The 288,358-nt window shown below is 42.2% G+C and overlaps 1 protein-coding gene, 1 long non-coding RNA gene and 1 pseudogene across 2 annotated transcripts; all 3 read right to left on the reverse strand.

Moving 5' to 3' along the window:
• Positions 1–86,902: 86,902 nt before the first annotated feature.
• LOC137217825 (uncharacterized) lies at positions 86,903–97,594 on the reverse strand. Its single transcript, XR_010940279.1, has 3 exons — positions 97,031–97,594; positions 94,076–94,156; positions 86,903–87,300 (listed from the first exon to the last, which is right to left on the reverse strand). It is a non-coding gene; the product is annotated as an uncharacterized lncRNA (long non-coding RNA).
• Positions 97,595–99,058: 1,464 nt separating this feature from the next.
• LOC137217898 (protein WWC3-like) lies at positions 99,059–101,778 on the reverse strand (annotated as a pseudogene).
• A 19,542-nt stretch (positions 101,779–121,320) lies between these two features.
• Positions 121,321–202,254, reverse strand: LOC137217899 (testis-specific Y-encoded protein 3-like). Its single transcript, XM_067724897.1, has 6 exons — positions 201,724–202,254; positions 201,039–201,116; positions 200,824–200,935; positions 200,581–200,726; positions 200,378–200,466; positions 121,321–121,846 (listed from the first exon to the last, which is right to left on the reverse strand). Exons 1-6 carry the CDS (start codon positions 202,252–202,254, stop codon positions 121,321–121,323), a joined length of 1,482 nt encoding a protein of 493 aa, XP_067580998.1.
• Between the last annotated feature and the right edge of the window lie 86,104 nt (positions 202,255–288,358).

Consider the following 288,358-nt stretch of genomic DNA (forward strand, 5'->3'; position numbering starts at 1 on the left):
CATATATATGGAAATGAAGAAAAAAAAATGTCATGAAGAACCTAGGGGTAAGACAGGAATAAAGACACAGACCTACTGGAGAATGTACTTGAGGATATGAGGAGGGGGAAGTGTAAGCTGTGACAAAGTGAGAGAGTGGCATGGACATATATACAGTACCAAACGTAAAATAGATAACTAGTGGGAAGCAGCTGCATAGCACAGGGAGACCATCTTGGTGCTTTGTGACCACCTAGAAGGGTGGGATAGTGTGGGTGAGAGGGAGGGAGATGCAAGAGGGAAGAGATATTGGAACATATGTATATGTATAACTGATTCACTTTGTTATAAAGCAGAAACTAACACACCATTGTAAAGCAATAATACTCCAATAAAATGTAAAAATAATAAGTAAATAAAAAATAATAATAATGTTGTACACTTTAAATTTATACAGTGCAGTTTGTCAGTTATGTCCCAGTAAAACTGGGAGAAAAAACTATGAAACATTTAAGAGAATTTTGTGACCACTGGTATAAGATTGATTTATCGCTACTAGATTTACAAGAGTTATGTAAGTACTTATAAAATTTCACTGCCAAGATGTTAGATATATTACATTTGTAACTGTAGTTTAAGATATCCAAGAAAATTTAATTAATGGAGTATGCAAGTGATGTTAAATATTCAAGAAGTATATAGTCTGTTATGCTTATGAATTAATTAAATCATAAAGAATAAGTGAAAGTGATTGTCCATATTTTTATGCAAAGATTTATAAATAGACTAACAAGATTTATAAATTGAGCTTTTTAGAGGCTTAAGAAATACAAGTTTCCCATTTTAATGTCTTTACCTATTAATAAATTAGTCATGTCAAAAAAAAAAAAAAAAGATTATGTGGAGGGGCTTCCCGGGTGGCGCAGTGGTTGAGAGTCAGCCTGCCGATGCAGGGGACACGGGTTTGTGCCCCGGTCTTGAAGACCCCACATGTGGCGCAGGGGCCGGGCCCGTGAACCATGGCCTTGAGCCTGTGCGTCCGGACCCTGTGCTCCACAACGGGAGAGGCCACAACAGTGAGAGGCCCATGTACCACAAAAAACAAAATTATGTGGAATAATATTTTGTCCAAAAACATAGGGGTATCATTATAAAACAGGATTTCTGTGAAACAATCTTAGTTTTGAGTAAAAAGTTTCTTCTTTTTTGAAAAATAAAAACACTCCATTATCAGTAAGAATTTCTCTTTGTTCATGGCTGAAAGAATTATTATAATAACATTGTGACTATTTGACTACTTTGGCTTTGGTAAGTGTTTAATATGTGCACAAAAAGTTAATAATGACTTTTATATTTATTATATTTTAGGTGGCAGTTTTTCAAACATAGAAAAAGTGTCATTATTAGGAGTATGTCTTTGTGTAATATAGTTTTTAAATCAGAATTTTGTTTATTTAGAGTAATAAAATTTCACATCATTAAACATTTTGTGAAGATAAAACAGATACTCCAATGAAATACAGGTTCATGAGTTTTGACAATTACTTCATTCAAAATTTTTTTGCAGAATTGTAAAGATTTTTAAATTCACTTTTCAGGGAATTTCCTTAATTTTCAGGCCATTTTCTTAATTTTCTACATACAGCTTTTGTGAGGGACTAGTGATTACTTAGGACTGCAAACAATGGCAGGTACATGTGTAGAAAACAGCGAGTTAATGGGAGGAACAGAAAGAAATTACTTAAATGTAAAAATGTCTCATCAAAATTGTGGCTGAGAATTTTGGGAAGCTAGAATGGGTGGATCATGTAGGAAAGAAGGCGGCTTTATGGACTTCAGGGGAAGATGGCCTAATTCAGTTGTCTCCTGGCTCCAAATTACAAACTTTACCTTGAGTCATAATGATAGGAGAAAATGAACAGTTTTATCTTGAAAACATGACTGTAATATGTTGTATCTACTTAACTATATAAAGAGTAAAATTTCTTCCTGTCTTTGCAATCTCTAGCAGACAGTGTGTGACGCATATCACATTCCGTCTAATCAAGTACTCATTCCATAATAAAACTGTTTTCTTTCCCTTCTCTCTTTATGAGAAGGTTTTCTAGATTGGATGGAGAAGTTGTTTTTATCATATTTCTCCAATATGTGTAAATTTTAACCTTCAGACAGAATATGGATGGGAAGGGGAAACCACAGGGGAGATGGTAAGTTAGCAAGCTGAAAATAGGAGACCAGAATGGTGGTGTTTAAGGGAGATGAGTGAAGTCCCCCATTTCAATAAAAGTCCTAGGAAGTTTCCGGTTGAGAGTAAAATCACATTTACCGTGTTCCAAAAACATGGAGCAGCAAATAAACAAGGTGTGTCTTCCTGTAAACATGCAAGAGCAGCTCCTTTACTTTTCTTGGGTCAGCTACTTCTACCTCTCCCATTCTCTCTCTGCCTAAACCCAGATATTTCACTGTACTTGAGTCTGGCATAAATCTGGTGACCTAAGGGATTGCTTTTTGGAAGCTTGAGACCTCAATTCTGATTTCAAGAGAAGTAAGAAGGCTAGTGAGCAGTGGAGTTGGAGAAAGGTGAAGTGTTAATTTATTACAAATTTCAGAGTTAAATATCAAGCTAAGTCTCAATCAAAGCAGCAAGTGAACCATATTCTGAATTATTCAGATGTACTAAGGCATGGGCTATATCAGTGTAAACAAGTACTATTACCATGTACATCTGAAGTCCATTGCTCTGTGACTTGACTTCTCTTTAGTATTCCACCGTAAATTTTTGACTAATGATAACCCACTTCTAACCTCTAAGGCTCTTCCGTATGTAGATGTTTTCATGAGTGTTTTCCAAAAATAAACTTTAGAGGCTAGCTTATGTGTTCTGAGGATAATGGAGTGGGTGGACTAGACAGAAAGATATAATCTACATTAACATTGCTTTGATTTATGGATGGCTTGGGAGAGAAAGTGTTTCATTTCTTTTTTTTCCCATAAATTTATTTATTTATGGCTGTGTTAGGTCTTTGTTGCTGCACGCGGGCTTTTTTCTTGTTTCTAGTTGTGACGAGCAGGGGCTACTCTTCGTTGTGGTGTGTGGTCTTCTCATTGTGCTGCCTTCTCGTTGCAGAGCATGGGCTCTAGGCACCTGGGCTTCAGTAGTTGTGGCACACAGGCTCAGTGGTTGTAGCACATGGGCTTAGTTGCTCTGTGGCATGTGGGATCTTCCTGGACCAGGTCCCCTGCATTGGCAGGCAGATTCTTAACCACTGCGCCACCAGGGAAGTCCCTTCATTTCTTATCATACTGATTTCTCTCTTCTCTGAAGCTCAGAAAGACTTTTGTATAATGATTTACTTGTGGCTTACATTGTGTTCTTCATCTACTTTAATAGTGTCTATCTCTCCCTCTCTCAATCCATTCTTCTCTGTTCTCTTCTCTCTTCCCGTACTGGTTTTTTTTTTTTTTTTTTTTTTTTTTTTCCTTTTCTGTTTTTTGTATTCACTTAGTCACTAGGTGTTTAATAGACATTTTAAAAAGTTATTTTAAATAAGATTCTTCTTTTGCTAACATGTATCCTTAGCTTGCATTACTTGGAAAGAATGTTTTTATGATATTTTTGGGTGAGTAACTACATCATCTGCAAATGACTACTGTTTCCATATTTATACTACTTTGTAGGTAGATGTGGATTTTTCATCTGTCTTTTCTCTTCTCTACTTGTAGCTACAGTGTACTTTCAGTCTCATCCCTTTAGGAGATACATTATTTTCTCTCTTTTGTGATAGTATAGTTGATTAGTTCAGATGTTACCTTTCTGATCTATTCGTTGCAGAGATACATTTCATTTGTATTTCTTGTAGATCAGGCTGGCTAGCAGGCAATTATCTCCATCCTTTTGTTTATCTGGGCATATCTATCTAATCAGTCCAAGAGGCAAATATTGTTGTTCACAATTATTGTTTCTCCTCAGAATTTCTCACCCACTAGTTTTAGCAGACTTTGATGATCCTGCTCTGGATCTATATTTCATCAAAATTGCTAAAAGCTAATATGTTATTTCTGATACTCATCTATTAGTTGGAATTTTTATGTTTTAGAAAAAGAACTTTCTTTCATTTACTTTTTGATCACCCTGTTTATTTTTATAAATTGTTGAGAGACTTCTTATTACTATTGTTTTTATCGATGGAGGGGACTAGGCAATGCTTAGCTTCCTTCTTTTTGCAGTCTGTATTTTCTAGTGTTTCAGAGTAAAAGTTTATAACTCTGTTGTAATGCAAACATCAATCATTAAATTTTAAAGAAACAAGGTGCACCCTTCTGTTTTTTCTTTGTCAGCAGACATCTCAAAACTAAGATGTTTCTCTTTTTTTTTTTTTTTTTTTAGATTCCATATATATGTGTTAGCATACGGTATTTGTCTTTCTCTTTCTGTCTTACTTCACTCTGTATGACAGACTCTGGGTCCATCCACCTTACTACAAATAATTCAATTTCGTTTCTTTTTATGGCTGAGTAATGTTCCATTGTATATATGTGCCACATCTTCTTCATCCATTCATATGCTGATGGACACTTAGGTTGCTCCCATGCCCTGGCTATTGTAAATAGAGATGCAATGAACATTTTGGTACATGACTCTTTTTGAATTATGCTTTTCTCAGGGTATATGCCCAGTAGTGGGAGGGAGGGAGATGCAAGAGGGAAGAGATATTGGAACATATGTATATGTATAACTGATTCACTTTGTTATAAAGCAGAAACTAACACACCATTGTAAAGCAATTATACTCCAATAAAGATGTTTAAAAAATTAAAATAAAATAAAATATTATCTCTTAAAAAAAAAAACACCTAAGACGTTTACACTTATGTTTTATTTTTCTCCCCACATGCTGCTTCGAAAAACATTCTTTCAAACTTCACCAATGAGATACCCAGTGTCAGTTAAGGCAATTCCTTCTCCCTCATCCCACTGCCAGATACTATTAATCAGTCAGTCCCATCCATTCTGTTTGACAAAGAGATGAAGAGATGGTGATGATGGTGATGGTTATGTCACTACGTCCCCAAAACTTCTACATGCTATTGGTGTATTGTTTATTTACACCACTTTCTCAGGTTTTTTCAGGTAGTTTCTCATATCCTAGTAATTTTATAGGTGTGGAGACCATAGCTTCGTGAGGTTAAGTAACCCAAAGAAGTGACAAAGCCATTCTAATCCAGAAGATTGCACTTCTTACCAGAGCTGATTTGGGAGCATCAGTTGATCTCTTTTATTAGTAATTGACATCCTTTATTCTCAGGGGTTTTTTTTGCTCTGAAATCTACTTAGATATTAATATAACCACCCAACTCTTTAATGACTAGGACTAGGAGAACATGCTTTGCCTTGTATGCCTTTAATATTAACCCGTGTTTCTTTTTTTACTTAATCCTTACTAATTATCCATGTTTTTATATGTATTGTATGCTTCTTGCAGGCAGTATATATTATGATTAAAAAAAAAAATCCAATCCAACAAGCTCTGCCTTTTTATCAGGGCATTTAGACCATTTACACTTAATGTGCTTATTCGTATAATTTTCTGTTTTCTCTTTTTGTTATTTTTCCCATTTTCCTCATAATCTCTCTTCTTTTAAAATGAAGCAAGTATGTTTCATTCCATTTATTCTCTTTTGCTCTTTTATTAGCTGTAACTCTGTGTTTAATTATGCTAGCTCTTGCTTTGAGGTTTGTAGTATACATCTTTAACGTATCACAATCTCCCTGCAGGAGATATTTTATATTTTCATATACTATATAAAAAGCTTAAAATTGTATATTTAGAAAAGAAAGGGACTGAGAAAATATTTGAAGAGATTATAGTTGAAAACTTCCCTAATGTGGGAAAGGAAATAGTTAATGAAGTCCAGGAAGCACACAGAGTCACAGGAAAAATCCAAGGAGAAATATGCCAAGACACATATTAATCAAACTGTCAAAAATTAAATACAAAGAAAGCATATTAAAAGCAGCAAGGGAAAAACAACAAATAACACACAAGGGAATCCCCACAAGGTTAACAGCTGATCTCTCAGCAGAAACTCTGCAAGCCAGAAGGGAGTGGCAGGACATACTGAAAGTGATGAAGGAGAAAAACCTGCAAACCAAGATTACCCAGCAAGGATCTCATTCAGATTTGATGGAGAAATTAAAACCTTTACAGACAAGCAAAAGCTGAGAGAGTTCAGCACCACCAAACCAGCTTTACAACAAATGCTAAAGGCACTTCTCTAGGCAAGAAACCCAAGAAAAGGAAAGAACTATAAAAACGAACCCAAAACAATTAAGAAAATGGGAACAGGAACATACATATCGATAAAACCTTAAATGTAAATGGACTAAATGCTCCCACCAAAAGACACAGATTGGCTGAATGGATACAAAAACAAGACCCATATATATGCTGTCTACAGGAGACCCACTTCAGACCTAGAGACACATACAGACTGAAAGTAAGGGGATGGAAAAAGATATTCCATGCAAATGGAAACCAAAAGAAAGCTGGAGTAGCAATTCTCATATCAGACAAAATAGACTTTAAAATAAAGACTATTAGAAGAGACAAAGAAGGACACTGCATAATGATCAAGGGATTGATCCAAGAAGAAGATATGACAATTGTAAATACTTATGCACCCAACATAGGAGCACCTCAATACATAAGGCAAATACTAAGAGCCATAAAAGGGGAAATCGCCAGTAACACATTCATAGTAGGAGACTTTAACACCCCACTTTCACCAATGGACAGATCATCCAAAATGAAAATAAATAAGGAAACACAAGGTTTAAATGGTACATTAAACAAGAGGGACTTAACTGATATTTATTGCACACTCCATCCAAAAAAAAAAACAGAATACACATTTTTCTCAAGTGCTCATGGAGCATTCTCTACGATAGATCATATCTTGGGTCACAAATCAAGCTTTGATAAATTTAAGATAATTGAAATTGTATCAAGTATCTTTTCTGAACACAAGTCAATGGGACTATATATCAATTACAGGAAAATATCTGTAAAAAATACAAACACATGGAGGCTAAGCTATACACTACTTAATAACGAAGTGCTCTCTAAAGAAATCAAAGAGGAAATCAAAAAATACCTAGAAACAAATGACAATGGAGACACAATGACCCAAAACCTATGGGATGCAGCAAAAGCAGTTCTAAGAGGGAAGTTTATAGCAATACAAGCCCATCTTAAGAAGCAGGAAACATCTCGAATAAACAACCTAACCTTGCACCTAAAGCAATTAGAGAAAGAAGAACAAAAAAACCCCAAAGTTAGCAGTAGGAAGGAAATCATAAAAATCAGATCAGAAATAAATGAAAAAGAACTGAAGGAAACAATAGCAAAGATCAATAAAACTAAAAGCTGGTTCTTTGAGAACATAAACAAAATAGATAAAACATTAGCCAGACTCATCAAGATAACAAAGGGAGAAGACTGAAATAAATAGAATTAGAAATGTAAAAGGAAAATGACAACTGACACTGCAGAAATAAAAAAGATCATGAGAGATTACTACAAGCAACTCTATGCCAGTAAAATGGACAACCTGGAAGAAATGGACAAATTCTTAGAAATGCACAAAGTGCCAAGACTGAATCAGGAAGAAATAGAAAATATGAACAGACGAATCTCAAGCACTGAAATTGAAACTGTGATTAAAAATCTTCCAATAAACAAAAGCCCAGGACCAGATGACTTCACAGGCGAATTCTATCAAAGATTTAGAGAAGAGATAACACCTATCCTTCTCAAACTCTTTCAAAATATAGCAGAGGGAGGAACACTCCCAAATTCATTCTATGAGGCCATCATCACCTTGATACGAAAACCAGACAATGATGTCACAAAGAAAGAAAACTACAGGCCAATATCCCTGATGAACATAGATGCAAAAATCCTCAATAAAATACTGGCAAACAGAATGCAACAGCACATTAAAAGGATCATACACCATGATCAAGTGGGGTTTATTCCAGGAATGCAAGGATTCCTCAATATACGCAAATCTATTAATGTGATAAACCATATTAAAAAATTTAAGGAGAAAAACCATATGATCATCTCAATAGATGCAGAGAAAGCTTTCGAAAAAATTCAACTCCGATTTCTGATAAAGACCCTGCAGAAAGTAGGCATAGAGGGAACTTTCCTCAATATAATAAAGGCCATATATGACAAGCCCACAGCCAACATCATCCTCAATGGTGAAAAACTGAAATCCTTTCCACTAAGATCATGAACAAGACAGGATTGCCCACTCTCACCACTCTTATTCAATATAGTTTTGGAAGTTTTAGCCACAGCAATCAGAGAAGAAAAGGAAATAAAAGGAATCCAAATCAGAAAATAAGAAGTAAAGCTGTCACTGTTTGCAGATGACATGCCACTATACATAGAGAATCCTAAAGATGCAACTAGAAAACTACTAGAGCTACGCAATGAATTTGGTAAAGTAGCAGGATACAAAATTAATGCACAGAAATCTCTAGCATTCCTATACACTAATGATGAAAAATCTGAAAGTGAAATAAAGAAAACACTCCCATTTACCATTGCAACAAAACGAATAAACTATCTAGGAATAAACCTACCTAAGGTGACAAAAGACCTGTATGCAGAAAATTATAAGACACTGATGAAAGAAATTAAAGATGATAGAAATAGATGGAGAGATATACCATGTTCTTGGATTGGAAGAACCAACATTGTGAAAATGACTCTACTACCCAAAGAAATCTATAGATTCAAGGCAATCCCTATCAAACTACCACTGGCATTTTTCACAGAAATAGAACAAAACATTTCACAATTTGTATGGAAACACCAAAGACCCCGAATACCCAAAGCAATCTTGAGAACGAATAACGGAGCTGGAGGAATCAGGCTCCCTGACTTCAGACTATACAACAAAGCTACAGTAATCAAGACAGTATGGTACTGGCACAAAAACAGAAAGATAGATCAATGGAATGGATAGAAAGCCCAGACATAAACCCACGCACATATGGTCACCTTATCTTTGATAAAGGAGGCAGGAATGTACAGTGGAGAAAGGACAGCCTCTTCAATAAGTGGTGCTGGGAAAACTGCACAGGTACATGTAAAAGTATGAAATTAGATCACTCCCTAACACCATACACAAAAATAAACTCAAAATAGATTAAAGACCTAATGTAAGGCCAGAAACTATCAAACTCTTAGAGGAAAACATAGGCAGAACACTCTATGACAAATCACAGCAAGATCCTTTTTGACCCCCTCCTAGAGAAATGGAAATAAAAACAAACATAAGCAAATGGGACTTAAGGAAACTTCAAGGCTTTTTCACAGCAAAGGAAACCATAAACAAGACCAAAAGAAACCCTCAGAATGGGAGAAAATATTTGCAAATGAAGCAACTGACAGAGGATTAATTTCCAAAATTTACAAGCAGCTCATGCAGCTCAATAACAAAAAAAAAACCCAATCCAAAAATGGGCAGAAGACCTAAATAGACATTTCTGCAGAGAAGATATACAGACTGCCAACAAACACATGCAAGAATGCTCAACATCATTAATCATTAGAGAAATGCAAATCAAAACTACAATGAGATATCATCTCACACCAGTCAGAATGGCCATCATCAAAACATCTAGAAACAATAAATGCTGGAGGGAGTGTGGAGAAAAGGGAACACTCTTGCATTGCTGGTGGGAATGTGAATTGGTACAGCCACTATGGAGAACAGTATGGAGGTTCCTTAAAAAACTACAAATAGAACTACCATATGACCCAGCAATCCCACTACTGGGCATATACCCTGAGAAAACCAAAATTCAAAAAGAGTCATGTACCTAAATGTTCATTTCAGCTCTATTTACAATAGCCTGGAGATGGAAACAACCTAAGAGCCCATCATCGGATGAATGCATAAAGAAGATGTGGCACATATATACAATGGAATATTACTCAGCCATAAAAAGAAACGAAATTGAGCTATTTGTAATGAGGTGGATAGACCTAGATTCTGTCATACAGAGTGAAGTAAGTCAGAAAGACAAAGACAAATACTGTATGCTAGCACGTATATATGGAATTTAGAAAAAAAAAGTCATGAAGAACCTAGGGGTAAGGCAGGAATAAAGACACAGACCTACTGGAGAACGGACTTGAGGATATGGGGAAGGGGAAGGGTGAGCTGTGACAAAGTGAGAGAGAGGCATAGACATATATACACTAACAAACGTAAGGTAGCTAGTGGGAATCAGCCGCATAGCACAGGGATATCAGCTCGGTGCTTTGTGACCACCTGGAGGAGGGAGATAGGGAGGGTGGGAGGGAGGGAGACGCGAGAGGGAAGGGTTATGGGAACATATGTATAACTGATTCACTTTGTTATAAAGCAGAAAGTAACACACCATTGTAAAGCAATTATACCCCAATAAAGATGTTAAAAAAAATTGTATATTTAGTTTTCCCCTCAGTTTGTATTATTGACATGCATTTTACTTTTTCTATTTTATGTATACACAATACATTGCTAGTATATTTTCTTCAATAGTCAATTCTGTGAGATTTATACAAAAGGAAAAATATCTCACAAATTTATCCTTGCAATTACCATTTTCAGGGTATTTTTTTGTGAAGATTCACCATATATTTGTACCATATGTAATATCCATTTTATAAACTAATTTGTAGGTAGACTCAAAATACCATATATTTGTTAAAATTTTTAATGTTTTAGCTTGTAAATTTCTTATGATGACCGTTATTCAGTAATTTTTTTAATGAAAATAAATAGCCAGAGTCACTGTTTTATAAAATTGAATTTTCATGTCCTTATTGAACTATATAATCACACATGACAGCTATAGCACACTTTGATTGAAGCTTACACAAAATAGATACCTTGGAGTCTAAAAATTTACAATTTTTATATACCTTTTTATAGGAAATTGTAACACTAGGTTTTCTACATAACTGCTACCTACTGAACTGAACTAGAATCTAATTATCTCGATGATTATTCTTGTTATAAGAACTTTTGAAATTCTAAATTCTGAGGGAGAATGTGTCAGTGAAATGTATAATACTGTTGTCTTGTGCATTAGCATCTATGAACAGAGAAAAATAGGGTAAAAATATCTGTTGTGTTTTTCCTTATTTACCAAATCTTGCTTAGTATTCAAAATCAACACTTGAAAAAGATTCTTGATCCATTGTACCAGATAACTGTCAATATACCTGGTAAGCAAATACATTTAGTTTATTTTCTGTTACTTACTGTAACTATTTAATGTTACTTACAAAATTAGTGAATATCAATAAAATTTTATCTATTACTGTAGTGTTTAGATAAAGTTGGAGTTGCTTTAAATATTCTTTTATTGATATTTTTCTCAAATTTAGTTGCATTTTCAAAAGGTAGCTTTCTAGAAAGGAAAGAAGTAAGGTTGTTTAACAGGGTTCCTCCCACCACTCCAGATTAAGCCAATGATACAGAAGATACATACATGCTAACCAATCTCTTACTCTTAAAACATATTCATAGCAGTTATTAGCCTTGAACTCTAAAACTTTATGTAATATTTTAATTTTATTAAATTCACTCCTTTCACATATTTTATTGGTTTGTTTTAGTTACAACTATTTTATGAATTATTTCTTTCCATTTTATTTTAGGGGGTATAACTATGATCCAAGTATGAAGTAACTATTCTATTTCTAGTATGCAGTTTATTTTCTAATCTGTACCTTTGAATGACATTTCCTCATCATTTAGTTATTTCCTGGATATTATCTAATTAAAGTTTGGGTTCTAAAATAGGCATAGTAAGCGATTTAATGAAATAATCTTCTCTCAATATTATGTGCTGAAAGGTGACATCAGCAAGGTGGAAGGGTAGGAATATATGGGTTCATGTTCCCCCACTGAGACAGTGAGTTAACAACAATGTATGAAAAAGAATAACTTTATGAATGCTCTAGAGACGACTTGAGAAGGTATGGTACCCAAACCAGTGTAAAATCAAGAAGAAATTCCAGCTAAAGAGGTAGAAAATTAGTCCTGTTTTGTGTGGACTAAACCACCTAGGTGGTGCATAGCATGGTGCAACTGGGAGAAAACTACTCATACTAAGGCTTTTCCATCAGAATGGAAACAACAAAGTAGACCTTGCATCCAACATTCTGACTGGGTGTTCACCAGGGATTGATTTCTGTCTCACCTGACTTGGAGCATTGGGAGGCCAATTGGCCACGTGGGAATCATAGTTGTGAAGACAAATGAAAATAGAGACAAACACCACCCCCTTTTAAAGCCACAGTTCCACAGGCAGACATCAGAAGAAGATCAAGAAATCAGAAAAGACATTGGTGAAAGTTTTCATTTGCACAAAGTCAGGAGAAAGGGTTGAGTTTTCAAATGCTCAAAGTCAGCAAAAGATTACACTGAACACAAAGAAACAGGGTAATATGGCCCATTCACTGTAACAAAATGAAACTCTGGAAACCAAACCTAAAGAAACTCAGACCCCAAAATACCTCACAAAAAAATTTAAAACAGCTGTCTCAAAATAGTCAGTGGGCTAGTAGAGTACACAAGTAGACAACAAAATGAAATCAGGAAAATGGTGCTCAAATGAAATGAGAATATCAACAAAGTGATTAAAAAAGAACCAAACAAATTCTGGAGCTAAAAAATATAAATGGACTAAAAAATTCGCTAGAGGGAGCAACAGCAGATTTGATCAGGTAAATGAATAACTGAACTTGAGACAGATCACTTAAAGTAATTAAATCAGAGCTGCAAAACAAAAGGAATGAAGAAAATTAAAAAGGGCAGATGGGACATTATCAAGTGGACAAATATATGCACTATTGGAATCCCAGAAGGAAAGAGAGAAAGGAAATTAGAACTTATTTGGAGAAATGATAGCTGAAAATATTCCAAATCTGAAGAAAGAAATGGAGACACAAATTTAGGAGGCTTAATGCGCCATAAGTAGGATATATCCAAAGAGATTCCCACAAAACACAGTGTAATCAAAGTGTTGGAAGTTAAAGAGATAATCTTAAAAGCAGCAAGAAAATAATTGATCTATCACAAAGGAGATTCCATAAAATTATCAGTGAATTTCTTAGCAGAAACTTTGCCATGCTGAGGGGGTAGGATGGTCTATTCAACATACTGAAAGAAAAATCTGTAAACAGAGAATATTATTTAGGGCAAAAATGCCGTTAAAAATTGAAGTGGAAATTAAGACTTTCACCACATAAACAAAATCTGATGGTGTCATTACATTAGAGCTCCTCTACAAAATATATCAAAGAGAATCCTTCAATATGAAATAAAAGGATAGTATATAGCAACTCAGTATAAATATCAATATAAGGTTCTTCAGTAAATGTGAACACATGGACAAATATTGTAATTTTGCTGCATAGAATGATAAAATGATAGAAATATTTTGAAAATGATAAATATGTTGATAGTTATATAAAGATGTAATATATGACATCAATAATAAAAAGAGGTTAGTGGTAGAAATGAAAAGGATTAGAGTTTTTGTCTGTGATTGAAATTGCTTTCAGTTTAAAATAAATGTTATCCATTTAAAATTGTTATCAGTGTAACTTTAAGATTTTTTTGTAATTGTGATTAACACAAAGAAAATATTTACAGAATACACACAAAAGTGAATAAACTAATCAAATCATCTCACTATAAAAAATCAATGGAACACAAAGGAAGGCAATAAGAGGAAAAGGGGGATAAAAAAGCTACAAAACAACTAGGAAACAACAAAATGGCAATTGTAGTCCTTCTTTCAGAAATTACTTGAAATGGAAATGGATTAAACTTCCCAATCAAAAGACACTCAGAAGTAAACAACAAAAAATCAAATTACCCAATTAAAGGATGGGCAAAAAACTTGTAAAGATATCCATTCAAAGATGATATACAATGTCCAGCAAGCTTAAGGAAAGATGCTCAACACCTGATAATCAGATAAGTGCAAGTGAAAACTGCAGTGAAATAATACCTAACAACCACTAGGATGGCTCTTATAAAACAAAACAAAACAGTAAATAAGTGTTGTTGAGGATGTGGAGAAATTGGAGCCATTGTGCACTGTTCTTGGCTTTATAAAATGATGCAATTTCTGTGGAAGAGAACAATGGAGTTTCCTCAACAATCTTTAAAATATGACTACTTTAGATCAACATTATATTCTTAATGAATTGGGTGTGCTTTTTTTGTTTCAAACTTCAAGATATGTTTATCTTGGTAATTAATGAAATCTCCAGTATTCAGGACATATTTTTAATACAAAGAACAGAATAAAAGAGTGATTCCTAAATGTCACTAAATATTGATTCCTAATTGTCACTAAATATTTAGTGATTCCTAAATATTCAGGTTATAATATTATTCTGGGAAGGGATAATTTCTAACCTATTGATCTTTCTAATCTAGTAGTTCATATTTGACAGGGTAATGTAATTAAAAGATTTTTAATGTAATTAGAGTAAAGTGTTTCACATGGCTGTCATACTGCCATGGCTAATTAGAACAAACTACACTGCAAAGAAATTACTAAAGAAAGAGAATTCCACTTGTAGTTAGAGTTAAAAAAAAGTTGTCAAAACTGAGTGAACTCAGAGAAGACGTTGAAAAGATGGCAGAAGAGTAAGACGTGGAGATCACCTTCCTCCCCACAGATACACCAGATATACATCTACATGTGGAACAGCTCCTACAGAACACATACTGAATGCTGGCAGAAGACCTCAGACCTCCCAAAAGGCAAGAAAGTCCCCACGTACCTGGGTAGGGCAAAAGAAAAAAGAAAAAACAGAGAGAGGAATAGGGACAGGACCTGCACCAGTGGGAGGGAGCCGTGAAGGAGGAAAGGTTTCCACACACTAGGAAGCCCCCTCGTGGGTGGAGACTGTGCGTGGCGGAGGAGGGAAGCTCCAGAGCCACGGAGGAGAGAGCAGCCACAGGAGTGCGGAGGGCAAAGCGGAGAGATTCCCGCACAGAGGATCGGTGCCAACCAGGACTCACCAGCCCGAGAGGCTTGTCTGCTCACCGCCAGGGCGGGCAGGGCTGGGAGCTGAGGCTCGGGCGTCAGTCGGAGCGCAGGGAGAGGAATGGCAGCGTGAACATAGCCTGAAGGGGTTAGTGCACCACAGCTAGCTGGGAGGGAGTCCAGGAAAAAGTCTGGACCTGCCAAAGAGGCAAGAGACTTTGTCTTCCCTCTTTGTTTCCTGGTGCGCGAGGAGAGGGGATTCAGGGCACTGCTTAAAGGAGCTCCAGAGATGGGTGTGAACCGCGCCTAAAAGCGCAGACCCCAGAGACGCTGCGGGCATCGGGGGAGACGCTAAAGCTGCTGCTGCTGCTGCTGCCACCAAGACCCCTGTGTGCAAGCCCAGGTCACTGTCCACAACTCCCCTCCCAGGAGCCTGTGCAGCCCACCACTGCCAGGGTCCCGTGATCCAAGGACAACTTCCCTGGGAGAATGCATGGCACACCTCAGGCTGATGCACCATCATGCTGGCCTCTGCCACTGAAGGCTCACTCTGCATCTGCACCCCTCCTTACCCCTGGCCTGAGTGAGCCAGAGACCCCGAATCAGCTGCTCCTTTAACCCCATCCTGTCTGAGCAAAGAACAGACACACTCAGGTGACCTACATGCAGGGACAGGGCCAAATCCAAAGCTGAACCTGGAGAGCTGTGCAAACAAATAATAGAAAGGTAAATTTCGCCCAGCAGCCTCAGGAGCAGCAGGTTAAATCTCCACAATCAACTTGATGTACACTGCATCAGTGGAATAACTGAATAGACAGCGAATCATCCCAAATTGAGGAGGTGGACTTTGAGAACAGATTTATTATTTGTTCCCCTTTTCCTCTTTTTGTGACAGTGTATGTGTATGCTTCTGTGTGAGATTTTGTTTGTATAGCTTTGCTTTCACCATTTGTCATAGGGTTCTGTCCATCCATTTATTTTCATTTTTTTAACTTAAATTCTTTTTTCTTAATAATTTTTATTTTAATAACTTTATTTTATTTTATATTACACAATTTTATTTTATCCTCTTTCTTCCTTCCTTCCTTCCTTCCTCCCTTCCTTCCTTCCTTTCTTTCTTTCTTTCTTTCTTTCTTTCTTTCTTTCTTTCTTTCTTTCTTTCTTTCTTTCTTTCTTTCTCTCTTTCTACTTTTTCTCCCTTTTATTCTGAGCTGTGTGGATGAAAGGCTCTTGGTGCTACAGCCAGGAGTCAGTGATGTGTCTCTGAGGTGGGAGAGCCAGCTTCAGAACACTGGTCCACAAGACACCTCTCAGCTCCACGTAATATAAAATGGCAAATATCTCCCAGAGATCTCCATCTCAACACCAAACCCAGCTTCACTCAGCGACCAGCAAGATAGAGTGCTGGACACCCTATGCCAAACAACTAGCAAGACAGGAACACAACCCCACCCTTTAGCTGAGAGGCTGCCTAAAATCATAATACGGCCACAGACACCCCAATCCACACCACAAGACATGGAACCGCCCACCAGAAAGACAAGATCCAGCCTCATCCACCAGAACACAGGCATTAGTCCCCTATACCAGGAAGCCTACACAACACACTGAACAAACTTTAGTCACTGGAGACAGACACAAAAAACAATGGGAACTATGAACCTGCAGCCTGCAAAAAGGAGACCCCAAACACAGTAAGGTAAACAAAATGAGAAGACAGAAAAACACACAGTAGATGAAGGAGCAAGATAAAAACCCACCAGACCTAACAAATGAAGAGGAAATAGGCAGTCTACCTGAAAAAGAATTCAGAATAATGATAATAAAGATGATCCAAAATCTTGTAAATAGAATAGAGAAAAAGCAAGAAACATTTAACAACGACCTAGAAGAACTAAAGAAAAAAGCAACGATGAACAACACAATAAATGAAATTAAAAATACTCTAGATGGGATCAATAGCAGAATTACTAAGGCAGAAGAACGGATAAGTGACCTGGAAGATAAAATAATGGAAATCACTATTGCAAAGCAAAATAAAGAAAAAACAATGAAAAGAACTGAGGACAGTCTCAGACACTTCCAGGAATACATTAAATGCACCAGCATTCGAATTACAGGGGTCCCAGAAGAAGAAGAGAAGAAGAAAGGGACTGAGAAAATATTTGAAGAGATTATAGTTGAAAACTTCCCTAATGTGGGAAATGAAATAGTTAATCAAGTCCAGGAAGCACAGAGAGTCCCATACAGGATAAATCGAAGGAGAAACATGCCAAGACACATATTAATCAAACTATCAATAACTAAATACAAAGAAAACATACTAAAAGCAACAAGGGAAAAAAAAAAAAAAACAAATAACACACAAGGAAATCCCCATAAGGTTAACAGCTGATTTTTCAGCAGACACTCTGCAAGCCAGAAGGGAGTGGCAGGACATATCTAAAGTGCTGAAGGAGAAAAACTTAAAACCAAGATTGCTCTACCCAGCAAGGATCTCATTCCGATTTGATGAAGAAATTAAAACCTTCACAGACAAGCGAAACCTGAGAGAGTTCAGCACCACCAAACCAGCTTTACAACAAATGCTAAAGGAACTTCTCTAGGCAAGAGACACAAGAGGAGGAAAAGACCTACAATAACAAACCCAAAACAATTAAGAAAATGGGAATAGGAGCATACATATTGATTGTAAGGAATGGCACCAAAAACGGAGGAGAGCTTAAACAAGCTTTATTTGGGAATCCTCCCAGGCGAGGTTCACTGGTCCGAGAGAAAGAGGCCAGAGGAGTCGCGCCCGGGTGCGGGCACGAACAAAATTTATAGGGGTGGACGCAGGGGAGGCGCTTGCTCTGTGAAGCAGCCCTATTTTGGTAATCTCTCGGGTGTTGTAGCAATGTCAAGTGTTGGTTGCATCAGCCTCAGAGCCATTGGTTCTGCACCTCGGGAAGTGGGAAGACCGGGGCCGAGTGGTGTGGCAATGTCAGGTGTCGGTTGCATCAGCCACTTTGGTGGGGGTTCCGTTGGCTCCCTGGGCCCTTCCCTGGACCTGCTGGCCTTACATCCCGACTTCTTTGGTGTAATGGGGCAACATTTTGTCTCTGGCTACTTCCTGCCATACAGGGGCGCCGTAAGGGAGTTGGGTGGCCAGCGGTCCGGAGGTTAGGGGAGGGCGGCCACGGGGGGTTCTGTGGGTAGTAAGGTATACGGGTGGAGGAGCATCTGATTTACCACGACCCGAGAGACTTCTTGTATGCGACTGTGGAGAAACCTGAGGAAACAGGGCGCAAGCACGAATAGGATGCAGATAAGGATTAAAGGGCCTAGGATTGGTGTCAGCCAGGTATAGACGGTGGGCTGCCACCAAACGGGGATGGGGGAGGTGGATTGTCACTGCCTGCGTTGGAGTTCTTCTTTTAAGCGTCGGAGAGCATCTACATTGTCTTTAACGCCCCTGTCTCGTTGATGTAGTAGCAGCACTCTTCCTGTAGGAAGAGGCAGGTACCTCCTTTGTCGGCTGTCAGAAGGTCCAGGGCGCGTCGATTTTGGAGGGCAACTCGGGCTACTGAGGTGATCTGGCACTGGAGGGAAGTGATGGAGGCGGCAGAGTTCTCAATGGCTAGCTGGAGTTTCTTTCCTAGGTCGCGGGATGTTGAGACACTGTGTGTTAGGGCTCCTCCCCCGATGCCCGCAGCGACGAGAGAGGAGGCGAGGGAAATGCCTGTGACCATAGGGAGAAAGATGGCCCTTTTTTGTCAGCCAAAAATTTGTGTGGTAAGTGAGAGAAATTCGGCTTGGCCATATAATGTGAGTTGTGGAACAAGGGTGACAGGGATACGTGGGAAGGGGGAGGAAGAGTTGACCTCTTTTGTAAGGGAGCCATTACACCAAAAGAACAAGCCTGGTGGGGCCCCCATTGGCGTAGTTACAGGAAGGGATGAATTGCAAGGGAGTGCATCATCAGTTAAGTTTGGGCGGCTGCCATAGCAAATTGTGAGGTTCTTTTTTCCTAAATCAAGGAATATGGGGACTCTTAATGGGGGAAAAGATAAGTTCTGGGAGAAACTAGGGAGGGTAGAGGTGAAGGGCTGATTGAGTAGGACAGCAGTGAATGGTGGTCGGGCAAGTGAGGCACATAGAAAGCAGTCAGGGATGTTGCCTATTCCGGTGTGATTAAGCATTTGCACCCCTTGGCGGATGAGGGCCAACCAAGGAAAAGGGTCCGTCTTGTGCTCAGGGTGGGGTAGTTGGCGTTCTAGGGCCTGTTCCGTCTCCTGGACCATGGTGGCCTGTTTGCTCAAGTGCTGGATACTTTCAGGGATCACTCTGACATATGAGCGGAAGACCCTGATAGAGCCCACGGGGGTAGGCATCAGTTGCCCACTGGTAGATTTTTCCTTGTACCCCTTTTACCCATCTGGTGTCCCAGGGATCTTTGATGTTGATGAATAATTGACCCTTGCCATTTGTGGTGAGCAGGTGGGATTTTCGGAGCGAGCTCCTGGTATCTAGTTTTGCCACATGGATGTTACATGAGTGATAGGGGCACCCCACGTAGGTCTCACCCCACCATTGACAGTAGTCTCTTGTCTGATCGTAAGTGAAGCAGACAGTGGGGGTGGGCCAACCCAGGGGAATACCTTCAATGTTAGAGATGGGGATCTGGACTGTCACCAGGGCCTGGCACCCATCTCGTTGGCAGTCTCCCATGCCCAGGACTCGGGCGTGGGTCCGACCTTTAGCTTGCCATGTCCCGTGGACCTGGAAGTGCCATAGGGACATCTGGTGAGTCCTGGGTGGCAGGAGGAGCAGCAGGAGGAGAGACAGGGTGACGGACAAGCCGTAGTCTCGTGGGACCCAGCAGTAGGGCCATCCAAGCCTCTGGAGTTGGGGCCATTTTAAGGCAGCAGACATGGTACCAGGAGGGGTGTCCCAAGAGTTTAGCTGTTGTGGGATTGGTCTCCGTATGGGGGCCTGTCTCCCATGGCTTGAGAGATTGGGGGTGTAATTCTTTGAGGAGGACGCTATCGCTGGGTTGTAGAGGGAGAGAGGTAGTTTCAGAGGCAGTGACCATCAGCAGGTTGTGGTCAGCATGTTCACGGAGAAGGTGGTGAAGCAGAGACAGGTAGGGGAGGTAGGAAGCTAGGGGTGGATTTTGGGTTGGTAGGTTATGGAGGAGAAAAGGGAGGCCATAGATCAGTTCGAATGGACTGAGACCAGTAGAGGTCCGAGGTGAGGCTCGGATTCGGGTGAGGGCAAGAGGGAGCAGATCGGGCCATGAGATACAGACCTCAAGGGACAGCTTGGTGGGGTGGTCTTTCAAGATTCTGTTGGCATGCTCAGCCTTACTGGATGACTTGGGGTGGTAGGGGATGTGGAGTCTCCAGGTGATCTGAAGAGCCTCGGATACCTGCTGAACCACCTGAGAGACAAAGGTGGGTCCGTTGTCCGACTGGATGGAGATCCACAGGCCAAATCAGGGGATGATATGTTGGAGAAGGATGGTGGTGACCATATCTGCCATTTCTCGGGCCATTGGGAAGGCCTCGATCCAACCTGAAAAGGTGTCAACGAGAGTGAGCAAATATCAGAAGCATTTACAGGGGGGCATGTGGGTGAAGTCAATCTGCCAGTCCTCGCCAGGTTGGCGTCCGCACATCTGGTGAGTAGGGATTCGGGGCCATAGACCTCCTTGTGGAGAGACGGATGCGTAAGTCTGGCAAGCCGCGTGAGTTTTTGAGATGGCATCTCTGAGTCCAGGCATGTAAAAGAGGGGATGTAGGAAATGGAACATCGCCTTTGGGCCAATGTGTAGGGACTTGTGAATATCTGATAGGAGGCTGGCCGCTTGGGCTGAAGGGAGGGCAACTTTGTTGTCCATAAAAATCCATCCTTTTTCGGCCTGGTGGTCCCCTTTGGATAGTAGGGCTGTCTCTTCGTGGGGGTCATATGCAGGTCAGATTGAGGTGGTGAGGAACAAGATCGGAGCTGGAGGGGCCTCTTTAGTGAGCTCACGGGCCACAGACTCGGCCTTTGAGTTACCTTGTGCTATTGGGTTAGAAGGAGACTGGTGGCCCCTGCAGTGGATGATTGCCACCTCCTCAGGCAGTTGGAGGGCCTCCAGAATTTTGCGATGAGGGAGGCGTTGACCACCGGGGAACCCTTGGTGGTCAAAAGTCCGTGCCCCCTCCAAAGAGCTGAATGGCTGTGTGCAATCAGGAAGGTGTATTTAGAATCTGTATAGATATTGACACTTTTGCCCTTGAAGAGGTCGAGGGCCCACGTGAGCACTATCAGTTCAGCCCTTTGAGAGGTTGTTCCTTCTGGGAGGCGGTTGGCCTCGATAATGGTTGAGATGGTTACGACCACATAGGCTGCCTGGTGGTGTCCGTCGGGACCGAGTATTGAGCTGCCATCTACGAAGATGGTGCAGTCCGGGTTTAACAGTGGAGTATCAAAGAGTCCCTCCCTCGGTGGGCTGAGGGCCTCTATGACTTGGGGGTAGGAGTGGAAAGGGGAGGTCCCGGAATCGAAGATAGGCAAGAGGGAGGCCAGGTTTAGGCGCGGGGAGAGGTCGAGGGAGATAGCAGGGTTTTCAATGAACAGCAGGTAGAATTCCTGGATGCGGGAGGGGCCCAAGAGAGAGACTTATGGCCGAAGAGGTCGGCCAGTCGGTGGGAGGAAAATACAGTCAGCGGGTGGGCCAGGGTCAGTTTGAGTGTTTGGACAGCTCGGCTGCTGCTGCCAAAGCTCAGAGGCATGGATGCCATCCCCGCATGGTTGGGTCAAGTTGTTTGGAGAGGTAGGCTACGGGGCGATAGGAAGGCCCTACAGGCTGGGCAAGAAGTCCAGTAGCTATTCCAATCCGTTCATCTACAAAGAGGTGGAAAGGACGGTCTGGGTTAGGCAAAGAAAGGGGAGGGGAGGATATCAGGGTGTCTCTGAGGGTGAGAAAGGCCAGTCAAACAGTGGAGGGAGAGGTAAGGGGTCCTTGGGGGGTTTCTTTAGCAGCTAAATATAGGGGCTTAGCAAGAATAGCAAAGTTAGGGATCCAGTGTCGGAAAAATCCTATTAGGCCCAGAAAGGAGAGAATCTGGTCAGCTGTCACTGGAGATTGGAAGTTGCGGATGGCCTGGGTGCGGTCAGCTGTCAGGTTCTTTGTTGTGGGGGTAAGGTGAATCCCCAGGTAGGTTACTGAGGGTGTAGACAGTTGGGCCTTGGCTGGAGAGACCTGATAGCCGCGAGAGCCGAGATAATTGAGGAGGTCAGCAGTGTGCTGTTTTGAGAGGCTGAGAGATGGGCTACAGAGGAGGAGATCATCCACGTATTGGAGGACTATAGTGGGCATGAGAGGGCAGGAAGCAAGATCCCGCGCCAGAGCCTGGTCAAAGAGGTGGGGGCTGTTGCGGAAGCCCTGGGGAAGAACCATCCAGGTAAGCTGGCGGGAAGCCTGGGTATCCGGATCTGTCCAGGTGAAAGCAAAAAGGAAGTAGGAATCAGGGTGCAGGGTGATAGAAAAGAAGGCGTCCTTAAGATCTAGGACCAACAATGGGTGGTGGGTGGGGGGATATGGGAGAGCAAAGTGTATGGGTTTGGCAAAACTGGGTGGAGGGGAATTATCGCCTCATTGATTAGTTGGAGGTCCTGGACCAGGCGGTAATCTCCTGAGGCCTTGCGGACAGGCAGGATGGGGGTGTTGCAGGGAGAGTCCGTGGGGATGAGGAGCCCCTGGTCTAAGAGTTTGGTGATAATAGGTCGTAAGCCCCTTAGCTGAGTTTCAGAAATGGGGAATTGGGGCCTGGATGGAAACTTGCAGGGGGTCTTTAAGACAGATTAGGACAGGGGTATGGTGTGTCGCTATTGTAGAGTTTGATGTATCCCAGACCTGGGGGTCTATCTGGCTGGGGGAGATGGGAGGAGGAAGAGAAGAGGGAGAGGGCTCCACTGCCAGACTGAGGAGGGGGAGCAGGAGTTGAGAGGAGGAGGCCTTAGGATCAAGTCTGGCAATTTGGAGAGAGGCCCCTAATTGGAAGACAACATCACGACCTAGCAGAGGAACCGGGCAGGACGGTATGACTAAGAAAGAATGAGGGAAAGGGAGCCTCTCGATCTAACATGAGAGGGGGCCGGTCTGGAGCGTGAAGGATGGCTTACCGTCGGTGCCCATAACCGAGATCTGGGAAGGAAAAACTGTCCTGGAATATGTAGGCAAGACCGAATAGGTAGCCCCCGTGTCTACCAGGAATGAGATGGACTCACCCGCTACCTGTATTTTTACCCTGGGCTCGGCGAAGATGATGGGGGTCTTCGAGTCCGGGTGTTGTCAATCATCAGCCAATCCCAGGAGTTCGAGTGGTGGAGCCGTCGGGTCAGTCCACCCTCCATGTGGAGGTGCTGAGGGAGGACCAGCCGTAGGGCAGTCACTTTTCCAATGGCCTGTTAGCCCGCAGCCATGGCAGGGCTTGGAAGGAGGCCGGGGATTGGGACATTGGCGAGCCCAGTGCCCCTCTTTTCCGCACTTGAAGCAGGCCCCTGGTGGGATTTCCTTTGGCAGGTCCCGTGGATGCTGTCCATGGGAGATGGCCGGCCGCAGGGTGTCTCTGAGGGCTTGGGTTTGGAGGGCCACCTTTTGGTGCATCCGAGCCTCTTGGCTGGATTCTGCCAAATCTTCACGGGCATTATAGACTTTAAAGGCCATTTTTACCAGGTCTCCGATGGGAGTCTGGGGGCCGTCCTCTGCCTGCTTAAGTTTTTTTCTGATATCAGGGGCTGATTGGGTGGTAAAGTGGGTGGCCAAGACCGTTGCGCCTGCGGGGGTGTCAGGGTCCAAGCGGGTGTAGAGAGTTAGGGCCTCTGTAAGTTGGTTGAGGAAAACGGCCGGATTTTCATTGGGCTCTTGGGTTATCTCTTTTAGCTTTTCAAAGTTGACAATCTTGTGGGAGGCAGCCTGCATACCAGCCAAGAGGCATTGGATCATTAGATCGCGTTTGCGGCGACCGTCTTGGCCGTCCTGATGACTCCAGCCCGGATCGGTGCCAGGAACGGCAGTGGCTCCGACGGGCATAGAATTATCAGTGAGGTGGCCCTGTTTTGCGTGGTTTTGGGCAGCAGTTTGAATTCTTTCCCTCTCGTCGGGCGTCAGAGTAGAAGATAGGATGACAAAGATGTTGTGCCAGGTTAGATCGTAAGCTTGAGAGAGGTAGCGAAATTCTTTGATGTAGCGGGAGCAGTCGGCAGTAAAGGAGCCGAATCGCTTTTCTATTTGAGAGGGATCTTGGAGGGAAAAGGGAACATGAACTCTAACCAATCCTTCCGCTCTGGCCACCTCTCTTAAGGGACAGAGAAGGTCTGGGTCCTGGGAGTAGTGGTGATGAGAGCAGGTGTGTGAGCTGACTGGCGAGGAGAGGGGTGATGAGAGATAGATGGAGGGAGAGGAATCAGGGGAAGGAGGAGAAGGGGGAGTTGCCGGGGGGAGTGGGGGAGCGGTGGGGGGTGATGGAGTAGGCTTGGGAGGGAGAGGGGCCGGCCCAGGGTAGGGTGGGGGTTGGAGAGGAGCTCTGGAGGGGGGAGAGATGAGAGATTCAGGTGGGTTGACTAGTGGAGAGGGGTCATAATCAAAGGAAATTAGGGGCTTAGATGTAGGAGTTATCTGTTTGGCAAGGAGGATCTGGGAGGTGGAACAATCGAGGCAGAGGGAAGGGTGGGAGCGTAAATACCAGAAGGCCTGGTAGGGGACCTCGGACCGTTTACCCGTCCTGCGGCAGTAGTTATCTAAATCACGGAAGATGTTGAAATTGAAAGTCCCTTCAGGAGGTCATTTAGATTGATCATCTAGAAGGTATCGTGGCCAGGCTTCGGTGGAATAAAATATGAGCCACCTGCGGCGGAATCTTGAGAAAAGCCGAGTTTTTTAAAGTTGGCCAGGAGACACCCCAGGGGTGCCTTCAGATCTGGTTTGGATTCTGAAGTCCCCATGACCTCCAGTTTGTCCCCGGGTGAACAGAGAAAGAGAGAGACTCTCTGGTCTCAATCTTTGGTCACAGCGGATTGGAGAGCAGTCAGGCGGTTGGGACGTCTCCACAACCACCCGAGGCTTGGAGGGAAGATGGAGGAGTCCCTGACATGGGCGCGGTTAAGGACAGGGAGTCCGGTGGGCAGGGACCCTGTGGTTCGATGGGAACGAAGGAGGAACTTACCCCATTTCTGCCGGATCGTGTGAGTGAGCAGAGGTCCCTGGTCGGGAGGGGTGGCCCCGCGGTAATTTGTGGGGCTGGGTACCCCTGCCGGGTTTCGGCACCAAATGTAAGGAATGGCACCAAACATGGAGGAGAGCTTAAACAAGCTGTATTTGGGAACACTCCCGGGACAGGTTCACTGGTCCGAGAGAAAGGGGCCAGAGAAATTATGCCCAGGTGTGGGCGCGAACAAAATTTATAGGGGTGGACCCAGGGGAGGTGCTTGCTGTGTAAGCAGCCCTTTTTTGGTAATCTCTCGGGTGTTGTGGCAATGTCAGGTGTAGGTTGCATCAGCCACTTTGGCGGGGGTTCCGTCTGGCTCCCTGGGCCCTTCCCCGGACCCGCTGGCCTTACATTGATAATTACCTTAAATGTAAATGGACTAAATGCTCCCCCCAAAAGACACAGATTGACTGAATGGATACAAAACAATACCCATATATATGCTGTCTACAAGAGACCCACTTCAGACCTAGGGACACATACAGACTGAAAGTGAGGGATGGAAAAATATATTCCATGCCAATAGAAATCAAAAGAAAGCTGGAGTAGCAATTCTCATATCAGACTAAATAGACCTTAAAATGAAGACTATTAGAAGAGACAAAGAATGACACTACATAATGATCAAGGGATCAATCCAAGAAGACTATATAACAATTGTAAACGTTTATGCACCCAACATAGGAGCACCTCAATACACAAGGTGAATACTAATGGCCATAAAAGGGAAAATTGAAGGTAACACAATTATAGTAGGAGACTTTAAACCCCACTTTCACCAATGGAGAGCTTTATAAAATACATTAAATAAGATGGACTTAATTGATATTTATGAGACATTCCATCCAAAAACAACAGAATAAATATTTTTCTCAAGTGCTCATGGAACATTCTCCAGGATAGATCATATCTTGGGTCACAAATCAAGCCTTGGTAAATTTAAGAAAATTGAAATTTTATCAAGTATCTTTTCTGACCACACTGTATGAGACTAGATGTCAATTACAGGAAAAGATTTGTAAAAAATATAAGCACAGGGAGAATAAACAATACATTACTTAATAATGGACTGATCACTGAAAAAATCAACGAGAAATCAAAAAATACCTAGAAAGAAATAACAATGGAGACAAGGAGACCCAAAACCTATGGGATGCAGCAAAAGCTGCTCTAAGAGGGAACTTTATAGCAATACAGTCCTACTTTAAGAAACAGGAAACATCCCAAATAAACAACCTAATCTTTCACCTAAAGCAATTGGAGAAAGAACAAAAAACGCCAAAATTAGCAGAAGGAAAGAAATCATAAAGATTAGATAACATATAAATGAAAAACAAATGAAGGGAATGATAGCAAAGATCAATAAAAACTGAAAGTTGGGTCTTTCAGAAGATAAAGAAAATTGATAAGCTGTTAGCCAGACTCATTAAGAAAAAAGGGAGAACTCTCAAATCAATAGAATTAGAAATGAAAAAGGAGAAGTAACAACCGACACTGCAGAAATACAAAGGAGTATGAATGATTAGTACAAGCAACTATATGCCAATAAAATGGACATGCTGCAAGAAATGGACAAATTCTTAGAAAATCACAATGTTCTTAGACTGAACCAGGAAGAAGTAGAAAATATAAACAGACCAATCACAAGCACTGAAATTGACATTGTGTTTCAAAATCTTGCAACAAAAAAACTCAGGAACAGATGGATTCACAAGTGAATTCTATCAGATATTTAGAGAAGAACTGACACCTATCCTTCTCAAAATCTTACAAAATATAGCAGAGGGACGAACACTCCCAAACTCATTCTACAAGGCCACCATCACCCTGATGCCAAAACCAGACTAAGGTGTGACAAAAAAAGGAATCTACAGATTTCACTGATGAACATAGATGCAAAAATCCTCAACAAAATACTAGCAAACAGAATCAACGCACATTGAAACGATCATACACCATGATCAAGTGGGGGTTTTCCCAGGAATGCAAAGATTCTTCAATATAGGTCAATCAATCAATATTATACAACATATTAATAAATTGAAGGATAAAAACCATTTGATCACCACAATAGATGCAGAGAAAGCTTTTGACAAAATTCAACACTCATTTATGATAATAACCTTCCAGAAAGTAGGCATAGAGGGCAATTTCCTCAACATAATAAAGGCCATATATGACAAACCCACAGCCAACATTGTCCTCAATGGTGAAAACCTGAAAGCATTTCCACTAAGATCAGGAACAAGACAACGTTGCCCACTCTCACGACTATTATTCAACATAGTTTTGGATGTTTTAGCCACAGCAATCAGAGAAGAAAAAGAAATAAAAGGAATCCAAATTGGAAAGGAGAAGTAAAGCTGTCACTGTTTGCAAATGACATGATACTGTAAATAGAGAATTGTAAAGATGCTACCGGAAGACTGCTAGAGCTACTCAATGACTTTGGTAAAGTAGCAGGATACAAAATTAATGCACAGAAATCTCTGGCATTCCTATACACTAATGATGAAAAATCTGAAAGTGAAATTAAGAAAACACTCCCATTTACCACTGCAACAAAAAGAATAAAATACCTAGGAATAAACCTACCTAAGGAGACAAAAGACCAGTATGCCAAAGATTATAAGATACTGATGAAAAAAATTAAAGATGATACAAAGAGGAGAGATATACTGTGTTCTTGGATTGGAGGAATGAACATTGTGAAAATAACTCTACTACCCAAAGCAATGTAGAGATCTAATTCAATCCCTATCAAACTACCACTGGCAGTTTTCACAGAACTAGAACAAAAATTTCACAATTTATATGGACACACAAAGTCCCCGAATAGCCTAAGCAATCTTGAGAAAGAAAAACGGAACTGGAGGAATCAGGTCCCTGAACTTCAGACTATACTACAAAGCTACAGCAATCAAGACTGTATGGTCCTGGCACAAAAACAGAAATATAGATCAATGGAACAGGATAGAAAGCCCAGACATAAACCCATGCACATATGGTCACCTTGTCTTTGATAAAGGAGGCAAGAATATCCAATGGAGAAAAGACAGCCTCTTCAATAGTGGTGCTGGGAAACCTGGACAGCTACATTTTGAAGAAGGAAATTAGAACACTCCCTAACACCATACAGAAAAATAAACTAAAAATGGGATAAGACCTAAATGTCAGGCCAGACACTATCAAACTCTTAGAGGAAAACATAGGCAAAACCCCCTATGACATAAATCACAGCAAGATCCTTTTCCACTCACCTCCTAGAGAAATGGAAATAAAACCAAAACTGAATAAATGGGACCTAATGAACTTAAAAGGATTTTCACAGCAAGGAAGCCATAAACAAGACCAAAAGACAACCTTCAGAATTGGAGAAAATATTTGTAAATGAAGCAAATGACAAAGATTAATCTCCAAAGTTTACAAGCAGATCATGCAGCTCAGTATCAAAAAAAAACCCCACAAAAAACAAAAAACTGAAACCCAAAGTGGGCAGAAAACCTAAACTGACATTTCTCCAGAGAAGATACACAGATGGCCAACAAACACATGAAAAAATGCTTAATGTCGTTAATCTTTAGAGAAATGCAAATCAAAACTATAATGCAATATCACCTCACACGGGTCAGAATGGAAATCATTAAAGGTCTACAAAAATAAATGCTGGACAGGGTGTGGAGAAGAGGGAGCCCTCATAAACTCTTGGTGGGAATGTAAATTTATACAGCCACTATGGAAGACAGTATGGACGTCTCTTAAAAAATTAAAAATAGAACTATCATACAAGCCAGCAATCCAACTACTGGGCATATACCCTGAGAAAACCATAATTGAAAAAGTATCATGTACCACAATGTTCATTGCAGCTCTATTTACAACACCCAGGACATGGAAGCAACCTAAATGTCTATCATCGGATAAATGGATAAAGAAGATGTGGCACATATATACAGTGGAATATTACTCACCCAATAAAAGAAACAAAAGTGAGTTATTTTTAGTGAGGTGAATGGACCTAGAGCCTGTCATACAGAGTGAAGTAAGTCAGAAAGAGAAAAACAAATACTGTTTTCTAACACATATATATGCAATTTGAAAAAAATATATTCAAATGAAGCAACTGACAAAGGATTAATCTCCAGAATTTACAAGCAGCTCATGGAGCTCAATAACAACAACAACAAAAAAAACCCAATCCAAAAATGGTCAGAAGACCTAAATAGATATTTCTCCAAAGAAGTTATACAGACTGCCAACAAACACACGAAAGAATGCTCAACATCATAAATCATTAGAGAAATGCAAATCAAAAGTACAATGAGATATCATCTCACACCAGTCAGAATGGCCATCATCAAAAAATCTAGAAACAATAAATGCTGGAGAGGGTGTGGAGAAAAGGGAACACTCTTGCACTGCTTGTGGGAATGTGAATTGGTTCAGCCACTATGGAGAACAGTATGGAGGTTCCTTAGAAAACTACAAATAGAACTACTTTATGACCCAGCAATCCCACTACTGGGCATATACCCTGAGAAAACCAAAATCCAAAAAGAGTCATGTACCAAAATATTCATTGCAGCTCTATTTACAATAGCCTGGAGATGGAAACAACCTACATGCCCATCATTGGATGAATGGATAAAGAAGATGTGGCACATATATACAATGGAATATTACTCAGCCATAAAAAGAAATGAAATTGAGCTATTTGTAATGAGGTGGATAGACCTAGCGTCTGTCATACAGAGTGAAGTAAGTCAGAAAGAAAAAGACAAATACCGTATGCTAACACATATATATGGAATTTAAGAAGAAAAAAAAATGTCATGAAGAACCCAGGGGTAAGACAGGAATAAAGACACAGACCTACTGGAGAACGGACTTGAGGATATGGGGAGGGGGAAGGGTGAGCTGTGACAGGGTGAGAGAGAGTCATGGACATACACACACTAACGAACCTAAGGTAGATAGGTAGTGGGAAGCAGCCGCATGGCACAGGGATATCGACTCCGTGCTTTGTGACCACCTGGAGGAGTGGGATAGGGAGGGTGCGAAGGAGGGAGACGAAGAGAGAAGAGATATGGGAACATATGTATATGTATAACTGATTCACTTTGTTATAAAGCAGAAACTAACACACCATTGTAAAGCAATTATACCCCAATAAAGATGTTAAAAAAAAAATTGGTCATGAAGAATGTAGGGGCAAGACGGGAATAAAGATGGACACCTACTAGAGAATGTACTTGAGGACACGGGGAGGAGGAAGCATAAGCTGGGACTAAGTGAGAGAGTTGTAGTGTATATGTGGACATATATACACTACCAAATGTATAATAGATAGCTAGTGGGAAGCAGTTCCATAGCACAGGGAGGTCAGCTCTGTGCTTTGTGACCAGCTAGGAAGGTGGGATAGGGAGGGAGGGAGATGCAAGATGTAAGAGATATGGGGATATATGTATATGTATAACTGATTCACTTTGTTATAAAGCAGAAACTAACACACCATTGAAAGCAATTATACTCCAATAAAAATCTTAAGAAAAAAAATTGTTAATTATTCGCACTCAACATCTAAGCACCTAAAAACAGTAGTAACCATAGGGATGTCAGCAATATGGCAATGGAAGACATTTGTCCTTTTTCTCCCCCTTTTTAATCCACATACTAGACATTCATTCATTATTTCTATGTCTTCATGTCTGTTATGTCTCCTTAAAACTTATTCGAAGTAATTCAAGGGGCATCTCTTTCACCAGTACACACAGTAAGAAAGAGACAAACCTTCATAAGGGAGGTAGAACAAGTATACCCATAAAAAGAAGCTTAGATTCCACTGCCCACTGTGGAGAAAAAATTGGGGGAGTGCTGACTTCAACAGGCACACACCCATGAGGAAGAACTTGTAGAAGTCCAGTGTTCCCAAAGGGAGATACCAGGACACCATTTCAGAAAAAAATGAAAATAATATATACAAGATTGTCTGCAGAAGAGAAGATGAAAAAACATTTTTTTCCAGCAACGCCCTTTCACCAAGAAACACTGAAGAAAGTCGATTTACTTGGCACAGGTAATCTCTCCCTAGGGGAAAATTAAAGTGGTGAGTAAACCACCTGTATCCCAGCCAGGCAAGGTACAGCTGGAGGAGTCACATTTTTCTCCACCATCCCTTGGTGGGAGTCTATGACTGGTGGGAGGGAGAACATTGGGAAAGAGGGCAATAAGAGTTTCAAAATGTATTGAAAGAGTTGTTTTCAGCAAAAAGTTCACCCACAAGTCCCTGAGAGTATTAGCCCTGGGAATCTCTACTGGATCTGCAGGCATTGCCAAAGAACCTAGTGCCAAATGCATACATCTCTTCACTCTGCAATTGTTTCCTTGTGCATACTCCTGAGTACATTTTCGATAGTGAGCCCTGGTAGACAGGGAGCATGCTCAGAAAAGAGGCCATACATGGTAGGTGAGCTAGAAAAAACAACAACTACAAACTTGACCTATAGCAACAAGTTTTTGAATGCAAGAAAAAGGGGGGGGGGAGTTTCCAATAGCCAGTCAAAACCAGAGAAAACATACAAGCTAAAACAATTAAGCTACAAGACAGAGCAAGAAGAAGAAAGCAGGTTCACATTGGAACACACAATAAAAACTCAGATGCTAGCAATATGGTACAACTAAACACTCCATCTAAACCAAACAGCTCATCTGATGAAAATAATACACAGGATTAAGGAGTTGGCAGCTACTTCAAATGGTAAAACACCAAGGCATAACTGAAGGAAATATTTAAAAATATGAAAAAGTAAGGACTTATTACATTACAAAAAGAAAACTAAATACCAGAATCTAGTTTAGATAAAGATTCAAAATACTGGTTATGAAGAAGCACATCAAGTAGCTAGAAAACTCAGAAAAGCAACTTGTGAAATCAGGAAGAGAGTATATGACAGAAGAGTTATTATCCAAAGATATCAAAATAATAAAGGAACCAAATAAAAATTCTGGAGCTCAAGAATTTTAAAAATGGGATAAATGTTGCAATAAAGAGCAGCTGTAGCTGGGCAGACGAGATGTAAGAAAGGATAAATAACTTGGAAATATACACTTTGAAATAACACTGGAAAAAAACAAAAAACAGATTTAAATGGAATGAAGATAGCTACATGGGTTATGAGAATCCATTAAAATATATGAAAACATTTGAGATTCCAGAAGGAAAAATGATGCACAATGGGGCAGAGGATTTATTTAAAGAAATTAAAGCTAAGAACAGTCTAAACGTAGGAAATAATTAAATATACAAAGAGCTAATTGATCACCTTATAATTTCAGTACCAAAAATATCAAATATAAAGAAAGATAATTAAAGGTAGTTAGGAAAAATATATATAACCTACAAAGGAATTCCCTTTAGTCTATCAAGCTGATGAAAGAAACAAAAGAAAAAAAATCTAGCCAAGAATACTTTACCTGGCAGAGTTATCCCTCAGATATGTAGGGGGGAAAAAAGCTGAGTGATTTCGCTACCACTAAACCTCACTTGCAAGAAATTCTGAAAGAAATTCTTCAATCTGAAAGGAAAATCAGAAATCTGTGACTTGAAGACATATGAAAATCCACAACTTTGTTGGGGGGTTCATAGTTGGTGTAATAATTATAAATATTCAGGTTTACTGAATGAAGTGGCACAATCCACCTACATGGGTTTAGCTGGTATTTCTCTCAGCATCCACACTGCCACTTTGGGAAAATGAAAATACCTGGGGTTTTTTTGACCAAAGGTCCAGCTTTATTAGTCCAAAGTCACAGTATTTACTGCCCACAGATGTCAGAAATGGGGGCAAAATAACTCAGGGAAGAATAGTTCTCCATGTCAGATCACAAGCCAGCAGGGTATAGAGCAGTGTAGCAATCATTGTTCAGAAGCTACGAAGTTGGGGGAGGGCAGTGGGTTGCTCAACCCTAAGTGGTTGTTTTAAAAGCTGTCCTGAGGAAAACAAAGTGGTAACTTGTGGTGGTAATACTAAAGTCATGTCCTTATCTAAATGTCCAGACTCCAGGTGTAAGCAGGATTGTCATACTATAAAATGCTTAGGCAGCAAGTCAAGAAAGCTGTTTTTGCATTAAAGTGGACCCTGTGATGCCTAGGCATTAGTCTTTGGGGGAAATGATGGGCACTGTCTGAATGCTGCCAAACCTGGTCTTGAGTCAACTCACCAGTACAGAGCAAAACCAATCTACTGACACTGAGTTGTGGTAAAGGAAAGTACAGCATTTGTTTCAGGGGCCCAAGCAAGGAGAACAGGCATCTAATGTGCAAAAGGCCGAAACACCTTGATGGCTTTCAGGGAAAAAATATTTAAAGGCAGTGTTAGGGAAGGGGCTACAGTGTGTGATCACGTTGTGCACAATTCTCAGATTGGTTGCAATGGAGGTGAAATTTCAAGCACAACCATCCTTCTGGTTTCAACTGGTCTGAGGTGTACATGATTGTGGTCAGCAGTTTTCATCTGGTGGGGTCTGTTTCCTATGAAGACAAATCAGGAATGTGTGTCAGACCATTATGTCATTCAGGGAACAGGGGATTTCATGACTCTGCCATGTGGTTGGTTTATAGTATAAATTGTTACCAGTTTCCCAGCCCAACAAGTACTCTTGGTTTCTACATCTTTACATTTTCTAATCATTAATGCTTGAGCCAGCATTTTGAGACTCACTGGACGCCTGGGACGGTAAAGCAAAAGCCTTTTACTTCAAAGAACAGGGACAGAGGGGCTTGTATTCAGTTTCATTCCCCCCACCGATTTCCTATGATACTCCTCAATCTTGAGGAGAATACGTACAGGAAAAAAAGGGAATAAAATTTTGGATAGAGGTTAATCATAAACTTGAGAGAGGAACATGGTTTTAGGGGAACTCAGTTTTGTAACTAGTGAAGATATTAAAAGAGACTGCATAAACCATTGGAGAGCAGTAAAAGTGCCAGTCAACAATATCAATCAGGGCTTCCCTGGTGGTCCAGTGGGTAAGTATCCTCCTGCCAATGTCAGGGACACGGGTTCAAGCCCTTGTCTGGGAAGATCCCACATGTCACGGAGAAACTAAGCCCATGAACCACATCTACTGAGCCTGCGCTCTAGAGCCCTCGAGCCACAACTGCTGAGGCTGCACACCATAACTACTGAAGTCCACGCACCTTAGAGCCCGTGCTCCACAAGAGAAGCCACAGCAATGAGAAGCCCATGCACCACAATGAAGAGTAACCGCCACTCGCTGCAACTAGAGAAAGCCCGCACACAGCAACGATGAAAAATCGCAGCCTATATATATATATACATATACATATGGTATATATATATATATATATACAGATAGATATAGATAGATATAGATAGATAGATAGATAGATATGTATATATAGATATCCAGTATCAACAAATGATAGTTTGAAATCCTGTCTGTCACCATTCTTCCAATTTGTTGGGTTCCAGACAAGAAAATAAATCGAAGCCCAAAATCATGGAAAAGACTAAGATTGGTATTTTATTTAAAAACATGAGTGAGGGTATGGAATACTTATATCTCATAAGCCATATTTAAAATTTTTTTCTGAATTGGTCCAGAATAATTAATATACATTCAGCACCTAGTGCTTTGTACAACACATACAAGTGTTTCCTTGTCCAATGAGTAATTTAAAGCTAAACAATTATCCAAAATCATGCATGCTAAAGAATCATGTTGTCACTGCTTTAAGTCTAGGTTTTGTGTAATAGCCCAATGTGTTCAGCCAGCATTGTTGACAAGTTGGTGTTTGCCTTAATAATTTCTTTTTGCATGACTAATGTGGTGGTGCCAAGCTAAGTCCCCATGAGGAAAAATAGCAGAATTACTCCAAATATAATGGGGATAAATACCACACACTTAAAATGAGGCGGCAGACAAAGAGGAATTGGTGGTCCTGTTCAGCAATTTGTAAGGAAGTCCCAGGCAGTCTAAAGTACATTGGTATGAACAGACAGATTTCCTTGGTAGCTGGCAAGGAGGCAAAAACCTTGAAGCTTGAGTGCACATGCAGAAATCCATGAGTGTGTGACAGCCCCAGGGCAATGGACACACAATGGACACCAGCTGTTTGATTGGTGAAGCTGAAGTAACTTGGGGTTCCTACTGAATGGCTGGACCATAAAGCTCAAGACAGTGTGGATTGTGCTCTTTACAATGAGATGCAGGTCATACACATCCATGTGTTGTGGGTGCCTGGGCAGATATGGAGGATTATAAAGGGCATGTGCCAGGTGCCACATACTGTGTTGCAAAGTGTCCTGCATGGGAGCAGTTGAGCTTTCATCTGGGAAAGCCTTGGGGATGTGTGGGTTGCCTTCTATTGGGTAAATTGAATCCGAGTCAATAAATCACCCATGTAAGCCAATAAATGAGGAAAAAGCCTTTGTTGAGCCCCATAACATGCTCAACAGTTGTGGCAACCATACAAATGAGCTCTGATTTCTGTCCATTGCATAAAAATATTGACAACTGCGTAAATGGGAGGACTGTGGAGCCCTGAGTGCTGTCTGTGGATAAAGGTCCCCTTGGGGTGGTGTAGAGACTTTACCCTGTGACTGTGGTCCTAGAGGGTATATGTGGCAGTGCTGTGGTGGTGGCAGCATCTGCAGCTGGGGATGGATCCTCTCAATAGAGATGAAATTAACTTAGTCTCAGTAGAACACATAATGTGGACAATTTAATGGATGTGGTGAAGGCAACTAGCTAAATGTTTAAGGACCCTCTTCTCCCAGTGTTGTGAGACTTGACACATAGCTTGACCTTACAAAGCTCAAAAACACAGTGGAAAGCAGCTTGGAAGTCATAGTGCTACCTCACCCTTGAGCAGCAAACATTGTAGTAGGCAGGTGTAAACTTATAGTTGACAACAGGTCATCAAGTCCACAGGGGAGCCATCAGGAGAAACCAAATTCTGGAAGGACCAGGTAGAGAGAAAAAGATAAATGTTTCATCTTTGTTTACAAAGATAAAATTTCTCAACTTGTAGCTCATAGTTAGTGTAAGAGGAAACGTATTCTGGAAAACAGAGATTAAAAGCTAGAATATTTCTCAGGGTATATGTCCAGTAGTGGGATTGCTGGGTCGTATGGTAGTTCTATTTGTAGTTTTCTAAAGAACCTCCACACTGTTCTCCATAGTGGCTGTATCAATTTACATTCCCACCCTGAGAAAACCATAATTCACAAAGTGTCATGTACCAAAATATTCATTGCAGCTCTATTTACAATAGCCAGGACATGGAAGCAACCTAAATGTCCATCAACAGATGAGTGGATAAAGAAGATGTGGCACATATATACACTGGAATATTAGCCATAAAAAGAAACGAAACTGAGTTATTTGTAGTGAGGTGGATGGACTTAGAGTCTGTCATACACAATGAAGTAAGTCAGAAAGAGAAAACAACATATCGTATGCTAACACATATATATGCAATCTAAGAAAAAAAAAAAAAAAGGACATGAAGTATCTAGGGGTAAGATGGGAATAAAGACACAGATCTACTAGAGCATGGACTTGAGGATGTGGGGAGGGGGAAGGGTAAGCTGTGACAGAGTGAGAGAGTGGCATGGACATATATGCACTATCAAACATAAAATAGATAGCTAGTGGGAAGCAGCCGCATAGCACAGGGAGATCAGCTAGGTTGTTTGTGACCACATAGAGGGGTGGGATAGGGAGGGTGGGAGGGAGGGAGATGCAAGAGGGAAGAGATATGAGAACGTATGTATATGTATAACTGATTCACTTTGTTATTAAGCGGAAACTAACACACCATTGTAAAGCAATTATACTCCAATAAAGATGTTAAGAAAAAAACACACCTTATAGTAAAAAATGTCAAAATTCAATGATAATGGACCTTAAAGGCAAACAGGGAAAATTGAATGAAGTAAACTATGAAGAGCATCCATTAGGCTATCAGCATATTTATCAGCAAAAACTCTATAAGACAGGATGTGGAAACATAATATATTCAGTGTTGAAAGATAAACCTTTCAGCCAGTAATGCTTTAACCAGAAAAGTTATCCTTCAGACATTAAGAAATAAAGGTTTTCCCAGACAAACAAAATATCATGGAATTAATTAGCAGTTGATCTGTTTTGGAAGAAATGCTAAAATGAGCTTTCAAGCTGAAATATAGAGATGCACATCACTGACATGTAAATATATGAAATCGCTCAACACACTGGTAAAGATGTAAGATAGAATTGCAAAACTCTAACTATATTAGGATGGTTTGCTAATTACTTATCATTGGTAAAAAGGTTAAAGGAAAAGCGTATTCAAATTAATATAAATTTAATAAATACATAGCATAAGGTAAATTGTGACATCTAGAATATAAAGGAAGATTAGCAAAAAGGATGGAGATTTTTAGGGAAAAAATATGATGTTATCATAATAAAACATACTGTTGTATTTCTGTATGTTATGTAAGCCACACGGTAATAACACAGGAAAATCTAGAGTAGATTCTCAAAAGAATAAATAGTACTAATAGATTTTACCACCATGAAAGGCCACCAAGAGAAAGAGGCAGGCAGGATCAGAGGGACAAATGCAAAATAAAAATACAAAACAACCAGAAAGAAATCAATAAGATAATAGTAAAGATATTCAATAATTGCCCTAAATATAAAAATATTAAATAGGCCAAAAAAGACAGCTGAATCAGAAAGTAGTAAGTAAAATCATCTTATTTGTGATTCACATGATCTTATATATGAAAATCACACACTCATCCAAGAGACTGTTGGAATTAGTCAACAAATCCGATAAAATTTTAGGGTATAAAACAAACACACAGAAATTAGTTGCATTTCTAAACACTAATAATGAATATCTGAAAATGAAATAAAGAAAACAATCTCATTCACAATAGCATCCAGGAAATATGAAATACATGGGAATAAATTTAACCAAGGAAGTAAAATATGTGTAAAATATAAACAACAAAACTTTCTTGAAAGAAATCAAAGACAACACAAACATAAAGACATATTATGTTGATGATTTGGAGAACTAATATTGTTATAATGTTGATATAACCCATAGCCATCTATAGATTCCAAATTTCAATACATTCCTCCATAAAATAAATCCTAAGTTTTATGAAACCATAAGGAATAACGAAAAGAATCCTGAGAAACGAAAACAAATCTGAACATGCCACACTTTCTGATTTCACATGACATTACAAACCTCTAGTGCTCAATATAACCTGGCACCATCATAAAATACAATAGACAAATAGAACTGAATAGATAGCCAAGAATTAAACCTAGGCATGAAGATGAAACCTAGGCATTTGATGAAATGGCCAATAATGAAGGATAGTTTATTAAAGAAATTCTGTTGAGAATTGAAAATAAACACAGGAAAAACAATAAAATTGGACTTTAACTTACACTACTCAGAAAAATTTATTCAAAATTAATCAAAGATTTAAACATAAGACCCATCATGATAATACTCCTAGAAGTAAACTTAGGGAAGAAGCCCCTTCACATTAATCTTTGTGATATGACACCAAAAGTACAAACAACAAAACCATAAATCAACACATGGGATTACATCAATCTTGAAAACTTCTACAATAAAAAAAGAAACAGTCAAGAAAATTAAAAGACAGCATACGTGGCGGCAGAAAAAATGTTCAAGGCATGTATTGAATAAGAGGTTAATGTCCAAATATAGAAAAAACACACAATAACAAAAAGTCTGATTTAATAATGGACAAAAGAACTAAATAAGCAGTCTTCCAAAGAAGATAGCCAAATAGTCAACAGGTACATTGAAAGAGGCTCATCATAACTAATTATCAGGGAATTATAAAATGAAATGACAAAAAATATTACTTTATACCTGTTAAAATGTCTATCATCAAGAAGAGAAGAGAGGAGACCTTCAAGATGGCAGAAGAGTAAGACGTGGAGATCAACTTCCTCCCTAAAATTACATTAGAAATACATGTACATGTGGAACAACTCCTAGAGAACACCTACTGAATGCTGACAGAAGACCTCAGACTTCCCAAACGGCAAGAAACTCCCCATGTACCTGGGTAAAGGGACAGGACGCACACCTCTGGGAGGGAGCTGTGAAGGAGGAAAAGTTTCCACACACTAGGAAGCCTCTTCACTGGTGGAGACGCAGGTGGCGGGGGAAAAGCTTCAGAGCCACAGAGGAGAGCACAGCAACAGGGGTGCAGAGGGCAAAGTGGAGAGATTCCCACACAGAGGATCAGTGCCAACCAGCACTCACCAGGCTGAGAGGCTTGTCTGCTCACCCACAGGGAGGGTTGCGGGACGGGAGCTGAGGCTCGGAGTTTGAGGATCAGATCCCCGGGAGAGGACTGGGGTTGGCTGCGTGAACACAGCCTGAAGGGGGCTTGTGTGCCACAGCTAGCCAGGTGGGAGTCCAGTAAAAAAATCCACACCTGCCTAAGAGGCAAGAGACCATTGTTTCCGGGTGCGCAGGGAGTGGGGATTCAGAGCACCGCCTAAATGAGCTTCAGAGACAGGTGTGAGACGCGGCTACAAGTGAGGACACCAAAGAAGGGCATGAAACACTAAGGCTGCTGCTTCAGCCACCAAGAAACCAGTGTGCAAGCACAGGTCACAATCCACAGCTGCTCTCCCGAGATCCTGCGCAACCAACACTGCCAGGGTCCCGTGATATAGGGACAACTTCCCCAGGAGAACACACTGTGCGCCTCAGGCTGTTGCAACGTCATACCGGTCTCTGCTACCACAGGCTTACCCCGCATTCCATACCACTCCCTCCCCCAGGCCTGAGTGAGCCAGAGCCCCCTAATCCAGTGCTCCTTTAACCCTGACCTGAGTGAAGAACAGACGTCCTCAGGCAACTTTCACACAGAGCCAGGGCCAATGCAAAGCTGAAACCCAGGAGCTGTGCAAACAAAGAAAAGAAAAGGAAATATCTCCCAGCAGAATCAGGAGTGGCCGATTATATCTCCACAATCAACCTGATGTACCCAGCGTATTTGGAATAACTGAATAGACAAGAAATCATCGCAAAATTGAGGCGGTGGATTTGGGGAGCAACTGTAGACTTGGAGTTTGCTTTCTGCATCTAATTTTTTTCTGGTCTTAAGTTTACCTTAGTTTAGTATTTACAGTTTATTATCATTGATATAATATACCAATGATAATAAATTGTTTCGGAAGTGTGTATGTATACGCTTTTTTGTGTGATTTTGTCTGTATAGCTTTGCTTTTACCATTTGTCCAGGGTTCTGTCTGTCCAATTTTAAAAATACTTTCCAATTTTTTAAATTTTTAAGAGATTTTTTTAATTTTAATAACTTCATTTTTAAATTTATACATTGTTAATATTTTTTCTCCTAACCTGTGTGGCTGACAGTGTCTTGGTGCTCTGACCAGGTGTCAGGCCACTGCCTCTGAGGTGGAAGAGGAAAGTTCAGGACATTGGTCCACCAGAGACCTCCCAGCTCCACATAATACAAAGCAGTGAAGTCTCTCCCAGAGAACTCCATTGCAACGCTAAGACCCAGCTCCACTCGAAGACCAGCAAGCTACAGTGCTGGAAACCCTATGCCAAACAACTGGCAAGACAAGAACACAACACCACCCATTAGCAGTGAGGCTGCTTAAAATCATAATAAGGTCAAAGATACCCCAAAACACACCACGGGACACGCCCCTGTGCACCACAAAGACATGATCCAGCCTCATTGACCAGAACAGAGACACTAATCCCCTCCACCAGGAAGCCTACACAGCTCACCAAAAGAACCGTACACACTGGGGGCAGATGCAGAAAACAATGGGAACTACAAACCTGCAGCCTGAGAAAAGGAGACCCCAAACATAGTAAGTTAAGCAAAATGAGAATGCAGAGAAACACCCAGCAGAAGAAGGAGCAAGGTAAAAATCCACCAGACCAAACAAATGAAGAGGAAATAGGCAGTCTAACTGAAAAAGCATTCAGAAGAATGATAGTAAAGATGATCCAAAATCTTGGAAATAGAATGGAGAAATATAAGAAATGTTTAATAAGGACATAGAGGAACTAAAGATCAAACAAACAATAATGAACAACACAATAAATGAAATTAAAAATTCTCTAGAAGGAATCAATAGCAGAATAACTGAGGTAGAAGAACGGATAAGTGACTTGGAAGATAAAATAGTGGAAATAACTACACAGAGCAGTATAAAGCAAAAAGAATGAAAAGAATTGAGGACAGTCTCAGAGACCTCTGGGACAACATTAGACACACCAACATTCGAATTGTAGCGGTCCCAGAAGAAGAAGAGAAAGAGAAAGGGACTGAGAAAATATTTAAAGAGATTATAGATGAAAACTTCCATAACACAGGAAAGGAGACAGTTAGTCAAGTCCAGGAAGTGCAGAGAGTCCCATATAGGATAAATCCAAGAAGAAACATGACAAGACACATATTAATCAAACTATCAAATATTAAATACAAAGAAAATATATTAAAAGCAGCAAGGGGAAAACAACAAATAACATACAAGGGAATCCACATAAGATTAACAGCTGATCATTCAGCACAAACTCTGCAACCAGAAGGGAGGGGAAGGACATATTTAAAGTGAAGAAAGGGAAAAACATTCAACCAAGATTACCCTAATGAGCAAGGATCTCATTCAGATTTGAAGGAGAAATTAAAACCTTTACACCCAAGAAAAAGTTTAGAGAATTCAGCACCACCAAACCAGCTTTACAACAAATGCTAAAGGAAATTCTCTAGGCAGGAAACACAGGAGAAGGAAAATACCTACAATAACCCACCCAAAACAGTTAACGAACTGGTAATAGAAACACACATATCGATAACAACCTTAAAGGTAAGTGGATTAAAGTCTCCACCAAAACACATAGACCTGTGGAATGGATTCAAAAACAAAAATGATATATGTGCTATCTACAAGAGACCCATTTCAGACCTAAGGACACATACAGACTGAAAGTGAGGGGACGGGAAAAGGTATTCCATACAAATGGAAATCAAAAGAAAGCTGGAGTAGCAATTCTCATATCAGAGAAAATACACTTTAAATAAACACTATTACAAGAGACAAAGAAGGAGAGTACATAATGGTCAAGGGATCAATCCAAGAAGATATAAAAATTGTAAATATTTATGCACCCAATATAGGAGCTCCTCAATACATAAGGCAAATGCTAACAGCCATAAAAGGGGATATCAACGTAAAATAATCATAGTATTGGACTTTAACACCCCACTTTCACCAAAGGAGAGATCACCCAAAATGAAAATAAATAAGGAAACACAAGCTTCATATGATACATTAAACAAGATGGACTTAATTGATATTTATAGGACATTCCACCCGAAAACCACAGAATAAACAGTCTTCTCAAGTTCTCATGGAACATTCTCCAGGATACATCATATGTTGGGTCAAAAATCAAATATTGGTAAATTTGAAAAAATTGAAATCATGTCAAGTATCTTTTCTGACCAATATGCTATGAGACTGTTATCAGTTACAGGAAAAAGTGTGTAAAAAATACAAACACATGGGGGCTAAACAATACACTACTTAGTAACCAAGAGAGCACTGAATAAATCAAAGAGGGAATAAAAATATACCTAGAATTAAACGACAGTGAAAAAAAATCAATGAACCAGTACCTATGGGATTCAGCAAGAGGAGTTCTAAGGGGGAAGTTTATAGTAATACAATCCTACTTGAAGAAACAAGAAACATCACAAATAAAGAACCTAACCTTACACTAAAGCATACTGAGAAAGAAGCAGAAGAAAATATAAACCTACAGTTAGCAGAAGGAAAGAAAGCATAAAGTTCAGATCAGAGATACATGAAAAAGAAATGAAGGAAACAAGAGTGGAGATCAATAAAATGAAAAACTGGTTCTTTGAGAAGATAAACAAAATTGATAAACCATTAGCCAGACTCCTCAAGAAAAAAAGGGAGAAGACTCAAATCAATAGAATTAGAAATGAAAAAGGAGAAGTAACAACGGACATTGCAGAAATACAGTGAATCATGAGAGGTTAATACAAGCAAGTATATGCCAAAACAAAAGGGCAACCTGGAAGAGATGTACACATTCCTAAAAAAGCACAACCTTCCGAGACTGAACCAGGAAGAAATAGAAAATATGAACAGACCAATCACAAGCACTGAAATTGAAACTGTGATTAAAACCTTCCAACAAACAAAACCCCAGGACCAGATGGCATCACAGGCAAATTCTATGAAACACTTAGAGAATAGCTAACACCTATCCTTCTCAAACTCTTCCAAAATATATCAGATGGAGGAACACACCCAGACTCATTCTACGAGGGCACCATCACCCTGATACCAAAATCAGACAATGATGTCACAAAGAAAGAAAGCTACAGGCCAATATCACTGATGAACATAAATGCAAAAATCCTCAACAAACTACTAGCAAACAGAATCCAACAGCACATAAAAACGATCATACAACATGATCAAATGGGATTTATCCCAGAAATGCAAGGATGCTTCAATATATGCAAATCAATCAATGTGATACACCATATTAACAAATTGAAGGAGAAAAAACATATAATCATGTCAATCGATGCAGAGAAAGCTTTTGACAAAAATCAACACCCGTTATGATAAAAACGCTCCAGAAAGTAGGCATGGAGGGAACTTACCTCAACATAATAAAGGCCATATATGAAAAACCCACAGCCAACCTCGTCTTCAATGGTGAAAAACTGAAACCATTTCCACGAAGATAAGGAAAAAGACAAGGTTGGCCACTCTCACCACTATTATTCAACATAGTTTTGAAAGTTTTAGCCACAGCAATCAGAGAAGAAAAAGAAATAAAAGGAATCCAAATCAGAAAAGAAGTAAAGCAGTCACTGTTTGCAGATGACATGATACTAAACATAGAGAATCCTAAAGAGGCTACCAAAAAACTGCTGGAGCTAATCAATGAATTCGTTAAAGTATCAGAATACAAAATTAATTCACAGAAATCTCTGGCATTCCTGTACACTAATGATGAAAAATCTGAAAGAGAAATTAAGGAAACACTGCTATTTACCATTGTAAGATAAAGAATAGAACACCTATGAATAAAACTACGTAAAGAGACAAAAGACCTGTATGCAGAAACCTATAAGACACTGATGAATGTAATTAAGGATGATACAAACAGATGGACAGATATACCACGTTCTTGGATTGGAAGAATCAATATTGTGAAAATCACTATACTACTCAAAGCAATCTACAGATTCAGTGCAATCCCTGTCAAACTACCACTGGCATTTTTCACAGAACTAGAAGAAACTATTTCAGAATTTTTATGCAAACAAAATAGGCTCTGAAAAGCCCAAGCAATCTTGAGAAAGAAAAACGGAGCTGGGGTAATCAGACTCCCGGACTTCAGTCTCTACTACAAAGTTACAGTAATCAAGACTGTATGGTACTGACACAAAAACAGAAATATAGGTAAATGGAACCGGATAGAAGGCCAAGAGATAAAACCACACACATATGGTCACCTTATCATGATAAAGGAGGCAAGAATATACAATGGAGAAAAGACAGCCTTTGATATGTAGTGCTGGGGAAAATGGACAGCTACACATAAAAGAATGAAATTAGAACACTTCCTAACACCATACACAAAAATAAACTCAAAATGGCTTAAAGACCTAAATGCAAGGCCAGGCACAATAACACTCTTAGAGGAAAACATAGGTAGAACACCCTATGACTTACATCACAGCAAGATTCTTTTGGACCCACCTTCTAGAGAAAGGGAAATAAAAACAAAAATAAACATATGAGACCTAATGAAATTTAAAAGCTTTTGCACAGCAAAGTAAACCATAAACAGCACAAAAAGGCAACTCTCAGAATGGGATAAAATATTAGCAAATGAAGCAACTGGCAAAGGATTAACCTCCAAAATAAACAAGCAGCTCATGCAGCTTAATATCAAAAAAAAAAAAAAAAAAAACACACAATCCAAAAATGGGCAAAATACCTAATTAGACATTTATCCAAAAAGATACACAGATTGCCAACAAACACATGAAAGGCTGTTCAACATCATTAATCATTAAAGTAGAGCAAATCAAAACTACAATGAGGTATCACGTCACAGCAGTCAGAACGGCCATCCTCACAAAATGTACAAAAAAAAAATGCTGGAGATGGTGTTGAGAAAAGGGAACCCTCTTGAACTGTTGGTGGGAATGTGAATTGGTACAGCCACTATGGAGAACAGTATGGAGGTTCCTTAAAAAACTACAGAGAGAACTACCATACGACCCAGGAATCCCACTACTGGGCATATACCCTGAGAAAACAATAATTCAGAAAGAGTCATCTACCACAATATTCTGGTTGCAGCTCTATTTAGTGTAGCCAGGAAATGGAGGCAACATAAGTGTCCATTGACAGAAGAGTGGATAAAGAAGACGTGGCACATATATACAATGGAATATTACTCAGCCAAAAAAGGGACGAAATTGAGTTATTTGCAGTGAGGTGGATGGACCTAGAGTCTGTCATACAGAGTGAGGTAAGTCAGAAAAAGAAAAAAAAAATTGTATGCTAACACATATATATGGAATCTAAAAAAAAAGGCTATGAAGAACCTAGGGGCAGGATAGGAATAAAGACGCTGATGTAGAGAATGAACTGAGGACACGAGGAGGGGGAAGGGTAAGCTGGGACAAAGTAAGAGAGTAGCATGGACTTATATATACTACCAAAGGTAAAATAGACAGCTATTTGGAAGCAGCCGCATAACACAGGGAGATCAGCTCCGTGCTTTTTGAGTGCCTAGAGCGGTGGGGGAGGGAGGGAGGGAGGGAGATGCAAGAGGGAGGGGATATGGGGATGTATGTATACATATAGCTGATTCAGTTTGTTATACTGCAGAAACTAACAAAACATTGTAATGCAATTATACTCCAATAAAGATGTTAAGAAAAAGAAAAGGAAGGGAAGAAATTAGAAATGTAAACAGAAAAGTGAGAAAAGGAGAATCCTTATCCACTGTTGATGGGAATGCAAATTTATTAAGCCAATATAAAACACAATGTAAATTTTTCTTAAAAAATTACAGATGGGGCTTCTCTGGTGGCGCAGTAGTTGAGAGTCCGCCTGCCGATGCAGGGGATACGGGTTAGTGCCCCTGTGTGGGAAGATCACACATGCCACGGAGCAGCTAGGCCCATGGGCCATGGTTGCTGAGCCTGCACATCTGGAGCCCGTGCTCCACAACGGGAGAGGCCACAACAGTGAGAGGCCCACGTACCGCAAAAAAAAAAAAAAAAAAAAAAAAAAAAAAAAAATTACAGATAGATCTACCATGTGTTCCCGCAATTCCACTTCTGGGGTTATTGGTCAGGAGAAATGAAAATGCAATATGAAAGATATAAGTATCCATCCCATGTTTATTGCCAGATTATTCACAATTGCCAATATATTAAAACATCCTACCTGCCTATCAAAGAATTAATGGATAAAGAAAAAGTACCATATTAATATATGTACTGGAATATTATTCAGCCATGAGAAAAAAATTCTGTCATATGTGAAAAAATTATGGTCACTAGGGGTGGGATGGGGAGTAGAGGTAAAAGTTGAAGGTGATCAAAGAGTATAAACCTCCAATTAAAATGTGAATGAGATCTGGGGATATAATGCACACCACAAGGATAGAATCATTAATTAAGAGATATTTCATTTTAAGTGGAGTTTGTAGACCAGAGGGGATGCTCTCATTCCCTACCACTCCATGTCAATTGCAGACCCAACAGGAAGAAACAAAACTTTGCATCTTCAACAGTAAGAGTTTTACTCCTATATTAGCCAATAAAAACCTACTACAATCCAAGATCACAGTTTTTTTCAATGGAATCTCTGTATATAAGAGCTTTTCCCAACTCCCCTTTTCCTCTGTAAAAGAATACTTCCCTCCTTTGTTTTCTGGACTTGCTTGTGCTTCACCATAGATTGCATGTCCTGAATTGCAGTTCTTTGCTGTTCCCAAATAAACACATTTGCTGGTAAAATAACGGGTTCTTACAAGCCAAAAACAACTGTAGTTATCCATGTCATATTCGATATTTGAAAGTTGCTAAGAGTGTAAAATTTTAAAGTTTTTACCACTATGGAGTGAACAAGATGGTGGAACAGGAAGACCCTGAGCTCACCTTCTCTTACAGGCACACCCAAATCACAACTATATAGAGAGCAACTATGGATGAGAAATACTTGAAGACTAACAGAAAAGATCTCTACAACTAAAGATAGAAAGAAGTATCCAAACCAAGAGAGGTAGGAGGGGACGAGTAGAGGTAAAAACCCATACCACCACGGAGGTAACACACAAATGGAAAGATAATTAACAATTGCAGGGAGTAAGAGTTACACATTGGGACCCCAAGCCTGGAGGTCCTCAGCCAGGAAGATAAGCCCACAGACTGTTTGGTTGTGAAGACAAGTGAGGCTTAACTTAGGAGAGATAGAGAGATGTAGGAAATAGAGACTCTGCTCTTAAAGAGTGCACAGAAAATCTCATGAGCACTGAGACCAATAATATAAGCAGTAATTGCAAAATATCGTGGATCAGACCCACTGGTGATAGTGCAGAGCCTCTCAGAAAGACAAGAGGCAACTGACACACACTCTGGGAACATAGACGTTATAGGCTGCTATCTTGGGGACCTCGTTCTACCAAGAGGATGTTAGGGTCCTCAAGTACCATTTTGGAATTTTCCCTCTAGCTTATTGTCATAGGGACCTGACCCCACCCACCAGCCTGTCAGCATAAGTAAGTCTTATCTCAGGCCAAACAACTACCTGGATGGGGACAGAACACAATTAATCAGCAGTCCAGCTTCCTTAAGACCCCCTGAGGCCCCAGATGCCCTGAAACTTGAACCCATGCACAGGGAACACAGGACATTGTCCTGCCCACCAATGAACTGGCACTAGCTTCAGGACCTTCAAGGTCCCAAACCCAGCTCTCAGGATACAGCTCTGCACACCATTGGGTTGACCTTAACTTCAGGACACCAAGGGTCCTGCAGAGAGAGACAGAAGGAATAGGCTTCACCAACAAGTGGTCTGGCATTATCACTGGGACTCCTGGGTATCAGCTGCATCCACAAGTAGGTCAAAATTGGCCCTGGCCACCCTCAAGGCACTGACATCACTCACCAACATAACAACACCAGGCCTGAGAACCCATGGACCTTCAGCCAGCAACCCTTGTGGAGGAGGAAGAAAAAAATCACACTTAAGGGAACAGAGCCAACTCAAGTCCATCATCAGAATTTCTGCCACAAAATCCTGGTATCAGATACAACCACTGACAGGGTAAAGATGACCACTAGAGAGGAAGTGTTGCAGTATACTTGTGCAAGCTCCAGCTTCTCCGCTTACAGCCCAACCCACGGCTGAAGTGATAGCAGTGAGCACACCCTGAGGAAACTGGTGACTGGGGTCCACCTCAAATCTAAGCCTCCCATCAAAGCACACACAGTATGTATAGAAACAGTGTCACATAAAAATACCATTTCAAGGCCACAATATATAACTGTATCACCTAAATTCATAGAGGCAGAGAAAGTTAAGTAAAATGAAAAGGCAGAGGAACTACTCTCAACTGAAGAAGCAAGAGAAAACAGTTGGAAAAAAGTAATAATGAAACAGAAAGAAAAAAATTACTGGATAAAGAATTCAAAACATGGACAGTAAAATCAGTTTAACAAGAAACAAGAAAATATAAAGAAGACCAAACAAAAATAGATAATTCGATAGCTGAAATTAAAAACACATAAAAGGAATAAAGAGCAGACTGAGTGATACAGAAGAAAGCATAAATGATATGGAATATAGAACAATGAAAATCACCCAATCAGAAGAGTAGCAGAAAGAAAACTGAACAAAACTTGAAAGTAATCTAGGATATATTCGTGATAACTTTAAACATGCCAAACATTTACATTATAGACATTCCAGAAGAAGAGAGAGAAGAGGGATCAAACATGTATTTGAGGAAATTATGGCTAAAATCTTTCCAAACCTGAAGAAAGAAACATATCCAGGTACAGAAAGTACATAGACACCCAAATAAGATGAACACAAAGAGGCCAACACCAAGATATATCACAATAAAAATGACAAAAGTTAAAGATAAACAGAGAATTCTAAAAGTAGTAGAAAAAAATAGTCATATACAAGGTAATCCCCATAAGGCTATCAGCTAATTTCTCTGCAGAGATATTACAGGCCAGTAGAAAGTAGCATGATATATATCTAAATCCTGAAAGAAAAAGACCTGCAATATAGGTACACTACCCAGCAAGATTGTCATTTAGTATTGAAGAAAAAATAAAGAGCTTCTCAGATAAGCAAAAACTAAAAGAATTCACCAATACTAAACACACCTAACAGAAATGTTGACAGAACATCAACAGAAGAAAGGAACAACATGATCATGTCAACATGATCATGCTTTCTGCAGAAAAAGCATTTGATAAAATTCAACATTCATTCATGATAAAAAATCTCACCAAAATGAGTATAGAGACAACATATCTCAACATAATAAGAGGCATTTATAACCAATCCACAGCCAATATAATACTCAACAGTGAAAAGTTAAAAGCCTCCCAATTAAATTCTGGGGAAAAAAACAAGGATGCCCATTCTCTCCACTTCTATTCAATATACTATTGGAAATTCTAGCCACAGCAATCAGACAAGAAAAACACCATATCCAAATGGTAAGGGAATAGGTGAAATTGTCATTGTATGCAGATGACATGACACTCCTTATAGAAAGCCCTTTAAAAAAAGCTCACAAAAACTATTATAACTAATAAATGAATTCAGCAAGCTAGGAGGATACAAGATCAATATATAGAGAAATCTGTTGCATTTCTTTACACTAACAATAAAATATCAGATAAAAAAGTAAAAATATCAGATAAAATATTAAAAAAATATTATCATTTAAAATTGACTCAAAAAATACAATAGCCTAGGAAGAGTCCTAAGTGAGGATGTAAAAGCCCTATAAACTGAGAAATATAAAACAATGATTAAAAAAACTTGAAGATGGTAAAAAGAGTCTGTCATACAGAGTAAAGTAAGTCAGAAAGAGAAAAACAAATGCCATATGGTAACACATACATATGGAACCTTAAAAAAAAAAGTTTATGAAGAACCTAAGGGAAGGACAGGAATAAAGACGCAGTTGTAGAGAATGGACTTGAGGACACGGGGAGGGGAAGGGTAAGCTGGGACAAAGTGAGAGAGTGGCACGGACATATATACACTACCAAAGGTGAAAGTGATAGCTAGTGCGAAGTGGCCGCATAGCACAGGGAGATCAGCTTGGTGTTTGTTACCACCTAGAGGGGTGGGATAGGGAAGGTGGGAGGGAGGGAGATGCAAGAGGGAAGAGATATGGGGATATATGTGTATGTATAGCTGATTCACTTTGTTATAAAGCAGAAACTAACACAGCATTATAAAGCAATTTTACTCCCATAAAGATGTTAAATGTTAAAAATAAAGCTGTGGAGAGCAGTAAGATGTAAAAAAAAAAATTGAAGATAAAAATTAATGGAAAGATATTCCCTGCTATTAGATTGGAAACATTGATACTGATAAAGTGGCCATACCACCCAAAACAATCAACAGATTTAATGCTATCCCTATCCAAATATTCAAGACATTTTTTACAGAGGTAGAACAAATAATACTAAAATTTATATGAAATAACACACTCACAAAGACAAAACTCACCAGATTGTCAATGCTATTCCAAGGAAAGAAGAACAAAGCTGGAGGCATAAACCTCCCACACTTTAGACAATACTACAAACCTACAGTAATCAAAACAGCATGGTATTGGCACAAAACCAGATATACACATCAATGGAACAAAATAGACAGCCCAGAAATAAACCTACTTACCTGCAGTGAGTTAATATTTGACAAAGGAGGCCAGAATACACAATGCAGAAAGGTAGTCTCTTAAGTAAATGGTGTTGGGAAAGCTGGACCACCTTATGTAAACCAATAAAATTAGAACACAGCCTCACACCATACATAACAATAAACTCCAAATGACTGAAACTCTTCAATATAAGACATGTCACCATAAAACTCCTTGAAGAGAACATAGGCAAAACATTCTCTGACATAAATTGTAGTAAAATTCTTAGTCTACCAAGGCAAAAGAGATGAAAGCAAACATAAATAAATGGTACCTAGTCAAACTTAAAAGCTTGCTCTACAAATGTAATGATGAACAAAACAAAAAGACAACCTATGGACTGGAGAAAATACTTTCAAATAATGCGACCAACAAGAGCTTAAATTCCAAAATATACAAAAGCTCATACAACTGAATATAAATAACCAAACAAGGTAATAGCAAATGGGTGAAGACCTAAATAGACATTTCTCCAAAGAAGACATACAGGTGGGCAAGACACATGAAAATAGTTACTTATTAGAGAAATGCAAAGCAAAACTCCAAAGAGTTATCAGCTTACAACAGTCAGAATGGCTATCATCAAAAAGTCTACAAATAGTGCTGGAGAGAGGGTGGAGAAAAGGGAATCCTTGTACACTGTTGGTGAGAATGTAAATTGTGGCAGCCACTATGAAAATAGTGTGAAATTTCCTTTAAAAACTAAAAATAGAGCAATGATATTATTCAATAATCCCACTCTTGGGAATATATCTAGAAAAGATGAAAACAATAATTTGAAAGATTCATACACCCCAATGTTCACAGCAGAACTATTCACAGTACCCAAGACATGGAACAATCCAAGTGTGCACCAACAGATGAGTGGTTAAAGATGATATGGTGTATATACACAATGGAATATTACTCAGCCATAAAAAGAATAAAATATTGTCCTTTGTAGCAACACTGATGAACCTGGAGATTATCATACTAAGTGAAGTAAGTTAAAGAAAGGCAAATATTACATATCATTTATATGTGGAATCTAAATCAAATAATACAAATGAAACTTATTTACAAAACAGAAACAGACTCATAGATATAGAAAACAGACTTATGGGTACCAAAGGGGAAAGGCAGTGGGGATAATTAAATGAAGAGTATGGGATTAACAGACCACACCTCTATATATAAAACAGATAAGAAGCAAGGATTCACTGTAAAACACAGAAAACCATATTCAGTATCTTATAATAAACTATAGTGGAAAATAATCTGAAGCTCTACACCAGATACTAACACAATATTGTAAATTAACTATAGTTAAATAAAAAAGAAATATTGAAGAGTCTCCTTTAAATAGAAAAGAAGTAAGAATCTACAGGAAAAGGAAAATCCAATAAGAAACACAAATATATAGTAACTATTGAAGTTCACAAAAATAAGTCAGTATGCAGATTAAGAGACAGAAATATAGTAAAATCAACTATAACTAAAATAAACAGTAAATGAATAAGCCTGAAGATGTAAAAGATGATATCATTACCATAAATTTTAGGGGAAAGGAGTAAAAACATTTTAGAATATGTTTGGACATTAATGACTATATATTTAAAGCTAAAAGATATAATTATGGGGCAACATAGTTACCATGGGGTCCATATATGTTTTTATAGGTTAAAAACTTATGATTTATACAGCAAAAAAAAAAGAAATGAACCCAAGCATATTACTAAAGAAAATCATCAAACCACAGCTGGAGACCCCAAAAGAAGAAATGAAAAGAAAAGAATACCAACACACTGGAAAACAAGTAATAAAATAGAAAAGAGTAAATACCTATCAATAATTACTTTAAGTGTCAATAGATGAAGTACTCCAATAAACAGACACAAGGTGGTTGACTGGATAAAAATAAAAGTCCCTTCAATATCCTGTCAACAAGAGGCTAACTATAGGGTAAAATCACACATAGGCTGAAAGTGAGGGGATGAGAAAAGATATTTCATGTAATTGACAAGAACACAGGGGTAACATTAAGCATATAAGACAAAATAGAGTCTAAAATATATCCTACAACTAATGACAAAGCAGGGACTCATATAATGATAAAGGGATTAATACAAAAATGATCTTACACTTGTCAACATATATGCACCTAGCACAGGAGCACCTAAACTTACAAAGAAAATACTAAGAGACATAAAAGGAGAAATTGACAACAAAAAGAAATAGTCTGTAACACCTCACCAACTTCAATAAAGAAATCATCCAAAGAGAAAATTAATAATCTTAAATGACACAATAGAAAGGTAACTTAATTGATGTTTACAGAACATTATTTCCCCAAACAACAGAATATATTTTCTTTGTAAATACACGTGAAATATTCTCTCCAGGGTAGATCACATACTAGGCGAGAAAACAAAAGCCTCAATAAATTAAGATAATATAAATTATATAATTGTTTTCAACCACAATGGAATGAAACTAGAAATCAACTGCAAAAAGAAAAACAGAAAAAAGCAAAGCATATGGAGACTAAAAACCATCCTACTAAAACCAGTGAGTCAATGATAAAATGAGACAATAAATTATAAAATACAAGACAAACAAAAATAAAAACACAAGTTCAAAATTTATGTTACACAGCAAAAGCAATTCTAAAAGAGAAGATTATACTGATACTGGTCATCTTCAAGAACAAGTAAAATATCAAATAAACAACATAATGCACCTCCTAAAAACATTAGAAAAAGAAAAAGAACAATAAAAGCCTAAAGTCAGCTTAGAAGGAAGGAAATACTAAAGGTCAGAGGGGAAATAAATAAAATAAAGATAAAAACAAAACTATTATAAAGACCAACATAAAAACAGTTGTTTTTTGTTTTGTTTTGTTTTGTTTTTTTCTGGTACGCAGGCCTCTCACTGTTGTGGCCTCTCCCATTGTGCAGCACAGGCTCTGGACACGCAGGTTCAGTGGCCATGGCTCATGGGCCCAGCTGCTCCGCAGCATGTGGGATCTTCTCAGACCGGGGCACGAACATGTGTCCCCTGCATCGGCAGGCGGACTCTCAACCACTGTGCCACCAGGGAAGACCAAGAGTTGGTTTTTTGATACAATAAACAAAACTGACAAACCCCTGCCACACTCATCAAAAAGAAAAGAGAGAAGTCTCAAATACACAAAATACAACTTGAAAGAGAAGAAATAACAATCCACACCATAGAAGTTTTTTAAAATCATAAGAGAATATTATGAAGAATTATATGAAAACAATTAGAATACCGTAGAAGTAGACGAATTTCTAGAAACCTATGGCCTGCTAAGCCTGCCAATACTGACTGAAGAATAAACATAGTATTGAACAGTCCAACATGAACAGTGAAACACAATCTGTAATTTTAAAAAAATGTCTAGAACCAGACAGCTTCATTGGGGAATTATACCAAACGTACGGTGTAAAAAATATGCCAATCCATCTCAAACTATTGCAAAAAACTGAAGATTTGGGAACACTCCCAAATTATTCTGTTAGGCCCCCATAACCCTGATATGAAGATCACATAGAAACACTACAAAAATAAAAATTACAGGCCAATATCTTTGATAAACCTACATACAAAAATCTTCAATAAAATATTAGCAAACAATCCAACAATATATGAAAGAAGATCATACACCATGATCAAGGTATAGTCATTCCATTGTCAAAAGGAAAAATTAGAGATATACAAATCATTCAGTGTGATACACCACATTAATAAAAGTTAAGACAAGATCACATGAACATCTCAATAGACACAGAAAAATCATCTGAGAAAATTCAACAACCATCCCGGATAAAAATTCTCACCAAAGTGGGTTTGAATAGAACATACTCAACATAATAAAGGCCAATTATGAAAATCCACAGCCAACATAATATTCACTAATGAAAAGGTAAAATCAGAAGCAATACTAAGGATACCCACAGTCACTAATTTTTTCAACATAGTACTGAGAGACTTAGCCTAAGCAGAGAGAGAGAAAAAATGAAAGAAAGAAAGAAAAAAGTATCCAAATGTAATGGAAGAGGTAAAAGTATCATTGAATGCAGATGACATGATACTCTATACAGAAAACCCTAGACTCCACACAGAAGCTATTAGAACTAATAGATTCAGCAATGTAACAGATAGAAGATTAATACCTATAAATCTGTTGTGTTTTATTACACTAACAATGAAATACCAGAAATTGAAAGGAAATAAAAAGCAAACACTTGATTGGATTAAAAAAAAAGAAAGAAAGAAAAACAGGAAAATAACTGAGGAGATGAAAACTGTAAACGGTGAAAACTGAAAAACACTGACAAAGAAAACTGAACATGATAAAAAAGGATGTAAGGTATTCCATGTTCTTGGATTGGAAGAATTAATATTGTGAAAATGGCCATACTATCCAAAGCAAATTACAGATTTAATGTGATTTCTATCAAATTATCCATGATGTTTTTGACAAAACTAGAACCAACAATTCTAAAATTTGTATGGAACAACAAAAGACCTAAAATTATCAAAGCAATTGGGAAAAAAAATTAGGAAAAAGCTGAGGTATAATTTCTAGACTTCAGGAGATTTAAAAAAAAGAAAAAAACTCTCATGAATTGACATACAAAGAGAGACAGAATCACAGACATACAAAAAAATACCACTTATGGTTACCAAAGGGGAAAGACATGTGGGAGAAACATCTTAAGAGTGTGAAATTAACAGATACAAACTACTATAAATAAAATAGATAAGCAAAACTGGTTTACTATACACTCCAGGGAATTATATCCAATATCTGGTAATAATTTGTAATGGAATATAACCTGAAATAAAAAACCCACAGAAAAACCTGAATCACTAAGCTGTACATCCGAGACTAACACAATCTTGTAAATCATCTAAACTTCAATGTAAAATAGTTTAAAAAAATAAAAAAGATCAATAAAAACATGATTTGATTTTTGGAAAAGGAAAAAAAGTTGTAAAACTTTAGCCAGGCTCAACAAGAAGAAAGAAGAGAGGACGCAGATTAATGAGACATGAAATGAAACAGGAGAAATAAAAATTGATACTACAGAAATATGAAAAAAGCATGCTATAAATAATTACATACAGACCAAATAACCTATAAGAAATTGACAAATTCTAGAATTATATCATGAATAAACAGACAGATCATTACAGGTGAAATTGCCTTTGTAATAAATATAACTTCCAATTTAAAAAAAAGTCAGAGATCTGATAGTGTCACAGGGAAGTAACAAAAATATAAGAAAAATAACACCTATACTTGTCAAACAATTACAAAAAATTGAACAGGTGCAAATACTCACAAATTCATTCTGTGAGACCAACATTAATCTGATTCCAAAACCAGATGAAGACATGACAAAAACAAACAAAAAAACAAAACAAAACAAAAAAAAAAGAAAAAGAAAAAAGAAAATTACAGATCAATATCTTTGGTAAATATAGTTGTAAAATTTCTCAATAAAATGTTAAAAATTTGAATGTGACAATATATTAAAAATATTTTACCCCATGATCAAGTTGCATTAATTCCACATTCACAAGGATGGCTCAACATATGCACATGAATCAGTGTGATACACCACGTTAAGAAAAGGAAATATAACAATCACATGAACATCTCAACAGATGCAAAAAAAAAAGAAGGGAGGATGACATAATTCAACATCAATTCATAATAAACATCCTCATCAAAATGTGTATAGAGGACACATATCACAATATAATAAAGAAAATTTATACCAAACCCACAGCCAACATCATATTCAAACATGAAAACCTGGAAACCTTCCCATTATATTTAGGAACAAGAGAAGAATTGTATTTAATATAGTATTAGAAGTCCTAGCCATAGATCATATGAGAAAAAAATAAAAACTGTAACCAAATTGGATTAGAAGAGGTAAAACTGTCAGGTTGCATGGTACAATATACAGAGAACCCTAAATTCCCCATCCGAAACTTATTAGAATTAAACAATAAATTCAACAAGGTTGCAAGATACATGATTAATACACAGAAATCTATTGTGTTTCTATAAAATAATAATGAAATATCAGAAAGAGAATGTGAAAAAAACAATTTTATTTTTTTTAACATTCTTAAAGAACCTCCATACTGTTCTCCATAGTAGCTGTATCAATTTACATTCCCACCAACAGTGCAAGAGTGTTCCCTTTTCTCCACAACCACTCCAGCCTTTATTTTTATAGTTTTTTTTTAAATTTTTTAAACATCTCTATTGGAGTACAATTGCTTTACAATGGTGTGTTAGCTTCTGCTTCATAACAAAGTGAATCAGTTATACATACACATATATTCCCATATCTCTTCCCTCCTGCGTCTCCCTCCTTCCCACCCACCCTAACCCACCTTTCTAGGTGGTCACAAAGCACGGAGCTGATCTCTCTGTGCTATGCGGCTGCTTCCCACTAGCTATCTATTTTACGTTTTATAGTGTATATATGTCCATGCCACTTTCTCACTTTGTGAGAGCTTACACTTCCCCCACCCCATATCCCCAAGTCCATTCTCTAGTAGGTCTGTGTCTTTATTCCTGTCTTACCCCTAGGTTCTTCATGACATTTTTTTTCTTAGATTCCATATACATATTTTAGCATACAGTATTTGTCTTTCTCTTTCTGACTTACTTCAGTCTGTATGACAGATTCTAGGTCCATCCACCTCACTACAGATAACTCAATTATGTTTCTTTTCATGGCCAATATTCCATTGTATATATGTGTCATATCTTCTTTGTGTGTGTGTGTGTGTGTGTGTGTGTGTTACGTGGGCCTCTCACTATTATGGCCTCTCCCATTGTGGAGCACAGGCTCCGGATAAGCAGGCTTAGCGGCCATTGCTCACGGGCCTAGCTGCTCCAGGGCACGTGGGATCTTCCCGGACTGGGCACGAATCTGTGTCCCCTGCATCGGCAGGCAAGCTCTCAACCACTGTACCACCAGGGAAAGCCTGCCACATCTTGTTTATCCATTCATCTGATGATGGACACTTAGGTTGCTTCCATCTCCTGGCTATTGTAAATAGAGCAGCAATGAATAATTTGGTACATGACTCTTTTTGAATTATGGTTTTCTCAGGGTATATGACCAGTAGTGGGAATGCTGGGTCATATGGTAGTTTTATTTGTAATCTTTTCACAAACCTCCATACTTTCCCCATAGCGGCTGTACCAATTCATATTCCCATCACCTTGATACCAAAACCAGACAAGGATGTCACAAAGAAAGAAAACTACAGGCTAATATCACTGATGAACATAGATGCAAAAATCCTCAACAAAATACTAGCAAACAGAATCCAACAGCACATTAAAAGGATCATACACTACGATCAAGTGGGGTTTATTCCAGGAATGCAAGGATTCTTCAATATACGCAAATTAATCAATGTGATAAACCATATTAACAAATTGAAGGAGAAAAACCATATGATCATCTCAATAGATGCAGAGAAAGCTTTTGACAAAATTCAACACCCATGTATGATAAAAACCCACCAGAAAGTAGGCATAGAGGGAACTTTCCTCAACATAATAAAGGCCATATATGACAAGCCCACAGCCAACATCATCCTCAATGGTGAAAAACTGAAAGCATTTCCACTAAGATCAGGAACAAGACAAGGCTATGTTTATTTGTAATACTTCTTTTTTTTTTATCCTTTGTGTTATAGTTAAGATTTGAATATACTATTCCTAAAAAGAGGTACAGTATTCTAATTCTGAATATATCATCTGAATCAGATTTGTTTGTGTATTTTTATCTTTTTATTTCATTTGAAGAGCTCCTTTCACATTCTTTGTTATGCAGATCCAGTGTTGGTAAAATCTCTCAGCTTTTCTCTGTCTTGAAAAGCCAAGTGTTTTTTTATCTATAAAACATAAATTTGCAGGACAAAATAGTCTTGGCTGTCAGTTTTTATCTTTTAATGTTTTGAGTATGCCATTCTAATATCCCCTGACCTATAGAATTTCTGCTGAAAAATCTGCTGATAGCCTAATGGGTATAATTATATAGGTTAACTGTGTTTTTCTCTCCTGGCTAATGTTTAAATTCTTTTCTTGTCACTGACCTTTCACAGTTTCGATATATCTTGGAGGTCTTTTAAACTTTTCATTGAGGTAATAAGGTGGTATGCTGGTTTTGTGAACTTTAATTTCCTGTTGTTTTCCCAGGTTTGGGAAGTTCCCAGGTATTATCTCTTTAACTAAGCTCTTTGTTCTCCTTTCCCTCTCTTCTTCTGGAATAATCATTATTCTTTTATTAGCCTTTCCCACGAAGTCATATAGTTCTAGCAAGAAAGGTTTTCTAGCAAGAAAGGTTTTCAGGCAAGAAAGGTTTCTTCCCTTTTAAAAAATCTTAGCTCTCACACATCTTCCTCTGAATTATGACGAATTTCTATTTGAGTTCACTAATACTCTCTTCCATGTAATCTGATCTATTTCTAGTGCATTCTAGGGCACTTTTTACCACATTTATGGAGTTCTTTTGCTCCAGAATTTGTTTTTTTCTTTTTTGGAATTGTAGTCTTTTTAAGTAAAGTACTCCTTCTTTAGTTAACTTTGTTCTGAGATTGCCTTTCTGAGTTTTCCTGTAGCTCATCAATTTTTCATAACACCTATTTTAAATCCATTAACATTTTGATGGCAATATTTTATATCTTTCGGTTCAGTTGCATAACATTGTTAGTTTTTTGTGATAATGTAGTACCATGATTTTATTCACAGTGTTTGATGAAAAGTGCCTCTGATCTGCATTTGAAGTAGCAAACACCTTTCTTATTTATGCAAGGCTTTGTTCACTTTGATTGTAAGAATATATAAGGTTGATAGTTTGGAGCCTTCCTTTTTTTTTTTTTTTCAGAGATGGTGCTGTAGTACAAGATTTTGATTTCTCTCACTAGTGTTATCTTCAAATAAAGTTAGGTGCAGAAAAAACCAAGGATAGTGGCAGAATAGGAAGAGGTGTATATTCAGCATTTTGGGCTTTGTGTGTGCCCATGGCTCAGTACAGGGATCCTCAAGTGAAGAGTTCCAGTGGACATTGGAATTCCTCTTACCTTCCAGGGGAGACTATATGATTTATTTTTGTTGTCTTTGCCTATTTTCCCCCTCCCTGCTACTGTAGTCTCTACTCAGTAAGGGCAACTTGTTCCGCCAACTGCAGCACACATGGCTGGGCAGACTATCTCCCCCCACCCTCCACTCACCTCTTTTATGCTTTCTCTCCTTTTCAGGAAATATACTGCCTCAGTGTCAGAGTGGAGTCTGCCTTTCCTGCCAGCAAAATAAACATGGTAATGGATGTTAAGATTTATTGTGGTGATTATTTTGCAATATACAAGCATATTAAATCATTATGTTGTACATCTGAAACTAATATAATGTTATATATCAATTATACAGCAGCAAAAATTTCAGAAACTGTCAGTGTGCACGCATGAAAAGAAGTGCAAAACTATAACTTTTCCAGAAGAAACCAACTTTAAAACTATATGCACTAATAGCAAAGGGATGAGAAAGATATACCATGCTAACGTTAATCAAAAGGATGCCAGAGGGCTTCCCTGGTGGCGCAGTGGTTGAGAGTCCGCCTGCTAATGCAGGGCACATGGGTTCGTGCCCCGGTCCAGGAAGATCCCACATGCCGCGGAGCGGCTGCTCCCGTGAGCCATGGTCGCTGAACCTGCGCATCTGGAGCCTATGCGCCGAAACGGGAGAAGCCACAGCAGTGAGAGGCCCGCGTACCAGGAAAAAAAAAAACGATGCCAGAATACCTATTTTAATTTCAAACAAAGCTGATTTCTGAGCAAGAAATTTATGAAGAGTAAATATGAGCATTACATAACCAAAAGTCAAACAACTCTTTGAAACAACTTAAAAATTCTTAGTGTATGCTTACTTAACAGTATCAAGATATGTATGCAAAACAGATAAAAGGGAAAAGACATACATTTCTTATTATAGTTGGAGACTTCAACAACTTTTTTCAATAATTGAGAGAGCGCATAGACAGAAAGTCAGCAAGGACAAAGTTGAAGTGAACAGCACCATAAATCAGCTTATTTTAATAGACGTATATATATTAATACTTACTCCCACAACGGCAGAATAAATATTTTCTAAAGCACATATGAAATATCCTCCAAGATAGACAAATTCTCATCTTAAGTGCACTTTAACACATTTTGTTGATTTAATAACACAAATGTCTGCTTTCAGATGATAGTGCAGTTCAACTGAAAAAAAATGAGAGAAACATGCTGGAAAAATCTCAAAACACTTGTAAATGAAAACACACTTCTAGAGAACATTTGGATCAAAGAAGTCAAGAAATTTTAAAGATTTTGTATTGAAAAATATTGGAGACACAACTTATCCAAGTTTCTGGGATGCAGCAAAATCAGTGCTTAGAGAAAAACTTATAGCTTTCAACGCCTCTGTTTAAAAAAATAATCTAGGGGCTTCCCTGGTGGCGCAGTGTTTGGGGGTCTGCCTGCAGATGCACGGCACACGGGTTTGTGCCCTTGTCCAGAAGGATCCTGCATGCCGTGGAGCAGCTGGGCCCATGAGCCATGGCCGCTGGGCCTGCACATCTGGAGCCTGTGCTCTGCGGTGGGAGAGGCCACAGCAGTGAGAGGCCTGCATACAGCAAAAAAAAAAAAAAAAAAAAAAAACAAATCTAAAACCAGTAAACCAAACTTGCACTTAAAATACTAAGAAAAAGGCAAACTAAACCAAATGAAGAGGGAAAAAGTAACTGTTAGGGCAGAAGTCAATAAAATTGAAACAGAAAAATAAGTAGAAAAATATCAACAAAGAAAAACTGTTTCGTTCAAAAGCTTAACATATGTTTAACTTCCAACAACCCTAATTTTCATGAAACAGAATGCACATATTACTAATATCAGAAATTTAAGAGGGGATATTACTACTGATCATAAACAGAGAAAGTTAATAAAGGAATGCTATGAACAACTCTCACAAATTTGATCACCTAGATGACATGGAAAAAATCTTTGAAAGATACATTCTGCCCAAACTCACACAAGTAGAAATAGGCATTTCAAGGGACTCTAGCATAAGGCCAACACAGAGATCTCAGCATCAGGCCTGCCCATCTGTGGACCAGGGTACTAGGCTTTTCCAACTAGAGATTCTAGCGTTTTTTTTTTTGCTGTTTGTTTTTTCCATAGATGGCAGTCCCAGGCATGGCTACAAAACCCAGCACAGAGTCCACCAATAGATTCATGTGTCAGTCCCAAAAATCCATGGGCCAGAGCAGGAGGAGAGCTTTGTGAACCATGACACTGGGCTTGCCCACAAACAGCAGCACCTTATGGGAATCCTGACCTGTTCAACTGTCCTTGCGCCCTGATAGGAGGCCTGATCACTCACACATCCACCAGCAGTCCTGCCAAACAATACTGTTTTGATAAGTATAGCTTTGAAATACAGTTTGAAATTAGGAACTATGATGCTTCCCACTTTGTTCTTTGTCACGATTGTTTCATCTTATCAGATTCTTTTTTTATTCCATATATATTTTAATATTGTTTGTTCTATTTCTTTGAAAACTGCCATTGGAATTTTGATAAGAATTGCATTAAATCTGTGATTGTCTGGGGGTAGTACAGACATTAATTTTTTCATTCATGAGCATGGAATATCTTTCAATTTTGTTGTCTCTGCTTCAATTCTTTCTACTAAACTATAGTTTTTATTTTACCGACTTTTACTTTCTTGGTTAAACTTATTCCTAGGTAATTTACTCATTTTGATGCAATTGTGAATGGAATTGATTTCTTAACTTCTTTAAAGTTTGGTATTACTTGTATAAATGTAAAAAATTTTTGTATATTGCAACCTTAATTCATTCATTATTTCTAAAGTTTTTTGGGTCTAAATTTTGAACTTTAGGATTCTCTACTTAATGTCATGTCTTCTGCAAATAGTTGTAGTCTTACTTCTTTCTTTCCAATTTAAATACTTTTATTTCTTTTTCACCTGAATGCTCAGTCTAGAACTTCTAATGCTATGTTGAATAAAAGTTAAAATGTGGCATTTTTTCCTGTTCCAGATTTTACAGAGAAACCGTTTAACTCTTCACTGTTGTGTATGGTAGCTGTGGGCTTTTCATATATGACTTTTAATATAATGAGATATGTTCCAGCCTTACTCATTTTTGAAGAGTTTTTATTATAAGTGGATGTTCTATTTTGTTATATAACTTCTCTGCATCTCTTGAGATGAGCATATGATTTTTATATTACACTATGTTAATTTCTGTATCACACTAATTGATTTGTTTATGTTAAACCATTATTGCACACCTGGAATTAATTGTACTTTGTCATGTTGTATGATTCTTTCTTTTTATTTCCCTCCACTCATCTAGTAATGTTATAACAAATTTAATTTTCTAATGTTAAAACATTGTTTTATTGAGATAAACTCAATTTTGTCATTGTATATTATCATTTTTATACGCTGTTAAATTTGATTAGCCTTTCTTTTTGCTTATGTTGGCACTTGAAGTATAAACTCTCTAAGTACTGCTTTAGCTTCACCTCATACATTTTGATTGCAAGTACTTTTTATTATCATTCAGTTTAAAATATTCTCTAATTTATATAAACATTTCTTCTTTGAACCGATTATTTAGCAGTGTTTTCCAATTCTAAAAATTTTTTAAAAATTACTGTTTAATCATTGATTCCTTCTTTTTTAAATTATTTTTATTATTTTTGAATTTTATTTTATTTATTTTTTATACAGCAGGTGCTTATTAGTTATCCAATTTATACATATTAGTACATATACGTCAATCCTAATCTCCCAATTCATCATACCACCAAGACCCTCACCACTTTCCCCCCTTGTTATCCATACATTTGCTCTCTACCTCTGTGTCTTAATTTCTGCCCTGCAAACTTGTTCATCTGTACCATTTTTCTAGATTCCACATATATGTGTTAATATATGATATTTGTTTTTCTCTTTCTGACTTACTTCACTTTGTATGACAGTCTCTAGATCCATCCATGTCTGTACCAATGACCCAATTTTGTTCCTTTTTATGACTGAGTAATATTCCATTGTATATATATACCACATCTTCTTTAGCCATTCATCTGTCAATGGGCACTTAGGTTGCTTCCATGTCCTGGCTATTGTAAATAGTGCTGCAATGGACATTGGGATGCATGTGTCTTTTTGAATTATGGTTTTCTCTGGGTATATGTCCAGTAGTGGGATTGCTCGGTCATATGGTAATTCCATGTTTAGTTGTTTAAGTAACCTCCATACTGTTCTCCATAGTGGCTGTATCAATTTACATTCCCACCAACAGTGCGAGAGGATTCCCTTTTCTCCACACCCTCTCCAGCATTTGTTGTTTGTAGATTTTCTGATAATGCCCATTCTAACTGGTGTGGGTGATACCTCATTGCAGTTTTGATTTCCATTTTTCTAATAATTAATGATGTTGAGCAGCTTTTCATGTGCTTCTTGGCCATCTGTATGTCTTCTTTGGAGAAATGTCTATTTAGGTCTTCTGACCACTTTTGGATTGGATTGTTTGTTTTTTTAATATTGAGCGACATGAGCTGTTTATATATTTTGGAGATTAATCCTTTGTGTGCTGATTGGTTTGCAATTATCTTCTCCCATCCTGAGGGTTGTCTTTTCATCTTGTTTGTGGTTTCCTTTGCTTGTAAAAGCTTTTAAGTTTCATTAGGTCCCATTTGTTTATTTTTATTTCCATTACTCTAAGAGGTGGATCAAAAAAGATCTTGCTGTGATTTATGTCAAAGAGTGTTCTTTCTCTGTTTTCCTCTAAGAGTTTTATGGTGTCTAGTCTTACACTTAGGTTTCTAATCCATTTTGAGTTTTTTTGTGTGTATGGTGTTAGGGAAGTGTCTAATTTCATTCTTTGATATGTAGCTCTCCAGTTTTCCCAGCACGACTTATTGAAGAGACCGTCTCTCCTGCAATGTATATTCTTGCATCCTTTGTCATACATTAGTTGACCATAGGTGCGTGGGTTTACCTCTGGGATTTCTATCCTTTTCCATTGATCTATATTTCTGTTTTTGTGTAAGTACCATATTGTCTTGATTACTGTAGCTTTGTAGTATAGTCTGAAGTCAGGGAGTCTGATTCCTCCAGCTTCATTTCTTTCCCTCAAGACTGCTTTGTCTACTTGGGGTCTTTTATATTTCCATAAATATTTTAAGATTTTTTTTGTTCTAGTTCCATAAATAATGCCATTGGTAATTTGATAGGGATTTCATTGAATCTATAGATTGCTTTGAGTAGTATAGTCATTTTCACAACATTGATTCTTCCAATCCAAGAACATGGTATATCTCTCCATTTGTTTGTACCATCATTAATTTCTTTCAACAGTGTCTTATAGTTTTCTGCATACAGTTATTTGACTCCCTAGGTAGGTATTCCTAGGTATTTTATTTTTCTTGCTGCAATGGTAAATGAGAGTGTTTCCTTAATTTTTCTTTCAGATTTTTCATCATTAGTGTATAGGAATGTAAGAGACTTCTGTGCATTAATTTTGTATCCTGCAACATTACCAAATTCATTGATTAGCTCTAGTAGTTTTCAGGTGGCATCTATAGGATTCTCTATGTATAGTATTGTGTCATCCACAAACAGTGACCATTTTACTTCTTTTCCAATTTGTATTCTTTTGATTTCTTTTTCTCATTTGATTGCAATGGCTAGGACTTCCAAACTATGTTGACTAATAGTGGTGAGAGTGGACAACTTTGTCTTTTTCCTGATCTTAGAGGAAATGCTTTCAGTATTTCACCATTGGGAATGAAGTTTGCTGTGGGTTTGTTATATATGGCCTTTATTATTTTGAGGTAGTTTCCCTCTATGCCCACTTTCTAGAGAATTTTTGTCATAAATCGGTGAATTTTGACAATTCTTTTCTGCATCTATTGAGATGATCATGTGGTTTTTCTTTTTCAATTTATTAATATCGTGTATCACATTGATTGATTTGCATATATTGAAGAATCCTTCCATCCCTGGGATAAATCCCAGTTGATAATGGTGTGTGATTCTTTTAATGTGTTGTTTGATTCTATTAGTATTTTGTTGAAGATGTTTGCATCTATCGTCATCAGCGATATTGGTCTGTAATTTTCTTTTTTTGTAGTATCTCTGTCTGGTTTTGGTATCAGGGTGATGGTGGCCTTGTAGATCAGTATGGGAGTGTTCTTTCCTCTTTTATATTTTGGAAGAGTTTGAGAAGGATAGGTGTTAGCTCTTCTCTAAATATTTGATAGAATTCACCTGTGAAGCCATCTGGTCCTGGACTTTTGTTTTTTGGAAGATTTTTAATCACAGTTTCAATTTCATTACTTGTGATTGGTCTGTTCATATTTTCTATTTCTTCCTGGTTCACTGTTGTAAGGTTATACCTCTCTAAGAATTTGTCCGTTTCTTCCAGATTGTCCATTTTATTGGCATAGAGTTGCTTGTAGTCTCTTAGGATGCTTTGCATTATTGTGGTTTCTCTTGTAACTTCTCCTTTTTTATTTCTAATTTTACTGATTTGAGTCCTCTCCCTCTTTTTCTTGATGAGTCTGGCTAATAGTTTATCAATTTTGTTTATCTTCTCAAAGGATCAGCTTTTAGTTTTATTAATCTTTGCAATTGTTTTCTTTCTTTCTATTTCATTTATTTCTGCTCTGATCTTTATGAATTCTTTCCTTCCACTAACTTTTTTTTTGTGTGTGTGTGGTACATGGGCCTCTCACAGTTGTGACCTCTCCCATTGTGGAGCACAGGCTCTGGACGTGCAGGCTCAGTGGCCATGGCTCACGGGCCTAGCTGCTCCACAGCACGTGGGATCTTCCAGGACTTGGGCACCAACCCGTGTCCCCTGCATCAGCAGAGAGACTCTCAACCACTGCACCACCAGGGAAGCTCTCCTTCCACTAACTTTGGTTTTCGTTTGCTCTTCTTCTCTAGTTCCTGTTGGTGTAAGGTTAGATTGTTTATTTGAGATGTTTATTGTTTCTTAAGGTAGGATTGTATTGCTATAAACTTCCCTCTTAGAACTGCTTTTGCTGAATCCCTTAGTTTTTGAATCATCGTGTTTTCATTGTCATTTATCTCTAGGTATTTTTTGATTTCCTCTTTGATATCTTCAGTGATCTCTTGGTTATTTAGTAACGTATTGTTTAACCTCCATGAGTGTTTGTTTTTTACATTTTTTCCCTGTAATTGATTTCTAATCTCATAGTGTTGTGGTCAGAAAAGATGCTTGACATGATTTCAATTTTCTTAAATGTACTGAGGCTTGATTTGTGACCCAAGATGTGATCTATCCTGGAGAATGTTCCATGCACACTTGAGAAGAAAGTGTAATCTGCTGTTTTTGGATGGCATGTCCTATAAATATCAATTAAATCTATCTGGTCTATTATGTCATTTAAAGCATGTGTTTCCTTATTAATTTTCTCTTTGGGTGATCTGTCCATTGGTGTAAGTGAGGTGTTAATGTTCCCCACTATGATTGTGTTACTGTTGATTTCCTCTTTTATAGCTGTTAGCAGTTGCTTTATGTATTGAGGTGCCCCTATATTGGGTGCATATTTATTTATAAATGTTATATCTTCTTCTTGAATTGATCCCTTGATCATTATGTAATGTCCTTTCTTGTCTCTTGTAACATTCTTTATTTTAAAGTCTATTTTGTCTGATATGAATATTGATACTCCAGTTGTCTTTTGATTTCCATTTACATGGACTATCATTTTCTATCCCCTTACTTTCAGTCTGTATGTGTCCTTAGGTCTGAACTGGGTCTCTTGTCGACAGCACATATATGGGTCTTGTGTTTGTATCCATTCAGCAAGCCTGTGTCTTTTGGTTGGAACATTTAATCCATTCAGTTTTAAGGTAATTATCTATATGTATGTTCCTATTACCATTTTCTTAATTGTTTTGGGTTTGTTTTTGTAGGTCCTTTTCTTTTTTGTTTCTCACTTAGAGAAGTTCCTTTAGCATTTGCTGTAGGGCTGGTTTGGTGGTGCTGAATTCTCTTAGCTTTTGCTTGTCTGTAAAGCTTTTGATTTCTCCATTGAATCTGAATGAGACCCTTGCTGGGTCGAATAACATTGGTTGTAGGTTCTTCCCTTTCATCACTTTAAATACATCATGCCACTCCCTCTGGTTTGTAGAGTTTCTGCTGAGAAATCAGCTGTTAACCTTATGGGACTACCCTTGTATGTTATTTGTTGTTTTTCCTTTGCTGCTTTCAATAATTATTCTTTGTCTTTAATTTTTAGCAATCTGATTACTATGTGTCTCGGCATGTTTCTCCGTGGGTTTATCCTGTATGGGACTCTGTGTGTTTCCTGCGTATGCATGACTATTTCTTTTCCCATGTTAGAGAAATTTTCGAATATAATCTCTTCAAGTATTTTCTTGGGTCCTTTCTGTCTCTCTCCTCCTTCTGGGTCCCCTATAATGTGAATGTTGTTGCATTTAATGTTGTTCCAGAGGTCTCATGCTGTCTTGTTTTCTTTCCATTCTTTTTTCTTTATTCTGTGGTGCAGCAGTGAATACCACCATTCTGTGTTCCAGATCACTTATGTGTACTTCTGCTTCAGCTATTGATTCTTTCTAGTGTAGTTTTCATTTCAGTTATTGTACTGTTCATCTTTTTTTGTTTTCAATTCTTCTAGGTCTTTGTGAAACATTTCTTGCATCTTCTTGATCTTCGACTCCATTCTTTTTCCGAGGTCCTGGATCATTTTCACTATCGTTATTCTGAAATCTTTTTCTGGATGGTTGTCTATATCCACTTCATTTAGTTGTTTTTCTGGGGTTTTATCTTGTTCCTTCATCTGGTACATAGCCTTCTGCATTTTCATCTTGTCTTTCTGTGAACGTGGTTTTTGTTCCAAAGGCTACAGCATTGTAGTTCTTCTTGCTTCTGCTGTCTTCCCTCTGGTGGATGAGGCTATCCAAGAAGCTTATGCAAGCTTCCTAATGGGAAGCATTGGTGGTGGGTAGAGCTGGGTATTGCTCTGGTGAGCAGAGCTCAGTAAAACTTTAATCCACTTGTGTGCTGATGGATGGGTCTGTGTTCCCTCCCTATTGGTTGTTTGGCCTGAGGCAACCCAGCACTGGAGTCTACACAGGCTCTTTTTTTTTTTTTTTTTTTTTTGTGGTACATAGGTCTCTCACTGTTGTGGCCTCTCCCGTTGCAGAGCACAGGCTCTGGATGTGCAAGCTTAGCGACCATGGCTCATGGGCCTAGCCACTCTGCAGCATGTGGTATCTTCCATGTCCCCTGCATCGGCAGGTATGAGACCGTGTCTCCTGCATCGGCAGGTGGACTCTCAACCACTGCACCACCAGGAAAGCCCTACCCATGCTCTTTTGTGGGGCTAAAGGCAGACGCTGGGAGGACTCACACCAAGGAGTACTCCCCAGAACTTCTGCTACCAGTGTCCTTGTCCTCATGGTGAGACAGAGCCACCTCCCACCTCTGCAGAAGACCCTCCAACACCAGCAGGTAGGTCTGGTTCAGTCTCCTATGTGGTCACTGCTCCTTCCCCTTGTCCCGATGCACACACTACTTTGTGTGTGTCCTCCAAGAGTGGAGTCTGTTTTCCCCCATCCTGTTGAAGTCCTGCAATCAAATCCTTCTAGCCTTCAAAGTCTGATTCTCTAAGAATTTCTCCTCCTGTTTTTGGACTCCCAGTTGGGGAAACATGATGTGGGGCTCAGAACCTTCACTCCAGTGAGTGGACTTCTGTGGTATAAGTGTTCTCCAGTTTGTGAGTCACCCACCCAGCAGTTATGGATTTGATTTTTTTGTGATTGCACCCCTCCTACCATCTCATTGTGGCTTCTCCTTCATTTTTGGATGTGGAGTATCTTTTTTGGTGAGTTCCAGTGTCTTCCTGTTGATGATTGTTCAGAAGTTAGTTGTGATTCTGGTGCTCTCACAAGAGGGAGTGAGAGCACGTCCTTCTACTCCACCATCTTGTACCAAATCCTCCTCCTGTATGATTCTTCTAATGCATTGCTAAATTTTGTTTGCTAGTTTTCTCTTGAGGATTTTTGCATCTATGCTTATCATAAATATTTGCCTGTAGTGTGTGTGTGTTCATCATCCTCCTCTGGTTTCAGTATAAGAGTAAAGCTGACCTCAAAAAATAAATTCGAATGATGGCCATCATCAAAAAATCTAGAAACAATAAATGCTGGAGAGGGTATGGAGAAAAGGGAACGCTCTTGCACTGTTGGTGGGAATGTAAATTGACACAGCCACTGTGGAGAACAGTATGGAATTTCCTTAAAAAACTACAAATAGAACTACCATATGACCCAGCAATCCCACTACTGGGAATATACCCTGAGAAAACCATAATTCAAAAAGAGTCATGTACCAAAATGTTCATTGCTGCTCTATTTACAATAGCCAGGAGATGGAAGCAAACTAAGTGTCCATCATTGGATGAATGGATAAAGAAGACATGGCAGGGCTTCCCATGTGATGCAGTGGTAGAGAGTCTCCCTGCCAAAGAAGGGGACACGGATTTGTGCCCCAGTCCAGGAAGATCCCACATGTCTCAGAGTGGCTGGGCCCGTGAGCCATGGCCGCTGAGCCTGCTCATCCGGAGCCTATGCTCCACAATGGGAGAGGCCACAACAGTGAGAGGCCTGCGTAACACACACACACACACACACACACAAACACACACACACACACAAAAGAAGACATGGCACATATATACAATGGAATATTACTCAGCCATAAAAAGAAACGAAATTGAGTTATTTGTAGTAAGGTGGTTGGACCTAGAATCTGTCATACAGAGTGAAGTCAGTCAGAAAGAGAAAGACAAATACTGTATGCTAAAACATATATATGGAATCTAAGAAAAAAAATGTCATGAAAGACCTAGGGGTAGGACGGGAATAAAGACACAGACCTACTAGAGAATGGACTTTGGGATATGGGGTGGGGAAAGGGTAAGCTCTCACAAAGTGATAGAGTGGCATGGACATATATACACCACAAAACGTAAAATAGATAGGTAGTGGGAAGCAGCCGCATAGCACAGGGAGATCAGCTCGGTGCTTTGTGACCACCTAGAGGGGTGGGTTAGGGTGGTGGGAGGGAGGGAGATGCAAGAGGGAAAGATATGGGAATACATGTATATGTATAACTGATTCACTTTGTTATGAAGCAGAAACTAACACACCATTGTAAATCAATTATACTCCAATAGAGATGTTATAAAATTAAAAATAAAAATCTACAAACAATAAAGGCTGGAGAGGGTGTGGAGAAAGGGAACACTCTTGCACTTTTGGTGGGAATGTAAATTGATACAGCCACTATGGAGAACAGTATGAAGGTTCTTTAAAAATCTAAAAATAGAACTACCATATGACCCAGCAATCCCACTACTGGGCATATATCCGGAGAAAACCATAATTCAGAAAGTGTCATGTACCAAAATGTTCATTGCTGTTCTATTTACAGTAGCAAGGACATGGAAGCAACCTAAGTGTCCATCATCAGATGAATGGATAAGGAAGATGTAGCACATATATACAATGGAACATTACTCAGCCATAAAAAGAAACGAAATTGAATTATTTGTAGTAAGGTGGATGGACCCAGAGTCTGTCATAAAGAGTGAAGTAAGACAGAAAGAGAAAGACAAATACCGTATGCTAACACATATATATGGAATCTAAAAAAAAAAAAAAGAAGAGAAACATCTTAGTTTTGAGATGTCTGCTGACAAAGAAAAAACAGAAGGGTGCACCTTGTTTCTTTAAAATTTAATGATTGATGTTTGCATTACAACAGAGTTATAAACTTTTACTCTGAAACACTTAGAAAATACAGATCACAAAAAGAAGGAAGCTAAGCATTGCCTAGTCCCCTCCATCGATAAAAACAATAGTAATAAGAAGTCTCTCAACAATTTATAAAAATAAACAGGGTGATCAAAAAGTAAATGAAAGAAAGTTCTTTTTCTAAAACATAAAAATTCCAACTAATAGATGAGTATCAGAAATAACATATTAGCTTTTAGCAATTTTGATGAAATATAGATCCAGAGCAGGATCATCAAAGTCTGCTAAAACTAGTGGGTGAGAAATTCTGAGGAGAAACAATAATTGTGAACAACAATATTTGCGTCTTGGACTGATTAGATAGATATGCCCAGATAAACAAAATGATGGAGATAATTGCTTGCTAGCCAGCCTGATCTACAAGAAATACAAATGGAATGTATCTTTGCAACGAATAGATCAGAAAGGTAACATCTGAACTAATCAACTATACTATCACAAAAGAGAGAAAATAATGTATCTCCTAAAGGGATGAGACTGAAAGTACACTGTAGCTACAAGTAGAGAAGAGAAAAGACAGATGAAAAATCCACATCTACCTACAAAGTAGTATAAATATGGAAACAGTAGTCATTTGCAGATGATGTAGTTACTCACCCAAAAATATCATAAAAACATTCTTTCCAAGTAATGCAAGCTAAGGATACATGTTAGCAAAAGAAGAATCTTATTTAAAATACTTTTTAAAATGTCTATCAAACACCTAGTGACTAAGTGAATACAAAAAACAGAAAAGGAAAAAAAAAAAAAAAAAAAACCAGTACGGGAAGAGAGAAGAGAACAGAGAAGAATGGATTGAGAGAGGGAGAGATAGACACTATTAAAGTAGATGAAGAACACAATGTAAGCCACAAGTAAATCATTATACAAAAGTCTTTCTGAGCTTCAGAGAAGAGAGAAATCAGTATGATAAGAAATGAAGGGACTTCCCTGGTGGCGCAGTGGTTAAGAATCTGCCTGCCAATGCAGGGGACCTGGTCCAGGAAGATCCCACATGCCACAGAGCAACTAAGCCCATGTGCTACAACCACTGAGCCTGTGTGCCACAACTACTGAAGCCCAGGTGCCTAGAGCCCATGCTCTGCAACGAGAAGGCAGCACAATGAGAAGACCACACACCACAACGAAGAGTAGCCCCTGCTCGTCACAACTAGAAACAAGAAAAAAGCCCGCGTGCAGCAACAAAGACCTAACACAGCCATAAATAAATAAATTTATGGGAAAAAAAAGAAATGAAACACTTTCTCTCCCAAGCCATCCATAAATCAAAGCAATGTTAATGTAGATTATATCTTTCTGTCTAGTCCACCCACTCCATTATCCTCAGAACACATAAGCTAGCCTCTAAAGTTTATTTTTGGAAAACACTCATGAAAACATCTACATACGGAAGAGCCTTAGAGGTTAGAAGTGGGTTATCATTAGTCAAAAATTTACGGTGGAATACTAAAGAGAAGTCAAGTCACAGAGCAATGGACTTCAGATGTACATGGTAATAGTACTTGTTTACACTGATATAGCCCATGCCTTAGTACATCTGAATAATTCAGAATATGGTTCACTTGCTGCTTTGATTGAGACTTAGCTTGATATTTAACTCTGAAATTTGTAATAAATTAACACTTCACCTTTCTCCAACTCCACTGCTCACTAGCCTTCTTACTTCTCTTGAAATCAGAATTGAGGTCTCAAGCTTCCAAAAAGCAATCCCTTAGGTCACCAGATTTATGCCAGACTCAAGTACAGTGAAATATCTGGGTTTAGGCAGAGAGAGAATGGGAGAGGTAGAAGTAGCTGACCCAAGAAAAGTAAAGGAGCTGCTCTTGCATGTTTACAGGAAGACACACCTTGTTTATTTGCTGCTCCATGTTTTTGGAACACGGTAAATGTGATTTTACTCTCAACCGGAAACTTCCTAGGACTTTTATTGAAATGGGGGACTTCACTCATCTCCCTTAAACACCACCATTCTGGTCTCCTATTTTCAGCTTGCTAACTTACCATCTCCCCTGTGGTTTCCCCTTCCCATCCATATTCTGTCTGAAGGTTAAAATTTACACATATTGGAGAAATATGATAAAAACAACTTCTCCATCCAATCTAGAAAACCTTCTCATAAAGAGAGAAGGGAAAGAAAACAGTTTTATTATGGAATGAGTACTTGATTAGACGGAATGTGATATGCGTCACACACTGTCTGCTAGAGATTGCAAAGACAGGAAGAAATTTTACTCTTTATATAGTTAAGTAGATACAACATATTACAGTCATGTTTTCAAGATAAAACTGTTCATTTTCTCCTATCATTATGACTCAAGGTAAAGTTTGTAATTTGGAGCCAGGAGACAACTGAATTAGGCCATCTTCCCCTGAAGTCCATAAAGCCGCCTTCTTTCCTACATGATCCACCCATTCTAGCTTCCCAAAATTCTCAGCCACAATTTTGATGAGACATTTTTACATTTAAGTAATTTCTTTCTGTTCCTCCCATTAACTCGCTGTTTTCTACACATGTACCTGCCATTGTTTGCAGTCCTAAGTAATCACTAGTCCCTCACAAAAGCTGTATGTAGAAAATTAAGAAAATGGCCTGAAAATTAAGGAAATTCCCTGAAAAGTGAATTTAAAAATCTTTACAATTCTGCAAAAAAATTTTGAATGAAGTAATTGTCAAAACTCATGAACCTGTATTTCATTGGAGTATCTGTTTTATCTTCACAAAATGTTTAATGATGTGAAATTTTATTACTCTAAATAAACAAAATTCTGATTTAAAAACTATATTACACAAAGACATACTCCTAATAATGACACTTTTTCTATGTTTGAAAAACTGCCACCTAAAATATAATAAATATAAAAGTCATTATTAACTTTTTGTGCACATATTAAACACTTACCAAAGCCAAAGTAGTCAAATAGTCACAATGTTATTATAATAATTCTTTCAGCCATGAACAAAGAGAAATTCTTACTGATAATGGAGTGTTTTTATTTTTCAAAAAAGAAGAAACTTTTTACTCAAAACTAAGATTGTTTCACAGAAATCCTGTTTTATAATGATACCCCTATGTTTTTGGACAAAATATTATTCCACATAATTTTGTTTTTTGTGGTACATGGGCCTCTCACTGTTGTGGCCTCTCCCGTTGTGGAGCACAGGGTCCGGACGCACAGGCTCAAGGCCATGGTTCACGGGCCCAGCCCCTGCGCCACATGTGGGGTCTTCAAGACCGGGGCACAAACCCGTGTCCCCTGCATCGGCAGGCTGACTCTCAACCACTGCGCCACCCGGGAAGCCCCTCCACATAATCTTTTTTTTTTTTTTTTGACATGACTAATTTATTAATAGGTAAAGACATTAAAATGGGAAACTTGTATTTCTTAAGCCTCTAAAAAGCTCAATTTATAAATCTTGTTAGTCTATTTATAAATCTTTGCATAAAAATATGGACAATCACTTTCACTTATTCTTTATGATTTAATTAATTCATAAGCATAACAGACTATATACTTCTTGAATATTTAACATCACTTGCATACTCCATTAATTAAATTTTCTTGGATATCTTAAACTACAGTTACAAATGTAATATATCTAACATCTTGGCAGTGAAATTTTATAAGTACTTACATAACTCTTGTAAATCTAGTAGCGATAAATCAATCTTATACCAGTGGTCACAAAATTCTCTTAAATGTTTCATAGTTTTTTCTCCCAGTTTTACTGGGACATAACTGACAAACTGCACTGTATAAATTTAAAGTGTACAACATTATTATTATTTTTTATTTACTTATTATTTTTACATTTTATTGGAGTATTATTGCTTTACAATGGTGTGTTAGTTTCTGCTTTATAACAAAGTGAATCAGTTATACATATACATATGTTCCAATATCTCTTCCCTCTTGCATCTCCCTCCCTCTCACCCACACTATCCCACCCTTCTAGGTGGTCACAAAGCACCAAGATGGTCTCCCTGTGCTATGCAGCTGCTTCCCACTAGTTATCTATTTTACGTTTGGTACTGTATATATGTCCATGCCACTCTCTCACTTTGTCACAGCTTACACTTCCCCCTCCTCATATCCTCAAGTACATTCTCCAGTAGGTCTGTGTCTTTATTCCTGTCTTACCCCTAGGTTCTTCATGACATTTTTTTTTCTTCATTTCCATATATATGTGTGTTAGCATACGGTATTTGTCTTTCTCTTTCTGACTTCACTCTGTAAGACAGACTCTAGGTCTTCTATCCACCTCATTACAAATAGCTCAATTTCGTTTCTTTTTATGGCTGAGTAATATTCCATTGTATGTATCTGCCACATCTTCTTTATCTATTCATCAGATGATGGACACTTTGGTTGTTTCCATTTGCAGACTATAGTAAATAGAGCTGCAATGAACATTTTGGTACATGACTCTTTTTGAATTATGGTTTTCTCAGGGTATATGCCCAGTAGTGGGATGGCTGGGTCATATGGTAGCTCTATTTGTAGTTTTTAAGGAACCTCCATAGTGTTCTCCATAGTGGCTGTACCAATTCACATTCCAACCAGCAGAGCAAGAGTGTTCCCTTTTCTCCACAACCTCTCAGCATTTATTGTTTCTAGGTTTTTTGATGATAGCCATTCTGACCGGTGTGAGATGATATCTCATTGTAGTTTTGATTTGCATTTCTCTAATTAATGATGTTGAGCATTTTTTCATGTGTTTGTTGGCAGTCTGTATAACTTCTTTGGAGTAATGTATATTTAGGTCTTCTGCCCATTTTTGGATTGGGTTGTTTGTTTTGTTCTTCTTGAGCTGCATGAACTGCTTGTAAATTTTGGAGATTAATCCTTTGTCAGTTGCTTCATTTGAAAATATTTCTCCCATTCTGAGTGTTGTCTTTTGGTCTTCTTTCTGGTTTCCTTTGCTGTGCAAAAGACTTTGAAGTTTCATTAGGTCCCATTTGTTTATTTTTATTTCCATTTCTCTAGGAGGTGGGTCAAAACGGAACTTGCTGTGATTTGTCATAGAGTGTTTCTGCCTATATTTTCCTCTAAGAGTTTGATAGTTTCTGGCCTTACATTTAGGTTTTTAATCCACTTTGAGCTTATTTTTGTGTATCGTATTAGGGAGTGATCTAATCTCATACTTTTACATGTACCTGTGCAGTTTTCCCAGCACCACTTATTGAAGAGGCTGTCCTTTCTCCACTGTACATTCCTGCCTCCTTTATCGAAGATAAGGTGACCATACGTGCATGGGTTTATGTCTGGGCTTTCTATCCATTCCATTGATCTATCTTTCTGTTTTTGTGCCAGTACCACACTGTCTTGATTACTGTAGCATTGTAGTATAGTCTGAAGTCAGGGAGCCTGATTCCTCCAGCTCCGTTATTCGTTCTCAAGATTGCTTTAGGTATTCGGGGTCTTTGGTGTTTCCATACAAATTGTGACATTTTTGCTCTAGTTCTGTGAAAAATGCCACTGGTAGTTTGATAGGGATTGCATTGAATCTGCAGATTCTTTGGGTAATAGTCATTTTCACAATGTTGGTTCTTCCAATCCAAGAACATGGTATATCTCTCCATCTATTTGTATCATTTTTAATTTATTTGTATCATTTTTAATTTCTTTCATCAGTGTCCTATAGTTTTCTGCATACAGGTCTATTGTCTCCTTAGGTAGGTTTATCCTATATATTTTATTCTTTTTTTTTGCAATGGTAAATGGGAGTGTTTTCTTGATTTCACTTTCAGATTTTTCATCATTAGTGTATAGGAATGCTAGAGATTTCTGTGCATTAATTTTGTATCCTGCTACTTTACTAAATTGATTGATTAGCTCTAGTAGTTATCTCATAGCATCTTTAGGATTCTCTATGTATTGTATCATGTCATCTGCAAACAGTGAGAGCTTAATTTCTTCTTTTCCAATTTGGATTCCTGTTATTTTTCTTCTCTGATTGCTGTGGTAAAAACTTCCAAAACTACATTGAATAAGAGTGGTGAGCGTGGGCAACCTTGTCTTGTTCATGATCTTAGTGGAAAGGATTTCAGTTTTTCACCATTTATGTTGGCTGTGAGTTTGTCATATATGGCCGGTATTATGTTGAGGAAAGTTCCCTCTATGCCTACTTTCTGGAGGATTTTTATCATAAATCGGTGTTGAATTTTGTCAAAAGCTTTCTCTGCATCTATTACGATGACGTTATGGTTTTTCTTCTTCAATTTGTTAATTTGGTATATCACATTCATGTATTTGCATATATTAAAGAATGCTTGCATTCCTGGAATAAATCCCACTTGATCATGGTGTATGATCCTTTTAATGTGCTGTTGCGTTCTGTTTGCTAGTACTTTTTTGAACATTTTTGCATCTATGTTTATCAGTGATATCTTTCTTGGTGACATCCTTGTCTGGTTTTCATATCAGGGTGATGGTGGCCTCATAGAATGAGAATGGGAGTGTTCCTCCCTCTGCTATATTTTGGGAAAGTTTGAGAAGGACAGGTCTTAGCTCTTCTCTAAATATTTGAAAGAATTAGTCTGTGAAGCCATCCGGTCCTGGGCTTTTGTTTGTTGGAAGATTTTTAATCACAGTTTCAATTTCAGTGCTTGTGATTCGTCTCTTCATATTTTCTATTTCTTCCTGATTCAGTCTTGGCAGGTTGTGCATTTCTAAGAATTTGTCCATTTCTTCCAGGTTGTCTATTGTATTGGCATAGAGTTGCTTGTAGTAATCTCTCATGATCTTTTGTATTTCTGCAGTGTCAGTTGTTACTTCCCCTTTTTCATTTCTAATTGTATTGATATGAGTCTTCTCCCTTTTCTTCTTGATGACTCTGGCTACCGGTTTATCAATTTTGTTTATCTTCTCAAAGAACCAGCTTTTAGTTTTATTGATCTTTGCTATTGTTTCCTTCATTTCTTCTTCATTTATTTTTGATCTGATTGTTATGATTTCTTTCCTTCTGCTAACTTTGGGGGTTTTCTTATTCTTCTTTCTATAATTGCTTTAGGTGCAAGGTTAGGTTGTTTATTTGAGATATTTCTTGCTTCTTCAGTTGGGCTTATATTGCTATAAATTTCCCTCTTAGAACTGCTTTTGCTGCATCCCATGGGTTATGGGTCATTGTGTCTCCATTGTCATTTGTTTCTAGGTATTTTTTGATTTCCTCTTTGATTTCTTCAGTGATCACTTCGTTATTGAGTAGTGTATTCTTTAGCCTCCATGGGTTTGTATTTTTTTACAGATATTTTCCTATAATTGATATCTAGTCTCATAGCGTTGTGGTCGGAAAAGATACTTGATACAATTTCAATTCTCTTAAATTGATCAAAGCTTGATTTGTGACCCAAGATATGATCTATCCTGGAGAATGTTCCATGAGCACTTGAGAAAAATGTGTATTCTGTTGTTTTTGGATGGAATGTCCTATAAATATCAATTAAATCCCTCTTGTTTAATGTATCATTTAAAGCTTGTGTTTCCTTATTCATTTTCATTTTGGATGATCTGTCCATTGGTGAAAGTGGGGTGTTAAAGTCCCCTACTATGAATGTGTTACTGGCAATTTCCCCTTTTATGGCTGTTAGTATTCACTTTATGTATTGAGGTGCTCTTATGTTGGGTGCATAAATATTTACAATTGTTATATTTTCTTCTTGGACCAATCCCTTGATCATTATGTAGTGTCCTTCTTTGTCTCTTCTAATAGTCTTTATTTTAAAGTCTATTTTGTCTGATATGAGAATTGCTACTCCAGCTTTCTTTTGGTTTCCATTTGCATGGAATATCTTTTTCCATCCCCTCACTTTCAGTCTGTATGTGTCTCGATGTCTGAAGTGTGTCTCCTGTAAACAGATTATATATGGGTCTTGTTTTTATATCCATTCAGCCAGTCTGTGTCTTTTGGTGGGAGCATTTAATCCATTTACATTTAAGGTTATTATCGATATGTATGTTCCTATTCCCATTCTCTTAATTGTTTTGGGTTTGTTATTGTAGGTCTTTTCCTTCTCTTGTGTTTCTTGACTTGAGAAGATCCTTTAACATTTGTTGTGAAGCTGGTTTGGTGGCGCTGAACTCTCTCAGCTTTTGCTTTCTGTAAAGTTTTTAATTTCTCCATCAAATATGAATGAGATCCTTGCCGGTAGAGTAATCTTGGTTGTAGTTTTTTCTCCTTCATCACTTTAAATATGTCTTGCCTGTCCCTTCTGGCTTGCAGAGATTCTGCTGAAAGATCACCTGTTAACTTTATGGGGATTCCCTTGTGTGTTATTTGTTGTTATTCCCTTGCTGCTTTTAATAAGTTTTCTATTTAATTTTTGAGAGTTTGATTCATATGTGTCTTGACATATTTCTCCTTGGATTTATCCTATATGGGACTCTCTGTGCTTCCTGGACTTGAATAATTATTTCCTTTTCCGTAGTAGGGAAGTTTTCAACTATAATCTCTTCAAATATTTCCTCAGACCCTTTCTGTTTCTCTTCCTCTTCTGGAACCCCTGTAATTAGAATGTTGGTGCATTTAGTGTTTTCCCAGAAGTTTCTGAGACCGTCCTCAGTTCTTTTTATTTTTTTTCTTTGTTCTGCTCCACAGTAGTGAATTCCACTATTTTATCTTCCAGGTCACTTATCCGTTCTTCTGCCTCAGTTATTCTGCTATTGATCCCTTGTAGAGTATTTTAAATTTCATTTATTGTGTTGTTCATCATTGCTTGTTTCATCTTTAGTTCTTCTAGGTTCTTGTGAAATGTTTCTTGCATTTTCTCTATTCTATTTCCAAGATTTTGGATCATCTTAATTATCATTATTCTGAATTCTTTTTCAGGTAGACTGCCTATTTCCTCTTCATTTGTTAGGTCTGGTGTGTTTTTATCTTGCTCCTTCATCTGCTGTGTGTTTTTCTGTCTTCTCATTTTGCTTATCTTACTGTGTTTGAAGTCTCCTTTTTGCAGGTTGCAGGTTCGTAGTTCCCATTGTTTTTGGTGTCTGTCTCCAACGACTAAAGTTCGTTCAGTGTGTTGTGTAGGCTTCCTGGTGTAGGGGACTAATGCCTGTGTTCTGGTGGATGAGGCAGGATCTTGTCTTTCTGGTGGGCAGTTCCATGTCTTGTGGTGTGGATTGGGGTGTCTATGGCCGTATTATGATTTTAAGCAGCCTCTCTGCTAAAGGATGGGGTTGTGTTCCTGTCTTGCTAGTTGTTTGGCATAGGGTGTCCAGCAGTGTAGCTTGCTGGTCGTTGAGTGAAGCTGGGTGCTGATGTTGAGATGGAGATCTCTGAGAGATCTTTGCCATTTGATATTATGTGGACCTGTGAGGTCTCTTTTGGACCAGTGTCCTAAAGTTGGTGCTCCCACCTCAGATGCACAGCACTCCTGGCTGCAGTACCAAGAGCCTTTCATCCACACAGCTCAGAATAAAAGGGAGAAGAAAGGAAAGAAAGAAGGAAAGAAATAAGGAAAGAAAGAAATAAGGAAAGAAAGAAAGAAAGAAAGAGAAAGAAAGGAAGGAAGGAAGAAAATAAATAAGAAAGAAAAAAGAGAAGGAAGGAAGGAAGAAAAAAGAGAGTAAGAAAGAGAAAGGAAGGAAGAAAGGATAAAATTGAAAAGATAAAATATAATAAAGTTATTAAAATAAAAAATTATTAAAAAAAATTTTTTTACGAAAAAAATGGACAGATAGAGCCCTAGGACAAATGGTGAAAGCAAAGCTAAACAGACAAAATCTCACACAGAAGCATACACATACACACTCACAAAAACAGGGAAAGGGGGAAAAATCATAAATCTTGCTCTCAAAGTCCACCTCTTTTGGGATGATTCATTGTCTAGTCAGGTATTGCTCAGATGCAGGGTATATCAAGTTGATTGTGGAGCTTTAATCCGCTGCTCCTGAGGCTGCTGGGAGAGATTTCCCTTTCTCTTCTTTGTTCGCACAGCTCCCAGGGGCTCAGCTTTGGATTTGGCCCCACCTCTGCATGTAGGTCGCTGGAGGGCGTCTGTTTTTTGCTCAGACAGGACGGGGTTAACGTACCAGCTGCTTTGGGGGCTCTGGCTCACTCAGGCCGGGGGGAGGGAGGGTCGCGGAGTGTGGGGCGAGCCTGCAGCGGTAGAGGCCGGTGGTATGGTGGAACGTTGCACCAGCCTGAGGTGCACCGTGCGTTCTCCCGGGGAAGTTGTCCCTGGATCCCAGCACGCTGTCAGTGGCGGGCTGCACAGGCTCCCGGGAGGGGAGGTGTGGCGAGTGACCTGTGCTCACACACAGGCTTCTTGGTGGCAGCAGCAGCAGTCTTAGCATCTCATGCCCATCTCTGTGGTCCGCGCTTTTAGCCGAGGCTCGCGCCCGTCTCTGGAGCTCCTTTAAGGGGCATTGTTAATCCCCTCTCCTCACACACCAGGAAACAAAGAGGGAAGAAGAAGTCTCTTGCCTCTTCCACAGGTCCAGACGTTTTCCCAGATTCCCTCCCGGCTAGTCGTGGAGCACTAGCCCCTTCAGGGTGTGTTCACCCGCCAACCCCAGTCCTCTCCCTGCGCTCCGACTGAAGCCTGAGCCTCAGCTCCCAGCCCTCGCCCACCCCTGCGGGTGAGCAGACAAGCCTCTCGGGCTGGTGAGTGCTGGTCGGCACTGATCCTCTGTGCGGGAATCTCTCCGCTTTGCCCTCTGCACCCCTGTTGCTGTACTCTCCTCCGCAGCTCCAAAGCTTCCCCGCTCCGCCACCCGCCATCTCCGCCCATGAGGGGGCTTCCTAGTGTGTGGAAACATTCCTCCTTCACAGCTCCCTCCCACTGGTGCAGGTCCCGTCCCTATTCTTTTGTCTCTGTTTTTTCTTTTTTGTTTTGCCCTACCCAGTTACGTGGGGAGTTTCTTGCCTTTTGGGAGGCCTGAGGTCTTCTGCCAGCGTTCAGTAGGTGTTCTGTAGGAGTTGTTCCACGTGTAGATGTATTTCTGATGTATCTGTGGGGAGGAAGGTGATCTCCGCGTCTTACTCTTCCACCATCTTCCCGATACCCCCACATAATCTTTTAATAAAAATCCTTTGGCTCTTGCAGCAAAAGTAATTTTCCTCTTAGACACATATACAAATTTACTCTACTCATAACACTGTCTTTTTACTTGTTATCTCCCACTGTTTAGGATCTCCTTAATGGTAAACCTACTACTTTCTCTTAAAATCTTATACTTCATGAGTATGTATCAGACATTTACAGACATGCTAAATAAAATCATGTTTATTACACTAATATGAAAATGTTTTTAATCTTGTTTAATGTATAGACTACTTATATAGAATATACAGATTAATAACTTTATATTGTGAAATCAGTGATAACAGATCCAACTCAACTTTAAAAACTGAATTAAAACACAATATAAAGATAACTATTTTGAAGTATACAATTCAATGACATATAGTATCTTCCGAATGTTGTGCACCCATCACCTCTCTAGTTCTCAAACATTTTCATCACCCTATAAATAGTACATGCCCTTTAAATAGCACTCCCAATCGCTCCTCTTCCAGGTCCTGGCAGCAATTAACCTGTTTTCTGTCTTCATGGCTATGCTTCTTTTGTATACAAGTTCTGCACATATTTCAGTTCCAAACTGACAGAGCTATTTATCATTTGTTTTGCTTTACTCATTTTTTGCATCGTCCATTTACCAGGCCATATGCTACTCTAACCAAGCGGAACCCTATGGGGTCTTCCTGGAACAGACAACCCTCCCCCCGCCCCTCAGTGTCCCCTGCCTGCCTCTTGCCTCTAGAAAACTTTCACCTCCTAGACCTTCCCCAAGTTCCAAAGAGCAAATTTAATCAGAGAAGTGAGAATAATATGGAAACAAAGGAAAACAGTAAAGCAAGACAGAAATAATAATAGCTTAGCCATTAAACAAAGTGAAGGACATTTAGTTCCTCCTCCAGGGCTATATATAATGTTCTGACCCATGTCCTGTGAGCTGTTTTGCAGGTACTGAAACCTCCACCAGGTGGGAGAAGTTAACTTCATGCTGCCCACAAGCACGTAGACCCCAGACCAGTTAGAACCAGAATGTTGATGATGCCGACTCCCAATTACCTCACCACCAGCCAATCAGAAGAATGTCCACGAGCTGATCACACACCCCACATACTAAAAAAAGCATAATTTAAAGGACTATCTCCAACCTAGCTGAAATAACCCCTATTGAGTATTCTTAAGTACCTCATGTACAAAGACACTGAAGGGAATTAACCCTTAAATTCATATTTCCCACTTAAGAAGGGCCTTTGCATTGGACTGGTCAATAGAAAGGACTGCTGACTCCCAACAACATTCATACCATGAGAAGAAGACAACAGCAATGGTAGGCAGCTGACACAAGAAACTGGGCCAGGCCTGTAAGACCCATCCTATGAATTCAACTGTACTGTTTACCAAATATTTGTCTCCCTATCAACTTTGAAAGTTATTGTTCTACTATAATTTTGTTACCCTCAGTGTTTAAAACAGGAAAGTAATTCTCTAATGGAGTTTTCACAGAGTATAACTGCTCATGATGTGTAACACTGCTTGCTTTAAATTTATTGCTGGAAGCACGGGTACAGTGCTTATGTGACAACTGGGTATGATTGATAAAATGTATACCCTATAAAATGTTTCCCCATTTAACACATTTCTGAACACGTTTGTGATATCTGATTAGTTTTCCCCCAATGTGGATAACTAGGCCAATATGAAGGAGGCCTAGCACCAAGGGACATGATCTGGACCTGGGGCAGGCAGCTCAAACAACCCAGCAACGACGGACAGATATTTTGATCATCAATGCTTTTTACTGAAAGATTTGCAATCAATGAGCCATTAATGAAAGATACACTTAAAAATCAGAATGGAGTAACTGTGGTTCAAGCCTCCAAAATGGAGCTGGGTGCCCACTGTTGACGTGAGTTCAGACATGTTCTTATACTACTGAGAACCTGAGTTTCCTAAACTTTATCAAATGTAAGGACACTACCAGCCTTTCTCAAAACAGTATCTGTTAGCAGCTGCCAGCTGCAACCTTCTGGTCTCAAGGTCTCTTCATAACTGTGAAACCCATCTCCTACTTTAGAAATAGTAGTGGCAAATGAGCCAACTCAAGATAGAGCCTCCCAGCAAAAGGCGCTAGATTATTCAGCCAGAATACTATGAGCTAATAAAATTGCTTTAAATTACATTGTGGCAAAAAAAGAAGAGAGAGAGAGAGTGACACAGAGAGAGATACTAGTGGCCAATAGCTCCTATTATGTATAAAAACCCTGGAAAAATGAAAAACCCAAATATAGAATAATTTAAAAGCTTACTTGGTTACTGAATATATTTAAAGAGGAAACACTCCAAAGCTTAGTTTTTCTGGTTGCATCTAAAATTAGAGGACTCTTTTTGATCATTATCCTCATTGTAATATGTTGGCTAATTTTCAAATGTGTGTCCAGGTGCTGTAACAAAACAATCAAAGAGAGAAGTAACGTTCTCATACTACAAAATATCGATGCTAAACTTGAAACTCAACATTATTACCAGCTCTGTGTCCATTCCCAAATTAGGCAGGTCTATGCTCCATTTCATTAGGTGGTAGCCAAAGTGGTTGTTGCCCCATTCCCTCAAAGAGTTCAGGAAAATTGAAACAGAAATGGAAACTAAAACTGAGTTCTTCTGCCATGTTTATAATTAACCTCTCTATCCAAAACTTTATTCCCTTTCTTTTTCTCTACCTGTCCCTCAAGACTGAGGGGTATCAAAAAAAAGGGGGGCATTGTAACTATGGAGGCTTCCTGGAACAGACACTCCCCACAATGTCCTCTGCCTGCCCTTGTCTGTAGAAAAACTTTACCCTCCTTGACCTTCCTCAAGTTCCAAAGAGCAAATTTAATCAGAGAAGTCAGAATACGCAGAAAGAGAGGAAAACAGTGAAGCAAAACAGAAATAATAATAGTTTAGCCATTAAACAAAGTGAAGGACCTTTAGTTCCTCCTCCAGGGCTATAAATCATATTCTGAGCCATGCCCTTTGAGCTGTTTTGCAGATACTGAAACCCCCACCAGGTGGGAGAAGTTAACTTCATGCTGCCCACAAGCACACAGACTGCAGACTGGTTGGAACCAGAAGGTTGATGACGCTGACTCACAATGACCTCACCACCAACCAATCAGAAGAATGTCCACGAGCTGATCATGCAACCCACAACCCACCCCCTTCACCCTGTCTTTAAAAACCTTTCCCTGAAAGCCTGCAGGGAGTTCAGGCCTTTTGAGCACTAGCTGCCTGGACTCCTTGCTTGGCACCTGCAATAAAGGCTACACTTACCTTCACCACAACCGGGTGTAAGTAGATTGGCTTTACTGCACACAGGAGAGCAGACCGAAGTGTGGCTTGGGAACACTACTGGCGCTAAGAGTATGTGTGTAGAAGGGAGAGAAATCACTTTTATTTCAGAAACGAAATGGATTTATTTACGTGATATGTTTATATAAGACTCTTTAGGAATGAGATTTTGCAGATCTCATTTTTTTAAGTTACTGTTTAAGTAAGCAGCCCATATCTTACTTTACCTGGATAAATTTCATAGAGAAGTAAACACTGGCTGAATGTTACACTTTAATTGCTAGGAGACCAGTCATCTTGTGGTGTCACAGCTACTCAGGTTGAGAACCACTGTGATGGTCTAGACGGTTTATCTGTGTAGGTCTGCCAAAGCAGCATGTGAACTCGCAGGGTTGAAAAACAAGGTGAGAAAAGTAGCTGAAGAAAATTTTATTTGAGATGGCACATATTTCTTCTGAAATTCAAGATGTGTCTCCTACAGATGTGCCAACTGCCCCAGAAACCTCCATTAGATCTCCCATTGTGGGGTCACACATTCACCGGGGACTCAGTCTTGAGATCTATGATTGAATAAAATGAATTTCAGGCTCTGTCCGAAGGATCCTTGATTAAAAGACCATGTTACATGTTTTGTGTCTCCAAACAAGATGAAGATAATGATTTTCTTTCTCTGACCTTTCCCAGAAAACTTTGGATGTATAGGAGTTTTGTAACAAAGAGCAGGTAGTTAGAATGTCAAAAGATTACAGTTAATTAAAGAAAACCAGACATCTCTCGTGAATGAATTTAGCACTTTTCTACGTATGGGAAGATACAACAGCCTAGGTTCACTGAAAGCATTCGTTTGATATGCACCTTAGCTATCTAGGGTCAGAATCATGTTCTTTCCCATCCTGAGTCCCCTCTGGGTGCACCACTGGGGGCGGCTGTAGTGGCTGAGGGCTTGATGGTGGGTTTCCTGTTTTTATCTTGAGTTCCTTCTGGGTTCACCTTCAGGGACAGCTGCAGTGGCCGATGGCTTGAGGGCCACAAAATCCTTTGTTTACTGATCTGGCTGGCAACACTCTTACTTCACAGTGTGCTCTTCTCTCTATTCCCTCGGAAAACAGACTGTATGTAGAGACCATTCTTAATCCTGATCACAATACCACCATGGGCGTCTACCTCAGCAAGACCTAAAGTGGTCCTGCTAGCAGTCTGCATGTATAAAGTTTGGCCTGCAAACTTCTTTAGTTTTGCTAAATAAACTAGAGCACCCAACACCCTTTGAACTGCTGTACATCCTCTGACCTCAAAGTCCTTCCTCATACACCAAACACAACGAGAATGAAAGGGACAGCACATCTACAGAGAATGAGTACACAGGGACTCATCAGTTAAAATATCCTCCAGCTTCCAATTTCTGGTTATGGTGGGCAAGGCTTTTTTGGATCAAACTTCCTGCTTTTGAAAAAAACTACAAGCAATGTATGAAAACATTTCTTATGAGGGAGGTCCCTGGTGGTCTAGTGCTTAGGAACCAACACTTTCACACTTTCTGGGCCTATAGGCACAGGTTTAATCCCTGGTGGAAAAACTAAGATCCCGCCAAGCAGTGTGGCCAAAAAGAAAAAAAAAGAAAAAAACTTACCAATCCTCCTAAAAGGACCTAAGGGGTGAGAAGACAGAAAGGAAATTCCAGACTCAAAACCAGGAGCAAAAACAACTCAGAGCAAGGTAATTAACTTCTCCTTCTTTCATAAAGGCTATCAGCTTTCTCTTTTTTCTTTTTTTTTTTGCGGCACGTGGGCCTCTCACTGCTGTGGCCCTTCCCGTTGCGGAGCACAGGCTCCGGATGCACAGGCCCAGCGTCCATGGCCCACAGGCCTAGCCGTTCCGTGGCATGCAGGGCCCTCCCGGACCGGGGCACGAACCCGCGTCCCCTGCATCGGCAGGCAGACTCTCAACCACTGCGCCACCAGGGAAGCCCTATCAGCTTTCTTTTTGATGACCTCTTAAGGAAACAGGAATAGAAATCAAAGCCCAAAGTTAAGTCTCAGGGTAAAGTTCAGTCTAATAGGAGACCCTGCCCACAACTAGCTGGGCCCCAAAGGGCCATAGCCTCACAAACAGCTGAGCTGAAAACAATCCCATCTTCCTTAGAACTTAAAAACAAATGAATTTCACACTGCCTGGTCAGCACAGGGAATCTCAAGCCTTGATCAAGGGGATTTCAGGCTGACAGACACCCCAGAGACCAGAGAGATCAGAATGCACATTATCTAAGAAGGAAGCCATTGTCCTAGGCCTCTAAATATTCTTACTAATTACATTTTGCATACACTGTCCAGCACAGATGGAACTAAGACAGCATGATTAAGAACCAGCACCCGCAGAAGTCAGGCTCAAACAGACTTCAGAATTTGGAACTTCACTGAAAGTATCTACAAGGATAAAAGACAATCTTGGCAAAGCGACCAAGCAGATTTGAAAAACAATCAAGAAGAACTTTTAGGAATGAAAAATGCAGTAGGTGAAATTAAAAACCAAATAGAATGGGTTTAAAGAATGTATTTACATTCAGTTGAAGAGCAAATTAGAAAAATGGTGGATGATGAGAAAAAGTTGCCCTAAACTCACCACGGAAAGACAAAAAGGTGAAAAACAGAAGTATGGATGAAACTGACTAATGTGGAAAGACCTAACACAGGCTAAATCCAAGTCCCAGAAAAGAGAGGAGAGAGGAAGGAAAACCTAATTTTCCAGAACATGGCCAGAAACCATTCAAGCTCCAAGAAGTTAAAGAGGAGAGGGGTGTGGTATTCTCAAGACCTATTTTCCCAGAAGAGGAGAAACAATTTTGAACTTTGGTGGTTTCAATATGCATGCTACAATTCCTACAGTTACCTTTTAAATAGCAGTATCAGAAATGGCTAATATTTAAAATCATTCAGGAAACATAACTACCGTATGACCCGGCAATCCCACTACTGGGCATACACCCTGAGAAAACCATAATTCAAAAAGAGTCATGTACCAAAATGTTCATTGCAGCTCTATTTAAAATAGCCAGGACATGGAAACAAGCTAAGTGTCCATCATCAGATGAATGCATAAAGAAGATGTGGCACATATATACAATGGAATATTACTCAGCCATAAAAAGAAACGAAATTGAGCTATCAGTAATGAGGTGGATAGACCTAGAGTCTGTCATACAGAGTGAAGTCAGTCAGAAAGAGAAAGACAAATACCGTATGCTAACACATATATATGGAATTTAAGAAAAGAAAGTGTCGTGAACAACCTAGGGGTACGACAGGAATAAAGACACAGACCCATTCAAGAATGGACTTGAGGATATGGGGAGGGGGAAAGGCAAGCTGTGACAAAGTGAGAGAGAGGCATGGACATATATACACTACGAAACGTAAGGTAGATAGCTAGTGGGAAGCAGCCGCATAGCATGGGGAGATCAGCTCGGTGCTTTGTGACCGCCTGGAGGGGTGGGATAGGGAGGGTGGGAGGGAGGGAGACGCAAGAGGAAAGAGATATGGGAACATATGTATATGTATAACTAATTCACTTTGTTATAAAGCAGAAACTACCACACCACTGTAAAGCAATTATACTCCAATAAAGATGTAAAAAAGAAAAAAGTTTTGGTTATAGACAGTGGTGATGGTTACACAACACTGTGACTGTATTTAATGCCACTGAACTGTATATTTATAAATGGTTAAAATAAATATGCTTTATGTGTATTTTACCACAATACCAAAAGAGGAATATAAAAAATTTTTTAAAAAGTTGGAACATTACAAAATAATCAATCCAGGAAAGCTATGAAAGGGAAAGGGAGTGGGGGAAATAGCTGTACACAGAAGAGGCAGGACAAGCAGAAAGCACCATAAAAAGTGATATATATATATGTGTGTGTGTGTGTGTGTGTGTGTGTGTATATATATATATATACACACATATAAATATATATCTCAAACCTTAAATGGTCCACACAAAAAGCCAGCATCAAAAAATAAAATACAGGTCAGGTTTATCAGTTTTACCTACAATCTACAGATATCAAATATCTGGAAAGAAACTGATATGCTGCATGAATGCTAAACAAAAGGATGCTATAAGAGGTGAACTACCAGGGAGATACTGTATTTTAAATTTGTGTGTTCTAACAAGCTTCAAGTAGATACTGCAAAAACTGACAAATATAAAAGGACATATAAAGAATATCACACCCAACATTCCTGGACACTATATCTAATTAAGCACCAAGACTGTCTCCACCATGCCAACCTTCTAGTGGGTCAAGCATGAGCTTTGAACTTGTTTCTACTATCATGAAAGAAATTACTGGAAATACAGTTTGGTAGAAAGAATGGCAGATCAGGATCAAGAACCCACTTCCTTAGATGAAACCTATTTTAAAATTTTATTTTATTATTAAAATTAAATAAATTTAATTTATTAAATTAATAATAAATTTAATTGGATCTTTGTTGCTGCGCACAGGCTTTCTCTAGTTGTGGCGAGCGGGGGCTACTCTTCGTTGTGGTGCACGGGCTTCTCGTTGCAGTGGCTTCTCTTGTTGGGGAGCATGGGCTCTAGGCCCGCAGGCTTCAGTAGTTGCAGCACACCAGCTCAGAAGTTATGACACATTGGCCCTAGAGCACACAGGCTTCAGTAGTTGTGGCGCATGGGCTTAGTTACTCCAGGGCATGTGGCATCTTCCCAGCCCAGGGATCAAACCCGTGTACCCTGCATCGGCAGGCAGATTTTTAACCACTGTGCCATCAGAGAAGTCCTGAAACTTTTTTGATTATACTTTTCCATACTGTTTTCTTCACTTCTGATCCAATCAAATTGGTCTTACATAGTCAAAGGATGTGGATGAACAGGGAAAAAAAAGAGGAACACAACCTCATACTGCAAACAGAAGCAAACAAGCCTATCCAACAACACGCTGTTAACTAAGCATAGAGAAAATGGTGAGTAGTAAAGAGACTTCTAGTCTTTGCCTTCCTCAGCCCCAAGAGGTGACCTCTTAGCTCTTAGAACATCCAGCCTGGTAACAGTGTTTCTGGTGACCTGGGGGCTTCCGGCTACACTTGACAGTCTAACAGTGTGATATATGGTAGGGACTTGGGGCCATTGGGTATTAGCTCTACCACTGAAGGGACCAGAGGCTAGGATCAGCCACAGGGGTGGTCAGCCACATGGCTGAGCCCCAATAAAAACTCTGGACACTAAGGCTTGGGTGGGTCTGTCTGGTTGACCAAACTTCATGTCTGCTGTCACACGTCACAGCCAGGAATACTTAGCAATATCCATGACTTCACTGGGAGAAGACAATTGGAAGGTTTGTGTGTGTAGCTTTCCTAGACCCTGCCCTACTGCACCTCTTCCCTTGGCTGACTTTAATCGGTATCCTTTCCCTATAATAAATTGTAACCGTGAGCGTAACAGCCTTCAGTGGGTATTGCAAGTTGTTCTAAAGTGTTATTAAATCCGGGTGTGGTTTGGGGAACCCTCCCACCCACAAACTTGCAAGTGGTATCAGATATCAGGGTGTGGTATTGAGGATGACAATCTAACACTGCCACTGCTCGTAATCTACCAATACCACGTTAGTAATACCAGGAATATAATTCCAGGGTCAAAAAGAACTACAAAAACACCTTTGTCTCCACTCAGTGGATTTCTTGTCCCTAGGAAAACTGGCTTTGCAATTTTCATGTTATTTTATGTGTACTGTTTATAAAACTAAGTAACTTAATTAATACCAGGAGTTTCATCACAAGAGAAAGAGATACAGATATATGTAAAACAAAGTTAAGTTGGGGGGAAAATCTGTAAAGTTAAATTTTAACTGGAAATTTAATTTAATAAATAACGTTTACTTTAATTGGAAATAGGACATACAATTCAACTTCAAAAATTATTTTCAAAGGATTGCAAAAGTTGAGAAAATAAGAATAACGAGTCCCCATGTACGCACCCCCAGCTTCAACATTTTCTAACCCACGGCCAGCCTTGATTCATCTTTACCTAAGCAGTCCTGCACTGGGTCATTCTGAAACAAATGCCCAGCCACAGATCATTTGAACCTGAAATATTCTGGTACTCCTCTCTAAAAGGCAAGCAACTGCATCGGACTGCTAGGTTTCTTAGTCTCTTCCGATTTATGCTCTCCTCTCTCTTTTCAACCACGTTTGAGTCTGTTCTCCTTTTTGACAAGAATTCCTCACGAGAGGTATCGTGTACTGCCACTGGGAGGCACATCATGTCTGGTTATCTGTTTTGTTGTCATGTTGAAATCAAGCAACAGGTTTAGGTGTCATAAGCGTGACCCCCAACACTAATATCCACTTGCAATGTTTTCACTTAAGGAAAAGAACTTTGACATCAATGAAGTATTCTGGTCTACAATTTCCAGGTGAGTAGTAAATAATCAGGAGTGCAGGTAGCACAGGTGCAAAGTCCTTATGGTGAAATAATACTTGAACAATCCCAGACTGTGGAGTACTGAATTAGACAGGAAGCCTGCACTCTTTAAAATTCAAAACAGGGAGGCAAACTCAGGTTAAAAGAGTCCCAAAGAGACACTACAGAAAACTGTGTGTGAGAACATTGGCTGGTCCTTGGATCCACGTGGGGAAGGGAACACAGGCACAGGAAAAGAAAGAAAGAATATAAAAGCAATAGAACAAGATGTTAACAATCATTTGCAGGTAGGCAGAAAATAAGCTGCCATCGGTTATTTGTCCTATTTTTTCAGTCTTTCTATATTTTGTGGTATTTTTGTTAAAACCAGTTGGGGAAAATATTGTACTTCATTAGCACATCAGATACCAGCTAACACTGGATGTGAACCTCTGTCAGAGGAATCTGAGGAGTGGAGAGGGGAAACAACTCTGCAGAGAAACATTTCATCAACACTAGGTTAAGGTTATTCGGACACCTTTAGCCCTTTACCTCAAGGAACTCACCTAAAGTCATCAGAGTCGAAACACAAAGTTTCCCTCTCGTGGCCAACTGTAGTTTATATAGCTAACCTGCAGAGACTGGGCTGATGGATGCAGCCCAAAGGGAAGTCTCACAACTGTTTAGCGTCAAGTTCAAGAGACCGTCTGGCAACTTCTCGTCCTAAATGTGTGGACTGGGATGAGAATGGGACTCAAGGAGAACATCTCTGCCAGAAGCAACCGTCACTTATCTCTCTGACTTCCACATTGCAGTTCTATCTAATCAAGGTAGGGTACAAGTAAAATAGAAGGAGCAACAGGAAAAAGGAAGAAAGAGAGAGAAGGTTGGGAGGGAAGAAAGGAAACAAATACTTACCTGTGTCCAATTTGATAAAGTTGGGTATCTTGCCAGTCCCTAAATCAATCAGTACTGTGTCGTTCACCTTGATGAGACAACCTGGGTATTGAACGGTACAAGCATATGAGTTACCAAGTGCAGGATTCCCTTTGTACCCACAGTTAACTTCCTCACTTCGTGTACTATCTCACACAGCAAAGAAAACCGATATAAAGTGTAAAAGCAAAGCCAACTGAAACCACCACCTAATTATTATCCCATCTGCATGATCAGATCCCCCAGATGGCTGTCCTCTTGCTCTCTGTACATCCCCTGCTGGACCAGTGCCTGCTTCGCCTACACCCTACTCACATGATTGACTTTGTCCTACATACCTGCCCCTGCCCCAGCTAGTGATTGCTGTAGCTTTAGATCAGAACACCTTTACCAGGATAGCTTAACAAAGGGGCAGTGAGGGTGTGCCCCTCTACTAGTTTCCCTGGTAACTAATGAGCCAACCTGGTGTCAATTCCACCTATAACTGGTAACCTTCCCCCTACCCCAGGAGTCCTGCCTGCTGTGAGCTGCACATAATGGGGTGTTGCTCCAGGACCTTGCTTAGATGTGTAAGCCCCGCCCCCAGCCATTAAACCACTGATGTCTACCTTGCTGACCCCAGGCTCTTTCTTTGGTCTTAAAGCTGGGCAAGTGCAGGGTTTGCAGGCCTAGGGCTTGCAGGCCTCTGGCCTGCAGCCCAAGAGTGAGACAAAGGAAATCTCACAGGGATGAAAGATTCAGGATATATAAAATTTAAAAAATAATAAAGTAAGATAAAATAAAGTAAGGTCAATAGAACGCTATGATAGTTTGATTTAAAATAAGAAATATGTTACTTTGGTCTTCATCCAAGGTTCTTCCTAACACAGAAATCAGTGAAAAGGTGAAATCAATGTCTTTTTTTATTCCTAACAAGCTTTTCAACCATGAGTTTATTTTAATGAGGAGACTTTTGGAAAACCCTGGATTACTATAGGATGGCAGCTGAAATATTTACAGACAAAATGATATTGTGTGTGGGATTTGCTTCCAAATATGAGGAGAAGTGAATGGAAGTGTAAGAGAAACAAATTTGGCCATGACTGATCCATGATGAAATTTGGTCAGAGGACCATAGGGATTTATTTTACTATTTTTATACATTTATAGTTCTCCAAAACTTAAAAGGAATTTTAAAATATATTTCCACTCTGTTTTAAGAACTCTAATTTTAAGAAATACTTTCAAACAATACAAATCGGAGGAAATGGTGACATAAGCAAAGAGAGGAATATTGATTATTACTTATTCCCACAACAGAAGAATATTTATTTAAGGAGTTTTCAACCAAAGTTTGACAACTCAGTGATCATAGGAAGAAAAAATTAGTTTACTTGTAGCTCTGTTTTAAAAGAAGCTGGTGGCAGCATTTTGACAGTTTCTTGAAAAGGGATATCAACATTTGCAATCTACCTCTGACTACCCTGAGTAAGACTGCCAATAAAATAGGGCAGTTTTCTTAATGACAAAGGAAACATATAAACATATTATGTCATACAGTTTATGATGCTCCCACGACGTCAGGAATTTATTCTAGGGCCTACAATAGTGCCAGGTAAGTAGCAGGTGTTCAGTAAATATGTTTTATTAATAAAGGAATGAATACATGAAAAAACATACGAATGACTGAGTTCTAAATTTTAATTGAGGAAGATATAGTATATCACTTCATCATGGGGACACAAAACTTAAGGATATACAAAGATAAACATAAGGCAACAGGACTTAACTTTTCGTTCATGTGGGATATGCTCCTGACAGTCTTAATTGATCAGAAGTTGCAAAATCAAGCCCACCATCTGCTCCACCACAGCCTCTAACACAGACCATTTGTCTTTTCCAGCATGAACAATGAACACTCAAAAAGGGGTCCTCCACAGGCAGCACAGAACTTTTCTTCATTGGTCTCGATTTTACTTCCTTACTATGATCTTATAAAAGCAATCACATGCAAGGCAGAGCATGGAGAAGTAAAACAGAGAAGTGGCAAATGTAAGAGGCCACTGCACGGCCATAGAAGCTGCATTTGGCTAAGATGGGATTTAAAACAACAAAAATCCCCCAGCTCTCTATCAGGGAAACACTTCCAAATGGAAATCTGTTTGAGCTGGGGATAGAGGGTGGAGAGGGGTATGTTATTCAGTGTTATTCAAAAGCACCTGTCTGGGGCATTTCTATGCTGGCACAGCTGCTAAGAAGAAGCACAGAGAAAATGCATTCTGCAAGCCTCCCCACATGAATGGAGACTGTACCTCAGATATAAATAACTTGCCATTTGCATCCTCTAGAGTCCCGTGGTAGACAGTTCTTTGTTTGATTTTAAAGTTTCAAATAGCTCAGGGAAGTTAGAGAGGGCCTAACTGTCCTCACTTGCGTACCCATGCTGTCTGCTTGGCTGCTAATTCTACTAAGGAATGTTTTGTGAGTCTCTACTTCCACTGCCAGTACATACACTAAGAAATTGACGAGGGAAAAAAAATCAAAACAAAGATTAGAAACACATAGCAACAGATGACAACTGTGAATAGCATAAAGTTTTCAGTCTTAGTACTACTTACAAACTCTATTGTCCATATTTTCAACGGAAAAGAGGGAGAAGAAAGCTACAGGAAGAGTTGTATGTTCTTTCTGTCTTTCTTTCTTTCACATTTTGTGACTGATCTTGTTTACTCATCCAAAGCTTCATGAAGAAGAGTGCCTTTTAAATATAGTAAGTATATATTAGGCAAAACATTTATATCACTTGGCAATTCAAAGAATAGTTGTACCCTTTTATTGAATAAAAATATTTTTCCTCATGAGCTAGTTCTAAGATTTCTTAAGAAATGTTGGCAAGACTCCAGCATGGGGCGGGGGGCCTTCTGAGCGAAAGCACATGCTCTCCTGTGAGTGACTCGCCTGGTAGCTGTAGTTCCCACGGAAGCTGGCTTCCTCAAGAAAGCGCCTTCAAAGGTTATCGTGTCCATGTCGTGACTGCTCTATCCATCAGCGGATCCAGTGACTCAGTGAAAACACACCTTCCTTCTTCTATTTTCACTTTCCTGCAGGGCAGAGCAGCAGAGCAGAAGCTCCACCACTGCCCTCCTTGTCGGTCAGGATCAGATGGGGCGGACTGGAAAGGCAGGCGGGGCTGCCGAGGCCGGGTGAGGGTGGGCTGTGTGCCTGCCGGGGGCTCCGTGACCAGCCTCAGACCCGGGGTGGGCACGGAAGGGTGCACGGAAACCAGGGGCTATGGGTGCCCAGCCCGCGCGGGAGACCAAGCTCCGCAAAGCGCACCCCGCACTGACTTAGGACTGAGCCCCTAAGGTGGCATCTTAACAGAACATAAAGGGTGCAAAAGTGTACACTATACATGATAAATGCACACAGGAGAAACGGGACGAGTGACGAGTTCAGCACATAGTGTTTGCATTTCCGATGTCAGAACACAAAACCGGCCCCAAAGATCCATTCTAGCACATGGCAAATACTGAAGAACCAAGTTTCAGTCTTAAAATACATCTTAAAGTCAGTATTCTCCTTCAAGGAGGAAGAAAAGAACCATGAATAAATGACAATAGAGTGAATTTGCCTGAGTTTCTGTCTTCCACCCTTCAAGTCAAAGAAAACAGCATGGAAACTGTCGAATCTTCACACAACAGCTACTCTTTTATAAAATAACCTGTTTGAGATGTTAATTTAACAACAAGGAAAAGCCAAGCCCTGCTCCTGTCACTATCAAAAAATACATATTTATAGACTTTCGAAAAAAAATTGTATATTAATAACTTTGCACACATATTTGAAAGACAATTTTAGCTAGACAATTTTAGAACTTCGCAGAAATAAAATAGGCAGATAAATACTCCAGCAAACAGCATCAACCGGCAGCAGGGGTAAGTTAGCCCGTGGTCTCGTGAAAAATGTTATCTTCTCCCTGGGTGGGCATGGAAAAAATTATGTTAGAAGGTGATATGCAGACACGGAAAGCTGGCAGGAAGCTCTCATATCAATGATGGCTTTCCTTGTTCAAAGAACAATCAGAATTTGAATTTCCATAATATATGTTCGTATACAAATTTTCAAAATTTTAATAGAAGTTATGATACTCCTAGGAGGGCAGGGACTTACCTCCAGTGGCTGGAAGAGTACCTGCTACATAGTGTTAACTCTTGTTCTATCAACAAATGAATACATTTTAAAAATATATCAATAGATGAATTCTAAATCAAAACTGAAGGAAGTGGTTATAATATCTTGTGTTATTTTATGATAAGGACATAAAAATTACAGGTATAGAAAAAAACAAAGCTAAAAGTCAGGCACAAAGTAGTATGGATAGAACTGTGTTAACTGCGGCTGTATAAAAGAACAAAACCATGCAAAACTAATTAATGTCATTAGAATTCAACACAGTGTTTAAGGAAATTTGCAGAGTAATCTGGAAATGCTGATAATGTTTTGATTTCTGTCATGTTCAGTTTATGAGAACTCACTAAACTATCTTGGTAAGAAAAGAACATTTTCCTGAATATAGAGTATGCTTCACTCTAAATTTTAAAAAGCAAAGACAACACATACTGTACATATGTAAATTGCTGTTATTTATGATCATAAACATAAAAAGATGTTACAAGAGCCGGTAAGTGATTTATGTTTATTAGATGAATCAGTCATGAAAAAAATAACAGGTTAGGTAGTAACATGTGGTATGTTAATTCTTAATAAGCTGAATGCAAAATTAAACAAAAATGATCATACCTGGCCTTAATTAAAGCTCCACAGAAAATAAATCAGGAGAAAAATCGCACAATGCTAACAGCAGTGGGGATTCCAGCTTTGTTCTCGACTTCCTTGTGGGTCTCTCTCAATACTTACTTTACTCTTCATAATGACAAAGGTATGACAGTAAAAATCAAGCGCGAGAGTGAGGCCTGGGCTTCTCCCCACCTGAACGCCTGCACCCAGCTGGATGGGCTCTTTGAGGTTCCGCCCGCGCAGCTGGCACACCCCTTTGGAGGCCTTCTTCAGCGTCTTCTCAGCTGCCTGTTCTTGAATGCAAGTCAAGTTTGGTCTGTCTCGTCTGGAACAGCAACGCAGGGTGAACCAGACGGGTTTGCTTCCAGTTTTAAGGAAGAGCGATGGAAGCCCCTGCCAGCTCCGGGCACCGGGAGGAGAGAAAGGCCCGGCCGCCTGCCCCCTCCCCGCGTTGGCGGGCCGGGGCCTCACCTGCCTCTCGGCCTCCCGCAGCAGGCTCCGGAAGCGCTCGTCGCGCAGCAGCCAGGCCGGGGGCTCGGCGTGGCCGCGGAGCTGGGCGTCCTCCAGGCGCTGGCGCAGCTCGCGCAGGTCGCACAGCTCCTCGGTCAGCTGCCGCTGCCGCGTCCGCGACGCCTGGAGGTCCAGCTCCAGGTCCAGGGACGTGCGCGCCGCCAGCGCCGCCACGGAGGACCTGCAGGGCTGCGAGACCGCGGCCGTGAGCGCCTCCACCCCGCCCGCGCCCTTCCCGCGGCTTCTTCCCCGAGTGACCGACCCCACTGGAGAGAGACAGCCGCAGCGTGGCCCGACGCCAACACAACACGGATGTGGGCCACACGGGTTCAAACCTCCACTCCGGTAACGAGCCAGTGACAGCAAGCTGTCCGCTGTAATGACGACCTAGGCTTTGGCTAAAGCGCAGAGAAACAGACCCTCTCACACGGGGCAGGAGGGCGTCATCTTTCTCAAGTGCTACTTGACACTATAAGCAAGAGCCACAAAATGTTGTGTTTTCTTTGGTTCTGAAATTTCATGTGACTTGCACCTGAAAGGCACAGCTGATGATGTGCAAAAGCTTTATGACAGAAAAATTCTAAATACCTGACAAGAGAAAAGTGATCAAATACATTATAAGGCCCGCAGAAAACGCAGCTACTGTAGAAAGATGAAAAATAGACCGACATGGCAAAATCTTAATGGCCTACTGTATAACGGGAAAAAAGCACGTTATAAACCACGTTGAGGGCTTTCTGGTTAAACACACACAAGCTGTCAAAAACGTTCCTCCCCAGGGAATTCCCTGGTAGTCCGATGGTTAGGACTCCCCGCTTCCAATGCTGGGCTGCAAATTCAATCCCTGGTCAGAGAACTACAACTGCAAGCCGCGCAGCGAGGCCGAACATCAACAACAACAACAACAAAAAACGCTCCTCCCCACACACGCCTGAAGTAAGCAAGTCTCCTGTTTTCAAGAAAGCTCTAAGACGACAGTAGAATTTTGTACACGGAGCTGAGAGCAGTACTTCCCACGCCACGGCTAACAACGCTGGGGAAGGCAGTTAGTGCAACAAAATCACAAATCCACGAGCGTTGTTGGGAGGACTGAATAACTGTGTGCGTTTTACACACCCATAACGCTATTTTGCACATATACAGAAGTTAAATGCAAATCTAAGTGACTTAATAAACACAAACTCATTTAAAAGCTCTCCTGAATTCATAGTAGAGCTCACTGGTTCCCAACCACGGGTGACTTGGGCCCTCCGGGGACATTTTTGGTCGTCACAACTGGGGGAGGGGGTGATACCGGCAACTAGTGGGTCAAGGCCAGGGATGCAGCTCAACAGCCCACAGTGCACAGGACAGCCCCCAACAAAGACAGACCTAGGCCAAAATGCCAACAGCATGGCTGCTGAGAAATACTTTCGTTGCTGAGTTATGTATTTTCTTATCACTCACAGTCAGCGGCTACTCTAAATACAACCACCACAAGGAGATCTGGGAATTTCTTTTTCTTTCAAAGAATTCTTGCCCGGGAAAGTCAGGGAACCACTACCTTACAAATTAAAAGGAGCAAAACTGTGTACACTGGCGTGACGTGGAGAAAAAATCCGGTGTATATAAAGGAAAACTGTAGAACAGTCCTATGTAGGAGAATGCGCCACGGTGAAAGACCCAAATTTTCTAAACTGTATATACTCCCTTGTCAAAAAAGAAAGAAGAATCTCTTATACAGAATGGCTGTTTATTAATTTATTATATTTTAAAATGTAAAGATCATGTATTATCTTAGATTACGACATTATCTTAGGAAATTAACAAATACTGGTAACATTGACATTATATACACTTTTAAAAATTATATCTAAGTAAACAAGGAAATAAACATATTACCTTTCAATTAATCTTACCTAAAATATTACCCCTTCAGGTTTGTGGAAATAACTCCCAGCGTACATACAGACGGCAGATTAGTCTACGTGGCACATACCTGCTTATAGCGAAGGGTTCGTCTTTCCAAAGTGTTTCGGACAAGGGGGGACTTGCGGGCCAGCATTGAACTGTCGCTGTCACTACGATAAAGCTACACCAAATGACGGCGGTTCAGAAACACTTCCTCAAGAGTTCAACATTCATTCTCTGTGTACTCTGAACTGGATTATTTTGGTTCTCGTGCAGGTACTCAAACAGTTATGACGTTTAGAGCTTTTACCAAGACTTTGGGTTTCGCGTACAAGAAAACCCCACACAAGAGTTTCAGGCCAAACAAAGACAAACCAAATAAGCAGACCAACCCCCGGCCCCACCCCTGCTTCAGGTCCATCAACCGAACCAGCTGAGGTTTTCCAGGCTAATCGAGCAACTTCGGTCCTATCAATGCCAACTGCCACTTGGTACGGTGTGACGCTCATGAAAACCCGCACTCTCCTCAGCGCTTTTCACTTTTTATCAGTCATTCTCATTTGCTGTGTTTCTAGCTTTGGCAAGAGCTGGGAAGAGTGGCGTTCCAGATAAGAGCCTCGTTCCTGGCAGGAGGACAAGACCACACCACTAACACCCACCCTGCCCGTCAAGGGAAAAGGCCTGTCTTTAAAAAGAAAAATAAATAATGCCGACTTCACGGGAGCCGAGACGTTACGTATTTCATTTGGCGGCAGGTTTTCATTTCAGGAACAACATGTATCTGTGTGAAAGCAAAGTCCTGGCCTTCACGGCCTTACTTTCCATGCCAGTGAGCCCCAGATAGCAGGAAATGTTGCAGCACTGCACTTACGTGCCTCCCAGTCATCACAAACATATATAAAAACAGAGGCCTCTAGAAGCATCGCCGGTCAGTGCGTGTGCCTTTGTGCTGGGCACAAAGCACAGTGCAGGGGCTGGAGGCCTGTCTCTGGGGAGGTGAAGGGCTTCCTCCTTCACCGCCCCGTCCTCCTCAGCAAGCAGGCGGGAGGCTGCTCCACAGGGGTTCGGCAGGAGTCTAGGATAAGGAAGGATGGCCTTCGATCAGGCACCTCCAGCTGCGTGATGAAGCATCAGGCCCCACAGGGCCGCAGCCTGATGGGGCGGGAGTGCCCCGCCTGACCCTGGGCTGCCCGGGGCAGCGCGACCGGGACACCTCACTGTGTGGGGAGAGGAGCTGCAGGCCTCGCAAACGTGGCCACCCGGGCCCCAGCCCCTGTTGCTCCCTCCTGTGAGTAAAGGATTCCCTGCCCAAGTATCCATTGACAGACGAATGGATAAAGCAGGCGTGGCACATATATACAGTGGAATATTCCTCAGCCATAAAAAGAAACGAAACTGAGTTACTTGTAGTGAGGTGGATGGACCTAGAGTCTGTCATACAAAGTAAAGTAAGTCAGAAAGAGAGAAAGAAATACCCGTATGCTAACACATATATATGGAATCTAAAAAAAAAGGCTCTGAAGAACCTAGGGGCAGGACAGGAATAAAGACGCAGACGTAGAGGATGGACTTGAGGACATGGGGAGGGAGGGGGAAGGGTGAGCTAGGACAAAGTGAGAGAGAGGCGTGGACTTATATATACACTACCAAATGCAAAACAGATAGCTAGTGGGAAGCAGTCGCATAGCACAGGGAGATCAGCTCCCTGCTTTGTGACCACCTAGAAGGGTGGAGTAGAAAGGGTGGGAGGGAGACGCAAGAGGGAGGGGATATGCGGATGTATGCACACATATAGCTGATTCACTTTGTTATACAGCAGAAGCTAACACAACAATGTAAAGCAATTATACTCCAATAAAGATCTATTAAAAAAATACCACAGACTAGGGAGATTAAACAACAGAAAAATATTTTTTCACAATTATGGAACTCAAGTCCTAGGTCAGGAGGGCTGTCAGCAGGGTTGATTTCTATTTTATTTATGTCTGGTTTAATCATTGTTTCCTTCCTTGTGTTAGTTGTCATTTATTTGCTCCTCTTTTCTAGTTCTTTAAGTTGTAAGGTTTTGGTTTGTTGATTTGAGATATTTCTTCCTTTGTAAGGTAAGAGTTTATAGCCATTAATTTCCGTCTTAGTAGAGAGGAGGAAAACTTGCCACAATTTGGCAATGATGTTCTAGATATGACACCAAAAGCACAGGCCACAAAAGTAAAAAGGGCACAATCAACAGACCTCAAAGACAACCCACTGAATGGGAGAAAATATACCCAAATCAGGTATCCAGTAAAGAATTAATATCCAAAGTATCTGAAGAACTCCTAAGAGTCAAAAACAAACAAATCTGATTTTAAAACTGGCAAAGAACTTAAAGAAGATATACAAATAGCCGTTAAGCTACATGAAAATATGATCACACTATGAATCCCTAGGGAAATAAAAAGCAAATCCACAACAAATACTACTTTACATCCATTAGGATAATTATTGTGACAGAAGCAGAAAACAACAAGTTTTGGCAAAGACTGGGAGAAAATGGAACTTCAAGTGCACTGCTCACAGGAATGCAAAATTGTGCAGCCACTGTAGAAGAAAATATGATGGATTCTTAAAACATTTACTGTTGAATTACCATATGATGACCCATTTTTATCTCTAGGTATATACCCCAAAGAAATGAAAGCAGGGACTGAAACAGATATTTGTATAACAATTTTCTAGCAACATTATTCATCATAGCCAAAAGATGGATGCAACTCAAGTGTACATCGACAGATGAATGTATAAACAAAATGTGTCACATATGTACAGAGGAATATTGTTCAGCCTTAAAAAGAAAGGAAATTCTGATGCAACCAACATGGATGAACGCTGAAGACATATGCTAAGTGAAATAATTCAGACACAAAATGATAAATATTGTATGACCGCATTTATAGCAGGTAGCCAAACTAGGCAATCTCATAGAAACAGAAAGTGGAACAGTGTTTACTAAGACCTGGTTTGGGAAGAACTGGGAGTTACTATTCAATGGGTAAAGAGTTTCAGTTTGAGATGACGGAAAAGTTCTGGAAATGTAATGGCAATGACTGTACAACATTATGAACGTACTTAATGCCACTAAATTATACACCTGAAAGGGTTAAATAGGTAAATTTTATGTTATATATTTGCCACAATAAAAAACTTAATAAAGCTTTAAAAGCTCAAAAAAATCAGTATTACACTTTACTGATTTATTTGGTCTCTTGCATGCATGCTCTTGAAAGCAGGGCTGTTTCTTTTCTGTGCTGTTGCATGTGCAATCGGTGGTACATAACAGGTGTTCAATAAATACTTGAGGAAAGAATAGATATGGAGAGTAGGTACTGGTATCTACAAAAATTAAAGAAAACTATATATTGTCCCTGCTATCAATAAATGTATCATCCATTGAGCAGATCAGTTACACACATTAAATACCTGAAGAATTCCAAAGAAACATGAAAACAATATGCAACAGTGTAGTATTGACTGTAATATGTAAATACTCACGGAATTCAGGATGAATTACTACGGGAAAATCATCAAGAAGAAAATCTGAGTAATGTGCGACATAAAAGGAAAAAGAACGCAGTCTGAAATGGCATAGAGTGGGCACAAAACAAATGTAAAAATTCAGGAGAAAACTTTAAAGTGGCACCAAGAAGACTAGGGGGTTGGGGGAAGCCATAAAAAGCCTATTAGATCTATTTAGCTAATAGCAGGTCTGCAAGTTAGGATAAAGTACCTAGGTTTGCACTGATGAGTCAGAAAAAAGATACAGCATCCTAAGCAAAGTGATGACCTAAGGGAAAGATGTTTAAGGGAATCAATCTGAGGCTGAAATGAAAAATAAACTAATGTGGGTGGAAAATAAAGGCAATTTATGCAAAAAGTTCCCATAATGATCCGTTAAAGATATACTGAAGCCTATGGATCCTCTCCCCAAGAAAAAAATCCATATACTTTGTTTGGCATATGATTATCAGGTTGAGGACCTCAGACCTAGGCTAAAGAACTGGCTGTGAAAAGAGAATGGCATGATTAAATCTAGGAGTTTACAATAAAGTAATGTAAAAAAAACTTAAAATCAGACACTTGTACTATGGATCCATTCACATAAATCAAATAGGACTAAAATTGACCGATATTTTGATTTTTAGATCTATAAACAGTTTCCTCTCTAGGGACATGGTTTCCTAGGACTGCTTCAGGATTTTTAGTGAAGACTGAAACTCACAACTTCATGTTTTCTTTTAAAAGCATAAAACTAGCATCAAAATAAATGACAGTGTTGGATTATGATACAGAGGACAGGAAAACAAAGCTGTGATTCCAAACTTATAACAAAAAATTTACTTTTAAAAATTAAGGGGGACGCTCTCCCCCCAAGACACTTATTAACTACAAGGGAAAAATATTAATTTTATTGTGGAGAAACGCTGACAGACGTCATTTTAACAACATAAATAAAGCTGACTTCTTTAGCGGTATAGCAAATTCACAACATGTGTCTCCTGATAGTATACATATGACTCAACGTCACTTCTAGATATTTCTGCCAAAAACACAAACCTGAATCTAATGAGGAAAAATCAGACAAAGCCACATGGAGGGACATCCCACAAAATAATGGGCCTGAATTTGTCAAACATGTTAAGGTCATAAAAGACAAAAATGTTCCAGAATAATGAAGATAAAGGGACTTGAGAGGTAAAAGCAAAGCATAAACCTTTATTGGAACCTTGACAAATTTTTTTTTCTTTTTCTTTAAACCACATTTGTGTTTCAATTGGTTAAATTTAAATATGTCTATAGATTTGAAAATAGTACTAATTAGTTAATTTTCTGATTTTGATTACTATGGTAATGAGGCAGAATCATTGTTTTTAGGAAAATACACTGAAGAATTTGACTGGAAAAGGGTATGATATCTATAACGTATTCTCAAAAAAATCAGAAAAGAAATTATATTATGTTAAGTAAATGGAACACTTGATTGTTAACTGGATCCCAAATAAACAACAAAAGAAACAAACCAAAATGTAACTAAATAATAAACAAATAGGACTTCAAAGGAAATACCTAACTTTTTAAAAATACTTATGAAGCTGTGGACTAAGGATGCCACCTGCCATATCAGTGAACAACAGCCATCAGCCACTACAGCTGCCCCCAGTGCTGAGCCCTGAGGGAACTCAAGATAAAAACAGGAAGCCCACCATCAAGCCCTCAGCCACTACAGCCGCCCCCGATGGTGCACCCAGAGGGGACTCAGGATGGGAAAGAACATGATTCTGACCCTAGATAGCTAAGGTGCATATCAAAGGAATGCTTTCAGTGAGCCCAGACTCTTGTATCTTCCCCTATGTAGAAAAGTGCTGCATTCATTCACTTGAGATGTCCGGTTTTCTATAATTAACTTGCAGCAGTGGTGGAGGCAAGTCCTTGTACTGTGCAACCATCCCTATGCGGAAACCCACTCATTTTAACGAAAGCTTGCTCTGCTGGGAGCACGGATAAGTTCTGAGCATTGTGGTGGTTTTACACTACCAGAGGGAAAACCCAAGACACGTAAAAGGAGCTAAAACGACTTTAGGGCAAAATCCCGGAGGAGTTAGACTCACAAGCAGCACACTGGCCCACCCCACAATTTCACTAGAAAATTTTATCCCCAACAAATTCAACTTTAAAATGGGAAACAGATACTCTCAAACAGAGAAACATGGAGTGTCAGAAAGCCAGCCTCCACGCTAACACTCTAGCCAGATTCACGTGCAATACGTATGGAGCTCACGCTTACAAGCACCAACCGAATTAGGGCAATTACACTAAGAGATCTCAACCTTAAATGGCCAAATTGGGTCTGTTTTGACATGTGAAAACTGGGGGATTTTTTTTTTGCATATGCAGCTAGAAAAAGATCAAACAGAAATGGAATGCTTATTTCAATTGGTATTTAGAAGCTTCTAAAAGGGGAAATGATAAAGTAACTTCTTCGCAAAAAATCAACAAAAGGTTGCTCAAAATGATACTAGAATTTTTAAAAGCCAATAGCGTTAACCTTGTCTCTCACTCCGTTCCTTCTTTATATCCTCCTTTATCCAAACTGCCTAACCCAGACGCGCTCTCTCTCTCTTCCACCAACCCATTCTCCTGCTGCTTCCCCCTCCCCGGGAAAGGAAGACATAAGATCAGAAGTACTCATAGCTCCCTTGAAGGAGAAACCTATTACAGGAAGAGGTGAACTGTACTCTGCGCTTACGTACACATCCTGGACCCGAGCAGAACTTAGTTTAGCTAAGGACTTTCTCGAATGTAGTCAAGATCCATTGGGATTTGCTAAGGAATTTGAGCTAATCGTCCAAACCTATGAGCTCAGGTTTTCCGATTTATATCAAGTAATACAGCTATTAGTTTCTAAAAGTCAAACAAAGGAATAAGTAGAGAAAGCAGGATGGAGAGACCCCTTAACAAATTTTGATTTATACAACCTACAGGCTCAAGGTGAATGCAAGGAGTTAGCTCATAAATTACTCAGAATTATCACAGAGCTTTTTCCAAAAACTGCCGACTGGTCAAAGATTCAGCAAGTAAACAAACACGAGATGAATCAATCCTGGATCACTATGAGAGGTTCAAGGAAACTTTTAAACAATATTACGGCATGACACCCGAATCATTCTTTAACCACCAAGATGATTCTTTGCTTAACTCCATCTTTTTAGAAGGTCTGGATGAGGAATCGGCTGCTCTAAACGACACGATTTAGGCATGTTAATCATTTAGACATGATTTGTCTGTATCACATACAAATGCCCTTGTCATGCTGGCTGACCAACTTTTCAAAAGTACTAAAAAGAAAAAGATGCCTCTATAAAAATTATGAACATTCAGTTGCAACAATTAAATAATCAATGTCAGTCTAAAGTTAACCCAACCCTATTCAATCCGCGACTGGTAAATTCTGAAATTTGCTTTTACTGAACAACACCGGGTCATTACTGGGGAAACTGCAAGACAAGAAAAGAGAGACCTAGAAGGGAAACCAGATACAGACTGTAATTTCAAGTTAAACAAGAGTAAGGCTGATCTGAGGGAACATGGGGAGTCTTTCCCCTTCTCCTCTCTAACACCCTGGAAGAAATAGAAATGATTATATGAGAAGAAAACAATTAAAGCAGTAATAGATACAGGAGCTACCTTTTACATTTTGAACCCTATCAAAATTAAAGGCTCTCTCTCTCTAACACCTCAGTACAGATGGTAGGGGTTTCTAATGCAAATATTAAGACGCTCAGATCATTACCTTTAGAATTATAACTAGGAGAACTTAAACAAAGGAACTCCTTTTTCCTAGTAGAATATACCCCTATGAACCTGAAAGGTATAGATTTATTAGGAACTTATGATACTCATATTTCTTTTACTGTTAAGGGAGAAATGGTTTTAGCCCTAAAAGATTACTCAGATTTCTTCATCATATAATGTTTGTGACTGAGAGTGATGCTGAACAAGAAACTGCCAGGCTTAGTACCTGAAGAATTGGGGTCACTTGATCCTACTGACATAGGGAAAATACATTCTGCAGCAGCCATTAAAATTACCACAGACCAAAATATACCCCTGTCCAATATCAGTCAATACCTATCGAGGCGGGAAGCCACAGAAGAAACAGAACTTTTGATATCAGCTTACATTAAGAAATGGCTTACTGTGCCTTACAGTAGCCCCTGTGACACTGCCATTCTGCCAGTTAAAAATCGAATGGCAAGAAAATTGAAATTGTCTGAAGCATCTTTTCCGACCACAACGCTATGAGGCTAGATATCAATTACAGGAAAAGATCTGTAAAAAATACAAACACATGGAGGCTAAACAATACACTACTTAATAATGAAGTCATAACTGAAGAAATCAAAGAGGAAATAAAAAATACCGAGAAACAAATGACAATGGAGACACGATGACTCAAAACCTATGGGATGCAGCAAGGGCAGTTCTAGGAAGGAAGTTTGTAGCAATACAATCTTACCTTAAGAAACAGGAAACGTCTCGAGTAACAACCTAACCATGCACCTAAAGCAATTAGAGAAAGAAGAACAAAAAAAACCCCCAAAGTTAGCAGAAGGAAAGAAATAATAAAGATTAGATCAAAAATAAATGAAAAAGAAATGAAGGAAACAATAGCAAAGATCATTAAAACTAAAAGCTGGTTCTTTGAGAAGATAAACAAAATTGATAAACCATTAGCCAGACTCATCAAGAAAAAAAGGGAGAAGACTCAAATAAATAGAATTAGAAATGAAAAAGGGGAAGTAACAACTGACACTGCAGAAATACAAAAGATCATGAGAGATTACTACAAGCAACTCTATGCCAATAAAATGGACAACTAGAAGAAGTGGACAAATTCTTAGAAAGGCACAACCTGCCAAGACTGAATCAGGAAGAAATAGATAATATGAAGAGCCCAATCACAAGCACTGAAATAGAAACTGTGATTAAAAATCTTCCAACAAACAAAAGCCCAGGACCAGATGGCTTCACAGGCGAATTCTTTCAAACATTTAGAGAAGAGATAACACCTATCCTTCTCAAACTCTTCCAAAATATAGCAGAGGGAGGAACACTCTCAATACCATTCTATGAGGCCACCATCACCCTGATACCAAAAGCAGACAAAGATGTCACAAAGAAAGAAAACTACAGGCCAATATCACTGATGAACATAGATGCAAAAATCCTCAACAAAATACTAGCAAAGAGAATGCAACAGCACATTAAAAGGATCATACACCATGATCAAGTGGGATTTATTCCAGGAATGCAAGGATTTTTCAATATAAGCAAATCAATCAACGTGATACACCATATTAACAAACAGAAGGAGAAAAACCATATGGTCATCTCAATAGATGCAGAGAAAACTTTCGACAAAATTCAACACCCATTTATGATAAAAACCCACCAGAAAGTAGGCATAGAGGGAACTTTCCTCAACATAATAAAGGCCATATATGACAAACCCACAGCCAACGACGTCCTCAACGGCAAAAAACCCAAAGCATTTCCACTAAGATCAGGAACAAGACAAGGCTGCCCAATCTCACCACTCTTATTCAACATAGTTTTGGAAGTTTTAGCCACAGCAATCAGAGAAGAAAAGGAAATAAAAGGAATCCAAATCAGAAAATAAGCAGTAAAGCTGTCACTGTTTGCAGATGACATGATACTATACATAGAGAATCCTAAAGATGCTACCAGAAAACTACTAGAGCTAATCAATGAATTTGGTAAAGTAGCAGAACACAAAATTTAATGCATAGAGATATCTGGCATTCCTATACACTAATGATGAAAAATCTGAAGGTGAAATCAAGAAAACACTCCCACTTACCACTGCAACAAAAAGAATAAAATACCTAGGAATAAACCTACCTACGGAGACAAAAGACCTGTATGCAGAAAATTATAACACTGATGAAAGAAATTAAAGATGATACAAATAGATGGAGAGATATACCATGTTCTTGGATTGGAAGAATCAACATTGTGAAAATGACTCTACTACCCAAAGAAATCTATAGATTCAATGCAATCCCTATCAAACTACCACTGGCATTTTTCACAGAACTAGAACAAAACATTTCACAATTTGTATGGAAACACAAAAGACCCCGAATAGCCAAAGCAGTCTTGAGAATGAAAAACGAAGCTGGAGGAATCAGGCTCCCTGACTTCAGACTATACTACAAAGCTACAGTAATCAAGACAGTATGGTACTGGCAGAAAAACAGAAAAATAGATAAATGGAACAGAATAGAAAGCCCAGAGATAAACCCACGCACATATGGTCACCTTATCTTTTATAAAGGAGGCAGGAATGACAGTGGAGAAAGGACAGCCTCTTCAATAAATGGTGCTGGGAAAACTGCACAGGTACATCTAAAAATATGAGATTAGGTCACTCCCTAACACCATATACAAAAATAAGCTCAAAATGGATTAAAGACCTAAATGTAAGGCCAGAAACTATCACACTCTTAGAGGAAAACATAGGCAGAACACTCTATGACATAAATCACAGCAAGATCCTTTTTGACCCACCTCATAGCGTAATGGAAATAAAAACAAAAATAAATAGGACCTAATGGAACTTCAAAGCTTTTGCACAGCAAAGAAAACCATAAACAAGACCAAAAGACAACCCTCAGAATGGGAGAAAATATTTGCAAATGAAGCAACTGACAAAGGATTAATGTCCAAAATTTATAAGCAGCTCATGCAGCTCAGTAACAAAAAAACAAACAACGCAATCCAAAAATGGGCAGAAGACCTACAAAGACATTTCTCCAAAGAATATATACAGACTGCCAACAAACACATAAAAGAATGTTCAACATCATTAATCATTAGAGAAATGCAAATCAAAACTACAATGAGATATCATCTCACACCAGTCAGAATGGCCATCATGAAAAAATCTAGAAACAATAAATGCTGGAGAGGGTGTGGAGAAAAGGGAACACTCTTGCACTGCTGGTGGGAATGTGAATTGGCACAGCCACTATGGAGAACACTGGGGAGGTTCCTTAAAAAACTACATATAGAACTACCATAGGACCGAGCAATCCCACTACTGGGCATATACCCTGAGAAAACCATAATTCAGAAAGAGTCATGTACCTGTAAAAGTATGAGATTAGATCACTCCCTAACACCATACACAAAAATAAGCTCAAAATGGATTAAAGACCTAAATGTAAGGTCAGAAACTATCAAACTCTTAGAGGAAAACATAGGCAGGACACTCTATGACGTAAATCACTGCAAGATCCTTTTTGACCCACCTCCTAGAGAAATGGAAATAAAAACAAAAATAAGCAAATGGGACTTAAAGAAACTTCAAAGCTTTTGCACAGCAAAGGAAACCATAAACAAGACCAAAAGACAACCCTCAGAATGGGAGAAAATATTTGCAAATGAAGCAACTGACAAAGGATTAATCTCCAAAATTTATAAGCAGCTCATGCAGCTCAATAACAAAACAACAAACAACCCAATCCAAAAATGGGCAGAAGACCTACCTAGACATTTCTCCAAAGAAGACATACAGACTGCCAAAAAACACATGAAAGAATGCTCAACATCATTAATCATTAGAGAAATGCAAATCAAAACTATGATGAGATATCATCTCACACCAGTCAGAATGGCCATCATCAAAAAATCTAGAAACAATAAATGCTGGAGAGGGTGCAGAGAAAAGGGAACACTCTTGCACTGCTGGTTGGAATGTGAATTGGTACAGCCACTATGGAGAACACTATGGAGGTTCCTTAAAAAACTACAAATAGAACTACCATATGACCCAGCAATCCCACTACTGGGCATATACCCTGAGAAAACCATAATTCAAAAAGAGTCATGTACCAATGTTCACTGCAGCTCTATTTACAATAGCCCGCAGATGGAAACACCCTAAGTGTCCAACATCAGATGAACAGATAAAGAGGATGTGGCACATATATGTTCACTGCAGCTCTATTTACAATAGCCCGGAGATGGAAACACCCTAAGTGTCCAACATCAGATGAACAGATAAAGAAGATGTGGCACATATATACAATGGAATATTACTCAGCCATAAAAAGAAACGAAATTGAATTATCTGTAATGAGGTGGATGGACCTTGAGTCTGTCATAGAGAATGAAGTCAGGAAGACAAAGACAAATACGTATGCTAACACATATATATAGAATTTAAGGAAAAAAAATGTCATGAAGAACCTAGGGGTAAGACAGGAATAAAGACACAGACCTACTAGAGAATGGACTTAAGGATATGGGGAAGGGGAAGCTGTGACAAAGCAAGAGAGAGGCATGGACGTATATACACTACCAAATGTAAGGCAGATAGCTAGTGGGAAGCAGCCGCACAGCACAGGGAGATCAGCTCAGTGCTTTGTGACTGACTGGAGGGGTGGGATAGGGAGGGTGGGAGGGAGTGAGACGCATCAGGGAAGAGATATGGGAACATATGTATATGTATAACTGATTCACTTTGTTATAGAGCAGAAACTAACACACCATTGTTAAGCAATTATACTCTAATAAAGATGTAAAAAAAAAAAAAAAGAGTCATGTACCAATATGTTCATTGCAGCTCTGTTTACAATAGGCAGGAGATGGAAACACACTAAGTGTCCATCATCGGATGAATGGATAAAGAAGATGTGGCACATATATACAATGGAATATTACTCAGCCATAAAAAGAAACGAAATTGAGCTATTTGTAATGAGGTGGATGGACCTAGAGTCTGTCATACAGAGTGAAGTCAGTCAGAAAGAGAAAGACAAATACCGTATACTAACACATATATACGGAATTTAAGGGAAAAAATGTCATGAAGAACCTAGGGGTAAGACAGGAATAAACACACAGACCTATCTTGACACTTTAAACCTATGAATGGTCAGTTTTCTCTGAGTAAAACGGTTGGGAGTTGACATCGTGGAATTAAAGACATAGCTATTTCCTAGATTCTGCAAGCACACCTGGACAGGGAGAGCGCTTCAGGACGGCTTCCAAAACGCGGTGCAGCCCCACCAGGGAACAGTATTTGGCAACGAAAGGGAATGGAGCCCTGATCCACTCTGCGACTCGGACAAATCTCGAAAACATGATGCTGAGTGAGATAAGCCAGACGCAGAAGGCCACAGACTGCACGACTCCAAGTACATGAAATGTCTAGAACAGACAAATCTATAGAGACAGAGAACAGATTCGTGGTTGCCAGGAGCTGAGGGAGATGGGAGTTACTGCTAAAGGGCACAGGGTTTCTTTTTGAGGCAATGAAAATGTTCTGGAATTAGATAGTGGTGATGGGTGCACAACCTTGTGAGTGCACGAAAAACCACTAAGCAGGGCACTTTAAAATGGCACATTTTATGGTATGTGAAGCATATCTCAATTTTTAAAAACCGCGGTAATTTTCAGGACAAACCCAGTTGACCCGTACACTAGAGGGCTGCCCCACACTGCAGACAGGCACCTTTGCACAGGACGGAGCTCACCTCCTGCAGTGGTTCTCTGGTGTCCTGCCTGAGCTCCAAGTGGCCTGGAAACGTCACACTCACCGGGGCAGTGCCCGATCTCCTGACAGCACTGAGGCTGGTACACAGGAGCCCTCTGCCTGGCTCGATGTCCCACCCACTGAACTGTGGGGCTTGTCCCCCAGGGGTTGGCCCAGCCAGCTCCCTTCTTTCCCTCTCCCTCCCTGAACCCCTTGAGCTTTAACGAAATAAAAAGAGGGCCCTCCAGACGGAAAATGTTGAGGATTCCACAGCTCCACAAGCAACCTTTCAGGATGCCCTTGCCCTGTCTTTCTACAGCTTCTGAGCAAAGGCAGAGGCCATCCTCTCACCGGTGGCTCCTCTGTCCACAGAGGATGGGGATGTCTCTTGGGGGCATCCCAGGCAACCTGATCCCTGTCTCTCTCTCCGTCTCCCTCTCTCTCTCTCTCTCTCTCCGTCTCCCTCTCTCTCTCTCACACACACACACACACACACACACACACACACACACACACACGCGCGCGCGCGGAGAAGGCCAGGCCAGCTCTCTCTGGGTTACTGCGGAACACTGAAGTATTAACATTCATTTTCTTTTTTCGGCTGTGTTGGGTCTTCGTTGCTGTGCGTGGGCTTTCTCTAGTTCCGGCAAGCGCGGGTTACTCTTTGCTGTGGTGCACGGGCTTCTCATTGTGGTGGCTTGTCTTGTTGCGGAGTATGGGCTCTAGGCATGCGGGCTTCAGTAGTTGCACCACTGGGAGTAGTTGCGGCTCGCAGGCTCTAGAGTACAGGCTCAGTAATTGTGGTGCACAGGCTTAGCTTCTCCGCAGCATGTGGGATCTTCCCGGACCAGAGCTCGAACCCGTGTCCCTGCACTGCCAGGCGGATTCTTAACCACTGCACCACCAAGGAAGTCCCAAGGTTCATTTTCTTCTGTTCCACTGCATATACACTTGTATACACTTGACATTCAGTATCTACCCATTGATTGAGAATATTCTACAAATTGAAGAATACATTCATACTACTTTTCCAAAGTTTCATGTACTCGTATCACCATTTGCATGGTTAGTAAATTCAGGGGTTTTCACATAAATACGTTTAACGTCCATTCTTCATGGAAAAAACAGACAGCAGGTCTCTGTGGTCTTACCCCCTGTTATGGAACATCTTAGTAACCACCAATCTGCTCGAAACAAATTCAGCTCCTAAATGTGAATCATTGCAACCAGGTAGATAGAAGGAGCTCAGCGAGTCTCCATCAGACCATCTGGCCCCCAGAGGAAACTTGGCAATGTCGGAAGACACTTTTGGTTGTCATGACTTGGAGGGGTGTGCTACTGGCAGGCACTAGGTAGAGACCAGGGACACTGCGAAATATGCTACACTACACAGGACAGCGTGACAATAAAGAATTACCCACCCCCAAATATTAATAGTACCAGGGCAGAGAAACCCTGCTCTAAAGTAACACCTGCCCAGTTTGGATACCTCTTAGGACACTGCCTGTCAGCAATACAGTAAGTTGAATGACTCCACATGTTTCTCTATGTAACCAACTCACTGAACATACACCATCAACAACAACGGTGGCAAAAACAGTGAAGGCTTATGAGTGGGGTTAACAGGAGGCCTCAGATGGCCCCTGGTGAGTCCCAGCTACTCCTAAGGTGTCGGAAAGATTCCTTTGACACCCTCCCCCCACCCCGCTCCTGATTTCACCTGCCTTAATTCAAGCATCAGCTAAGTCCTGTGCACTATTTGTACCCTTCACAGTTTCTCTGATATAATCCCTGACTTTTCTAGTCCTAGTGCCCCAGATATCTCTAACTTAGGCCCGTCAGTATCTGTTGAAACCTCCGACAATTTCCAAGTGGCCTCTTCTCTCAGAATTCCACCCTGTCCATCACTCATATTTGGCTAGCTCAACAAGTAAGAGGTGGTGCCTAACGTGAGTGAAACTCTAAGCTCAGTCCACAAGGTGCAGGCCTCCCAGGAGTGCGTAGGGAGGCAACAAGAGAACGGATATAAAACGCCCGGCGCAGTCCCCCTGAGCGCCCGACAAATACCAGCTAGCGTGGCTGTTATCAACGGACACCAAGCTGACCACATGCTTCCACTGTCTCTGGGAGAACAACACATGGGGCGAATCGGTTTCCTACTGCTGCTGTAACAAACTGCCACAAACCAGGTGGCCTAAAACAACACACATTTATTACCTCACAGTTCCGGAGGTCAGAAGTCAAAAATCAGTTTCATTCTGCCAAAATCAAGGTGTCAGCAGGGCCGTGTCCCATCTGCAAGCTCTGGAAAAATACACCTCCTTGGCTCTCGCAGCTTCCAGAAACTGCCTGCATTCCTCAGCTCGTGGCCACATGACTCCAACATCTGATTCTGCTGGCACATCTTCTTCTCTGACTCTGACCCTCCTGCTGCCCTCTTGTAAGGATTCTTCTGATGACACTGAGCCCACCCAGATAATCCAGGATGATCACCTCATTTCAAGACTCTTAACTTAATCCCACCTACAAATGCCATTTGTGTTGGAAGGTAACTTACTAACAGGTTTAGGAGACTAGGACATGGCCATCTTTGGAGGGCCATTATTCTATCGGGGTGGCGGGGGGCAGGTGTCTGTTAAATATCAAACAACAGTGAATATAAGATAAAAGTAACCAGTGGGTATAACACAGTACAAGGGGCACACAGTTACCTAGCCAAGGGAAGGAAGGTCAGGTTAGGTAGTGGATTTGGGCTCAACTCCGGAGTCAGACAGACGCCTCCTTGTTGGCTCTGGGAAGCGAGGTTACTAAGTCAACCCCCTTGGCCTCAGCTCCATCACCTGTCCACCTACAACTCATGCAGCCCCCGTGGGCTTTCAGGGAGAGCATCCACCAAGTGCCTAGAGTGCCTGGCACACGATAAGCACTCCACGTGGTCCTAAGACCCAAGGGATCCCAGCGGGGAGAACAGGAGGCAGGAACAGCACGGTGAGGCCTCAGGGAAGAGGACACCGGCACGTGTGAGCGCCATGGAGGCAGGGACCTGTCTGCTGGTGGTCACCACTGGAGTCCTGAACCCGGAAGCGTGCCTGAGATGGAGAGGCTGTGCAACAGTTACTGAATGAATGAATGGGTGATCGAATGAACAAATGAACAGAGGCGGTATGCTTAAACTGAGTAGGGACTGGGCAATGGGGTGGCGTACGGGACGGAGCACTGCATCAGGGTCAGAAGACTCAGCTCAAGTCCCTGTCCTTCCCACAGCCGGTGGCGCACATGCCTTGGTTACAGCCCTCAGATACAAGATGAGGGGTTTGAAGGAAGAGGCCCTGGCTCCTCCAAGAACAAAGCTGGAGGATTCAAGCCACGCGTGGTCTTGCCCGAGCCTGACCTGCCGTACACGAAGACTCGGGGTCAGTCAAACTGAACGGTTCGCTCTCTTATTCCAAACGCACCCAGCACTTCCTCTTCCGCAGCACTTTCCTCACATTCCCCCTTCTCAGCCCCAGCACTGAGAAAGCACGAGAAACGCTCGACCTAGGAGATGATGGACAAGGATGCAGAACCCCCAGGCTCGAGTGAGCCCTCCTCCTTTCTCTGAAGCCATCACCACATGAAAATGGTGCCTGGCGACCATCACTGTCTCCATTTTATGTGTCTCCCATCTCCCAGACAAACTTGGTCTCCATCCACCATCCCAGCACACAGGAGGCCAAGAATCTATAACTATCACTTCATTTTACTGGATTTGAATGGGAATAACTGAACTCAGGAAAACTTAGCTCTGCTTTTATGCCATCAGATTAATTTTACTGAATTTACTGGAAAGGCAGCCAATTAGCAAAAGGACCCAGGCTAGAAGCAGTTCACCGGGCTCACCCGGTGACCTTTAACATGTCACTTGACCCAACGGTTTATGCACTAGAACCTGCCAGAGGTGAAACACAGTTTCCACTTCCAAAATCAGAGCGAAAGGGAAGAAAAGAAAACTTAGAGATTTCCAAGCATCCGGGAGCTATTTTTGGAAATGAATGACTTTTCCATTCACTCCTCTTAAAAAAAAAAAAAGAGAGAGAGAAATGAAAGATATTAGATGGAGAACAAACCAAGAAGTGGTTGTTGATCATCTAAATGGAAGAAGATTCTTACAGAAGCCCACTCCTTATAGCCTGAAAAGCAAGACACTCCCCCATGTATACAGACTACCTATAATCTTAAAGAATGAAAAATGGAAAAATCATTATTTGCTTATCAGAAAGTTTATATAATCCCAAAATAGACTCTGCGGGGTAAATATAGTAAGCCTCCTATTAATTAACACCGAATAAAGGCTCCAAGAAGGTAGCAATGATGCCATCTGGCCCTGTTATGTGGGGCTCCAACCTGGCAAATTCCGGAACCATGCATTGTTTTCTCCTTAAAGCAACAGCCTGTTCAAAAGACTTTTAATATATCACAGAATTTCTCCATGTGGCACAGGTCAAGCCCCATCTCGTGAACAAATGGATCCCTAAAAGCTTTTGTCATGATACAATTTGGGCCTCCCACCATCATCCTGATCATTTAATACTCTGCTTTGATCTCAAATGTGACACGGTCCACCACTCAGACTGCTCGAGGTTGGCATTTCCAGTAACGTACAACCCCAACTGAGCTATCGGAAACAGAACACTAAGTTTCAACAGGTCAGTCCACCTATAGGTTAATATCAATACAACCCTGCAAGAAGCAGACATATACATGTCAAAGGCACTGAATTTTTCCAAAAGAGGCAAAAAAGTTCTTCCCATATTATCCACCTAAATGGTAAATTCCTTTTTATAAAGTGGCCATTGAACTCTGAGTTGATGTATGTGGAACACATACGTATCACTAATGTAAACCACATACAACTCACCCACAGAAACTACCAGTCACAAAAATGGTGAATTAACCTTATTTTTAATCTTATTTGTTTATTTATTTAGCCGCACCATGCAGCACGTGGGATTCTTAGTTCCCTGACCAGGGATCAAATCTGGCCCCCTACATTGGGAGCAAGGAGTCTTAATCACTGGACCACCAGGGAAGTCCCAACGTTATATTTTTTAACAAAGTTTTTGGGTATGATTCCCAGAAAACTAACCACGAAAATTATATGCACAGTACTGATCTGCAGACATAGTGAATTTAAACCTAAGTGGGTTCATACTCCAACTAAAGAAATTCCATTTTGAAAATAGAGTTTTTTTTAACACATCTGTAGCCACATCTGTAAAGATGTCTCCTCACGTTTGCAACTTCTTTGTTGTAGCTTGAAAAAGAAAGTACAGCTACAATAATTCACCAACACACCCTGAGCTGGTAAGACCCAATGTTGTTAAATACAACATTGAATGGAATTACTATAAAACCCTAGAAGAGTTTGTTTACAGTGGAAACTCTTACATTTATACTTTTCATCATGAATCCACACTCCAATGTAACCACAACTGTTTTATATTACCCTCATAAAATGAGTCTTTGCCTTTTCTAAGCAAAACAGTATTTTTTAATTGGTTCATTTTCCAGTTGTTTGGATTTTTAACAGACACACAGCATAAGGGCACCACATTCCAAGCAGTTCTACCAACTCCAGAACCATCCAAGGCTTGATCAGACAGCTGTGGCTCTAGCCTTTGGTTAAAATTATAATATGATCTCACCTGATTTTCAAAATAACTATGCATCTTTTTAAGCCAATAAACTGTGCTATAATCTCTCTAAGTTTCTGAGTCCAGAAGCTTGCCATGTTCAAAGAGAATGTTAGGGAACCATGATCCTTTTGCCTTTCTTTGTTTTTCCCTATCTGAACCCATGCAGCGCTGCCTTTCCAGTGCAGGTAGGAGGAAGCAGGAGCCTCTCACCACGCTGGGCCTTTTCAACTCTCAAAATCACTGGGAAGCTTGCAGTATTTCCTTTCTGGCACTCGGGCCCAGTGTGGAAAGAAGTTGCTCCAGACAGGACAAGATATCAGATCATCACTGTAATCCCTTGGTTTCAACAGAATTCCAGCTCCACAAAAAAATGCCTCTCCCCAAAAGCAGCTGAACCACTGAAACCAACAGACAATCGAACAAAAACTTAACGAAGAAGTCATTACATGAACTTAATTAATCGTAATCTGGTGGTGCTTTTAGAAGCATCCGTTTTTCACTCCGTAGGATTTATTTACTTGAATAATAAGACAATTTAACGCTCTACTCGGATCTTGCACAAAAAGGAAACCTAAAATTCAACTCTTGTGTTCCCGTTATTCCAAAAGCATATGGGTCTAATCATAGCCCATTCTGACCGCAGTACACAGGCTTTTTCAATCAGATTTTTAACTCAATTTTTAAGGCGCTAAAGAGTAACCGTCACAAGTTTGATGGTTACTCCAAAGAATCGGGAATCCCTGAAGTGTCCCATCTGGCACAGTCTTCCAATGGAAACTAGGTTCAGCCCGCCAGACAAGGAGCCCACACCACGAGGCTGGGGCGCACGTTTGTGCTCCAAGATGACAGCTCATCTGGCCACCGCGAGGTCGGGGGCGCCTGTAGGGCCACAGCCTGGGGACGGTGGGCCGCGGAGGCCCGACAGGGATGGGCGAGACCGCGGAGGAAAAAGGAAGAGAGGGCCATCCGTCAGCGCCTGGAGAGGAAATTCCAGATGCCCAGCTCCCAGGCTTCGGTCAGCGGGTGACGTGAGGGAACCAAGTCAGAGTGTCCGCTCCGCGGTGGAGACCAGAGATCCCGAACTCCTGGGGCTCGAGGCCGGGAGAGGGGGAGCCTCGACCCTCGGCCAGGGGTCCGGCGATGGGGGCGCCCGGATCCTCGCCGGGCGCGGAGGACTCACGATCTTCGCCCACACCCGTTGGCCTCCCGGGTCCTCGATCCTCTCCCTGGGCCCAAGGTATGGGGAGCCCTAATCCTGGTCGGGGCCCGCGCCCCCCTTACCGGTCGCGGGGGTCGATCCACGACGTCTGGCGCGTGTTCCGGTCGATGTAGAAGACGCGGCCGTCGTAGTCGCGCGCCTCCTCCCTGCCGGCGGGCAGCGGCAGCTCGGCGCTCTCCCGGGCCCATGAGGGTGGCGGCGCGGAGGGCGCGGGGGGCGCGGGGCCCGCGGCTGGGGGCGCGAGCTCCGGCGGCTCCCGGAGGGGCTGCGCGGGCTGAAGCGGCTCCCACGGGCCTCGCGAGGCTGTCCCCGCCGCCGCCGCCGCCGCCGCCGGCCGACGCTCAGCCACCGCAAGACGGCGCGGGCCCCGCCGCCGCCCGGCCGCCCCACGCGCGCCGCCTCCTCCGCCAGCACTAAGGCCCGGCGTCCGGGCCGCGGGGGCGGCCGCGGGGAGCCGCCCGCCGCGCCCGGTGCATCCTCCGCCCGGTGCCCGCGCACCGGCGCGCGCCTTCCGCCCGTCTGCCACCTGGCTCACTCGAGTCGCCGCCGCTCGTGGAGTCACAGCCCCAGAGCTGCCGCAGTCGCTACCGGTGGCCCCTCAGTTCTCGCAAGGCGCCCGGTCATTTTCGTTCCTCTGAGCGGGCCGGAAGGAGCGGGGCTACGCAGGCCCCGCCCCGCGTGTGGCCCCGCCCCGCGTGTGGCCCCGCCCTTCCCCAGCCCCTTCTCCCTCGTCGGCTCCTCCCCCGCCTGCTGCAAGCCTTTCAATCGCCCTTGGCTGCTCCGCCTCCAGTCTCTCCTGGGGGCTCCTCGGCTCTTGGCTCCTGTGCCCCCCAGCCCCCACCCCCGCCCGCTGCTCTACTCCTCCTCCCCAGCCGGCTGCTCATACGCTCCCAACCCCGCTCAGTGTTCTTCCGTCTTCCTCTCCTGCTCCGCGGGCTCCTCCCTCTTCTCTCCCGCTCCACCACCTCCTTTGGCCTCGCCGGGAAACCGCATGGGAGCCAGGAAGGGCGCCGCCGCGTCCGTCCGCCCCCGGGCCACAGCGGAGAGGAAGGAGGGCCGGGAGGACGGCGCCCCACCCGGGCTGCAGGCGCGGCCTGCCGGGGGCTGACTCTTAGGGCCCAAAGAATTCCTGGGGGAGCGGGCGGTCACCTCACTGCACCCATGCTCAGGCCTTGCATGTCTGGGGTCCTCCTCTCTGCCCACTTGGTGGGGGAGGGGAGCTGCGCCCTGGGGCTCCCTAATACCCAGGGTGGTCCCGCGAGGGTGGGTAAGTCCCCGGAAGGGAGGCCGAGGGGGCTCCGTAGCTGGAGGAGGAACCCGAGGCCGGTTCTCTTGGGTGGGACCTGGAGGACACACGTGGAAGTGGGGAGCTGGGCAGGTGGGCACTTCTCATGCCTGCCAGGAGAGCCCCAGCAGGGCTGATCCGAAGTCCCCACTCTGGGCCACGCCCCCTGCCCTGCCCTGAGCTCTTGCATCTTCCAGTCTGGAGGATCCAATAGTGTGAGTGGAGACCCAAATAGGCCACTGCTCGGGCGGAAGCCAGGTCAGCTCCTAAAACATGAAACCTCTACGGTAATTGGTAATTATGTTCCACTCACATCTCATAGCTGGAGAAACTGAAGTCCAAAGATGGGGCTCTCTCTTCCTCCAAATCTCCCAGCTACTACTTCGTGCTCCAGATCCCTGGCCACAAGACTTAATGCCGGGAAATGCAGGAAAGTATCAGGGAGGTTTTAAAACACTGTTACAGTGATACAAAAAGATCTGATAAAAACGCTAACAGCAATCCATATCTAGCTACATAGGGGAAGAGACTAGAGGAAAACCTCCCCAAATGCTCACAGCCGTTTGCATTCCTTCAGTGGGATGATTTTTTTTTTAATTATCGTGTTTACTGTCTAAATTGTTTGTAAAAGGGTTATATTACTTTTATAAGGGGAAAAGTTGTTTTAAAAAAGAATGTGAAGGCATGTAGACTGTAATTGGGACATATCCGAGGGAGGCCTTTCCTCCTCTTCTCCCACCACAATGCAGAAACTTCCTTGCTCCCCAAGAATCTAGCCCCACCCGAACATCATATGCCAGAAATTCCACCACGGGAGTCCTTTTAGTTACACGTGCACAGTTATTAAATGTCCAGGGAAAAGGGATGGAGCGTATCAAAAAAGCAAATACTTTGTGATCTTGCATGTTCCAGAGAATGCCCATGTGCTGAGTGTCCCTACCCTGACATCTTCCCTTCTGATCGGCATGCTTTACTACCAAGGAGGCTACCACTGCCTTGTCCCTCCCTCCCGGCCCACGCTGCAGTCACCTTACCACCCAACATGGCTGGGCTGAAGCTGCAATCCCGCCCTCCCTGCCAGGCATCGTGTCCTTTCAGAATTTTGCAAATCTGGGCGCTATCACTAAAAATTATCCTGAATGGGGCTGGAGTGCATTGGAGTGACGCCAACCTCAACAGAGAGAGAGAGAACAGCCACACACATCAAAGGACTCACAGAAGGAAAGGCAAGATGAAAAAGTATCAGATAAAGAATAAGGGGTGGGGGAAGCTACACCCCATGAGGAGCTAAGAGGCAAGTGCTGATGGGCCTTTCCCTGAGGATGAGATCTTCTGGACTCCTCAGACTGGCTGCAGACCCACCATATGCAGGCACTGTGCTGGGCGTTGGGATGCTGCAGAGAACAGGAAAGAGTCTGTGCACCCCCAGCCCGCAAGTCGGGGACTAAACTAAGAATAGGCATTTAGGACTGTGGCCTGTCTACAGACCAAGCCAGGGTGCCAGTTCAGACTGGGAACTCAGGGGAGGCCTTGTGAGACCGAAAGGAAGATGGCTTGGATGAGGAAGCTGAGGCTCCGGTCCTTAGATTCTCGAGTCCTGAGCCCTTGCCCCTTGGCACGTGTAGCCGCAGTCCTCAAATACTTGCTGATTTACTAGCAGATAGGGCGCCTCAGCCAGATCTCCCCGGCTGGGGCGCATACCCTTCTCAGAGGATTACCCTTGGCTGACAGATGTCTGAGAGGTGATACTCCCACCCCACCCCCGCCCCAGGACTGCTCCTGCAGTATGACAGACCAGGCCCCGTGCCTTGGAGGGACAAAGTGTAGTGCACCTCACCCTCCAGAGCCCCCACCTGGGCTACCATGGCTTTGCTAGCTCCTTTCCTCTCTAGCCTGCCTCCCCTACCCGCATCCATCACTTGCATGAGAACTACCCCTCCTTGAGCACTGCTTCTAGGGAGCCTGACCCCAGAGAGTCTGCTGTGCTTATTCTTCCAAGCACTTAGCAAATATAAACCGTTTGACCATCGTGACGACATCTACACATAGTCCTAACTTCATTTGCACATTAACAGAGGAGAATTGGGAAGAAATGTCACACGGCCAGTGGAGACATGTGGAAGCCCCTCACTGAAAAGGCTTTATCCACAGGCCCACCCATGGCCCCTGGACCTCTCTGAGTCAGAGAAGTGAAGCAGGCCAGCCGCATTTGTCTTCCTAAAATGAGCCAACAAAAGGAAGAGACCAGAACTTGGGATGACCGAGGCCTCCATCTTCCCTTGTAATGTTTGCCCCAGGCAGAAATGGATGGTCCCTAAAGACCTGTGCGGGGCATTGGGATGGTAGAGAAGTTGGTGGGGGGGGGGGGGGGGGCGGCGGGAGGTGAGGGGAATCTTGCCTCCCCAGCTTTGCCATATATTGGGAAGTCTTGTGTGTGTGTGTTAATTGTTAGGGAGAATAAAGCCTGTCTTCCTCACGGTCAAGTGGGGCTTTCCATGTTGGACTGAAAAACATGCATACACAAAGCACTGCAGGGAAAGGAGGCTTTCGTCTGAGCCGAAGGCACAATTATGCATTCTTTATTGCCTCCATGTTCATACCACAGCCTTGCCAACAAGGAAAAGTACAAACATTGTAGCGACCTCTCCTGGCACCAAGATTTCTGATGGAAAAAACAGCTCAGGAAAAATCCACTTAGGCCCTGGGTACTGGAGATGCAAATATTGATACTTGTTCTCCTTGCAGACCCTTTGGGGAATCCCCTTGCGCAAACTGTTAAAATGCCCTCACGTGGAGCTTGCAGAATATTCTCTTTAAAATGCTTCTTAAGGAGTAAATCCAACACACTCCTTGCATGCCAGGCAAGCATGCCCAGAGGTTGAAGATATTTACTCGGATTCTGCCTTCTCTTCCCAAAGGATAACCTTGAGTTATCAAGGAAGATACAAAATTGCCTCTATCCACATTCAATACTTGGGAAGCTTCTGGAAAAGGGAGCACCGGGAGGGCTGCAATCATCATGTCCAAAATGAGAGAAATAAATACTGCTGGAGAAGGCTCGCCTGCCTAACCTGAGACCTCTCCCCGGGCTCAGGAACTAAAAGCGGGCGGGTGGGGTTATTCCCTTAGGTTTTTTTTCCTGACTTTTAGTCTTCAACTTTAGACACTTATTTGACTTGTGATCGGAAACGCCCTTGTGTGGATTTTGAGTGTGGACAGGGAGCCTGGGAGCATTTTTCTCAAATGGGACTTCCTTGACTTGGGTAGATTTGTGCAGTTTTGAGATGAGGTTTTTCTCATGTCCTGATCTTCCATTCCAAAGGGATGCAGAGTATTCTGAAAGAGTCAGCTGTGTGAATAAACCAGGCCATCTGTTTGGCCATTTTAGTGCTTTATTCTGCTGTGTGTTGGCTTCTTCGCGTACAGCAATGCCCTTGGCATTGGTTCATGGCTGTCATGTTGTAGGCGGACTCGGCATTTGTACCTGGGTTATTAAACTTCAGTTTTAAGAAAAAAAAACGTAAGACCAATTTTTCTCCCAAACTTAGAATATTTGCTGTCACCCACTTGCTTCCTCTCTAGGTCTCCCCTCCCAAAGCTATATTTTTACTTCTCCTTCCCAACCCTTGGGTTGTGTTGCACAAAATGGTAATGAGCCAAATGGAAATGTATTCCAGGCAAACCATAATTTTCAGAAGACACAGCTGCCATGAGCCGGCATACTACACGATGCTTCCTCCTGGCTGGGTTCTCTCCTGTTTAGGATTATGACTCTGGTCCCCTGTGGATTTGGAAAAACAGATTCTTCAACTGCAGACCTCTGCTTTAAGAGCCAAGCAGACCAGCTTGGAAGCCTCAGGCTTACAGAAACAGGAAGGCGGATTTATCCGACACAGAAATGAGCAGTCTCTGGGTTATTAACATTTGATGACACCAGCATTATAAATTAGTCCCTTTTGTAGCATGAATGGAACAGTTTCGGAACACAGGCAACGTCGGTAGATCCTGAAACAACCACCCCGAGATGTTTGTTATATATCAGTGCTTTTCAACCAGGGGCGACTGTGGTCCCCAGGGAACATTTGGCAACACCTGGAGATGTTTGCTATGGGCATCCAGTGAGTAGAAGCCAGGGCTGCCGCTCAACATCCTACAGGGCCCAGGACAACCCCACAACAGAGAATTATCCAGCCCAAATGTCAGTGCTGATGTAGAGAAGCCCTGTAATACGCGTGTAATTGATGGTAACATTTGTTCTACCTAGGCTTTTAGTGGGGAAATCAAGGCCCAGACAATGTAAGTAACTAGGCCAATGTGATCTGGCCACTGCTAAAAAGCATCAGCCCTGAGATCAAAGCTCAGCTATCCCATCTGACCTCTGTATTAGGGTTCTCCAGAGAAACAGAACCAACAGGATACATATACCGAGATTCATTATAAGGAATTTGCTCGCGTGATTATGGAGGTTGAGTAAGGAAAAGTTGAGTTAGCAAACTGGAAACCCAGGAGAGCCAATGATATGGTTTCAGTCCAAGGCCAGCAGGCTGGAAACCCCAGAAGAGCTGATGTTTCACTTCAGGTCCAAAGGCAGGAAAAAGCGGATGACCCAGCGCAATCAGTCAGGCAGGAGGAGTTCCCCCTTACTTACTGACTCACAGGAGAGTCAATCTTTTTGTTTTACTCCGGCATTTGACGGATTGGATGAGACCCACCCACATCTGCTTTCCTCAGTCTCCTGATTCAAGTTTTCCTCTCCTCCAGAAGCACCCACACCAACACACCCAGAATGTTTGACCCAATATCTGGGCACCCTGTGGTCCAGTCAGGTGGACACGTAAACTCCCCATTACACCTCCTGACTTGATATCCAGTTGTCCAGAGTGATTCATGGATGGCAGCATCAGCAGCGCGGGGGATCTCATCCAAACGGCCAGCCCGGACCCATTGGTTTGTGAAGCGCTATGTTACACACATGGAAGGGGGTGGCGCGGGGGTGCGGGCATCGAAAATAACGGTTTTACTATATTGATTCAGAGAGCCATCTGGTTAGTGTTTCCGTTACTCAACTTCATAATCGTTAGGGCTTTATTTATCATTTAAGAGGTGCCAAGAGCTACTCAGCTTTCCATGAGAAGCATATTTAACAGTCTGGATTTGTGTGTCATTCAACCGTAGGCCAAGCCTCCGCGAACTTCAGCCTGGCTAACCTGGCACAGAAGTAGAAATGGGCAAAAGCCAGCCCCCAGCCAACGATGCTGTCAGCAATGTTTGATTTTTGCCTGTTTCCCTGCCTCTCCCCTGCCTGGTATCCCCACCCAGGACTGGCTACACAGTTTGCTGTCTACATTTTGCAGTGCCAAATGAAAAGGCGGGACCCTTTTCAGACTGCTCCCACAAAACACCCTAAACAGAGCGGCTTATAAACAACAGACATTCCTTTCTCACAGGTCTGGAGGCCGGGAAGTCCATGAACAGGGTGCCAGCGTGATCCGGTGCGTCTTCATATGGTGGACGGGTTTAGGGAGCTCTGTGAGGTCTCTCTGAAAAGAACACTGATCACATTCGTGAAGCTCCACCATCATGACCTAAGCACCTCCCAAAGGCCCCACCTCCAATACCATCACATGGGGACTAGGACTTCAATACATGAACTTGGGGGGCACACCAACATTCAGACCACAGCAGACCCCTTGTTTAAAAAAATACTAATAATTTCAAGAGGGTAGACAATTAAAACAAGCACAAGCCCTTCAGAGCACAGGGCCCTGTCCATACCTTTGACTTCTAGTCATTGTGCCCTTTGAACATTCCAAAGGGACAGCAATTTTCAGCGATAGCACAGAAGATCATTTTGGGGAAAGAGGCCCTGTGCCAGCAAATCAAACCACTTGTTCCCCAGGACTTCTCTGCCAGCCCAGCTACCTCCCCAAGGTCAGCATGATACTGCTGGCAGGAAGAATGTCCTCTGCTCCTACGCCCTGGGCTCCCTGGTGTTGAGGGTTGAATTATGTCCCCTCACAAATATGTTCAAATATGTACCTATCCCTAGTACCTGTGAATGTGACCTTATTTGGAAATAGGGCCATTGCAGATATAATTAGCTAAATTACAATGAAGTCATACTGACGTAGGGTGGACCCTTAACCCAATATGACTGGTGTTCTTAGAAGAAGAGAAAGGACAGACACACAGGAAGAAGGCCATGTTATGGAGGCAGACACTGGAGTGATATGTCTACAAGCCAACGAATGGCAGAGATTGGCAGCAACACCTGGTGTTTATGTGTGTGTATATATATATAATGTATATCATATATATATTATGTATATATATGATATACATAATATATATATAATGTTTCAATAAATTTATGTATTTTTGGCTGTGTTGAGTCTTCATTGCTGCGCGCGGACTTTCTCTAGTTGTAGCGAGTGGGGGCTACTCTTTGTTGCGGTGCGCGGGCTCTAGGCACACGTTCTTCAGTAGTTGTGGCGCATGGGCTCAGTAGTTGTGGCTCGCGGGCTCTAGAGTGCAGGCTCAGTAGTTGTGGCTCACGGGCTCTAGAGTGCAGGCTCAGTAGTTGTGGCGCACAGGCTTAGTTGCTCCACGGCATGTGGGATCTTCCGGACCAGGGCTCGAACCCGTGTCCCCTGCATTGGTAGGCGGATTCTTAACCACTGTACCACCAGGGAAGTCCCATTCTCTAAAGCCTTTAAAGGGAGCATGGCCCTGCTGACACCTTGATTTCAGAATTCTAGCCTCCAGAACCATGCGACAATAACTTTCTATTGTTTCAAGCCACCCAGTCTGTGGTACTTTGCGTACCACGGTCCTAGGAAACTAATACTCCTGGAAACTTGTCCCTAGGCTCTTGCTTTTGCTTCAGGCAAGACTGAAATCTATAGAAGTGTCCTGATCAGTGCCAAGAAATCCCAGAAAACAGAAGCCTTCCATGACCGCCTCCAGAAATCCCACCAAACCCAGGAGCCCCAGGTATGACATGCTTGACTCCGTAAACAGTAATAGCTGACATCCAACGTAGACCAGAAGTATCCAGTTTTACCATGTGCTGCACAAAGTTCCGATTTACCTTGGACCACTGGGTATCCAACCTGTAGATGAGGGTAATGTCTCTTTATGGAAACATTTCAGCTAATCCCAAAGAAGCAGTGATGGAATCAGAATTAGAGTGAAGACCCCTCCCCCAGGGATTGCCTGGATCCTGGTGCTGAGCTTCAACGGTTGCTAAGATCACAAAAAGATAGACGATCAGACTTGATGTGCTTCCTCACAAAAACACACCACCTGTGACGTAGCCTTGTCAAAAAGTCAAACCTGTATCGAGGGATCAAACCTGTAGATCTGGTTACCTGCTTCCAGGAAATACAGACGTCAGAGGAATAGTTAACATCTCGGGAATGCTATCAGCAAAATCCCAGCTGATATCCAACAATTTGACCTTGTTTCTTTCAGAAATAAACTCTAAGTGGGGGGGGGGGGTTGGGGGGGAAGGAGAGATGGAAAGGGAGCCTTTAGATGAAAAAAAAGACTAAGGAGACACAGGAACTAGCAGCACGGTGTGGGCCGTATTTGAATCCTGCTTCATACAACTGGAAAAAAACACCTGTGATATTTATGAGGCAACTGGAAATGTAAACACTCCCTGGTAGTAGATGATATTAAGGAATTATTTCTTAAAATTTAGGTTGGATAATGGTATTCCAGTTTTTATAAAAAATAGGACATATAGTTTAGAAACACATTTGGAAATAATTATGGAAAATGTGATCTATATATAAGATTTGTTTAAAAAATGTTTTATTTTGTTGAAGTATAGTTGGTTTACAATGTTGTGTTAATTTCTGTCGTACAGCAAAGTGATTAGAATATATATATAAACATTCTTTTTCAGGGAATACCTGGAGACATTTTTGATTGTCAAGACCGGAGGTAAGGTCAGGGAGGGTAGGTGGGGGAGGAGGCGGTGCTACTGGAATCTATCTAGTTTGTAGAGACCATGTATTGTAGGCTGCTAAACCTCATACAAAGCAGAGGACGAGGGATCTACCAAGCCCCACATGTTACTAGTACTGAGGCTGAGCAACCCTGGGCAAGGAGCAACAGAAGGAAAAGAGCATGTTATATTCTCCACAATGTATCTGCAAAGAGCAAGAAATTAAGAAGTATTTCTTGAATGAATAAACAATTAGCTTGCTAATAAATACATTACACCTTCTCATCAATAAGATGACCTCAAATTCGGTGACTACAGCTGAGTCACCGAATTATATCCAAAAGTGAATATAATCCGGAATATCAAAAAAAGTATGTGTTCCTGCTGAAATCACAACAAGACAGACACCAAAGACCTGATGTGCCTCTAGGGAAGAAAACACCACGAACCTATGAGACAGTTTTGCCCTAAAATCCAAACCTGATCTGATCAAAGCCTCTGGAAAGATTCCATGGATTCCAAAGATCTTATTTGCAGATAAAAGGGTATTGACATATCTTAGGATTCGTCTAGTGCAAAGGTCTTTAGAGCCAGAGAGAAAAGTACATATTTTGAGAACCATAGACCTGCAAAATCCAATCAAGGATAAAGCTGCCAGTCCTACAAATGTCCATGGGGTACATGGAAGACTCAGTAATGTGTACAGCTTAATTAAAATTAAGGGTCAGGGTCTTGAGAGCACCTCCCGTGAAGTATAGCATCCTGGACATAACAATCATTTATAGGATTCAAGTGTCCCATTAGGGTCACTGACAAGAATCTAGCTAGGGGCCAGCCCAAATCCTGGGAATGTATGGAGGCTCAGTCATGGGATGATAATTACTATCTGTTATGGAACGAATCTCTGAGCTCCAGGAGGGTTTGGGAAAAGTACAGAAACTTTTAAGAGAATCAAAATATAGGATTCATATTTGGGGTAAAGAAGGAATCTCTGCGTATTTGGTATTTTATGCATTTGTAAAGTTTCAGAGAATTTCTGAGTTTTGGAAACCACTGTAAAATATATAATTGGGTAATTCATCTAAACGTGATTTTAGTTGAAAACTAATTTTATATAGTATTGGAATATTTTAAAAGAGCTTAAATTTTACTATATTTATAAGTTTAATTTATTAGATTTTAAGGATATTTGCATACCTGGGAATGTATCTGTTAATTGAGACAATTGAAGTGATTAAAAAGAGAACTGGGTGTAATGTGTTAAGAGTTTTAAATGTACTTTAAAATTCATGAAAGTGTTTAATTACCTGAGTTTGCAAGTGGGATCAAATATTTTCCAAAGTCCTCTTAAAATTGGTTGCTATTATTTGCTAGACTTAAAAATGAATTTTAAAAGAGAATAATCAATTTTCTAGGCTGAACTTAAAAGGTTAAGGAAAAGCTACAATGAGATATCACCTCACACCTGTCAGAATGGTTATCGCCAAAAAGAACACAAATAACAAATGCTGAGGAGGGTGTGCAGAAAAGGGAATCCTCTCACACTGTTGGTAGGAATGTAAATCAGTGCAGCCACTGTGGAAAACAGTTTGGAGGTTTCTCAAAGAACTAAAAATAAAACTACCATATGACCCCGCAATTCTATTGTTGGGCATATATCCCCAAAAATCCATGAACACTAATTGTAAAAGATACCTGTCCCCCAGTGCTAGAGCAGCATTATTTACAATTGTCAAGATATGGAAGGGACTTCCCTGGTGGTCCAGTGGTAAAGAATTCACCTTCCAGGCTTCCCTGTGGCGCAGTGGTTAAGATTCCGCCTGCCAATGCAGGGGACACGGGTTCGAGCCCTGGTCCGGGAAGATCCCACATGCCACGGAGCAACTAAGCCCGGGTGCCACAAGTACAGAGCCTGCGCTCTAGAGCCCACAAGCCATAACTACGGAACCCGCGTGCCACAACTACTGAAGCCCGCGCGCCTAGAGCCCGTGCTCTGCAATAAGAGAAGCCACTGACTACGCACCTCAACGAAGAGTAGCCCCCGCTCGCTGCACCTAGAGAAAGCCCGCGCGCAACAATGAAGACCCAGCACAGCCCAAAATAAATAAATTAAAAAAATAAATTTAAAAAAAAGAAAAAAAAGGATTCACCTTCCGATGCAGGGGAAGTGTGTTCGATCCCTGGTCACGGAACTAGGATACCACATGCCACAGGGCAACTAAGCCCACGTGCCACAACTACAGCACCTCAACTAGAGAAGAGAAAACCCCCACGCCACAACTAGAGAGAAGCCCGCACGGTGCAACAGAAGATCCCACATGCCGCAACTAAGATCCAGCGCAGCCAAAAAAAAAAAACCAAAGATATGGAAGCAACCTAAGTGTCCATCAACAGATGAATGAATAAAGAAAATGAGGGGGCTTCCCTGGTGGCGCAGTGGTTGAGAGTCCGCCTGCCAATGCAGGGGACACGGGTTCATGCCCCAGTCTGGGAAGATCCCACATGCCGTAGAGCGGCTGGGCCCGTGAGCCATGGCCGCTGAGCCTGAGCGTCCGGAGCCTGTGCTCCACAATGGGAGAAGCTGCAGTAGTGAGAGGCCCGCATACTGCAAAAAAAAAAAAGAAAAAAGAAAGAAGATGAGGTATATATATACAATGGAATACTACTCAGTCATGAAAAGGAACAAAATAATGCCATTTGCAGCAGCATGGATGGACTGGGAAGTTATTATGCTAAGTGAAAAAAGTCAGAGAAAGACAAATACTGTATGATATCGCTTATATGTGGAATCTAAAAACTACAACAAACTAGTGACTATAACAAACAAAAAGCAGACTCACAGATACAGAGAACAAACTACTAGTTGCCAAGTGGGGTGGGAAGATGGGTAGGGCAATATAGGGGTAGGGGATTAAGAGCTACAAAATATTATGTATACAATAAGCTACAAGGGGGAGTTCCCTGGTGGCCTAGTGGTTAAGATGCAGGGCTTTCACTGCCGTGGCCCAAGTTCAATCCCTGGTCGGGGAACTGAGATCCCACAAGCTGTGGGACGCCGCCAAGAAAAATAAATAAGCTACAAGGATATATTGCACGGTGTGGGGAATATAGCCAAGATTTTATAATAACTATAAATGGAGTATAACCTTTAAAAACTGTGACTCACTGCATTGCACACCTGTAACTTATATAATATTGTACAGCAACTACACTTTCATAAAAAATGTTAGAAAAAAAGTTAAGGGAAAGGTAGGCATTTGAACTTATAACTTAAATAAGTTGACTATCAAATTTGAAACTGAGCAGATCTTTTTTTGTGCACACACAAACACACACACACACACCATTTTTGAGGGCATTAATCACTTCTGAAGGGCTGTGCAATGTCCACATTACTGTGCTTACATTAAAAAAAAATCACAAGTCCATCTTTGCAACCCTGTGGCAATAATATGATCAAATACCAATATTGTTTACCAATTAATTCCACCCAAACTCAGAAACCTTGCTCAGCCCTCCAGAGCCTGCATAGAGCTGAGAAGGTCTGATATGATTCAAAATGCATTTCTCCTAAGATGCTTGTTTCCGTTTTGGGTTTTTTTTTTACATATTCTGAATCTAATTTTCTGCCTTTGTCATGTTCTCATCCATTTACGGATTTGCATGAGTGTGTGTGACTGGTTGTCATCTGAATAAATTATTTCATTCCTAACCAACTAATTTATGTTCCTTATAAAGGGCCAGCTTAACTCTATGCCAGTTTAACTAGGGAGTGTTGATGGGGGTTCCAAATAAGCCTGTTTGCAGCCGGTACGTGCTTTGGAAGGTACTGAGCTCTGATTGGTTGAATTCTACCGTGGTCTAATCGTGGCCCACCACAGTGAGAGTCACACTCTGTGGTCCACAGAGTAGCACCATCTGGCCTCACTTGGACCTCCACATGTTCACATTTACAAAGCATTGGTCTACACAAGAATTCAGGTAACAGTAATCACTGTTGCAGTGATCTTGTGCTGTTTGAGTTTCCTGCTCAGCAGATGACATAGTTCCATTAATTTCTTTTAAATGAAAAGATGACAAGTTGCAATTCAGTTAACTCTGTAAATTGTCTCTACAAATTATTAAATTACATGTGTATATTGAGTTCTCACAAATGGCACTTGGATGACTGGAACATGAACATGTCAAATTAATAGCTGGACAGAAGTCTCCCATGATATGGAAAGGGGTGGGGGGTATCATAATCCGTTGAGGCCCTAGCACCCCGGAAGCTCCAGGAAGTGTGGTGAGCTCCAGCCAATTCAGCTACTATCACCCTAGGTAAAGTTCTGGGTAGATTAATGAAGGTCACAAATGCATTTCTGTTCCTCACGTCAAGAAGGGAGTCCATTTCCCCTCTTCCTTTTTAAAAAATTTTTAGCTTATTTATCTTGCTTTTTATTACGACATCGTCATATACATGCAATATTTCCCGTCTTCTAGAATGAGCACACCCATGGCTTTCTTTGACTGATATAATATGGTAGAAGTGAAGTTCTGGGACTTCCAAACCCAGGCTTAAGAGAACGGGTGCTTCAACTTTCTTGCTCTTAGGAGTCAGCCACCATGTAAGAAGTCTGATGACTTTGAGCCCGCCATGCTATCAGGCAGCCCAGGAGAACCATGTGGAAAGAGCATTGAGGGGCCAGACTCTGGGAGGTAAGGCTTCTTGCACCATCCATCCCAGACAGCTGCGCAGCCTCGTGCATGACTGTGGCCCATGCCACGTGCAGCCAAAGAATCCCCTCGCTGAGTCCTGCCTGACCCACAGAATCATGAGCAAACAATAAAATATTGTTGTTTAAGCCATTAACCTTGAAGGTGATTTGTCACATAGCAATAAATATTTGTGACAAATGCACGGACCTGTCTCACAGCCGCTTACCTCCTATTCATCACAGGATAGGTCTTCCAACCTAAGAGGAGTTCCTCCCCCTAAAGCAGGGGAAAAAAGGTGATGAGGAAAGCAACGAAAACTGAGTTATAGAAGAAGAGCTAAGAAACAGAAAATGAGAAAATGCCAAAGACATGTTGGCCTGCTCTGATGTAACTCTATGTTCCCAGATGTGGCCAAGCAGTGCCCATCCCCATCACTATGGTTTTCTTTCTAAAATTTGTGTTAAAGCATAACTTATTGACTTGTAAGTGCACAGATCGTTAAGTGTAAACCTGCAAGAATTTTTACAAACCAAACTCATGCATCTGACTGACAGCCAGATCAGCACATCAGATGCCCCCTCCTGGCCTCTTCCAGTTACTACACTGACCCTCTTCAGGTTACCACTCTCCTGACTGCTGTGGTAATTCTTGCAATATTTCTGTTAATATTTCTCGGAATATTTTCTATTGTTATAATATTTTCACGGTGATCTGTGATCAGTGATCTTTGATGTTACTACTATAACTTGCTGAAGACTCAGATGATAGCATTTTTTTTAGCAACAAAGTATTTTTTACCTCAGGTATGTAACACTGCTTTTCAGACATAATGCTGGTGCACACTTAATAGACTACAGTATCGTGCAAACATAACCTTAAAAGAAATTTTTTGTATTTTTGGCTGTGCCGCATGGCATGTGGGACCCTAGTTCCCCAACCAGGAAGCAAACCGGGTCCCCTGCAGTGGAAGCGCGGAGTCGTAACCACTGGACCTCCAGGGAAGTCCCCAAACATAACTTTCATATGCACTGGGAAACCAAAAAATTCATGTGACTGGCTTTATTGCAATATTCACTTTTTTGTGGAGTTTTGGAACCAAATCTGCAGTATCTCCAATGTATGCCCATATAAGGTCATATCATCTGCAAATAGAGATCATCTTTTTTCTAATTTGGAAGGATGTTTTCTTGCCTAATTTCTCTGGCTAGAACTTCCAGTACTTTGTTGAATAGAAGTGGTGAAAGTAGGCAGCCATGCCTTGCTCCTGATGTGAGAGGAAAAGCGTTCGGTTTTTCACCACTGAGTATGACATTTGCTGTGGAATTTTCATATATGGCTTTTATTATGTTGAGCTGGATTTTTTCTATTCCTAGTTTGAGTGTTCTTATCATTGAAGGGTAATGAAGTTGATGAGTGCTTTTTCTGCATCAACTGAGATCATTATGTGCTTTTCCCCTTTATTTTCTTACTGTGGTGTATCACATTGATTGATTTTTATATGTTGAACCATTCTTTCATCCCAGTTATAAATCCCACTGGTCATGGTGTATAATCCTTTTAATATGCTGCTGAATTCAATTTGCTAATATTCTGATGAGAATTTTTGCATCAATGTTCATAAAGGATATTGGTCTGCAGTTTTCCTGTCGTGTCTTTGTTCTGGCTTTGCTATAAGGATAATTGTGGCCTCATAGAATGAGTAGGAAGTGTTTCTCTCCTTCAGTTTTTTTGGAAAAGTTTAAGAAGGACGGTATCAGTTCTTTAAATATTTGGTAGAATTCCCTTGTGAAGCCATCAGGTCCAGGGCTGTTTTGTTGGTGGTGGTGGGAGATTTTTGATTATTCATCCAATCTCATTACTGTTTATAGGTTTTTCAGATTTTTTGTTTCTTCATGATTTAGTCTTGGTAGCTTTTGTGTTTCTCAGAATATGTCCATTTCATCTAAGTTATCCATTTTGTTGGTGAACAATCGTTTGTAGTACTCTCTTATAATCATTTTTATTTCCGTAGAGTCAGTACTAATGTTCCCACTTTCACTTCATTTCTGATTTTCATAATTTGAATCTTCTCTCTTTTTTCCTTAGGTCATCTAACCAAAGGTTTGTCAATTTTGTTGATCTTTTCAAAGAACCAACATTTGGTTTTATTGATTTTCTCTGTTGTTTTTCTATTCTCTATTTGTTTATCTCTGCTCTAATCTTTAGTCCCTACCTTCTGCTAGCTTTGGATTTAGTTTGTTCGTTCTTGCTAGTTCCTTAAGTTGTAAAGTTAGCTTGTTGATTTGAGATTTTTCTTGTTGATTAGTGTAAGCATTTATAGCTATAAATTTCTCCCTTTTTCTGTGTCCCATAAGTTTTGATATGTTGTGTTTTCATTTTCACTTGTCTCCAAGTATTTTCTAATTTCCCTGTGCTTTCTTCTTTGATCCGTGGCTTGTTTAAAAGTGTTGTTTAATTTTCACAAGTTTGTGAAATTTCCAGTTTTCCTTCTCTTATTGATTTCTAACTTCATCTCATTGTGGTCAGAGAAGATACTTTGTGTGACATCTGTCTTTTTAAGTCTACTGAGACTTAATTTGTGGACTAACATATGGCATATCCTGTAAAATATTCCATGTGCATTTGAGAATGTGTACGCCATTGTTGTTGGTGGAGTGTTCTGTTAGATCTGGTTGGTTTATTGTGTTCTTTAAGTCCTCTATTTCCTTGCTGTCTTCTGTCTGGTTGTTTTATTATTGTGAGTGGGGTATTGAAGTCTATGACTATTACTGTAGAAAAGTCTATTTCTCTGTTCAGTTCTGTCCATTTTTGCTTCATCTATTTTGATGCCTGTCATTAGGTGCATAAATGTTTATAATTGGTGTATCTTCTTGCTCTATTGAAACTTCTATTAATATATAATGTCCTTCTTTATCTCTTGTAAACTTTTTTGATTTAAAGTCTATTTGTCTGATATTAGTAGAACCACGCCTGGTCTCTTTTGTTTGTTATTTGCAGGGAATATCTTTTTACATCCTTTCACTTTCAATCTATTTGTGTCTTTGGATCTAAAGTGAGAATCTTATAGACAGCATATAGTTGGATAAAGTGTTTTTATCCATTCTGCTCCCACAAGCTCTGTGCAAGCTGCTCCAGGAACACTGCTCAGCTGCCTGCCTTAGGGCTCCGGGTTGAGAACCCTTAGCTGCTACTGCACTAAGAGCTGAAAGTGACTGAAATTAACCACAATTTACCCTCCAAGCCTTCCACTGCAAGTTGCAAGCCTTCCATATACTAGAGTTCCAAATAGCTACATCAGACAGATTCTGCCAATGCAACTGTTGTTTAGGTAGGAAGACAGATCCCTGGTGCTTCCTACTCTGCCACAGTCCCAGAAGCCCCCAATGGTTATATCTTATGTAATTACAAACCCAGGAAATTAACATTGGTACAAAGTGTGTATAGTTCTATGCCATCACATGCACAGATTTGTGTGATCACAGTCAAGATACAGAGCTATTCCATTACTACAGAGATCTCTCTACTGCTACCCCTTTATAATCACAGTCCCCTGCCCCACACCATCCTTAACCCCTGGCAGCCACTCATCTTTTCTCCATCGCAATAATTTTGTCATTTCAAGAATATTATGTAAATGGGGTTACATTATATGGAACTGTTTGGGGTTTTTTTTCATGCAGCATATAGTGCCCTTGGGATCCATCCAAGGTATTTCATGGATCGGTAGTGCATTTTTGCTGTTGTTTTTACTTTTAAGTTATATTCCATGGTATAAATGTATTACAGTTTAACTATTCATGTGTCATAGAACATTTTTGGCTGTTTCTAGTTTTTAGCTATCACCCATAAAGCTGCTTTGAATAACTGTGTACAGGTTTTCATTTCTCTGGGATTAGTGCCCATGAAACAGTGGGTAACCGTTAGTTAACTCCATTTCACCTGTAACCTGCCTTCAGTAACCAAGGTCGTTTTAATTGTTTAATTGAGGACTTGCCTGTCCTCCAAGCAGCGGGTAGCCTAAACAATAAGATGTTTGCCCGACTTGTCGTCCAGGAACTTGGAATCAGCTGTGTCTAGTTAGAGCGGAGCTCGTTAAGACTGGATAGGACCACCGACCCTCCAACTGGGCATGCGAGATTGACCTTTTGACCCCGCAGAGCCCCCGTTACGCCTGCACGGAGCACTTACCGCACGTTTTTCTAATCACCTTTCCCCGTGCTCCCGGCGCTCTCCACGCCTCATACCCCCCTGCTTTTTTGTTGTTGTTGTTGCGGTACGCGGGTCTCTCACTGTTGTGGCCTCTCCCGTTGCGGAGCACAGGCTCCGGATGCGCAGGCTCAGCAGCCATCATGGCTCACGGGCCCAGCCGCTCCGCGGCATGTGGGATCTTCCCGGACCGGGCACGACCCCGTGTCCCCTGCATCGGCAGGCGGACTCTCAACCACTGCGCCACCAGAGAAGCCGCCCTCTGCTTTATTATTAGTTATCCCCTTGCCTTCAGGGAGGTGGATGTGACGCTAATTTTCCCGTTTCCTCGCTTGGCTGCCTTGCGAGTAAACCCTGTCTTTGCTGCAAACCTCGGCGGCTCAGCGTTTTGGCTTTGCTGCGCTTCAGACAAACAAGCCTGGCTCGGGAACACCCTGGAGTGGGGCTGTTGGGGCGAATGGTAAGTGTATATTTAGATGTTTAAGAAACTGCCACAACATGTTCTACAGCGGTTGTACCGTTCTGTGTCGCTACTACAGATGTCTAGTCGGGTTTCTCCGCATCCTCAGCAGCATTTGGTGCTGTCACTATTTGTTTTAAATTTTAGTAGGTGTGTAATGACATCTCATTGTGGTTTCAATTTGTAGTTCCCAAATGGCTAATGATGTTGAAGATCTTTTCACGTGTTTGGCATCTGTACATCCTCTTCAGTGAAATGTCTCTTCACATCTTTTCCGATTTTCCAGTTGGATTGTTTGTTTTTTTCTGTTGAGGTGTGAGAATTTGCTTTCGTTTGGCCCCGCCTGTAGTAGTGAAGGCTTTGGGTTGCCTCCCCAGCTTCCCCTCACTCTCCAGTCTACCTAAGGGAATCCAAATGTTGGTCAGGTATCCACCCCTGCACTGCACGGCGTGTTTCTTGAAGGGAAAGCCAACTCCTTCTCTTGCCCTAAGAAGCAACTCAGTATGATTGACGTTATTAACCTCTGCCTTGTTGGTAATGTTTTCAGGAAAACCAGTGTGACCCAATGCCAGCTGCTGCTATGTGACGGGGGTGTGTGGTGGGGAGTCTGATAGGAAGACTTCTGGGAGAAATTTCCCCTCTTTTTAACCGAGAGTCATAGGACAATATTATTTATCTCTTCCTCTTGACATTGACAAGTTTGGATGAGATACTGCTGCAAATGTCTTGCTGCAAAAGTGTTGATTAGGGCTTCCCTGGTGGCACAGTGGTTGAGAATCTTCCTGCCAATGCAGGGGTCATGGGTTCGAGCCCTGGTTTGGGAAGATCCCACATGCTGCGGAGCAACTAGGCCCGTGAGCCACAACTACTGAGCCTGCGCACCTGGAGCCTGTGCTCCGCAACAAGAGAGGCCGCGACAATGAAAGGCCCGCGCACCGCGAGGAAGAGTGGCCCCTGCTCACCACAACTAGAGAAAGCTCTCGCGCAGAAACGAAGACCCAACACAGCCAAAACAAATAAATAAATAAATAAATTTATATAAAAAAAAAGTGTTGATTAAACTAGTACAAAGGATGGTAGAAAAGAGAAATGTGAAAGTCCAGGCATAGTGACATCATGAAGATGATGATTCAGCCAACCTTGAGGACAGCTACATCTGGACTTTCTATTAAAAGAGATCGAAGTTTCCACTTTCCTTATTGTTTGACCCACATGAGTTTCTGCCACTTGCAGGCCTAAATATTCTCACAGAAACGCCCACCCTCTGGCCTGTTGTTGTCGAGGATAGTGGTTGCGTTTCTGTTTTCTTTTTAAACCAACCCTACCCCCAACATTGCTCCAATGACTCACTATTATTCTTGCTGTTTCTCTTGAGCTAATGGACGTTCGTAGAAGCCAGCACACAACAACCAGTCAATACACACGTGGAGCACTTATTAATACAAATACGGCCCGGGTAAAAGGACCCAAAGCAAGTCTGAACACATAGCAAAAAATCAATATCAGACAGACCATGCTTATGGAGGGAAAGGCAAACCCCATTCCAAGAGAAGTTTGCAGAGCACAAAACCATTCTCAATGCCAGACGCTTAACATCCCCGCTGCTTTCCCGGTGGGGGCTTCAGGGGGAGGGGAGAAGGCAGGCGGTGTGGACTGACCCCCTGGCTCCCGCCCTGCGGAGGGAGCTGGCCCCGTCCCTCCACCAGGGCTCAGCTCCTAGGCTTACAGCTCAGTTCCTGGGCTCTGCTCGTCCCCGACAAGTCAGAAAGTGCGAAGGCGCTGTGATGTTACCCTCCTGCAAGCTCACGAGTCAGCCTGCCTGGCTTTCAGCCCTGGTCAGAGACACGGACTTCATTACAGCAAAAGGCAGCAGCCCCAGCAGTGTCTTGACGTGACACCCAACTCCCCGGTTCCCACGGGGCGACGGAACAAGAGCGCCGTCACCTGCCCGTGGTGGGGACGCGGCAGAGCACAGGAGCCCTGAGTTAGGAGCCGAGCTGTCAGCAGGCCTGCTGCTGGCCCGCCCTCCTCTCCTCCGGAGAGATGACTCTCCCTGGGATGCAAGCCAAACTCCCAGGGCCTGAGCCGGAGGCTCTGCAGCTTTGTTGCCCTGGAAGGCGAGCAGAGTTCTCCCCGCTGAGAAGGAGAAGGCCGAGGGACCCGGATGGCTCCGGGAGTGCCACGTCCTTAGTCTGTCATATCTACTCTCTCCAGCTCTCTGGGCTGGCTGCTGTCCTCCCATCCACACGGAAACGCCCAGAAAGCTAGGGAGAGTGGTCGCCCACACTGGCCCTGGCACTTGAGGTGGGAAGTGGTGAGCACCACCCACTGTTGCCCGGCTCGGGTGCTGCACTGTCCCTCGGTGCCTGTCCCCAACCCGTCCGTGCGTTTGTCAACAGTCCCTGTATTAAGCCCTCCTTATTTAATTTTATTTATTTTTGGCTGCGTTTGGGCTTCGTTGCGGCGAGTGGCGGCTGCTCTTCGTTGCGATGCGCAGGCTCTCATTGTGGTGGCTTCTCTTGTTGTGGAGCACGGGCTCTAGGCGCGTGGGTTTCAGTAGTTGTGGCACGCGGGTTCAGTAGTTGTGGCTCACGGGCTCTAGAGCACAGCCTCAGTAGTTGTGGTGCATGGGCTTAGTTGCTCCATGGCATGTGGGATCTTCCAGAACCACGTCTTGAACCCTTGTCCCCTGCACTGCCAAGCGGATTCTTAACCACTGCACCACCAGGGAAGCCCAAGCTCTCCTTAAATTACCCGGTTTGTGCATGCCACGTGCATGCACACCCAGTCTGAATCAGACATGGATACACAGTTTGTACAAATGGACAAGAAAAAGGTAAAGAACCCAAGCAGGTAATAAGCAAAGGCAATGGATTCACAAAAGACAAAACCTTGTTGCCAGTGACCACGAAGAGATGCTTAAGCTCCGAGATGCTTAAAGCCCTGCCTCCTACCACAAAGAGGAAGTGAGGAAATGGGACTAATTCACGACCCGCTGAATTGAAAATTGGTAACTCAGGAGTGTGATTCAGCAGTAGCCAGTAGAGCTGAAGGGGATGACACTTTCAAACCCGCCATTCCTCTGCTGGAATCCCAAACTTAATTCTTCTCTAGGTATAACAGCTAGAGAAGCTGTGTGCACCTGCCCCATCAAAAGGGCAGTGATACTCAATGATTAGAAACCACCTAAATGCTTATCAATAGGGAATGTGTTAATAAATTCTATTTATAAATTATAATACCTTAAAGCAGTTAAAATTAACTAGGTCTAAAGCAACAGGGGGTAAATCATAATGTTAAGCAAATATAGGACATGCCTTGGTGATTACACTTATGTGTAGAATTTAAAAGCTCAGGACAATACTATATTGTTTACAGAACATACTTTTGTAATTGAAGCCTGAGATGAAGGATAGGAAAAATAAGCACCAGCTTCAGATCAGAGGTGACTTTGGGGATGGAAAGAGAGAAATTAATTGGACATGGGGACCTCCAACCCTACCTGTAAACTTTCCTTTCTTCAAAATATCTGAAGTAAAAGTGGCAACAATTCACATCTATCAAATTCGAGTAGTGATTAATTGGGTGGTATAGTTTTCTCTGTATATTTTATACATGGGAAATCTTTTATACTTTAAAGACAGTTAAGACACCTAAATGACCAGTTTAAATCAGGGAAGCAAGGTACAGCGAGTCCACAGGCTGGAACACCAGGCGGCCTTTAGAAACCACCATGTCAGAGAACTTAGGGAAGCAGGGAAATGCTCAAGAGACATTTGATGTGAAGCGTAGATTAGAAAATTGTTGTATGGGGGACTTTTTGTCAGCAGACTTAAAAAAAAATATGACCCTTCCTCTTTTCATCACACATAGAAATGTGAAGATAAATGCCAGATGTTCCCTTATTATAGGTGACTTGTCTTTTCTCCAATATATCAGTTTTTACAGTGAATATATAGTCAGTTATCAGAAAAGTAAACAATCTAATGATTAATTTGTACCAGCAGCCTGTCAAAATAAACAACTGAAGAGGAGCAATCAATTTCAGACCAAACACCTTGAAATTATTTTTGCTATTTACTGTCTTATGCTGCCCTCCGATGGAGAAATAGAAGAATGCTTATGAACGTAGAGCAATTTATAAAATGCAGATGTGTTCTTCACATGTTGATAAAGATACTATATAACTTTATTAAAAATTAATACATGTGCAATATAAAAAACTTTCTATAGTTGCGGCGAGCGGGGGTGGGGGTCTACTCTTCGTTGAGGTGCGCAGGCTTCTCATTGCAGTGGCTTCTCTTGTTGCAGAGCACGGGCTATAGGCACGCGGGCTTCAGTAGTTTTGGCTCTCGGGCTCAGTAGTTGTGGCTCACGGGCTCAGTAGTTGTGGCTCGCGGGCTCTAGAGCACAGGCTCAGTAGGTGTGGAGCACAGGCTTAGTTGCTCTGTGGCATGTGGGATCTTCCTGGACCAGGGCTCTAACCCGTGTCCCCTGCATTGGCAGGCGGATTCTTAACTATTGTGCCACCAGGGAAGTCCCTAGAATTTGGTTTTGATACTCGATTTTTGCTTTGTTTACCTATCTTCAAGCCTCTACTTTTACAAATACCTAGTAGTTTGACCCTTGTTCAGAGACTGCTTCAAGTTCATTCTTTCTTTTTCTGTCTGTCCTTTCTTTCTTTCTTTCTTTGTTTCTTTCTTTCTTTCTTTCTTTGATACTTTTATTTAAAAAGGTTGCAATGAACATCATATATCTAATCTTGGTGAAATTATAAATATTTCTACAATATAAATTCCAATCAGGTTCTTGCTCAGTGGCTCCATGCATTTATAAATTTACTAGATATGGTCAAATTGTCCTTCAGAAAGTTGCATCACTTTATGCTTTCACAACAATGCATGAGCACTCATTTTCCGATCGCCCATCCTCAAACTGGAGGATATCCAACTTTTTCATTGACCTTTCGGCAATTTGCAAGGTTAAGAAATTATATTCCATTATTGTTTGGGCTTTCATTTCTTTCATTACCAGTGAGGTTCAACACTTCCCCCTGTTTTTTGGTGATTGGTGTTTCTTTGTACCCTTTGCTTACTTCATCTTTGTCTTCTATTGGGTTTTTCATCTGCTTTTTTTAACTTTTGATTTTGAGTTCTGCGTAAATTAGGTGAATCAGCCCTCTGTCCTGTATCTTCCAAGTATTTCTCAATTGTCATTTTATAATTCCTTGTTTCTTTATTATTTATTTTTGCCATGCAGGGATTTTTCATCATTACATAGAAAAGTTTATAAAGTTTCCCTTTTTAGCTTCTGGACAAAGATGACTTAAAATGAGAAATTCAGATAACCGACAAGACGCTAGGAAGCTAGAGGGTGTGGTTGGAAGAAGTTGGGAGGGGGTTAGCGCCCGTGATGGGCAAAGATGAAGACAGGTTGTGTGGGGCTGCACCTGGGAACCAAGGCAGATAAGTCAGGCATAGGCTTGGTCATCCGTGTGAAGCCAACGAGGACACGTCTCTACAGCTGTGATTAGAGCACTCTGGGGGCCCCATCAGGTTCTCAAAGCCGCCGTCACAGGAGGGGAGCACAAGTGGGGAGCTGTTGCTGCCCAGTGGGCCTTTCTCCCTTGGGCAAGAGGGCAGGCGATACTGCTTTTATTATGGAGAACATAGCATGTGGATATTGGAAAAAGAGAACTTGGTTAATTAGTGCATGGAATATGAAACAGTGAATAAAAACCATGTTTAATTCCATCACAGTTAATATTTTAGCCCACTTTCTCTCCATCTTTTTTCAGCTCATTTTTTAAAACATCTTTATTGGAGTATAATTGCTTTACAATGGTGTGTTAGTTTCTGCTTTATAACAAAGTGAATCAGTTATGCATATACATATATCCCCATATCCCCTCCCTCTTGCATCTCCCTCCCTCCCACCCTCCCTATCCCACGCCTCTAGGTGGTCACAAAGCACCGAGCTGACCTCCCTGTGCCATGTGGCTGCTTCCCACTAGCTGTCTATATTTTATATTTGGTAGTGTATATATGTCCATGCCACTCTCTCACTTCGTCCCAGCTTACCCTTCCCCCTCCCCGTGTCCTCAAGTCCATTCTCTCCGTCTGTGTCTTTATTCCTGTCCTGCCCCTAGGTTCATCAGAACGATTTTTTTTAGATTCCATATATATGTGTTAGCCTATGGTATTTGTTTTTCTCTTTCTGACTTACTTCACTCTGTATGACAGTCTCTAGGTCCATCCACCTCACTACAAATAACTCAATTTCGTTTTTTTTTAATGGCTGAGTAATATTCCATTGTATATACGTGCCACATCTTCTTTATCCATTCATCTGTTGATGGACAGTTAGGTTGCTTCAATGTCCTGGCTATTGTAAATACTTCAGCTCATATTTTTAAAGTTGGAATTATGCTTCATATGCATTTTGGTTTTCATTATTCTTTTTTTAAATTTTATTTATTTTATTTTTGGCTGTGTTGGGCCTTTGTTGCTGAGCGCGGGCCTTCTCTAGTTGCGGTGAGCGGGGGCTACTCTTTGCTGTGGTGTGTGGCTTCTTATTGCAGTGGCTTCTCTTGTTACGGAGCATGGGCTCTAGGCACGTGGGCTTCAGTAGTTGTGGTGCGCTGCCTCAGTAGTTGTGCTGCATGGGCTTTGTTGCTCCGCAGCATGTGGGATCTTCCCAGACCAGGCCTCGAACCCGTGTCCTCTGCATTGGCAGGTGGATTCTTAACGACTGCGCCACCAGGAAAGCCCCAATCCATTTTATCCCTTTTTGTGATATTTTGGTATTTTGTGGCCTTTGGTATTTTGTGGCATTTTGTGGTAAATTGCAGACATCAGTACATGTCTCCTTAAGTATTTCAGCAAGCATGACATTAACTAGTGAGCCGTATTTGTTTACAGTGCTTGTCTTTGAATGTAAACTTTACACAGAGTAAAATACACCAATCATTTTTTTTTCTCTCGGTCATTTTATTATTATTTTTTATTGAAGTGTAGTTGATTTACAATGTTGTGTTAATTTCTGCTGTACAGCAAAGAGATTCAGTTATACATATATATATTCTCTTTTTATATTCTTTTCCCTTATGGTTTATCATAGGATAGTGAATGTAGTTCCCTGTGCTATACAGTAGGGCCTTGTTTATCTATTCCATGTATAATAGTTTACATCTGTTAACCCCAACCTCCCATTCCATCCCTCCCCCAACCTCCTCCCCCTTGGCAACCACAAGTCTGTTCTCTATGTCCATGAGTCTGTTGCTGTTTCATAGATATGTTCATTTGTGTCATATTTTAGATTCCACATATAAGTGATGTCGTATGGTATTTGTCTTTCTCTTTCTGACTTATTTCACTTAGTATGATAATCTCTAGTTGCATCCATGTTGCTGCAAATGGCATTATTTTGTTCTTTTTTATGGCTGAGTACTAGTCCATTGTATACATGTACCACATCTTCTTTATCCATTCACCTGTCAGTGGACACTTAGGTTGTTTCCATGTCTTTGGCTATTGTGAAGAGTGCTGCTATGAACATAGGAGTGCATGTATCTCTTTGGATTAGTTTTGTCTGGGTATATGCCCAGGAGTGGGGTTGCTGGATCATATGGTAATTCAATTTTTAGGTTTTTTGTTTGTTTGTTTTTCTGTACGCGGGTCTCTCACTGTTGTGGCCTCTCCTGTTGCAGAGCACAGGCTCCGGACACGCAGGCCCAGCGGCCATGGCTCACGGGCCCAGCCGCTCCGCGGCATGTGGGATCTTCCCGGACCGGGGCACGAACCCATGTCCCCTGCATCGGCAGGCGAACTCTCAACCACTGCACCACCAGGGAAGCCCAATTTTTAGTTTTTTAAGGAACCTCCACATCTGTTCTCCAAAGTGGCTGTACCAATTTATATTCCCACCAACAGTATAAGAGGGTTCCCTTTTCTCCACATCCTCTCCAGCATTTGTTATTTGTAGAGTTTTTCATGATGGCCATTCTGACCAGTGTGAGATGGTACCTTATTATAGTTTTGATTTTCATTTCTACGATAATTAGTGATTTTGAGCATCTTTTCATGTGCCTATTAGCTATTTGTATTTCTTCTTTGAATAAATGTCTTTTTAGATCTTCTGCCCCTGTTTTGATTGGTTCATTTACTTTTTGTTGTTGAGTTGTATGAGCTGTTTATATATTTTGGAAATTAAGCCCTTCTCAGTTGCATTATTTGCAAATATTTTCTCCCGTTTCATAGGTCGTCTTTTCGTTTTGTTAATGGTTTCCTTTGCTGCACAAAAGCTTGTATGTTTGATTAGGTCCCATTTGTTTATTTTTGCTTTTATTCCTATTGCCTTGGGAGACTGACCTAAGAAAACATTGGTACAATTTATGTCAGAGAATGTTTTGCCTGTGTTCCTTTCTAGGAGTTTTATGGTGTCATGTCTTACATTTAAGTCTTTAGGGCATTTTGAGTTTATTTTTGTGTACGGTGAGAGGGTGTGTTTTAAATTCATTGATTTACATGCAGCTGTCCAACTTTCCCAGCAGCACTTGCTGAAGAAACTTTTTCCCGTTGTATATTCTTGCCTTTTTTGTCAAAAATTAATTGACTATAGGTGTGTGGGTTAATTTCTGCGTGCTCTGTTCTGTTCCATTGATCCATATGTCTATTTTTGTGCCAATACCATGCTGTTTTGATTACTATAGCTTTATAGTATTGTCTTAGGTCTGGGAGGGTTAGGCCTGTTGCTTTGTTCTTTTTCTTCAGGATTGCTTTGGCAATTCTGGGTGTTTTGTGGATCCATATAAATTTTAGGATTATTTGTTCTAGTTCTGTGAAAAATGTCATGGGTCATTTGATAGGGATTGAATGAAATCTGTAGATTGCTTTGAGTAGTATAGTCATTTTAACAATAGAAATTCTTCCAATCCAAGAGCATGGGATATCTTTCCATTTCTTTGAATCATCTTCAATTTCCTTTAACGTTTTATATTTCTCAGCATACAAGTCTTTCACCTCCTTGGTCGGATTTATTCCTAAGTATTTTATTTTGGGGGGGTGCATTTTTTTTCAACGTTTATTTGACTGCGCCGGGTCTTAGTTGCCACGTGTGGGATCTACATTGCTGCATGCGGGGTCTTTAGTTGCGGCAAGAGGGATCTTTAGTTGCGGCATTTGAACTGTTAATTGTGGCATGTGGGATCTTGTTCCCTGACCAGGGATGGAACCTGGGCCCCCTGCATTGGGATTGTGTAGTCTTAGCCAGTGGACCACCAGGGAAGTCCTGAGGTTGTGATTTTGAAAGGTATTGTTATTTTACATTCCCTTTCTGATATTTCATTGTTGGTGTAAAGAAATGCAACCGATTTCTATATGTTCATCTTGTATCCTGCTACGTTTCTGAATTCACTGATCAGTTCTAGTATTTGTATGGAGTCTTTAGGGTTTTCTATATAGAGAGTCATGTCATCTGCATATAATGACGATTTTACCTCTTCCAATTTGGATACCTTTTATTTCTTTTTCTTGTCTGATTGCTGTGGCTAGGATTTCCAATACTATGTTGAATAGAAGAGGTGGAAATGGGTATCCTTGTCGTATTCCAGATGTTAGCAGGAAGGCTTTCAACTTTTCACCATTGAGTATTATATTGGCTCTGGGTTTGTCATAAATAGCTTTTATTATGTTGAGATATATTCCCTCTATACCCACTTTGGTAAGAGTGTTTATCATGAATGGATGTTGAATTTTGTCAAATGTTTTTTCTGCATCTATTGAGATGATCAAGTGGTTTTTGACTTTTGTTTATGTGGTGTATCACATTGATTAATTTGCATATGTTGAACCATCCTTATGAGCTTGGGATGAATCCCACTTGGTTGTTGTGTATGATTTTTTTATGTATTGTTGGATCCAGTTTGCTATATTTTGTTGAGAATTTTTGCTTCTATATTCATCAAAGATATTGGCCTGTAATTTTCTTTTTTGGTGGTGTCTTTGTCTGGTTTTGGTATCAGGGTGATGGTGGCTTCCTAGAATGGCTTTGGGAGTGTTCCCTTCTCTTCAGTTTTTTGGAAGAGTTTGAGAAGGATCAGTATAAGTTCTTCTTTGTATGTTGGGTAGAATTTGCCTGTGAAGCCATCTGGTCCTGGACTTTTGTTTGTGGGGGAGTTTTTTAAAAATAAATTTATTTATTATATTTATTTTATTTTTGGCTGCACTGGGTCTTTGTTGCCATGCACGGGCTTTCTTTAGTTGTGGTGAGCAGGGGCTACTCTTCATTGCGGAGCTTGGGTTCTAGGCACACAGGCTTCAGTAGTTGTGGCACATGGGCTCAGTAGTTGTGGCTCGCGGGCTCTAGAGCGCAGGCTCAGTAGTTGTGGCACACGGTCTTAGTTGCTCTGTAGCATGTGGGATCTTCCCGGATCAGGGATCGAACCCACGTCCCCTGCATTGGCAGGTGGATCCTTAACCACTGCACCACAAAGGAAGCCCTGTGGGGCAGTTTTTAAACTACAGATTCTATTTCATCTCTAGTGATTGGTGGTCTGTTCAAATTATCTATTTCTTTTTGAGTCAGTTTTGGTGGCCTGTATATTTCTAGAAAGTTGTCCATTTCTTCTAGGTTGTCAAATTTATTGGCATATAATTGTTCATAGTATTCTCTTGTGGTTTTTGTATTTGTACGGTGTCAGTTGTTACGTCTCCTTTTCATTTCTTATTTTGTTTATTTGGGTCTTCTCTCTCTTCTTCTTGGTGAGCCTGGCCAGAGGTTTGTCGATTTTGTTTACCTTTTCAAAGAACCAGCTCTTGGTTTTATTGATTTTTTCCTATTGTTTTTTAATCTCTATTTATTTCCTCTCTGATCTTTATTATTTCCTTCCTTCTGCTGACTTTAGGTTTGTTTGTTCTTTTTCTAATTCTTTTTTTTTTTTTTTTTGGTGGTATGCAGGCCTCTCACAGTTGTAGCCTCTCCCATTGCGGAGCACAGGCTCCAGACGTGCAGGCTCAGCAGCCATGGCTCATGGGCCCAGGCACTCCACAGCATGTGGGATCTTCCCGGACTGGGGCACGAACCCATGTCCCCTGCATCGGCAAGAGAACTCTCAACCACTGTGCCACCAGGGAAGCCCCCTCTAATTCTTTTAAGTAAGTGGTAGGTTAGGTTGTTTATTTGAGATTTGTCTCATTTTTTGAGGAAGACCTGTATCACTATGAACTCCCATCTAAGAACTGCTTTTGCTGCATCCTGTAGATTTTGTATGGTTGTGTTTTCATTGTCATTTGTCTCAAGTTATTTTTAAATTTCGTCTTTTATTTAATTGTTGACCCATTGGTTTCTTTTCAGCAGCATATTGTTTAGTCTCTGTGTAATCATTTTTTTCTCGTTTCTGTTTCAGTGGTTGATTTCTCATTTCATGCCATTGTGGTCAGAAAAGATGCTTGAGATCATTTCTATCCTCTTAAATTTGTTGAGGCTTGTTTTATGCCCTAGTATGTGGTCAGTCCTAGAGAATGTTCCATGTGCACTTGAAGAGAATGCTGGGTTTTTTTTGCATGTAATGTCCTGAACATATCAATTAAGTCTAACTGTCCTATTGTATTATTTAAGACCTCTGTTGCCTTATTAATATTTTGTTTAGAAGATCTGTCCATTGATGTGAGTGGGGTGTTAAAGTCTCCTACTATTATTTTATTCCTGTCAATTTCTCCCTTTATGTCTGTATTTATTTAATATATTTGGGTGCTCCTATATTAGGTGATATATGTTGACAAGTGTAAAATCCACTTCCTGATGGATCCTTTTATCATTATATAGTGTTGTTCTTTATCTTTCTTTATGGCCTTTGTTTTAAAGTCTATTTTGTCTGATATGAGTATTGCGACCCCTGGTTTCTTTTCATTTCCATGAAATATCTTTTTCCATCCCCTCACTTTCAATCTATGTGTGTCCTGTGCCATAAAGTGGGTCTCTTCTAGGCAGCATATTGGATTAGAAAACAGGACCCTACAATCTGCCACTCTGTGTCTTTTGATTGGAGCATTTAGTCCATTGATGTTTAAGTTAATTATTGAGAGATATGTATTTATTGCCATCTTAAGCTTGTTTTCCCATTGATTTTATATTTCTTTTTTGTCCCTTTATTTTTCTTTTTCCTTTTTCGGTTTGATGATTTTCTTTCGTATTATATTCTCTTTTTGTTTTTTGTGATTCTATTGTATGTTTCTGATTTGTGGTACCCTGTTTTTCAAGTATGTTAATCTCATCCTATATCTGCTTGCCTTAGACTGGTAGTCATATAGGCTCAAACACATTGGAGGAACTGAAATAAAATGTATTTTTCTTACTCTCCTACCCCACATTTTATGATTTTGATGTCCTCTTTTACATCTCCACGTTCATCCTTTTGCTGTTCATGGTGGTTATCATCACTTTCATAGAAATTTTTTAAAAATCTGGGTACTGGCTTATTTAGGTGATTTGCTCTCCAATTGTGATTTTCTCTTTCCTATATATTTTGACTTCTTTTGTATTTAGAGAAGACCTTTCAGTACTTCCCTTAGCATTTAGCATTGCTGTATTTTTTTAGTTTTTGCTCGGCTGAGAAATTCTTTATCTCTCCTGCTATTCCAAATGATAATCTTGCTGGATAGAGCATCCCAGGTTGCAGATTTTTCCCTTTCAGGACTTCGAATATATCTTGCCACTCCCTTCTGGCCTGCAATGTTTCTGTAGAGAAATCAGCTGATAGCCTTATGGGAGTTCCTTTGTGATTGACTCTTTGTTTTTCTCCTATTGCCTTTAGAATCCTCTCTTTAACATCTGCCATTTTTTATTATAATAGGTCTTGGTGTAGGTCTGTGTGGGTTTACCCTGTTTGGGACCCATTGTGCTTCCTGTACCTGGATATCTGTTTCCTTCTTTAAGTTTGGGAAGTTTTCAGCCATCATTTCTTCAAACACATTTTTGATCCCATTTTCTCTTTCTTCCCCTTCTGGAATCCCTATTATGCGTAGATTGGCATGCTTTATGTTATCCCACAGGTCTCTTATATTGCTTTCATTTTTTTTCATTTGGCTTTCTGTCTGCTCTCCTGATTGGGTGATTTCCATTATTCTATCTTCCAGGTCACTTATTCATTCTTCTGCACTATTTACTCTGCTACTCATTGCCTTTAGTTCAGTTTTTGTCTTGGCAAATGAGTTTTCTAATTTTTCTTGGTTGCTCTTTATAGTTTCTAGTCCCTTTTTACAATAGTCTGCATTTCTGTCAATAGTCTTTCTTAATTCCTTCAGTATTTTCATTATCTCCTTTGAGATATTGGTGTCTATTAGACCAAAGAGGTCTGTTTCATAGTTTGTTTCTTTCAGGGGAATTCTCTTGGGCTTTTAATTGGGAGTGGTTCCTCTGCTTCTTCATTTTACTTATATTTCTCTTATTCTGTGAGTTTAGGAGAAACACTTTCATCTCCTGTGGTGTGGAGGGATATTTGTATGTGGCAGTGTCCCTATGTAGCTTGTGTGGGTTTAGTATTTTTGGTGCAAGGGCCGTTTTTAGTATGGATGCCTGTTGCCTCTTTCCTCAGTGTGTGCTGGCTCTTAATCCCTTGATAGGGGGTATGCATATGCGGTGGCTGGTGCGCGGTCGTGGGGTTCTTGCTGGCGGTGGTGGCTCATGCACGCCCCCAGAGCACACGATGGGAGCAGAGGTGGCTCATGACGGCTCCTGGAGCTTGTCTAGGTGATGTCCTGCCTCCTGAGAGCTTATGCAGGGAAAAAAGCTGTAATGGCAGGTCCCACCCGTCCCGTTGTGCGTCGCCTACACAGTGGCACCTGGCCTCTAAGGTGGCCCAGGCTTCCTCCGCGTACACCCTCAGATGCCATTGCATCAGGCTTCAGCACAGCCCACCCCAGTCTTCTCCATGGGTCCGATCTCCACAGCCCAAGCTTCCACACCTAGATCATACCGGCACTGGCGGACGCATATCTCAGGCTGGGGAGTGCAGAGCACTGACACTGACCGTCTGTGCAGGTTTCTCTCCATTCTGGCTGCTGCAAACCAGTTGCTGCGTTCTCCTCCAAGGCTCCTTAGCTCTCCCCTGTCCTGGCTGATCTCTCCGCTGGTGAGGGGACTTCCCACGGTGCAGGAACCTTTCCTCTTTCACAGCTCGCTCCCAGGGGTGCAGGGGTGCAGGTCCTGTCCTGATTCCATTCTCACTTTCTTTTTTTATTTCTTTTGTCCTACCCAGTTATGTGGAGATTTTTTGCCTTTTTAGAGGTCTGAGATCTTCTGCCAGCGTTCAGTAGATATTCTGTGAGAACTGATCCACGTGTAGATGTATTTTTGATGTATTCATGGGAGGAGGTGAGCTTCATGTCCTACTACTCTGTCATCTTGATCACTCCCTCTGCACCAATCTTGATATGTGTGGGTTTCTTACCCATTCTTTTCTTTACCATTTTATCATAAGCATTTTGCTTAGAATCATATTGAGCTGACACACACACATCAATGTGACTCAATGCACAGCCTATAATAGCACACACAGCCAGACACACACAAACACCTCTCTGTGACTCAGTGCACAGTCTATACCATCACATACACACACACACACCTCACTGTGACTCAATGCAAAGCCCATAACAGCAAAGACACACACACAAACACCTTACTGTGACTCAATGCACAGCCTACACCAGCACTAACACAAGGCTCACTGTGACTCAATGCACAGCCTATACCAGCCCACACTCACAAACACAGACACACACACACACACACACAGCTCACTGTGACTCAGTGCACAGCCTATACCTTCACACACACACACATACACTTGGCTCACTGTAACTCAATGCACAGCCTATACCAGCACAGTCACACACACACACCTCACTGTGACTCAATGATCAGCCTTCACCAGCACACACACACACACACACACACACATCTAAATGTGACTCAATACTCAGCCTATACCAACACACACACAGACACACACACACGGCTCTCTGTGGCTAATTGCACAGCCTGTACCAGCACACACACATGGCTCAATGTGACTCAATGTACATCCTATACCAGCACACAGACACATGCACACACATACCTCAATGTGACTTAATGAACAGTCCATACAGGCAGATAAACACACACACACCACACACCTCACTGTGATTCAAGCTCAGACTATACCAGTCCCCCGCCACACATGGCTCACTGTGACTCAGTGCTTAGCCAATACCAGCACACACACGCACACGTGCATGGCTCAGTGTGAGTCAATGCACAGCATATACCAGTGCACACACACACACACACACGCATGCACGCACACACACACAGCTCACTGTAACTCAATGAACTGCCTATACCAGTGCGTGCACGCACACCCACAAACACACACACACACACGGCTAACTGTCACTCAATGCACAGCCTACACCAGCACACGCACACAAACACATACACACACACAGGCACACACAGCTCATTGTGACTCAATGGTCAGCCTATACCAGTGCACACAAGTCACACTTGCACAGCTCTCTTTGGCTAAAAGCACAGTCCTTACCAGCACACACACACACCCACACCACACAACTCACTGTGACTCAATGCTCACAGTATACCAGCAGACACACACACACACACACACACACACACGCATGGCTCAATGTGACTTAATGCACAGATCATACCAGCACACACACACACAAACACACACGACTCACTGTGACTCAGTGCACACTCTATACCAGCACACACGGCTCAGTGTGAGTCAATGCACAGCATATACCAGCAGACACACACACACACACACGCATGGCTCAATGTGACTTAATGCACAGATCATACCAGCACACACACACACAAACACACACGGCTCATTGTGACTCAATGCACAGCCTGTAGCAGCACACACACAGAAACACAAACACACACAGCTCACTGTGACTCAATGCACAGTCTATATCAGCACTCACACACACACAACTAATTGTGAGTCAATGCACAGCATGTAGCAGCACACACACAGAATCTCACACATACACCTCAGTGACTCAATGCAAAGCCCATACCAGCACTCACAGACACATACACACACCTAATTGTGATTCAGTGCTCAGCCTATACCAGCACACACACACACACACACACACACACCATACTGTGACTCAGTGCACACTCTACACCACCACATAGACACACACACACACACACACACACAGCTCATTGTGACTCAGTGTACACTCCATACCAGCACAGACACAGATACACAACACACTTCACTCTAACTCAATGCTCAGACTATACCAGCCCACGTGCCCATACACACAGAGGCAGACACATGGCTCAGTGTGACTCAGTGCACAGCCTACACCACACACACACAAACAGCACACACCCACACAGCTCACTGTGACTCAATGCTCAGTCTATACCAGCAGACGCAAGCACACACATGCACAGCTCACTCTGACACAATGCACAGCCTATACCAGCAGACACAATCATACACATGCATGGCTCACTCTGACACAATGCACAGCCTATACCAGCACACACACACACACACGGCTCACTGTGACTCAAGGCACAGTGTATACCATTACAGACACACACACACACACAACTCATTGTGACTCAATGCACAGCCTATAGCAGCACACGCACATACACACAACTCATAGTGATTCATTTCACAGTCTGTAGCACCACACACACAGACATACACACATACACCTCAGTGACTCAATGCAAAGAAGAAATTTTAAAAAAACCTAGAAACAAATGACAATGGAGACACGACGACCCGAAATCTATGGGATGCAGCAAAAGCAGTTCTAAGAGGGAAGTTTATAGCAATACAATCCTACCTTAAGAAACAGGAAACATCTCGAATAAACAACCTAACCTTGCACCTAAAGCAATTAGAGAAAGAAGAACAAAAAGACCCCAAAGTTAGCAGAAGGAAAGAAATCATAAAAATCAGATCAGAAATAAATGAAAATGAAATGAATGAAATGATAGCAAAGATCAATAAAACCAAAAGCTGGTTCTTTGAGAAGATACACAAAATTGATAAACCATTAGCCAGACTCATCAAGAAAAAAAGGGAGAAGACTCAAATCAATAGAATTAGAAATTAAAAAAGGAGAAGTAACAACTGACACTGCAGAAATACAAAGGATCATGAGAAATTACTATAAGCAACTATATGCCAATAAAATAGACAAACTGGAAGAAATGGACAAATTCTTAGAAAAGCACAACATTCTGAGACTGAACCAGGAAGAAACAGAAAATATAAACAGACCACTCACAAGCACTGAAATTGAGAGTGTGATTAAAAATCTTCCAACAAACAAAAGCCCAGACCAGATGGCTTCAGATGGCTTCACAGGACCAGATGGCTTCACAGGAGAATTCTACCAAACATTTAGAGAAGAACTAACAGCTATCCTTCTCAAACTCTTCCAAAATACAGCAGAGGGAGGAACACTCCCAAACTCATTCTACGAGGCTACCATCATCCTGATACCAAAACCAAACAAAGATGTCACAAAGAAAGAAAACTACAGGCCAATATCACTGATGAACATAGATGAAAAAATCCTACACAAAATACTAGCAAACAGCATCCAGCAGCACATTAAAAGGATCATACACAATGATCAAGTGGGGTTTATCCCAGGAATGCAAGGATTCTTCAATATATACAAATCAATCAATGTGATACACCATATTAACAAATTGAAGCAGAAAAAACACATGATCATCTCAACAGATGCAGAGAAAGCTTTCAACAAAATTCAACACCCATTTATGATAAAAATCCTCCAGAAAGTAGGCATAGAGGGAACTTATCTCAACATAATAAAGTCCATATATGACAAACCCACAGCCAACATCCTCTTCAATGGTGAAAAACTGAAACCATTCCCACTAGAATCAGGAACAAGACAAGGTTGCCCACTCTCATCACTATTATTTGACATAGTTATGGAAATTTTAGCCACAGCAATCAGAGAAGAAAAAGAAATAAAAGGAATCCAAATCAGAAAAGAAGAAGTTAAGCTGTCACTGTTTGCAGATGACATGATACTGTACACAGAGAATCCTAAAGATGCTACCAGAAAACTACTAGAGCTAATCAATGAACTTGGTAAAGTAGCAGCATACAAAATTAAAGTACAGAAATCTCTTGCATTCTTATACAGTAATGATAAAAAATCTGGAAGTGAAATTAAGAAAACACTCCCATTTACCATTGCAACAAAAAGAATAAAATATCTCAGAATAAACCTACTTAAGGAGACAAAAGACCTGTATGCAGAAAATTATAAGACACTGATGAAAGAAATTAAAGATGATACAAACAGAAGGAGAGATATACCATGTTCTTAGATTGGAAGAATCAACATTGTGAAAATGACTCTACTACCCAAAGCAATCTACAGATTCAGTGCAATCCCTATCAAACAATCACTGGCATTTTTCACAGAACTAGAACAAAAAATTTCACAATTTGTATGGAAACACAAAAGACCCAGAATAGCCAAAGCAATCTTGAGAAAGAAAAACGGAGCTGGAGGAATCAGGCTCCCTGACATCAGACTATACTACAAAGCTACAGTCATCAAGGCAGTATGGTACGGGGACAAAAACAGAAATGTAGATCAATGGAACAGGGTAGAAAGCACAGAGATAAACCGAGTTACACATGGTCACCTTATCTTTGATAAAGGAGGCATGGATATACATTGGAGAAAAGACAGCCTCTTCAATTAGTGGTGCTGGGAAAACTGGACAGCTACATGTAAAAGAATGGAATTAGAGCACTCCCTAAGACCATATACAAAAATAAACTCAAAATGGATTAAAGACCTAAATGTAAGGCGAGACACTATCAAACTCTTAGAGGAAAACATAAGCAGAACTCTCTATGACATAAATCACAGCAAGATCCTTTTTGACTCACCTCCTACAGAAATGGAAATAAAACCAAAAATAAACAAATGGGACCTAATGAAACTTCAAAGCTGTTGCACAGCAAAGGAAACCATAAACAAGATGAAAAGACAACCCTCAGAATGGGAGAAAATATTTGCAAATGAAGCAACTGACAAAGGATTAATCTCCAAAATTTACAAGCAGCTCATGCAACTCAATAACAAAAAAACAAACAACCCAATCCAACAATGGGCAGAAGACCTAAATAGACATTTCTCCAAAGAAGATATACAGATCGCCACCAAACACATGAAAGAGGGCTCAACGTTCACTGCAGCTCTTTTTACAATAGCCAGGAAATGGAAACAACCTCAGTGTCCATCAACAGATGAATGGATAAAGAAGATGTGGCACATATATACAATGGAATATTACTCAGCCATAAAAAGAAATGAAATTGAGTTATTTGTAGTGAGGTGGATGTACCCCGAGTCTGTCATGCAGAGTGAAGTAAGTCAGAAAGAGAAAAACAAATACCGTATACTAACACATATATATGGAATCTAAAAAACAAACAAAAAGTCACAAAGAACCTACGGGCAGGACGGGAATAAAGATGCAGACCTACTAGAGAATGGACTTGAGGACACGGGGAGGGCGAGGGGTAAGCTGGGACAAAGGGAGAGAGTGGTATGGACTATATACACTACCAAATGTAAAACCGATAGCTAGTGGGAAGCAGCCACGTAGCATGTGGAAATCAGCTCGGTGCTTTGTAACGGCCTAGAGGGGCGGGACAGGAAGGGTGGGAGGGAGGGAGACGCAAGAGGGAGGGGATATGGGGATATATGTATATGCATAGCTGATTCACTTTGTTATAAAACGGAAACTAACACACAATTGTAAAGCAATTATACTCCAATAAAGATGTTAAAAAAAAGAGAGAGAAAAATAGGAGTCAGCATTTGTCTCTCAAGTTATAATGTTTGAGGACAATGGTTACATACAATTTCACCTCTTTACTAAAGGAAGGATTGCGTACAAACTCTCTGTGCTCTTGATGAAGCAATGCCCAAAACACAAAATAACACAGAAGATTGGGGGGCTGGCTACCGTGGGGCCCCTGCAAAGCCAACCTGCATACTCGGACCCAGCACCTCTATCCTCCTCTGGTCGGATGCTGTTTCCACCTTGTCGTCCTGGGATAACGTTGGGGGAATTCATGCCTGACATCCCTCATCCTGGGATCCATCTGAGATGAGCTGGTGAGCAAATTAAATGTGGAGGGAGCCTGCAGGAGGCGTCGGAAGGACATGGAATGGGAGGAAGACCAAAGACGGAAGGGGAGGGGCGCCCACGTTCTCTCACTTCCGACAGCTCTCCATCCTTTCTCTGAGCTTAAACGTGTCTGTGTTACGACCTAATGACAAAAGAAAACACCACGAAGGGAAGCACCCACTGACTTAGTTCACAGGTATACTTACGGACACAGACTGGGGTGTGTCCGGACCACTTGGGGTCTTGCAAGCATATCCGGACGGAAGTCCCCACGAGCCGGAAACCGGGGTTTGCACTGATAAACCACGGTGTCCCTGTAACTGAAGCCGTCGCCGCTGATGTGGCCGTTCACGATGGGATCCGGGCAGCCTCAGAGGCCCGCTGAAAAACAAGCAAAACCAACAAAAACGCTGGAGAGCTTGTCTTCTATAAAAGTACCACATTCGTGGGTAAACAAGAGAGTCCCACGGTATAGCACGGGGAACTCTATTCAACGTCCTGGGATAAACCAGAATGGAAAAGAATATACAAAAGAATACATATGTATATGTATAACCGGGTCACAATGCTGTACAGAAAAAATTAACACACCATTGTAAATCAAGTATACTCCAGTAAAAAAAATCTAAAATAATAAAAGTACTCCATTCAAACTTAGTTTATTGTCAAGTGGAGAGCACTGAATGCAAACATTATTGGAATTTTTTCCACTTATATATTTTCTATTTGATAAGAGTTTTCTTCAACTCATTAATTTTTCTTAACAATTGTGGGTAACATAAGTAATAGTTCAAATATAAAATTGTTAAAAGGTATTTCCCCAGGTATGGTTTCTCCATTTCTTTCTTTTACTTATTTTTCTTATTGATATTTTATGTTATTTATCTATTTATTCTATTTCCAAATAAAAAGCCAAAAGAAAGGAAGAGACACTTGGAATTAATATAAGTTCTGTAACCGTATAGAAAATGGGTAGCAAAGAAAAGGATGGAAGGATCTCCAGTGAGAGCCCAGATTCCTGAACTATCTGTGCAATTCCAAAGGAAGGACTGCTATCAGAAAATCAGTTCAATTTCAGAAAACGTCCATTTGAATTATGTCTGAACTGATGTCTAGGGGAAACTGTCGCATACTCAGTTAAACACAGAAGTCCAGAGCTCAGGGGAGGGACATCCTGCAGACGGAGCAGATTTAGGAAAAACTAGATTACAGATGGAGGCTGAAACCCAACAGGTGGCTGAGCTTGCCCGTGAAGAGTACGTACAGCAAGGAAAGAAAGGGCCCAAAAACAAAACTGGGGTGAACATCAACACTTAAGGGGAGGAAAATAGTACTGATGTGAGGACTCTGATATGTACGGTCACTGGCAAACAGGGTGTCAGATAAACTTCAGAACCAGAGGGCTTCCAAGTGGGGAAGGAAGTTAGAGGAATTTTCAGTCCTTCGTGAGTTGAAGGCTGAGGAGTGACAAAGCTTCTTTGCCTGACCAAACTTTAATGCGGGTCCTGACACTTCTCTCAGGCCCACCTGTGCACCTCCTGGCAAAAGCCAACTTTAGCAAGCACCCTGCTAAGTCACCCTACAAGGACCCTCCAGCCTCAACACCTGATCCAGTTTCTCATCCCCACCCGCCACTGGTAGGTGGGTTGAGCCAGAGCCCCTCCAAGCCCTGAGGTTCCCTCTCAGGAATGTCCCACCTGTGCCCCCTCCTTGCCCCTTGGCTGTGACCCCCACTGGCCCACATGGCATCCGGAGCTGAGTCGTATCCTTTGTAAAATCCCATCACCCTGGTCCCTGCACGAATCGCTAGGGACCTAAATGAAGTCTGCCTCATTATCTTTAAGGAGCGTCATGAATATTCTTTCTCTGTAACAGTAGGAAGGTGCTGTGTGGCCCGGGGAAAACTAGGAAAGGCGGGATTCCCTTCTTCTCTTTCATTCTCCTTCCACTTTCTCTCCTTCCCCTCCATCCGTCCTCCTCTCTGCCCCTCCCGCCCACCTCTCCCCTCCTCACGTACATGGAAAGAGTATCTTGTTAACAAACTATGGAGCATTAGGAGTAACTGACACGAAAAGGATGTGAGTCACACAGGGGTTTCGGATAGACAAGGAGAGCTCCTGAATTGTCTGCCAAAACTCGCTCCTTAGGCTGGAGCGGCTGCAGAGCGTTTTGGGGTGGATTTCCCCTGGCCGCTACTGCCCCGAATAGAGCACCCAGCTGCCAGTGCTTTACTCAGAGCACAGGAACCCCAAAGCTGAGAGCATGGCCAAATGACACTCAGGGTTAATGCCACCATTCTGGAAGAAATCACAACAATACCCTCTATTTCTGTTTAAGGCAATGCAGCTGCATTGTGTTATCCTAGGTTTGAACTAGATCTGTTATCAGCAGGATGACTTTGCAGAGGACAGGGGGAGAAAACCGCATCGGTGATAGGTATCCCTCTTTGAGCAGAATCTCTGCCCCAACGTTTGTAAGAGGTCGGGTCAAGTTGTGCTCGATTCGCTTGATCTTTTGTCCCCTCTGCAGCTTTTACACTCAGCCAGATCCAGATCAGTAAAGCTGATTCTGACCAGAAGCCAGATCGCCTCCCCCCACACCAGGCATGAAACAAGCAGGGAACTGGGAGGAGGCTGAATGTTCTCCGCGGGTTGAAGGGAGAGCTTCTGAGGCTGTTATCCTGAACCACGGATGCGGGCTCCTTCCCAGAGGCTGGGCTTTGCACGGCGATCTCCGTCAGGTAGAGACATGGAGCCCCACTCACATCCCCGAGACAAGAAAGGAGCCAGAGCCACCACACATGGGCTTACTACTGCAGGGATCCAGCCACTTCCGAGGTGAGAAGGAAAAGATGTAATTTCTAGAAGCACACACCAAAATAACACACTCCAATCCTCAAAGAGAGTGTGGGCCACCTGATTCCTGGCTGTTACTCTAGAGAATGTCAAGCATTTGGGGGGTATCCTGAACCTGATCAGCACTCCAAGAGGAGGGACCCGGGCTCAGGGTAACCGAGATGCTGAAAAGGGTACATTGCGACAGAAAGTCCCCATCCCTCTCCGTGATCTGCATAGCCTCACTGTTGACTTAGACAAACACAACTGGCTAGGCTCACTTTTAAACCTCAATCGTAGTTTTTTCATCTAAGTTTTCAGTAAGAGCACATGATTCAAGGCTGCATCCTCTGTTGAAAGCCTGGCAAATAAGCACTCCTAACGGCAAGGAGATAGCTGTACACTCTAGAAACCAGATGGCAAGGTTGACAGGCTTGTGTGGAAACAAAGGCTTCCAACAGCACCTCTTCTCTGACACGTGGTCACTTCAGTTCTGGGAGGAACTGGCCTTAAAGACCTAAAGAAAATCGGGGATGTCCTTCAAAAACACTCCCTTTCAGCTCAGTGCCTGAAGGAGAGAAGAATTGACAGCATCACCTCAAACTTCACTTCCTATTTTAAGTAAATGTGGACGATGTGACTTCTGGATGAAGCTGGTAGAGAACAATCTGTTTGTCACTTGTGTAACTTTCCAGGCCTCAGGTGAGTTCCTCTGTAAAACATTCAAAGCCTTAGACCAATTACGGGGCTATTCAGAAATATAGAATATTTCACGTACAGTATTTAACCAAAATTTCAAGAGTAATATGTCAAAACGTTGTAGAAGGGAGAAACTGTATGAGGCGGAATTTGAATTCTGTATACTCTGAGCTCTGTTTCAAATTTAAGATTCTGTTATCCTATGATAATACTGGGATATGTCCTTTATGAGTTTTTTAATGCAGCCCCAGTTTTGTTATAGACACACTATGTAGAAAGCATTTCTGTATCTTTGTAACTATGTTCAGACATCTGCTGACAGTCTAACATGTATTAGTCACTCAGTAAACATTTGACGAAGTGAATAGAGATAAAGTAACTTCACATTTTCAAAGCATTTCCAAATCCACTGTCTCCTAGGTGGTTTTCCTTTATTGGAAAAAATTGAATACTGATTAGCTGTGGGCCAGCAACATCCTTGGGGCTGGGGATTCAATGAAGAATAAGATACAATTGAAAAGAGATGGGAGGTCTGACATGGAAAGTACCCCAGGGCGTTTGCTCCTCAAGGAGATGCAAGAGGGAAGAGATATGGGAATATATGTATATGTATAACTGATTCACTTTGTTATAGAGCAGAAACTAACACACCATTGTAAAGCAATTATGCCCCAATAAAGATGTTAAACAAAAAAAAAGGTAAGGAGCAGGGGAACTCCCTGGTGGTCCAGGGGTTAAGAATCCGCTTTGCAATGCAGGGGACACCAGTTCAATCCCGGGTCAGGACTAAGCCCTCGAGCCACAACTAGAGAGAAGCCCACGCACTGCAATGAAGGGCGCTAAGACCCAACGCAGCCAAAATAAATAAGTAAATAAAGATTTTTGAAAAATAAAACATACACTAGGAAACAAAAAGAGGTGAGGAGTGGGGAGGGACTACGTGTAGCCCGGCTGGGCTAAGCACAGTGATGAATATGCATTGTTCTTTAATGAGCACAGGATGGTCCCACAGAGGAACACTCACTGTTGTACTCCAAGTGGTGGTGTGCTTTTCAGAGAGCACTGAATACACTCCAAAGTTTGGGTTTTACTTTTCTCCTACAATAGCTTTGGAAATACCTTTTGCTGGAAGCATCTCACATTCTCTATCTGGGAGCCTGAAAGTTTCAAGATCCTGTTTTTCAACTCAAAAGACAAAGCCATTTTCTGCAGTTCATTTGTAGAGTTAGAAACCAGACTCAGAGGCCTGTGCTGAGCTGTCAGCTTTGGCCGCACCCATTAGGCTAAAACTTAAACCAGGTCTTACTCACATGAGGGAAGAGGGTCGGCGGCAGCTTCAAGCCCAGCCTGTGAGCCCAGCGACTCTGCATCTCCGACAGCTTCAGCGGGGTGAGTCCCAGAAGAAGCCACCGTCTTATCCCCCGGAGATAGAGGTCCTGAACTGATCAGTGACGACGAGGCCTCGGGTTACCTTCCCCATCACTGTGGCTTCATAGGGGCGGGGCTCTCCCTCACAAAGCTTATGGTGCTGTTGAAGGGCCAAGCTCTTTGATTTAAAAACAGGGTGGCAAAAAATGGCAAATTTCAGAACTATAACGTAAGGTCATGGGTCATTTCAGTGACCCTCTACAACTGCACAGAACTTTTCCAAGGATCTGAATATATATTACCATGTCTGCTTCTCAGGACAGTTTTGTAAAAGAGAAAAATGATTATAATCCCTGCTTCATAATGCAGGTGAGTCTCACGTTAAGAAGCTAACACGGGGATACACATCTATATCAGGGCTTTTAATGTCTGTTTCCGTTTTATATATGCAACAACGTGCTGAACTTCAAACTTTAGCATTTTCTCAAAGCCTGCTACAACTTTTAAAAATTTAATCAAGTTAGCTGAGTAAAATTTGTATATATATTTATAAATTTAACTCAGCTAAGTTGATTACATACTCTCTCTCTGCCTCTCTCTCTCTCGCGCTCTCTCTATATATACATATGTGTGTATATATATATATGTGTGTGTATATATATTATACATATATATAGACATACATATTATACACACACACACATATATATATATAATTTTAAGGAACTATGCAAATCAGGCTCAATTTGATAATCATATAAATTTTTATTGACATTCAGCCTCAAATTAAAATCTAATTTAACATGCTATTGCTTACATTGTTCTCTACTGTCATTTCTCGGAGGATTTATACAATATGTTCCTTTGGGTTCTACTTACATATCTGACATGTAGTAATGTGTTCATGTATTCAGCATCCTATTGACAATTTCACTTTATTCCTACTTGGCTGATCTTAGGGATTGAGAGTCTCCTCTGGCACAGAGTTTAATGTGAAGCACACGCTGAAGCCCGGAACCCTTGCAGTGCTGAGTGCCTTCTGCTAAATCCCCACAGCAGCCTTCATCTGTTTTCACTATACAGCTGGCAGGTGGCTGGTATCTTATTCACGCTGCCCTCTGTTACTGCTCAGACCTCCTGCCCATGGTCAGCACAGCTCAGCACTCGCTGTGGGGTGTTAGGCTGCTTTCAAATAATTGCAGATGCCTTTCAGATACTCTGTTTCCAGAAAGTTTTACTTTTAATCCCACACATTTCTATCTTCAATTATTAATAATTTGCTCAAGACCAAGTCTGGATGATGCCAGAAGCTTGATCTTACATTTGGCAAGCTATTCTTAAAGAGGTCCTGGAAACTTGATTAGAATATCCAAAGTTTCCCCAGAAATCACATAACATACTGTGACATTTCTCATGTATATATGCATATATATGAATTCCATCATATATTTAAAGAAGAATTGACTCCACAACTATTCCAAAAAATTGAAGAAGGGAACACTTCCAAACTCATCTTATGAGGCCAGCCTTACCCTGATACCAAAGTCAGACGCCATGAGAAAAGAAAACTACAGGCAATATCCTTGATGAACACAGATGCGCAAGTTCTCAACACAACACTAGCAAACTGAAGTCAACAGCACAGTAAAAGGATTGTACACCATGATATAGTGCATTTTACCCCTGAGATGCAAGGATATTTCAACATATGAAAATTGATGAATATGACAAACCACATGGACAGAATGGAAGGTGAAAGTCATATGCTTATCTCAAGAGATGCAGAAAAAGCATTCGTGAGAATTCAATTCCATTTCATGATAAAAGCTCTCAAGAAAGTAGGAATAGAGAGTAATTACCTCAACATAACAAAGGTCATTACGAAAAGCCTACAGCGGATATCATATTCCACAATGAAACACTGAAAGGTTTTCCAGTAAGATCTGGAAAAAGGCAACCCGGAAAACATTTTCATTGCCTATCAAAAATGGAGCAGAGCAAGGAAAAGAGTTTTTAAAGTGCCACTCTTCAGAAATATCCCCGCTTTGTTTTGGCTATCACTACAAATTCATGGCAAGACCTCAAAAGCCCCACCAAGACTCTAGGATATTTTTTAATCCCCCAGAGCAATAAAGTCTTATGGCTCCTGTGTTAAGACGGCTGGTTTGAACAGTGGCATTTTAGAGGTGGCTGGACTTGACACCCGGCATCAGTGTCACTGTACAAATGACAGATTGAAAGTCTAAGCCATAAACACACAGCCAGTTTTCAAAATAGGATAAAAGCAAAACGAAAGAAAAATTGTTTAAATTCACTTCCCTGGCTACCAAAAAAGAAGTCCCAAAGCTGTGAAAAGTAAGTATAGAATGGAAGCAATGCTGTGAACAATAACCGTGTATTCTTATTTGAAAGGTTAATGCCAAGGTCCCAAGGAGATAATTCCATTTTAGAACTGACACAAAACTTCACTCACCTACTGGCATTATTTTACTATTTTCTGAGAGAGAACCTTATTCAGAGACCTTGATCTCTTGTGTTTATTAGCATCTGATTCCGAGTCTCCTATTCTTCTCAAACTTCAACTCCAAGGGCGTGCTTTTCAAACCGCCCGCCCGCCTCACCCCCACCCCAACCCACGCCCCGCACACACACATTTTGTAGTAGAATCTTCTTAGCACGTCCCCCTCAAGATTCTGGTATCTAGATCCTCTTTACCTCATGCTTGCCAGCATTGCTCATCTTCCTTATTCTTGAGGAAACATCACTCATAAACACTCCATCCACCTGACGCTTCCATAAACTTCCTTAGTCCCAAATCACTCCTGCTCTCAGCAACTGCCGAGGTCTCTGAGGGGTCCCTAGGAGTTGGACTGTTCTTCATGAACCCGTTACAGAACAAGCTGTAAAACAAAACATGCAGATACAGAAGTGCACAAATCAACATCATCATTAAATGTGGCTTAGTTACTTCTGTTAGAAAGACATCCGTGCTCATACTGAATTCAAAGTTTGCAGGCTTATCACTACTTCCAGTGTGCTGGACCAGGGCGAGCTTCCTCCAAAAGCTGTGGACTTCTCTACAATGTGCAGCTTGGGGTTGCAGACGAGAGCACGCGCTTTCTGTGGACAGGTCGGTTCCCGAGGGAGGAAGGATGAAGCCAAGCTGTACCTGCTCAGTGATTCCTACCAAACGCATCCATCAGCTAACCCACTCCACCTTCCAGAGGATGGAGTTACTGAAGGGCAGAGAGAGGCCAGCGTATGCTTTAAGGACGTACACACATACACACACATTTCTTTTATGCTGATGTGCAAATGGCTAACCCCAGATTACATCCAGCACACTATCTGTTTCTACACTCATGCTGTGGTTGCTGTTAAGCGTTAGTGGAAAGAGGGGAGAAACTTCTAAACTAATTCAGAACTAGGGACCTATGGAAAGCTAATATTCAACCACTATTGCCCCTTGATCCATATTTCAAATCCACATCTATGTTTATAAAGATAATTTCGTTTCTTGAAATGTCTCTTTTCACATTTCAATACAGATTAGGCAAAGGTCTTAAACTGAGTTTAGAAGTGTCCCCCCCGTCCTTTCTAAGTTGTGGAAGAATTTGTTAGGATTGGTGGCATTATTATTTTTCCATTCCTAAATGTTAGGTAGAATACAATAGTGTAACTCTCTGTGCCTGGTATTATTTTTTTGTAAAATTTTTTAAACTTTGAAATCTATGTCTCTAATAGGCAGAGTCAGTCAGGTCATCTCCTTTTCCCTTGACTGACTGGGTAATTTTTCAGGATTATTTTTACCTTACCTATGTTATCTAATTCACTGGCATAACACTTTTATTGTGTCCTCCTAGCATCTGTAGAATCGTTAGTGGTATAGTATCTTTCTTGCTTGCTATTGGTAATTCATGTCTTCTCTCTTTTATTCCTGACCATTCTGATTAGAAGTTTATCATTTTTATTGATCTTTCCAGGAAACCAGATTTTGGCATACTGATTTCCTCTGGTGGTTTTCTGTTTTCATTTTCATTGATTTCTTATAATATCTTTTTCACTTACTTTCTTCTGCCAGGTTTTGATTTCATCTGCTATTCCTTCCCTAGTTTCTCCTGGAGGAAGCTTAGCTCACTAATGTGAGACCTTCTTTTCTCATTAAAAAAAGCAAAATGAAAGCTGTACACTTCCTTCTGTTCTGCTTTTATTGCATCCCACAAATTTTCATACGTTGTTGCTCATTTCTGTTAAATTCAAAACATATTCTAATTTGTCTTGTGATTTCTTTGGACCCAGGTACTGCTGAAGAGTTTATTGTCTAACTTCAAATTCTGGCATACTTTACAAATTACTGGATACCTGATTTAATTCTGCTGTAACCAGAAAACATAATTTGAATGACTTAAATCCTTTAAAGTTACTGAAATTTATTGTGTGGCCCCAAATATGACCTACCTCAGTGAATTTTCCAGATGCCCTTGAAAATTAAGTGTCTCTGTTGCTTGAAGTGTTTCATTTCCCACATTTCTCTTCACAAAACAAAATCTACATGGCAAAGCGACATGTCAGAGACTTGGCAATAATAATAATGATAACAATAACAATAATAATCTATAGAGAAAGAGAGTGTATTTGGGATAGCACATCAGGAATACAAGCTTTCAGGAACAAAAAGAAGGGCCAGATGTAAGGTGGATATGATCTTTGCAAGCAGTGTTGTTTGTGGCAGCCGTAGGGTAGCCCAGGGATGCTGTAGGGTTACTTGCCAAGAGCAGAAGTAGACAGTGGTTATTCCCAAAGCTTTGTAAAGAGTCAAAGTAAAAACTGAAGTTCTGTTCTCATATTTTATTAAATTACGAAATGAGAAATAGTAGCTTCTTTCTGTATCTCTCCTCCCTCCACTGACTTTGCGATTTGGAACCTCTAAGATAAATCCGTTACATGGAATACCAAGTGTGAACCAAGCATGGTGGTATGAAAAATAAAAAAAAAAGAAACTCTTTAGTTTCCCAGTTTGTGGAAGCATAGAAACTCAACAGTATTTTGACCTGTCAGCAAAGCAGATATGGATCTGAGCACACACTGGCCTGTGAAATCCGTCTGCTTGTTGTAATTGCTGTTGTTTAGTCTGTAAGAGTCCTAGGAATTTACGTCAGTGATGTGACAGTGCTAATGTATTCCAGTGGACGAATGTCGATGAGTGTTATGTCACCCTTGGTCCTTCAGTCAACACCATGTGTTAAGGAGAGCCTGGCACCTACAGAAATAAGGATGGGAGCTTGTGCAAATCCGATTTTTTAAACACAGAGTAGGTCAGAGCAGCCTGACTAAATACCAAGATTCATGGACGGAAAAGTGAGAGATAAGATCAGAAGGAGGAGAATCACCAGACCAGCCAGAGGGCTGTGGACACCGTCCCAGAGGTGACTTGGATAGAAATAAAAATATACTAATTTATTCTTCCTTTAATTCCTATTGTTTTCTAACATTGTTACATTTCTCCTGATTAGAGTGTATAAAAACCATCCAAATTCAAGCATTACAAAATCCACTCACGTATTAAAAGAGTGGAAGTCTCCCAAATTGGTGCGGTACCTAATAAATTACTACTGCCTAACATTCTGAATATTTCTTTGATTTTTCCTTCTGAATATACAAGTGTGTATAAAATTTTTATAAAAAGTAAATTATGCCTTGTACAAAAATTGACGTTTTATTTTAGCTATTCTAAAATTTTTGTCTCACGTATGGCAAAATGTCGCTTTCTTTTGGCTATTCTGCTTGCACAATATTCCATGTTAAGAAATACAACTATCCCATCATTCTTTTTAAGCACGGTATAGTAGTTTCTTATAAAAATATGCAGCAATTTATTATATTTGACAAGTTATTCCTAACATGTCGCTAATATACACAGTGCTAACTTCTTGTATATGTTTTTTTAGACTTGAGGAAATATTTCTAGAGTATAAATTGCTAAAATCAGAAATGCCAGGGCTTCCCTGGTGGCGCAGTGGTTGAGAGTCCACCTGCCGATTCAGAGGACACGGGTTCGTGCCCCGGTCCGGGAAGATCCCACATTCCGCGGAGCAGCTAGGCCCGTGAGCCTTGGCCGCTGAGCCTGTGCTCCGCAACGGGAGTGGCCACAACAGTGAGAGGCCCGCGTACCGCAAAAAAACAAAACAAAACAAAACAAAAGAAATGCCAGGTTATGAAGCACATAATATTTACAATTTTACTAGACATTACCAAAATGCTTTCTAAAATGTAGTATCAATTTACACTTCCACTAAGATTGTAGAAGAGAGACCATCTCACTGCAACTTCCCAGTAAGGATATTACCTTTCCATATTTAAAAAATGAATACTCCAGAGGTGCCATTTTATTGTTGTTTAAGTTATCGATTCTGTAAATTTTAGTAAGGTTGAAGATACCTCAATATGTTAATTAGGCCACATTCTTTTTCACTGAATTGCCCACTTGAACAATTTAGTACAACATTCCTGCCAAAGTTCTACATGCAATTTGTTAAGAGGACTCCATAGGCAGCAGAATGAACCTTCTATGTGTTTCCAAAATACACACATACAACATTTGACTGCAAAAATTATACTCAATAATGATTGGCAGCTTGGATATAAATATATATTTTTCTAATGTTCCCTCTCATTTCCCTTGTATTTACTATATTCTTTAAAAGCATAAACTATGGGACTTTTCCCACTGTTTATTCCCAGAAGAAACTGTTTTGTGCTGTCAAGGCTCTTACAGATCTATAATCCTCCCAATGCAGACCACTAGCGTTCTCAGCCAGACGTGCACTTATAAACGTTAGTCACTGGCTTCACCTACACGCTTGTCTGAAGTTTACGCCACATGGACATCTTCTTAGTAATCTTCCAATTACTGCAAAGATGAGTCAGAGTTAAGTATTACCTAGCACAGCTTTCACTCCCATGCCAAGAAAAATATGTCCTACAGCATAACATCTAGAGCAGTTCCAGTCCCTGGTAATACATCCTCCTGGGCCATACTCGTACTACAGATACAGAACAAGCCTGTTCGTTATGTTTCTTTGCCTGCCTAACATATTTTTATTATTCTCAAGATGTCGTTTGACACAGAAATACATATATTTTTAACAAACCGATTCTCTTAGGTTATGTACAAAAGTATAGCTACTGAACTGACTACTTGTCAACAGAGCCTCCATGTGCCACCACACATGCTGTCGCTGTACACAGTTCTCACTTCCAAAGGCTCAGGGTCTCCCAATTCAATGATTGGGCTACACTCTGGGGACAATGCAGGATGCAAACATGACTGGCAGTGGAACCCAGCCTGGTCGGGAACTGATTTCATTTACATCATATAAGACTCCTCAAAGCATATAAATTTTAAGGATTTCTTTTTAATTCCCACAACATATTATTTGCAGAGTTTAAAAAGCTTTATTTTGGCCTTCTAAACCCTGAAAGCAATGTTAAATCTCTCTAGAAATCAGTATGTCTATTGCTTACAAGTATCTTTAGGAGCTGTATTTCCTCTGTTTCTAGGGCTTCACTTTTGTGTAGAAATTATGGTGGGGGTCATGGACCACTATATGTGTACCAGTTTGTTCCTTCCTGTTGTCTGAATTCTGTGGTGAACATCACACATTCTGAGGAGATCAGCAACAGCAAAGCCCATACACTTAGAGAACAGTAGAGCTGAACTGAGCCTTGCAAGAATTTGTATTGTTAAAACATAATGCACAAAAGTGAAGAAAATTAACTCCAAAAAGTAAGATAGCAGTTTTCAAATATTTGAAGGATAGATATATCGAGTAGGGATTTCATGTATTCCTAACCATTCAGTCAGAACCAGAACAGGTGTGAGTTACTGAGGGACGATCCATTAGGAAGAATTTGACAGCAGGGATCCCAAAGGTGGACCCGCTTGCTTTAAGAGGTTCTGTATCTCCTGTCTGCAGATTTCAAGCTGAATGGCCAGTAGGAAGCTTTGTGGTTGGGGAAGTCTGAGTGTCAGATAAGGTGGGTTCAAGAATGGCTTTAGGTACAAGTTAGGCTTTGTAAGGGAAAGGCAGGCAGTGAAAATGGATGGAGGAACACATCTGTGATCTGATTAGTTTGCACGTCAACTTGACTGGTCAAGGGTGACCTTATCAAACATGACTTGTAGGTACGTCCAAGAGTCTTTCTGGATGAGCTTGGTCCCATTTTGGTGGAAGGCTGAAGTGCTGCAGCACAATTACCAGGCCCCTGTCCAACAACGCCCTAACCACCACCACGTCTTCTTCCCGAGAGGACACATCTTTGGTTCTCCGTCAAATCAAAACATACTGAATGGGCTATCTTCGGTCTCTGTTTTCCTAACTCCATATTCTCCCACACAATTCTGGCTTTACTTCTCACCATCCCAGCTACACTAAACCTCTCAAGCTCCCGGGCAGCACCCCTGCTAGTCCTCAAATCCAACGATTACTGCTTTGCTCTTGCAGACGTGACATGTCAGGACCGATGGCTGAGCAGCATTCCACGGGGGTAAACACTCTCTGCTTTTCGAATCTTTTTTTTTGGTTGGCTTTCCTTTCTCCTTCTCCGTCTCCTTTAAGAGCCCCTGCCTGGTGGCTCAATAATTAAATGTTATAGAACTCCTAGGGATCTCTTTGGGGTCCTTTACCCTTCTACCTTACAAATGTCTGCCGTGGAACTGCAGTTTCATACTGTTAAATACCACGTATATGGGAACAAATCCCTTAAGTTCAGACGCGACATCTCCTCCTACTTGTGTAATGGGAATGTCAACATCAGGATCTCAAAGCAAACTCTGAATTCCAACCCATCCTCAATCCTATACCATTTCCTTTCTTCTCCAGATCTATAAAGGTCACCATTTAGCAATTCAATTGCTGAAGCGCCAAATTCTTTCTACCATTAGCTCTGATTTTTGTTTCCTCATTTTCAATCCACCATTTTCAATTCCCATCATTCGATGTACAAAATGCATCCAGATGTGTCTTACTTTCTTGAACTCCACACTGCTCCAAATCCTTATAATCCTTGAGTGTAACAGTCGCCTGAATCCTCTTTTTACATCCTCTTTAAAATGCTTTCTCCACACAAGGAGCCAGAGTGATCTTCTAAAAAGCATTTAAAGGTGAAGGTGACAGTGTCACTACTCTGTTTAAAATACACCAAACGCTTAAGATAAAAAGCAAATTTCCTGGCCTGGATTAAAAGTGAAAACAATAAAAGTTAAGTAAATAAAATCTACCTTATCTTTAAATCCTGTCCTCTTTTACTCACTACACTCCCAGACAAGTAAGCTAGTTTTTACTCTGAACAGAAGTCTGTTTTCACATCACACATTTACTTGTGCTCCTCCCTCTGCCTGGAACGCTTGTCTCCCTGGGGTCTAGCTCATTCTTCCCATCACCCAGGCACTTCTGGACAATGTCCTCTGACTATTCAACATGCAGAAACTCTCAGTCATTCTTTATTATGTCACCTCTCCCATCTAGTTTAATCCTGCTATCACCCCAGTTAGGTGATAATTGAAACACTCTCTTCAGATGGGTCTCTCCTCTAAACTACACACCACAGTGGATAACTCAGGAAGGTAGCAGCTTTGTATTCACAGAAATAATTTAGCCTACCTGAGGAAGAAAGGATTAATACAGTTTCTCTCCTCTGCATGCCTCAGGGATATCTCTATCAAAGATCAAATATTCCATTCACTTTTCAGGTGAAAGACTTCATTCATTCAAATGTTTTAAAAATAAACTTTGATTGAATTTACTGTGTACCATGCACTGTTTAAGTAAACAAAACAGACATGGGTTGTGGCCTCACGGATATTAATTCTATTCAGAGAACAGACAATAAGCAGCTTTAAAAAAAAAAGTTCCATTTTTATATGATAAAAAATACCCGGAAAGGGACTTCCCTGGTTGTGCAGTGGTTAAGAACCCGCCTGCCATTGCAGGGGACACAGGTTCGAGCCCTGGTCCGGGAAGATCCCACATGCCACAGAGCAACTAAGCCCGTGCACCACAACTACTGAGCCTGTGCTCTAGAGCCCACGATCCACAACTACTGAAGCCCACCCGCACTCCCCAACAAAAGAAGCCACCTTAATAAGCCCGCGAACCACAACAAAAATTTGCCCCCGCCCGCCCCAACTAGAGTAAAGCCCACGCGGCAATGAAGATCCAACGCAGCCATAAATAAATACATCAATTAATTAAGTTTAAAAAATACCCAAAAAGATCTCTCATTCTCTGATACACACTATCTTTGTAATTGACACGCTGGCTGCACAATGTTTAATGTAGTTGGATAAGATAAAACCATTATTCTCAGTATGAAACTAAGACGATTCACTTTTTTTATTATCACGGTATGAATCAGTGGCCTAATTAAATATCTAACTCCCGGAAGCCGACCTCTCACCACCGGTGAATTCAACAACTAGGACAAGGATCTGTTTTGTGTCCAATTCCTTCCACCTCTGGAACACTATTTTTGGAATGATAGCTAGGAAGTGGCGAGGCTTGGGTTCACCCGAGACTAAAATGCGTGATCCTAAACATCCATTCCTCTACTCATCAAGTGTTTGTCAGGTATGAACCTAAAACTAGACTCTCCTTGGCACCACTAACACGGAGATGGGCGCACCACAACAGTTTTACACACACACACAGAGTCACAGACAACTAAAGCAAGAAAACTCGGATTTTAAATATCTGCCACAACAATAAATGTAAGTTTATAGAAGAAAAAAGGCTTTTCGTTTGTGTCATCAACAAAATTCCACTCAATGTTCCCTGCACTTAAACAAAGTGATTTAAAAAAGGATATAGGTGAAAAGATAGACAAAGGCAAACAAAAACCAACGCAAGGAATATGCTTTTGATACAAGCCAAGGCAGATCCAGACCAGAGAGAGACATTTAAAAATCTAAAGTATGCAAAGCACATACAAAAGGTTAATGCTCCCTGTGCCACAAATGAAAGACACAACTTCCTCGAAGCAAAAACTAGAGAAAACACAAAGTTTTGAGGTGGTCAAAACAACAGAAGGAGACACAATATCTAGTCCCAGACGAATCAAGTGAATTAAGAAAGTCGCACATAAAAGAGCTACACAACATAATCAAAGAGGCTGAATGATTGTTAGATCACTTTCTTATGCTGAAGGGGCTCTGAAAAGTGACAAACAAGATCATCAGATAGTGGGGAAACTAAAGGTCCCATTAGGTCAAAGGTAGAAAAGAAGAAAAAAGTAAACTTTGATTCTCATAATTTTCCAGGCATTATGGAGTATGCACTATTTTCTTAAAAAAATAGATGGTAAACATTGTGTTTATTATGTAATGACACTATACTTGGGCTAAAATAATACAATATACACCAACATTACCAGATTATACATTCAACCCACTCTTTCCACCTCACAGAAAAGCAGCATTCAGAAAAATTACTAAATGTATAAAGCAGTCTAACATCAGGACAGAATTCCTTCACAAATACAAAAATAATAATAAATTAAGGCTGCAATAAAGTAATTTTCTGAGTGATTCTCTTTCCAGTCAAGCAGGGAAAGCAGGGTCCCCATGATGAATTATCAATAATTACGTCTGACTGCAGCAGTTGAAGCAATGTGTGTAAAGTGGCCTTTTTAAAGACTATTAGTCTTTTGGTGAGAACAGTTGTTTGATGAGTTAATGACATTGGAAGTATTATCATTAGTCAATAAATACCAAGACAAATAATTTCAAGTGACCTTTCTTGGCCCTTTATGAGTCAATGGATGTTACCAATAATACCTTGTTGTTTATTCCAGGAGTCAATGCCAAGGTTGAAATGACTGAAAAAGTAGCATCTATGGAGAATCTATTATATAACTACAGTCGACATTATTTTCAAAGAAGTTGAGGAAACAATGATTCAGTACAATGCAAAGTTGAATCTGTGTATTACAAAGGATGGTGGTGAAAATTTATGTAGAATATAAAAAGTCTTACAAAAATGTATAAAATGTCTTTGAAAACGTAAGGTGTCGGAACACCTGTGACAACTGATTCATCACCAGTTATTCTGCAAAAAAAAAAATGGAATATATTATGTGTTACTGAGTCAGTGGTGTCAAGGATACCTGTGAATTTCTGTCAGAAGTTGAATGCTGACTTGTCCTACACACAGCAAGAAATGGGATGATTACGTGCAAACCCGACCAGTTAAGGAACTAGTCAAGGACTAAACATATTTAAATTGAAAATATAACTAAAGAAAAGTGCAATGAGGATAGGAAAAAAGTATAATAATCTTAAGTGTCCTTACAATTTAGAAATAACACAACTGTAAACGAAAAGAATCGTCAAGAGAACGACAGGAAACAGGGTGTCTTTGGGGTGGGGGGGGACTATAATAGGTGGGAGTCAAGAAATTAAAGTTAATAAATAAATGAGTAGAAAACTAAGAAAGGAAAAATGAGAATAAGGACATTATAAACATATAAAGGTCCACATGAAAACAAAATATAAATATTCCTGAAATTTGGGGTTATATATTGCTGCGTAAGAATCCACCCCCAGTCACTGTGGTTTAAAACTCAGCCACGTTGCTAGGGGAAGGAACACAAGCTCTACTGGTGGAAGGAGTGGTCTTTGTACAAGGAGAGGGGCAGAACTGTGTGGAGGCTGTGTTTGGAGACCTCCTAACACTCAAGACAGTGAAATAAATTCAAATAAGGGAGCAAAGAAATGGACCACATAGAGATACAAACAAACAAAACTCCATATAAAACATAAGAGACACAGTAAATGAACACAAGACATGGTTAGCTTGTATCTAATGAGTAATGTTTTATTACAGCTTATTCCTAGGTTTAAAACTGAAGGATCCCACATAACTGACATCTACCGAGGGGAGGGGGCTCGATGGTGACGGAAAAGCTTGTGCATGTGTTTCCTATTCACAGATTCTCCTGGCTGGCTGCTGAGCACACTCTTCTGCAGGGAAACTTGATTTTACTGGCTTAGTTCTGTGTCATTTAACTTAACCTCTTGTTTTTTCATTTACTTAATATATTATTTGTGTCTCCATGCCTGAAAACCACCTAAAAGGTCTGAGAATCCCCAAAGTTAATTCACTGTCACTACAACACATAACTTTCTTACACTGACAACTTTAAATTCAACAGAATATATGGGATCTAACTACTAAAGACTCCAGATATTGACTTGTTAGCACTACTATCAAGGTAGTTTATAAAAATTGTATGACACCAAATATTTTTTAAAAGTTAGTACACAGGATAATCCACTCCATTTATAAGCTTAGGTTTTTTTTAAGTCCTTAATAGCCTCAGTCAGTAGTAGGAGTTTAAAAAAAGAAAAATGAAAAAACGCTGTTCCAAATGTTTCTACCTTCTGACTTTCATCTTTCTATCAATAAATAAAATATTGATATTCAACTAACTTTACCAATTACAATGGTGATAAACAATTAACATGCATGAATTAAAATTCTTTCTTCTCTAATTGATACTGAGGCTAACTTTTATTTGTTCTTTCTGGACTTTTCTAAGGAAATGATACTACATTTGCACATCACAAGCTACATTTCCTTTCTTTTTATAGTTTCTATTTTCACCCTAGGTGATTAGATTAAGAAAATAAATATTAATGAGCAAACAAGCCTGATTTAAGAAGATATTTTTAAAATACATTAAAGTAAATGTATTGCCACTAATTGGTTTGGGGTGTAGAAGTCAACAGAAGTACAGCATGTTCACTACAGGTACTTTGAAGGGTAGAAAGGATAACTTCACGGGGTGCACTTTTTGCCTTTTCTGCAACTGAGAGAGAGAGAGAGAGAGAGAGAAAGAGAGCGCTACATTCCTCTCTGCGCTGAGCTGCTTGACCAACTGAAGGGACATTCTGGGTCTCCAAGTCTACATCACAGAAATCTGACAGCATCTGGAATCCTGGAATCCTTGGGGCCTCTTGGAATCTTCTCGGGTGGGCATTACCAGCTGAATCCAGACTTCCATCCACTTACCAGGGCAACCAACTTGTGAGTGGAAGCCCCCTGGACCCTCCAGACCCCATCTGCCATCTGCACACCGCTGCGAGACCTCCCTCAGTGCCAAGTGGAGCACAAAGGCCCAGCTGAGTTCTCTCCAAACACCTAACCCGCGAAGTCATGAGCTACAACAAAAACATGGTTGTTGTTTAATCTCCAAAGTTTGCTTATCTGAGATGCACTAGCTACCCAGGTCGCTCATCGTCTCTTTAACCCAGGTTACTCGTGACACTGTCACATCACACTCATAGTGTCTGATACATGACCGGTAGTTATATTTTGCAGCAAGTGCAATTTTTCATTTTATTTCTCGCCATTCTGCTGAGAGCCCACTCACTCTTTCTAATAGTTGGGTCTGAATGACTTCTTGTGTCATGTGGATGCCTTCCAAGTTCCACATCCATGTTTTTCAGCACAATTATCATTCCCTAATAGTCAGTGATAAACCCTCATATAAATGAGCGTATAAGCACACACAAGAGCAAATAGAAAACGTGGTCATAGAGATTCACCAATCACAGCTGATGCTCACTACCTGCCGAATCCCTGTATAGGAATTTGCCTAATCCAAAACTGATTTGTAACCCTACAATCAATACTATGGTGCTTAACGAGCATCAACTGTACATCACAATTTACCAGAATTACGTATTTTGGTGCAAATGAGAACAAATGTTGTCATTTTGAGAACAAATGACAAAGACCAAGAAGACATGAGATGTACGGAGATTACTCAACATTTAAAGCATCCTCAAAATTTCTGCCATGCATCCCACCCTGCTGACTTCAGAGTAGGATCGAGAAAGGAACGTGGATATCTCTACATTCCTGCTTCTGTCGACGGGCTGCACGTGTTTAAGAGACGAGGGGCCCAGAACTGACTTTGCGATTCTATATGCACTTCCTGCTGACACCACCCCAAGTGCTTTTTGTTTCGTTTCAAATAGACGTTTAGATAAATCATTATTATAAACTTCTGTTAATGGAATTGTATTTATCTTCAAGCTTCATTCATCTAACTGACCTCACTCTCAACGTTCGACCATGGGACCTGAATTATTTACTGTACTTCATCAGAATGAGATTCAGGATGTTAAAAGAAAATTATGTATGTATCAGATAGCCATGACTATCTGTTGGAGTTAATCATTTATGACACCTAGTTATGAATGGCGCTTTCTGCAAATGAGATATTAATGGAGCTTGAAACATGAAGGACCAGATAACTGGTCACCAAGAGCACGTGTCCAAGGACCACAGACTTGGGACCAAAAGCAAAACCAAACCATCTGTAGGATGTCTGGGGGTGAGCTAGACGGAGGAGGCTCGGTTTAAACATTTGGGGTTTAGAACTAACCCAGAGTTTTCCTAAAAATCAAGAGAGGGGCTAAGTGCTGAATATCAGGAAGGCACCGAGAAGACTCTGGAGCAGGGGTGAGGGGTGCTGGGGGCATGGGGAGGAGGCAAGTGATTCGGCTCCTAAATCCAATATATTTTGAAAACCTACTGAGAACGACCCTGATGCCTCACCGACAAGTACAGACTTCCCTCTGCGGGCAGGGAGTGCAGATTTCAAGGAAAACAAACAAACAAACAAGCGAATCTCAGCTATGAGATTCTCTGACATGACTCACTCTCTATGGTTATAGGTACCTAGTAGTTTTCTTGTGAAGGCCTTAAGGCAGGCTTACAATGAACTCTTTTCTTTCCTCCAGTTGGGCAATGGCCAATCTTCATGTAATATCTTTCATCCACTTACATAATAACCTAGCCAATGAAATTCCCCGAAGGGTACTCCCCAAATTAAGTAAGAATCCTTCCTTTCGTTACTCTTAAGGAGGAGGATGAAGGCTGATGAAGTTGCTGGACTTACCTGGCAATTTTCAAGTACACTGAAGAAGATAAAACTGACACAGAATTCAAAGGAAAGTGTTTTGTTAGAAATAGGTGCAGAATACTTAGAATAAATAAGCAACACTTTCAACATTAACCCTAAGAGATGCTTCCCAAGTATATCCCATATCAGAGGAGAAATGCTGCAGAAAATAACTGACCATCTATCTGTATCATCAGGAAACCATGAGAAGAATTTTAAAAGGGATCTTAACAAATTGTTTACTCAGACTCAGGATCTTTAAGCACATGTTAGTTCACCACATACTTTTAAATTATTAAGAAATTAAATGATTCTGGTGATAGTCCATTTCAACAACTGGCAAGTCCTGATTTGATTTCCAAGGAAAATAGGCTAATTATATGAGAAACTGAAATATCTCCTTGTAAGTGTGTCTTCCAAGGTGTGCCTACCATTTGCCACTTTAGTAAGCTAAAACATATGTGACTCTAACTTTAGAATATTAAGTTAGTAATTTATTGATTAGCATAGCATAATGATATTAGAAAGCAGTTTGCTTCAATGTAGTACTCACCACGTGGCAGGCGAAGTAATGGCCCCCCAAAGACACGGACATCCAAATCCCTGGAACCGGTGAATACATTATGTTACGTGGTAAAAGTGAAGATGTGACTAAGTTAAGGATATTGAGATGGCAGAGCCCTGGATTAGCCAGGCAGACCCAGCAGAATGGCAACTGTCCTTCAGGGCAAAGGGAGATCCGACTACAGAAGAGGACTGTCAGAGAGATGCAGTGTGCGGAAGACACTGCGTGGGGCAAGGGGCCACGGGATAAGGAATGCAGGGCGGCTCCAGAAGCCGGAAAAGGCAAGGAAGCGCACGCTCTCTGAAGCTTCCTGAGGGAACAAAGTCCTGCCAACACCTTGACTCCAGACCTCTGATCCCTAAAACTGCAGGATAATACATTTACGTTGTTTTAAGCCACCGAATTTGTGGTAGTTTGTTACAGAAGCAATGAGAAATTAATATGCATATGGAAAGGAAGACAGTGCAGCCCCTCAGAAACATAAAGCATAGAATTGCAAAGGGTTCCAAATATCTAGTAATCATTTATTTTTGTGCTTGCTAATATGCCCTGGACAGAACTGTGTCCCCCGAAAACTCTTATGTTGCAGCCCTAACACCCAAGGCAACAGTGTCTGAAGACAGGGCTCTTAGGAGGTGATTATGATTAAAAGAACTCGTAAGGGTGGGGCCCTAAGACGGTAAGAGGCGGAGGAGAGACACCCCTCTCTCCGTTCCTCTGCGCTTGGAAAAGGCCGCGTGAGCAGTAGGCAGGCAGCCACCCACCTACAAGCCAGAAAGGGGCCCCTCATCACGAGCCACAATAGCCAACACCTCCATCGTAGCTTTCCAGCTCCCAGAACTACGAGGAAACACGCCTCTGGCCTGGAAACCACCCACCCAGTCTGTGGTTTTTGCGCAAGCCCCTGTGCAGACCGGTGCATGAGCAGGAATGCAGTCGCACTGCATCGAAGCAGTGAGTGTCTGCGCAGCTTCCTGGGAGGCAGGATGGCATGGGGTCCTGGGCTGCCTGACTCTTGAGTCCACGAGTCCCTGTTCACCGTGAGTGACTACGAGCGAAAATCGGAATTTCTCTGGGCTTCGGTTTCCTGATCTGTAATGTCGGGTAAATGAGAACCACAGGGTTCACGTTCAGGATGGGGACCGAGAAGGATGCTGAACTCGCTCCCCTGCACCCCGCAAATACGGGATCTACAGCTACACTTGGAACCACTTCCTCTGAAAACCCCCGAAACCCGGCTGAGCGATGCCTACTCTGGGACGGGGGCTCGCCATAACCCTGGGCTGCTCCCTGAAGAGCAGGGTTTGAACCCCACACGCGGCACCCGGACTTCTAAGACCTCCTCCCGCGTGCAGCCCCAGAACCCCTGGCTCTGAGAACCGCCAGGGCCGGGCCCAGAAGGCCCCCGGAAGCCGCTCTCAGAGGCCCGGGGACTCACCGCCCGGCTGCTGCGCGGCGATGGGGACCCGGAGACGCCGGAGGGGCAGGGCTGTGGCCTGAGGCGCACACGGCGGCCTGGTGTCCTCGGGGTCAGAGCCGGGCCTCCTGTGGCCCCCGCGCCGCCCAGCACACCAGGGACTCCGCCTGGGCTTGACAGGCGTCTACTGCCCTGGCTTCACGTCTGAGGCCCTGGTTTTACGTCTGAGGCCCCGGTTTTACATCAGTGACCCCAGTTTTACGTCCGTGGTGCCGGCTTTACAGCTGAGGCCCCGGCTTTACCTCTGGCGCCCGGTTTTACGTCAGTGACGTCAGTTTTATGTCAGTGACCCCCGGATTTACGTCACTGATCCCGGTTTTATGTCTGAGGCCCCAGATTTATATGGCTGACCGGGGGTTTACGTCGCTGAACCCGGATTTACGTCGGTGACCCCGGATTTACGTCAGTGGCTGTGGCCCCAGTTTTAACTGCCACCGGGGGACACGGCCGGACCCTGGTGGCCAAAGGGTCTGAGGCTTGAGGTCCCACAGGACTGCCTACATTTGCCTCCGTGCAGAGCTTCCGCCTGAGGGTCAGCCGGAGTCTGGTGCTCACGAGACCGTGCCCCTGGGGCCACTGACGGGGCTGGGCAAACCCTCAGGGTCAGCACCGACTCAGCCAGGTGTCTGCAGCGGCGCATTCACCCCAGCGCTCTTCGCAGTAGGCGCGTCGGGGGCCCCTGCGGGTCCGTGAGCGGAGAGCGGATACAGAGGAGGGGCGCTCACGAGCGCACGATGGGTGCCACTCAGCCGTGAAAAAGGAGGGCGTGCCGCCACGTGTGACGGCGGATGGACCTGGAGGGCCGTAGGGTGAGTGAAAGTAGCCAGACGAAGACAAACAGCACACGGCCTCTCTTCTCCGTGGGATCCAGGCCACAGACAGACAGAAAACCAGCTCCTAGATGCAGAGAACGGAGTGGTGGTCGCCAGAGGTGGGGGCGGGGCGTGGAGGAGATAGGGGAAAAGGGGTCGGAAGGTGCAAACTTCTAGTTGTGACAGAAATAAGCCCTGGGATGTGATGTCCCGCACAGTGACCACGGCTAGCAATACTGTGCTGCGTAGTCTTGGAACTGTACGGGGCGGTTCTCACCATTAAATCAAACCATGTGCTGCGCACACCCTAGACTTAACGCAGTGGCGGACGTCAGTTACTTCTCAGTAACACTGAATGAAACACGGTCTCAGTGCAGGAAGAAAAGTGCACCTGTGTGTCGTGACAGACTTTAACTAGGCTTATTCTGGTGGTGATTTCACAGTGTATACCGACGTCGAGTCATTACCGTGTACCCCTGACGCTAATGTAAGCTGTGTGTAAGTTACACCTCCAGAACGAAGCCCGCAGTGTACGGAATTTGTAATGGTCAGACCAAATCATAACGTAGGTTAAGTGTTTAGAGCACTGTGTAACCTGGCCTACAAAGGTTCCTAGTCTTGTATCATTTCATTTTACTGAAGCAGTTACTTAAATGAACGTAATTTTAAGTAAAACAGCGAGGCGTGGTTGGAATAGAAAAGGACTAAGATACAGGAACCTTAAATTCAGATTTCTTTTTGGTGATCTCGAGTAAGTCACAGTCTCTCTGTAAGTTTTTTGACATTATCCTCACTCGCATGAGGACGTTGAGATGGAAATCTGACAAGTTCCTTGTGAGGACAAAGGTGAAACGACACATGTGAATGAGCTTAGAACTAAGAGAGACTATAGGAGTGTCATTTGTCAGTGTTGTTCACTGGCTGTGATGATTATTACCATTTTTACACGTCAGGAAACGGAAAGCACCAACCTATGAGGTTTTTCACACTTATGTTATCATTTAGGAAACTTAATGGCCTTTTAGAAAGTTCCCCTCTGGGAGTTTTAGACTCGGTTTTGTGCTTTGTGCTAAGTTTTCCTGGGTTTCTGTCACTGGCAATTGTCTCCGTGAAGCAGAAAAAGAAAAGGAGGAATCCCGTGTCTCTCTGGCAGTAAAGCACTGAGCCATGGAGACAAGAAACAAAAAGCAAGCAGGTGGTCTCATGCGGGGATCCTTGGGTGACCAGGCTGAGTGGGCTTGGAGTAATTCAGAGAGTAGAGTCCACACGCCACACTCCTGACGGGGGCACAGCCGCCGCCTCCAGGTTTACCTCTCGTGTGAAAACTGAAAAACTAATGACTAATACCTATAGAGCTTTGTACATCACAGATTGTAACGTACTCATATTCTCTTCTTAAATATAACCTAGTCCACACTTCCTACCTCATTACGCTTGCTTCTATTTTATCGTGGATGAAAACCTTCTTCACAAAATTGATATGTATTGTCCCCACAAGGGGATGGCATGGCTGAGGTTTAAAGGTGTTGGGATCATGTGGATAGAGTGCGATAAAGCTGGAATATGCCCTTAATGCATTGACTCACTTCATTTGTACTTTATCGCAACTTGCTACTTTTTATCAGTATTTTTAACGTGGATAAACTTAAATATACACCAAAAAACTGAGATGGACCAGAATATACCCATCCAGGGTTTGGGTATTTTGCACATAAAAGCAAGGACACATTTTATGTCTCTATCGATATTTCTCTGTTAGTGGCGATTTATCGTAGTCTTACCCTTAACACTACTTACTATGTAAAACAACAAGGCAAAAGAAAAACAAGAGTGAAGTGCTCAATCACTTCAGAACTTAAACTAACGTCAGGTTGTCCTGCCGGACTGGGACAGGGTGGCAAGTGAGGCTGTTACATTGGATACAGAATTTAGGGGTGCACCAAAAACTTCAGTAATCGAGGTGAATAATATTTAATGCACTATTTTAAAAACTCAGAAGTGATGCAGAATACATGATGAACAAGATATTAAGACTTTAAATAAAGACAGGATCAGTTTTCTACCAGATAAATGGACTTGGACACACAAATCCACACCCACCAATTGATACAGTTTTGCCCTTCATTTCCAGGAATGCAAGCAAGTACTTAGTACAATGAATTCAGCAGACTCTTCAGGGACATAAAAGAGTTTTCATGTTTAATATCTCTGAGAGTGGAGCACCTGCGACTTCAATTTATTGGCTTTGAACATTCCTGTAACATAAAATGAAGGACAACTTACAGGGTTTGAATTAGCAGTTGTGTTGATGATTAAATTTCTCAAGAAAAAACACAGGAGTCAGGTTTTAGTAGCTCCTGGGACATCTCATCACCGCTAAGCAGCAAGTATACTGCTTTCCCAGAAGGGTATCAGGTTCTCAAAGGAGAGATCGCACACTGTCTTTTAAAGATTGACATCTCTACGGACTTAGGGATTGTAAAGAATAGCAATCTCATCAGCATCTTCCCCAGGTATACATGAGGAGTGTGTGTGTGTGTGTGTGTGTGTGTGTGTGTGTGAGAGAGAGAGAGAGAGATAGAGACAAAGACAGAGACAGAGAAAGAGACAAGAAGGAGGGAGAGGAGAAGAAGGAGGAAAAGGAAAAAAATAGGTAGGTATTTAGAGAGGCAGATAGATACAGAGATGGAAATTTTAGGACAAGTTATAGAGCACTGAATAGGACTAGAATGTCTCCTTTTCCTAAATCAGGAGCGAGTTTCCTACCTTCCAGCTAACACTCAGTATAGGAGGAAGAAAATGTTTAAATATATAAAATTAATAGGGTGTAGTACTTATCAGAAGTAGAGGAGGGCAATTCCAGTTGTCCAAAGAAACAGGTGCACTTTAGTAGAAATCTTGGAGGATTGTCTCTCCGAAATATCCAGTATACAATCTTACATCTACCCATAAGCTCTAACTCTGAGTCTCCGAGTTGAGAGGCATGGAAAAGACCTCAGACACTTAATTTAGAAAATGCCTCTTATAATGCCAGTGCAGAGTGGTAAACTACGTCATAAAATTGGAATTTTAAAACCATTGTCGTTTAAGAGGAGGGCTGGCTGAGAGAAAGGAGATGTCCAATTCTGACTAAATAATATTCCTACAGAGAGAGACCAAGTAATTCGTTAAGTGCTGCACCATGGTTAGTCCCACTAGTATTTAAGTGATTTGCTTAGAAATGATTAAATTCTTAACTGGACTTTCAGAATAATAAGTAAAGCTGCTTTGCATTATTAGAATGGACCAGATTAAGAAGTTAATGAGCACAAAGTCTCTGAACAGTGTGGGATTCTGGGGTGAAGGCCAGGCTTTCCCAAGGAAGATGGAAGAGCCGGGTGGTCCCGCATCTGGGGGCATCCCCCGGGCACGGTGAGCACGCCCCCTCCCCAGAGAGTCTTGAAGACAGGAGTTGAAGCGCAAGTCAATATGGAACCCTCAGAATAAGACTGTCCATTAGAGCAGTACTAGAAATAACCTAGTTTACATTTCTGTTGGTATTGTAAAAATAGAATGTTAATAGAGAGGGTCGTCCCTCTCTTTTATTCAAGTAAAACCACTTCATACTGTTAGGGTCACTTCAAAATTATTCCATCTGAAATTGCACAGGCTTCCCTCACTGAACCAGGCTGGTTTCTTCCTCTACTTCCCATAGATCACATCAATTTTAGTTGACACTTTAGAGGTTGCCTTTGCCCCCAAGGAACTGTGCTCACTCTGAGGACAGGAGACATTTCCTCTTGTTATTCCTAATGCCTGGTAACCTTTATACATATTTTAAAATAAGGGAATAAATGGATGAATTAACTCCATCATTTTGAAGGTATTTCTCCTTTGCGCGTAGCATTTTTGTTTGTTTGTTTGCAGTACGCGGGCCTCTCGCTGCTGTGGCTTCTCCCGTTGCGGGGCACAGGCTCCGGACGCACAGTCTCAGTGGCCATGGCTCACGGGCCCAGCCGCCCCGCGGCATGTGGGATCTTCCCAGACTGGGGCACGAACCCGCGTCCCCTGCATCGGCATGCGGACTCTCAACCACTGCGCCACCACGGAGGCCCCGCTCGTAGCATTTTACACAAAGAAAATAAGAAGCCATGTTTTGAAGTTTTTTTTTTTTGCGGTACGCGGGCCTCTCACTGTTGTGGCCTCTCCCATTGCGGAGCACAGGCCCCAGACGCGCGGGCTCAGCGGCCATGGCTCATGGGCCCAGCTGCTCCGCGGCATGTGGAATCCTCTCGGACTGGGGCACGAACCTGCGTCCCCTGCATCGGCAGGCAGACTCCCAACCACTGCGCCACCAGGGAAGCCCCTGATGATTTATAATAGAGCTATTTTTTCCTAAATCTATATTAAAGGCACAGATGGAAGCACAATTTGTGAACGTAATTAACCAGGATAAGCTCCTGGAAACCCTAGAAATCAGATGGTGGAGTTCCTGGGATGCGTTTGTGTGATGAATAATAGTTCCATTAGTGTCAAATACGTAATACATTTGCTCCACACTTTTATTTGTCAATAAATTACCGTAGAATTTTTTTGTAGCCTAGAGAATAGATGATATAGCCGGTGGGAATTTAATGAATAGCATATGTTATAAAAATTTAACGTAGTTTTCACTGCAGTAGATGAAAATGAAATTAGCAATAAATATGATTTTGACTCTTACAAAGAATACCCGAGTGTACGTAGGTATAGTCAGTGCTTATGTATATAGTAGCTTATGTTTCTGTATTTCACCTATTCCACAAAGGATTTGAGGTTCATTTGGGAAATATACTTAAAACGCAAATCTCCTCCCAACCCCCAGCAAACCTCTCCACAAAGCAGAAGAGAAAGACAGCAGTTTTATCATCAGATAAGCGTTAAATCAGAATGTGGTGCACACCACAGGGAATTCGCCAAGAGAGGCAAAGACAGAAGGAAAATCTCACCCTTTTATGTGGCCAGGCAGCTAGAGCTCCTTCTGTGAATGTTCTCAAGATGAGCACTGACTAGGCCTCAGCAAGACCTGGCAGCAGCGTGTACTATACACATACACAGCCATCCTGAGTTGACCTGCGAATTGCAGGGACCGTCTGTGGTAGCTAATCAGCTTCGTTCAGAGGAAAGACGAACCGCTCCTGTCTTTGTGACGAGAGGTAGGTTTGCAGGTTGGGGCCAGAAGCCTACAGAAGCTCAGCCCCTCACCTCCCACAGAGCCTGGGAGATGGGCTCCCTCTTCCTTCCTGGTTTTGTTTCAAAGAGATAGTCCCCAGGTCCTTGAGAAGGACACTTCTGGGTCACAAAGCTGAGAAAAGTCCCATCCGAAAGATTCATACACATTTCAAAACGAGGAGAGAGTAGTTAATGACAAGTTTTCTAAAATAATTGCTCTGAGCAAAAGGCAGAGGTGGAAACCTCTCTCCTTATTATTTAATGGAGGAGAATTAAGCCCGTTATTCATAGTTTGTATTTGTCCTCACAGGTCTCGTGGGCTGTACAGTTTTACGAAAATACAAAGTTTCAATCAGAAAGATAGTGGAAGTCTTATTTTATTGCTTGGTGAGCATTTCAGGTACTCTGCCTGTTTCCGTGTAAGAAAATACTATAGCATATAATAGGCCAACTGGGTGAACTGTATTTCCAATGAGTGTTTTCTGCCTAAAAAAATTCCTTTTTCAGAGGTGCATGCTGGTAAAGATCCCTAATAGAGACAAAAGGAGCCTCCTAAATGTTCTAAATCAGATGGTCTTGTGCCCCAGTGATCTTAGTTACCTGCCATTAGAACAGACTAGGGGGATTGGGAGGAACACAGATGCCTGTCCTCTGTTACTGTCAATTTCCCCTTTCATGGCTGTTAACGTTTGCCTTAGGTTTTGAGGTGCTCCTATGTTGGGTGCGTAAATATTTACAACTGTTACATCTTCCTCTTGGATTGATCACTAGGTAGTGTTCTTCTTTGTCTCTGGTAATCATCTTTATTTTACATTTGGTAGTGTATATATTAATATAATAAAGGTACATGTAACTTTACTGAAAGAAAAATAGTCTTTATTTTAAAGTCTATTTTGTGTGACATGAGAATTCCTACTCCAGCTTTCTTTTGCTTTCCATTTGCGTGGAATATCTTTTTCCATCCCCTCACTTTCAGTCTGTCTGTGTCCCTAGGTCTGAAGCGGGTCTCTTGTAAAGACAGCATATATATGGGTCTTGTTTTTGTATCCATTCAGCCAGTCTGTGTCTTTTGATTAGAGCATTTAATCCATTTACATTTAAGGTACTTATGGATGTGTGTGTTCCTGTTACCATTTTCTTAATTGTTTTGGGTTTGTTATTGTAGGTCTTTTCCTTCTCTTGTGTTTCCTGCCTAGAGAAGTTCCCTTATCATTCGTTGTAAAGCTGGTTTGGTGGTGCTGAATTCTCTTAGCTTTTGCTTGTCTGTAAAGGTTTTAATTTCTCCGTCGAATCGAATGAGATCCTTGCTGGGTAGAGTAATCTCGATTGTAGTTTTTTCCCTTTCATCACTTTAAATATGTCCTGCCACTCCCTTCTGCCTTGCAGAGTTTCTGCTGAAAGGTCAGCTGTTAACCTGACAGGGATTCCCTTGTATGTTATTTGCTGCTTTTCCCTTGCTGTTTTAATATTTTTTTCTTTGTATTTCTTTTTTGATAGTTTGATTAATATGTGTCTTGGCGTTTTTTCTCCTTGGATTTATCCTATCTGGGACTCTCTGCGCTCCCTGGACTTGACTATTTCCTTTCCCATATTAGGGAAGTTTTCAACTATAATCTCTTCAAATATTTTCAGTCCCTTTCTTTTTCTCTTCTTGTTCTGGGACCCGTATAATTCGAATGTTGGTGCGTTTAATGTTGTCCCAGAGGTCTCTGAGACTGTCCTCAATTCTTTTCATTCTTTTTTCTTTATTCTGCTCTGTGGCAGTTATTTCCACTATTTTATCTTCCAGGTCACTTCTCCGTTCTTCTGCCTCAGTTATTCTGCTATTGATTCCTTCTAGAGAATTTTCAGTTTCATTTATTGTGTTGTTCATCATTGTTTGCTTGCACTTTAGTTCTCCTAGGTCCTTGTTAAAGGTTTCTTGTATTTTCTCCATTCTATTTCCAAGATCTCGGATCGTCTTTACTGTCATTCCTCTGAGTTCTTTGTCAGGTTGACTGCCTATTCCCTCTTCATTTGTTTGGTCTGGTGGGGTTTTACTTTGCTCCTTCATCTGCTGTGTATGTCTCTGTCTTCTCATTTTGCTTATCTTACTGTGTATGGGGTCTCCTTTTCTCAGGCTGCAGGTTCATAGTTCCCATTGCTTCTGGTGTCTGCCCCCAGTGGGTAAGGTTGGTTCAGTGGGTTGTGTAGGCTTCACGGTGGAGGGGACTGGTGCCTGTGTTCTGGTGGATGAGGCTGGATCTTGTCTTTCTGGTGGGCGGGGCCGCATCTGGTGGTGTGTTTTGAGGTGTCTGTGAACTTATTATGATTTTAGGCAGCCTCTCCGTTAATGGGTGGGGTTGTGGTCCTATCTTGCTAGTTGTTTGGCATGGGGCGTCCAGCCCTGGAGCTTGCTGCTCGTTGAGTGGAGCTGGGTCTTAGCAGGGAGTCAGAGATCTCTGGGAGAGCTCTCACTGATTGATATTACGTGGGGCCGGGTGGTCGCTGGAGGTCCAATGTTTTGAACTCGGCCCTCCCACCTCAGAGGCTCAGGCCTGACACCCGGCTGGGGCACCAAGACCCTGCCAGCCACACGGCTCAAAAGAAGAAAAGGGACATAAAGAAGAAAGAAAATATAAATAATAGAGTTATTAAAATAAAAATATTATTAAAATATTATTTAAAAAATTAAAAATAATAAAAACGTAATACACAGAAAAAAAGAAGAGAGCAACCAAACCAATAAACAAATCCACCAATGATACCAAGGGCTAAAACTGTACTAGGATACACATTAAAATCATAAACTAGTAGTCGCATACAGCACACCCCAAGTCTACAGTTGCTCCCAAACTCCACCTCCTCAATTTGGGATGATTCGTTGTCTATTCAGGTATTCCACAGATGCAGGTACATCAAGTTGACTGTGGAGCTTTAATCCTCTGCTCCTGAGGCTTCGGGGAGAGACTTCCCTTTCTCTTCTTTGTTTGCACAGCTCCTGGGGTTCAGCTTTGGCCCTGCATCTGCATGTAGGTCGCTCTCTGGCGCCTGTTCTTCCCTCAGGCAGGACGGGGTTAAAGGAGCAGCTGATTCGGGGGCTCTGGCTCACTCAGGCCAGTGGGGAGAGGGAGGGGTACGGATGCGGGGCGAGCCTGCGGAGGCAGAGGCCGGCGTGACGTTGCACCAGCCTGAGGCGCGCCCCCTGTGCGTTCTCCCGGGGAAGTTGTCCCTGGATCCCGGCACCCTGGCAGTGACGGGCTGCACAGGCTCCCGGGAGGGGAGGTGTGGATCGTGACCTGTGCTCGCACACAGGCTTCTTGGTGGCGGCAGCAGCAGCCTTAGCGTCTCACGCCCGTCTCTGTCCTCACCGACAGCTGCGTCTCGCGCCCGTCTCTGAAGCTCGTTTCGGCGGTGCTCTGAATCCCCTCTCCTCGCGCACCCCGAAACAATGGTCTCTTGCCTCTTCGGCAGCTCCAGACTTTTCCCTGGACTCCCTCCCGGCTAGCTGTGGCGCACTAGCCCCGTTCAGGCTGTGTTCACGCAGCCAACCCCAGTCCTCTCCCTGGGACCTGCCCTCCGAAGCCCGAGCCTCAGTTCCCAGCCCCCGCCCGCCCCGGTGGCTGAGCAGGCAAGCGTCTCCGGCTGGTGAGTGCTGGTCTGCACCGATCCTCCGTGCGGGAATCTCTCCGCTTTGCCCTCTGCACCCCTATTACTGCCCTCTCCTTCATGGATCCGAAGCTTCTCCCCCGACACCCCCACCCCCACACCGCCCCCCCATATCCCCACCCACCCCCCACCCCCCATCCCCCGTCTCCACCAGTGAAGGGGCTTCCTAGCGTGTGGAAACTTTTCCTCCTTCACAGCTCCCTCCCCGTGACGCAGGTCCCGTCCCTATTCCTTTGTCTCTGTGTTTTCTTTTTTCTTTTGCCCTACCCAGGTACGTGGGGGGTTTCTTGCCTTTTGGGAGGTCTGAGGTCTTCTGCCAGCGTTCAGTAGGTGTTCTGTAGGAGTTGTTCCACGTGTAGATGTATTTCTGGTGTATCTGTGGGGAGGAAGGCGAGCTCCACGTCTCACTGCTCCAGCATCTTGAAGGTCCTCCTACATTTGTTAGTCTCTTGCTAAAAGGCTGACTGGAGAGTTAGCTGGTCTCTATCTATCCTACTGCCCCTCTCCAAATACTCACTGTGCGCCCCTTTACAACCTATTGTAAAGGCTCTTATTAAGCTTTACTTTTTCAATGCAAAGAGTACCAACCAAACACTTGCTTATGCCAGTTTACCAGCCCCTGGCCTAACTGATCTGACTGCTGGTCATGCCGGCCTCTAGATACTGCTAAAGGACCTGAACTGTTCTCTGTTTCTGCCGATGTGAACATCTGGTGGACCAAGTATGGAAGGCAGATAAATGACAAGGTATGGCACCCATGTCTAAGAAAACATTGCTCTGTCCCTCCTTCTGGTGAGTTATTTGGGTCTTGCATAACCTACATGGAAGGGCAAGAACTTTCCCTTGCCCACATAAAGACCAACAGGTGAAAAATTGTCCCTTTGCTTTGGAACAAACATGATACTCGGCCTTTCCCGAGTGACACTCGGGGACCAACAGTACATTCAGACTCTGTGGTTTGACCCCACAGGTGGCATCTTCAAATCCCTGGAAAAGATTGTAAGTGGCTCTAGCGCTACCATTCTTGGTACAAACGTCTGCCAAATCAACAAATGTTTTGGATGACTCGTAAGCCACCTCCGTACAACTTGGGGTACTACGGCTGCTCCCATGACTAAGCTGCCTACTACCATAAGCTATGTACGGGTGGACCACTATAAAAATCTGGACTCGCTTGGCCACAGAACCAAGCCTTAGTGCTGCCCAAACCAGACCACAGGCCTCCTGTACCAACTCTTTTGCAACCTGTCCTGCTCTCACAGATTGACAGGAGCACACGGGAGATGGAGGGTATGGATGCTAGCATTACCAATGGCAAAGGTCGTGGAATACTCCAGTTCCTGGAGATGCAGGTTCCGTTGTAACCTTGTCTGCAAACCACACTGGTCTTTTTATGTTGGGTGGCAGCAAAGTATATAAAGGGTGTCCACCTAACCGGTCAGGACAATGGGGACTTGGATACCTGGCTCCTTCTGTCACCAAATACTCCACCCTAAATGCAGCCAAATTACAAACCTGGGCTCCTTTGTTCATAAAACTGTGTCCCATAAAGGTGCCAGCAGGGAAGTCATAGACAATCCATTGGGTATCACAACTCCAACTTCTTTTCATTGTTCAGGATCTTATTCCCAAGCTATGGAGGTTATGAATTAGAACAGCCATCTTAACTCTCCATGGTAGTGGAACAAGAGTTCAGTTCCCCTATGCAAAGTGTGAAAATACTTCAGTCAGAAGTTAACAGCCTAGCATCAGTGGTGCTCCAAAATGGACTTGCTCTGGACATCCTGACTGCTCGGCGAGGATGAGCTTATGCAATCATCAGTGGAAAATGCTGCTTCTACGTAAATCAAATGGGAAAAATAGTCTCCAACTTACTAAAAGTGAAGGAAATGCTTTCGTCACATAAATGAAGCAAAGCCGTTTTATTGGACTGATGTCTTCCCGGGACTGGGGAACTGTTTCGGTAGGGTTTGGGGAAATGTACTTTGATTTGATTTGTTCTTTTCTGTTTTTCTTCATCCTCATTCTAACCTATGTTCTTTTCTCCCTTTGCAGATCTCTTAGCACTGAGCTACTCACCCAGTTTTGCTCTCCACGGCCATCACCTTAGCCTTTTCTTTGTGAAACATCAAGGGAAGTTGCAGAGGAGGGAATCCTTGGGGCTCAGAGCGGGCCGCCCAAGATATGCCTCACCGGCACGTTGATTATTTTGAACGGAGGCTACCAGGGAAACGGTCAGTGAGGGGAAATGATTGAAAACCACAACAAAAATACTCTGGCCCCCTGCCTTCCCCCAAAGTGCGAACTAAATCCATGTGACGGTATCCTCCCTATGGCAGGAGGCTAGAAAGCATCCTTGTCACCACAGTTAGGAAATTCAAGGCTAAGAAAGCTGGATAAACGAACGCTGACACTTCTTCATTAGGCTGCTTGCCCAAGCAAGCACAAGCCTCTTTGTTTTGTCGAATGTATAAAAATATTTATTTGTCCAAAACTAGATACATTCAGCGGGCTTTGGTCACTTCAGGCGGTCCCATTTCTGAGACCTCTGTGTACATGAATTAAATTGGTTTGTTTTTCCTGTTAATCTGTCTTGTGTCCACATAATTATTAGGAGAGCCAAAAGGACCTCAACAGGGGTAAAGGAGAAATTTGCCCGTCCCCGTGTTGCTAGACAAGGTCACACACATTCACTGGCTCAGAAAAGATTTGAGGAGACCCTAAGTTTTCACCTCTGGCTGATCTTTAGTCTCCAGGTGTACTGGGTGGGAAGACTTGGGAAAATGAAAATGGTGTATACGGTGATGAAGCTGTGCACCCAGCCCCAAGGTAATCTGCAGAGACCAGGAGAGTGGTTTTTGAAATTTGTGTTTCCTTGCTACCTCCCCAAACCCCCTGACCCAGCACCCCGGCGGTTTAAAAAAATAATAATCGGTTGTGTCCACCCACGCAGTGGAACAGAAACACCAGTGACTACACAGCACACGGCAAAGAAAGCCGTCTAACCAAAAATAGTTCGGCACAGTAACGGAAAGGATCAACTACAACCAGCAGCCACACATGAATACGAGGGAGAAAAACCTCCTCCCCATTTACTGCATTCCAAACTTCAAAATCTCCAGTTTTCAACACCACTTACAAGGCATGCAATGAAACAAGTGTGTATTTGCCCCATCACAGGTCAGATAAGCAAATTAATAGATACTGTGCATGAGGAAACCAAGTACTTTAACTCTGTAGGCAGACATTCAATCAAGAGTCATACCTACGCTCACCTGACAAAGGAAACGATGGAGCAAGAACTAAAAGAAACCAGGAGACCAAGGTCTAGCGAAATAGAGACTCTCAACAAAGAGACATTTAAAGCAGAAACAAATAGGAATAATGGGCTGAAAAACCACAGCATGTGAATCAAAACCTTCAGTAGAGACTTCAAAGGAAGGTTTGAGCAGGCAGAAGAATCACAAAACCTAAAGTCAGGTTAATTGAAATCATCCTGGCTGAGGAGCAGAAAGAGAACAAAAATAATGCAGAAAATGTAACAGCCTAGATTATTTGCCAGACTCCACTGAGCAATCCGAGGCTTACGTATTTGCAGTCCCAGGTGGAGACAGGAGAGAAAGGGGCAGGACAAGTATTTCAAGAAATCATGCCCCTCACACTCTTCAGGTATGGCAAAACTCATGAATCTACACATCACACTTTCCTTTACTCATACCTCTCTCTTCCTGAAGCCCTCACCTTCCTTCAGCACCACCTGATCCTCTGGGTGAGGTGCTTGGTCCACGAGTTTCTATTCGGTATGCCCGTATTTTGTTCATGCACCCCCTCTCCCTGGGTCATAGGAGGTCACCGAGGGCAAGGATTCTCTAACAACTTTTCTCTTCACAGGAAGACTAGCCCCAATTCCTATCGTTCGGGTGATGCTTCATTAAAACTCATGAAGAAATTGTGCCCACATAATGTCGGTTTAATGACCAACGCAAGAATAAAATGGGGAGGAATAAGAGTCATCTTCCTTCACTCCTGCACTAGTGTTTACAAAACACTAACAAGTCAACCCCAAACGTTCTCCTCCTGGAAGCTTCCCTGGCAAATGCATTCCCTCAATGTCCTCATCACCCTCTGGGGGCCGTAATTGATATTCTCACCTCCACAAGATATTCTTGTCTGTCGGTGATTTGCCACAAGGGCATGCCTATTCCTCTGTTTCCAAATGTGTGTCACTGCTAACTCCACCTGCAATAAAGCATTTCTTGTTGCTCACAAAGACAACGGAACTCACAAAAAAGTCCCAGTTCAAGGTGGTGGAAGCATTTGATGCAGGAATGGAGGAAAGGGTGGAACGCAGGCACAGACCAACTCAGAGACACAAACCTTAACAAATAAGTAAGTGAGTAACAGCAACCCAGAGCACGTGTATCGAAACAGGGACATGAACAGACTGCGACAGCTATGGCACTAGAGGCGTGCATATGGGCACAGGCATGGGTGGAAGATCAGAGAGACGAAGGCATGGGCAAAGCCAGAGGAAGGAACACCAACTCACGCTCAGAGTGAGAGATCATGGGCAAACACAACACGGACACACCATCTTCATTTCAGACAGAGGAAAACATGAACATGTCCAGAGACCAGGACACGCAAACGTGGCTCAGAGTGATTGAGCCAGAATGCTCATAGATTGATCAGTAATCTGCTGGGCCTCACATGCCCTGAAGTTCAACGGAAGAAAACCTCAGGCAACGTGTGCAACTGTGCATTCAATCTACTCGCACCTAGATATTAGGCCCCACGTGAAAAAGCCCTTAAGAGACTGGGTCACACCTACGTCTAAGCTCTGTAGCCCAGGAGGAAACTCAGTAAGCTATAGCCTCTGGGGCACACATCATGCCAAGTCTCCAGAGAATGACAATCAAGTCAACCGTCCACAGTTTACGGTTCCGCTACCTGATCCATGAACGTCTGCCCAGCTTCACTCCAGGACAGGTCAGGCCTAAGCATAGCCTTGGTACCTAAGCACTGGCAGGAGATGTTAGGAGTTGGGGGAGCCTGTCCCAACCTTTGCTTTGGTGATTAAGTCCTTTGCAAGACCTTACTAAATGTTCTGGATGTGGATAAATATCCTGGAGTCCTTAGAACAAGCCCCGTCTGAGGTTGCCTAAGACCACGCACCAGTATGCTGTCCCACTCCCACTGCAGGGTTATCAGAGCATAGTTTATTTTTACCAGCACCAGGAAAGACAGGGACCAGCATGTGGAAGCCCCAAGGGTTCCTTGAGGTGTACAGTGCGAGAAGCTGAGAAGACCTGTTTCCACAGTGTCTGTGGGGTGGTTGTGGGGACAGCAGCGGGCAAAGGCCAAGCCTCGCCTTCTAGACCTTCGGATGTCTCCACTGTAGAAGGGGCATAGCTGGGATGTAGATGTTCAAATACAAAACCTGACACTGAGCAGGCGATCTAACTCAGTGCACTCTGAAGGGGACATCCGTGACTCCATGAACTTTGATTGTCAAACCCTCGTCCTGGAAAGAGCTGGGGCTTTTGGGAGAAGGCTCTTCTACCAAAAGTCGTTGAGCAAGAGCTCAACATGTGGGACGGAAATGGTACTGTCAATATGCCACCCTCAGGGACGCCTGTGCTGGAGCCGCTGTATCTGGGAAGAGAGAAGAACACTGGGGGGACAAACATTGAACATTCCCTGCTCCGTTTGTGGCAGAGTCTGTCCTTTGCCTGGTCCAGAGACAGACGTGCTTCTGGGAAGCAGCCAGCCACTTGGCAAGGAGCACCCGAAGTGCTCACCACTTCCTGGGTGAGCTCGGTATGCTCTAGGTCTTCCCATTGGCCTCAGGGGCACAGACTGCTGGCAAGGCCCCAGAAGAAGGACAGTGCCTTTGTGGTTGAAACACGGTGTGCCCAGCCATTCAGCGAGGATGGGACACCTCTACCAGACTGTTCATGAGAAAAATGTTTACTTTCTGGGGACCTGGCCTGAAGCGGGCCTTGGGCAGAGGGCTTAAGCCTGTCTGAAAATAGGGATATTAACCACTGTGCCGTCACGGGACAGAGAGCACACAGCTGGGTGGCCTGGCACTTGCCTGTTTAACATCCCCAACTCCCCACTCCCCCCACCTCTCCCCTCTCCCCGTGTGCCCTTTTGTACCCAAACTGAGTCCCCCGGAAAAAAGAACAGAGTTCACGTGAGCTCACTCAGATGTGAGGGACTCCGTTTTTGTTTGCTTAGCCGTTTCCCAGCAAACTTACCTTTTCCCCTGGTCACCTTTGCCAGAGCACACTAACATCCTCACTGCCTTCCCACCCGTGTCTCCCTCACCTCCCCAGATGTCCTCCATACACCTTATACCCCCATGTCCTGAGATGTTGTCTGGAACCCTAGCCCTGAGGGGCTAATTGTCTCAGCAAAAGACCCTGTGTTCATATGCACTAGAAGGGCATCCGGTCCAACAGTGAATTAAATGCTAAGGCTTCCCCCCATTGTATCCCATTAAAGTGTCTGATGATATGCAACAGGGAGGATACATGGAGGACCACTATCCAACAAAATTAACTTCCAGCATTTCAATCTCAGGCCCTTGCTCACCAGGCCCTTTCCTTGAACTTCCGCATTTCCCTTGGAAAAATGACAGGCCCCAGTTAACCAGTCCTTCTCTTATTTCTCCTTCCTCCACAACCCCCATCCCACAGGCAGAACTGCATCCTCTGATGCAATCCCAAAGTATGATTTCCCCCCACCTCTACAACTCTCCATGGCCTGGTAATTCCCAGGCAGCAAACTGAGAAGCCTGCCTGGGACTGATGTGTCTACCCTGAGCCCCTGCACAAACACCACACAAACACATACAATTGACGCTGCTTATTTATCTTCCGGTTTTATTCCAGGTTTACTGGTGTCTCCCTCTCTGTACATCTCACCACCAGACCTCTCTTCGTTTCTTCGTGTGCACGACAACCACGTTGACCGTTCGCCTTCACCCAAAGCAGCTTCTTAGGTCAAGGGTGATGCTCCATCACACGCATCTCAAGATCGGGAGTGCCTTTGAAAACACACACAGGCACACACATAATAACCCAACCTCTCTGAACAATGCTAAAGACCGCTTTAACTTTTTAAGGCCCTGCCCAGGAGACAGAGTCACATCCCCTGTGATCTCTTACATTTCCTCCAACCGCATATTAGAAACTTTTCTTCACGATCGACGCAAAACGGCCACTGTTCTCACAATAGCCATGGCAGGTGAAGGAGATGCATAAGAAAAGTAAAAGATGACGGTGATGATCAAAACAGAAAAAAATGATGGGACAGCGGGGTAAGGCTTTGCACAAAGGGGACTCACACACCTTTGTGGAAACGGGGTGGTGGGGGAAACCTGAGGCAAGCCCAAAGGCAAGCCCAAATTTAAGGGGGCGGTACAGGAGGCCTGAGCGTGGGGCTGATGGCCATGGAATGACAGTTCAGAGACGTGCACCTTTGAATCTCAGTGACTTTGACTCTCATGCTGCTTCACTCGCCTAAAGCTTCCCTAGTCAGAACCAGTCCTGCACTGCAGTTTTCCAGACGTGCTGTCGCACCCTGACGCCCTCACGCCCTGGTGTCACTGTATGCCTCTGAGCCTCAACTCCTCCATGAGTGAAATAAACGACCCAGCTTACTCATTTCAGCGCCCAGCCCCTGGGCTCCTTACCCACCTGTCCTCCTCTCGGTGACCTGTCCCGGTGGGGCCTTTCTCCCTCGGGTAGTAGCGCAGGGGATTGGGCCACAGGTCCTCGCCGATGATCTGGTAGGGGAAAGGGGCCCGGTCGGGACAGGCCAGGCCAGGCCAGGCCCACACCCCTCCCCCCGACCAGCCGAACAACATCGCCATTGCTGAGGAGGCCCAGAGGCACCCCACCTCAGCAATCCTGCTAGATCCTACACAGCTGTGGTCAGAGAACCAGTTGAAGAAGTTAAGGCCGCTGTTGTTGTGCCTGCGGCTATACACCTCCTCTTCAAAATGACGGTGCCACTGAATTGGAGCGAGACGAAATGCCCTATATCCTGTGGGAAAAGGAGCGTGGGACAAGGGCCTAAATCACGTTTCAAGTTCACCTCACCCCATCTGCCCTCCCCCACGATCCAGGGAGCTGTCTCTTACTAGTGGCCTCAATGAGATACTCCTTAACAACCACCTCATTCTGGAAAAAGGGGTTCTTCCGGAAAAACAACATGATCTTGCGGTAATCACTGGGATCTGCGAGCTCCTCCACCTGCCGGGACAAAGTGGAGGCGGAGGGTGAAATCTCTCTCCAGCAGACCTGCTCTTTCCTGCTTTCCGGGATAAATCATTTCCCCTCTCCTCCCCAGCCTGACCTTCAAGTTGGTCATGTAGCTAAGCATGTCTTTATCTTGGGTGCTAATCATGGCCGACATCCGGGGGTGGTTCACAAACTGCTTTATGTCAAGGAGCCTCTAGATGCCGGAGGTGAAAGGGCTGGGAGAACAGAGCGAGCCTGGACAGCGGCCTGGGAGTGTCTGATCTCAAGGCCCCACTAGCATCTAGTCCTATTCCTTCAATACAGACTGCATGAAGGAACAATGAGCCCCTCGGGGTGTGCATATCTGTGCACCAAAACAGGGAGCCTCCGATTCTGAGAGGGAGGCCCTGATCTCCATCTGGACAGAACAAGCTTAATTCCGCACAGCAAACACTCCTGGCTCTAACTAGGATGCGCTTTCATAACTCCCCACTCTCACCTCTGTTTTCCCTGATGGTTATTCCAAGAAGAACCTGTGCACAAGACAACTCTTTTGTCTCAAGAGGCCCTGGTACTAATGACGATACCTTTTTGGACCTCTGCAACTAAAGCCCTAGTCTTATTTCCTGCTATGCAGAAAATCAGCATGCCCCCACAATTTCAGGATCACATTTCCCTGAGTGTGCCCACAATGCACAATCCAACGGATACATTTTGGTACCCAAACGGCCCGCTATGTTAGGTACCCCTTGCACTAGCCCGGCCACAACGTGGTCTCTCAAATACAAAATTAAGGATACAACTTTGACCCAGAAGCCAGGGATGCTCTGGATGATGGTGCTTCTGTGTTCCAGATAAGGCTTCCGCCTCCGAAGTGTTGTGACCTTGAGACGAAAGAGTTGTCGGCTGCACTCCGCATTCACAGGCTCCAGCTGTAACTGCAAGACCTTCAACGCCTCCAGCGCCTCCAGCGAGGCGCTCTTCGGGGACGGCCCTGGCTCTTCCTGCCCCTGCTCCTGAGGCTTCTCCTCCTGCTCTTCCGCCACCACCCGCTGCTGCTGCTGCTTCTCCGCCACCACCTCCACCTCTTCCATCATGTCCTCCACAGGCTGCCAAAACACCTCCATGATCCGCGCCACCTCTCCCTCCAACAGGGCCGCGCATTGCCGCACCACCTCCCCGATAAAGATGGCGGCCTCCTCGCCCCACCCATCAGCTAGGGCCAGCACCCTACCCACCTCCCGCACCACAGCTGGCGACCCGCGGGCCCCTGCTTCCTGAGGACCCCCTCCCACACCTAGGACGACCCCGGGTCCCGCCTCACTGCCCATGCGGACCTGGCTCGGAGCTGGGGCAGCGGCGAAGGTGCGGCAGTTGGAAGCTCAGCACGTGGGGCGAGCACCACGCACTCCCAGCAACTACAATCACGCTTCGCTGCGGGCTGAACCGTTCCCAGGAGCCTCTGCGGTGAAGAGAGCTGAAACGCATGCGCAGGAGCATTGGCCACCAGGCATGCGTGTCCAGGTGGCAGGAAGCAGCTCCAAGCCACGCCCAGGCCGCTCGGCCCCCATCACGACCAATCAGGGCGAGGACAGTGGGCGTCACCCTCGGCTGCCTCGCCCCTCGCCCTGTGGAAAGAGGCCGGTCTCCGGGATTGCCGGGTCCGCCAAAACACCCCTTCCGTCCCCCGGACTTAGTAGCCCAGGTTCCACAAGGAGCTTGCCTCCAGGGAGGCCTCCGGCCTTGCGTCTGGGGTGCCTGGGTGCCCTGTGATACCTATGTGGCCTGTGCCAGTTGGAGCCAGGTGTTCCCGCTCCAAAATCAGGAAATCAGAATCCGGTTTGCCTCGGGACCTTTAACCACTGGGAGCTCTCAGAAAATGTACAAGGAAATGCATGGTGGCCGAAGTTGCTGGATACTTTTCTTCCAGGGGACAGAGAGCCCGAAGCTCTGTGGCATGAGCGGGGAGTGTCCGGCAAACCCAGCTCTTTGCTCGACTTGAATTCCTTTGCTCAAGAGCAGAAAAGCCACGCAGTGAAGAGCTCCGTCTGAGTGTCTGTCTCCCCTCTGACCGTAAAAGCATCATGTTGTATCCAAGTTTCCACCTTATCAGGTTGGTTCCAGGGCTTGACTATTTTCCTTTGTGGACTGTATCCAGTGGTGGGATGTTTTGATTACTGGCTCTGTCCACAGTGTGACTGTCTCCATTTGAGTCTGGAACCAGTGTTTGACATTTTCAGCTTCAAACTGAGTCCAGGATCTGGCTAGATCACCTTCAGATTGGGCCCAGGAGTGGGCTGTTTCAAATTCTGTCTCGATCCAAGGTTTGCACGTATCCATCCATTTGAGTATTCAACCAAGGTCTGACTCTATCAGATTCAGGCTCAGACCAAGAAATGATTGTCGGAGATTCAGGTTGGCTCCAGGTTCTGATTTTATCAGTTTGTGTTTGCAACCAAAGTCTGACAGCATCAGCTTCATGCCTAGTCCATGCTGTGACTGTATTAACTTTAGACTGTGTCATGAGTCTGAATGTAGATGATTCAGGCTTTGTCCATTGATGGATACTACCAGCTTCAGACTGAATCCATGGTCTAACCACGTCAACTTCAGGCTGAGTCCAAGAGTGGATGTTTTAAAGTCTGCCTGGGTCCTCTCTCCCATTTGATCAGGTTTTGTCCAGAACCAAGATCTGACTGTACCAGCTTCAGGATGGTTCCAGGGTCTGATTGTTTCAGTTTCAGTGTGGGTCCAATATTTGATTGCATCTGCTTCTGGCTGAATCCAATGTCTATCTTTACCTTCTTCAGTCTGAGTTCTGGGTCTGGCAATTTGGAATTTAGTCTGAATCCAGGGTCTGCTTCCTTTAGTCTGTAACCATGGTTTGGTTGTATCGGCTTTTAATTGAGTCAAAGGTCTTGCTGATTGCGTTCCTGACTGGGTCCAAGTTTGGACAATGTCGGCTTCAGGCTGAGGCCACGGTCTGATTGTACCAACTTTAGAGTGGATTAAAGGATCATTTACCTTAGTAACTGTATGAACCAAAAGCCATGTTGTATCTTTAGTCTGCATCTGGGGTTTGACTATACAGTGTCATGTTTATTCAATGGACTCCTTCTACCCACTTGACTTAAGGATCTGATCATCCTTGTCTTATACTGGGCCAAAGATGTAATTGTATTGACTGCAGATGGAGCTCAAGTAAAGTTCCTATTAAGAGTTGATGCAGTCCAAAATTGAGTTGACTTAGATTCAGGGAGAAGCCTGTATTCTTCTGTCTTTTGTATAGGTCCTTGGGATCTAACTATATTTAAGACAGGCTGAAACCAGCGTTCCAAGGTATCGGTTACCATAGAATATTGGGATCTCTCTTCATATAGTATGGAATGAGCCCAGAATCCAATTTTATGAACAATTAAAGGGACCCATGGTTGCAAGTTATAAGTTACTGGTTTAACAACAGCATCAACTCTATCAGCTACATGATGTATTTGGCTTCTAACACTCTCCTCACTAGATTGAATTTGCGTAACTATTCCTGTTTTATCAGGCACAAAATGGGTCCAAGGTCCAACACCAGGTGTAATTTCTAGCCAGGGTCTAGCTAGAAGTTGACCATGGAAAGGAGCCTTACTAGACTGAACTTGAGACTGAACAGTATTAATCTCAGAATGAACTTTTGATCCAGCTATGTCACTTGAAAACAGAACATGTGATCCACCAGCATTACCTAACGGTGGAGTATGAAGCCCAGTTATACCACCTAAAGGTTTAACCCAGGATCTTAGTGAATCTGTCATAGTTTGATACTTATATTTCATTGCGTCTCTGTGAGGAAGGTTCCAGGGTGTAGGTATATCAGGTGTTGGAGTGTTCTGAGGTCCAGACAGAACAGAAGGATCAGAAATATCAGCCACTGGGGTACTCCAGGGCATAGCTGTATGAGAAGGATCCCATGATGTGGCAAGAGGAGAGGTCCAAGATTGTACCATTGGGAATGTGCTAGCGGAGGAGAGCTGACTGCTTTGAAGGCGTAACTGTGTGCTGCCAGGAAATGAGTCTCCATTATTTGACCCAAAAAATAGTGGAGGAGGATTTCAGCGCTGTCTGTTCGGTGGGAAAGTACCTAATCTTCTCCTCCATGACTGTTCAGAGAATCCATGGGAGGTCAAAATGGTAGAGGCCCTGTTCAGGCTAAGCCTGTCTTGTATACCACGTCCTACCCCAGGAGAAAAACTGCAGGGTAGAGAAAAAATAGGATCCAGTGGCTTCTGGGGTGCCTTGATTAGCCATCTCATCCAAGATAGGCAGGGGGCTGTCTTGGTCACAAGAACTGGGTCATAACAGGCCACTGAGGACTCACTGACGAGGCCTACCAGTTCCCAGTGGTTGCCAAAGTGACAGAGAACAGGACTACCCTGCTGTATCTGAATAAGGCAACAAAGATAACCCATATATATATGAGATAGATAGGCATATATTAAATACATAAGAAACATATCCACATTACATATAGGTATATAAGTGAATTATAAGATACATATTTATACATTATGTATATGCTTAACATTGTTTATAAGGACATTAAAATATATAAAGTTTATCTTTTTTTCTACCACATATAAATTCCAAATGACATGACAAACAAGTGCCTACTTCAAGGAGGTCCATTAAACCACTTAGGTACAAATAACCATAACGCTGATTAAAAGAGGAAAATAGTAGGGGGAATTTAGAGAACATTATAAAACGTAAACTACATATTCAGCAACTTTATTTGGATGTCACTTATTATCCCCTTAGCTGGGTATTTCTAGGCAGACTACCTCTACTGCTTTTAGTCTGGTTCAAGCCATCATTCCTGCTTCCTTCTCACCCATCCTTATCCCAGCATTTGTTCTCATCCAAGCAGGCAGAATGACACTCAGAGTAAAGGCCAAGGGCTTTATGTTGTTACCCCCTGATCTCAACGCTTAACGTTTTTCCTTTGTTCATTTTGCTACAATGCAAGCATCGTAACCTCCTGTTCTTTCCATAGTTTCAAAGATTATTTTTAGTAAGTTCTCTACTTCTCAATGAAAATATTCCAGCTTTATTTTATTTTCTTTTTCTTTTTTTAAAAACATCTTTATTGGAGTATAATTGCTTTATAGTGGTGTGTTAGTTTCTGATGTTTAACAAAGTGAATCAGCTATACATATACATATATCTCCATATCCCCTCCCTCTTATGTATCCCCCCCACCCTCCCTATCCGACCTCTCTAGGTGGTCACTAAGTACCATCCAGCTTTCTTTTTGATCTGAAGAATAAATATCTCTATGCATCTTCTTTTACATAGTGATGATATATGTTTACATATATCTATATGATTATGTAACCCTCATAAAGATTACATCTGTGAATTGCAGTGGAAAAAACTTTCTTTTTTTTAAATTAAATTTAATTTATTTTTTATACAGCAGGTTCTTATTAGTTATCTATTTTACATTAAACTTTTATGTATCGTTTAACATGACATCTACCCTCTTAAATTTTTAACTGTATTGTATAAGATTTGTCAATCTGTATACAGCATGTTGTACAGCATATATACAGAATTTATTCATCTTGCATAAATGAAAGTCTACATATATTTCATAGAATTTTACACACATTTTTATATGTCCCCCCAAAGGTAACTGCCCTTATACAGTAAGTACCCAGCAGTCTTCTGGATGACTCCAGATGCAAAAATTGTTACTTTCAGTTGGGTGGGTATGTTGATGGTGGCAGAATGAGAGGTCCACCAGCTTAACTGACAACTTCTTGATACTGTTCCCAGAGTTACCGTGGTCTGAAGGAACAGATATAGGAAGGATTGTGAGATATGGGTTATTATGTCTCTTACGTATTTTATACCATAGCTTCCTAAGATTTTTACAGTATATCTTTCAATTTTTTTAATTACATAAAATTCCTGAAATACCCTCACTTCTTTGCTTCCGTCTCATCTCATATACACTTACGTTATACACACTTGGAATTTGTAGCTGTTCCCAAATCCTTGCTAAACAGAATAATAGAACACAGAATAATTGTAACCATTGATAGTTACTTTACTTCCTTAAGGACTCAGTTGTTTCTCCCTGTAAAGTGGAGTAATATGGATTTAATTATTAATAGTTTTTAAACTTTCCATTTTATTTTCTGCTTCATTTGCTTTTTTATATTAATTTCTAAACTACATTTATGATACAACAGACCATAACTTTTGTGGCTTACTCTGATATTGGTATACCCTGCAGTGTCTGTATGAGCAGTTATAACAGCTCTTCCAGAAGATGTTATAAGTGTGAGAAAGCAGTATTTCTTCCCTCCTGATAGGGTATCGCAGGATGACCACCCCTGTGTCTCCTTTGACTTGATCTTTTCCAGTCTATAGCCATGTAAGATACCTTCTTGGTCCGTGACTCCTGAAATGTCAGAGTTTAAATGTTTCCTAAGGGAAAAGAAAAATAAAGAACATAATAAAATTAGAGTGAGAAAAACATCCATTTAAGCCAAAATGTCTGCCAGTATAAGGTCTTTTACTTACTTAGCAATATAATCCAACAAATTTCTACTTTATATCCCTGTAAACTGAAGTTCTACATTACACACTGAATACAATTTGAGTTTTAGAACTTCAAGCTTCCTTTTTAATATATTTTCCAAAGAAGATAAAAGTCCTTTTAATGCATCAAAATCCAAAGCCAATATAGTTAATTGTAATGAAGCAAATATAAAAAATAAACACAACTGTGATTCCCTTATGGCTCTAGGTATACTTAAAGTTTAGTCAGACAGCTGGCTATGGAGAGGATCCACCACCGACTCATGAATAATAATGCCCTGGCGGGTTTCAGCCATGGATACTAGCCATGAGGTGTCACGGGATGCTGACGGTGGGGCAGTCATTGGGGTCGATGAGCTTAACCACTGCTTTTGAGAATTAGGTACTAAAAGGGTCAGATAGGGAGGGGAAGAGGTAAACATAACATGACAAACAACATCTTGTTGAATGACTAATGAGATTTGTCATCCTACATTTTTTATTTGATGAAGAGGGAAAAGAGGAGAATACAGAGAAGAGTGAGAAGGGATAAAGGTTGCAAAAATGGAAGATTAAGTGAAAGAGAAGAATGAATAAGAAATAGGAAATGAGATTAAAAAAATAATGAGAAAAACAGAAGATATTTTAAGAGGTTAAAGAAAAACAAAAGTATCTTCCCCAGTTCTAAGACAAAAAAGAGGAGAAAAATCCCAGGTATCTATCACTCACTACCACATCAGTGAAAAAACAATCCCCAAAACTGGTAGAAGCAAAGTGGAGCTTTCATGTTGGCTCACGTGTATGTGAATGCAAGAGAGGATTCTAGTAGAATAGCTCTCAAGGTTGAGACTGAGATTACAGAGTACAGAATGTCTGACATCACAATAACTACTAGTGAGATAGCTACCTTCCTTCTATCACAAGTAATCAACTAGAAATGTTATATGTAAGAAATTTAATGAAGTTAAATATTTTTAAATTAAAATTTTTATCTATCTCAATATTAACTTTCATTTTTGGAATGGGCCAAGCAATATCCCAGTTCCACACCATGAAAAAATTATGATCTATTTGGGCATTACCACGTGGCTTTCTTTACCTACTACACACTACTTATTAAGTAAAGGAATTAGGTAGGCCTATATGACCTGACATAGAAGTTAATGAAATACTGATTGATTATAGTTTAAGATATGAATACACAAATGATACCATATTTTACTTATACACTTATTCACATGCCCATACCTACTTAGTCATCACTCTCAACTCAGGAACACTTATCGTATAAATTTGTAGAAAATTATCTCAAGACCTAAATTCACTTTGCTATGATGGCAGTCTGGGGCAAAGAGAAACTATTCAATCATTGTTTGCCAAAGTCCTCACATAGAATGTGCTATATACGGAACACATAAACATGAGGAAAGAAGCTTTTACCCTAATTGAGTTTTCAATTTAGGGGAAGAGTATGTTATTTAAGGTGAATTTCTGCTGGCCAATCCAGTATAAAATCCATTATATAAGAATAAATTTATATTTCATATCATATGAGTCATGAGGTAGCAGCTAAGTCAGCTTTATGATTTGATCAGAAATCTGAGTTCATTCTATCTACTTGGAAATTTTTGTACTTGACATTCATCCTCGAGATGACTGAAAGATGCTTTCTGTATTCCAAAGAAGAAATGAAATAGGGCAAAATCTCATACCTTCCAGCTGAGTCAGACATTTAAGTCTCAATAAGTAGCCTTTTCTGACACTTACAGTGCTCCCCATTGTATTTCTCCCTTTATTTCGTACCCTGTGCAAGGAACTACTCTTATCAATTCAGCCTTACAATAACACTCAGAAACATTTTAAAGTAATAAATTTGTAAAAATGACCACTCACAACCAAGAGGAGCACAATGCTATAATAATGAACTATGGAAAAACTATGGGTATTAAACTTACGCTTGAATCGAAATCTGAAGGATGAGTAAAAATCAAGGAAACAAAATTCGAGAAGGGAGTTACTACCCTTTAAATAACTTGTTTAGAGGAAAGAAAGCATGTGGTATCCAAGGTATTTAAAGAGAGCCAGTTAAAAGAAAGTAAAAAAAAACGAGACGGGGAAGCATCATAAGGGCAGAGAAGGAGATGCTTACTCAATATAACCCTGTGAGAAATTCTCAGCGCCCCCTCTTCCCCCAGCAGTGGTCATGAAGTTTTATACTGGGTTTTTAATTATTTTTAAAGGTAACAGAAAAATATTCAAGGACTGAGGTGATATCAAGATGGCAAACTAGGAAGCTCCAGGATCCCGTCCCGCATTCCAACACCAACTCAACAGTAATATATTAATTCAAATACCTTTGTGGGAGCTCTAGAAACCAGTCAGGACCTGCAGCAAGCAAGCAAGTGCACAATCAGAAAAATCCACACTCCGGATCTTAAGAAATTCCATAGCGCTCTTGTCCCAACTCCTCCCAGTCTCAAAACTCTGCAATTGGAAGGAAACAACCGATCCCCGGTTCCTCCTACAGGATGGAAGAAAAAAAAAAAAAAGAACCAAATGTTCACCGTTTTATGGACTGATGGTGGCCAAAGGGTTGGTTTCTGTCCTTACTGACTGAAAGCTCAGAACGGTTTGGAAGCATGGTTTGGACATAGGTTGGAGGCCACTGAACAATGGCAGGTGCCACAGCATGTGAAACCTGCCGGAATAGTAAAGACCTGCAAGTGGCTGAGTACGAGAGATTACGGGAACAGGAATATAATGGAACACCTCAGGCCCTAGGAGAAACAAGACTGGGCCTCTTAGAAAATAAGACATGTAAAAGTAGATGTATATAGGACACAACTGACAAAAAACTACACGTGGAAGCCTACAGAGGCACATACCCAGAAAAGGCCTGAGAAGACCCAAATCTTCTCTCCATAATAGTTAGTAGATGTCTTCTCCTGCACCAACCCAGACTGCAATGTTTATTACAAATGCCAGATTTTCAAAACAGAGATAAAAAACAAACAAACAAACAAAAACAATACAACAGGAAAGCATGGCCTATTCAAAGGAACAAAATAAATCCCCCAAAAACCAACCATTCAGATATTAAATCTTTGGACTTACTTGACAAACAGTTTATATCTTCTGCATTATTGAGGTTGTTTGGCATATAACAATAAATAAAGTTAAAGTGTACAATGTGTTCATTTAATACACATATGCTAGAGATGATTCCCAACAAAGAGTTAGCTAAGTCCTCCATCATGTCACATAGTTAACCATTTCTTTCTGTGGTAAGAACAGTTATGACCTACTCTCTTAGCAAGTTTCAAATGCACAATACAGAATTAATTACAGTAACCATGCTGTATCTTGATCCTGCCACAGCTAATTCATGTTATAACTGGAAGTCTGTACCCTTTGACCAACATTTGCCCATTTTCCCCACTCCCTAAGCCCCTGGTAACTACAACCCTATCTGTTTCTATGAGTTCCGTTTTTCTAGTTTCCCTGTATAAGCAGTTACGGTATTTTGCTTTCTCTGCCTGACTTAATTAGGATAATACCCTTGTGGTTCATCCATGTTGCCTTGCCAAATGGCAGAATTTCTTTCTCCCTCATGACTGAAAAATACTACACTGTATAGATAGATAGATAGGTAGATAGATAGATAACATGATGAATGGGTAAAGATGCAGCGTTTTCTTCATCCATTCATCCCATGAATGGGCATAGGTTGTTTCCACCTCTCTCTCTCTCTTTTTTTTTTTTTTTTTTCGTTGCATCATGCAGCATGCAAGATACTAGTTCCCCAATCAGGGACTGAATGCTCTTGAAGTGCGGAGTCCTAATCACTGGACCACCAGGGAATTCCCTGTTTCCGTATCTCGACTATTGTTTCTATATCTTGACTGTTGGAGATATTGCTTTGTATTTTCTTTCTATATATCCATAGAAGCTCAGTTGCTGGATCATATGGTAGCTCTATTTCTAATATTTTGAGGAACCTTCATACTGTTGTCCATAGTGGTTACACCAACTTACATTCCCACCAACAGTGTAGGAGGTCTCCCTTCCTCCACACCCTCTCCATTACTTGCTATCTCTTGTCTTTTTGATGATATTATAGCCATCCTAACAAGTATGCAATAATCGCTCATTGTAGTTCTGTTTTGCATTTTGATGATGATTACCAGTGTTGAACATCTTTACATGCTTTTGTTGGCCATCTTATGTCTTCTTGGGAAAAATTTCTATTTAGTTCCTCTGCCCAGTTTTTAATCACATTGTTTGTTTACTTGTTTTTGGCATTGAGTTATATGAGTTCTTCACATACCTTGTATGTTAACCCCTTATTAGTTGTATGACTTACAGATATCTTCTCTCATTCCATACATGGCTGTTTCATTTGTTGTTTCTTTTGCTGTGCAGAAGCTTTTTAGTTTAATGTGATCCAATTTGTTAAGTTCTGCTTTTGTTGACTGTGCTTTTGGTGTCATATACAAAACAATTATTGCCAACACCAATATCAAGGAGGTGTTTCCCCTATATTTCCATCTAAGAGTTTTATCGTCCCAGTTCTTATAGACTTACTTAAATCTGTAATTCATTTCAAGTTAATTTCTGTGAATAGTGTCAGATAGGAGTAAAATTTCATTTTTCTCCTTGTTGTTATCAGTTTTCCCAACACCATTTATTGAAAAGACCATTCTTTCCCCATTCAGCATTTTGGTTCCCCTGTCAAATATTAGTTGGGAGATTTATTTCTGAGTTCTTGATTCTGTTCCACTGATCTAGGTGTCTGCTTTTATGCCAGTATTATACTCTTTTGATTACTCTAGCTCTGTGATACTTTGGAATCAGGAAGTGTGATGCCTCCAGCTTTGTTCTTCTTTCTCAGGATTGCTTTGGCTGCTCAGGGTTTCTGTTCTTCTGTAAAAATTTTAGAATGGCTTTTTCTATTTCTATAATAAAAGACATCAGAGGAACCTCCCTGGCGGTCCAGTGGTTAAGACTCCGTACTTCCACTGCAGGGGGGCACAGGTTCAATCCCTGGTCGGGGAAATAAGCTCCCGCACACCGCATGGCGTGGCAAAAAAAAAATTTAAAGCCATTGGAAATTTGATAGGGATTTCATTCAGTCTATAAATGGCTTTGGATAGTATGGGAAATTCAATTAATTATTCTGATCTAAGAATATGGGATATTTTTCCATGTTTTTCCTAACTTCATCAAAGCCTTCTTGTTTTAATGTACAGATCTTTCACCTCCTGCATGCAATTTATTTCTAAGTGTTTTATTATTTTGATGCTTTTTGTAATTGGACTATGTTATTTTTTTCAGATGTTTTGTTGTTAGTGTACAAATATGCAGTTATATGTAAATTTTGTACCTTGCAACTTTAATGACCTTGTTGATTAGTTTTAGCAATTGGTGGTGGACTCCACAGGGTTTTCTACATATAATATCAAATCACCTGCAAACAAAGATAATTTTGCTTCTTCCTTTTAAATTGGATGCCTTTAATTTCTTTTTCTTGCCCACCTGTCCTAGCTAGGACTTGATGTACAATGTGGAATAGGAGTGGTGAGATTTTACCCTTTCTGCTTAGAGTATGATGTTATCTCTGCGTTTGTATATGGTCTTTATTGTGTTGAAGTATATACCTTCTGTACCCGGTTTATTAGGTATGTTTATCATGAAAAGACATTATATTTTGTCAAGTGCCTTTTCTCCATCTATTGAGATGATTACATTACTTTTATCTTTCATTAATAATGCGGTGTGTCATACTTCCTGATTTGTATGTTTTGAAGCATCCTTGCATCCCAGGGATAATTTCCACCTGACCGTGGTGAATGATCCTTTTAATGAGCTATTGAATTCCATTTGTTAATATTTTGAGAAATTTTGCGTCTATCTTCATCAGGTATATGGGTCTATAGTATTCTTTTGTTTGTAGTGTCCTCATCTGGCTTTGGTATCAGAGTAGTAGCCTCATGAGATGAGTTTAGGAGTACTTCTTGTTCTTCAATTTCTGGAATGAGTTTGAAAAGGACTGGCATTAATTCTTTAAATATCTAGTAGAATTTATCAGTGAAACCATGTGGCCCTGGGCTTTTTTGCGTTAGGAGGCTTTTGATTACTGATTCAATCTCCTTGCCTGTTATTCGTCTGTTCAGATATTCTATTTCTTCATTATTCAGCCTTGGTAGGTTGTATGTTCTCAGAATTTATCAATTTGTTGTCATAAAATTGTTCACATTAGTCTCTTAGGATCTTTGTATTTCTGTGGTATCAATTGTGATGTATTCTCTTTTCCGATTTTATTTATTTGAGTCTTTTCTGTTTTATTCTTAGTTAGCCCAGCTAAAGGCCTCTCAATTTTGTTTATCGTTTTGAAAATCTAGATGTTAGGTTCTTTGATCTTTTCTTTTTTTTTTCTGGTCTCTATCTCATTTCTATTTCATTTCTACTCTTTGTTATATCCTTCCTTTTTAAGAAATTTTGGTCTTAATTTGTACTTATTTCCTTGAGGTGTTTGTTTATTTGAGATCTTTCTTTTTTCATAATGTTGGCATTTATTGCAATAAACTTGCCTCTTAGAACCGCTTTTTCAGTACCCCATTGGTTTTGATATATGTTTCCATTTTCATTTGTTTCAAGATATTTAAATTTCTTCTATGACTCACTGTTTGTTCAGAAACGTGTCGCTTCATTTCCACATGTTTGTGAATTTTCGAACTTTTCTTCTGTTATTCATTTCTAGTTTCATACCATTATGGTCAGAAGAGATTCTGGGTATGATATTAATCTTCTTACATTTGTTAAAACTTGTTTTGTGGCCCATCACATGGTCTGTCCTGGAGGATGTTCTGTGTGTGCTGGAGAAGAATGTGTATTCTGCTGTTGTTGGATGGAATGTTCTGAAAAATGTCTGTTAGGTCCATTTGTTTGAGGTATAGCTCAAATCCAATGTTTCGCTGTTGAAGTTCTGCCTGGATGATCTATTACTGTTGAAAATGAGGTACTGGAGTCCCCTACTATCACTGTAATATGTGTTTTTCTCCCTTCAGATCTGTTAGTACTTACTTGGTATATTCAGGTGGTCTAAGGCAGGGGTCCCCAACCCCTGGGCCACGGACCAGTACTGTTAGGAACTGGGCTGCGCAGCAGGAGGCGAGCGGCAGGGGAGGGAATTAAGCTTCGTCTGCCGCTCCCCGTTGTTCCCCATCGCTCGCATTACAGCCCAAACCATCCCCTCCCACCCGCCCCCACCCCCACCCCCCGCAATTTTTCCCAGTCCGTGGAAGAATTGTCTTCCATGAAACCAGTCCCTGCTGCCAAAAAGGTTGGGGACCGCCGGGCTAAATTATGATCATCTTTGTTTCATTAATGTTTTGGCTACAGTTGATGTTGTTTGATATAACTATAGCTACCCTATTTTCATTTGGTTTCCATTGAATGTCTTTTTGTATACTTTTACTTTGAGCCTATGTGTGTCCTTACAGGTAAAGTGAGTCTCCTGTAGGCAGCATGTAGTTGGTTGTTTTATTATCCAACCAGCCACTCTATGTCTTTTCGCTGGATGATCCAATCCATTTACACGTAGATTAATTACTGATAGGTAAAGACTTACCAATGCTGTCCTATTATTTTCTGGCTGTTTTGTACTTTCACTGTTCCTTTCTTCCTCTCTTGCTGCTTTCCTTTGTAAATTGATGATTTTCTGGATTAGTGTGCTCTGATTCCATTCTTTATCTTTTGTGTATCTACTGTAGATGTTTGCTTTATGGTTATCATAAGGTTTATATAAAAATATATGTTTCACAGATAATTACATAATTTTATATATAATTATACACATATATATTTTATTATTTATACTATATATATTTATGTTATGACACGTAGGGGAACTTCAAACCCACTTCAAGGTACACTGGCCCAGTTCTGCAGACATCGGACCCAGCTAGGAGAAACCAAATCTATTTCAAGTGACCCATAATCAAGTGGCTCTAAATCCACAAGAAGTACCTCCCAGACTCAGTTTAGGCATTCCTCAGCAACAGACCTGGAAATCAGAAACATACTGCAAGTTCACAGGGTTAAAGATATGGGGCTCGCAACCTACTTAAAGGAATCAAGCCATCCTCAGGATACCAAAACTCGGTTTGGAGGACATAGATTCAACTCAAGGAAACCAGAGGTTTCTCAAGTGTCCTAACACACCTCTAGAGACCCCAGATTACATCAAGGGACCAAGATTCAATTCACACACTCCCAGATATCAATCTATGAGGTCCCCAGACCCACCCTAGGAGCACTAAGACATATATGGCTAAACACAGACTCACCTCAAACAGACCCAAATTCAACCCAGGCTCTGTCCACAGGACCCAGACTCTGATTACAAAAGCTGACATCTGTTCATGGGCACCAAACTTAGTACATGCATCCCCAGAAAATACTCCAGAGGACCCCAGACACACCTCAGGGACCCCAAACTGATATTGGCCAGTCCTAATCCATCTCAATGACACAGACTTCCACAGACAACATATTGAAAGCCTAGAAACACCTCAGTTGATCCAAAGTCAACTCAGAACATTCAGGCTCACCTTTGGAAATCCCAGGCCCAAGCTCGAGAGGCAGATTCAGTTTGAATAGTCCCCAAATCCACCTCAGAATTGCCAGAACCACCTCAGCAGACTGCAGATCAATTTCAAAGGAACTTGGCTCAGCTCTGGAGACCCAGACACACTTCAGACAAACCAAATGCATCAGGGGGTATCACAGAATAATCTCAGGTGACCCATATTCATTGCCATACATACACCTCAGGGATCCTAAACCTAATTCATAGGAATGAGTTGGGTTAAGCTCAGGCATCGCCAGACAACAGCCGTGTCCTCAGATACTCAAAAGAACACTCAGATCCACCTACAGGTCCAAGACGTGTTTCAGAGTATGTTTGTTTCATACAAACATACCACTCAGGCAGGCCTACACACAGTCCTGGGAACCCCCAACAGGTAGCCTAGAATCACCTCAGATACGCAAACCTCTTTAAGCGCAATAATATCCACTTCATGAATTCAGACTCACCTCAAGCACCCCAGGCAACATACTTGGGAACTCAAAATACACCATAGGGGTCTAAGCCCCAACTCAGGGTAAAATACAGGGGGCCCACAACCTACCTAATGGGACTGAACCATCCTCAAGGAACCTCACTCAGGTCAGGGGAAAAAGACTCGACTCAGGGATCACAGAATCACGTCAAGCACCCAAACTCTCCTCTGGGGTTCCCATATTCAACTCACACATGCCCAGACATCCACTCAAGAGGCCCAGACCCCCCCCAGCGATCCAAGACCTACATACTGGCATCCAGATCCTCTAGCATGGCCCCAAATATCCACCAACATTACCCTGAAGTACATAGACTCAGGTCCCATAGGACCCAGACTCAAATCAGGAGGTCACCTCATGGACAGCAGACACAGTATATACAGACACATCCCCAAGTAACATTCCAAGAGACCCCAAACATACCATGGGTACCCCTGACACTATCAGAAAACTCTAACCAACTTCACACTTATGGTGGGCTTCTGCAGACAACATAATTGTCCTCAAAACCCCACAAGTGGCATAAAATAGGCTCAAGACATGCAGATGCACCTCTGCACACCTAGACCCAATACTCAGTTCAAACTGAGCAGACTCATTTGAATACTGCAGACCCACCGTGGAGATGCCAGATCCACCTCAGTGAAACCAGATCAACTTCAGAGTACCCCGGCTCAGTTGTAGAGACACTAGGCCCACATTAGAGAAATAAAATGCACCCGGCAGGTACACAGGTACACATTTGTCAGGGGACAAGGATTCAGTTTTAGGCCCCAGGCCTAGCACTGTATAGAACCAGTATTGTATAGGACCAATACTCAGCTCAGGTACTTCATAAATCTCCAGGGGATTCAGATACAAGCAGACCCAGATCTACTAAAAGACACAAAACAGTTCAAGATCTGTCAGGTGTGCCCACACAACAGTTGAGGCAGCCCGTGACTCTAGGTAATTCAGATCTCTAGAGACAACTCAGACTAATCTCAGGAGACACCTGACCCCCCTACACCTGCAACCATCACAGTGGACTTAGCTTTCCCCGGGCGTCCCTGGGTATCCAGAGGGGCAATAACCCAAACGTCAGGAGACTCAAACATCTTCAGGGACGTTTGGGAACTCAGGGAACCCAGATTCAGCTCAGAGGACCAAAGGCAATGTCAGACTCAAACTGCAACTCCAGTCTAAGAGGAAGGACATACCACCCTCCACAAGGGAACCCACACCCACCTAAGGATATACAGACTCAGTTCAGGAGACCTAAATTCAGATGACGGGACATTAAGTTCAGAGAAATCTGAAAAATATGAGGTTCAGGGCAGAAATGAGGATGTGTCAGATCCAAATAAAGGGTCCTAAAAAGCAATACAAGGATTTCAGACCAACCCAAGGGGATAAAGTCTCAATTCAGGTACGTGAAAACAACACTCCAGTAATGCCACACTCAGTACAGGGGTGCTCAGGTTTGCCTCAAGGGACCACAGATCCACCTAAGGTAATCCGGATGCTACCCCAAACCATAACGGTATCCAAATCCATCTCAGAGGAGGGCACACCAACCAGGAAGAAAGACAGATTCCCACCAGAAAGTCCAGATTCATTTCCCAAGTTCCACACAGGAAAACTCAGACCAAATTCAGGTACACAAACTCAGATACAGCATTCACTGACATCACTTGGGGTGTATAAATATACCAGAAAAGGGCCCAAACATACTTCAGTAAGGCTGAAACATGCCTCTGGGGACCCGGACATACATCATGGACCATACAACCAAGAGGAGAGTGCTGATAATTGTCATTACACCCAGACTCGGCTAAGGTACCCAAGACAACATTACCAGGGTTTTACACTCTCGTAGAAAGAACCAGGCCAGCCACAGTGGAACCACTCCCATATCAGGACACCCAACTCTGTTCAGTCATCCCCAGCTAAAACCCAAGGAGCCATGGACACTATAGGAAACTCAGACCTTCTCAGGAACTCAGATTCAGCTAAGGGATTTCAGACAACATGCCAGGTGGATACAGATCAAACTCAGAGTTTCAGACCAAACTGAAAGGACCAATACCACTAAAGGGATCCCATGCACAATTAATGGGACACAGACCCAGTACAGGGGAGGTCAACTCTTCAGAGGCATCCCCAAACAACACCCCAATACCCACACTCAAAACATATGTCAGACCCACCTTAAGGGACTTTAGACTCACAAGGGACCTAAATTTATCTTAGATTAGACTCAGCTGAGAGGGGGAAGAATCACCAGGAGACCCCAGACAAGGTGTCAGGTAGTCCCAGACTATACTGGGTCCAGACTCAAATGAAGGAGCCAAAACCACAAACAGTGGATGCCAGATCAACCTATGGATATATTGACTCAACTCAGGCATCTGCAAAGAATACACCAATGGCTCCACACTCAACATAGGATCCTCAGACCCACGTGTGGGATCCAGTCTCACTCTAGAGTCCTAGATTCAGTTGAGGGGACTCAGATTCCACCTTCGGAGATCTCCAACCCAAACCAGAGGGGTGCAGAGTCACCTCAAAAGAGCGCAGTCCCATATCATAGAACACAATCATTTCCAAAGACCCAGGTACACTTCAGAAAATACAGGCCAAATTCAGGGTATGCAGAGTCATATCATCATAGAGTCCACTTTCACATCTAAGTGTCTCACAGCTATATCAGTAAGGCACAGAAATCCTCAAAAAAACACCAGAGAGACTCAGATACTCACAAAATCCCCAGACCCACATCAGGGGGTTGCATACTCAGTTCAGGGATCACATACCCACCTCAGGGGACTACAGACAGCTTCAGATACCCCAGGTAAGCTCAAGAGATCCCAAGCCACAATCAGAGAACACAAATGCACCTGTAGTTACTGCAGATGCAAGTCAGGTGACCCAGAGTCAGTTTGGGGGCCAGTGATCTACGTTAACAGATCCCACACCCACCTTATGAGACCCCAATTCAGTTAAGGCATGCCCAGGCCATATCACAGGGGTCTTAGACCCTTATCTGAAGACCCAGTCCCACCACAGTATACCCATACCCATAACAGGGAACCAAAACCTATTGGGCCCATTAAAAACCACAGGTAAACCAGATATTCTCAGGATAGCCACACTTAGATCGAGGACCTCAAATTTCATGGTAGGTGGCTCCCAGCTCAAATTATGGATCTTCCATCCACATAAAGATGCATGAAAAACTAACACAGAAGATGACAAATCCACATAAGACATTTAGACTCAGCACAGGGACCCAATCAGCTCAGCTCAGTTATCTCCAAACAATATCTGAACATGTTCACACTCAACACAAGGAAACCTAGGTCCACCCTAGGTGACAAAGACCCTCCTCAGAGGTCCAGACTCAGCTCAGGAGATCTACACATTCCTGAGGGTAAGCAGACTCAGTTCAAGGAACAAGGGACAATACCATAGAAGACTAAGCTCAGGAGATGCAAGACCTACTACAGTAAACCTCACACCACTTAGGGCACTCAACTCTGTTCAGGCATCTCCAGATAAAGCCCACCCACTGCAGGGACTCAGTACTCCTCAAGAGATGCAGACTTTGTTCAGGGTGCAACAGACAATATGCCAGGTAGCCTCAAAACCAAGTCAGGGAGTCTCAGACCTAAATGAAGGAGCTAAGGACCCCACCACATGGGATCCCAGATGCACCCAAAGTGATACATACTAAGTACAGGGGACTCAGCCTAACTCACGCAGTCCCAAATGACACCCCACCAAGTCAACCTTCAACAGAAAGGAACTCAGACCACCCAAAGGGTCCCCAGATGCAGGTGAGGGAACCCTAGGCATGTCTCACATGTCCCATACTCATTTCTGGAGGCCCAGAGAAACTCACTGAGTTCAGGACCCAAAGAAAGGGCCAAGTCCTCCCACAGAAAATCACAAATTGAGGGGACTAAGTCTCGCTTCAGGCAACCACCACCAATACCCTGAAAAATCCACACTAGGAATAAGGGGTCTTAGACCTACCTCAGAGAGTCTAGAATCAGCACAGGGGTCCAATACTCAGCTAAGGATATTCCAGATCCAACACAGGGGCATCCACAACAAACTCAAAAAAACACAGAAACACATTAGAGGATCCAGATTCACTTCTGGAGGCACAGAGCCCCAACCCCATAGGGGAAACCAGACACCGTTCAAGTGAGGAAATAACAGGTAAGCCATACACAAATAACACAGAGGTGCAAATATTCCCCTCAGAGGACCCCAGATCCACCTCAGTGAATCTAAGACACAACTCAGGGAGAGCCAGGTACCCCTGGGAACTCCGGTTCCAACTCAGGAATCTCTGACATACCTAAGGACACCCAGAGTCAGTTCAGGTATCAATATACAAGATATATAGGACACAGAACAAACCACAGAGGGCTCAGACCCATGACGAGATCCACCCAGACTTCATGCAGGTGAGAAACACCCAACTCTAGCGACACCTAATAGACTACCAGGAACTGTGGCTTATCTCCATGAGACCCAGACTCACCTCAGAGAATATAAACAAATCTCTGGGTGCCCCAGACCCAACTCAGATGACCCAGACTCAGTTTCTGGGCCTGAATGCTACCTTAGAGGGTCCATACTCAGCTCAAGTATTCCTAACCAATACCCTACTGGTCTCAGAACCTCACAAGAATGCCACTCAGGCATTTCCTACACTTGAAACATACTTCAGGGAACCTAGACACTCCTAAAGACCTCCAGTCTAAGCTAACCAGACTGAGACCTTGGAGAGCCGACCCTACAACCACTTGAGCATCTCAAATTTGTTCAGCCATCCCCACCAGGACCCACCTCAGAGGGTCCAGCGATCCTCAGAGAGGACACTGTTTCAACTCACAGAATTCTAGACATCATGCCGAATGGACCCAGACGAATTCTACGCAGCCCCAAACCCAGATGTAGAAGCTCAAGGCCCACAATCGATCCCAGTCCCACCTAAGGAGACACACAGACTCAGCACAGAACCCAGACTCAGGTCAGGCACCCCCAAACAATATACCAGTGGGCCCATATTCAACACAGGAGAACTCAGGCACTCCTCAGAAGATTTGTATTCAGTTCAAGGGATCACAGTGAACAATACAGGTAATCCCAGGCCAAATTCAGTGAGTCACAGCCCTAAAGAAGGGGCCAATTCCCCTCACAGCAGAACCACCTGATGGACTAGGACTCGACTCATACCTGAATAAGCCACACCTTAACAGCCTCAGATTTAGCGCATGGGATACCAGAACAAATTCGGGAGACCACAGACCAGACCCTCCAAGCCCTGCTCAGGAGAGACAGACTCAACAGACCCAGTGTCATCTGGGGAACTCAGAGAAGCTAAAGAGTTCCTCAAGATAACTGGAGTGGCACAGGCCAAACTCAAAGGAAAACAAACCCATATGAGAAAACCTAGACTTAATTCTTCAGACCTAGACCCACCTAAGGAAAACCCAGACACAATTCAGGGTATAAAGACTCACATAAGGCATGCTACATAATAATCCAAGGAGTAAAAATCTTCAAAGGACACTGAACCTGTCTTAATGACCCCCAAGCATACATCAAAGGATCACAGGGACCCTAGACCTGATCAGGACTTAGATACTCAGTTTAGCCCTCCCATAAAACAGCTGAGTTGGGTGTGCATACTGGCCAACATCAGGCAATCCTGACCCAATTCAGAGACCTGACTCAGATTACTCAGATATTACCAGATAACACACTTGTGAATGCAAAACATCACTCAGGGTCCCAAATCCGTCTCAGGGTATCAGACTCAGTTTATGAAGACTCAAGTCAGGAAACCCAGACCCACCAATGGGACACAAACCCTCCTTGAGGAATCCTGACTCACATTAGGGTACTAAGATCCAACCAACACAGTCATCCCAAGAAAACAGTCTATGAGATCTCACATTATTCGGGGAGCAAAGGGCTCCCTATATTTGGGAACCAACAGTCAGCTTCAGTATCCACAGAAGTGATTGAGACTCTTCCCACAGAAACCAGACACACTTCTGGAGATTCTGTACTCAAATGAATCATAAGACTCTGTTTAAGAATCTCCAGAAAGCATCCAAGGTGACACCCTAGACATTTTGCAGGGCCCTAATACCCAAGCAGAATATCCAGACTCAGTTCAGGGACTCAAACTCAACTTAAAGAACCCAGACCTGCCTTAGAGACCTTAATCCTCCCCAGTGGACCCCAGACCTACAACACAGGACTTAGACTCAATTCACTCATCTCTAGAAACAATCAGTGGATTCCCAGACCCACTCCATAAGCCACACACATTCAGCAGGGAACAAATGTTTCCAGGCACAACTCAGACCTTGTCAAGGGACATGGCTTAGTTCAACAGACTGAAAACCCCACTCCTAGCAATATATGCAGCTTAGAAACCCCAAGAAAACACTCCAGGAAATACTAGATCCTCCCCGCAGGACCCACACTTAGCTCAGGAGAACCCAGTTTCACCATAGTTGACGTTACACCTACCTTAGCAGTCCCAACTCTGCTTAGGCATTTATCGATAATCGACTTCACTGTACCCCAGATTCACCTCAGCAGCCCCAGATATCTCAAGGGCTTCAGACCTATCTCAGTTGGCCCAAGACTCACCATAAAATGAGCATTATATCTCAGGAAACCCCAGACTCAACAAAGGAGATTACAGATACAGCTCAGGGTAACCTAGTCCCACTTAATAGACCCAGGTCCAACTCAAGTGATCCAAACTCAGTTCAGAAGAACTCATACAATACCACAAGACTCACATCAGGGATTACCTATTCACATCCAGAGACCTTAGACTGACCTTGGAGCAACGAGACTCAGCTCAAGAGACCTAAGACTTATCTCAGGAATTTAGCTCAGGAATTCTAATATAACAACCCAGGTGGATGCAGACCCAAGTTCAGGGGCCCTATATCCCAGACCCATCTTTGGAGACAGAGACTCTGCTCAGGGGACTGACCCTCATCTCAGGGAAAGAGATAGTCCAGGCATCCCCTAGACAACATCCCAGACCAAATTCAGAGGTCCAGATCCAGGACAGTGAACCCTACACCTTGGTGACTGAGATCTCAAAACATTTAAGACCTACTTGAGGGGAGTTAGACTCAACTTAGGCATCCCGAGACAATACCCCAGGGTCACCTGCATGAGAACCCAGGCCCATCTGAAGATACCTCAGCCCCTCACAACTTAACTGAGCTCAGCTCAGGAGACACCAGACCTACTTATTAGATCCCTGACGAACCTCATAGGACTCACACACTTAGCTCAGGGGACACGGACAACACATTCGGTGCTGCTATCAACACCTCTCAGCCAGCTCAGGTGACGCTAACCAACCACAAGGGAATTGATATTCAGCTGTGGAAAACCAGACTCAGTTCAGAAAAGCTCATATCTACCTCAGACATTTCAGGGAATACCAGATTATCCTAAGGAGACCCAGACCCACATCTGGGAACATTAGTCCACTTTTTGTGATGTAGATTCAGCTCGAGATGGCTGAGACTCACTGTGGGGTCACCAAACAAACTCAGAAGATCAATATTCAGCTCAGTAGATCACAGAAAACACCCTAGATGGCACCAGATCCACTTCAGGGACTCCACCTAAGGGAACTTAGACAAATCTCAGAGGAATTAGCCTCAGCTCAGGAGACCCCAGACACATCTTAGTGTGCTCAGAATTCACGTACATGTTCCCGAACAACAACCATAATGGTCCCAGACAGCTCAGGAGAAAACAGTCCCAACCGTATGTATCTTGATAGACCTCAGACTCACCTCAGAAGATCACAGACCAAAATCAGGAGACACAGACTATGCTCAGGAGATTTAGACCTATATCAGAGTATCGGACTCATTTCAGACACTTCCAGATTCCATCTGTGGGGAACCTAGGTCCACCTGAGGATTACTAGACCCACCTAAGGGGACCCTTACCAAACTCAAGGGGACCTACATTCATATTAGGGGGACCTAGAATAAAATCTGGCGATCCAAACCCAGAGAGGAACCCCAATTCATCATGAGAGATCCAGAAATACCTTAAGTGGCCCCAGACCACCTGGACCCCAGTCCAACATCAAAAGACACCCAACTTACTTCAGGGTGCCCAGAATCAACTCCAGCATACCCATACAAATTTTGTGAAGGCCTAAGATCTACCTTAGGTGGCTCTTAATGTATACCAATGATCCAGATTTAGCTCAAGACCCCCAGACTTCCTCAAGAAATTCAGAGTCATCTCAGACCACAGAACCATCTCTGAGGGCACCATATTCATCTCGGCAACAAGATTTCAGCTCAGACATCTTCAATAATGTAACAGTGGGCCCAAGAGCCAACTTAGGAGCTCCAGACTCAGATCATGGAACCGTAGACTCATATCAGGAGATCTAGACTCAATTTAGACAGCCTCAGACAATTCCTAAGAGTGCCAGACACCCTCAAGGGTCCTGCATGTACACTAGAACCCAAGACTCTCACCTCTGGGATCCCTGAGTTCAGAAGACCATAAAACCACTTTAGGAGATGCCAGACTAACCTTGGAGAAGAAACAACCCACTTAAGGAAAATCAGCCTCAGCTTAGGAGACCCCAGACCTATTTTGTGAAACCTAGACTTAGCTCAGGAAGCCATAGACCCATCTCTGGAGACCCTAGATCTGCCTAATCAGACCAGATATCCTCTCAATCATCCCCAGACAATATATCAAGTTTGTCCCACAGCCAAATAAAGTGCCCCAGGGCCACATCAAGGGTCTAATTTCAATTCAAGAATCAGCTGAACCGGGGTCACTGGACCAAGACTAATTACTTATTAAGCTCAGGGGACCCTAGACATATCTTAAGGGACTCCACACCTACCTCACTGGACCCCAGAACTACAGCAGAAGACCCGTACTATATTCAGAGACCCCCCAGACCCACTTCTGAGCTCAGGGACAAAGACCCAAGGTTGGAGACCAGATACCCACCTCTGAGGACCGAGACCCACATGCAGAACCTGAGACCTACCAAAGGTGATACCAAGTCCACCTCAGCAGACCAACACTTAGCTCAAGATAACCTGGACTCATTTCATGGGGTCCAAGACCAACTCGAAAGACCACAGTAGACCCAGACTCCGATCAGGAGACAGACATCAGACCCAACTCAGACTTCTAACACTGCAGGCATCCCCAGACAACACAAAAGGGGGCCCAAGACACAACTCAGAACACCCTTGACTAAACTCTTAGGTTCCCAGACCCATGTCAGAGCACACAGTCTTGGCTCAGCACATCCTGACAAAACCCTAGGGATCACAGATCTAATTAAGGGACCAAAACACAGCTTAGGTGCACTAGACAATACGGCTGGCCCCAAACCTGATTCAAAGGATTCAAATTCAGGTCAAAAGATCTGAGACCCACCTCAGTGGGTCACCACACCCACATCAGGAGACTTAAATTCAGCTTAGGCATCAGCAGACCACACTCCAGACAGCTCCATATCTAACTCAGAGGCCCCAAATCCAATTCAGAAATTCCTAGATCACCAAATTAAGTGCTCTAAGACTAAGTTCCCAAACCCAAGATCCATGTCAGGTATTCAGACACAGCCCAACACCATAGGAACACACTATGGGAGGCCCATTCCCTTTTCATGGGGCCGAAAATCACACCTAGGAACCTCTGTCTACCTCACAGGGTCCAGACAACCACCATGAACTCCAAAACCACATTAAGGGATCCAGACTCACTTCAGAAGACCTAAAACCAAACTCAGAAGACCTGGCTTTAGTGTCGGGGACCCAAGTACCGCTTCAGGGGATTCTAGGCCCACATCGGGGGTCCCCAGGCCTACTGTTAGGGAACAAAAACCTGTATCAGGGAACCAGCGTCATTCCAGCCATCTCAGGGAACACATCAGGGATCTCAGATCCAACAGGGGCCCACACTCAGCTCAGAAGATTCCAGAAGCAATTGACAATGTGCCAGACCCACCTCAGAGGAGCATAAACCCACTTCAGGGAACCGGACCCTGTTCTGGTAACCCCAAATTGACCTCAGGGGACTCTAGACACTCCATTGGCTCCAGAGACCTACCTCAGCTCTGAAGATATCCATTCCCACCCCGAGGAGCCTAATTGCAATTTAGAAGCCCTGAACTCACTTCAGCTGACCCACATGTTTTTGCCCTCAAAAGATTAGTTGTATCATCTGTCGGGTGAGTTTTGGACTAACAACTGTTAATGAAAAGTTTTCCTAGGAATATAAATAAAAGGATGATTATTTAAGGTCAAAAAGAATGGAAAACCAACAACTGAGTTTCAAGGGAGCCAACTGATAAAGTGTTAAGATATGAAGCCCAAAGTGACCTTACATGGTAGAATGAGGACACTGAGGATAATCTATCTGATGATACTTCCAGTTTGTAGTCTGAATGTTTTGGTGATGGCATAGACAACAGAGAGGTTTCAGCAAACATGCAGAGAAGGTACTTCCAGCTACAACAGAATGGCCACAGGCAGGAAGCAAGAATCATGTTCAATGCCAGTCAATTATGAAGGAATACTCACTGGAGTTTTGGAGTTCTCTGGTGATGATGTTGGTAGTTGTGATAAGATTGCCCACAGTCATAGTTATTTACTAAAGGAGAACATGGAAGATGCAGGAGTTTTGGTGACCTTTCTGAATGGCATACACAGCACAAGCTCCAAGAATAAAGGTTGCTTGTTTGTCTTCTGCTGCAATAGTCAATTTTTTAATTGAACTCTCAATCTCTTACTCTTTTTTTAAGGCTTCTTGAGAACCTCGTGACCAAGAAAGGTCACATCCATGGTTGGGTGGAATTCTGCACCTAATTTGTAGTTGTCACGTGTCTTTGTAGATTCATCAAGTTCCTAGAAAATTTAAATCAGAGGTAAAAATATAGTTAACGTGAGAAAAGAAGATAATCTAGTTAAAGATTTGATAGGGACTAATTAGCTAGATAACAGATACCAGCTCATCTGGCAGAAAGATACTAATATGCAAAGTTGTCATAAATATGTCTCATTAGGAGTTACCTAGAGTTCATGAAAATGGTTGTCAGATGGGTTTATACTTCAGAGTTCATATGACCCTTTTGATGAAAGTACTGTCCCATCCATTTTGGAAGAGGAAAGTCCCCAAGTTTTTGATGGCAGGACACAGTTCCAAGTAAAGGTTAAATTGTATTTAGGACCTTCTCAGTATACTGTATTAAAAGAACAAGGTAACGAATATGTACTTTGACCTCCCATAATAATAGTGTAAGTATTTGTATTGGTGGCAAATAAGTATAATTTAAAATACCTAGATCTTTGAAACAGCTGTTGGTTATGTTACAGTGGAAATATGCATTGCCTTTTCTAAAAAGTATTGAAGTCTACAGAGAAAATCTAAACTTCCCCCTACTAAGTGTCAACACAAAGGATGCCCTTAAACCTGAGACAGTATAGCAATTTGGGGAAAACTGCAGGTTTCCAAAGGAAAGTGGGTAGATAAAATCAATCAGAAGTAGGACTGTGAGGTTTAGCTCTGAATCATGTGAAGGATTACTATACATCTGGGGCTCCTTGGAGGGACAGAGTAATTCTTATGGGGGAAACAGCTCATGTAAGGAAGAAGATAAAGAGGGGTAATACACCAAGGGGGGAAGGGAGGGAGAGGGATAAATTGGGAGATTGGGATTGACATATACACACTACTATATAGAAAACAGAGACTAAGGACATACTGTGTAGCACAGGGAACTCTACTCAATGCTCTGTAATGACCTATATGGGAAAAGAATCTAAAAAAGAGGGGAGACATATGTACATATAAGTGATTCACTTTGCTGTGCAGTAGAAACTAACACAACATTGTAAATCAACTCTACTCCTATGAAAAATTAATGTAAAACTAGGTAATACAACGTGAGGCTTATTATGGAGAGCTACAGTTGTAATAGGATCAGTTATACGGATAGCAAAAGTGATGGTGGAGTGGACAGAGATGAAAGATGAGCAAAGAAAGACAGTTAAAACGGTGAGGGTAGAAAGATAAGGAATTCCTGGAAGCTGGGGACCTTGTTCCAGTGTCTTGGGTAGAAGCTGACTAACTCCTGATGTCACCTGCTTGGTGCCATGTTCTTGGGGAACAAGAGCTATCTATCAAGAACTATTTGTCTCATGATGCTATCGACTCCTGGGCAACAGAGAGAGAACACCTCTGTTTAAGGCCTCAGTTAGGGTGGAGTTCTACTCAAGGGTAACATTTACACTTTTTCATTTGAGACACAAATCCTGGGCTGGAACCCCTCCAGTTTCGGCAGCACTGTTGGTCAGGATGATAAAGATCAAAAGGCTCTCAACACTTTATCTGTGTCATAGCACCAGAAAACTGAAAACCAAATTAAGACCTAGGTAAGGAAAGAGTTTATTCACAAAGACGATTGAATAGAAGAACACTTTGATTTCAGAATCTTCAAGTATTTCAAAATCAAGTAGAAAAAGTATTTTTTAAGAGGAAAGGATGAGCAAGGCCAGCAGAAACCTAGTGGGACAGAAGCAGAGGGGTGAGCAGGAAGTAAAGTAGGGGTATTTTAATAGAAAAAGTTTCCCCTGCCAGCTGATTCTCAGAATAAGCTGTTACGGAATATGTTCTGACCTTAGTATATTAGTGATTCCCCGAAGTTGAGGGGCAGGTCAAAGTTTAGCACACTGTGAGGAGGAGATAAGGCTGATTAAAGTTTGGTCAAGCTAGGTCAGTAGATATGTAATGGACAATTGTAGACCATCACATTACTAGAAAAAGACCCACAAGGATATTAATAATTTCTAAAAAATCATTAAATATCAAGTATGTTCAAATTTCCGTTTTTCTCATAAATGGCAAACTAAAAATGTTTTCAGTTTCACTGAAATAAAATGCAAATAAGGTCTGAACTTTGCAATTGGTTCAAATGTTTTTAATTGTTTTCTAAAACAGTTTTCCCCTTCAATTCTTTATTTTTTTGTCAGTTTATTATAAAACCAGATTGATTATCCCATATAGTCTCTTATAGTCTGAATTTTGCTTCTTGAATCTATCCATGCAGTCTCATTCAACATTCAACATGCTATTCAACTCAATAGCAAAATGTATTGATTATGCTTTGGCTTCTGTTTTATCGAGAACACTTTAAAATTACCAGTTGTTCCTTTATTATTATGGACATGCTTTCTGATTATTACTTTTTTGTGTGTTCACTAAATCATTCCATTTACCATGGCTTTATAATCGTCTTTAATATCCAGAAAAGAGGCCCTTTGTTAGAATATTCTCTAAATGATTTCTGAATGTTAATTCTTCTAAATAAACTCTAAAAATCTAATTGAGAATGCAATAGGTATAATATGTATATACATGTGATATGTAAGTAAATATGTAATATACATACACAGATATATACATATATAAACATAAATACCTTAATACATATATACATATATATATGAGATAACCTTATAATTTTCATTCACATTATTTATATTATTTACATATTATTTAAGGTCATATAGAACTCATATTAGAACATCCATCTCCAGTTGCTCAAGTCATTCTTCAACTATTTCAAAGAAGTTTACTGTTTTCTTCTTCAAAAAAGTCTTGCACATACCTGAGAAAAAAAGCTTTTAATCTATATAATGAGGATAAGAATAGCAGTCAATAGGACTGTGGCAATAATCAAATGAGATAGTTAAATTCATAAGTAAATGAAGCACTTCCTATAGTAGCCAGCCCAAAATATTTATTAGATATTTTTATTTGACCAGTTAGTCTGCAGTAGTTATTCCCAGAAAGGAAGGGGCCCTGTTCCTAATTCATTACCATTTGTATTGTCATATATTTTGTGCATGCTATCTTTAGAGGTTACGTCTGTAAACAGTATTGACACACAAGCTTTGTCATCTGAGTAATAGCATTTATGTATATTTGTCATCAGTATACTAGCTTTTTTGGCAAAAGTTCAGCTATCCCCTAGAATTGACTATAATTTACGTCTGGGGTTTCTACTTCTTCTTGAATAATTATTGGTAAACTGTCTTCTGTTAAATCATTTGTTATCCACCAAACACTCCTACTAATTATTTTTCATACCTTTTTATTAATAATTATTCTTCACTCCAATTGTGTGTGTGTTCTGTCATGTCTTCCTATGCTCTTTTAGGCTTATTATTAGTGCAAGTATACAATGATTATTTACTTTATACAAAATATGCAAAGGAACTTAATTGAAAACAAACAGTTTCGGGGCTTCCCTGGTGGCGCAGTGGTTGAGAGTCCGTCTGTCGATGCAGGGGACACGGGGTCGTGCCCCGGTCCGGGAGGATCCCACATGCCGCGGAGCTGCTGGGCCCGTGAGCTATGGCCGCTGAGCTTGCGCGTCCGGAGCCTGTGCTCCGCAATGGGAGGGGCCACAACGGTGAGAGGCCGGCATACAGCAAAAAAATAAAAATATAAAAACTGTATCATAATTTTGATAACTCTCTAAAAAAGGCAGGATTACAAATTAACCTCAGGCCCCCACTTAATATAAAAGTAATTACAATATTTCCACACTTTTGTTTTGAACCCTGAGTTATGTTTTTAGGCGTTGTGCTGAGTACATCATTTTCCCTCACAATAACCCTATCTGATCATTCTTTATCATCTTGTTTCTGTAGACTGGGTAAATTTAAGAGTTTAGGTAGTTTACTCAGTTTCATATAACTACTAAATTTTGAAGCTTAGATTATTTTTTGTCTGCCTGACTTTGTATCATATTAAATTACCATATGCATTTTATCTTGTAGACATTCATGTTTCTGTTTAAAATTATTTTAACAATTCCACTAAAAAATAAAGTAAGTAGCATATTTGCATAGCAAGCAAAATGCTTCATGATCTGCTCCTACCCATTTTTATTCTATCAGAAAGTCCCTGAACTCTCCCTACTGATTATATGGAAATTCACATTATTCCCCCAAATTGCCGTTTACTTTTTTTTTTTTTTTGCGGTACACGGGGTCTGTTGAGTCTGTCTCTCCTGAGCAGGGCTTGGAGGGTCTGGTCTGTGGTCTCCCGAATTTGTTCTGGTATCCCATGCGCTAAATCTGAGGCTGTTAAGGTGTGGCTTATTCAGGTATGAGTCGAGTCCTAGTCCATCAGGTGGTTCTGCTGTGAGGGGAATTGGCCCCTTCTTTAGGGCTGTGACTCACTGAATTTGGCCTGGGATTACCTGTATTGTTCACTGTGATCCCTTGAACTGAATACAAATCTTCTGAGGAGTGCCTGAGTTCTCCTGTGTTGAATATGGGCCCACTGGTATATTGTTTGGGGGTGCCTGACCTGAGTCTGGGTTCTGTGCTGAGTCTGTGTGTCTCCTTAGGTGGGACTGGGATCGATTGTGGGCCTTGAGCTTCTACATCTGGGTTTGGGGCTGCGTAGAATTCGTCTGGGTCCATTCGGCATGATGTCTAGAATTCTGTGAGTTGAAACAGTGTCCTCTCTGAGGATCGCTGGACCCTCTGAGGTGGGTCCTGGTGGGGATGGCTGAACAAATTTGAGATGCTCAAGTGGTTGTAGGGTCGGCTCTCCAAGGTCTCAGTCTGGTTAGCTTAGACTGGAGGTCTTTAGGAGTGTCTAGGTTCCCTGAAGTATGTTTCAAGTGTAGGAAATGCCTGAGTGGCATTCTTGTGAGGTTCTGAGACCAGTAGGGTATTGGTTAGGAATACTTGAGCTGAGTATGGACCCTCTAAGGTAGCATTCAGGCCCAGAAACTGAGTCTGGGTCATCTGAGTTGGGTCTGGGGCACCCAGAGATTTGTTTATATTCTCTGAGGTGAGTCTGGGTCTCATGGAGATAAGCCACAGTTCCTGGTAGTCTATTAGGTGTCGCTAGAGTTGGGTGTTTCTCACCTGCATGAAGTCTGGGTGGATCTCGTCATGGGTCTGAGCCCTCTGTGGTTTGTTCTGTGTCCTATATATCTTGTATATTGATACCTGAACTGACTCTGGGTGTCCTTAGGTATGTCAGAGATTCCTGAGTTGGAACCGGAGTTCCCAGGGGTACCTGGCTCTCCCTGAGTTGTGTCTTAGATTCACTGAGGTGGATCTGGGGTCCTCTGAGGGGAATATTTGCACCTCTGTGTTATTTGTGTATGGCTTACCTGTTATTTCCTCACTTGAACGGTGTCTGGTTTCCCCTATGGGGTTGGGGCTCTGTGCCTCCAGAAGTGAATCTGGATCCTCTAATGTGTTTCTGTGTTTTTTTGAGTTTGTTGTGGATGCCCCTGTGTTGGATCTGGAATATCCTTAGCTGAGTATTGGACCCCTGTGCTGATTCTAGACTCTCTGAGGTAGGTCTAAGACCCCTTATTCCTAGTGTGGATTTTTCAGGGTATTGGTGGTGGTTGCCTGAAGCGAGACTTAGTCCCCTCAATTTGTGATTTTCTGTGGGAGGACTTGGCCCTTTCTTTGGGTCCTGAACTCAGTGAGTTTCTCTGGGCCTCCAGAAATGAGTATGGGACATGTGAGACATGCCTAGGGTTCCCTCACCTGCATCTGGGGACCCTTTGGGTGGTCTGAGTTCCTTTCTGTTGAAGGTTGACTTGGTGGGGTGTCATTTGGGACTGCGTGAGTTAGGCTGAGTCCCCTGTACTTAGTATGTATCACTTTGGGTGCATCTGGGATCCCATGTGGTGGGGTCCTTAGCTCCTTCATTTAGGTCTGAGACTCCCTGACTTGGTTTTGAGGCTACCTGGCATATTGTCTGTTGCACCCTGAACAAAGTCTGCATCTCTTGAGGAGTACTGAGTCCCTGCAGTGGGTGGGCTTTATCTGGAGATGCCTGAACAGAGTTGAGTGCCCTAAGTGGTGTGAGGTTTACTGTAGTAGGTCTTGCATCTCCTGAGCTTAGTCTTCTATGGTATTGTCCCTTGTTCCTTGAACTGAGTCTGCTTACCCTCAGGAATGTGTAGATCTCCTGAGCTGAGTCTGGACCTCTGAGGAGGGTCTTTGTCACCTAGGGTGGACCTAGGTTTCCTTGTGTTGAGTGTGAACATGTTCAGATATTGTTTGGAGATAACTGAGCTGAGCTGATTGGGTCCCTGTGCTGAGTCTAAATGTCTTATGTGGATTTGTCATCTTCTGTGTTAGTTTTTCATGCATCTTTATGTGGATGGAAGATCCATAATTTGAGCTGGGAGCCACCTACCATGAAATTTGAGGTCCTCGATCTAAGTGTGGCTATCCTGAGAATATCTGGTTTACCTGTGGTTTTTAATGGGCCCAATAGGTTTTGGTTCCCTGTTATGGGTATGGGTATACTGTGGTGGGACTGGGTCTTCAGATAAGGGTCTAAGACCCCTGTGATGTGGCCTGGGCATGCCTTAACTGAATTGGGGTCTCATAAGGTGGGTGTGGGATCTGTTAACGTAGATCACTGGCCCCCAAACTGACTCTGGGTCACCTGACTTGCATCTGCAGTAACTACAGGTGCATTTGTGTTCTCTGATTGTGGCTTGGGATCTCTTGAGCTTACCTGGGGTATCTGAAGCTGTCTGTAGTCCCCTGAGGTGGGTATGTGATCCCTGAACTGAGTATGCAACCCCCTGATGTGGGTCTGGGGATTTTGTGAGTATCTGAGTCTCTCTGGTGTTTTTTTGAGGATTTCTGTGCCTTACTGATATAGCTGTGAGACACTTAGATGTGAAAGTGGACTCTATGATGATATGACTCTGCATACCCTGAATTTGGCCTGTATTTTCTGAAGTGTACCTGGGTCTTTGGAAATGATTGTGTTCTATGATATGGGACTGCGCTCTTTTGAGGTGACTCTGCACCCCTCTGGTTTGGGTTGGAGATCTCCGAAGGTGGAATCTGAGTCCCCTCAACTGAATCTAGGACTCTAGAGTGAGACTGGATCCCACACGTGGGTCTGAGGATCCTATGTTGAGTGTGGAGCCATTGGTGTATTCTTTGCAGATGCCTGAGTTGAGTCAATATATCCATAGGTTGATCTGGCATCCACTGTTTGTGGTTTTGGCTCCTTCATTTGAGTCTGGACCCAGTATAGTCTGGGACTACCTGACACCTTGTCTGGGGTCTCCTGGTGATTCTTCCCCCTCTCAGCTGAGTCTAATCTAAGATAAATTTAGGTCCCTTGTGAGTCTAAAGTCCCTTAAGGTGGGTCTGACATATGTTTTGAGTGTGGGTATTGGGGTGTTGTTTGGGGATGCCTCTGAAGAGTTGACCTCCCCTGTACTGGGTCTGTGTCCCATTAATTGTGCATGGGATCCCTTTAGTGGTATTGGTCCTTTCAGTTTGGTCTGAAACTCTGAGTTTGATCTGTATCCACCTGGCATGTTGTCTGAAATCCCTTAGCTGAATCTGAGTTCCTGAGAAGGTCTGAGTTTCCTATAGTGTCCATGGCTCCTTGGGTTTTAGCTGGGGATGACTGAACAGAGTTGGGTGTCCTGATATGGGAGTGGTTCCACTGTGGCTGGCCTGGTTCTTTCTACGAGAGTGTAAAACCCTGGTAATGTTGTCTTGGGTACCTTAGCCGAGTCTGGGTGTAATGACAATTATCAGCACTCTCCTCTTGGTTGTATGGTCCATGATGTATGTCCGGGTCCCCAGAGGCATGTTTCAGCCTTACTGAAGTATGTTTGGGCCCTTTTCTGGTATATTTATACACCCCAAGTGATGTCAGTGAATGCTGTATCTGAGTTTGTGTACCTGAATTTGGTCTGAGTTTTCCTGTGTGGAACTTGGGAAATGAATCTGGACTTTCTGGTGGGAATCTGTCTTTCTTCCTGGTTGGTGTGCCCTCCTCTGAGATGGATTTGGATACCGTTATGGTTTGGGGTAGCATCCGGATTACCTTAGGTGGATCTGTGGTCCCTTGAGGCAAACCTGAGCACCCCTGTACTGAGTGTGGCATTACTGGAGTGTTGTTTTCACGTACCTGAATTGAGGCTTTATCCCCTTGGGTTGGTCTGAAATCCTTGTATTGCTTTTTAGGACCCTTTATTTGGATCTGACACATCCTCATTTCTGCCCTGAACCTCATATTTTTCAGATTTCTCTGAACTTAATGTCCCGTCATCTGAATTTAGGTCTCCTGAACTGAGTCTGTATATCCTTAGGTGGGTGTGGGTTCCCTTGTGGAGGGTGGTATGTCCTTCCTCTTAGACTGGAGTTGCAGTTTGAGTCTGACATTGCCTTTGGTCCTCTGAGCTGAATCTGGGTTCCCTGAGTTCCCAAACGTCCCTGAAGATGTTTGAGTCTCCTGACGTTTGGGTTATTGCCCCTCTGGATACCCAGGGACGCCCGGGGAAAGCTAAGTCCACTGTGATGGTTGCAGGTGTAGGGGGGTCAGGTGTCTCCTGAGATTAGTCTGAGTTGTCTCTAGAGATCTGAATTACCTAGAGTCACGGGCTGCCTCAACTGTTGTGTGGGCACACCTGACAGATCTTGAACTGTTTTGTGTCTTTTAGTAGATCTGGGTCTGCTTGTATCTGAATCCCCTGGAGATTTATGAAGTACCTGAGCTGAGTATTGGTCCTATACAATACTGGTTCTATACAGTGCTAGGCCTGGGGCCTAAAACTGAATCCTTGTCCCCTGACAAATGTGTACCTGTGTACCTGCCGGGTGCATTTTATTTCTCTAATGTGGGCCTAGTGTCTCTACAACTGAGCCGGGGTACTCTGAAGTTGATCTGGTTTCACTGAGGTGGATCTGGCATCTCCACGGTGGGTCTGCAGTATTCAAATGAGTCTGCTCAGTTTGAACTGAGTATTGGGTCTAGGTGTGCAGAGGTGCATCTGCATGTCTTGAGCCTATTTTATGCCACTTGTGGGGTTTTGAGGACAATTATGTTGTCTGCAGAAGCCCACCATAAGTGTGAAGTTGGTTAGAGTTTTCTGATAGTGTCAGGGGTACCCATGGTATGTTTGGGGTCTCTTGGAATGTTACTTGGGGATGTGTCTGTATATACTGTGTCTGCTGTCCATGAGGTGACCTCCTGATTTGAGTCTGGGTCCTATGGGACCTGAGTCTATGTACTTCAGGGTAATGTTGGTGGATATTTGGGGCCATGCTAGAGGATCTGGATGCCAGTATGTAGGTCTTGGATCGCTGGGGGGGGTCTGGGCCTCTTGAGTGGATGTCTGGGCATGTGTGAGTTGAATATGGGAACCCCAGAGGAGAGTTTGGGTGCTTGACGTGATTCTGTGGTCCCTGAGCCGAGTCTGTTTCCCCTGACCTGAGTGAGGTTCCTTGAGGATGGTTCAGTCCCATTAGGTAGGTTGTGGGCCCCCTGTATTTTACCCTGAGTTGGGGCTTAGACCCCTATGGTGTATTTTGAGTTCCCAAGTATGTTGCCTGGGGTGCTTGAGGTGAGTCTGAATTCATGAAGTGGATATTATTGCGCTTAAAGAGGTTTGCGTATCTGAGGTGATTCTAGGCTACCTGTTGGGGGTTCCCAGGACTGTGTGTAGGCCTGCCTGAGTGGTATGTTTGTATGAAACAAACATACTCTGAAACACGTCTTGGACCTGTAGGTGGATCTGAGTGTTCTTTTGAGTATCTGAGGACACGGCTGTTGTCTGGCGATGCCTGAGCTTAACCCAACTCATTCCTATGAATTAGGTTTAGGATCCCTGAGGTGTATGTATGGCAATGAATATGGGTCACCTGAGATTATTCTGTGATACCCCCTGATGCATTTGGTTTGTCTGAAGTGTGTCTGGGTCTCCAGAGCTGAGCCAAGTTCCTTTGAAATTGATCTGCAGTCTGCTGAGGTGGTTCTGGCAATTCTGAGGTGGATTTGGGGACTATTCAAACTGAATCTGCCTCTCGAGCTTGGGCCTGGGATTTCCAAAGGTGAGCCTGAATGTTCTGAGTTGACTTTGGATCAACTGAGGTGTTTCTAGGCTTTCAATATGTTGTCTGTGGAAGTCTGTGTCATTGAGATGGATTAGGACTGGCCAATATCAGTTTGGGGTCCCTGAGGTGTGTCTGGGGTCCTCTGGAGTATTTTCTGGGGATGCATGTACTAAGTTTGGTGCCCATGAACAGATGTCAGCTTTTGTAATCAGAGTCTGGGTCCTGTGGACAGAGCCTGGGTTGAATTTGGGTCTGTTTGAGGTGAGTCTGTGTTTAGCCATATATGTCTTAGTGCTCCTAGGGTGGGTCTGGGGACCTCATAGATTGATATCTGGGAGTGTGTGAATTGAATCTTGGTCCCTTGATGTAATCTGGGGTCTCTAGAGGTGTGTTAGGACACTTGAGAAACCTCTGGTTTCCTTGAGTTGAATCTATGTCCTCCAAACCGAGTTTTGGTATCCTGAGGATGGCTTGATTCCTTTAAGTAGGTTGCGAGCCCCATATCTTTAACCCTGTGAACTTGCAGTATGTTTCTGATTTCCAGGTCTGTTGCTGAGGAATGCCTAAACTGAGTCTGGGAGGTACTTCTTGTGGATTTAGAGCCACTTGATTATGGGTCACTTGAAATAGATTTGGTTTCTCCTAGCTGGGTCCGATGTCTGCAGAACTGGGCCAGTGTACCTTGAAGTGGGTTTGAAGTTCCCCTACGTGTCATAACATAAATATATATAGTATAAATAATAAAATATATATGTGTATAATTATATATAAAATTATGTAATTATCTGTGAAACATATATTTTTATATAAACCTTATGATAACCATAAAGCAAACATCTACAGTAGATACACAAAAGATAAAGAATGGAATCAGAGCACACTAATCCAGAAAATCATCAATTTACAAAGGAAAGCAGCAAGAGAGGAAGAAAGGAACAGTGAAAGTACAAAACAGCCAGAAAATAATAGGACAGCATTGGTAAGTCTTTACCTATCAGTAATTAATCTACGTGTAAATGGATTGGATCATCCAGCGAAAAGACATAGAGTGGCTGGTTGGATAATAAAACAACCAACTACATGCTGCCTACAGGAGACTCACTTTACCTGTAAGGACACACATAGGCTCAAAGTAAAAGTATACAAAAAGACATTCAATGGAAACCAAATGAAAATAGGGTAGCTATAGTTATATCAAACAACATCAACTGTAGCCAAAACATTAATGAAACAAAGATGATCATAATTTAGCCCGGCGGTCCCCAACCTTTTTGGCAGCAGGGACTGGTTTCATGGAAGACAATTCTTCCACGGACTGGGAAAAATTGCGGGGGGTGGGGGTGGGGGCGGGTGGGAGGGGATGGTTCGGGCTGTAATGCGAGCGATGGGGAACAACGGGGAGCGGCAGACGAAGCTTAATTCCCTCCCCTGCCGCTCGCCTCCTGCTGCGCAGCCCAGTTCCTAACAGTACTGGTCCGTGGCCCAGGGGTTGGGGACCCCTGCCTTAGACCACCTGAATATACCAAGTAAGTACTAACAGATCTGAAGGGAGAAAAACACATATTACAGTGATAGTAGGGGACTCCAGTACCTCATTTTCAACAGTAATAGATCATCCAGGCAGAACTTCAACAGCGAAACATTGGATTTGAGCTATACCTCAAACAAATGGACCTAACAGACATTTTTCAGAACATTCCATCCAACAACAGCAGAATACACATTCTTCTCCAGCACACACAGAACATCCTCCAGGACAGACCATGTGATGGGCCACAAAACAAGTTTTAACAAATGTAAGAAGATTAATATCATACCCAGAATCTCTTCTGACCATAATGGTATGAAACTAGAAATGAATAACAGAAGAAAAGTTCGAAAATTCACAAACATGTGGAAATGAAGCGACACGTTTCTGAACAAACAGTGAGTCATAGAAGAAATTTAAATATCTTGAAACAAATGAAAATGGAAACATATATCAAAACCAATGGGGTACTGAAAAAGCGGTTCTAAGAGGCAAGTTTATTGCAATAAATGCCAACATTATGAAAAAAGAAAGATCTCAAATAAACAAACACCTCAAGGAAATAAGTACAAATTAAGACCAAAATTTCTTAAAAAGGAAGGATATAACAAAGAGTAGAAATGAAATAGAAATGAGATAGAGACCAGAAAAAAAAAAGAAAAGATCAAAGAACCTAACATCTAGATTTTCAAAACGATAAACAAAATTGAGAGGCCTTTAGCTGGGCTAACTAAGAATAAAACAGAAAAGACTCAAATAAATAAAATCGGAAAAGAGAATACATCACAATTGATACCACAGAAATACAAAGATCCTAAGAGACTAATGTGAACAATTTTATGACAACAAATTGATAAATTCTGAGAACATACAACCTACCAAGGCTGAATAATGAAGAAATAGAATATCTGAACAGACGAATAACAGGCAAGGAGATTGAATCAGTAATCAAAAGCCTCCTAACGCAAAAAAGCCCAGGGCCACATGGTTTCACTGATAAATTCTACTAGATATTTAAAGAATTAATGCCAGTCCTTTTCAAACTCATTCCAGAAATTGAAGAACAAGAAGTACTCCTAAACTCATCTCATGAGGCTACTACTCTGATACCAAAGCCAGATGAGGACACTACAAACAAAAGAATACTATAGACCCATATACCTGATGAAGATAGACGCAAAATTTCTCAAAATATTAACAAATGGAATTCAATAGCTCATTAAAAGGATCATTCACCACGGTCAGGTGGAAATTATCCCTGGGATGCAAGGATGCTTCAAAACATACAAATCAGGAAGTATGACACACCGCATTATTAATGAAAGATAAAAGTAATGTAATCATCTCAATAGATGGAGAAAAGGCACTTGACAAAATATAATGTCTTTTCATGATAAACATACCTAATAAACCGGGTACAGAAGGTATATACTTCAACACAATAAAGACCATATACAAACGCAGAGATAACATCATACTCTAAGCAGAAAGGGTAAAATCTCACCACTCCTATTCCACATTGTACATCAAGTCCTAGCTAGGACAGGTGGGCAAGAAAAAGAAATTAAAGGCATCCAATTTAAAAGGAAGAAGCAAAATTATCTTTGTTTGCAGGTGATTTGATATTATATGTAGAAAACCCTGTGGAGTCCACCACCAATTGCTAAAACTAATCAACAAGGTCATTAAAGTTGCAAGGTACAAAATTTACATATAACTGCATATTTGTACACTAACAACAAAACATCTGAAAAAAATAACATAGTCCAATTACAAAAAGCATCAAAATAATAAAACACTTAGAAATAAATTGCATGCAGGAGGTGAAAGATCTGTACATTAAAACAAGAAGGCTTTGATGAAGTTAGGAAAAACATGGAAAAATATCCCATATTCTTAGATCAGAATAATTAATTGAATTTCCCATACTATCCAAAGCCATTTATAGACTGAATGAAATCCCTATCAAATTTCCAATGGCTTTAAATTTTTTTTTTGCCACGCCATGCGGTGTGCGGGAGCTTATTTCCCCGACCAGGGATTGAACCTGTGCCCCCCTGCAGTGGAAGTACGGAGTCTTAACCACTGGACCGCCAGGGAGGTTCCTCTGATGTCTTTTATTATAGAAATAGAAAAAGCCATTCTAAAATTTTTACAGAAGAACAGAAACCCTGAGCAGCCAAAGCAATCCTGAGAAAGAAGAACAAAGCTGGAGGCATCACACTTCCTGATTCCAAAGTATCACAGAGCTAGAGTAATCAAAAGAGTATAATACTGGCATAAAAGCAGACACCTAGATCAGTGGAACAGAATCAAGAACTCAGAAATAAATCTCCCAACTAATATTTGACAGGGGAACCAAAATGCTGAATGGGGAAAGAATGGTCTTTTCAATAAATGGTGTTGGGAAAACTGATAACAACAAGGAGAAAAATGAAATTTTACTCCTATCTGACACTATTCACAGAAATTAACTTGAAATGAATTACAGATTTAAGTAAGTCTATAAGAACTGGGACGATAAAACTCTTAGATGGAAATATAGGGGAAACACCTCCTTGATATTGGTGTTGGCAATAATTGTTTTGTATATGACACCAAAAGCACAGTCAACAAAAGCAGAACTTAACAAATTGGATCACATTAAACTAAAAAGCTTCTGCACAGCAAAAGAAACAACAAATGAAACAGCCATGTATGGAATGAGAGAAGATATCTGTAAGTCATACAACTAATAAGGGGTTAACATACAAGGTATGTGAAGAACTCATATAACTCAATGCCAAAAACAAGTAAACAAACAATGTGATTAAAAACTGGGCAGAGGAACTAAATAGAAATTTTTCCCAAGAAGACATAAGATGGCCAACAAAAGCATGTAAAGATGTTCAACACTGGTAATCATCATCAAAATGCAAAACAGAACTACAATGAGCGATTATTGCATACTTGTTAGGATGGCTATAATATCATCAAAAAGACAAGAGATAGCAAGTAATGGAGAGGGTGTGGAGGAAGGGAGACCTCCTACACTGTTGGTGGGAATGTAAGTTGGTGTAACCACTATGGACAACAGTATGAAGGTTCCTCAAAATATTAGAAATAGAGCTACCATATGATCCAGCAACTGAGCTTCTATGGATATATAGAAAGAAAATACAAAGCAATATCTCCAACAGTCAAGATATAGAAACAATAGTCGAGATACGGAAACAGGGAATTCCCTGGTGGTCCAGTGATTAGGACTCCGCACTTCAAGAGCATTCAGTCCCTGATTGGGGAACTAGTATCTTGCATGCTGCATGATGCAACAAAAAAAAAAAAAAAAAAAGAGAGAGAGAGAGGTGGAAACAACCTATGCCCATTCATGGGATGAATGGATGAAGAAAACGCTGCACCTTTACCCATTCATCATGTTATCTATCTATCTACCTATCTATCTATCTATACAGTGTAGTATTTTTCAGTCATGAGGGAGAAAGAAATTCTGCCATTTGGCAAGGCAACATGGATGAACCACAAGGGTATTATCCTAATTAAGTCAGGCAGAGAAAGCAAAATACCGTAACTGCTTATACAGGGAAACTAGAAAAACGGAACTCATAGAAACAGATAGGGTTGTAGTTACCAGGGGCTTAGGGAGTGGGGAAAATGGGCAAATGTTGGTCAAAGGGTACAGACTTCCAGTTATAACATGAATTAGCTGTGGCAGGATCAAGATACAGCATGGTAACTGTAATTAATTCTGTATTGTGCATTTGAAACTTGCTAAGAGAGTAGGTCATAACTGTTCTTACCACAGAAAGAAATGGTTAACTATGTGACATGATGGAGGACTTAGCTAACTCTTTGTTGGGAATCATCTCTAGCATATGTGTATTAAATGAACACATTGTACACTTTAACTTTATTTATTGTTATATGCCAAACAACCTCAATAATGCAGAAGATATAAACTGTTTGTCAAGTAAGTCCAAAGATTTAATATCTGAATGGTTGGTTTTTGGGGGATTTATTTTGTTCCTTTGAATAGGCCATGCTTTCCTGTTGTATTGTTTTTGTTTGTTTGTTTGTTTTTTATCTCTGTTTTGAAAATCTGGCATTTGTAATAAACATTGCAGTCTGGGTTGGTGCAGGAGAAGACATCTACTAACTATTATGGAGAGAAGATTTGGGTCTTCTCAGGCCTTTTCTGGGTATGTGCCTCTGTAGGCTTCCACGTGTAGTTTTTTGTCAGTTGTGTCCTATATACATCTACTTTTACATGTCTTATTTTCTAAGAGGCCCAGTCTTGTTTCTCCTAGGGCCTGAGGTGTTCCATTATATTCCTGTTCCCGTAATCTCTCGTACTCAGCCACTTGCAGGTCTTTACTATTCCGGCAGGTTTCACATGCTGTGGCACCTGCCATTGTTCAGTGGCCTCCAACCTATGTCCAAACCATGCTTCCAAACCGTTCTGAGCTTTCAGTCAGTAAGGACAGAAACCAACCCTTTGGCCACCATCAGTCCATAAAACGGTGAACATTTGGTTCTTTTTTTTTTTTTTCTTCCATCCTGTAGGAGGAACCGGGGATCGGTTGTTTCCTTCCAATTGCAGAGTTTTGAGACTGGGAGGAGTTGGGACAAGAGCGCTATGGAATTTCTTAAGATCCGGAGTGTGGATTTTTCTGATTGTGCACTTGCTTGCTTGCTGCAGGTCCTGACTGGTTTCTAGAGCTCCCACAAAGGTATTTGAATTAATATATTACTGTTGAGTTGGTGTTGGAATGCGGGACGGGATCCTGGAGCTTCCTAGTTTGCCATCTTGATATCACCTCAGTCCTTGAATATTTTTCTGTTACCTTTAAAAATAATTAAAAACCCAGTATAAAACTTCATGACCACTGCTGGGGGAAGAGGGGGCGCTGAGAATTTCTCACAGGGTTATATTGAGTAAGCATCTCCTTCTCTGCCCTTATGATGCTTCCCCGTCTCGTTTTTTTTTACTTTCTTTTAACTGGCTCTCTTTAAATACCTTGGATACCACATGCTTTCTTTCCTCTAAACAAGTTATTTAAAGGGTAGTAACTCCCTTCTCGAATTTTGTTTCCTTGATTTTTACTCATCCTTCAGATTTCGATTCAAGCGTAAGTTTAATACCCATAGTTTTTCCATAGTTCATTATTATAGCATTGTGCTCCTCTTGGTTGTGAGTGGTCATTTTTACAAATTTATTACTTTAAAATGTTTCTGAGTGTTATTGTAAGGCTGAATTGATAAGAGTAGTTCCTTGCACAGGGTACGAAATAAAGGGAGAAATACAATGGGGAGCACTGTAAGTGTCAGAAAAGGCTACTTATTGAGACTTAAATGTCTGACTCAGCTGGAAGGTATGAGATTTTGCCCTATTTCATTTCTTCTTTGGAATAGAGAAAGCATCTTTCAGTCATCTCGAGGATGAATGTCAAGTACAAAAATTTCCAAGTAGATAGAATGAACTCAGATTTCTGATCAAATCATAAAGCTGACTTAGCTGCTACCTCATGACTCATATGATATGAAATATAAATTTATTCTTATATAATGGATTTTATACTGGATTGGCCAGCAGAAATTCACCTTAAATAACATACTCTTCCCCTAAATTGAAAACTCAATTAGGGTAAAAGCTTCTTTCCTCATGTTTATGTGTTCCGTATATAGCACATTCTATGTGAGGACTTTGGCAAACAATGATTGAATAGTTTCTCTTTGCCCCAGACTGCCATCATAGCAAAGTGAATTTAGGTCTTGAGATAATTTTCTACAAATTTATACGATAAGTGTTCCTGAGTTGAGAGTGATGACTAAGTAGGTATGGGCATGTGAATAAGTGTATAAGTAAAATATGGTATCATTTGTGTATTCATATCTTAAACTATAATCAATCAGTATTTCATTAACTTCTATGTCAGGTCATATAGGCCTACCTAATTCCTTTACTTAATAAGTAGTGTGTAGTAGGTAAAGAAAGCCACGTGGTAATGCCCAAATAGATCATAATTTTTTCATGGTGTGGAACTGGGATATTGCTTGGCCCATTCCAAAAATGAAAGTTAATATTGAGATAGATAAAAATTTTAATTTAAAAATATTTAACTTCATTAAATTTCTTACATATAACATTTCTAGTTGATTACTTGTGATAGAAGGAAGGTAGCTATCTCACTAGTAGTTATTGTGATGTCAGACATTCTGTACTCTGTAATCTCAGTCTCAACCTTGAGAGCTAGTCTACTAGAATCCTCTCTTGCATTCACATACACGTGAGCCAACATGAAAGCTCCACTTTGCTTCTACCAGTTTTGGGGATTGTTTTTTCACTGATGTGGTAGTGAGTGATAGATACCTGGGATTTTTCTCCTCTTTTTTGTCTTAGAACTGGGGAAGATACTTTTGTTTTTCTTTAACCTCTTAAAATATCTTCTGTTTTTCTCATTATTTTTTTAATCTCATTTCCTATTTCTTATTCATTCTTCTCTTTCACTTAATCTTCCATTTTTGCAACCTTTATCCCTTCTCACTCTTCTCTGTATTCTCCTCTTTTCCCTCTTCATCAAATAAAAAATGTAGGATGACAAATCTCATTAGTCATTCAACAAGATGTTGTTTGTCATGTTATGTTTACCTCTTCCCCTCCCTATCTGACCCTTTTAGTACCTAATTCTCAAAAGCAGTGGTTAAGCTCATCGACCCCAATGACTGCCCCACCGTCAGCATCCCGTGACACCTCATGGCTAGTATCCATGGCTGAAACCCGCCAGGGCATTATTATTCATGAGTCGGTGGTGGATCCTCTCCATAGCCAGCTGTCTGACTAAACTTTAAGTATACCTAGAGCCATAAGGGAATCACAGTTGTGTTTATTTTTTATATTTGCTTCATTACAATTAACTATATTGGCTTTGGATTTTGATGCATTAAAAGGACTTTTATCTTCTTTGGAAAATATATTAAAAAGGAAGCTTGAAGTTCTAAAACTCAAATTGTATTCAGTGTGTAATGTAGAACTTCAGTTTACAGGGATATAAAGTAGAAATTTGTTGGATTATATTGCTAAGTAAGTAAAAGACCTTATACTGGCAGACATTTTGGCTTAAATGGATGTTTTTCTCACTCTAATTTTATTATGTTCTTTATTTTTCTTTTCCCTTAGGAAACATTTAAACTCTGACATTTCAGGAGTCACGGACCAAGAAGGTATCTTACATGGCTATAGACTGGAAAAGATCAAGTCAAAGGAGACACAGGGGTGGTCATCCTGCGATACCCTATCAGGAGGGAAGAAATACTGCTTTCTCACACTTATAACATCTTCTGGAAGAGCTGTTATAACTGCTCATACAGACACTGCAGGGTATACCAATATCAGAGTAAGCCACAAAAGTTATGGTCTGTTGTATCATAAATGTAGTTTAGAAATTAATATAAAAAAGCAAATGAAGCAGAAAATAAAATGGAAAGTTTAAAAACTATTAATAATTAAATCCATATTACTCCACTTTACAGGGAGAAACAACTGAGTCCTTAAGGAAGTAAAGTAACTATCAATGGTTACAATTATTCTGTGTTCTATTATTCTGTTTAGCAAGGATTTGGGAACAGCTACAAATTCCAAGTGTGTATAACGTAAGTGTATATGAGATGAGACGGAAGCAAAGAAGTGAGGGTATTTCAGGAATTTTATGTAATTAAAAAAATTGAAAGATATACTGTAAAAATCTTAGGAAGCTATGGTATAAAATACGTAAGAGACATAATAACCCATATCTCACAATCCTTCCTATATCTGTTCCTTCAGACCACGGTAACTCTGGGAACAGTATCAAGAAGTTGTCAGTTAAGCTGGTGGACCTCTCATTCTGCCACCATCAACATACCCACCCAACTGAAAGTAACAATTTTTGCATCTGGAGTCATCCAGAAGACTGCTGGGTACTTACTGTATAAGGGCAGTTACCTTTGGGGGGACATATAAAAATGTGTGTAAAATTCTATGAAATATATGTAGACTTTCATTTATGCAAGATGAATAAATTCTGTATATATGCTGTACAACATGCTGTATACAGATTGACAAATCTTATACAATACAGTTAAAAATTTAAGAGGGTAGATGTCATGTTAAACGATACATAAAAGTTTAATGTAAAATAGATAACTAATAAGAACCTGCTGTATAAAAAATAAATTAAATTTAATTTAAAAAAAAGAAAGTTTTTTCCACTGCAATTCACAGATGTAATCTTTATGAGGGTTACATAATCATATAGATATATGTAAACATATATCATCACTATGTAAAAGAAGATGCATAGAGATATTTATTCTTCAGATCAAAAAGAAAGCTGGATGGTACTTAGTGACCACCTAGAGAGGTCGGATAGGGAGGGTGGGGGGGATACATAAGAGGGAGGGGATATGGAGATATATGTATATGTATAGCTGATTCACTTTGTTAAACATCAGAAACTAACACACCACTATAAAGCAATTATACTCCAATAAAGATGTTTTTAAAAAAAGAAAAAGAAAATAAAATAAAGCTGGAATATTTTCATTGAGAAGTAGAGAACTTACTAAAAATAATCTTTGAAACTATGGAAAGAACAGGAGGTTACGATGCTTGCATTGTAGCAAAATGAACAAAGGAAAAACGTTAAGCGTTGAGATCAGGGGGTAACAACATAAAGCCCTTGGCCTTTACTCTGAGTGTCATTCTGCCTGCTTGGATGAGAACAAATGCTGGGATAAGGATGGGTGAGAAGGAAGCAGGAATGATGGCTTGAACCAGACTAAAAGCAGTAGAGGTAGTCTGCCTAGAAATACCCAGCTAAGGGGATAATAAGTGACATCCAAATAAAGTTGCTGAATATGTAGTTTACGTTTTATAATGTTCTCTAAATTCCCCCTACTATTTTCCTCTTTTAATCAGCGTTATGGTTATTTGTACCTAAGTGGTTTAATGGACCTCCTTGAAGTAGGCACTTGTTTGTCATGTCATTTGGAATTTATATGTGGTAGAAAAAAAGATAAACTTTATATATTTTAATGTCCTTATAAACAATGTTAAGCATATACATAATGTATAAATATGTATCTTATAATTCACTTATATACCTATATGTAATGTGGATATGTTTCTTATGTATTTAATATATGCCTATCTATCTCATATATATATGGGTTATCTTTGTTGCCTTATTCAGATACAGCAGGGTAGTCCTGTTCTCTGTCACTTTGGCAACCACTGGGAACTGGTAGGCCTCGTCAGTGAGTCCTCAGTGGCCTGTTATGACCCAGTTCTTGTGACCAAGACAGCCCCCTGCCTATCTTGGATGAGATGGCTAATCAAGGCACCCCAGAAGCCACTGGATCCTATTTTTTCTCTACCCTGCAGTTTTTCTCCTGGGGTAGGACGTGGTATACAAGACAGGCTTAGCCTGAACAGGGCCTCTACCATTTTGACCTCCCATGGATTCTCTGAACAGTCATGGAGGAGAAGATTAGGTACTTTCCCACCGAACAGACAGCGCTGAAATCCTCCTCCACTATTTTTTGGGTCAAATAATGGAGACTCATTTCCTGGCAGCACACAGTTACGCCTTCAAAGCAGTCAGCTCTCCTCCGCTAGCACATTCCCAATGGTACAATCTTGGACCTCTCCTCTTGCCACATCATGGGATCCTTCTCATACAGCTATGCCCTGGAGTACCCCAGTGGCTGATATTTCTGATCCTTCTGTTCTGTCTGGACCTCAGAACACTCCAACACCTGATATACCTACACCCTGGAACCTTCCTCACAGAGACGCAATGAAATATAAGTATCAAACTATGACAGATTCACTAAGATCCTGGGTTAAACCTTTAGGTGGTATAACTGGGCTTCATACTCCACCGTTAGGTAATGCTGGTGGATCACATGTTCTGTTTTCAAGTGACATAGCTGGATCAAAAGTTCATTCTGAGATTAATACTGTTCAGTCTCAAGTTCAGTCTAGTAAGGCTCCTTTCCATGGTCAACTTCTAGCTAGACCCTGGCTAGAAATTACACCTGCTGTTGGACCTTGGACCCATTTTGTGCCTGATAAAACAGGAATGGTTATGCAAATTCAATCTAGTGAGGAGAGTGTTAGAACCCAAATACATCATGTAGCTGATAGAGTTGATGCTGTTGTTAAACCAGTAACTTATAACTTGCAACCATGGGTCCCTTTAATTGTTCATAAAATTGGATTCTGGGCTCATTCCATACTATATGAAGAGAGATCCCAATATCCTATGGTAACCGATACCTTGGAACCCTGGTTTCAGCCTGTCTTAAATATAGTTAGATCCCAAGGACCTATAGAAAAGACAGAAGCATACAGGCTTCTCCCTGAATCTAAGTCAACTCAATTTTGGACTGCATCAACTCTTAACAGGAACTTTACTTGAGCTCCATCTGCAGTCAATACAATTACATCTTTGGCCCAGTATAAGACAAGGACGATCAGATCCTTAAGTCAAGTGGGTAGAAGGAGTCCATTGAATAAACATGACACTGTACAGTCAAACCCCAGATGCAGACTAAAGATACAACATGGCTTTTGGTTCATACAGTTACTCAGGTAAATGATCCTTTAATCCACTCTAAAGTTGGTACAATCAGACCGTGGCCTCAGCCTGAAGCCGACATTGTCCAAACTTGGACCCAGTCAGGAACGCAATCAGCAAGACCTTTGACTCAATTAAAAGCCGATACAACCAAACCATGGTTACAGACTAAAGGAAGCAGACCCTGGATTCAGACTAAATTCCAAATTGCCAGACCCAGAACTCAGACTGAAGAAGGTAAAGATAGACATTGGATTCAGCCAGAAGCAGATGCAATCAAATATTGGACCCACACTGAAACTGAAACAATCAGACCCTGGAACCATCCTGAAGCTGGTACAGCCAGATCTTGGTTCTGGACAAAACCTGATCAAATGGGAGAGAGGACCCAGGCAGACTTTAAAACACTCCACTCTTGGAACAGCCTGAAGTTGACGTGGTTAGACCATGGATTCAGTCTGAAGCTGGTAGTATCCATCAATGGACAAAGCCTGAATCATCTACGTTCAGACTCATGACACAGTCTAAAGTTAATACAGTCACAGCATGGACTAGGCGTGAAGCTGATGCTGTCAGACTTTGGTTGCAAACACAAACTGATAAAATCAGAACCTGGAGCCAACCTGAATCTCCGACAATCATTTCTTGGTCTGAGCCTGAATCTGATAGAGTCAGACCTTGGTTGAATACTCAAATGGATGGATATGTGCAAACCTTGGATCGAGACAGAATTTGAAACAGCCCACTCCTGGGCCCAATCTGAAGGTGATCTAGCCAGATCCTGGACTCAGTTTGAAGCTGAAAATGTCAAACACTGGTTCCAGACTCAAATGGAGACAGTCACACTGTGGACAGAGCCAGTAATCAAAACATCCCACCACTGGATACAGTCCACAAAGGAAAATAGTCAAGCCCTGGAACCAACCCGAAAAGGTGGAAACTTGGATACAACATGAGGCTTTTACGGTCAGGCCCTGGGATGAGTTTGAAGGTGATAAAGATAGATTGTGGACTCAGTCTGAAGCGGACACGATGAGACCCTGGATTCAGCCTATAACTGATACAGTCACACAGTGCACTCAGGGTGAACTTTCAGAAATAAATCCATGGACAAAAACTATAGCTGACACATTCACATGGTGGACCCAGGCTGAATCTCTAGCAGTAAATCCCTGGGTGCAGTCTGACAATGATACTGTTAGACCGTGGACGCAGACTGACTCTCTCACAGCAAATTCTTGGACACAGCCTCTACCTGATACATTTACACAGTGGACCCAAGGCGAACCTTCAGAAATAATTCCCTGGACAAAAGCTGAAGCTGATGCTACACCTTGGATTCAGGCTGAGACCCCAGCAGTAAATCCCTGGACACAGTCTGAAACTGACATAGTCACAGTATGGACTCAAGCTGAATCTTCAGCAGTAAATCCCTGGACAGACACTGCAGCTGGAACAGTTCCTCAGTGGAAAAAGCTGAATCTCTAGCAGTAAATTCATGGACACAGCCTGTAGTTGATATAGTCACGCGGTATACTACATTTCTGGACATTGTCTGAAATGGATACAGTCACAACATGGACCCCAACAGACTCTTTAGCAGTAAATTCCTGGAGGCAGTCTGAAACTGGCAGTTATCTCAACATGGACCAATAAAGTAAATCTAGAAATAAATCCCTGGATACAATATGAGACTGATACAGTCACAGCTTGGAAGAAACTCCACAAGCAGGCAGAAACTCCGCAAGTAAACACCTGGACACACGCTGTAGCTGATGCAGCTCCATCATGGACTCAGGCTGAATCTTCAGCTGTAATCCCTGGATGGAGGCTGAAACTGATACAGTCACAGCATGAACTCAAGTTGAATCTTTAGCGAATCCCTGGACAGAGACTGTATCTTCCACAGACATACCATGGACCCAGGCTGAATCTCTAGCAGTAAATCCATGGACACAAGCTGCAACTGATGTAGACATGCTATGGACCCAGGCTGATTCTCTAGCAGTAAGTCCCTGGACAGTGCCTGCATCTGATAGTGTTATACTGGATCCAAACTGAACTTCCAACAGAAAATCAGTGGACAGACAATGTATCTGATACAATCATATAATTTACCCAGGCTTAATTTCCTGTAGTAGAGACCTGGACACATCCTCTGGCTGATGTAGTAACACCATGGACTCAGGATATCCCTTTGCACAACCTATATCTGACAAAGTCACACTATTTACTCAGGCTCTCACTCCAGAAGTAAATCCTTGGTCAAGGCCTGAGGCTGATACAGTCACACCATGGATCCAGGTTGAATCTGCAGAAGAAAATGCCTGGACAGAGGCTGGTTCGTGGAATGTAAACCCTGGATAGAGACTGTATCTGATATAGTCACACCAGGAACCAAGTATGATTCTTCAGAAGCAAAACTTGGGATACTGCCTGAGGCAGGTACATTTGAACTGTGACTCAGTCTGAATCTTCAGCAGGAATTCCCTGGACAAAGGCTGTACCTATTGCAGTCACACAGTGGACCCAGCCTGAATCTCCAGCAGTAAATCCCTGGACACAACCTGCAGCTGACACAGTCACAAAGTAGACACAGACTAAATCTCCATTAGTAAATATGTGGACTCAGGCTCCATTTCCAGTGGTAAATACCTGGACACAGTCTGAATCACTACCAGTAAGTATTTTGACAGAAACGGAATCCCTAGCTCTAAATCCACCAATACAGCCTCAGGCTAGGACAGTCACATTGTGGATTCAGGCTGAATCCCCATCAGTAAATTTTGCATACAAGCTGTAGCTTCCAGAGTCATACCATGGGCCCAGGCTGAATATTCAGCAGTAAACCCACTGACACAGGCTGTAGCCAATGCACTCACACTGTGGACCCAGGCTGAATCTCTAGCATCGCATCCCTGGCCAAAGTCTATGGTGAATACAATCACAGAATGGGCCCTGGATGCATTTGCAGAGACCGTGTTGGGGGCTCTACACTTTCAGCGCGTGAGCTCGTGTCTCTTTCTCTGACTGCGGCCGGGAGCCCCTCTGTCAGATATCCCGCCTCGCTGCCTGTCTAAAGCGATCACATCCTCCGGTCCCTATGCCCTTCTCTCCTGGCACGTCTCTGCCCAGTGCCGCTGGGGGCACATTCTCTCTGTGTATCACACAGAACCTGAAGGAGGTCTGTCCCAGGTGACACTGACAGGGCCCCTGGCTTCTAAGTCAGGCTCTTCGGTGTCACCTGGCCAACCCGTTACCAGGGGGTCAGCGGACCTACAGCCGAGCGGTAGCCTCGGCCAACACAGAGCTACCGAGAGGAACGGAAAGGTAGCCTTGTCCTTGACGAAGTCAGTGAGGCCCCGAGTGGGCAGAGGGCCTCCCGGCGAATGAAGAGGGTGCTGCTTTCTGCACCAGGGACGGGTTGACGCTGGCCCCCGGGGCAGGCAAGATTCCCAGGGTGGCCATCAGGGTGGGGGCTCTGTGCATGTTTAGCAGTAAACAGCAGGGCAGACGGGAAGGGAGCCCACCTCCTCTTTTCAGCCTCTCCTTCAGAGCCTAATTTCTTCACCCAAGTGCTGCGTCCACCTTCAGGACATTGTAGCACACACGTAGTCACGAACTGGTTCCCAGTGGCCTCCCACAGCTGCCTGAGGGGGAAAGAGAAACCAGCTGAGGGCAAACACCTACAGAGCAAAGGGAGCCCTGGAGTACCTCTCTAAGCAGACGGCCCGGGGACACGCGAACCAACCTGAGAGCTCCAGGAAGAGGAAAGCGTGTCCCAAGTCGGCTGGGCCCCTAGCACCTTGTCTTCCTGTATGGGGCCACAGACAGGGGCACGGGGAATGGAATCGAGCCTGCGTGCTCCCCACGGTCAACCTGTCCAAGGCAACCGGGAGGAAACAGAACACAGGTGCACGTGACTCAGCCTCCCACTGCGCCCACTTTCAACCACACCATCCCGTAGGCAGGGCAATCGTTCCAAGAACAACCCGTGGAGCTAAATGTGCACATGGGCTAGATCCACAGAGGGGAGGCGGGGACAGAAATCAACTGGGACAGTAAACAAGGGGGCGCTGACCAAAATCCTTTCTCGTGGAAACAGGTACGTGTAGAGTTCTGCTCAGGTACCTGCCCGTGTGTGGTGTCTGTGTGGGGGGAGTGGGGGGGGGGGCACGTGTGTGCACGTGCGTGCTCAGGAATAGGCACGACTACTGTCATGCATGCGTGGACGTTGGGATGGACGCGGGGACGTGGAAAAGCTTAAAGAGCTCAGAGAACGTACGTAAACTGTGGGCCAGTTGAAGCCCCCAAGCCAGGGAATCCAGCCCAGAGATCCCACCCGTGGAGCAAAGTGTAAGTGGCATCACACGCCAGCACCCTCTACCAGGGGCTGAGACTAGAGGGAGGAAGAAAACACCTGTGGAAGGACAGGGAAGATGCAAAGTACATGAGAATCATAAAGGGCCCGATGCCCAGGCCCAAAGAGGAAAGACCCACCCCCCACCCCTCCAGCCCCACTCCCATCTCAGCTACAGCCACCTTTATCTCCTTCTCCAGTGCATGAGCAACCTTTCCCCCACCCCTGTGTAGGCCCTTGAGAAACACCTGGCCTTTGTTTCATAAGGTTTGGCACACCGACCCACACCGAGGCATAACCGACTGCCTCACACTGATTTTGCTGGTTTAAGACATCACTCTAATGTTCTGACAACGCTTGTGGCTCAGGAGTATGGCCGTGATGGCTTAGCTGGATTCTACCCCTGCTCCCCTGTCCCACAAGACTGGGGCGAAGGGCTGGGCTGGGCTGTGATCTCATTTGGAAGGTGGACGAGAGCAGAACCACTTTCACAGGGCATCCTTAGGGTCGGCAAAATTCACATCCTCGGGTTGGCAGTGGTGACGGCATGCATGCGTGCGTGGTGGCCCTCGACTGGGTGCAGTCCTCAGCACCTCAGTGTGTGCGCACGTGTCCAAATAAAGTTTCTGGCGTTCCCCAGTGCCACCAAAGCGTGTCGTCCCTCTCTCGGTCTCTCAAAAGACAGGATGGCCAAGTCAACTTCGTCTTGTGCCATGTGTCAATGTCCGTTCCCGGAGGGACGCTTGTCACCTTATATTGGCTAGCAGAAAGGCAATTTCTGCCTGCCACTCAAGCGTTTGAAAGGCACTATGCAAACGTGTGGTCACACAAAGTCCGAGAACCCGTGGGTGCCAATCACACACGAGGAGAGGTCTTTTGGTGCCAGGCAAGGTAGAATTTCTCGGAGAGTTTAAGTATCCAGAGGGGATCCCAGGAGAGTGGGCCACAGAGGGAGGGAGCAGATACATACAGAAACAAGAACGCGCATGCACACACCACAGACACACAGACACAGAAAGACAGAGGGGAGACAGACACTCAGACGGAGCTCTTCACTGCGTGGCTTTTCTGCTCTTGAGCAAAGGAATTCAAGTCGAGCAAAGAGCTGGGTTTGCCGGACACTCCCCGCTCATGCCACAGAGCTTCGGGCTCTCTGTCCCCTGGAAGAAAAGTATCCAGCAACTTCGGCCACCATGCATTTCCTTGTACATTTTCTGAGAGTTCCCAGGGCTTAAAGGTCCCGAGGCAAACCGGATTCTGATTTCCTGATTTTGGAGCGGGAACTCCTGGCTCCAACTGGTACAGGCCACTTAGGTATCACAGGGCACCCGGGCACCCCAGACACAAGGCCGGAGGCCTCCCTGGAGGCGAGCTCCTTGTGGAACCTGGGCTGCTAAGTCCGGGGGACAGAAGGGGTGTTTTGGCGGACCCGGCAATCCCGCAGACCGGCCTGTTTCCACAGGACAAGGGGCGAGGCAACCGAGGGTGACGCCCACTGTCCTCACCCTGATTGGTCGTGATGGGGCCGAGCGGCCTATGCGTGGCTTGGAGCTGCTTCCTGCCACCTGGACACGCATGCCTGGTGTCCAAAGCTCCTGCGCATGCGTTTCAGCTCTCTTCACCGCAGAGGCTCCTGGGAACGCCTCAGTCCGCAGCGAAGCGTGATTGTAATTGCTGGGAGTGCGTGGTGCTCGCCCCACGTGCTGAGCTTCTAACTGCCGCCCCTTCGCCGCTGCCCCAGTTCAGAGCCAGGTCCGCATGGGCAGTGAGGCGGGACCCGGGGTCATCCTAGGTGTGGGAGGGGGTCCTCAGGAAGCAGGGGCCCACGGGTCCCCAGGTGTGGTGCGGTAGGTGGGTAGGGTGCTGGCCCTAGCTGATGGGTGGGGCGAGGAGGCCGCCATCTTTATCGGGGAGGTGGTGCGCCAATGCGCGGCCCTGTTGGAGGGAGAGGTGGCGCGGATCATGGATGTGTTTTGGCAGCCTGTGGAGGACATGATGGAAGAGGTGGAGGTGGTGGTGGAGAAGCAGCAGCAGCAGGTGGTGGCGGAAGAGCAGGAGGAGAAGCCCCAGGAGCAGCGGCAGGAAGAGCCAGGGCCGTCCCCGAAGAGCGCCTCGCTGGAGGCGCTGAAGGTCTTGCAGTTACAGCTGGAGTCTGTGAATAGGGAGTGCAGCCGACAACACTTTCGTCTCAAGCTCACAACACTTCGGAGACGGAAGCCTTATCTGGAACACAGAAGCACCATCATCCAGAGCATCCCTGGCTTCTGGGTCAAAGTTGTATCCTTAATTTTGTATTTGAGAGACCACGTTGTGGCCGGGCTAGTGCAAGGGGTACCTAACATAGCGGGCTGTTTGGGTACCAAAATGTATCCGTTGGATTGTGCATTGTGGGCACACTCAGGGAAATGTGATCCTGAAATTGTGGGGGCATGCTGATTTTCTGCATAGCAGGAAGTAAGACTAGGGCTTTAGTTGCAGAGGTCTAAAAAGGTATTGTCATTAGTACCAGGGCCTCTTGAGACAAAAGAGTTGTCTTGTGCACAGGTTCTTCTTGGAATAACCATCAGGGAAAACGGAGGTGAGAGTGGGGAGTTATGAAAGCGCATCCTAGTTAGAGCCAGGAGTGTTTGCTGTGCGGAAGTAAGCTTGTTCTGTCCAGATGGAGATCAGGGCCTCCCTCTCAGAATCGGAGGCTCCCTGTTTTAGTGCACAGATATGCACACCCCGAGGGGCTCATTGTTCCTTCGTGCAGTCTGTATTGAAGGAATAGGACTAGATGCTAGTGGGTCCTTGAGATCAGACACTCCCAGGCCGCTGTCCAGGCTCGCTCTGTTCTCCCAGCCCTTTCACCTCCGGCATCTAGAGGCTCCTTGACGTAAAGCAGTTTGTGAACCACCCCCGGATGTCGGCCATGATTAGCACCCAAGATAAAGACATGCTTAGCTACATGACCAACTTGAAGGTCAGGCAGGGGAGGAGAGGGGAAATGATTTATCCTGGAAAACAGGAAAGAGCAGGTCTGCTGGAGAGAGATTTCGCCCTCTGCCTCCACTTTGTCCCGGTAGGTGGAGGAGCTCGCAGATCCCAGTGATTACCGCAAGATCATGTTGTTTTTCCGGAAGAACCCCTATTTCCAGAATGAGGTGGTTGTTAAGGAGTATCTCATTGAGGCCACTAGTAAGAGACAGCTCCCTGGATCGTGGGGGAGGGCAGATGGGGTGAGGTGAACTTGAAACGTGATTTAGGCCCTTGTCCCACGCTCCTTTTCCCACAGGATATAGGGCATCTCATCTCGCTCCAATTCAGTGGCATCGTCATTTTGAAGAGGAGGTGTATAGCCGCAGGCACAGCAACAGCAGCCTTAACTTCTTCAACTGGTTCTCTGACCACAGCTGTGTAGGATCTAGCAGGATTGCTGAGGTGGGGTGCCTCTGGGCCTCCTCAGCAATGGCGATGTTGTTCGGCTGGTCGGGGGGAGGGGTGTGGGCCTGGCCTGGCCTGGCCTGTCCCGACCGGGCCCCTTTCCCCTACCAGATCATCGGCGAGGACCTATGGACCAATCCCCTGCGCTACTACCCGAGGGAGAAAGGCCCCACTGGGACAGGTCACCAAGAGGAGGACAGGTGGGTAAGGAGCCCAGGGGCTGGGCGCTGAAACGAGTAAGCTGGGTCGTTTATTTCACTCATGGAGGAGTTGAGGCTCAGAGGCATACAGTGACACCAGGCCGTGAGGGCGTCAGGGTGCGACAGCACGTCTGGAAAACTGCAGTGCAGGACTGGTTCTGATTAGGGAAGCTTTAGGCGAGTGAAGCAGCATGAGAGTCAGAGTCACTGAGATTCAAAGGTGCACGTCTCTGAACTGTCATTCCATGGCCATCAGCCCCACGCTCAGGCCTCCTGTACCGCCCCCTTAAATTTGGGCTTGCCTTTGGGCTTGCCTCAGGTTTCCCCCACCACCCCGTTTCCACAAAGGTGTGTGAGTCCCCTTTGTGCAAAGCCTTACCCCGCTGTCCCATCATTTTTTTCTGTTTTGATCATCACCGTCATCTTTTACTTTTCTTATGCATCTCCTTCACCTGCCATGGCTATTGTGAGAACAGTGGCCGTTTTGCGTCGATCGTGAAGAAAAGTTTCTAATATGCGGTTGGAGGAAATGTAAGAGATCACAGGGGATGTGACTCTGTCTCCTGGGCAGGGCCTTAAAAAGTTAAAGCGGTCTTTAGCATCGTTCAGAGAGGTTGGGTTATTATGTGTGTGCCTGTGTGTGTTTTCAAAGGCACTCCCGATCTTGAGATGCGTGTGATGGAGCATCACCCTTGACCTAAGAAGCTGCTTTGGGTGAAGGCGAACGGTCAACGTGGTTGTCGTGCACACGAAGAAACGAAGAGAGGTCTGGTGGTGAGATGTACAGAGAGGGAGACACCAGTAAACCTGGAATAAAACCGGAAGATAAATAAGCAGCGTCAATTGTATGTGTTTGTGTGGTGTTTGTGCAGGGGCTCAGGGTAGACACATCAGCCCCAGGCAGGCTTCTCAGTTTGCTGCCTGGGAATTACCAGGCCATGGAGAGTTGTAGAGGTGGGGGGAAATCATACTTTGGGATTGCATCAGAGGATGCAGTTCTGCCTGTGGGATGGGGGTTGTGGAGGAAGGAGAAATAAGAGAAGGACTGGTTAACTGGGGCCTGTCATTTTTCCAAGGGAAATGCGGAAGTTCAAGGAAAGGGCCTGGTGAGCAAGGGCCTGAGATTGAAATGCTGGAAGTTAATTTTGTTGGATAGTGGTCCTCCATGTATCCTCCCTGTTGCATATCATCAGACACTTTAATGGGATACAATGGGGGGAAGCCTTAGCATTTAATTCACTGTTGGACCGGATGCCCTTCTAGTGCATATGAACACAGGGTCTTTTGCTGAGACAATTAGCCCCTCAGGGCTAGGGTTCCAGACAACATCTCAGGACATGGGGGTATAAGGTGTATGGAGGACATCTGGGGAGGTGAGGGAGACACGGGTGGGAAGGCAGTGAGGATGTTAGTGTGCTCTGGCAAAGGTGACCAGGGGAAAAGGTAAGTTTGCTGGGAAACGGCTAAGCAAACAAAAACGGAGTCCCTCACATCTGAGTGAGCTCACGTGAACTCTGTTCTTTTTTCCGGGGGACTCAGTTTGGGTACAAAAGGGCACACGGGGAGAGGGGAGAGGTGGGGGGAGTGGGGAGTTGGGGATGTTAAACAGGCAAGTGCCAGGCCACCCAGCTGTGTGCTCTCTGTCCCGTGACGGCACAGTGGTTAATATCCCTATTTTCAGACAGGCTTAAGCCCTCTGCCCAAGGCCCGCTTCAGGCCAGGTCCCCAGAAAGTAAACATTTTTCTCATGAACAGTCTGGTAGAGGTGTCCCATCCTCGCTGAATGGCTGGGCACACCGTGTTTCAACCACAAAGGCACTGTCCTTCTTCTGGGGCCTTGCCAGCAGTCTGTGCCCCTGAGGCCAATGGGAAGACCTAGAGCATACCGAGCTCACCCAGGAAGTGGTGAGCACTTCGGGTGCTCCTTGCCAAGTGGCTGGCTGCTTCCCAGAAGCACGTCTGTCTCTGGACCAGGCAAAGGACAGACTCTGCCACAAACGGAGCAGGGAATGTTCAATGTTTGTCCCCCCAGTGTTCTTCTCTCTTCCCAGATACAGCGGCTCCAGCACAGGCGTCCCTGAGGGTGGCATATTGACAGTACCATTTCCGTCCCACATGTTGAGCTCTTGCTCAACGACTTTTGGTAGAAGAGCCTTCTCCCAAAAGCCCCAGCTCTTTCCAGGACGAGGGTTTGACAATCAAAGTTCATGGAGTCACGGATGTCCCCTTCAGAGTGCACTGAGTTAGATCGCCTGCTCAGTGTCAGGTTTTGTATTTGAACATCTACATCCCAGCTATGCCCCTTCTACAGTGGAGACATCCGAAGGTCTAGAAGGCGAGGCTTGGCCTTTGCCCGCTGCTGTCCCCACAACCACCCCACAGACACTGTGGAAACAGGTCTTCTCAGCTTCTCGCACTGTACACCTCAAGGAACCCTTGGGGCTTCCACATGCTGGTCCCTGTCTTTCCTGGTGCTGGTAAAAATAAACTATGCTCTGATAACCCTGCAGTGGGAGTGGGACAGCATACTGGTGCGTGGTCTTAGGCAACCTCAGACGGGGCTTGTTCTAAGGACTCCAGGATATTTATCCACATCCAGAACATTTAGTAAGGTCTTGCAAAGGACTTAATCACCAAAGCAAAGGTTGGGACAGGCTCCCCCAACTCCTAACATCTCCTGCCAGTGCTTAGGTACCAAGGCTATGCTTAGGCCTGACCTGTCCTGGAGTGAAGCTGGGCAGACGTTCATGGATCAGGTAGCGGAACCGTAAACTGTGGACGGTTGACTTGATTGTCATTCTCTGGAGACTTGGCATGATGTGTGCCCCAGAGGCTATAGCTTACTGAGTTTCCTCCTGGGCTACAGAGCTTAGACGTAGGTGTGACCCGGTCTCTTAAGGGCTTTTTCACGTGGGGCCTAATATCTAGGTGCGAGTAGATTGAATGCACAGTTGCACACGTTGCCTGAGGTTTTCTTCCGTTGAACTTCAGGGCATGTGAGGCCCAGCAGATTACTGATCAATCTATGAGCATTCTGGCTCAATCACTCTGAGCCACGTTTGCGTGTCCTGGTCTCTGGACATGTTCATGTTTTCCTCTGTCTGAAATGAAGATGGTGTGTCCGTGTTGTGTTTGCCCATGATCTCTCACTCTGAGCGTGAGTTGGTGTTCCTTCCTCTGGCTTTGCCCATGCCTTCGTCTCTCTGATCTTCCACCCATGCCTGTGCCCATATGCACGCCTCTAGTGCCATAGCTGTCGCAGTCTGTTCATGTCCCTGTTTCGATACACGTGCTCTGGGTTGCTGTTACTCACTTACTTATTTGTTAAGGTTTGTGTCTCTGAGTTGGTCTGTGCCTGCGTTCCACCCTTTCCTCCATTCCTGCATCAAATGCTTCCACCACCTTGAACTGGGACTTTTTTGTGAGTTCCGTTGTCTTTGTGAGCAACAAGAAATGCTTTATTGCAGGTGGAGTTAGCAGTGACACACATTTGGAAACAGAGGAATAGGCATGCCCTTGTGGCAAATCACCGACAGACAAGAATATCTTGTGGAGGTGAGAATATCAATTACGGCCCCCAGAGGGTGATGAGGACATTGAGGGAATGCATTTGCCAGGGAAGCTTCCAGGAGGAGAACGTTTGGGGTTGACTTGTTAGTGTTTTGTAAACACTAGTGCAGGAGTGAAGGAAGATGACTCTTATTCCTCCCCATTTTATTCTTGCGTTGGTCATTAAACCGACATTATGTGGGCACAATTTCTTCATGAGTTTTAATGAAGCATCACCCGAACGATAGGAATTGGGGCTAGTCTTCCTGTGAAGAGAAAAGTTGTTAGAGAATCCTTGCCCTCGGTGACCTCCTATGACCCAGGGAGAGGGGGTGCATGAACAAAATACGGGCATACCGAATAGAAACTCGTGGACCAAGCACCTCACCCAGAGGATCAGGTGGTGCTGAAGGAAGGTGAGGGCTTCAGGAAGAGAGAGGTATGAGTAAAGGAAAGTGTGATGTGTAGATTCATGAGTTTTGCCATACCTGAAGAGTGTGAGGGGCATGATTTCTTGAAATACTTGTCCTGCCCCTTTCTCTCCTGTCTCCACCTGGGACTGCAAATACGTAAGCCTCGGATTGCTCAGTGGAGTCTGGCAAATAATCTAGGCTGTTACATTTTCTGCATTATTTTTGTTCTCTTTCTGCTCCTCAGCCAGGATGATTTCAATTAACCTGACTTTAGGTTTTGTGATTCTTCTGCCTGCTCAAACCTTCCTTTGAAGTCTCTACTGAAGGTTTTGATTCACATGCTGTGGTTTTTCAGCCCATTATTCCTATTTGTTTCTGCTTTAAATGTCTCTTTGTTGAGAGTCTCTATTTCGCTAGACCTTGGTCTCCTGGTTTCTTTTAGTTCTTGCTCCATCGTTTCCTTTGTCAGGTGAGCGTAGGTATGACTCTTGATTGAATGTCTGCCTACAGAGTTAGAGTACTTGGTTTCCTCATGCACAGTATCTATTAATTTGCTTATCTGACCTGTGATGGGGCAAATACACACTTGTTTCATTGCATGCCTTGTAAGTGGTGTTGAAAACTGGAGATTTTGAAGTTTGGAATGCAGTAAATGGGGAGGAGGTTTTTCTCCCTCGTATTCATGTGTGGCTGCTGGTTGTAGTTGATCCTTTCCGTTACTGTGCCGAACTATTTTTGGTTAGACGGCTTTCTTTGCCGTGTGCTGTGTAGTCACTGGTGTTTCTGTTCCACTGCGTGGGTGGACACAACCGATTATTATTTTTTTAAACCGCCGGGGTGCTGGGTCAGGGGGTTTGGGGAGGTAGCAAGGAAACACAAATTTCAAAAACCACTCTCCTGGTCTCTGCAGATTACCTTGGGGCTGGGTGCACAGCTTCATCACCGTATACACCATTTTCATTTTCCCAAGTCTTCCCACCCAGTACACCTGGAGACTAAAGATCAGCCAGAGGTGAAAACTTAGGGTCTCCTCAAATCTTTTCTGAGCCAGTGAATGTGTGTGACCTTGTCTAGCAACACGGGGACGGGCAAATTTCTCCTTTACCCCTGTTGAGGTCCTTTTGGCTCTCCTAATAATTATGTGGACACAAGACAGATTAACAGGAAAAACAAACCAATTTAATTCATGTACACAGAGGTCTCAGAAATGGGACCGCCTGAAGTGACCAAAGCCCGCTGAATGTATTTAGTTTTGGACAAAGACATTTTTGTACATTCGACAAAACAAAGAGGCTTGTGCTTGCTTGGGCAAGCAGCCTAATGAAGAAGTGTCAGCGTTCGTTTATCCAGCTTTCTTAGCCTTGAATTTCCTAACTGTGGTGACAAGGATGCTTTCTAGCCTCCTGCCATAGGGAGGATACCGTCACATGGATTTAGTTCGCACTTTGGGGGAAGGCAGGGGGCCAGAGTATTTTTGTTGTGGTTTTCAATCATTTCCCCTCACTGACCGTTTCCCTGGTAGCCTCCGTTCAAAATAATCAACGTGCCGGTGAGGCATATCTTGGGCGGCCCGCTCTGAGCCCCAAGGATTCCCTCCTCTGCAACTTCCCTTGATGTTTCACAAAGAAAAGGCTAAGGTGATGGCCGTGGAGAGCAAAACTGGGTGAGTAGCTCAGTGCTAAGAGATCTGCAAAGGGAGAAAAGAACATAGGTTAGAATGAGGATGAAGAAAAACAGAAAAGAACAAATCAAATCAAAGTACATTTCCCCAAACCCTACCGAAACAGTTCCCCAGTCCCGGGAAGACATCAGTCCAATAAAACGGCTTTGCTTCATTTATGTGACGAAAGCATTTCCTTCACTTTTAGTAAGTTGGAGACTATTTTTCCCATTTGATTTACGTAGAAGCAGCATTTTCCACTGATGATTGCATAAGCTCATCCTCGCCGAGCAGTCAGGATGTCCAGAGCAAGTCCATTTTGGAGCACCACTGATGCTAGGCTGTTAACTTCTGACTGAAGTATTTTCACACTTTGCATAGGGGAACTGAACTCTTGTTCCACTACCATGGAGAGTTAAGATGGCTGTTCTAATTCATAACCTCCATAGCTTGGGAATAAGATCCTGAACAATGAAAAGAAGTTGGAGTTGTGATACCCAATGGATTGTCTATGACTTCCCTGCTGGCACCTTTATGGGACACAGTTTTATGAACAAAGGAGCCCAGGTTTGTAATTTGGCTGCATTTAGGGTGGAGTATTTGGTGACAGAAGGAGCCAGGTATCCAAGTCCCCATTGTCCTGACCGGTTAGGTGGACACCCTTTATATACTTTGCTGCCACCCAACATAAAAAGACCAGTGTGGTTTGCAGACAAGGTTACAACGGAACCTGCATCTCCAGGAACTGGAGTATTCCACGACCTTTGCCATTGGTAATGCTAGCATCCATACCCTCCATTTCCCGTGTGCTCCTGTCAATCTGTGAGAGCAGGACAGGTTGCAAAAGAGTTGGTACAGGAGGCCTGTGGTCTGGTTTGGGCAGCACTAAGGCTTGGTTCTGTGGCCAAGCGAGTCCAGATTTTTATAGTGGTCCACCCGTACATAGCTTATGGTAGTAGGCAGCTTAGTCATGGGAGCAGCCGTAGTACCCCAAGTTGTACGGAGGTGGCTTACGAGTCATCCAAAACATTTGTTGATTTGGCAGACGTTTGTACCAAGAATGGTAGCGCTAGAGCCACTTACAATCTTTTCCAGGGATTTGAAGATGCCACCTGTGGGGTCAAACCACAGAGTCTGAATGTACTGTTGGTCCCCGAGTGTCACTCGGGAAAGGCCGAGTATCATGTTTGTTCCAAAGCAAAGGGACAACTTTTCACCTGTTGGTCTTTATGTGGGCAAGGGAAAGTTCTTGCCCTTCCATGTAGGTTATGCAAGACCCAAATAACTCACCAGAAGGAGGGACAGAGCAATGTTTTCTTAGACATGGGTGCCATACCTTGTCATTTATCTGCCTTCCATACTTGGTCCACCAGATGTTCACATCGGCAGAAACAGAGAACAGTTCAGGTCCTTTAGCTGTATCTAGAGGCCGGCATGACCAGCAGTCAGATCAGTTAGGCCAGGGGCTGGTAAACTGGCATAAGCAAGTGTTTGGTTGGTACTCTTTGCATTGAAAAAGTAAAGCTTAATAAGAGCCTTTACATTAGGTTGTAAAGGGGCGCACAGTGAGTATTTGGAGAGGGGCAGTAGGATAGATAGAGACCAGCTAACTCTCCAGTCAGCCTTTTAGCAAGAGACTAACAAATGTAGGAGGACCTTCAAGATGCTGGAGCAGTGAGACGTGGAGCTCGCCTTCCTCCCCACAGATACACCAGAAATACATCTACACGTGGAACAACTCCTACAGAACACCTACTGAACGCTGGCAGAAGACCTCAGACCTCCCAAAAGGCAAGAAACCCCCCACGTACCTGGGTAGGGCAAAAGAAAAAAGAAAACACAGAGACAAAGGAATAGGGACGGGACCTGCGTCACGGGGAGGGAGCTGTGAAGGAGGAAAAGTTTCCACACGCTAGGAAGCCCCTTCACTGGTGGAGACGGGGGATGGGGGGTGGGGGGTGGGTGGGGATATGGGGGGGCGGTGTGGGGGTGGGGGTGTCGGGGGAGAAGCTTCGGATCCATGAAGGAGAGGGCAGTAATAGGGGTGCAGAGGGCAAAGCGGAGAGATTCCCGCACGGAGGATCGGTGCAGACCAGCACTCACCAGCCGGAGACGCTTGCCTGCTCAGCCACCGGGGCGGGCGGGGGCTGGGAACTGAGGCTCGGGCTTCGGAGGGCAGGTCCCAGGGAGAGGACTGGGGTTGGCTGCGTGAACACAGCCTGAAGGGGGCTAGTGCGCCACAGCTAGCCGGGAGGGAGTCCAGGGAAAAGTCTGGAGCTGCCGAAGAGGCAAGAGACCATTGTTTCGGGGTGCGCGAGGAGAGGGGATTCAGAGCACCGCCGAAACGAGCTTCAGAGACGGGCGCGAGACGCAGCTGTCGGTGAGGACAGAGACGGGCGTGAGACGCTAAGGCTGCTGCTGCCGCCACCAAGAAGCCTGTGTGCGAGCACAGGTCACGATCCACACCTCCCCTCCCGGGAGCCTGTGCAGCCCGTCACTGCCAGGGTGCCGGGATCCAGGGACAACTTCCCCGGGAGAACGCACAGGGGGCGCGCCTCAGGCTGGTGCAACGTCACGCCGGCCTCTGCCTCCGCAGGCTCGCCCCGCATCCGTACCCCTCCCTCTCCCCACTGGCCTGAGTGAGCCAGAGCCCCCGAATCAGCTGCTCCTTTAACCCCGTCCTGCCTGAGGGAAGAACAGGCGCCAGAGAGCGACCTACATGCAGATGCAGGGCCAAAGCTGAACCCCAGGAGCTGTGCAAACAAAGAAGAGAAAGGGAAGTCTCTCCCCGAAGCCTCAGGAGCAGAGGATTAAAGCTCCACAGTCAACTTGATGTACCTGCATCTGTGGAATACCTGAATAGACAACGAATCATCCCAAATTGAGGAGGTGGAGTTTGGGAGCAACTGTAGACTTGGGGTGTGCTGTATGCGACTACTAGTTTATGATTTTTATGTGTATCCTAGTACAGTTTTAGCCCTTGGTATCATTGGTGGATTTGTTTATTGGTTTGGTTGCTCTCTTCTTTTTTTCCGTGTATTACTTTTTTATTATTTTTAATTTTTTTATTTTAATAATATTTTTAATTTTTTATTTTAATAACTCTAATATATTTTATTTATATTTTCTTTCTTCTTTTTGTCCCCTTTCTTCTTTTGAGCCGTGTGGCTGGCAGGGTCTTGGTGCCCCAGCCGGGTGTCAGGCCTGAGCCTCTGACGTGGGAGGGCCGAGTTCAAAATATTGGACCTCCAGCGACCACCCGGCCCCATGTAATATCAATCAGTGAGAGCTCTCCCAGAGATCTCTGACTCCCTGCTAAGACCCAGCTCCACTCAACGAGCAGCAAGCTCCAGGGCTGGACGCCCCATGCCAAACAACTAGCAAGGTAGGACCACAACCCCACCCATTCGCAGAGAGGCGGCCTAAAATCATAATAAGTTCACAGACACCTCAAAACACACCACCAGATGCGGCCCCGCCCACCAGAAAGACAAGATCCAGCCTCATCCACCAGAACACAGGCACCAGTCCCTCCACTGCGAAGCCTACACAACCCACTGAACCAACCTTACCCACTGGGGGCAGACACCAGAAGCAATGGGAACTATGAACCTGCAGCCTGAGAAAAGGAGACCCCAAACACAGTAAGATAAGCAAAATGAGAAGACAGAGACATACACAGCAGATGAAGGAGCAAAGTAAAACCCCACCAGACCAAACAAATGAAGAGGGAATAGGCAGTCAACCTGACAAAGAACTCAGAGGAATGACAGTAAAGACGATCCGAGATCTTGGAAATAGAATGGAGAAAATACAAGAAACCTTTAACAAGGACGTAGGAGAACTAAAGTGCAAGCAAACAATGATGAACAACACAATAAATGAAACTGAAAATTCTCTAGAAGGAATCAATAGCAGAATAACTGAGGCAGAAGAACGGAGAAGTGACCTGGAAGATAAAATAGTGGAAATAACTGCCACAGAGCAGAATAAAGAAAAAATGAAAAGAATTGAGGACAGTCTCAGAGACCTGGGACAACATTAAACGCACCAACATTTGAATTATACGGGTCCCAGAACAAGAAGAGAAAAAGAAAGGGACTGAGAAAATATTTGAAGAGATTATAGTTGAAAACGTCCCTAATATGGGAAAGGAAATAGTCAAGTCCAGGGAGCAGAGAGTCCCAGATAGGATAAATCCAAGGAGAAAAAACGCCAAGACACATATTAATCAAACTATCAAAAAAGAAATACAAAGAAAAAAATATTAAAACAGCAAGGGAAAAGCAGCAAATAACATACAAGGGAATCCCTGTCAGGTTAACAGCTGACCTTTCAGCAGAAACTCTGCAAGGCAGAAGGGAGTGGCAGGACATATTTAAAGTGATGAAAGGGAAAAACTACAATCGAGATTACTCTACCCAGCAAGGATCTCATTCAGATTCCACGGAGAAATTAAAACCTTTACAGACAAGCAAAAGCTAAGAGAATTCAGCACCACCAAACCAGCTTTACAACGAATGATAAAGCAACTTCTCTAGGCAGGAAACACAAGAGAAGGAAAAGACCTACAATAACAAACCCAAAACAATTAAGAAAATGGTAACAGGAACACACATATCGATAAGTACCTTAAATGTAAATGGATTAAATGCTCTAATCAAAAGACACAGACTGGCTGAATGGATACGAAAACAAGACCCGTATATATGCTGTCCTTAGAAGAGACCCGCTTCAGACCTAGGGACACAGACAGACTGAAAGTGAGAGGATGGAAAAAGATATTCCATGCAAGTGGAAAGCAAAAGAAAGCTGGAGTAGGAATTTTCATGTCACACAAAATAGACTTTAAAATAAAGACTATTTTTCTTTCAGTAAAGTTACATGTACCTTTATTATATTAATATATACACTACCAAATGTAAAATAAAGACGATTACCAGAGACAAAGAAGAACACTACCTAGTGATCAATCCAAGAGGAAGATGTAACAGTTGTAAATATTTACGCACCCAACATAGGAGCCCCTCAAAACCTAAGGCAAACGTTAACAGCCATAAAAGGGGAAATTGACAGTAACAGAGGACAGGCATCTGTGTTCCTCCCAATCCCCCTAGTCTGTTCTAATGGCAGGTAACTAAGATCACTGGGGCACAAGACCATCTGATTTAGAACATCTAGGAGGCTCCTTTTGTCTCTATTAGGGATCTTTACCAGCATGCACCTCTGAAAAAGGAATTTTTTTAGGCAGAAAACACTCATTGGAAATACAGTTCACCCAGTTGGCCTATTATATCCTATAGTATTTTCTTACACGGAAACAGGCAAAGAGTACCTGAAATGCTCACCAAGCAATAAAATAAGACTTCCACTATCTTTCTGATTGAAACTTTGTATTTTCATAAAACTGTACAGCCCACGAGACCTGTGAGGACAAATACAAACTATGAATAACGGGCTTAATTCTCCTCCATTAAATAATAAGGAGAGAGGTTTCCACCTCTGCCTTTTGCTCAGAGCAATTATTTTAGAAAACTTGTCGTTAAGTACTCTCTCCTCGTTTTGAAATGTGTGTAAAACTTTCCGATGGGACTTTTCCCAGCTTTGTGACCCAGAAGTGTCCTTCTCAAGGACCTGGAGACTATCTCTTTGAAACAAAACCAGGAAGGGAGAGGGAGCCCATCTCCCAGGCTCTGTGGGAGGTGAGGGGCTGAGCTTCTGTAGGCTCCTGGCCCCAACCTGCAAACCTACCTCTCGTCACAAAGACAGGAGCGGTTCGTCTTTCCTCTGAACGAAGCTGATTAGCTACCACAGACGGTCCCTGCAATTTGCAGGTCAACTCGGGATGGCTGTGTATGTGTATAGTACACGCTGCTGCCAGGTCTTGCTGAGGCCTAGTCAGTGCTCATCTTGAGAACATTCACAGAAGGAGCTCTAGCTGCCTGGCCACATAAAAGGGTGAGATTTTCCTTCTGTCTTTGCCTCTCTTGGCGAATTCCCTGTGGTGTGCACCACATTCTGATTTAACGCTTATCTGATGATAAAACTGCTGTCTTTCTCTTCTGCTTTGTGGAGAGGTTTGCTGGGGGTTGGGAGGAGATTTGCGTTTTAAGTATATTTCCCAAATGAACCTCAAATCCTTTGTGGAATAGGTGAAATACAGAAACATAAGCTACTATATACATAAGCACTGACTATACCTACGTACACGCAGATATTCTTTGTAAGAGTCAAAATCATATTTATTGCTAATTTCCTTTTCATCTACTGCAATGAAAACTATGTTAAATTTTTATAGCATATGCTAGTCATTAAATTTCCACTGGCTATGTCATCTATTCTCTAGGCTACAAAAAAATTCTACGGTAATTTATTGACAAATAAAAGTGTGGAGCAAATGTATTACGTATTTGACACTAATGGAACTATTATTCCCTGTTCATCACACAAACGCATCCCAGGAACTCCACCATCTGATTTCTAGGGTTTCCAGGAGCTTATCCTGGTTAATTACGTTCACAAATTGTGCTTCCATCTGTGCCTTTAATATAGATTTAGAAAAAAATAGCTCTATTATAAATCTTCAGGGGCTCCCTGGTGGCGCAGTGGTTGGGAGTCCGCCTGCCGATGCAGGGGACGCAGGTTCGTGCCCCAGTCCGGGAGGATCCCACATGCCGCGGAACTGCTGGGCCCGTGAGCCATGGCCGCTGAGCCTGCACGTCCGGAGCCTGTGCCCCGCAACGGGAGAGGCCACAACAGTGAGAGGCCCGCGTACCGCAAACAAACAAACAAACAAAAATGCTACGAGCAAAGGAGAAATACCTTCAAAATGATGGAGTTAATTCATCCATTTGTTCCCTTATTTTAAAATATGTATAAAGGTTACTAGGCATTAGGAATAACAAGAGGAAATGTCTCCTGTCCTCAGCGTGAGCACAGTTCCTTGGGGGCAAAGGCAACCTCTAAAGTGTCAACTAAAATTGATGTGATCTATGGGAAGTAGAGGAAGAAACCAGCCTGGTTCCGTGAGGGAAGCCTGTGCAATTTCAGATGGAATAATTTTGAAGTGACCCTAACAGTATGAAGTGGTTTTACTTGAATAAAAGAGAGGGACGACCCTCTCTATTAACATTCTATTTTTACAATACCAACAGAAATGTAAACTAGGTTATTTCTAGTACTGCTCTGACGGACAGTCTTATTCTGAGGGTTCCATATTGACTTGCGCTTCAACTCCTGTCTTCAAGGCTCTCTGGGGAGGGGGCGTGCTCACCGTGCCCGGGGGATGCCCCCAGATGCGGGACCACCCGGCTCTTCCATCTTCCTTGGGAAAGCCTGGCCTTCACCCCAGAATCCCACACTGTTCAGAGACTTTGTGCTCATTAACTTCTTAATCTGGTCCATTCTAATAACGCAAAGCAGTTTTACTTAATTATTATTCTGAAAGTCCAGTTAAGAATTTAATCATTTCTAAGCAAATCACTTAAATACTAGTGGGACTAACCATGGTGCAGCACTTAACGAATTACTTGGTCTCTCTCTGTAGGAATATTATTTAGTCAGAATTGGACATCTCCTTTCTCTCAGCCAGCCCTCCTCTTAAACGACAATGGTTTTAAAATTCGAATTTTATGACGTAGTTTACCACTCTGCACTGGCATTATAAGAGGCATTTTCTAAATTAAGTGTCTGAGGTCTTTTCCATGCCGCTCAACTCGGAGACTCAGAGTTAGAGCTTATGGGTAGATGTAAGATTGTATACTGGATATTTCGGAGAGACAGTCCTCCAAGATTTCTACTAAAGTGCACCTGTTTCTTTGGACAACTGGAATTGCCCTCCTCTACTTCTGATAAGTACTACACCCTATTAATTTTATATATTTAAACATTTTCTTCCTCCTATACTGAGTGTTAGCTGGAAGGTAGGAAACTCGCTCCTGATTTAGGAAAAGGAGACATTCTAGTCCTATTCAGTGCTCTATAACATGTCCTAAAATTTCCATCTCTGTATCTATCTGCCTTTCTAAATACCTACCTATTTTTTTCCTTTTCCTCCTTCTTCTCCTCTTCCTCCTTCTTGTCTCTTTCTCTTTCTGTCTTTGTCTCTCTCTATCTCACACACACACACAAATACACACACACACACACACACACACACACACACACACACTCCTCATGTATATCTGGGGAAGATGCTGATGAGATTGCTATTCTTTACAATCCCTAAGTCCGTAGAGATGTCAATCTTTAAAAGACGGTGTGCGATCTCTCCTTTGAGAACCTGATACCCTTCTGGGAAAGCAGTATACTTGCTGCTTAGCGGTGATGAGATGTCCCAGGAGCTACTAAAACCTGACTCCTGTGTTTTTTCTTGAGAAATTTAATCATCAACACAATTGCTAATTCAAACCCTGTAAGTTGTCCTTCATTTTATGTTACAGGAATGTTCAAAGCCAATAAATTGAAGTCGCAGGTGCTCCACTCTCAGAGTTATTAAACATGAAAACTCTTTTATGTCCCTGAAGAGTCTGCTGAATTCATTGTACTCAGTACTTGCTTGCATTCCTGGAAATGAAGGGCAAAATTGTATCAATTGGTGGGTGTGGATTTGTGTGTCCAAGTCCATTTATCTGGTAGAAAACTGATCCTGTCTTTATTTAAAGTCTTAATATCTTGTTCATCATGTATTCTGCATCACTTCTGAGTTTTTAAAATAGTGCATTAAATATTATTCACCTCGATTACTGAATTTTTTTGGTGCACCCCTAAATTCTGTATCCAATGTAACAGCCTCACTTGCCACCCTGTCCCAGTCCGGCAGGACAACCTGACGTTAGCTTAAGTTCTGAAGTGATTGAGGACTTCACTCTTGCTTTTCTTTTGCTTTGTTTTTTTACATAGTAAGTAGTGTTAAGGGTATGAACACGATAAATCGCCACTAACAGAGAAATATCGATAGAGATATAAAATGTGTCCTTGCTTTTATGTGCAAAATATCCAAACACTGGATGGGTATATTCTGGTCCATCTCAGTTTTTTGGTATACATTTAAGTTTATCCACGTTAAAAATACTGATAAAAAGTGGCAAGTTGCGATAAAATACAAATGAAGTGAGTCAACGCATTAAGGGCATATTCCAGCTTTATCGCAGTCTATCCACATGATCCCAACACCTTTAAACCTCAGCCATGCCATCCCCTTGTGGGGACAATACATATCAATTTTGTGAAGAAGGTTTTCATCCACGATAAAATAGAAGCAAGCGTAATGAGGTAGGAAGTGTGGACTAGGTTATATTTAAGAAGAGAATATGAGTACGTTACAATCTGTGATGTACAAAGCTCTATAGGTATTAGTCATTAGTTTTTCAGTTTTCACACCAGAGGTAAAACCCGGAGGCGGCGGCTGTGCCCCCGTCAGGAGTGTGGCGTGTGGACTCTACTCTCTGAATTACTCCAAGCCCACTCAGCCTGGTCACCCAAGGATCCACGCATGAGACCACCTGCTTGCTTTTTGTTTCTTGTCTCCATGGCTCAGTGCTTTACTGCCAGAGAGACATGGGATTCCTCCTTTTCTTTTTCTGCTTCAGGGAGACAATTGCCAGTGACAGAAACCCAGGAAAACTTAGCACAAAGCACAAAACCGAGTCTAAAACTCCCAGAGGGGAACTTTCTAAAAGGCCATTAAGTTTCCTAAATGATAACATAAGTGTGAAAAACCTCATAGGTTGGTGCTTTCCGTTTCCTGACATGTAAAAATGGTAATAATCATCACAGCTAGTGAACGACACTGACAAATGACACTCCTATAGTCTCTCTTAGTTCTAAGCTCATTCACATGTGTCGTTTCACCTTTGTCCTCACAAGGAACTCGTCAGATTTCCATCTCAACGTCCTCATGCGAGTGAGGATAATGTCAAAAAACTTACAGAGAGACTGTGACTTACTCGAGATCACCAAAAAGAAATCTGAATTTAAGGTTCCTGTATCTTAGTCCTCTTCTATTGCAACCACGCCTCGCTGTTTTACTTAAAATTACGTTCATTTAAATAACTGCTTCAGTAAAATGAAATGATACAAGACTAGGAACCTTTGTAGGCCAGGTTACACAGTGCTCTAAACACTTAACCTACGTTATGGTTTGGTCTGACCATTACAAATTCCGTACACTGCGGGCTTCGTTCTGGAGGTGTAACTTACACACAGCTTACATTAGCGTCAGGGGTACACGGTAATGACTCGACGTCGGTATACACTGTGAAATCACCACCAGAATAAGCCTAGTTAAAGTCTGTCACGACACACAGGTGCAGTTTTCTTCCTGCAGTGAGACCGTGTTTCATTCAGTGTTACTGAGAAGTAACTGACGTCCGCCACTGCGTTAAGTCTAGGGTGTGCGCAGCACATGGTTTGATTTAATGGTGAGAACCGCCCCGTAGAGTTCCAATACTACGCAGCACAGTATTGCTAGCCGTGGTCACTGTGCGGGACATCACATCCCAGGGCTTATTTCTGTCACAACTAGAAGTTTGCACCTTCCAACCCCTTTTCCCCTATCTCCTCCACGCCCCGCCCCCACCTCTGGCGACCACCACTCCGTTCTCTGCATCTAGGAGCTGGTTTTCTGTCTGTCTGTGGCCTGGATCCCACGGAGAAGAGAGGCCGTGTGCTGTTTGTCTTCGTCTGGCTACTTTCACTCACCCTACGGCCCTCCAGGTCCATCCGCCGTCACACATGGCGGCACGCCCTCCTTTTTCACGGCTGAGTGGCACCCATCGTGCGCGCGTGAGCGCCCCTCTTCTGTATCCGCTCTCCGCTCACGGACCCGCAGGGGCCCCCGACGCGCCTACTGCGAAGAGCGCTGGGGTGAATGCGCCGCTGCAGACACCTGGCTGAGTCGGTGCTGACCCTGAGGGTTTGCCCAGCCCCGTCAGTGGCCCCAGGGGCACGGTCTCGTGAGCACCAGCCTCCGGCTGACCCTCAGGCGGAAGCTCTGCACGGAGGCAAATGTAGGCAGTCCTGTGGGACCTCAAGCCTCAGCCCCTTTGGCCACCAGGGTCCGGCCGTGTCCCCCGGTGGCAGTTAAAACTGGGGCCACAGCCACTGACGTAAATCCGGGGTCACCGACGTAAATCCGGGGGTCAGCGACGAAAATCCAGGTTCAGCGATGTAAACCCGCAGTCAGCCACATAAATCCGGGGCCTCAGACATAAAACCGGGGTCAGTGACGTAAATCCGGGGGTCACTGACATAAAACTGAGGTCACTGACCTAAAACCGGGCCCCCAGAAGTAAAGCCGGGACCTCAGCTGTAAAGCCGGCGCCACGGACGTAAAACTGGGGTCACTGACGTAAAACGGGGCCTCAGACGTAAAACCAGGGCCTCAGACGTGAAGCCAGGGCTGCAGACGCCTGTCAAGCCCAGGCGGAGTCCCTGGTGTGCTGGGCGGCACGGGGGCCGCAGGAGGCCCGGCTCTGACCCCGAGGACACCAGGCCGCCCTGTGCGCCTCAGGCCACAGCCCTGCCCCTCCGGCGTCTCCGGGTCCCCAACGCCGCGCAGCAGCCAGGCGGTGAGTCCCCAGGCCTCTGAGAGCGGCTTCCGGGGGCCTTGTGGGCCCGGCCCTGGCGGTTCTCAGAGCCAGGGGTTCCGGGGCTGCATGCGTCAGGAGGTCTTAGAAGTCGGGGTGCCGCGTGTGGGGTTCAAACCCTGCTCTTCAGGGAGCAGCCCCGGGTTATGGTGAGCCCGCGTCCCAGAGTAGGCATCGCTCAGCCGGGTTTCGGGGGTTTTCAGAGGAAGTGGTTCCAAGTGTAGCTGTAGATCCCGTATTTGCGGGGTGCAGGGGAGCGAGTTCAGCATTCTCCTCGGTCCCCATCCTGAACGTGAACCCTGTGGTTCTCATTTACCCGACATTACAGATCAGGAAACCGAAGCCCAGAGAAATTCCGATTTTCACTCGTAGTCACTCACGGTGAACAGGGACTCGTGGACTCAAGAGTCAGGCAGCCCAGGACCCCATGCCATCGTGCCTCCCAGGAAGCTGCGCAGACACTCACTGCTTCGATGCAGTGCGACTGCATTCCTGCTCATGCACCGGTCTGCACAGGGGCTCGCGCAAAAACCACAGACTGGGTGGGCGGTTTCCAGGCCAGAGGCGTGTTTCCTCGTAGTTCTGGGAGCTGGAAAGCTACGATGGAGGTGTTGGCTATTGTGGCTCGTGATGAGGGGCCCCTTCCTGGCTTGTAGGTGGGTGGCTGCCTGCCTACTGCTCACGCGGCCTTTTCCAAGCGCAGAGGAACAGAGAGAGGGGTGTCTCTCCTCCGCCTCTTACCGTCTTAGGGCCCCACCCTTACGAGTTCCTTTAATCATAATCACCTCCTACGAGTCCTGTCTTCAGACACTGTTGCCTTGGGTGTTAGGGCTGCAACATAAGAGTTTTCGGGGGACACAGTTCCGTCCAGGGCATATTAGCAAGCACAAAAATAAATGAGTACTAGATATTTGGAACCCTTTGCAATTCTGTGCCTTATGTTTCTGAGGGGCTGCACTGTCTTCCTTTCCATATTGCATATTAATTTCTCATTGCTTCTGTAACAAACTACCACAAATTCGGTGGCTTAAAACAACGTAAATGTATTATCCTGCAGTTTTAGGGATCAGAGGTCTGGAGTCAAGGTGTTGGCAGGACTTTGTTCCCTCAGGAAGCTTCAGAGAGCGTGCGCTTCCTTGCCTTTTCCGGCTTCTGGAGCCGCCCTGCATTCCTTATCCCGTGGCCCCTTGCCCCAAGCAGTGTCTTCCGCACACTGCATCTCTCGGACAGTCCTCTTCTGTAGTCGGATCTCCCTTTGCCCTGAAGGACAGTTGCTATTCTGCTGGGTCTGCCTGGCTAATCCAGGGCTCTGCCATCTCAATATCCTTAACTTAGTCACATCTTCACTTTTACCACGTAACATAATGTATTCACCGGTTCCAGGGATTTGGATGTCCGTGTCTTTGGGGGGCCATTGGATGTCCGTGTCTTTGGGGGGCCATTACTTCGCCTGCCACGTGGTGAGTACTACATTGAAGCAAACTGCTTTCTAATATCATTATGCTATGCTAATCAATAAATTACTAACTTAATATTCTAAAGTTAGAGTCACATATGTTTCAGCTTACTAAAGTGGCAAATGGTAGGCACACCTTGGAAGACACACTTACAAGGAGATATTCCAGTTTCTCATATAATTAGCCTATTTTCCTTGGAAATCAAATCAGGACTTGCCAGTTGTTGAAATGGGCTATCACCAGAATCATTTACTTTCTCAATAATTTAAAAGTATGTGGTGAACTAACATGTGCTTAAAGATCCTGAGTCTGAGTAAACAATTTGTTAAGATCCCTTCTAAAATTCTTCTCATGGTTTCCCGAGGATACAGATAGATGGTCAGTTATTTTCTGCAGCATTTCTCCTCTGATATGGGATATACTTGGGAAGCATCTCTTAGGGTTAATGTTGAAAGTGTTGCTTATTTATTCTAAGTATTCTGCACCTATTTCTAACAAAACACTTTCCTTTGAATTCTGTGTCAGTTTTATCTTCTTCAGTGTACTTGAAAATTGCCAGGTAAGTCCAGCAACTTCATCAGCCTTCATCCTCCTCCTTAAGAGTAACGAAAGGAAGGATTCTTACTTAATTTGGGGAGTACCCTTCGGGGAATTTCATTGGCTAGGTTATTATGTAAGTGGATGAAAGATATTACATGAAGATTGGCCATTGCCCAACTGGAGGAAAGAAAAGAGTTCATCGTAAGCCTGCCTTAAGGCCTTCAAAAGAAAACTACTAGGTACCTATAACCATAGTGTGAGTCATGTCAGAGAATCTCATAGCTGAGATTCGTTTGTTTGTTTGTTTGTTTTCCTTGAAATCTGCACTCCCTGCCCACAGAGGGAAGTCTGTACTTGTCGGTGAGGCATCAGGGTCGTTCTCAGTAGGTTTTCAAAATATATTGGATTTAGGAGCCGAATCACTTGCCTCCTCCCCATGCCCCCAACACCCCTCACCCCTGCTCCAGAGTCTTCTCGGTGCCTTCCTGATATTCAGCACTTAGCCCCTCTCTTGATTTTTAGGAAAACTCTGGGTTAGTTCTAAACCCCAAATGTTTAAACCGAGCCTCCTCTGTCTAGCTCACCCCCAGACATCCTACAGATGGTTTTGCTTTGCTTTTGGTCCCAAGTCTGTGGTCCTTGGACACGTGCTCTTGGTGACCAGTTATCTGGTCCTTCATGTTTATAGCTCCATTAATATCTCATTTCCAGAAAGCGCCATTCATAACTAGGTGTCATAAATATTAACTCCAACAGATAGTCATGGCTATCTGATACATACATAATTTTTTTTTAACATCCTGAATCTCATTCTGATGAAGTACAGTAAATAATTCAGGTCCCATGGTCGAACGTTGAGAGTGAGGTCAGTTAGATGAATGAAGCTTGAAGATAAATACAATTCCATTAACAGAAGTTTATAATAATGATTTATCTAAACGTCTATTTGAAACGAAACAAAAAGCACTTGGGGTGGTGTCAGCAGAAAGTGCATATAGAATCGCAAAGTCAGTTCTGGGCCCCTCGTCTCTTAAACACGTGCAGCCCGTCGACAGAAGCAGGAATGTAGAGATATCCACGTTCCTTTCTCGATCCTACTCTGAAGTCAGCAGGGTGGGATGCATGGCAGAAATTTTGAGGATGCTTTAAATGTTGAGTAATCTCCGTACATCTCATGTCTTCTTGGTCTTTGTCATTTGTTCTCAAAATGACAACATTTGTTCTCATTTGCACCAAAATACGTAATTCTGGTAAATTGTGATGTACAGTTGATGCTCGTTAAGCACCATAGTATTGATTGTAGGGTTACAAATCAGTTTTGGATTAGGCAAATTCCTATACAGGGATTCTGCAGGTAGTGAGCATCAGCTGTGATTGGTGAATCTCTATGACCACGTTTTCTCTTTGCTCTTGTGTGTGCTTATACGCTCATTTATATGAGGGTTTATCATTGACTATTAGGGAATGATAATGGTGCTGAAAAACATGGATGTGGAACTTGGAAGGCATCCACATGACACAAGAAGTCATTCAGACCCAACTATTAGAAAGAGTGAGTGGGCTCTCAGCAGAATGGCGAGAAATAAAATGAAAAATTGCACTTGCTGCAAAATAATATCTACCGGTCATTCATCAGACACTACGAGTGTGATGTGACAGTGTCACGAGTAACCTGGGTTAAAGAGACGATGAGCGACCTGGGTAGCTAGTGCATCTCAGATAAGCAAACTTTGGAGATTAAACAACAACCATGTTTTGGTTGTAGCTCATGACTTCGCGGGTTAGGTGTTTGGAGAGAACTCAGCTGGGCCCTTGTGCTCCACTTGGCACTGAGGGAGGTCTCGCAGCGGTGTGCAGATGGCAGATGGGGTCTGGAGGGTCCAAGGGGCTTCCACTCACAAGTTGGTTGCCCTGGTAAGTGGATGGAAGTCTGGATTCAGCTGGTAATGCCCACCCGAGAAGATTCCAGAGGCCCCAAGGATTCCAGGATTCCAGATGCTGTCAGATTTCTGTGATGTAGACTTGGAGACCCAGAATGTCCCTTCAGTTGGTCAAGCAGCTCAGCGCAGAGAGGAATGTAGCGCTCTCTTTCTCTCTCTCTCTCTCTCTCTCTCTCAGTTGCAGAAAAGGCAAAAAGTGCACCCCGTGAAGTTATCCTTTCTACCCTTCACAGTACCTGTAGTGAACATGCTGTACTTCTGTTGACTTCTACACCCCAAACCAATTAGTGGGCAATATATTTATTTTAATGTATTTTAAAAATATCTTCTTAAATCAGGCTTGTTTGCTCATTAATATTTATTTTCTTAATCTAATCACCTAGGGTGAAAATGGAAACTATAAAAAGAAAGGAAATGTAGCTTGTGATGTGCAAATATAGTATCATTTCCTTAGAAAAGTCCAGAAAGAACAAATAAAAGTTAGCCTCAGTATCAATTAGAGAAGAAAGAATTTTAATTCATGCATGTTAATTGTTTATCACCATTGTAATTGGTAAAGTTAGTTGAATATCAATATTTTATTTATTGATAGAAAGATGAAAGTCAGAAGGTAGAAACATTTGGAACAGGGTTTTTTCATTTTTCATTTTTTAAACTCCTACTACTGACTGAGGCTATTAAGGGCTTAAAAAAAACCTAAGCTTATAAATGGAGTGGATTTTCCTGTGTACTAACTTTTAAAAAATATTTGGTGTCATACAATTTTTATAAACTACCTTTATAGTAGTGCTAACAAGTCAATAGCTGGAGTCTTTAGTAGTTAGATCCCATATATTCTGTTGAATTTAAAGTTGTCAGTGTAAGAAAGTTATGTGTTGTAGTGACAGTGAATTAACTGTGGGGATTCTCAGACCTTTTAGGTGGTTTTCAGGCATGGAGACACAAATAATATATTAAGTAAACGAAAAAACAAGAGGTTAAGTTAAATGACAGAGAACTAAGGCAGTAAAATCAAGTTTCCCTGCAGAAGAGTGTGCTCAGCAGCCAGCCAGGAGAATCTGTGAATAGGAAACACATGCACAAGCTTTTCCGTCACCATCGAGGCCCCTCCCCTCGGCAGATGTCGGTTATGTGGGATCCTTCAGTTTTAAACCCAGGAATAAGCTGTAATAAAACATTAATGAAAACCAGTTGGATAAAACAGTAGAGAATTATTATTTGGTTTCTATCATGACAACTTCTCTTACCACAGCAGCGTCTCATATTTTTTGTCTTTATAAAGTTTTGCATGTGTGTAAAAGTAACCCACGCTTATCATAAAATGTAAATGTTGTAAACGTCTGTAACACAGCCAAGTGGAAGCACGACGTGACACTACAAACAGAGGAGTTCCGTCGTCAGTAGTTTGTACCAGGCTCGCGTTTAGTTCCTTTTGTAACGACAGTCGTCCCCAGAGTCAGCCAGGGGTCCAGGGTACTGAGAGGAGGGAGAGCTGCCCTGGAGGAAGGGGACCTGAGTTCCACTTGACTCTCTGTCTTATACCTGCTGTAAGTATGTGGTGATTTCCTGTAAAATGTACTTAGCAGCACCTGAAGTGACGATTCTCAAGTCCTGATCAAGGTCCTTTACCCTCTGAAGAGTCAAAGAGGCCCAGTGAATGGTCTCACCACCCAATACTTTCTCCACATAGCAGAGAGAGACCTCTGAGGACCACTTCAGCTGCCAGCAGACAAGATGCAGAAGACTTTTAACAGACTGACTGAGACACCACCATTGTCCAGTGGTGGCAGCAAGATTTTCTGTGTAGAAGGGTTTAGGGTTGGTATTCTAGCTGGAGCATAGGGGCCAAGGGATGTGAATCAAGCCACTTCTTCTCAGCAGATCCATTGTATTTCATGTAACTGAAGTGTTCATTGCACGTAACTTCTAAGGAGTTGATGGAATTACAGGAGGAAGGACCCCATACCCACCCACACCCATCTACAGCTGTAGAATCTAAAGACCTAAAGTAGAGATATATATTTTAAATTTGAGATGAGGCATATTAGTGTATACACAGGATATTCAGTACAGATTGAACATGGTTCTGGTGTGAGTAATGCTATCCACATGGGGCTCTGGGAAATTTTGAGCACAGGGGTATTTGAAGTGAACGAGACCACGCTACCAGAGCAGACAAACCCATTACATTTCCCACTGTGTCCTTTCTACTGTGTAATTCACCTCTCTTTTCTTTCTTAGAAAAAAAGGCAAGGTTGTTAAATTTTATTTTCATCATCAAACACAAGTTAGTTCCATTGGCCTAGAATAAGTGACATCTCAGATAGGCAGGGAGAAGTTATTTGTTCAACCACTATGCTTAAAATGTAAAGTCCTGCGTTTCTATAGGAAAAAGAATTAAGTCAGCCTCCAGAATTGGGCCTTAGTTTCTCACCGATCAGTAGGAAACCACATAGGTGGGATCATACTTCAGCTCGTGAACACTTAGAGTCAAACATCATTTCAGAGCTGGGACTTTTTTTTTTTCCATATGTGGGACTAATTAGTATATGGGACTAATTTCCATATACTGTCAAGGGCATTGGTGTGTAAAAACTTGGGGAGTATTGGTAGCTGCATGCATTCTGATAAGGTGGGATTGCGGGCAGTGGGAAAGAGAAAGGCTGAGAAGAAGGTAAGCAGGAGTAAATCACAGAGGGTTTCATAGGTTTCAAGAGTTTCTATTAGAGTCTGTGGACAGCGATTCAGAAATTGTGCTGTGTTTAGGAATCAGCTTGTTAATTAAATGGTGCCTCCAGGGTTTCCCTTTAAAGAGTCTAATGAAGTCGATCTGGGGTAAGACCCAGAAATGGCTTTATACTCTTTGAAGGATATATGTTAGTGGAAAGGAGCTAAAAGTTGTATAATCCTGGTCACATAATTTTACATGTTATGGAGCAGAGGGCTGATCCAGTGAAAATATAGATGAAGGCACAATTATATAAGATTTGCCTGTGATAACATCTGTCAGAAAACAGTGTTCCATGGGTGTCTTGCCTCTCTGCACTTCTTGTGAGCAGAAACACCAAGCGCCTTTTTTCTGCTCTATTTTTAAGGAAATTTCTGTAGAGAACATCCTTGGAAAATAGATGCGGTGTCTCCTTCCAGAGTAGAAGGCAGGTTTTCCTGCTGTGGATTGCAGTAAAGAGAAAGTGTCCCTTGAGATGCTGAGCAGGTCTGCTTGCAGGTTGGGGTTTCCTAACTGTAATACATGCCCACTGTGCATGCCGCAACTGCCTGAGCCGCCTCCGCCTGAGCCGCCTCCGCCCCCAGGAACACGCCATGCATGCTACTGCACCAGCTAACTGTAGCTTGCAGCTAGGATAAAATCTTTGAAACGTCACAGTACTTGACGTGTGCTGCTGGGTTTTCATCCTACTCGTAGTTTGTTGAGCTTCTTTGATCTTTACGTTAATTTTTAAATTAATTTGAGAAGACTTGGGGCATTACTACAAAATGTTTTTCTGCTCCTTCCTGCCCTCTTCTTCTGAAACTCCTATTTCACTTGTATTGGAGGGCTTGGCACTGAGGCTCTGGTTGTGTTTCTTTTTCCTTCAATATTTGTTTTCCTTTTTTAAAATTTTGACTGGATAACTTCTGTTATCTACTTTCAAGTTCACTGCTTATTTCTTACACCATCTAAACATCTGACGTTAAGCCCATCCAATAATTTTTTCATTTCGGTTGTTGTACTTTCAACACTAGAATTTCCCTTTGGCTCTTTCTTCTGCTTTCCATTTCTCCCTTGATATTTCTTATTTGTAGAATCATTGTTAGTTTATAGTCCGTTAATATTCGGAACATATTTATAATTGATGTTTTGACATTTCTTTATACTAAATCCAACACCTGGTCCCACGCAGTCAGTTCCTATTGACTGCTTCGTTTTTATTTTTATTTTTTCCAATATAGCTCACACTTTCCTGATGCTGTAGCTTGTAAATTTTGGTTGAAAACTGACATTCAAGATGAAGTACAGCAAGGATTCTAGATTTTCTCCTATAAGGGCTGCTGAATTACTTTTTTGTAACTTCCCTGAACTTCAGCTACAAAATTAGCGTCTCTCCTGATGTGCAGCTCTTGCCGTGTCCGTTGATTTTATTTATTTGCCCATCTGTTTACTTATTGAGTTTTGCCGACGTCCTTAGAGGTGGTTTCTATCTCTGCGTAGTTCAGTGATCAGTTCCAGTGGTTGGGACAGGAGTTGTGATCAGGCAGCTTTATTTCATAAGGCTTCTAACTTCCGCCAACTGACTTGTCTGTGGGTTGAGAAATATATTCAGATGTGTGGCCGATGCTCAAGTCTCTCTTGGCTTTCACTTATCACAGTGTCTTGGATCTCCCTCAGGCTTGCATAGGACAGTAGTCAGGAAGAGGTGTGGACAGCATATCTCAGTGCTTCTATGGTTTTCCTCCTTCTAGGGTCTTCCTATTAAATCTCTGACTGGATGGCCACTCACCCTGAATACATAACAGCCAACTTGAGCTACGAAATCTATGTGATTCTCCCCATCTGCTCTGAACTAAATCTGCCACTTTTAGCCAACAAAGCCATGGTTTATGAGTGACCTTTGCCCTGACTCAGTGAGCCACTTCTGGCCGTAAAGCTAGTCCAGTAGCTAGTCCATCCTTCTTTGTTGAATCATTGTTAGTTAGTATATCGTCCTTTAATATTCTGATGGACTAGCTAGGAATTCTAGGCCATCCAGACTAAGCAGAGAATGCTATGACGGTTGAGCAGGAAAGCTAGAGACTCACGGACAAAACTCGCCCAAAATTGTAACAGTTTTTTGTTTTTTTTTTTAAGAATTAACGCTTCCCAATTTGTTGTCGTCTGCATTGGTCGAATGTTAAGGAAACTGAAATAGTTGTTTTTCACATTTTGTCTAGGAATCTACCTGTTTTCTACAAAGGGGAACCAACTAAATTTATTATAACACCCCAACCAGCAGTGGGCTCACTTATAAAATACCAAGTTAAAGATGTTCAACTGTCATTTTGTAAAAGACTGAGTGAAATTTAGGCAGTCTACATAATTTTAAGAAATTCCATATGTTACCTAACAGTGTAATAGCTGGATCACATGAGAAGTACACTTTAAATTTTTTTATTTTTAACTGACAAAGTATTTCTCAGATTGGCTGCATCATTTTACATTCCCACCAGCAACATACGAGGTTTCCCACATTCTCACCACCCCTTGGTGTTTTCAAACCTGTTTAGTCATTGTAGTGGGTATGAAAAGTTCCTCCAAGAAAAACAGGGTAATTGTAGAAACCATCTTATCTGTGTCACCTCTCTCAAGAATCAGAGTCCTGATAGAGGTGTTTTCCACTGTATGAAACTGATTTTCGTGTATTTTAATGGGTTTTCCAGCTGTTTACAGCAGGAGGGTAAGTTTCATTCTAGTTACTGCACTAGGGCTGATAGCAGAGACTCATAGCTAGAATTTGAACTAAGATTCCCTGGTTCTTTTGGTAGCTTTTCGTTTCATTTGTAGGTAATAATACTTAGGAAGCAATAAGCATGCCAATTACCTTTTGGACTGTGTCAGAGGTGGTTTGTCTAATTCATTGTTTCTACATCATTAGATACAGGCTAACCTTGTCTTGTGTTTATTTACTGTGTCTATTATGTTTTATATGGGGTTTTGTTTGTTTGTTTGTATCTCTATGTGGTCCATTTCTTTGCTCCCTTGTTTGAATTTATTTCACTGTCTTGAGTGTTAGGAGGTCTCCAAACACAGCCTCCACACAGTTCTGCCCCTCTCCTTGTACAAAGACCACTCCTTCCACCAGTAGAGCTTGTGTTCCTTCCCCTAGCAACGTGGCTGAGTTTTAAACCACAGTGACTGGGGGTGGATTCTTACGCAGCAATATATAACCCCAAATTTCAGGAATATTTGTATTTTGTTTTCATGTGGACCTTTATATGTTTATAATGTCCTTATTCTCATTTTTCCTTTCTTAGTTTTCTACTCATTTATTTATTACCTTTAATTTTCTGACTCCCACCTATTATATTCCCCCCCACCCCAAAGACACCCTGTTTCCTGTCTTTCTCTTGATGATTCTTTTCATTTACAGTTGTGTTATTTCTAAATTGTAAGGACACTTAAGATTATTATACTTTTTTCCTATCCTCATTGCACTTTTCTTTAGTTATATTTTCAATTTAAATATGTTTAGTCCTTGACTAGTTCCTTAACTGGTCCGGTTTGCACCTAATCATCCCATTTCTTGCTGTGTGTAGGACAAGTCAGCATTCAACTTCTGACAGAAATTCACAGGTATCCTTGACACCACTGATTCAGTAACACATAATATATTCCTTTTTTTTTTTTTTTGCAGAATAACTGGTGATGAATCAGTAGTCACAGGTGTTCCAACACCTTACGTTTTCAAAGACATTTTATACATTTTTGTAAGACTTTTTATGTTCTACATAAATTTTCACCACCATCCTTTGTAATACACAGATTCAACTTTGCATTTTACTGAATCAGTATCTCCTCAACTTCTTTGAAAATAATGTCGACTGTAGTTATATAATAGACTCTTCATAGACGCTACTTTTTCAGTCATTTCAACTTTGGCATTGACTCCTGGAATAAACAACAAGGTAGTATTGGTAACATCCATTGACTCATAAAGGGCCAAGAAAGGTCACTTGAAATTATTTGTCTTGGTATTTATTGACTAATGATAATACTTCCAATGTCATTAACTCATCAAACAACTGTTCTCACCAAAAGACTAATAGTCTTTAAAAAGGCCACTTTACACACATTGCTTCAACTGCTGCAGTCAGACGTAATTATTGATAATTCATCATGGGGACCCTGCTTTCCCTGCTTGACTGGAAAGAGAATCACTCAGAAAATTACTTTATTGCAGCCTTAATTTATTATTATTTTTGTATTTGTGAAGGAATTCTGTCCTGATGTTAGACTGCTTTATACATTTAGTAATTTTTCTGAATGCTGCTTTTCTGTGAGGTGGAAAGAGTGGGTTGAATGTATAATCTGGTAATGTTGGTGTATATTGTATTATTTTAGCCCAAGTATAGTGTCATTACATAATAAACACAATGTTTATCATCTATTTTATTAAGAAAATAGTGCATACTCCATAATGCCTGAAAAATCATGAGAATCAAAGTTTACTTTTTTCTTCTTTTCTTCCTTTGACCTAATGGGACCTTTAGTTTCCCCACTATCTGATGATCTTGTTTGTCACTTTTCAGAGCCCCTTCAGCATAAGAAAGTGATCTAACAATCATTCAGCCTCTTTGATTATGTTGTGTAGCTCTTTTATGTGCGACTTTCTTAATTCACTTGATTCGTCTGGGACTGGTAGATATTGTATCTCCTTCTGTTGTTTTGACCACCTCAAAACTTTGTGTTTTCTCTAGTTTTTGCTTCGAGGAAGTTGTGTCTTTCATTTGTGGCACAGGGAGCATTAACCTTTTGTATGTGCTTTGCATACTTTAGATTTTTAAATGTCTCTCTCTGGTCTGGATCTGCCTTGGCTTGAATCAAAAGCATATTCCTCGCATTGGTTTTTGTTTGCCTTTGTCTATCTTTTCACCTATATCCTTTTTTAAATCACTTTGTTTAAGTGCAGGGAACATTGAGTGGAATTTTGTTGATGACACAAACGAAAAGCCTTTTTTCTTCTATAAACTTACATTTATTGTTGTGGCAGATATTTAAAATCCGAGTTTTCTTGCTTTAGTTGTCTGTGACTCTGTGTGTGTGTGTAAAACTGTTGTGGTGCGCCCATCTCCGTGTTAGTGGTGCCAAGGAGAGTCTAGTATTAGGTTCGTACCTGACAAACACTTGATGAATAGAGGAATGGATGTTTAGGATCACGCATTTTAGTCTCGGGTGAACCCAAGCCTCGCCACTTCCTAGCTATGCAATCTTGAGAAAGTCATGGAATCTCTGTTTTTTTAAAATTCATCTGATAAATTGAGACATTACCACCTGCCGTACAGTGTTGTTGAAAAAGTTGCATGCAGTCCTGCTTATAAAATCATGGTGCTGGCACGATTGAAGTGATCGAGAGACAAGATACACAAGTTTCCTCACATCCTGCCGTGTCAGGTCCGACAACCAATGTCGATGGGATCCAACCCATGTTTTGCTTTAAGTGAAATTCCTTGAAGTACCTAAGCCTTTTAATTTCTTCAAGAAAACCATGACCAAATTCAACTTTGGATTGTTAGACTAAAAGCAGTTTATCAATCCAGTGCCTGAGAGAATGCAGTTGTTTCAAAACAGTAACAGATGACCATGTTAAAGCATTCCAAAAATAGTGTTCCAGAGGTGGAAGGAATTGGACACAAAACAGATCCTTGTCCTAGTTGTTGAATTCACTGGTGGTGAGAGGTCGGCTTCCGGGAGTTAGATATTTAATTAGGCCACTGATTCATACCGTGATAATAAAAAAAGTGAATCGTCTTAGTTTCATACTGAGAATAATGATTTTATCTTATCCAACTACATTAAACATCGTGCAGCCAGCGTGTCAATTACAAAGATAGTGTGTATCAGAGAATGAGAGATCTTTCTGGGTATTTTTTAAACTTAATTAATTGATGTATTTATTTATGGCTGCGTTGGATCTTCATTGCCGCGTGGGCTTTACTCTAGTTGGGGCGAGCGGGGGCAACTTTTTGTTGTGGTTCGCGGGCTTATTAAGGTGGCTTCTTTTGTTGGGGAGTGCGGGTGGGCTTCAGTAGTTGTGGATCGTGGGCTCTAGAGCACAGGCTCAGTAGTTGTGGTGCACGGGCTTAGTTGCTCTGTGGCATGTGGGATCTTCCCGGACCAGGGCTCGAACCTGTGTCCCCTGCAATGGCAGGCGGGTTCTTAACCACTGCACAACCAGGGAAGTCCCTTTCCGGGTATTTTTTATCATATAAAAATGGAACTTTTTTTTTTAAAGCTGCTTATTGTCTGTTCTCTGAATAGAATTAATATCCGTGAGGCCACAACCCATGTCTGTTTTGTTTACTTAAACAGTGCATGGTACACAGTAAATTCAATCAAAGTTTATTTTTAAAACATTTGAATGAATGAAGTCTTTCACCTGAAAAGTGAATGGAATATTTGATCTTTGATAGAGATATCCCTGAGGCATGCAGAGGAGAGAAACTGTATTAATCCTTTCTTCCTCAGGTAGGCTAAATTATTTCTGTGAATACAAAGCTGCTACCTTCCTGAGTTATCCACTGCGGTGTGTAGTTTAGAGGAGAGACCCATCTGAAGAGAGTGTTTCAATTATCACCTAACTGGGGTGATAGCAGGATTAAACTAGATGGGAGAGGTGACATAATAAAGAATGACTGAGAGTTTCTGCATGTTGAATAGTCAGAGGACATTGTCCAGAAGTGCCTGGGTGATGGGAAGAATGAGCTAGACCCCAGGGAGACAAGCGTTCCAGGCAGAGGGAGGAGC

Source organism: Pseudorca crassidens, chromosome Y (genome assembly GCF_039906515.1).
Source record: "Pseudorca crassidens isolate mPseCra1 chromosome Y, mPseCra1.hap1, whole genome shotgun sequence".
NCBI classification, from domain to species: domain Eukaryota; kingdom Metazoa; phylum Chordata; class Mammalia; order Artiodactyla; family Delphinidae; genus Pseudorca; species Pseudorca crassidens.

What these genes read in the sequence shown, in the direction of transcription:
- LOC137217899 (XM_067724897.1), bottom strand. Translation starts at nt 202,254, where the DNA reads ATGGGCAGTGAGGCGGGACCCGGGGTCGTCCTAGGTGTGGGAGGGGGT. An exon ending in CTGGCTTCTGGGTCAAAGTT is followed by an intron (nt 201,117 to 201,723) that starts GTATCCTTAATT and finishes GACATAAAGCAG; the next exon opens with TTTGTGAACCACCCCCGGAT. An exon ending in GGTCACCGAGAGGAGGACAG is followed by an intron (nt 121,847 to 200,377) that starts GTGGGTAAGGAG and finishes GGCCACCGGTAG; the next exon opens with CGACTGCGGCAGCTCTGGGG.